General features: G+C 36.9%; 1 protein-coding gene across 3 annotated transcripts; it reads right to left on the minus strand.

Moving 5' to 3' along the window:
• Positions 1 to 34,175: 34,175 nt before the first annotated feature.
• Positions 34,176 to 231,529, minus strand: CSRNP3 (cysteine and serine rich nuclear protein 3). 3 transcript variants are annotated; one of them, XM_045860726.1, is made up of 7 exons: positions 231,503 to 231,529; positions 210,489 to 210,659; positions 181,728 to 181,817; positions 110,908 to 111,078; positions 60,564 to 60,823; positions 45,944 to 46,240; positions 34,176 to 44,588 (listed from the first exon to the last, which is right to left on the minus strand). In XM_045860726.1, exons 4-7 carry the CDS (start codon positions 111,053 to 111,055, stop codon positions 43,533 to 43,535), a joined length of 1,761 nt encoding a protein of 586 aa, XP_045716682.1. In that variant the 5' UTR covers positions 111,056 to 111,078; positions 181,728 to 181,817; positions 210,489 to 210,659; positions 231,503 to 231,529; the 3' UTR covers positions 34,176 to 43,532. The 3 variants fall into 3 exon arrangements, with proteins under 3 accessions (XP_045716682.1, XP_045716862.1, XP_045716768.1); XM_045860906.1 differs by lacking the exons at positions 181,728 to 181,817; positions 210,489 to 210,659; positions 231,503 to 231,529 and adding an exon at positions 128,146 to 128,318; XM_045860812.1 differs by lacking the exons at positions 181,728 to 181,817; positions 210,489 to 210,659; positions 231,503 to 231,529 and adding an exon at positions 126,302 to 126,406.
• Between the last annotated feature and the right edge of the window lie 36,745 nt (positions 231,530 to 268,274).

A 268,274-nucleotide genomic window follows, 5' to 3' on the forward strand; every position in this document is an offset into this window, starting at 1 on the left:
ATTTCCCGACTGCTCCCTCAGATGTCTTGACCCCTAGTCTCCCCATCCACTCCTCATTCCCTAGCAGTGCCCTTTCCTCCATGTCTTTCGAACCTCCTCAGCCTCCAACCACCTCCAAGGGAAGGGAAGTGAAAAAGGAGAGAAGAGTGGAAGAGAAAAAGAGGAAATGACTTTTTATTTTTAAAAAACACTTAAAACAAAAAAATATATAGAACTAAGCTAAACCACTTGTGTTTTTGACCAAATTTCATCTGTTTCACTGCAGTTGAGAACAGAAGAAATGTAGTGAACACATTTTAAAAAGCACAAATCATAAGGGGCATTTTGATAACTTTGTTAAGGTTCTGTATATAAATAATTGGGAAGCCATTTGCAACATGCATATGTGGTTTTCATTGTTGCTGTAACAAGTTACCATAAACGTGGCGGCTTTAAACAGCATAAATTTATTACCTCACAGTTCTGGGAGTCAGAAGTCCTAAATGGGTCTATCTGGGCAAAACTCAAGCAGCCAGCAATGCTTTGTTCTTTCTGGAAGCTCTGAGAGAGAATCTATTTCCTTGCCCTTTCTAGCCTGTTGAGGCTACCCACAGTCTTCGGTCTGTGGCTCCATCCCCCACCACTAAAGTCAGCAGTGCAGCATCTTCAGATCTCTCTCCGACCCTGATTCTTCCCCTGTCTCTCTCTTCCACTTCTAAGAATCCTTATAATTACATTGAGTCGACTGGGTAATCCAGGATCATCTCTCTGTTTTAAGGTCAGTTAATAGGCAACCTTAGTTCCATCTGCAACCTTAATTTATATTTCATGTAAAATAACATATCCAGAAGTTCTTGGGATTAAGCTATGAACCTTTTTTAGAGGACATTATTCTACCTACCAGAATATAAAACACAAAAAGGTTGACATCTTTAACTATATAACTAACTCTTAGAAATCTATAAGAATAATAACACTAACAGAAGCATAAGCAAAAAATATTCTTAAGTAATTAATACAAGAAAAAGTAGAAATGGCTCAAAACTTAAAAGCCTCTCTTATACTAATAATTAAAGGGATACAAATTAGAGAAAATATAGAAGACACATTTTTACCAATCAAGTTGACAACAATTTCTAGAATATATAATTATGTTCGGTGTTGGTGAGGACTGGGAGGAAAGGACACTCCCACGTTGCTGGTAGAACTAGAAACTGGTGCAATCTTTCTGGATGGCAGGTCAGCAACATGTATTAATGGCCTTAAAATTGTGCCAGCCATTTGGCTAGCAATTCAATTTCTACAAATTTATCCTAAAATTTAAAAAAAAGATATTCATACCATTTCCATTTAAGAATATTTAAGTTTTGTGAAAGATTGATAAATACTTATGGAAAGAAATTGCTTTAATATATTTGATATATCTTTATTATAAAATAGCATAATATTTATATATAAGCTTTTATATATAAAATATATATGGAATAAAACAATTTAAAATATAATATCTTTAAAACTATGGCTTAGACCCTTCACAAATCCAATTCTCCCCATAAAAACATTCGGTTTTTAAAATTTTGTGTTTATTTTCCTTTGTTTTTTATTATGATTTTAGTATATATGTATGGGTTCATATACAGACATCGAACATTATTGCTTTAGAAGTGTATTTACTGAGATAGGAAGATATCAAGGATATACTCAGTAAAAAATATCTGGTTAAAAACATCATACTCAGATTGATCTTGTTTTTTTTTTTTGAAAACATTTGTTAAATCTGGGAGGGTATATAGCATGTAACATGGTTAATTTTGATGGCAGGTAATGTCTGATAATCTTGATTTTTTTTTGCTAATTTTTGTGTTACAGCTTAGTTAAAACCATAAAACCACTAATTTTTTAGAAACCTATAGTTAGGATTATTTAAAAGGTGGTAGCATCCATAGTACTTTTTTTTGCCAGCTGTTCATCTTCTAAATATAAACATAGAAACAATTTCTAGTTGTGTTATAAAAAGCAGAAGGAGATTATGAAATCATATTTTTATTTATTTAGTTTAATACACATGAGTTTGGTTTTTGGAGCAAATGAAGGTAGAAAATATTTTTTGTAACACCTTTATTTCCTGTGCATCACTATGGAATGACTGTCTCCTTACCTGTGCAAATGACTCAGTGACTATAATACATGAGTGAGATTTACATGCTTTAGCAAGGAGAATGCAAGGAGACTTCACAGAAGCACTTTAATAGAAGAGATTCTTAAAATCCCTCATTCCTAATAAGTTTAGGGTAGCAAGACCACATTTTATTCATTATGATGTTTAAATCTTGGCTTTACATTTTAAGAAGGTTTGTACACATTTATAAGTTCAATAAACATTAAGTGACATTAAATGAAAAGGTATGATCTATTCCCTCAAGGAGCTTCCGGTTCAGTGAGGGAGCAGGACAACTGAACAGCTGATCACAGTTGGAGTAAGAAGAAGGGTTAGAGGGTAGTGCAGGATGCCAAGGGACTTAAAGGGGTGAGCCCGAATACATCAGCAGGCATGGGTGTGTGTGTCAGGGAGGTTTTACTGAACAACATGACTGTGAGCTGTATTTTGAAGGACAATGTAGAATTAGCCAGGTTGACTACCCTTTAGTTCCCTACCAGTAATCTGGAGTTATTCTCTGGATACAGTAAAAGATGGTGATCTTTCACCTGCTCTTAAGAGCAGGATGTGGGCCAAGGTTTGCTTAGAAGCAAAGGAGGCAGAGCTGGCCCCTCTCTTGACCCTGTCGCTGCCAGACCTTCAGTTCCGGACACACATCCCAGATGTCTGGTTTTGGCAGTCCCACCCTCCTGCTCTGTTTGCCTCTCCTTCCCTATTAATGACTTCTGTGAGTTTCCAGGGAAACTTGGGCCCTGCTCTGATGGAAGACCTCTCAGCTAATTTCGTTCGGGGAGATGTCCTCTATCTGCAGCGATATTGGACTTCTCACACAGATAGGCTTGCAATGGCTGCTGCGTTGTAAAAAACTGAGTGATTTAGTGTTAGAGATAAATAGTAGGCAGTAAAAATAAAGAGCAAATACCCAACTTAACACAAAATTCTGTTATGGACACAAAAGTTGGGATGATGGTTACCTCAGACTGTGGGAGCGCAGAAACGCGGTTGGGAGAGGACACACAAGGACTATCTATAGTACCTCTAATTACAGTGAGTGCTCAGGTGCTCGCTTCATAATTCTTGAAAATGAGGACTTTAATTTTATATAGGTTTATATTTTATATATATCTTTGTCTATATGAATAATTTTTAAAAGAAGATTTGAAGAGGCAGGAGTGTGAGGATGGTGAAGAAATGAGAGGGTGTGGAGGTGGGCATACATAACAGAAAGATGCTTTGCTTTGTTCACCATGATTTTAAGCTATTTTCTCTAAAATAGCTTTAATTTGTTATAAAGAATTAATGGTAAATATTCATTTAACTTTATAAAAGGCTTTTCTAAGCAAAACGCTTTGTGAGTTAGGTGTGGAATTTATAGTCTGTTAGAAAGCCCTACGGGATATGAAAGCTGTATAGCCCAAGTGACGAGCATTGAACGAGTGCAGCCTAAAAGGACTTGCATTATGTTCCAACCAGAGAGCAAGTGCATTTAATGGAGTTATAAGGGAACCATGGGAATTCTGTGCTTATATAAAGTTCAGAGGGAGTTGCCATTGTTTCAGTTAGGAGGGGCTTTGTGGAGGAGGCAGGATTGCTGGACCCATTTGATAAAAGCAGGAGAGTTTGAATTGGAGGAAAGAAGATGGTTCAGGGTTTGGAGGATTCGTGGTCCTGTTGCTATTTTGACTGTGGAGCAGGAGCTGCCTGTGTGGTGATGTCCCCAGGCCGGCAGTGGATTGCACAGGAATGCACCACTGTGGCTTTTACCCCCTTTCTGGCAGTTCTCCCAACCACAAAACCCAGATGAATGTGTTTTTCTTCTAAATGGGGATGGCTTTAAAAACAAAACCAAAATTTTTAGTTTTTAGTATATGTGCTACTGAAGCAAGCACACCAAAATTTTTAGTTTTAGAAGAGTCAAGATTTTGATGGCATTTGTATTTCTGGTCTTTGTTCTTCCAGTGCAGGAGCAAAGATAAGATAGCCCCCTCCATCCATGCTTCCATCTTTCTGAGGTTAATCGAAGGTGGATACCACGTTGTTCATCACATTGGCCACCCATTCTTGTCTGCTCGTTAAGTAGTTTTAGACTATTTTTCTCAGCAATAGCCCTGCCCATTGGCATTCAAATTCACTTTGCAATGGGAAAAGAGAGTTACCAAAGGCCTGTGAGTCAATGTTCTGAAAAATTATTTCAGCATCTTCTTGCCTGTTTTCTGCTTCCTTTTGGATGCTCTTGTTCCTTTTCATTGTCCTTCCTCGTCCCCCACGTGCCAATGTCCTCTTGTTCTTCTAGAGTCACTCTAGCAAAAGGCTCCAAGTTGGGGAAGACTGACAAGTTCCTCCAACAGAAGCCCTAGTCCCCTGTGTCACACCCACCTGTTGCTCATCACAGGCAAATTATACCTGCACCAGAGGATGGACATAATTATAAGGAGCAGTGTAAACCATTGCTTAAAATGGTCCAAAAAAAGAAGTCAGTTTATTTTTCATAGAAATTTTATCCAGTCATGGTAGAGGTAAAATAGAATTCTTTTTATATTGAAAATGATATTATAAAATCATCATATAAATAGTGCATGCAACTAAAAAATACAGAGAAAAAGTATAGAGGCATGCTAGTTAATTAACAAAATTATTATGTTATTTTTGATTTTGTAACATTTATGATATTTTTTAGCTTTACAAAATTTATCTTTTGAGGTTAAAATTCTCATATAGGTATTTACTTTTCTACTCTACATTTATGATTTTTTTCTGTTCATAATAAGAAACCTCCAAGTAGTAAAAGCCTCAGCCTCCACAACACTTGGATCTGCCCTTAGAGCCCAAGAAAATGAACAACCACAAATATAAATGATGAACAATAAATGAAGGACCTTATTCTCATTTCCACATAAGAAGATGAGATCAAGCTTCTCTTAGATTGTGTTTAGGAGGTTTCTGGTTCTGCTTTTTAACCCATATTTTTGTATTTCCTACTATCATGTAGAACCATTTTTCCAAATAGCCAAATTCATGTTACACTCACTCTTTTCAGAGATTAGCCACCCTCCTAATTCAGAACTGTGCTTTCTGATTGTTGGAAACCTGCCCAGTGAGCATTGCCCTTGTGCACCCATTTGATACAGAGCTGATGTTTAATAAATATTTAATAGGATGCATTCAGCTAAATTAGGTCAGCAGTTAAGGTGGAAGAGGAACTGTAGTTTATTTATTTATTTAAATACTGGAGCAGCTTTGATGTCAAAAAGCATTAGAAAGCCAAGGCCCAGATGGAGGACAATAGTTACTGCCCTCTTTTTGTCAGGGAACTCCAGAAGCTGCTCCAAATTCCCAAGGAGATGTTCTAGTCAATAGCTGCTGGAGTCTAATGCTGAGCGGAAAGTCCAGGGAGAGAGGCATTAGAATTCTCTGTCCTGTGAGCTTCGGGGGGTTTGGAAACTCACCCAGTCAGCAATTAGTGGATCCAAATCACTGTAGAACACGGAAAAATGTAGTTGCCAAGGGGTGTCATTTCTGCAACTTACATTCAAATGATACAGGAGAAAAAAATGAGAGATAAGGTAAACAATGATAAAATTTAATATTTGGAGGATAGAGGGGAAACACATGAAAATTTTCTGTACCACTCTTTTTTAATCTAAATTTTATCTTTCAATTACAATTTATATTCAGTATTATTTTGTATTAGTATCAGGTGTACAGCATGGTGTTTAGATAATCACGTACTTTACAAAGTGGTTCCCCCAGATATTTCCAGTACCCACTGGTCACCAGACATAGTTACTACAATATTGTTGACTGTATCCCCTATGCTCTGCATCCACATCTGTACTACTTTTGAAATTTTATGTAAATCTGAAATTATGTAACACTAAAAAGGTAACTGAAAACAACTACAACAAATAAAAACAGAACAAAACAATAATAATAAAATAACTATGGATGTCCGTTTCAACCCTACTTTTTTTCCTTAGTATAATGAATACACTGACACAAAAAAAAGTAATGACTGGATCCAACTCTCTTTATCTACAGTATTACTGAAAGCTAGGCATTATTGGGGTTTTTTTGTAACTTACATTATTTTAGATGCTACTCACTTAAGAGAACTGGAACTGTCTGTGAATAAAAGGAATTTGACTCTTTTAAGACTTGACAGACAATTTCATACAATATAAGCAGTAGTAACCCTCAAGTTTGTTTTGAAAAGTGCAATAAAGTTAGAGGTCTGGCATTCTGGCAGTAGTCTGATTATATTGTTAATGCTATTCTTCACTTTTTAAATATTGCTTAAAAACAAGGTAAATTCTGTTGAGATGATAAAAGGGGTTAAGAATGAGATTAAGGCTTTCCTCTCAAGGTGAGATTTTTGCCCCGTGCTCGAGGAGTAAGGCTCCACCTGTTTGCTAGGTGGTGGAGAGTTCTGACGGGGGTAGGGCCAGCTGCCTATAATACATATGAGGGCACTACAGACCAGGGGAGAGGGGCGCAGAAAAGACAATGAAATATACACAAACATTTTCCTTACTGTGGTCCTTGTCTTTAGAAAAGAAGAGACAACATACTTTCCCTTTGTTTCTTCTTTTCTTACCTCTTTCTGGTTTCTTCCTTCTGCACATACCCTTTTATTTCCAGAACTTGAGATAGGTCTGTTTGAACTGTTCTGTTACAATTACTATGCTACATAAATCTCAAAGCATATTCACCATTTATTACATTTTACATCATTTACTATATTTCCTAAAAGATACTAATGTGGTCCTAAGCAACTATTTAATGGTAACTTGAGATACATAGATTGTAAACTAAGAAAGATATTATGCATTTTTACTTTTGAATCAAAGACTTTTCAGTTTTGCATATACTCAGTGGTACAGCTATAAGGGAGGAAACTTGGTCTGGGCTGGGAAATTGGGAGTATTAAGTTTCCAGTTCTGTATTCAACAGCATCTCACTGTGTGTCCCCAGCAAATCTTTGCCTTCCCTGTGTTTGATACAGTGGGTCTCTAACAACCAGTTCTAACAGACATGACAAAAGATTCTATTAAATTATTTAGCAGAATTTCTATTCCAGTATTCAAGCCAACTGCATTCTGGTTATCTTTAGTGTTTGGCTTTGAGATTTTTCAGTCTTTCTGGGGAAGAAATAAAAGATATAGCATTGATTATCTATACTTGGCCTATCAAGCGGGTCCTTGAGGAGCTTAAGACATAAATCCCCAGGCTCCTACCTACGGAGGTAGTATGGAGCAAATTCCAATGTGAAGGGGAAACAGGAAAATTTCCTAAATGGTATGGAATATGCAAGTCACTCATGCAGTGAAACAGCGTCATTGACTGGTATTTGAATAAATGATGAGCCTTATTTTGTTTTCTCCAATGTGCTTTTCTGGGGTAACCTTTTTACCTAACTAAGCAGGTAACATTTATTGGTCACCTATTACAGAAAATGCAGTGCTAGATACAGTATTGTTTTGACTTCTTCTATAAGACACTTCTATGAGGTCTGTATTACCCCCACTTCCCCAGGGATGGGAGATGAGTTCAATATCTTGGCCAAGGTTCTCCTGATTGTGGGTGGCAGAGCTAGAATTTGAATTAGATACATGTAATGACTAGGTAAGTGCTGCTTAAAATGCTGTTTCTAGGGAGACATACACATTCAGATCCTATCTCTTCTATCTCTGGCAGCAATAAGACTATTATGTGAATGATAAGCTTGAGACTGTGCAAGAACTGAGCATGAAATATTTACTATGCTTCCTTTACTATTGCAGGGAGAATAAAGACATCTCAGGTTCTGTTTGTTTTTTCTGACTATCTTAAACTAGTTTGCTACATTTATTGGGTTAAATTAGTTTCTAGAATCTAGAATTACTTCTGACAGTTACTATTGAATATGGGTATGATAGTGGTTTGCCAAATTTTCTTAAAAACACAAGAGGCTGTGTTGTCTACAAAAAAAATTAAAAAACAGGTAAAGGATTTAAATAGATGGTTCTCCAAAAAAGATATACAAATGATCAATAAAGCACAAGAAAAGTTGTTCAATACCATTATTCATTAGGGAAATGCAAATCAAAAACATAATGAGATATCACTGTACAACCACTAGGATGGCTATAATGAAAATTAAAAAGGAAAATGACAAGTGTTGGCAAGGATGTGGAGAGACTGGAATCCTTGCATATTGCTTGTGGGAATTTGAAATCGTGTCAGTCCTGAAACAGTGGGAAACGGTTTGGCAATACTTCAAAAAGTTATGCATATGAACCAAAGGTTCTATTCTGAAGTGTATACCAATAGAATTGAAAACATATTTTCACACACATACAATTGGTGCAAAGAAGTTCATAGTACCATTTATATTAACTAAAAAGGGGAAATAACTCAAAATATCCATCAATTGATGAATGAATAAATAATGTAGTATATCCATACAATTATTCAATGGTGAAAAGAAATGAGGATGAGGGTCTGATAACATTCTACAGCATGGATGAACATTGAATACATTAAATTTAGTAAAAGAAACCAGCCACAAAAGACCACTTATTGAATGATTTAATTTATATGAAATCTGCAAATCCACAGAGAAAGAAAATTGATTAGTGGTTTCTGGGGGCTGGTTTGGTGGAGGTGAGAAAGAAGAATAGGAAGTATTTTAATGGTTAAAGGGTTTCTTTGGGAAGTAATAAAAATTATTGGAATTAGATAGAGTGGTGATGGTTTCACAACTTTGGGAATACACTAAAAACAACCTTTAAATGGTGAATTTTATAATATATGAATTATATCTCAATAAGAAGTATGTTGGATAAGGCTGTGTTATTCCAGAGAGATGTACGTATGAGGTTGTCCTTTATAAATCAATTAACTGAGAAGATTTAATTGTTGAACAAGGAAGATATCTATCTACACCGACAGAACAAGTAATTAAAGTTCATCAGTTATTTATTATTAGAAAGGTGTTGAAAGAAGTTAAACATAATTTATAAAGAAGTAGAACTTGAAAATCCAGGCACATGACTTGGATTAAAGATCTTATCCATTCCTGACTCAGGAGTATCCACAAGTCTTGGAGCTATCAGGTAATCGCATTGAGAAATAAACAGACTAACTGGGGATTCTTCATCAAGATCTCTGAAGAGCAGCTGGATAGTTCAGGAAGAGTCAGGGCTTGGCTTTGGGTGAACAATAACGTTCAAGAATATAAGAATTCAGGGAAGAGGTAAGTGCCAAGTTGTTAAGACAGAAATTATGGCGTTTACTAAGAGAGAAAGAATGAGTCCACTAGTTTTCTGGGGAGTGAGAATATAGGAGTAATAGGACAGTGTGGGACAAGTTGGACTGTGAATGCCAGGATAGAGATAGAAGAAAACTAAGAGAATTCCAATTTTGTCTTGGACTTTCTCTAACTCCCTGAGTGAAGTTGGATAATTTCCTTTTCACATGCTCTGTTCAAGGTTCCTTTTCTGTAATGGGAGATTGAAGTTGATTTCTACAGAAAGTGTTTTATTTGTATTAATGCTGTGTTTCATGGTTTACTCTAGTAGTTTCATAGTATCGCTGTAACAAATCACCACAAACTCAGTGGCCTAAAACAACATGAACTTGTTATTTTACAGAGACCAGAAGTCTGAAATCAAGGTGTTGCAGAGCAGCAGTCCCAGAGATTTCAGGAGACAGTTTGACAATCTGTTTCCTGGCCTTTTCCAGCTTCTATAGGCCAGCTGTATTCCTTGGCTCATGGCTCCTTTCTCCCTCTTCAAAGCTCATCACTTCAACCATTGGTCCCACGGTCACATCTCCTTTCTTTCTTTCCTTTTTATACTTTGACCCTCTTGCCTCCCTCTTGTAGGGGCCTTGTGATTACATTGGCCTACCTGCAAAACCAGGATAATCTTCCCATTGCACCTCCTTAATTTATCACAGCTGTTAAATCCCTTTTGTCATGTAAACTAATTTATTCCCAGGTTTTCAGGATTACAGCCGTGGACATCTTTGGGGGACCATTATTCAGCCTATCACAATCACCTATTACAAATTCACTGGAATCCTTAAAACATACACATTTGAATGGGTCCCATTCTAGACCTCTAGGAATGGAGTCCAGGAGCACTCATTTTAAACAAAGGTCTCCAAGTTTGAGAATTACTGCTGTGAGAAAAGGCATATCACTCAAGATTTTTAAGGATGAGTAGAGGAGTGAAATGAGTAAAACAGTTATTTTAACATAAACCATGAGCTCTTTAAAATCACATGAGAGTTAAGCTGTGCTGAGGGCTACTGAAGTTTTGATCTACAACTGCACTGTCGCGTGCACTCTCTCTCTCTCTACTTTTGCAAGAGAAAATTCAGCATAGAATTGGGGTCACACACACACCAAAAAAGGAAAAACAAAAGGCAGTTGATTTAGGCGTGAGAATATAGGCAAGCTTGCTTTTCTAGTCTACATTTTTAAACTCCTTTTCTCCTTGAGGGAAACCTGCTCCAGCATACCTGCTTTCCATGATATTACCTGCCAACAGGCGAGCCTTTTAAAAACCCTGTTGCAACCTGCACGTGGACATGCACTGCTACAGCACCCGTGCACACAGAAATTCAAAACGAAGTTGGCAAGTCCTCCCTCCTCCTGTCAGATAATTGCCCTCTCTGCACTACTTTCCTTTTAGTTTCACACGTGACAGCTTTCTGAGCCCTGAGGCTCAGAATGAACAATTCCTCTTGCATCCTAGTTAGTCAGTCTTCAGAAGAGGTTTGTTTGTATGACTCCCTCACCCAAACTTGGCATTTCCTTCAGCATGCGTCCACAGAATGAAACACATCAACCAGGAAGCTAAGCAGTTTTTTCCAGGAGGCAGTTTCATGAAGTTTTAGCAGGTGGCTCACCAGAGCCAGGCTTCTGCAGTGTCCACATCTGGTGTATCAGTTCTTGGCCCCACCTGCACACTGGAATCAAATGAAGGACTTAAAACAAACTATCACTCTTTTCCTAGAGATTCTGCTTTAATTGGCTTGATAAGGATCTCTGCCATGAGTTTTTTAAAGATATTCATGTTCAAATATATGTTTAAATACATGGCACTCGCTTCAGTGAATATTAAGGGTTGGAAGGAAATTTAGAAACACTCTAATGAGATTTAGCAGAAGGAACTTGGACTTTGGAGGAAGGCAGGTTTGGGTTTGAATGACTTTGGATTCTTCTAGTTACTAGCTTAGCAATCTTAACCACTTAACCCTCCTAAGCTTCAATGTCCTCATCTGTATAATGCATGTAATTATAATTTGTAGCTTTGTTAAAAGAAATAAATGTAACATATAAAGTCCCTATCACATTGGTAAACACACATAAATACTATTATCACACATTTTTCATATAGAGCAGAAATTTTAAAGAAAAATAGCTCCCCCCCCTCCGAATGTCTTCCCTAAGCAATTCTGTTAACTAGCATAAAATCTGGGACTAGTGCTGGCAATTTGTAGCTAGGATCTGGTTTTGCAGAATCACAGTAATGTGGTTAATACAGTACATAATTTAGAAACAATAGCATCTGGCCCTTTGAAGGTTTGCTTCTAGAAGATTAAGACTTCTAATGGCCCAAGTCATCATGCCTCCTTTTCCTCCTCTTTCTTTAGCTGCATAATTAAATTTACAGGATGTGGTTAGTCCAGGCCAAGACACACCTACGTGGCAATAACAATAATGTGCTTCAGGGCAGATAATGAACCCGCCACTGCCAATGAGAAGGAGATGCTGAGGATGGTCCTTCCTGGCTGGCTGTAGGTGGCTCAACTCTCTGGGCTTAAATATGATTCTAGAACCATGCTGTTCAGTACAACAGTCCTAGCCACAGGTAGCCATTTAAATTAAAAATAAAATTAACTAAAATTAAATAAAGTTAAAAATGTAGTGACTCAGCTGTACTGGCCACACTTCAGGTGCTGAGTTGCCACATGTGGCGAGTGGCGACTGTATGTGACAGCACGGGTGAGGAGCTTCTTCATCACCATGGGTGTTCTATTCAGCAGTGCTGTGTTAGAGGACCTATTTGTTTCTTTGAATTTTTGTTATATCTAAATTTGTGAATTGGGGTGGCTCCATTAATAACTGTTAATTATATAACTCTAAAAGGGGAGAAAGGGTGAGGTAATATATGAAAATAAATGAGAGAAAGAAAGATAAAATAGAGTTTGTTTGAATTGACATCTGGCAACTGACACTTCAAGAATAAACTGTCTCCTGAGTTAGTAAGTAGAAACGTCCTGGCTAGAGAGTTCCCCATGTTGGTATCTGAAAGGCTGGGGATGGTGCACGATCTGATACAAAGGTCCAGCAGACAGTGTGCCTCCTGGGCTCCCACTGGCAGTTGTCACCATAGCAATGCTCAAGATGGAAGCTGGAGCCCTAAAAGCAACTGTTTTCATACCATCGCCCTGCTTCTCACACCTCTCCTGAATGGCCCTAACCTCAGTCTAATCAATCACTGTGAAATCCCCAGAGAGCTCAATTCAAACTCTATTTATTGCAGTAAAAAGTAAGACTTGGAAAGAAGTCCAGACATTAAACCGTTTCAGTGAATATAATTTAGGCCTCTCTCTGTTAAAATAATAACATAAAATATAAATTTCACTGTATCCTAGTGCTGTATTTGGTTCTCTGCTAAGAAGCACTGTCCCCTTTCCCTGCACTAATGTATTGTCTTATTTAGTGTGAGGGGGATAGTTATTGGTGCTGTCTCCCAATGTTTCTGTTCTCTTCCCAAGCATATAGTACAATAGCATTACCAGTCCCTCCTTTTTTTTCTATGAGAGATTAAAGAACCTTCGTTGAGAATCAATTAAGACAATAGGAGTGAAATGCAGTTCTATTTCTGCCCATACTATTTGTTTCAGCCAATGCAATAGTAGTGAAAGCGGCATGTGTTACTTCCAGCTAGAAATCTTTAAGAAGTGGTGCATCATTAGCCCCGTTTCCTCCTTTGCCTTCCATGTTTCGGATGGTGAAGCCTCCATCAATCTCAATACCTGAGTGAGGACCACTTGGAGCAGAGTACCTCACCCATTTGATGAACCTAAAGTGAAATGACGTTTTAAACCATTGGGATTTAGAGGTTTGTTTGCTGCTAAATAATGATTTAGCATCTCTTGACTAACTCTGTGAATATACTAAAATAAAAATAAAACGGAAAGAGTCAAAAATCTACGAGAACCATCAATTTTAACATAAACTGTTCATTTCAAGAGTATCCTGTCTATCGCAGGGTCAGCTTTATAAAATATCAGTTTAGCAGTGTGACTTTTTTCTCCGTGATAATATCATTTGTCTTCCAAGCAACATTCATTAGCCTTGCTTTAGATCAAAGCAAAAAATTAGCCTGTACTAGTGACAGAATGGTCCCCTCAAACTTCTTGATATCAAATTTCACAAAAAAATTTGATGATACATATATAGATATTAAAAAACTATTTTAAATAAAAATGTTAGTCCTCATATTTAAATAAATAACCACATACATATGGCCTGTGGGAAAGGTGGGTGATATATACCTTGTATGTATATTTTTAAAGATTTTATTTATTTATTTTCAGAAAGAAGGAGAGGGAGAGAGAGAAACATCTATGTGTGAGAGAAACAATTGGCTGCCTCTCAAGTGCCCCCAACCAGAGACCTGGCCTACAACCCAGGCATGTGCTGTGACCAGGAATTGAACCAGCAACCTTTTGGTTCACAGGTTGGTACTCAATCCACTGAGCCACACCAGCCAGAGCACACCTTGTATATTATTTGACATTTTAAATATTATTTGGTGGAAATCCTTGGGAATAGTTTATAAAACATTTATTTTGTTTTTATTATTTTAGATACAATGGTTTAACTTTACTAGTTCATTATTGTTCTGCACAGTTAATTTTAATGATTTATAGAGATTAAAAATCTAAATATTAAAGTATTAATATTTACCACAATTAAAGGTATATTTCAAATAATGCAAAAAATATTGAAGATTGCTTTGAACAATGACAGCCTTCTTATTGTAAACATATAGTCTCCCCCAAAAATGTAGTTTATTTAGACATATCAATGTGTGTATCTTACCCATTACTTCAAATAGCTTTTAAAATTATGTGTAATATAAAAGTCTAAAAAATTACAAACTTTAAAGCAGTCATGTTATTTCATAATTGCAAACCTAACATCAGACTCTTTAAACATCCAGTGAGGATAAATCAATATAGATATCAAAAAAATAAGTCTGGTGGATTTTATAAATGTCAAGGCTGAGATTTCCTTTCTTTGCCTTTGATACTCAGAAAATAAAATCCCTTCAGCATTTTTTTAATTTAATGCAGGGAACTTGGAAGTTATCCCACACAATGCCTCAGTAGTACATCTTCCCACTTCTCTTCAGGGCCTAGGACATTCTGCCAGTTGTCCAGTAAGGGGAGCCCTCACAAAGTAATTATAGACACATCTACATGACAATTTTTCTAATGTGCACCTTGCTCTTTAGTGAATTTTCTAGGTCATCATTGAGTACGCTTCCTCTGTATGTGACCAGGCTGTTACAGCAGCAGGCCACCAGATAGTAAATGCTGTGTGAAAGCTCAGATGCTGTTTCTCTGGAAGTGCTTTCCTCGTGTCTCATGCTGTTAGAAAAAGCTTCTATTACATAGGTTCCGGGCAAAGGGCTCTGATGTGAGTCATGCTGCTGCTTTAATGTCTACCCCTACTCTGGTCTCTTTATTAACTCCTCTCACCTCTCTAATAATAAATGTAAATTACATGTTTCTTTCAAGTCCACCTACCTACTTCTTTCAGGAAAAGCCATTTATTCCCATGCACCTGGAGCTAATTCTCACTTTTTGCATCTTATCCACTGAGCCAAACTCCTGCCTTGCCACCTCCTCCCAGACTCCCCAAGATGCCATTTTACCTCTCTTGGGGGCCTGAACTGATGTGTTTTCAAGCTGGCCCTCAATGAAAGAATTCACGCATTGAGTTTTCCCAGGTATGGTAATTCTCTGCACTGTTTCAGATACCTACAGAGATGAGGGCAAATGTTTGAGTGCGGCACCTAGCCAAGCATAGTTCTTTCAAGAAAAGTCAATAATGCTTATTATAAACATGTTTTGGTGACCAAACACAGCCTCCTGACTATAGGTCTCCCCTAGAAAAGTGAGGCAATTATCTCAATCAGTCAAGTGAAAAGGTCCATTTATGCTTCAATTCTCTGGCTAATTCAGGCAAAAGTAAAATTTTCATCTGAATGATCTCAGTAATTGGCTTGCTGCTTTTCTTTACCAATGAAAACTTGACAAAGAAGCAGAAGCTGTTCCATACTGACAGGGCAGGGGTAATCATAGGGAACTGGTGCACAGAAAACAACTATGAGAAAGTACATTAGTGGAGACTTTGTTGAGAAATTTCAACAAAGATTCCTACTCATAGATTGTTAGGTAAACCTTAGAATTCAGTTTTTCTTCCTCTCCCATTACATTCCCCTGTCCACCAACCACTCTTCTTCCTTCAGTTTCCGATTTAGAGTAAGTGTACCGCTAGCTGCAAATCAAGAAATCTAGCCTACTTGACCCCTCTCTGTTAATCTTCACTCAGAAACAGGTTGCCCCTCTGTGTCTCTGCAGCCATTGTCTTAGTTTGGTAAACCACTCGTAATTTGCTTTGGCCTGTTCCATGTGCAGATACGATGCCAGGTACTGCGAATACAGTGATGAGCAAGATGGATGTGGTTCTGCTGATCATGGCTACTCTTCCCTGGTTTCTCTGCTTCCTGTCTTACACACCTTCACTAATCCATTCCACTTTGCTGTCACACTTAACGTTTCCAAACACCATGCTTGCTGCTGAGGCAGGAGGTAATCAGGAAGGAAGCTCCAGAGGCCCCGCAGGGCTGAGGTAGAAAACATCTATACATGACAAAGACCCCCTAAGACGGGTTGTTCCTGTTTTCTGGGATAACTCTGAATCATAGAATGCGCCTGTGCGCTACCCCTGATTCATTATAATATCATTATAATGAAATAACATTGTGGGACTCCCTTCTCCAGTAGCCAATCAAGAAAGTCATGGGAAACCACACATGCACAGTAGCTTTGAAATCCAACTCCTTGTACCTGCGCAGGAAAAGCCCGCCAAAGACTGGCAGGGGGCTTCTGCCCCTATAAGAATAGAATCCCCCAGCCCACGTGCCCTTTTTCCTCTGCTCAGAGCTGGCCCACTCCTGTGTCCTGTGGCGTGTACTATCACTTAATAAATCTCCCCTCTTTCTTTATGCTATAAACTTTGTGTGTTCGGTTCAATTCTTTGTCCTCGATCACTAAGAACCTGGTTACCTGTGCACACTTGTGCACACCTGTGACAGTTTTTGGCGAGCCAGCCAGGAGAAGACACCGGAGTGGTAAGCCCCCCTTTGCTGCTCTGACACCCAGGATGCCCTTTTCCGTTATCACCTATTCTGTTTCGGTGACTCTGATGTTCCGTGATGGAAGGTCGGCCGCTAATTTGCGGGCACAGGTCGGGCAGTTAAAAGCCACAAGGGCGCCCGCCGCTTGAAGACTCCTGTGATAGGATAACTTGGATGCGGAACGGGGTTAGCCTTAGTCCCCTGCCAGGTACAAGAAAATGTCTGCACAACGGTCAGGCACACTGTGGAAAGCACAAAACACTGCCCCACCCCACGGCCACTCCCCCAGTAGGCATAGTCGGACCTTCCAAGCGGGATATCAGTCACCACCTCACCTGCGCTATGACTTCCTTTTGCAGTCTTATCATCAGGCCCACGGACAGTCTTTTATGGTTTTCCTCCCCAACTGACTTCTGATCTTTATACCTTCACTCACACCCCACTTGCCTTTTATGTATGAAGGGTTCCTGCTGTCTTTGTACTAAGATATCTACCTTGGGGTCATTGATAGGCTAGCGCTAAGTACAGTTGCAGGAATGAGCCACTCCCATCTTTGCCCTGTGTATACTATCATTGTAAGCAGCAACATCGCTCAGAACTGCACAACAGGTGCCTGCTGGTCGCTGGTTACTAGAATGGCTGTGTAGAGCCACTCTTACCTAATTAATTGAATTTGGAATTCTAAGGTGATTTACTTGTTTCTATAAGGGTATTTTAATTTCCCCTCTCAGTTCATTGTCCCTCTACTAGATCCGCCTCCAGTATGAAGGGTGGTGTTTTAGACATCGCTTGAGGTCACTTCCGGGAGATTTCAGACGCAGGTACGATTTCTTAAAGCTCTGGAAAATCACATAGAATATTTAAGGGTCTTCTTTGTGATCTGGAAAAGAGTCATTTTATAATATCATCTTGGTGCTCCTCTTAATGGTTTACAGGGCCAGAAATTATTTTTTTCTAGTAAGACACTTCCTTTGCCCCCAGATCTTAAAGCTTACAGGAAAATGAGGGTCCCCGTAGATGAAGAATACAGAAATGGAAATGTACTAGGGCCACAAGGGTAGAGTCTGGGATTTTCAGGATTATAGGCAACTGCTCAAGAATGCAGGACTGGTTCCTTCCCAATAGTTAAAGACAAAAGTAGACTGTGGTGATTCTCTCAAGTCTTTTCGATTTCTGTTGGCCGACACTCACTAGGATCTCTTTCGCCAGAGACGTCTGGTAGTTCGGTGGGATCCCAGGGGACGCCCATGGCCCACTAGGAATCTCCTAAGGGCAGCAAAGAGAGGGACGCCTCTAGTCTGCAAAGGAGTATCTTTGTGTTTTCTTCTCTCTTAGGATCACCACAGTTGAGATGGGAACTACATCTTCCATCCCTTCCAAATCACCATTGGGTTGCATTCTTAGCAACTGGGATAAATTTGACCCCAAAAAAATTTAAAAAAGAAGAGATTAGTTTTCTTTTGTAACACTCTTTGGACCCAATATAAATTAGGGGGTGGAGAAATATGGCCTGAGAATGGGAGCACAAATTATAATACTATCCTACAGCTAGATCTATTCTGCTGGAGGGAAGGCAAATGGTCTGAAGTTCCTTATGTGCAGGCATTTATGGCTCTGTACCGAGATCCCTCGTTTTGTTCCAGCCCCACCCTGACAAAACCTACAGGCCCAAGTGTTGATCAATTAGAAGATACCCTCCTTAGCTCCCCACCTGTCTCTCAAGGGAGATTAAGGGAACCCCAGAGTTCTGAAGTCTCTGCCCCTATCTTAGAGGGGGCGACCTCTCCACCACCTTATGCTATGGGTAACCTAAAGCCACCAGCTGAGGAAAAACCCAGCCCTGCAGGACATATTAGAAGTGGCGCTTCTTATTTCCCTACCACTCCTGCACTCCTACCCTTGAGGGAGGTAGCAGGCCCTGAAGGTGCTATAAGGGTACAAGTGCCATTCTCTATAACTGATTTACAACAATGTAAAGACAGGCTAGGGAGTTTTTCAGAGGACCCTTCACGTTTCACTAGTAATTTCCAGACTATTACTCTAGCATTTAGTATGTCGTGGAGGGATTTGTACATAATTCTGACCACCTGCTGTTCCCCCAGACGAGAAACAGCGGATCTGGGAGGAGGCCCGTAAGTATGCAGATCAGCTGCATACCCAGAACCCTGGCACTAACCAGCCAGCTGCCCAAGCTGTCCCGGACCAGGAACCTAACTGGGGATACAATACTCAGGCAGGGATCCGGAGTAGGGATGCAATGATAGATTGCTTACTGGCAGGAATGAGAAACTGCATCAAGAAACCTGTGAATTATGAAAAGGTTAGGGAAATCTTTCAGGGCAAGGAAGAGAACCCAGCTCTCTTCAGAAACAGACTAGTAGAAGCCTTCCAAAAAATATACAAACTTGGACCCTTCATCCCCGGAGGGTCGAATCTTGATAGGACAGCATTTTATAATTCAATCTGCCCCTGATATTCGCAGGAAGCTTCAGAAATTACAAATGGGCCCACAGACCCCCCTTAGACCAGTTCATGGATACAGCCTTTTCAGCCTTTAACAATAGGGATTTGGAGGAAAGAAAACAGGGAAAGAAGGAAAGGGAGAGGCAAGCAGAGCTCCTTGCACTAGCCTTTAGTAGTGCCATTGGCGGAAACCAGCCCCATCAGGGGGAGCTCGGGAGGCCTCAAAAGAATCAGGGGCAAAAGGATCAGACCTGTTATAAGTGCAAGTGCCCTGGACACTGGTCAAAGAACTGCACTCAGCCACCTCCGAGGCCCTGTCCTCTATGCAAGAACTTCAGTTCTGATCCCTGGCACTGGAAGGTAGACTGCCCCCGTTCCCATAGTGGAAAGGGGTCATCTCCCAAGGCCATGGCTACTCTTGAGGACTGAAGGTGCTCGGGAACAGGTCGGCCCCAGGGAATACTCATATTCCCATCTCTACCGAGGAGCCCCGGGTAACTCTAGATGTGGCAGGTAAGAAAATCGACTTTCTTGTTGATATAGGCGCCACTTACTCTGTCCTTAACTCTTACTCTGGACCTCTTTCCTCCAAATCAGTTAAGGTAATGGGGGTCGAAGGAAATCCTAAGGCATATTTTTATACATTCCCTATCACTTGCCAATTTGAGAGTCGAATATTCAAACACTCCTTTTTAATTGTTCCTCAGTGCCCTATTCCTCTGTTAGGCCGGGACCTTTTAGCTCGGATGGGAACCATCTTGTTGTTCCCTGAAGTGCCATTTGAGTTAAGTAAGGTGATGATAATCAGTAGTGTTCGAAATCAGGAAGAAATCCCAAGTTCAGTTCTGGATGCAGTAAACCCACTAGTTTGGGAGTCAGGGATTCCTGGAAGAGCAAAGACTGCATTACCAGTTAAAATCCAGTTAAAACCCAGGTCAGATTACCCTCACAGGAAGCAGTATCCTATTAAACAAGAAGCTTTGGAGGGGTTACAGCCCATCATAACTAAATTTATACAACATGGGCTCATAGTCCCTTGTCAGTCTCCTTGCAACACTCCCATCTTACCAGTGATGAAACCTACAGGAGAATACAGGCTAGTCCAGGACCTAAGGTTAGTCAATGAAGCAGTAGTCCCTTTACATCCAATAGTAGCTAAACCTTACACTTTGCTCTCGCAGATACCAGATGATGCTCAGTGGTATTCAGTACTAGATCTAAAAGATGCCTTCTTCTGCATCCCTTTGCATCCTGACTCTCAGTATTTATTTGCTTTTGAGTGGACTGATCCAAAGACGATGATACATCAGCAATATACTTGGACTGTATTGCCACAAGGGTTTAGGGACAGTCCCCATCTCTTTGCTAGGGTATTAGAAAAGGATCTTAGAGATTTACAGCTACAAGGAGGGGCCATTTTACAATACATAGATGATATACTAATCTGCAGCCCCTCCAAGGAGGCTTCTGATCAAAATACCATCCAGACTCTAAATTTCCTAGCTGAAAGAGGATATCGGGTATCAAAGAAAAAGGCTCAGATTACCAAACAAAAAGTAAATTACTTAGGTTATATTTTGACTCCTGGATGTAGGCAATTATCACAGGAGAGAATTAAAGCGATTACTGAATTAACTCCACCTGCTACTAAACAACAGCTTTGCTCCTTTTTAGGAATGACAGGATTCTGTAGGATTTGGATCCCCAACTTTGGGCTAATCGCCAAACCTCTGTATGAAGCTACTAAGGGGCCAGACACTGAACCCATTATATGGAGAAAAGAATGTGATCAGGCTTTTAATAAAATCAAGCAGGCTCTAGTCGAAGCCCCAGCCTTACGCATCCCCAACTTAAACAAGGCTTTCTCTCTATACATAGCAGAGAAGCAAGGGATAGCTTTAGGGGTTTTAGTCCAACGACTAGGGAATGAACCTCAATCAGTTGCATATTTCTCAAAAAAAAAAAACTGGACACTGTAGCAGCTGGGTGGCCTCCGTGTCTAAGAGCAGTTGCAGCCACAGCCATGCTAACCGAGGAAGCTAGTAAACTAACTCTCGGGCAGAAGTTAGAAGTCTTAACTCCACATCAGGTACAAGGGGTGTTAGAAATGAAAGGGCACCTCTGGCTAACAGGAAATAGACTGACCAAATATCAGGCCCTTCTTCTAGATAATCCCGAGGTAACTATAAAGACCTGTAACACCCTAAATCCAGCCTCCTTAATGCCTACAGAATCATCCCCAGATTTGATCCATTCCTGCTCAGACGTTATTAGTCTTACTCAATCGAGCAGGACTGACTTATTAAACCAGCCCTTAGAAAACCCTGATGATGAGTGGTTCACTGATGGGAGCAGCTTTGTACAGAATGGGCAGCGAAAAGCAGGATATGCAGTAGTTAGTTTATATAACACCATTGAGGCACAACCCCTTCCACCCTCAACCTCGGCCCAAAAGGCTGAAATTATAGCCCTTACCCGAGCTCTCATCCTAGGACAAGGAAGAAGGGTCAATATATATACAGACTCCAAATATGCCTTCCTTGTTCTGCATGCTCATGCTGCCATCTGGAAAGAAAGAGGGCTCCTCACTGCTAAGAATTCCCCTATTAAACATGGACCAGAAATCTTAAATTTATTGGAAGCAGTTAGGCTCCCTAAGCAAGTGGCAGTTATGCATTGCAAAGGCCACCAAAAGGATATGTCCCATATCTCTCAGGGAAATAGGAGAGCAGACCAAGAAGCAAAGAAAGCAGCGCTAGGGACTGATAGACAAATGGCTTTATTCCCCCCTGTAAATGTCTCAGATATCAAGCCCAACTATACATCTGAGGAAATATCTTGGGCTTTGGAGCAAGGAGGTGTCCATGAAGGACCCTGGATATATATTGGCCAGAGGCTCTTCCTTCCTCAAGCCTCCCAGTGGAAGTTCTTAAAGGCTTTGCATGACTCCTTCCACATTGGAAGGGATGCTACAATGACAATGGTTAACAAATTATTCATAGGTAGGGGAATAGCTACTACCATAAAGAATATTTGCCAGGCTTGTACTCTTTGTGCCTATAACAACCCTGGGCAAAAGCCATCCCTGCCCCCTGCTGATAGAACCTATTCAGCGAAGAGGGACTTATCCTGGAGAGGACTGGCAGATTGATTTTACCAAAATGCCTCCTTGTAAAGGATACAAATACTTACTAGTCCTGGTAGATACCTTTACTGGATGGATTGAGGCCTTTCCGACAAGGACAGAGAAGGCCACAGAAGTAGTAAAGGCTCTCTTAAAGGAAATAATACCCAGGTTTGGTCTTCCACGATCCCTACAAAGTGATAATGGGCCACCCTTCACTTCTAAGATCACTCAAGCAGTTTCTGAAGCTCTAGGCATAAAATATTATCTTCATTCTGCTTGGAGACCACAGTCCTCTGGAAAGGTAGAACGAGCAAATCAAACTTTAAAAAGGACATTAGCAAAACTTTGTCAAGAGACTTCTGAAAACTGGGCTAAGTTACTGCCTATAGCCCTCATGAGAATTAGGAGTTCCCCTAAGGCCAATACTAAACTCAGTCCATTTGAAATGTTGTATGCCCGGCCCTTTTTGACTCTAGATCTAATATTTGATACAGAAACCCATCAAGTAATTAAGTATATAATAAACTTAGGACAAGTGCGGAAAGCTTTACAGGAATATGGAAATAAAGTTTTACCAGCCCGAAAAGGGAATTTTCAAACTGCCATATCTCCGGGAGACTGGGTACTCCTTAAAACCTGGAAGGAGGGATCACCAGCAGACCAACTCAACCCTAAATGGAAAGGGCCTTACCAGGTAGCCCTGAGTACCCCTATGGCTGTGAAACTCTTAGGGGGTCGATAGTTGGGTTCATATTTCCAGGGTAAAACTAGCCCCCCACGGATCCCAATCTGACTCAGGACCAGCTGGAGACCCAAAGCCCAGACTATACCTGTGAGCCACTGGGAGGGACCTCAGGTTCCTGTTCAAAAGGAGGAAGCCCTAAAAAGATAAGTAATAACCAATAACAGTGCACTAAGATCACCATTGTTCTGGATAGTTGCACTTCTTGAAAACTTCCTATTCGTACTGGTCCTCTGCTTCATATAAAGGCTTGCTTACTTCCTTCTGGGTGGAATAATATCTGGGTGGATTGTCTAAAATGAAAATGTCTTTGTTGTTTCTATTAACCATTCTCTACTCGCCTGTACCCTGTATAACGGAATGGGATGAAAATTTTCTAGTGAATGCTTCTCGAACCTTAGCAGCAGGAGAAAACCTGGCCCAATGTTGGATATGTCATCCTAACCCGGAAACTCCTTCCAGATATAATACTCATATAAAAGCCTACCCAATAGCTAATGAATCCTTAATCAGTGCTTTGAATTCCTCTGCCAATTACACATGTTCCTCTTTTTCTTTAAGAGTCAGATGGGAGCAAAATCCTCCTTTGTGTTTCCATATGACCCCACTAGAGTTAAAGCCATTTAATTACTCCAGCACCTCTCTTAAGTGCGACAGTACGATGGGATGCACCCCATGTTATAATAATACTCATACAAGGGCCATTGACCCATTTAAAGCCCTGGCTTCTCTTTCAAGTTCCAGCTTTCTAGAGAATCTTTCTGAGGAAGAAACTTTCAAACCTTTAAATTGGTCACATATAGTATGCTACCCGAATTATGATTCTAACTGTATTCCTAATAGTACCCATTGTTGCTTTGACAAAAAGCACAATGCAGATCAAACGATACTTCTAAATGTGTTACTTGGAAATTAAACCAATCTCTTCAAGGAATATTAGCTAAATTTCTACCACCTCCTGCAGGGGGGAAAGATCAAGGAAATAACTTAGGCCCTTTTAAGGACTGCCTTTCCCCATTGCCATATGCCCTCCTTAACAAATACAACTCCACTAATGCCACAGTTATTGCAGCACCCCTGGGGCTTGTCTGGCTATGTGGGACTCCCAATAACTGGCTAACGGATCATTCAGAACTTCAAGAAGCTATTGCTTATACTCATCTCAGCAACTCTAAACATGGGGGGTGACTGTACCTTAGGGACCTTGGCACCCCAAGACCTTACCATTATAAATATAACCATGGGTCCTGGGAGTCCATCTCTCAGCAGAAAAAAAAAAACGAGCTTTTGGTCTAGTAGTGGCTGGAGCTGCTGCCACTATAGCCGCTGCAGCCCCCTGGGGAGGCTTCGCCTATCATGAGGCCACTCTAAGGGAACTCACTAAGATTATAGAAGAAATCTCCAAAGATACTGCTGGTACTCTAGCTGGACTCTCAAGATCAGTAGACTCATTGGCAAATGTAGTCATGGATAACCGCCTTGCCCTTGACTATCTTCTAGCAGAACAAGGAGGGGTATGTGCTGTTATCAATAAAACCTGCTGCACCTATGTAAATAACTCTGGAATTATTGAAACTAACATAAAGAAAATTTATGAACAGGCAGAATGGCTACATAAGTATAATCAACAGGGCCAAGGGATTAAGGAAGCCCTAACCTCCTGGTTCCCTGGCTTAACATGGTTATTACCCTTCTTAGGGCCCTTAATAACACTGCTGGTTTTACTACTTTTAGGACCTTGCTTATTTAATTTACTTGTTAAATTTGTTTCTTCTAGACTTAAGCAGTTCCACGTCAAACTGATGATGCTCCAAGGTTTCCAACCAATCCCTGAGAACGATGTCGAAGCTGACCAACATACAGCATCTACGGTGGCTTCAGGAATTCCTCTTCAACCCCTAGATAGAATAGGGCGAGAGTTCCGTGGTTCTCAATAGGCAGGGTCTACTGTCCAATCTAAGCCTGAAGCAGCTATGGAAGACGGATCTTCATCCTTCAACAACCCCAAAAAGATTTTTTGAGAACCATGTCTCTCAGGGGGAAGTTGAGGCAGGAGGTAGTCAGGAAGGAAGCTCCAGAGGCATCGCAGGGCTGAGGTAGAAAACATCTATACATGACAAAGACCCCCTAAGACGGGTTGTTCCTGTTTTCTGGGATAACTCTGAATCATAGAATGCGCCTGCGCGCTACCCCTGATTCATTATAATATCATTATAATGAAATAACATTGTGGGACTCCCTTCTCCAGTAGCCAATCAAGAAAGTCATGGGAAACCACACATGCACAGTAGCTTTGAAATCCAACTCCTTGTACCTGCGCAGGAAAAGCCCGCCAAAGACTGGCAGGGGGCTTCTGCCCCTATAAGAATAGAATCCCCCAGCCCACGTGCCCTTTTTCCTCTGCTCAGAGCTGGCCCACTCCTGTGTCCTGTGGCGTGTACTATCACTTAATAAATCTCCCCTCTTTCTTTATGCTATAAACTTTGTGTGTTCGGTTCAATTCTTTGTCCTCGATCACTAAGAACCTGGTTACCTGTGCACACCTGTGCACACCTGTGACACTGCCACTGTTTTTTTCTTTTTATTTGAATTTTTATTTATTTTTTATCCTAACCTCAGGACATTTTTTTATTGCTCTTAGAGAGGGGGGAGAGAGAGATGAAGGAAGAGAGAGAAACATTGATGTGAGAAAGAAGCATCAATCAGTTGTCTCTCATACACGCCCTAGACCAGGGATCGCCCATGACTGGATTGGGGATCGAACCTGTATCCTAGGCATGTGCCCTAACCAGAATTGAACCCACAACCTTTCCATTACAGAATGATGTTTCAACCAAGCCACAGCAACCGGGGCATTGTCACTGTTTAATAGCCAAAGTCAAGAATCTTAATGATGTTGCTTTGACTTTTCGTTCATTCTCCCTTTTTGCCATTCTTATGGTCTTATATTTGGTAAATCTGTACTTTATACTGTTGCCTAAGATAGATGCTTTGATCAGAAATGCCTTTTTCACATTTCATCTGGCTAATAACTTAACACCTGCACTGCTTTTTTTACTTGGTTTTACATTTTATTTTTTTTAAGATTTTATTTTTATTTTTTTCAGAGAGAGGGAAAGGGAAGAAGAAAGAAAGGGAGAGAAACATCGACAGGTACGCCTCTCGCGTGCCCTTTACTGGGGACCTCGCCTGCAACCCAGGCAGGTGCCAGGGCAATCAAACCGGCGACCCTTTGATTCCTGGGCCCACACTCAATCCACTTAGCCATGCCAGCCAGGGCTTTTTAACTCAATTTTAACTATTAGAATTACACTCCCTGTATTATGACAGTTCTTGGCTTCTTAGACTTTTAGCTATTCATTCCATAGGGAGTAATATCAGCCTCTTTAGGTATCTGAAGAAAACCTCTATTTAGTATAAATATCAATTCTTTTAATTAGTTCTCTTTCATTGTAATTCTTAACCCATTTACAATTCTGATGGTTATCTTCTGAACACATTCCAGAAAGTGGATATTCCTCTTAAACTGCAGTAACCGGAATTGAACTCAGCACCTAATGTGGGGCCTGTGATGCAGGATGAACCTTGTATTTGGTGAATATATGTGTTCACTTTTAAACCTAAGTTAAAGACTTTACACTTATCTCTTTGTCTTTACTTCTTCTTTTGATGTGACAGACATACTTCCCAAAGGCATTTCAGAGCTGATTATTCTCTTTCAGAGATGACCTCAGCTTCAGAGGTCTTTCAGATGACCTTGCTTTGCTGAAAAGTATGATCTACCTGGGCTATTTGCATCCAATGACTGATTATGGCAGGGCTATAAAGACCTAATGTTTTTGTTCACTAGGATACAACTCCAAAGGACCACATTGCCTCTGGAGCTCCCTGTGAGTTGGGCTGAGGTTTTGTCAGATCTGCATCACAGTTCAACTTATCTCTGTTCCGTTGCTTTCTCATTTTAGAGCTGCATTTGCCACTTAGCTAGTAATGTGGACCCCATCATTGATGGTACGTGGAGCATGGAAGTTCCTTGCTCAAAGTGGCAATCCAATGGGGGTGATAGAACTCTGAAACAATAGAGGACAGGTGGTCACACATAATTGCTGAAACCCAAAAAGATGTAATTATCATCAAGAACAGCAGAATGGCAGTCAGGGGGTCCTAACCCACAGAAAGTTATAAACATGGTTAATAGAAAGGGCTGTACCTAGAGACGGAAATAGATGAGCAGCCAACATGAGCACTTCTCAGATTATACCTTCACAAAAATTTAGGATGGATGGCCAGGAGCCTAAAGGTAATTACATCAATAAAATATTCTGTCTCTGATCCACTTTCCAGACCTGAGTTAGTTGATAGACATAGGACCCATTAACCCAAGAGGAGGCCAGGTCCCTGGGAGGAATGACCCAGCTACAACATACATGTATGCATGGCAGTACTTGGACAGTGCTTCCAAAAAGGGACCTATAGCCATTTATTTGGATGACTGTGCACCAGAAAAAGGGGATTATGCAAACATTTAGAAAATGTTTGACACTGTATTAGACTTGACAATGGTCTGGAAAAATGAAGCCTCACCATGAGCCAGGTAATAAACAGAGACTTGGTCAAATCCACGTGGTCAGTAGATCCACCCAGCAGTTAGTTCTCTTATTCCAAGAACATAATTGAGATTGACATATTTGGTATTTACATATGTAATCCCCACAATAGACCTTTGACCTGTGGGAAAAAAGCTATAATAGTGGGGAAGGCCAAGAGGAAGACTTTGAAACTGTTGCTGTCCCCTCCCCAAATCAAGGTAAAGTAACAAGTTTGCATTCTAGGGACAATAGTGGAAATTAGTGATACCCATAAAGACCTAAAGGATGCAGAAGTGGTGGTCCCCATTATAATCCCTATTTAAGTCACCTCAGTGCAGTGAGTAGGCCCTGAAGAACCCAGATGGATCCTGAAGAGTAAGTTATTGGCAACTGAATCAAGTGGTAGCCTCAACTATAGCTGCTGTGCCACATGTAGTACCTTTGCTACTGAAGGCTAACAAACTTCAGGGACATGAAAGAGGCCATTGGTTTGGCAAATGTATTATTTTCTATTCCAATTAGAAAAGAGAATCTGATGGTACGTGGAACACAGAATTTCCTTGCCCAACCAAGGTGGCAATCCAATGCATTTACATGAAATGGGCAACAATGTATATTTAGCTTTGTATTTTGCTATAATATTATGCATTACAAAGAGATCCAGACTCTCTAGATATCCTGCAGAATACCACTCCATTTTTATTATGCTAATCAAGGCAAATGAGCAATAAGTTGTTAGCATGCTGGAGGTCTTGGTAAAAGACATGCGTTCTGGAGAGTGGGAGATAAACCATTTGAAGATTTGAGGGCCTGCCACATTAGTATAATTTTTAGGGATTCTGTGGTCTGGGGCATTCCAGGACATGTGCTTCACAATAAAGATAAATTACTGCATATTGCACCTTGCACCATGAGGAAAGAAGCACAATACCTGGTAATCCTTTCAGTTCTGGATTCAGCACATTCCACCCCTGACGGTAACTGGGCAATGTGGAAGACTGGACAGAGCAGACCATGTCTGTGCAGCAGGTCTAGTGTAGCAGTGGTGCAAGCACTTCTGCTTGGGACACATGACGCACAGACACTATGGCATTAGAGGTACTGGTCGTAGCAAAAGATGCAGTGTGGGGGTTATAGCATGTGCCAGCTGTAGAATCACAACACAGGCTCTAAGATCTAGGCATTGCCCTTTGTAGCAATACTGTGTATGCTTTTTGAAAAACAACTTCTCAAACATTACTGAGGCCTTGCAGAGACTAAGTGCCTGACTGTGGGATCCTATGTGACCATGCCTCTGGAAACAGGTTTCATGAGCTGGGTTCTAGCAAAGCCACTAAATCAAAAGATAAGATGGGGCTAGCAGCACTGTGTTGTAAGACAGGCATAGAAAAACTGGGGTTGAGCACAAACAAGACTGAAAGACACAGGTAGTTGCACAAATGGGCAGCCCTGTCTTCCAGGTTGTCCACCACCGTTGGACCAGCACCTTTCCCTCAGCTCACCCTCACTCCACGTGAAGCATTCCTTATGATCAGCTGGTGGGAGAGGAAAAAAACAACAGTTTTTTGCAGGGGAAAGCAGATGCAGTGCAAGCCAAAAATCAGTGCTACTGCTTTGCAGCCTTACTTAAGGGTAGCTTTGAAAGACAGTGGCTGGGGAAAACTGTTCAAGTGGGCAGAGTGTTAGTGGTGTCCAGTTATTCTCTTTGTGTGGCTCTGTAAGAATATATATGGACCCATGCACAGATGTGAATGGCCTCACGGATGAGTCAGGCGCCTGAAAGATGAGTCATTAGAAGATTAGGGAAAAGAAGGTCTTGGGTATGATCATGGGGATAGATATGTGGAAGTGGGCACACATGTTAACACCCACCAGAGAGCACCCACCACAGAAGAGACGCTGCAGAACAGGATGGACCTTGGGTGTCCAACACTGTATTCACCAGCTGCATGGACTAGTCCAGACTGAAACACACTGTAAGTGTAACATACACACTGGATTTCAAAACTTAGTGGTTCAAAAAATAATGGGAAATAATAATAATTTTTCTATTGATTATATGTTAAAATTATATTTTTTATTTTAGGTTAAGGTTAATATTAGATTAAACAAAATATATTAAAGGTAATACCCACCTTTACAAAAACTATTTTTAAAGTAACTGCTAGAAAATATAACTCACTCCTGTGGCTCACACTGTTTTGGAAAGTATGGGTATAGACAGAGTAACTTGGCCAGGTGACAGAAGCCAGTCTCAGCCATTGGCTAACCCAGCGCTGCCCTGACAGGCGCATGGATTGGGTGGCAGTTGGTGACAATATGAAGACTAGGCCCATGAACATGGCCTCCCATTTACCAAGGCTGATAAAGCGACTGCTGCTGCCAAATGCACAGACTGCCTGCAGCAGAGAGCAATGCTGAGCCCTCAGTACGGCGTGTTCTTCTGGATCACAACCTGGCACTGGGTGGGTTGATTACATGACACTTCTTCCATCCTGGCACCACCAGGGGTCTTAAAAATATATATATGTGTGTGAGTGAGTGTGTGTGTATGTGTATATATATGGAAAATGTATATATGCAAAAGTAAGTTTACAGTCATTTGTATGAAAAATAATTCAATAATTAAAAAATAATACAAGAATAAACTGTGTTTCACATACACTGTAAACCTACATCTGCCCACCCTGTATATATATATTTCTCCCAAGTCTAATTTTATCTTTCTTTTTAGCTGCAGGGCTTATGATGTATTTGATCTACCCATATGGAATCTCACATAACATTATCAGAGCAGGTGAACTAACTTACAGGAACAAAGGTATGGGAGTGGGCCCGTGACCGTGAAACCCCGCTGCTCATATCACGGACTCAGAAGCTGGTGGCCTGGCAGTGATGCCTAGCCTGCTGAAAAAGCAGAAGTGCGAGTTTGAAGGTGGTATGCTGCAGGATGGGGTACTTACCATGTTTCAAGGTGCAGTATATATTGGATCAAAAACCTTTATATAGTATTATGTTTCTAGTAGGAACCTATGTGTTCTGTACCACAAGTGCTGTCAGCAAACAGCCCCCAACTTTCCCTTGGGGGTGAAAGCAGGAGTGGCCCCATGTAATATGACCCAATGGGGAAAATTGTGCTTCTATCCCACCACTCTACAGGCTTTGCTGGACTAAAAGTCCTAGTTCCCAGAGCAAGAACACTGTTAGCAGGAGCCCTAAGATTCTCATGAAACTTTTAAGCTAAGTACTGCACCCTGGGCATTTTAGGTAGGAAGAAGAGTCACCTCTTCAGTAAAGGCAATTGACCTTGATTGTCAGGAAGAGATGGGTCTACTGTCAGACAATGAGAATGGGAGGGAATATCCACTTAGATGTGTCAAACCACAATGCCAACCACTGAGATGAGCAGAAGTGGTTGCTGAAGCTGAGGAGAATGTAGAATTTATAGTAAAAGATGAAAGACGGAGATGGTTTCAGTGTCAGTTGTGGTTCTAAGACTAGTTGGAGTGACAAAGGTCATAGTCTGTTCTACTAACCAGACTTTTCTAAGTTTTCCAGAATCTTGGAAGGTCTGCTCCCTGAAATTTAAATGAAGTAGATCTGAGGGACTGGAAGACACAGAGCTGTGCCACCTTTAAGAACTTTCTTGGTCTCTGGGAGTTCTGTCAGCAAACAGCCCCCAGCTTTCAGCTTTCTTCAGGTATCTTCTCTACTACAGAGCAAAACTCACCCCAGAGCACTCCCTTCTTGGGGTGGACTGCGCCCAGTGGCTGATTGTGGGGCAGCACTAAGGCCCAGCCACTTTCAGCACATTAGCTTCTGAAGAGCCCTTTATACTTCAGAATACCCAGGTGGGGATGATTTGAGTGGCTGTGCTGGGTCTGCATCACAGCTTGATTTCTCTCTTTCCCCCACCTTCCACAGTACTGATCCTTAATAAAAAACCCTGCTTGCTAAACTCCACCTCACCAACTGCTTCTGGAGAATACACATTTCAAGGATTCAGTTTTGTCCATTATGCCCTATCTCTACATCTCCTCTTAAAGTGCTCATTCACTCCAAACCTTATATCTTTATCTAAGCTCTAGACTCACATTTCTTTCGGTCCATCTGTTATTTTTATTGAGTATTCCAGCATCAATTTTTTTTAAAAAATATTTATTTTTAGACAGAGGGGAAGGGAAGGAGAAAGAGAGGGAGAGAAACATCAGTGTGTGGTTGCCTCTCAAGCGCCCCCTACTGGGCACTGCAACACATGCATGTGCCTTGACTGGGAATTGAACCAGCGGCCCTTTGGTTCACAGGACAGCACACTAGCCAGGGATCCAGGATCCATTTTAATGGTACCTCTATTGTGTTAACTCTTTCCCCATACTCCACTTATGGTATTTTTTTAAATCCTCATCTGAGGATATGTTTATTGATTTTAGAGTAGAAGGGGAGAGAGAGAGAGAGAGAGAGAGAGAGAGGATATCCATGTGTGAGAGAAACATGGATTGGTTGCTTTCTATACATGCCTCGCCAAGGATCAAACCCAAAACCTAGGTATGTGTCCTGACTGGGGATCAAGCCCGCAACCTTTTGGTGCATGGGCTGATGCTCCCACCAACTGAGCCACCTGGCCAGGGCTCCACCTACAGTATTTTAAGACGATAATCTTGTTATTCTTAATCTCTCATACTTCAGTAGGCCCTCAGATAGCTGACCTTTTCTTTACCATAATCTCCTAAACCCCTACACTTACTTGTTTGGAGGAACCCCATCTGTCTCTCTCACTGCAGCCTTCTGGTTCTCTAGTACAGTGTCCTAAACAGAATAGGTGCGGACAATTATTATTATTATTATTATTATTTATTATTTATTGTTGTTCAAGTACAGTTGTCTCCATTTCCCTCCCACCACTCCCCGTCATCTCCCAACCTCCCACCCTCAATCTTATCCCTCTTTGGCTTTGTCCATGTGTCCTTTATACACGTTCCTCAATTACTCTTTGAGTGAATAGTGATTGCAATAGGACTTTTACTTTGGCATTCCCATCTTCCCAGTCTGTGTACTGCAAGCAGATTCCACATGACTAAACATCACTCTTACTTGGTTGAACTTCCTCTTCTAATACCATAGGATATTCACAGTTCTCTAAGGGTATGAGAGAGACTCTTTGGACTGGTTTTTTAAAGTTCTGCAATCTTTGAATAGATCCTCCTCATCTGATTGTTCATTTGCTCCTGAAGGTAAATCAACTGCTCTTAGCAACTTTAGTGCCCTGCACAGAAGAGGGTGATGGGTGACTTAGTTGTGACTCAGCCTTTCCTCAAGCTGTCCAATCATGTTGAATATAGAATGTCCCCTATCAGCTGAAATTCTCTCTCCCTTAGAATCGGGCACCTTCTCCTCCCTCTCAACCAGCTGTCTCCCTCATCTGAACTCCTATAAATGCACTACTCATTTCTGTACTGCGCATGCATCAGCAAATGTATTTTAAGCATCTGCCTTGTTCCTGGAGGAGGAGGACATGGAGGGTAAAAACACACATTTTCTGTTATCAGAAAGTCCTGTAGAGGGAGTAGATACATACATAAGTGAATCCAGTGAGACTTAGGCTTTAGTAGATGTCTTCAGATTGAGCATAAAAGAGCAGGTAATCAAATCTCTGGAGAATCAGGAACGGGCATTTGAGTTTTCTCTTAAAAAATAGGTGGTCGTTGGAATTGTGCTGTCAGATGGGGTTATGGGGTGTGCACTCTGGGCGAAGGGGGCAGGCAGAGGCAGGGACAAGTGGAGTAGCAGGGAAGTCCCAGCAGGCTTTCCTGTGGGCGCGGGAGGCCATGGGAAGCCACGGGGAGTGGGGGCGGCGGGGGGGGCTTGCTGAGCAAAAATAGGTGAGAGAGGTTTGTAGTACCCAGATCTCATGGGGCATATCGAAGAGTTTGGATTTTATCTTGTTGGCAGTGAGGGAGGAGCACCACAGGGCTGTGTTTTAAGTGACCAAAACAACCACATTTCAGTTTTGGGGTAATGGCTCAATCACATATTATTTAACTGTCAAAAATATGAAAACAGTGTCCAGATGTAAGAAAACAAGTTGTTTGAGGACAGTGACCTGCATATAATAGATTAGGAAGTATCTGTTTTCTTCTCCCTTCATTCTACAGCCAATAAAAATAAGTTTGGTTACCTTAAGTCGGCATTATTAAACAGGTAGACTATGTAGGTCCCTATGTGTACACATATATTCTAAACATCAAATCACACAGATCCTGCTTTAAGCAAAACAAAACACAAACACTACTGACCAGGTGAATTACAGGGTGTGACTTAAAGAGGTTGGATGTCTTTGTAAAAATATCCTCCTCAATTTCAGTTGCATAAGGGGTTCCTGGCCCTCCCTCATATTTACTTCTACATCATCACTTGATAAAGGAGTTGAATAGTTGGGGAAGGAAAATGTTAACAAGCATCTCCACTTAGGGATCAGACATCATGAAGTTAACAGAGCTTTGAGATGGTAATATGAGTCCTTTCACAGGAGGTGGCTTCACACAGTTTTTTAAGAATGTCTGTTACACTGAGGGTGGGAGGTATTCTTGCCTGTGTTGTGATAGCTCAGGATGTCAGAGCAAAGGGTTTACACAAAATGCAACAAAACTGCAACAGCAGATACAACTTAGAAACCAGTTTTACTCTGCTGCAAACAAATGGACAAGATATTGTACAATATATAATAAAAAGTACAGCACAGTACAAGTGCCACTAATAAAAGAAACTTAAGGATAAGACTTAAAAATGCTTATTTGTAATATATGTATATATATACACACTGCAATAAAAAGCCACAATAAATACACAAATTTCCATGTCATTCATAATAAATACTGAAAAATATAAATACAGAAGATTACAGCTAATATGAATAAATTATTACAACATAAGGTCCAGGTTCTGTCAAAATTATTGTAGCTTATTTCATATACCCTTTGGCATCTTTGATGTTATAACTTATACACAAGAGAAATCAGTCTAGAAATTGTGTGACATTCAACATGACATCTTAGTGTACAGTGAGTGATTCTGTGTATGAATTATAGTCTGATTTTCTCCTCTTCTGACCTTTCTATGTGATTAAATTACTATTGAAATTGAGTAAACATAATAGCAGAAATCAACTAAAAGATGAAACCAATCACAATGTCAAAAATGTTACAGTGAGTTGATCTGAATTTTTAAATTACTTTTTTGTCCACAGTAAAAACAAATAAGAATAAAGCAAAACAAAACAATCTCAAAAGACTTCCCTTGTGTAAAGCCCATTCCCAATGTCCAAATGGTTCAACATAGACTGGAAGATAACAACCAAGTGCTCTGGATCATTCGATCCACCATTACATTCAGCTCACTAGATTTCACCAGAATTTGCAAATGCATCAAATTTCTATGGCAGCTGGGAAGTGGAGACACAGTCAATGTCTAAAATTGTGATCAAGATAAAGATACTGCAAAAGGTTACGTTTGTCTATGCAACTGATTATACACATACATTTTAAATGGGGAAATGCATTTTTGACCAATGTCAAATGACCTTTTCCTATCAAATTGATATACCCTGTGACATTGAGGGAAACACATTGAAATAACAAAGTGCCATTTTCTGCATTAACAGGCATAACCAGTACATATGTATTAATAGTACTATCTTAAGAGGCTATTATTACACCAGAAAGGCAATAAACTAAAATGAAAGCATATCAACTTTACTAAGACACAATAAAGGCGGAGGTTCTTAGGAACAGAGTCATCATCTACAGGCTTTAAATTTTTTAAAACTATTTCTGTACTGTAAATGTCTAGCGTTTATTTTACATCAAACACTTTTGAAACATGTTTCACGAACTACACCTTAGACTTACTTCCATAGAGGTGCCTAAAGTCAATTAAAACGTGGGCCAAATGATTCAACATTCTTTACAGAAGATTCTATAGCTTTTTTTAAAGCAAGAAAGGTTATTTCCCTTTGTGTTATTTATGGTGGTCAACCACGCTGATGTGGCTGTCATTTTACAAGAGCATACGAGTTGGGAAGATAAGCAGCTGTACTTAGATTTTAAAAATCCCATGGAGAAAGGAAACATTTCAGGGGTGTTCCTCATCTTCAGGTTAGTTCAGACTCTGAGTTGGAAGCAACTAATCAAACAGAAAAAAAAAAATCCAAACATTTTTTTGAAAGCTGCAGGCAGTGATTGGGTCAAGTGATGTAATCAGAAAAAATCACTGCCCTCCTGGACGCCTCCATTCGTTTTCAGGCCTTGTCAGGGTGACACATTTTAAATCATTTTGCTGCTCCTTGAGAAGGCAAGCAGCTATTATTTAAGTAACATGGAGACAAAGGCTGGGATCAAATGGTGGGCAAGTAATTCTCTGGGGTAATTTTATTCCACATCAGACTCTCCACAGCTAGTCCCAACTTCCCTAGAAGGGGAAAACTTGAATTTCTCATTTGTCATTTTAGGGTAAAGAAACATGAATGAGAAAGTATTTATTTAGAAGAAGTTAAAAATGCTTTTTTAAAAACTTTAACTTCTCAGAAAGTCACTTTTCCTGAAATTGTCTCCTGACACCACAGATAAAACAAAACAAAAACAAAATAAAAACTCCAACTAAAGTCATTATTTGTTAAGAGCAAGTCATGTTACTAGGCATTGTCTCAATACCCATATCTTTATTTTTAAAAACTAATTTCTTAGGAGACTTATAGGATCATTAAATATAACAATTATCAAAGGTAGGGGAAACCCAACTTTATGTCTCTCAGTACAATGGCCCAAATCACCACAACTGTTGCCAGGTGCCTAGCTCACAACAACTGGCCAAGATATTTTCTTATTGTGAGAAAAACCTAAGAGATCTGGATTGTGTTGCCAAGGAAACCGCTTTCCCTAGAGATGTGAAGAATAGATGGGTAGCTATCCCGTTGGGCATGCCTGAGCGACAATCCTCCCTGGAGGTAGATGGATGAGCCAGATGACCTCTGGAGATCTCTACTAGTCTCACGACTATAACGTTCAGAGAATACAGAAAAATCCCAAGTTTTCCCTTGTTCACACAGTTGGCCATTGTGAGTATCTTTGAAAAAATTGAACTATTCTGAGATACGGTTTGGCATGACTAGTGCCTAATGAATCAAGATTCAGACAGTAACCTTTGACAGTGGACCCTATTTGATTATAGTATTAAGGAAATGACTTTGCTAACTACTAAAATTTAAAGTCTATCAAGTTCTGATATACTTTTGGTATTATTAAACCACCTACGGATCAACAAATAAATAAGTAAAAAAAAACCCTCAAACTAAAAACAAACATAAAACTAACCTCAGACAAGTTAGGTATTTAAGTTTCTCCTGCTCAGAAGAACTCAGATATGGATTCCATTTCACTTCTTCCTTCTCTTTTATATTTAAGTAAAATTTCAAAATGATACATAGATCTTTGAATTTGTTTTAAACATGGCCGGCTTATTTATGGCTAAGGAGATAAGCTTAGTTGCCAACATAAAAATGAGCAAAACAAAATTGGATGATTTTGCTATGCAGTTAAAAATCTCAAACTCTAATTTCTTAGGGGACTTGTGGAGTCATTTTTTTTTAATCAGGAAGCCAGACCTCCGGGACGGGGTCTCTGGTGTGGACTCAGAGTGGCACTAGGACTTGATGAAGATCTCTGGTGACAGAAATCCCTAGATAATTTTTATAGAGATATTTTCCAATTCAACTTTCTTCCAAATATTCATTAATAAATGTCTTTTAAGATACTCCTAAGCCAGATTAAAGAAAATATCAGGAGAAAGCCAAAATAAGAAAAAAGAGGTATACTTAACAAGCTATTTCAAAATTACAGTGGAAATCAATTAGGTCCCATAAACTAACTTAGACAAAGGAAAGATTAATTTCTACCATAAATTTGTCTTCTCTTAAATTCTTCTAATCAATATACATTATCTTAAAAATATTTAACTGACCTCACACATCACTAAAATGAAAGTTATTGAACTGACTGGACTATCACCATGGTAATGAGCAATGCAAAGGGAGGAATGGCATCATTAGCATATTGAACACAAATGTTGTCCAAAATAAATTCTATCATATTTTTGAAACTTTAGTTCTGCCAGAAATTTTTATGAGATGTAATAAAGTGACATGCTAGAGTTGGCTTCTTTTGAATTATAAGTGTAAAATACCAAATAAAAAATTACCCTGTATAGTGATCTATGTATGTATCATAAGCAAAAGTAGTCAACGTGACTCAAATCTTTGAAATCACCCCATTTTCCATGAATGTAAGAAGCATCTGTATTTACTAAATTCCAGGCTACAGTTAATTAGATGATACAAATCGCGTGTAGCACGTGGACTGGTTTAGGCTTCAGATCTGGTTGTACACACCTTCCCGCTTCCGCCGTTCTTTTTGAGTCACCACTGTCAGGATTCAAAACCCAGGCCGTGGTGTTTGCTCTCCAGACTGGTACAGAGTTAGGCTAACCCAGGACTGCCTGCTAGGTAAAATCCAGCTCATATAAAACTTTTCAGTTTGAATTTTGATAACAAAGAAAACAAAACAAAGCACCAGCATTGGTTAGGAAGGGGCATCTCATGGTCTGGGTTGAAAGACAGGAAAAAAGTTAAAGTCAAACTTAGAAGTGACTGTTTTTTTTTAAGAGTCACATCTAATATACAGATTGGCAGGTAAATATTAAAGAGCTCCTTTATTTCCATATTTATTACTTCTGACAATAGTCCATCAGTCATTGTAATATAAATTAGGTTTAAATCTTAAAAATAGTTTTTTTCAGCTTGTTACAGCTGTTTTTATTTTATTTTTTTAAGCATCAAATGATTTTTAGATAGTAAGGGGTAACTGGTGCCACAGTGGGCAGCTGATTGTGAGCACCCGCAGGGCTGCGAGGATGTCCACGCTGTGACCGCCTCTTCTAGGATTTGGACTGCCATTTGTGAATCTACTATTTCCTCCTATAATCAAATTATAGTTTTTCAGCTCTGCTGAAACTTAACGGTTCTAAGGAAGACACCGTCACTTTTTAAGCTTATATCCCAACCTCACCCCACCCTGACATTTCCATAATTATAGTGAGGTTTCAAGTTGCAGATACTCAGTTAAAGTTAGTCAATTAAATTATTTAATGCTATAGAAAACATCTGATAAGTTGTGCTATTTGTGCAAAGCTGGAGCATTAGGCTTAGGCATTTAAGTTACTCTAGCCCAAATGAGCACCTCTCAGACAGAATAATGTAACCAGTAGTCACAAATCTGTGTTAGAATTAAGAATGATTAAGACTTTAAACTTTTGACATTGGTTGTGTTAAGGATCTAAAGAGCTCTGGCTTCAATGACAGTAAAATCTTGCCTTTGAAAACATGCCAGTGCTTTCCTTTTAAGGTTGGTATGTTATATACCGACTACAATAATAACACTCTGAGCTCTCTGTGCGAGAATAAGGAGCAGATGCCATTTGAAAGGGAAAGATTAAGTCATATTTGAAGAAATGGAAGGCTTTGTGCCACCTTTTAAATAGGCAGTCTCCTGTTGACTTCTGAGGATGTCAATTTTCCACCCGCTAATTTGATGGTTTGTAACCCCAGCTAAGCGAGAGGGCAGAATGACCTCTTCTGTTTTCTACAGGCTGCAAGGCAATGCCTTTGAAACTTGGAACTAGGGTTTTGCTACTTTTGATAGGCTGTTTATAAATAGAAGAGTGACTGTGTTTCCCATTGTTGTTACAAAGGTTTCCTGAAATGTTTCCTGGGTTATGCATGAGTCAACCAGCCTTTGAAATTGTCTGGTAGGAGACTGCTGGTGTAAATTTAGCATCACTTATATAGGTCTCACACTGAAGAAGCAATTAGCTGAAAAATCTCTTTTTCGTTAGATTCAGTTATTCTAGCTGGGTCCAGATTTAATTCATAAATTTCAGATGGGGCAGAGGAAAGGAGGAGGATACAGGAAGTCACATTAATTTAGAAAAAAAAGAAGTATCCTTTTAGCAGCAGTTTGCATATAGTTAGACAAGAACTGATGTCACACTTTCTAATATCACTTTATAAAATCACAAATTAAAAGGATTATAATGAGGCTTGATTATTCCATGCCAGTCTTCATCATTGTAATCCCTTAGAAATTTGAGCGTCCCCCCACCCCCCACATTTTTACCACCTAGGAAAGTTCCTCTAACATAGTAGGTGTTCAATAAATATTTGTTGGAAGAAAGGATTGTTACTTAATAAATTCTAGATATTACAACCAAAGTGTTATAACTTGTACAACAATATCAGAAGTTTAATCAAAGAACCAGAAATATATAAAAAAATCGTATTTTCTGTTTCATGATAACCAAACCAGAATTTTGTTCAGAAGTCATCTGAATGTAAAATTTTAAAGAACATAATTATCTATAATCTCTTTGCTTCTCGATTAATTTGTAACTCATAGTTGTTTATTGCTGAGTTATATATAATTATCAAGATTTTATCATTCTAATAAATGTTAATTCCACATTTTATATGTGGCTGGCACAATAGGAAAATAGAGTTTCACCACAAAGAAAAAAATTTCTTTCAAAATGTAACTATAGTAGTCAATTAACCAAAAAACATGAGACAAACAGATTTTACTTAAGTCTTAATAATCAATGTTCTGGAGGTGAGGAGGGGGTGGCAGGACCTTAAGTAAACCTCTTTCATTGACTTCCTTTTCCCAAAGGAAACCTAGAATGACAAAGGAAATGCACATTGCTCCGGCCTCTTGACTTGCAAATCAATTTGGCCTGGATTCTAACTGGGAATTAAGCTCCAATAAAAGGTAGAGGGCTGGTGCTAAAACAACAGGGACTAAAGCAGGAAGCTTTGCCATTGAGAGTGAATAACTGAAGAGCTGTGTGTCAAAAAAGACCATAATTTGGTTAGATACACTACAGCGGCACTGCAAGAGCAGCAGGTCCGGTCATTGTGTCTTGGTATAAAGATCTTAAGTGTTCTGACTGGCTGCATCTAGCTTGATCCCCATTTTAAAAAGCTTAGAAAAACTGTAGTGCTTTCCTGGCATGTGGGCAGTATTTTTTTGAATAGAAGGGCTATTAATGGGGAAAAAAAGTCAGATGGAACACTGTGCTTTCTCAGCTTTTCTGGGAAAGGAAATAACAATGACATGATGCCACCATTAGTGTTATTTGCAACTTTGACCCAATATTTTCAAATTATGTATGGCTTTAAAAATTATACTCTTTTCTAGACCACATTTTTAGGTTATAAAACCCAACCAGATTCTAAGGTAGGAAAAATTCAGTACTTATTATTGGCCATTGCATAAAAATCTGTCATTCTCCAGTGAGTGGTATACATCTATTTGTGTGTGTGTGTGTGTGTGTGTGTGTGTGTGTGTGTGTGTGTGTTTATGTGCATGCATGGTATATGGGCGTGTTTTAACAGGTGACCTGCGTATGCAGTTTGTAGGAAATGTTTAGGGGTTAGATTAGGTATATGAAACTTTGGAATGGAAGCTGTCTTGGTTGGAAGGTTAATGTTTCTATGTAGCAGTGACTTTTATCCCCAGTCGGGCAGACAGGGACATATGCTCTGGGTTTTTTGTCTGTCTGTCTGTCTGCCTGTTTCTGGGTTAAGCATCCTTTAGGAAATGAAGCTACAAAACAGAGACCAGCCAAACATAAACAAGTAGGCGTCAGCCTTCTTTGGAAAATGAAGCTGAACTGAACTAAATATCTATCCTTTCCGAAACTGGACTGACATTCTACCCATCAACTCTGCTCCAACCAGAGCCACCTTTTCCCCACTCTGCCGTGCTCTGTGTTCCAAGAAGAAGCTACACGCTCCACTTGTAAATACTTCAGTTGTTTGTAACGGTCCAGCAAATATGGCACACACGATTCTTTCCTGTGCTTAAATAAAGAACAATAGCCTTTCATTATTTTTCTCTTTGGGCCTGTGCTCTTTAGATTGTGTGGATAGGGAGAAAATTTTTGGAGATAAGCACTAAAACCTGTAACTTTGTAGACAATACCAGATATACTACTGAGATTTGAGCAAAACCCCAATCTCATTTGCCCAAAGGGCTTATCTTTCAAAAGGAATGTCCCTGCCCTCATTATTGCTACCTCCGTAAGGACAAACCCACAGATCCTTTAATGCTAATAGTAACAGTTATCAATTTGGCCCAGTGATGGGGCAGAGAAGGGGCAGGAACACACTGCACAGTGGGGGAGCTGCCGCGTAAACACATTTCCCCAAGTTTTAGTAGAAACTTTTCCAATGGAGGACTTTCTTTAGATGGATCATTTCTAAGTTCAGTTAAAGAAAGTAGTATTTTTGTAAGGAACTGAAGTCTATGATATATTTATATCTATATTGCTAAACATCCAAGTCTAAGAAACATAAAAAATAAGTAGCAATGCAGTCACTGAATAGCAAGGCATGTCCACATTTCAAAGAGGCATAAAATGTGAAATGATATAACAACAGGTCAAAAATAGGAAAAAAGATTTAGCATAGTCATATTGTATTGAAAAAGGAAGATAAAACACACTATTTAGTTACCTAAATTAATTTACAGGAACATGGGAACTTAGAAGTCCTCCGACAAACCAAGTGCAGATAACCTAAAGGTGGGGAGTGCATGTTTTGTTTCTATCTGTCCCCTTTAACAGAGAACGTGAGGTAATTAGAGAGCATTCAATGCATTCTGGACTGTTCTGCTAAATGTCCCAGGCAAGATAAATCGAAATGCTTCAGAAAAGTAAGGCCTAGTTGAGTATCTGGGTAGAGGCCCCCCTTCAATCAGCTGGTCGCTAAATGGAAATCTCACACACTCACTTTGTAGAGATGGATTGATCCTGCTGTAGAAAAGGCTGGTTGCTGAGACTGTGTCTCTTCCATGTTCCTCAGCCTCCTCCTCTGCTCTCACCGAGTTAGGTCTTCAGAGTGGTGAAGGAAAACAGGTCACTTTTCCTTCATAAAGTATCACTGGATGATTCCTCTGCATTAATTATATGAACCTTATACTAGATACAGATTTAAAAATTTTTTTTTAAATTTTTCATCTCAAAGATTTCTCAGTCCCCACCCCTCACAAGTTACCATGAAGGGGCACTAAAGTGCATTTTGATGTAGGGGAGTAGAGTTTAAAGGTGCTGTCCAAGCTAAGAACCGAGATGATGCTGTTTAAAAAAGAAAGGCAATTCCTTCTACCTCCATCTCTGGAGTCAACTGAAGGAGGGCAATGAACTAGACCCTCACCAAAGGATTGTCCTAACTCTTAATTTTAGAGAAAACTGTGTAAGGACCTGCACATATAGATTCATTTATTTGTCCGAAATAGCAAAAATAGGCCTATTTCACCCTTAAGAAAGTATTTGCAAATCTGATCAGTTATGATCATAAAAACGTGAATGGATTCCAGATGCAATCCATGGGGGCATGCTCGGTGGTCCTAACTATGTGTCTTCAGCTTAAAAGAACATGCTGCTGTTCATTTTCATCAAACATGACTTCTAACTACCATAAATAAAATACACATGGAACGATGAAATCTTTTTCTTACAATAATTACTTTTACATTTAAAAAGTCACCATCATCTTCAGATAATATCGAAAAGTAGGACTCTAAATCTTATTAATTCCCAGTCTTAGTTAACAATTTTGCACAGGCCCGATAATCCAAAACTTGGAGCTCTGATCTACACAACTTGGCAGGTTTCACACAGTTTGACAGGTAGGCAATTGTGAGATATGCTTTTTTAAAATTAGCATTTTCTATCAAAACAGTCTGAAATCTTTTAAAATCCTCATAGAGACTGCATTTGTGCAATGCCACAGACACGCAGCTAGAAAGGAGAAAACAAAATACAGTCTGGAAGATTCAGTCCAAGTTTTCTTGGTCCTCAGTTTACACAACCATGAGCCCAGGAAATCCAATTAAATACAGTGTTTTAAATAGAAGAGCAGGTCCTAGAATAACTTAAGATCCTAGACAGGGACAGTCTCAACCACAGGTGACTTGATGCACTCTTCGTGCAATCTGCTCTTTTCCGCAAGGCTCAAAGAATTTTCAGCAGAATGCTCTGAAATGTGACTGTCACCATGTAATGTAGACACAAACCCTTCCTGAGAGGGGCCTTTCAAGTATGAGTGAAATTCCATTTGAGGATGATTGGACCTGTGTTCGGGATATAAGCTATTGCAGGGCACACCACTGTCATTTTCTGAAGAGGAACAGCAAACGATGACAGAGGGGTTGGCAGCTGGGTAATGGGACGTGCCGTAGGCCTCTTCCGCTTGTCGGGCATAGTCAACAAACTGCTCCGGGGTCATGGTGTAAGGCACCAGCGAGAGGGTACCATTTTTGACAGTTTCTCTTTCAGCATAGTTCTCAGAGATCTGGTTAGGAGTTCCAGGAATGTGGCTGTCTATTTGGTAATACAGAGTTGAAGAGTTGGCATAAAAAGAAGCATTTTTCGTGTGGCTTTCGTGAACGGCGGTGCCATCAGAATAACAAAGGACGGAAGGAAGAGGGACAACTTCAGCATGTGTACCCAAGCCTTCCACAAAACTGTCCCCTTTCTCGTCATCCTCCTCCTCCTCTTCCTCTTCCTCCTCTTCCTCTTCCTCCTCCTCATCTGACTCACTAGGTGCCAAGCTCTGAGTGCTAGAATCGGTGACTCCACTGCAGAAACTACTCCCATCATCCTCCTCCTCTTCCTCCTCTTCTCCTTGGCAATCTAATTCCTCAGCAGACTGCAGGTGCAGCACTGCAGCCTGGGGGTCAGTTTCAATCTCAAAATTGTCTGCGATAGAATATTCTACGGAGTGAGCGACAGGGCCCATGGAACTACTGTGAGCACTTATCTCACCATGGCAGCCATTCAGCGTGGGGATTTGCTGCTCTCGGTTTTTCTCCAGTTCAAGTTTCATTATTGTGTGCAAAAAGTGGGTCCGGACTCGGATAGGATTAAATTCAATTCTACCTGCTGTGTTACTACATCCTTCTTTAGTGCAGCCACATGGGAAAGACATTCGATCCACCTTGGAAGGAAGGACACAGATTAGCCCCATGGAACTCTTACAAACCAAATAAAAATCCAGAACCTTTCAGCAACCCCTTTGAATCTGGGATTACTTAATTCCACTTTGCCCATTACAAATGACAATCAAACTGCAAATAAAATTGAAAAGGTAAAGTGAAGGCTTAAAACATGAGTCAACCTAGTTTTGAAACCTATATTCAAAATAAAAGTGAGTTACAGTAATATACTAAAAATATGGTGTGTATTTTTAGTGTGCTGACCCTCCTGTTCTTTCTTTACTTCTTCCTCCGCCCTCCCTTTCTGTCCGTCTCTTCATCTCATTAACTTTGCTCCTTTTTTTTCAATGCCTCTGTCCTTTCCCCAAGCTCCCTTTCCTTCTGATGCACGTCAGCTCACACACCCAATTTTAAGCAAACAAACGTACTGCTTCGTCTCCAGCTGCTATTTTTAATCTGAATTATATGACATCCCCATACTAGCCATCTCCTTTTTTATTTATCATAAAATGGGCATCTTTGTCCAAGTTGTCCAGATTGACACCACTTGGTATCATGTAGCCTGACAATTCACTCTCCTTGCTTTACCTTCTCATTCTTTCGGATCCTTGTACACGGGGCATGATGAGCACTGCGGGGCTGTGACGGGCATGCGCACGTATAACTTTACCTGGGGGACTCACGTGTTTAGGTCCTGGCTCCCTCCTTCCCCTCCCCACTCCATTAGACTACAAGCTTCTGGAGTAAAGGGGATGCTCTTTTTAACCGATATCTTAAAATTAATTGAGTGACTGGAATCTCTAAATAGAGTAGTGGGATTTAGCTAGTGTTATTGGACTGAATGTTTGACTCAAGTGATATGTAGAATTCTGGGCAATCTAAGGGTGTTCATTCCTCTAATCAGCCTGTATGCAGACCAGAGCACAGATAATCAGAAAGAACTCGCCCTGTTGGCCACCTTATCCAAACATGGGCAATTTCCAGTGCTACAGAGGAGAAGGCAGATTCTTACACAATCATCCTGGTCCCAATAAAAAACAGCAGCAGATGTCACAACCAGAATCTGTAGCTGTTTTCTGACTCTGGAATCCTTTTTCTGTGAATCTACCTCAAGCAGCTGTTCAGCTGATGAGAACTGTCCTCTTCTGCCTGCCCGAGGGACTCTCCTTATTTAAAAAGGCCAAGTTTCTACCTAAAATAATGACACCTAGTTTTTAAACTAGTCTTTAGTAATGTCTTGCCTCACCCCAAGTTTTCTTCTACATGTCGGAGATTTTGTTACATGTAAAACAACGGCATCTTTAGAAGATGGTGTATTAACTCTTGTCTTTGGATTCCCTGAAAGGCACATCCTTACCTGACACTTGATGCCTGCCAGGCTGCAGGTGCATGTTTCTGGATCACAGAACACACGGCAGTCACAGCCACAGTCCTCTCTCGAGAGACGGATTGCTCGCAGCTCATGCTTTTCTTCAACATCAATCTTTTTCACTCCAGAGGCCCGCAGCAGTGCTCTTCGTTTCTTTGTCGGCAGAGGTTGTAGGAAGAAGTACTCATCTACCTCTGTGTTGTCTAAGTCAATATCATCATCAGAAATGTCATCCACTGTAAGAGTGCCAGCTTCTTCAGATTCCACTGTGCCATTCTTGGTCATCTGGAAATACAAAGCAGCAAACAAAGGACTTCGCATGTGCAGGGTCCAACATCCTTACTTTTATAGTTGGTAAGGATAAAACTCTTATACAACATCGTGCCCCCATAATCAATAAGTGTTTGTGGGTCACATCATTTTCATTTATTTTTCTCTTTAAAGAAGTCACAGTGAGGAAAATGAAGGCATCAAAATGATAGCCTTTTAAATGCACTGTTAACAGAAGACTGTTAATTGGATCTCTTAACCTCCTAATGTTAGGGCTAGAGTTGTTAGAGGTTTTAGCCAGTGCAATGTGAAAAAGACCAAAGGTTACAGATGCCCATCAGTGAAAGCTATTTTTAGACTTAGTTCATGATGGGCAGCTCTGATGTTGGAATAAATATGTCCTTGTTCAGACTTGATGGCATCTTAGTGGGAGCCCCTGTCACCTAAATCAGCAAATGTGCTGTCCTTGAAATAACCACCCTGCCTTTTGGTATCCAGCAAAACCGTGTAGTAGGGAATAAAGTGGTGCTGCATTGTGCTATTGGGATTACAAACACAGTTGCCCTACAGAACATTCCAAGAATGAGGGCTTGATATGAAGCAATCAGTCAGGTCAGTGTGCTCTCAGTAAGACAAGGAGCAGAGGGCAGGGCTGGGAGGATCTCGCCAGTGGGCCAATGAAACAATCAACTCAGCTCTCAAAGGAGTTCACCTGGACCTGTGCCCGAAGCAATACCTTCCTCATTATAGCTCATGTGGACAACTATCTACCCATAACTATTCTGCTTCTATTTATATTTCTTCTCTAAATTAATTTCATCCATCAGTAAACCCTGAATCAGTATTTTACTTCATACTGTTATACCACTACATATGATATCTTTCATAAAAGAGCATTTAGAAAGAGACTTTTTTTCTGAATAAAGCAAGAAATGTATTCTGAGGAGTAGCAGGGGATTAAATGCCAAAACTCTGTAAAGAATTATTAAAAAAAAAGTTGTAAATATAGAAGCTTTTTTGATTCCGTAGTTTTTAAATTTATTCATAAATGTCACTAATTGTAATTAGTACCATGCTTTTTGATCTTAACAGTGGCTCAGTCATTACACAGTTAAAATACTCTGGTGACATCAGATATCATTCTCTCCACTTCACAGAAAGGCTGAGATAGGAATTTAGATAAGAATATTAATTATTGATCTGAAATCCCAAACTGCATTACTCTGAATGTACTGAAAAACAAATAGAAAACTGGCCTTAGCCCTCAAGTAGCGGAAACTACACAGTAGCAAGTGTATATTAAAATATATTCCAAAAGGTCCCTGAGATGCATTTTCAAAAGCTGCTATTGTATTTTTTTAATATCTCAGAGCTTAAATCTGTGTTCTTACAAACGTGTGAATTCCCCTTTATTAGGTTTTGTTTCTTGTTGTGATCTGAAATTTATTTCCTTCCTTGACATTTCTTTACAAAGGTATTGGGTAAACTGCTTTTCATGTTTTCAGAATGTCCACTATTAAGATGTTGCTTTGATTGGTTGCTGTTACCACTTGTGTTAATGCTTACTTCTTATTTCTTAATTCTTATTTGTAAACGGAAGCATCTTTCCATCTGTAAAGATCTGATTTGCTAAGGAATTCAAGTGTGTCATTGTCTACCATCTACACAGTTCTCTGTGATAGGAAAAGCTGCATTAATAAACAGGAAGTTACTTTTCCCACCTTGTCACCTCTGGCATTGACATTTATTTTCATTAATTCTTGGCTTGCCTAGGTGACCCGCATCAAGGCTCGGACTCCACAGCACATGTAGAACACCTCTGCCTCGGTTAGCATGACCCATTTCAATATGTCCTTCTTACTTAATCTCCATGTTCTACAATATTTATGCTCCCTTGTGTAACTGCTAACATCACAAAAAAAACTCCATTTTATATCAACAGGATTTGATTTGTTTTTAAAAAGTGGTTGCTATCAGACAATACATGAAATCTAAAAGTCAACAACAACCAAAAAAACCCCACAAGGTTTTAGGAAACATTTGAAAACATAAAGAAATTTAGGGTACCATGAATGACCAACTGGAACCTAAGAATTTTTAAAAAATTGCACTCAAATAAACTAAAGATGCTTATTATTCCACATACAAATGCCCTTTGAAATAAAATCTCATCTCTTATTCTCACATACTTAAATTACAACAAAGTCTGTTGCATCCTCAAGATCTAGTGCAAAGAAACCAGGAGTCTTCTGAGATTGCCTCGTCTCCTTTTGCCGTCACCTTCACTCCATGACCCATCCTCACAAGAATATTAATTTTTTACGTTTTCTTCTTTCCCTTTCAACATCATTGAAAAATGAAGTTGAAACTGACATACAACTTTGTGTAAGTTTAAGGTGTAGAACATGTTGATTTGATACACTTATATATTACATAAGGATTAGCACTACAGCAAAACATCCCATAGTTACTCTGTGTGTGTGTGTGTGTGTGTGTGTGTGTGTGTGTGTGTGTGTGGTGAGAAGAGTTAAGACTTTTCTTAGCAACTTCAAAGTACATAATACTGTAATCACCCTGCTATAAGGTAGATGTCCAGAACTAATTCCAGCCCCTGGTAACCACCATTTCACCCTCTATTTCTGCAAGTTCTGCTTATTTAGATGCCTCATATAAGTGAAATCATACAGTACTTATCTTTTTCTGTCTGACATATTTCACTTAGCATAATGTCCTCAAGGTCCACCCACATTGTAAATGGCAAGACAGTCCTCCTTATCATGGCTGAATAATATTCCTTTATATATCACACAATTTTTCTTTTGATGTGAGTGTTGCCTTTCAATGTCTTTACACTATCTTAAAACAGATTCGTTGAATTTTCAGACTTTAGCGCATCAGATGCAGCCTCCTTATTTTATGCATTAACAAGGATCAGATTAATTGTGACGCTCCAAAACATGTTTAGATTCTCTCACCCCTATTTTAATGTGCTTTTCCCTGTATCTCACAGACAGATTCCAAGTTTCTGACAGTACCTAATGTAGTGCTGAGGGATTCTAACATGAGATCCAACACAATGTGTCTCAAAAACTCTTCTGTTTATAAAATAAAAGCATATAGAGTAACCAGCACATTCACACAAGTGCTCTCTTTTGAGACAGATGTTTTGGAAGGCAACCTGGCACTTGGACCATTTCTAGTTTAGTACTCTTTCCTCCAAATAATGCTGTCTTTCTAATAGCCCAAAGAAAGCTTGCCAAAAAGTGGTGTTTAAGGAGATGGCCAAGTCATCCTGGCCCTCAAATCTGCTTTTATTCCTGTGAACGCGTGTTTGGGAAAAACAGCGGTTTGAGGTGGGGGTGAAACAGAGACGGGAGAAACAGATGTTAACACAAGAATAATATTAGTAACAGTTTTGGACTTGTGTGCTAGGCACTGTTCTGAAGACTTTACCTACATTAATTCATTTAGCATCACAAAAATCTCATGAGATACACATTATCATTATATCCATTTAACTGGTGAGGAAACCAAGGCATAGGAATGCTAGATAACTTGCCTAAGATCGCAAACATGAGGACATGCACTAAGTCACAACCTAGATATCTGACTCTACAACTCATGCCCTTAACTGCCATGATAATTACATACACACACTGTTTTGCTATAATTAATACATACTGAATACTGTTGTGCTTCTGTTGTACTAGGCACTAGTTGTATCAGTGCCTAAGACACAAACCTTGAGCTCAAGGGACTGGAGTAAAGAGATGAGAAATCAAGTAAATTTCAATCCAGTTCATGAGGATTTCCTAACTGAGGGTAAACACAGGGCATTTGAGAATATGTAGAAGGGGCACCTAAAGGTGAGGCTGGTGGTGGGGTGAGGAGGAAAGACATTCACATTTAAGCTTAATTCTGAAGATGGAGTAGCAGTTAGATGAACTAGTGGAGGCAGAAGGCATTCCACACTGAGCAACGATAGTTTCAAAGACCTCAGGTAATTCACAGCATGAGGTATTCACTGGCCTCAAGTTTATCCAGATGACTGGACTTGTATGGGATCCCTTGTCTTGCTCCATAAGCAAAGAATAGAAAGCATGTAAAGAGCAGATCTTCAGTGAGTAGCTCTTCTGTTCCTCTGCCTTAGCCATCTTACAGGTGATAAGAACAATTCGAGATTGAATTCAATGATCTTTATCGTATTACATACCTATCCTATATATGTGTACATTTATTTATATTGTATTGGAAGGATCTCAAGGTCACAGGCTCTGGCCTCTGTGCGTGTGTGTGCTCATTTTGTTCAATGACGATACTTAACATGGGACTATGTGAATCTGTCCAGACTCACTCTACAAAGGAAAAGACTGCAACTTTTTAAAAGCAGATAGAATGGAAATATCTTAGTTTTCCAAATCTATCTGACATACACTGATAAGTATGAGTAAGCAGCTTCCAAAGGCCAACAAAATAAAATCTTTGTGGATCTAAACACACAGGATGGGACACATTACAGTCAGAATCAGTGAGGTGATTCTGAAACTCTTCTGGGTCAAGTACAAGAGAGGCTCAAATGAAAACAAACTTTCAATCGTTTTTTTCTCATATCATACAATGGGTGAATTCTACTATGAATTTCAATGCAAGGCAATCTTTAGTGAATTAAATGAAAATAATGCAAAATGATTATGAGAGAGAAACAATACTGAAAACATGGACTAAAATGCTAAAAATAAAACACAACAAAAACATGTATTTTCAGCAGTAAAAAGGTACTCTTATTAATAAAATCTCCTATGCTTTATATAAACTACTTTATCTAATTTGCAAACAATTTTATGAAGTCTTTGTTTAATAGATGAGAAAATTGGAGTCTTGAGAAGATAGTTAGCCAGAGTCTATCCAGCTACATAGCCAATCAGTGGTTGTACTGAGAATCAGGACTATTTGATGCCAAAGCCTGACCAGGTTTTGCAAGACCAGTTTGGAGTGAAAACCCTTAGAGTCAAGAACACCTGTTTGCAAGGAAGGACAAGGTTGCAGCCCAACTCCCAGGGTTTGTCTCAGTGCTGCAAGGGAGGAGAAAAACGAGCAGTGCGAGCTCCCTTAGAATCAGCTCATTCCGAAATGAAAAATATATGATTCAGACACAGAGAAAAAGAGCTCAGGGAAAAGAAAACGGGAAGTGAGAGGAAGATATGACCACCTCACCAGTTAGTGTTTCTTCTGGTTACTTAATTCGTGGGCACATGGAGATGGCCTTGCTAATAGGAGACACCAGAAGAAGCTGGCCAAACTGACAGCTCCCACTGTCGAACCAGTGTGTTCCTCTCGATTTTCTTGGCTGACTTTTATGCACAAGCCTTGGCCTGCATTTAGTCAGCATAGTATGTTGCCTAATTTTGTAATCACATACTAGTTTTGGTGATTGGATTCATGTATATATTTCCCGCTGTAATGGGAACACAATGAGAATAGAGATCACATATGTTTTGCTTACCACTGTATCCTCAGCACCTTGTTAACTGCAACCCCCAAAGTAATTGATTAATAAATATTTTTGAATGAATTTTTTTTTAAAAATCCTCACCTGAAAATATATTTATTGATTTTAGAGAGAGAGGAAGGGTGAGTGGGGAAAGGGAGAGAGAGCGAAAGATAGAGAGACAGACAGACAGACAGACAGACAGACATTGATCGGTTCACTTCAGATATGCACAACTGGGGATTGAACCCACAACCTTTTGGTGTATGAGATGACCCTCTAATCACCATGCTATATTGCCAGCCACTGTATACTAGGTATTAGAGTTTACATATTCATGACAGCTCTGTCATTTAAGGCACCTCCAGTCTGCTGGGGAGATGACCAGTTAATAAATATGATGTAGCATGGTTAAGCATAACAAAATATATGTGTAAATTATGGAATTAACTGGGAGGAGGAAATGATAGACAAATTAAATGGAAGAGCAGATATAAAGGCCAAAAACAGAATTACCTTCTTCACATTCTGATTTTATAGTCCTATCAAGGACAAAAGCCTTCAAACCAGTAACAGGTGAATACATAGGTTAGGAAGGATGGAATGTGAAGAAGAGGTGCGACCGTGAAAGAACACTCCGCCGCTTTATGTAAGGGTCCCTAGGCCTAGGAAATCTGTTGTGCAGCAGTGAAAAAGCTCAGTCTAATATCTGTCAAAAGTCATGGAGAAAGAAATAAAAAAATAGTCATGATGAGAGTGAATTATTTTTTAAAAGAGCTAATTCCAGATAACATTCTAGAAGAGATTATTTAAACAGATGGTCTCTGTACACCTGAAAAAGAGAAGAGTGACTACTACGATATTGCTTGGGCTCAGCAGAGAACGGCCATATATCACGTCAGAGTCCAGGTAGAACCTTAACATATAAATATGAAATGTAAAAGCCAGATAAAAGATAAAGCAGAGTGTGTGGTGCACAGAGCCCTGACCCCTCGGAACACAGCTGGGAACCACTGATCCAGCCCTGAGATTCTCAGACAGAATTCCTTATGGCCTGCACATGGAACAAAGGAATGTGAGATGAATAATGAGGAGATGGATGGATACATGGATTTTCAGTTAGCTGAACAGTTGAAAATGTGTCTAAAAACAGTGATGCTGAGCTCTTTGGCACCGCCAGGGAGGTGGGAATGAGGGATGTGGCTCACGTACACTTGTCAGCAGCTGTGCCTGGCCTGGCAATGAGTCTCAGTGGAGGCTGGGAGGTGGGTGGTGAAGGCGAAGCTCCCTTTTTACCCTGAGGATCACTATTCTGAGAGGATATCTCGAACTTAGCCTTGTAATGGGAGGTATAGTTTTAAAATCCTGTCTTGGACGAATACCTAGGAGGCACATTTGATTGCATCTTCAAATGACAAGATCAGGTTTATTTAAATAAAAAAAACTTTATTGATTGCTGTCTATACACCATATCCAGTACTAAAGAGGATTCTTGCCCTGGAGAGATTACAAAGTTCAATTTACTCATATATAGTAATTCACACCTGCCTTATCTGGGTTTTGTTTGGCTTCTTGTTTTTTGTTTGCTTTCTTTTATTTACTGCCAGCTTAACATGAACAAACAAATTAATCAAATTCCTGAAGTCTACAGTAACTTTAGTGTATATCCACACATAGGACAGCCACAACTTGGGGCAGGATAATGGAACATCCCTATATGCTGGACAGATCCCATCTGGAGTACCGAGTCTAGACCCAGTACCATATTTTGAGATAGACACAAATATCCAGCACTATATCCAGAGGAGGGTAACCAGGGCAATAAAGTGTCTGAAAACCATGCCCTAGGAAGATTAATGAAAAGACCTAGGGATGTTTAATCCTGTAGAACAGAAACATATGGAACCCTTATAACCTATTGTTAAACACATTTGCATGTCCATCAACACTGCTTTTTTAAGATTTTATTTTTATTTTAATTTTAGAGAGAGAGGAAGGGAGGGACAAAGAGAGGGAAATATCAATGTGTGAGAGAAACATCATTTGGTTGCCTCTCACATGCCCCCAGGAGGGGGCGTGGCCCGCAACCCAGGCATGTGCCCTGACTAGGAATTGAACTGGTGACCTTTTGGTTTGCAGGCCTGATCTTAATCTACTGAGCCACACCAGCCAGGGCTTCAACATTGTTTTTGAACCCTGAAGGTCTAAAGAATAGGGACAAAATTTATTCTATGTACCTAGAGGGCAGAATTAGTGCCAAAAGGTATAATTAGATGGTAGCAGGTTGGTCCATGTAAAGAACAACTTTCTAACAATTAAAACTGCACAAATGGAATGGGCTACCTCAAAAAGCAGAGTCTCCAGATATTGCAATTAAGTGGCTGAATAGACAAATAAGTAAGTATGTATTTGATCGAAGAAATTCCTGGTTTCATGGTATGAGTTGGATAGATGACCTAGTCACTAAGGTCTCTGGGAAGTAAAAGGAAAACATTCATATCCTTTGGTTACTCAGTCAAATCTTACAATATAATTCTTCAGTTCATTAGTTGTTAATTGCAAGTGGCAAACTGGAACCAATTTAATTATGCCTCAATGAACTAGGAATGTTTGTTGTTTTGTCACCTCATAGGAATTTTAACAACCAGAATTTTCCATGAGTATGTGGCTAACATATCACCACAAAAATCACCAGAAGGAATAATAATACTGACATATAAGACCCATAAACTTTTCATATATTCCTTTATCTTCCCTTCTGGTTAGACAAACAGTGCTTCCTTTAGCAGTGGCTGATAAGTCAAATAAATCCAACAGTGTGCCAGTAAATATTTAATAGCTGGATATTTCTCTTAAAAAGGGGGCGTCTAATTGTCATGTTTGTCAAGTCCCATGGTATAAATAATACCCCATCATGGCACATTTTAAGCTACCATTGGGGAGAGTATGTCATGTGCCCAATACACTTTAGTGAGCACCTTCTGCAACTTGGCTCTAGTACACCACCGGATGCACCCCACATTTTAGTCAGCAGCATCAATCAGCTCAATTGGTTTCAGACTAAAAAATCAATGTTTATTGCATATGAAGCATGTAAAGATTTTACTATATATATGCTTAATTGTTCCATTTAAATTAAAATACCAGAAATATTATGAAAGAACATGTTCTTAAACATACTCCATTTGCCCAGGGGTGATGGCCAGTCTCTCAGTCTCCATCACTTTGGTTAAGCACATTTTCTCTGTCCTGGTCAAAATAGGTTGTGCATATGACATGGCAAATACTTGGGATACTAGTTTCCCATTTGGCATTGGACTGGGCCTCCCTTTGGGGATGTATTAATGAAGCAAAGGCAGTAAGTATGTTCTTCAGTAATCTCTGTGGTGTTTAACAGAGAACATCTGTAGGGACAAGTGGTGTTAAAAAAATATCATGAGAGCAGACTTTAAACCATTCAGTGAAGAACTGTAGGGTGGGGAAATAGTTAAAAAGCATATCCAAAAATTTGGAAAGTATAGGTTTGAGATAACAGCCTGTGTCTACCATCTCGCACAAACCCCTAATCCCTTATATCTCCTGGGACATTCAGGATCTTTACCTTAAGGTTAGTTAAATTGCAGAAATGTTGAAGGGATACAAGGCGACATGGCTGGGGTGAACATGGAGAACTATATTGTAAGTCACTAAATGAATAAAACACAATCATAAATGTAAGATTTGGGGTAAAGAAGATTTAGATAGAGACTTTTTAAAGGTTGATGATTAAAGGTAGAGTTACCATCTGGCAACTCTTTTTGTGAGGAAAGAGTGCAAACAACCAAGTATTCTTCAAGGAACACATGACCAAGAAATTGAGACGAGTGTGTAACTCTGGAAAGCCATTGGAAATGATACCAGATTAAAGATGGCCTTGATCTCAGAAAGGAGAAGAGCAATTAAGGTTGAAAAAACATTGAGAAGGAGGGGCCAGTCGAAGCTGTGAGACCTAAATCAAATTTCCTAGAAGAAGGTAGAATCCAGTAAGATATAACACAGAGGCCATTGGAAAGCCAGGGCTCTTTGAAATGTACAGATGGCTGCCTAATGCATTTTACAGATATGTGTGAAATGTGAATAAAAGCTAATGTAATTGTTCAACAGTGTGGTGCAGAGGATGAAATCTAAGCACTTAATTTGGAATAGAGTACAGTATTAAGATGACTGCATTGATTGCTGTGAAGAATATGACAGATCTGAATGGGCTTGACAGAGAAAAAGAACTGTGATCTGTAATTTAGGAATCTAAAGGTAGTTATTTCTTTTAGGAGCACGTATTTTATTCAATCAACTTTCTTTATTAATTATTTTTAGACAATGTTTGGTACAGCAACATCATCAACAATAAGGATGCACTTGAACCTACAAAATAAAAATAAGTTTGTTCTGCAAATCTAATAGTACGTATTTTTTCCTCAATCTGTCTATCTCAAAATTTAAGAGATGATTTACTAAATAAGACATTTTACAATGAATAATTAGTTTCTATTCTTAATTTGTTCTCAAAATATTTATTATAAAGAAACATCAGGAAGTGTGTATGTATCTTTTTACTAATTTTCCACTTTAAGGCCCCCCTGGAAGAAGTGCCATTGTATATACTGGGTGCTCTGTCTGGAACCCAGAGGACACCCTAGAAAGAAATGGAGGCACAGTGGAAAGAGAAACTTCTCTTCACTCTTTTTGGGCTGCTGGTTCTCAGATAAGTAGGAGGGAAACTCCCCAGCCCCAAGCCCAGGGAATTTCCTGTAGTGTTTTTTCTGGGCTCCATCGTGAGGGCTTTGGAAAGAATTGGTCTTGTCAGATGCTGCTGCCTTCTCTTTATCGCCTCTCATAGGGAACCTCCTCTCGGCAAAACCAAAGTGGCAAAGTGTGTTTTCAGGAATCCTGGCTTTCCTCTTTGGGCTCCTTTCTGTGCTGCTGACCTTCCTGCAGCCCCAATGAAAATAATAAAATCGATTTAGTTGTTTATTTTGCTACTTAACTCAGAGGGGTTTATATTTCAAAACAAATGCTATTCATATTAAAAGTATGAAAATTTCAAGTATCAGAGTGAAATTCTGGGGCAGCTAATTTTAGATTTTGGGTACCTAAATGAGTAGAATCAATATTCAAAAACCATAAATGTTAATATACTAGATGAATTACAACATAAGGGATCGAGCAAAAAAGAAAAAAAAGAAAGAACTCATGGACATGGACAACAGTGTGGAAACTGCAGAGGGATGGGAAGTGGGTAAAGGTGAAGAAGGTCATAGGAGGAATAAATGGTAATGGGAAAAATACAATAAAAATAATACATGTATATAAGTGGATATATATATATGTGTGTGTGTGTGTGTGTGTGTGTGTGTGTGTGTATAGTTTGTCCCAAAAGTATCCAGCAATGTATTGTAAAAAAAGAGACATTTATTAAAGAAGATACAAGCTATAAGAAACATTGTATGGAGGACAATGCCACCTCAGTCGCCTTCAAAGTAGGCACCTTGGGACCTCATACAGTTCTCACAGCCTCTTTTTCACTGTTCAAAACACTCTGCAAAATCCTTTGTTGGAATCGCCACCAGCTCCCCATTGTATTTTACTGAATCTCACTGATGGTTGGTCTGAAATTCCTTCCCTTTCAAAGGTGATTCTAATTTTGGGAAAAGACAGAAGTCACAGGGTGCCAAATCTGGGCTGTAGTGGAGTTGAATCACCTGGGTGATTTGATGTTTTGCCAAAACACTGCATGAGACATGATGCACAAGCAGGCACGCTGTCATGATGAAGCAGCCAATCATCAGTTGCCCATAACTGTGGCCTTCTGAATCATCTAAATAGTTTCCACAGAGGAATGTTCAAGTTTAATGCAAAATTTGATGCAGATTCATTGCTCTATGCACTCAGTCATTTTGAATGTAATGACCACACAGTACACATGCTCACTCAATAGCGTGTACCACCCCCACTGATTACTACAGTGAAGTCATCACTGTTCACACATGCATACTCCAGTCCACTTTCCTTGGCTGGCAGGTTACATCCACATCACACAAACTGTTCTTGTTATATTAATAATCACTAGACATTTTCCAGACAGACCTGGTATATGTAAATAACACACATATATGTTATACACACACACACACACACACACACACACACAAAAGTTTTCCTCCATTAATTCTCCTCAGGCTTTTTTTTTTTCAGGAAACTGGTCCACATTGCTGTATTGCTGTGATCTTCTATCAGGTTCATGTGATGCAGGTTTCTGAATACTTGCAGTACAGTGAGGCTAAGATCTAATCACCTTAGAATCCCAGTATCGTCTTGCTTGGTATTCATTTGGAAGAAGCTATGCTATCCAAATAATTTTTGTTTATATCTTCACCAAAAGAGAAAGCTGCATATTTTCACTTCTGCTCCTATCAATGACAAACCTAGACATGACACCCACTGGGATGACTGCCTCTCCAACTTGCAACACTAAGAACGAAGAAAAAGAAGGATCAATAATAGAATGCTATTTTTGCTTCTTTTCTTTAGCTTGTTTAAAAAAAGGTGTAGAAGGAGCTAAATACAAATTATAGTAACAGAATAGATCACTGCCTGATGTGGAGGAAGGTCCCTGCATCGTGTGGCTCCCCCTAACATTCATCACATGTAAAATGTGCTTCAAAGTTCACCACAATAAATCTTCTGGTTTTCAGATAGAATTATAGTTCCCCAGCTGCTGAAAACTACTGCACACGGTACTCAACCTCAGATAGGGAAAACTCCCTATAGGTACACAGATTGTCTTTCCCAGTGTCATAGGGGATCATCAATTAATTTTGGAAGAGAAAGTAATGAGATGATACAACCAGTTTTCTGTTAGTGAGTCAGCTATATAATATGTCTATGCTTTATCTTTAGTTGTACACACTGTAGTTTACCTACTCCACCAGGTCTTTGTTAGGATAAAATTAAATAATGCTTATGAAATGCCTGGCAAATAAAAATCACTGAATAAATGTCAGTGATTACTATTTTTCCTCCAGTATTTGAGTTTGAAGAATGACTTCTCTCTTTGGGTAGGGGTGCTATTGGTTTGCAGTGCATCAGAAAGGCAGTGGGTAGGTTTCAGAAGCAAATCTGAAAATTATTATTAAATTAAGCTATAGGCAAGGCAATCATGAACAGCAACAACAACAGCAATGGATTGCTACCAAAAAATCTTAAGGGAATTTCAAGGAAATCTGTCAAAAATGCCTCCAAAGGAAATGTGAAACATGCTCTCAGTTGACTGTGTCCAGTTTAATTTAAGTAACTGACTTCTTCTGCAACTGGGAGCAAGGCACATACATAAATTGCAAAATGCATGAAAACAAGGTGTTTTGAAACACACATGACACTTCTGCCAACTGGCTTTACAATGGAGGCTAAAGGTACAGCTAACAAAGGTATGCTTACGGTGCTTCAGCAATGTAAAGAGTAACCCTTTATATTAAGTACTCTGGATGACCTGGAAAGATTTTTTTTGTCATTAGATAATGATGGGGAGAATTTCCTGTAAACTGGTAGGTTGATGAATCAATGTGAATATAAAAAGTGCCTTTGGTTGATGAAAGAAGTTTTCTGAGCTGTGTTTCTCTCAACTTAATCTCTAATATGGCAGAAGAATATGTATCTCTACCTGGATAACTCCCTGACATCTCTTTAAAAACTCGAGATCCTCTGAAAATCACTATGTCCAAAAGTATCTCATCATCTACCCGTCCCAAACACTCCCAGCACCAAGCTTCACCTCTTCTTGCATTCCCTGTCATATCTTTGTCATAGACAAAGGTACAATCATCCACAACCCACTTTTGTAAGCCAGAAATTTAGGAATCATTGTTTTCCTTCCAAGTCTACACATCATCAAGGACTGTTGATTTTACTTCCTAAATTTCTCCCTCTGTCCATCCCTTTTCATCTTCCCTACTATCCGTCTAATCTAACTCACCATTAGCTTTTTCCTGGACTATTGCAATAGCTTCTTACCTGGTCTAATTCCACATGCCACCCCCCACCTCCCACCACAACGTGGCTCTTTCCACTCCAAAAATATTCTCACATCATAGCACAAACCAGACCCCATTATCCTACCATCCACCCCATGCTGAAAACTCTTGGATTATTTCTGATGGTTTTAGGATGAAGAGAGAAAACAAATGCTTTAACATGATCTACGAAGCCCTATCCCAACTCCTTCATGTCACTCCAATCTGTCTGCCTCAGCCCCAGCCACACCAGCCTCTGTGGGCTCACAGCGCTTCCTCCTGCCCGAGCCAACCTTGCCAACCCTCACCGCCTAGTCCTCTGCTCAGGTTTCAGGTCAGTTGCCATTCCCTTGAGGAAACCTTCTTTGACCTTCGGATCACATCAATTCCGTTATACACTTTCATGGCACTTTGCAGCTCTCCTTCATATTACTTAATGAAGCTGTGGTCTTACTTTGTGTACACGATTAATATTTTTCTTTCCTATTAATATGTAAGTTCTGGGAGAAAAGGGATCATGTCTATTTTGATACCAGTTTGACCCAGCCCAAGTATGTCTACAACCTAGTATTGCTCAATAATGCATATTATAGAGTGAATTATGAATAAACATTAGGTAAATTTTCCACATTGCTTTCAGAGAAGACACTATACTGTTTTTGCTTTAAAAAAAAGCCTCAGCAGGCAGTCTGTTGTGTAAAACACCCAGTTTGGCTTGTGAATATAAGTACAAAAATGGTTAACACAACCAAACTGAAGAAAGGAGGTGGGGTTTTGCCAAGAGTGAGTTTCAAATGTCGTTTACCTTTAGTTTTAAAGAGTTCAGCTTTTCCTCCCTGAGGTGTTCTCGTAACATCTCTCGGTGGAGTCTCTCCTGCTCTCTGGCAAATTCGCCGAGAGTGTACTGGCGCACGCTGTTGTGGCGGCTGGACATGCCCAGGGTGCTGCCCCCTTGGCTGGGCACGCTCGTGAAGCCTTGCCTCCTGGTGAAATAGTACACGGTGACACAACTGAAATGCACATTCTTTGTCCTCAGCCGCTTCTCCCTTTTGAGAATGGAGGAAGCTGAAAGAGAAAGAAACGATACAGTGAAGACCGAGGGCAGTGATTTTTAGATGAGGCGAGGAATTAGAAACTGCCGCCTGAATCTTTGCCAAATTGTTTCTGACAGGGAGACACAAGAAATGTCATTATCTCAGAGTTAGCACAGATTTCTCTTCCTTTTCTTAAATCTTTTTCTAGCTGTGGTGGAGGAGACTTTTAAGTCCTATAAATAGCAGTAGTCTAAACAAACTTTTAGGAAAGTCGCCAGTAGCCTATGAATCAGTAGCAGAATTTGATTTTTCATTTCCCCTAACCCCTGACGTTTTGGTTTCATGGTTTTCAAATAAGTTGTATCATACTATAATTAGAAAAGACACACACTACAAACCTCCACATTTTGGATCTTATTTTTATATTGAGGGTGCTTGGCATAAAATATGTGTCTGTTGAAAAATTTTAGAAAACTCCAAAAAGCAAAAAAAAAAAATCACAAAAATGTTCACTGGCACTGTTTAGATATTTTTACAATCTAAATCTAAAAAAGCTTTTATTTGATATGAATCTCTCTCACTAGTACAATGAACAGTGGGATTTTCATCAAGTGTGCACTGAGACCATTGGAAATGCCATGGGATGTTTTATAATTAGTTATGGGAACATCAAGATACACAGAGCATCATGGAGCATGGAGATACACACTGTAGTTGATGGAAAGAAAGTCACACATTGTAACCAGGGGCTTTTAGAGTTGAAAGACATGCTAGATATCATCTAGATCAGCTCTTTTATTTTAGAGTGAAGTGACTCAGGCTTGTAAAATTTGAGGGATTTCTTTTAGTGTAGTTAGTGGCAAAACTAATCTTCAACCTAAAAGCTCCCAGTCTGGTGCTATATTATATGATGTTTCTCCACTGGGTAAGGAAAGATACAATGAATTGAAGAGAAGTATATAGAATCATCCTGTTATGGCTGAACTGTGCTCACCTACCCCCAAAATATGTTGAAGTTCTCACCCTCAACATCCCAGAATGTAACCTTACTGGGGAATATGGTCTTTACAGAGGTAATCAAGTTAAAGCGAGTTCTTTAGGGTGGGTCTTAATCTAATACGCCTGGTGTCCAGGTACAAAGGGAACCTTTGGGCACAGATGTGCACAGCAGGGTGATGTAGATAGCAAGGGAGGGGCCTGGGTGAGGATGTACAGACATGTGGATTATGCTGCCAACGCCAAGGAATGTCTGGGGCTACCAGAAACTAGAAACGGCCAGGACAGGTTCTTCCCTTACAACTTTCAAAGGAAGTACAGCCCAGCCAATCTTCACTTTGATCTTCTAGTCTTCAGAATTGTGAGGCAAGAAATTTCTGTTGGTCTAAGCCACTGGGTTGGTGGTATATTGTTACAGCAGCCCTAGGAAAATAATACACATGCTCAAATAGAAAAACAAACAAGAAGAAACAATGAACTGAGAAGAAATCCTTGGATGGCAAAAAATAATATAAACTAACATTTATGGAGTACTTTCCAAGTTCTGTATTATGCAAAGAACTTCACACAAGTTATCTAATTTTATCTGTTTAACTCCTTCGGTTGATACTACCCATGTCTCCACTTTGAGGAAACCAAGTGACCAAAGGTTAAACAACATGGCTAAGATCATACAACCAGGGATGAAGTTGGGATTTATTCTCGAGCCTAGGATTTCAAACATCATGTCACAGAGAGAGTCGAAGCCACTCCAAGGGAACTGCATGAAGCTGAGAGATGTTAGCTGCTGCTGTCTTTGAAGGTGATTTTGATTTGTAAGATTGTATAAGCAATTAAAAAAAGAGAGACTACATATCACTTTGGCTTTATATAAAAATCTTTTCCCAAGTGAGCTCAAGGTTTTATTTCCTCATTCTCCCACCCTGTCCCATAAAGTATTTAATTCAACAGAGAGGCTGCTATGGCTGATCTCATTTCACAGATTTGTTTATTCAATAAGTACAAACCAAGGGCCTACTATGTGCCAGGCACTTTCTAGATGACTGGATACACTGGCAAATAAACCAGATGGTGATCCATGACCATGAAACTTTCATTTCCAGTGATGAGAAGCTCAGACAGAATGAACAGACTCCGAAGAATACAGAGTGAGAGAAATATGACATTTGGGCAAGAATTTACCTTTCCCAACTTCCCCTCCTCCCTACTGTTATACTTCTCCCAAGGAGATTGCTAGAAAGTAAATGCTTTCAAACATGTACGTAATTCTCCCATTTATAATATTTATGCGTATGGTCACTGCAACGTGTACTTCTGGCGGCAGCGAGAGTTTTCAGCTTTGATTTAAAAGCTCCGATCTGCTTCATAACTGTATGTTTAAATCATCTCAAAAAAGGGAAGAATTTGTAAAAAATGTAAAAGATCACCATAGAAAGAAAAATTCAACAATCTGTCTAGGTAATCTGGCAACCTCATCTGTCACCCCTACAGCAGGCTAGAGCTTTTCTGGTTTGGGGGTGATAACCTGCAATCTTTACGCCCTTGATGTCATAAAAATGATGTCCTTAAGCCATTATCTTTCAAGGCCAGATAAGCCAGATACATTTACAGATAAGAAAAAAATTAATGTGCTAATTTAAGATAATTATTGTAAACACCTCTGACAATTTTATTACTTATTTCTTCTCAGACAATTCACAGTACTCTAGACAAATTTCCTTCTTAAAAATTTATTTAGATCTTGTACCTATATTTTTAGATTATGAGATGAACACTTCAACCTTCTGCATGAATGTATTGCCCCACCGTTTCCTGAAAAGCAGATTATCCTTTTCAAAAAGTCATTTTACAGAGGATTTTCTAATAGCAGAGTAGGGCCCTTCACCTGGGCTCTTGTTGTTGCCAACATTATCAAATTGTACTGAGATTTGTTCTGCTTCCTACCGCACTAGGGTTTGCAAAGTCAAGCCTGTGCTTATGCTTGTTTTATCATTTGCATATTATAAATAGCACTGCCAAAAGGATAATTGAAAAGCCTACAAAATATTTTTAGACGGAAGGCTTTGAAACCTGTAAGACCAACCTTAGGAGGCACCTTCTGATTGAATTGGAACACTAGAATAGTCTTTCTGGGCTATCTTCTGCCTCCAGGCCCTAATTTGACTAACATCACAAAATGAAGCCATAAAAAAAAGACTCTGTGTTCTTCAAGCCTGGGAAAAACACACAAATTCACTCAACACATCTGCCTTAGGGAATCCGAAACTTCCCTGTTGTACCTATCTAGTAATTTGTGCCCTTTGCAGAATGATTGAACTCAACTTTGTGTCTCTAGAGAGTTTAGTTAGTGTTCAGTTTACTACTGTGAGGTCAAGAGCAAGAAAAAAGTGGGAGGAGAAAGTGTGTTTCATCATTGCTCTAAAGAATAATTAGTCTGTTTTCATGCACAATACTATTTTTTTGTGCGTCTGCATCTTTCCAACCCCTTTTCTTTTATCCCATTCACAGTTACCCACCTCCCTTCCCGGAAGCATAAGTGTCTAATGCAATGGTACTTTATATACACTGCCTAGATCACAGCTCTTAGGAACACCATTATGGTTACCACATTAGGGCATGCTGGTGTTACTATAAAATGATCACATATTATGGAGATGATGTTGATCTTTATGAATTAAAAAATAAATTGTACAGAGTAACTGATATTAGTTTATCTGTAGAAGTTATACTCCCCAAAAATGCTTTAGAAATGAATGGGAAAGAAAACTGGGAAACTGACTCACTCACAATGCCAGGGTATGAATTTAATTAAACTAAAATAATCTGTACCATAAATTATGTATAAAGTTCATGGAAAGGAATTAAAAATGGAAGCCAATACTAGAAATGGGACCATTGTGTTTCCAGGGCCATCTGGGTGAGCCAGTGTTCTGATGACTCCGATGTTCTGAATATTCTGATCCCACAGAGGAGAGGGGGATATCAGGGTAGCAGAGTTGACTTACATCAAACTCTATGAAAATTCAGCTGATTTTGCTCCATTTCCACTCATAGACCAATCTGTTCATATAAATTGGATGACTTGACTCATTCACTTTATTTCTTACTAAAAATAATCAAATGTGTTCTAAATTTATACTTTAGCCATTAGTGAATGTGGTTAGCGTGTATCATGTCATCCGAAACTGCCTTCTCTGCATGTACAGGGACCATCGTGGACCTGGGCCTGTCAGGTTGAGGGCCGGATTCCAGACCATTGACGCTGCCACAGTGCAGCCACCCTGGATCTCACGCTGGCACAGCACGTCAGTTACCCTCAGTGCAGACCTGTTCCTTTTTGTGCCCACAACTATCAGTGACGCCCTGGATTAACTGCGAAGGCAGACAACAGTAAACAAAGCTAAGTATTTTGGCACTAAATTTGGCACATTGAAATTGAGAGTTCGTGATCCAGACTGATGTTAAACAGAGGCTAAATTATGGAAAATATTATTAACTCTACTATTTGGGTCTAAAGTCAATAATACACTTCTCTCTCCTATGCATTATGCACAAAAGCAAAACATCAAATGATTTTTAAATCTATATTTGGAGTTTATTTTTCATTTATCTGGGAGAAATTTAGTACAAGCAAACTGAGATCTGGGAGAAATTTAATACAAGCAAACTGTGATTGCTGAAATTAACTTGTTCATCTTGGTAAAGCCTGGGCTATTAAAACTTGTGTTTTTAAAACATACCGACCAAATTAATCAGGGGCTCTGAAAGTGTGCATGTTGCTTTTCATCTTTTGAAGAATAAACCAAGATCAAATAAGACTTATGAAGTATTTAGGTGTAGCTTACAAACCAAAAATCTAGTTTCACCAGGAGATACTTAACCTAGATATTAGCCTAATAGCTTAGATAGTAAGTTAGTTTCCAATGGTTAAAATTATTAAGATTTTTAAGAAATTCTTAATCTTAACAAGGGACTTCTTCAAATTTCCTTTGATCATATTCTCACATTTTATCCACCTTGACATGATTGTCAGGGTTTGCTCCTCTTGATGAGGGTGTTGCCTACATGGTCTCAGATCTTCACTGTTTAAGTAAGGAGCGAAAATCTAAGAACCCAGAAATATAGTAGTAGTTCCTTTCAAAATGAAGTATAGTTTGCTCTCAAAAGCAATTCATCCTTGTTTTAATTGTCCTCCTTGTCTGTTGACTTACACCCTCAAGTTTCCTGCATATCATTGCCCCAATTGTGTCTTTTGTTGTTTTGCTCAAGTGAGGCATTTAGAACAGTTGTAAGTCATCACAATGGGAGAGATGCCAAAAGACTGGTCCTCTTTTGGGTGAATGAGAGGCAAAATAAAAGTAAAGGCTAATTGGGAATATGTGCTTTCCAACCATGCACAAAATCCAAATTACCTAAAGTATGTAATGTAAAGTGATCTATTACAAAGGTTCCACTGTTTTATAGTCAGTGATGAAGGGTTTAAAACACACACAAACAATCACATACCACGGAGACTCTCCCAAATGCTGGACACGTTATACCCAATATTTTGGAATTAACATGTTTTGTAGTTCCAAAAACGTACTGAGACAGAGTCAGTAATCAAAAGGAAATGTCAGAATCCACTATATAGGAAATCAGGAACTATTTTTTTCTTCTTCTACTGACCTTATTACTGTGAAAATAGCATTAAAAAACAAAAGATCAAAGAAAAATAAGTCTTACCCATAGCAAGACTTCTGGTGTCAAGTCCACATTTATATCGCATTCCTTACAGTGTGAATTATACTTCTAAATGCTTTTGAAATTGTAGCACATCTCTCTCCTCAGCCTCTAAATGCCACTCTTCCCTATCTCAAATCAACCAGCCAACTTATCTACTAGATAGTAAAGCAGCAAATAGATGATGCCATATAAAATATGACAAACATCCATAAGAACCAGTCACCATTCTGATTCCAGGTCTTCTGTAGAGAAGGAATAGTTTTATAATTCATAGAGAAAATTAGGTAGTTTAACCATTTGGCTGTATTTTCCATTCTAAGTTCAAAATGTTCAAGATGCATTGCCGTCCAGACTAATAACATCTTTCGTGCATTGCAACTTCTGAATGAAATAATTTAAGATGAGACCCTTTTGTTTAAGTCACTAATTTATAAAAACAAAACCAAAAATAAAACCCTCTCATGTAAGACTGTGTGAAATAATAAGTATTCTATCAAGAAATGTACAAATAATGCCTATGAATTTAAACAGAAAACATTAGCAGGAATAGAAATAATATAAAAGATGACCATTGAGGTTGAATGACTAAAGCTTTGTTTTGGATCATAAACATGCATGTCACGTCGGCATCCGTTCCGTCTGTTGGTTACAACCCACTGGCGAGCGAGAGCTGCACAGAGGAACAGCTCTCTCCTGAATCTCTCCAGACAGCACCAAGCCAGGCTGCTCAGCACACTGCAAGCTGAATTTGACATTAATAGCACAATCAACTATTTGCAATTCTCAGCTTGAAAAAAAATAAGGTTTACCACCCAGGATTTTGATGTACATTTAGAAAGCTGCGTATAAAAATCAAGGGTAAACTTTGACCCTCCAGCTTTGATGTCATAAATAATCAAAATGATTAACTCATAAAGAGTAACCATTTTCAGAACTAGTTATTTTTCATCCACACATTTCTACTTGTTAAAATGGCTCCCTACACTTTCTAATTCTTATAAGTAATCTTTGGAAAAAAGGTGGGAAGTAAAGGGAGTCATTTTGTTTTTACACTTGTTGGGACACAAGGAATAAATATTATATTTTAATGTTATAAAATTGAAATTGAGAAACTGAAAAGCAAAAATGAAAAAAGAAAACATGTTTTTTACATATAATATATAATTGACTTAGCACTAGTCCTCCTCCCTCTTACACTAAATTGACATTCCCATGAAATGTGATATGACTGCAGAAGGTCCTGGCCTTCCACGTAACATGCAATTAACATTGGCGATGGTGAGTCATTAAACCAAAACAAGTTTAGATTAAACTATAGATTAAAATAGTACGACTGAGTGATCTACTGATTTTCATTCTAATTCTCCTTTTTCATCACTTCATCCAAATTTATAGTACTAGGCATCATGAATTTTGGTGTTCCAATTCTGTGTTTGGCATGTAGTCTTCCTTCTGCCTCAGTTTTTGTCTTTGCGTGACATATCACTTAAATAAAGCTTACACATTAAGAGCCTTGAGCAAAATATTTTGAAACACAATGTAATATTAAAATATTTTGCTAAATCTAGACCCTGTATTCTAATCAGTTCAGCCCAAAGCAGGCTCGTAGTTGATAACTGTTTTCCTGCTCCATGTATGCTCATATATCTAGACATCTGATATGATTGCTGGTAAGAACCATTTCACAGAATTTTGATCACTGTTACCAGCTCTTTCACTTTTCACACTATGTACATTTCTTTAGATAACATTAATCTTTTCCATGAAATCCTTAAGGTTTCTACAGTTACTGTTAACATTTACATATGGAACATACATAATTGCTGAGATATTGTCTTTTTACTTTAAAAAATGCTTCTTTGTTGTAAGCATATCATGGTACTAATGAATTAGAAAAAAATATTGTTCTGACCTGATACAGGGAAAATGATAAATTGTGAAAGAATATAATCAATTAAAATCTGAATTCTAATACTTGCTAAGATCCATTGTACAGATTATCATAATGAGCATCTGCATTTCTCAGTTCCTGCACTAATATTTTCAGAATTATGTTTATCTACCTCACAGGACGATTATCAGTGATACTGGTAATTACCTTTATAAAATGCCTTAAGAATCACAGATGGAAATCATTACATATGCAGACTACTATCTTGGTGATGCTGTTAAACCAAATAAAAAGTGTGAGAAAATAAGTACCACCTACTTCCCAGCTTGTTTCCTTAATCTTTCATATGTGCAATTAAACCCTAAAACTTCTTGCTAAAAAACATTTCACTGCTACTAAACTAACAGCTATTTTCAAAATATATAAACCTATACTCTCATTTTATTAAAATTTCAACATGGATATCATCTTAAGAACATACCATTACTTATAGGGGGAAAAGGTGGTTGTTACTAAACATAAATAATCACAGTTCTGGCTGCGGTCCAAGGTATAAGCACTTTCCTCTGCTGTCTCAGCAATTCTCCTGATGTCAAAGACACATTAAAATAAATGGGAACCATATGGCTCCTCAGCAGAATACCCGCACTCTTACAACCGAGAGGGCAATGCAATTCATTACCACCATCGGAGAAATATTTGGAGGACATGGAATAGCTCAATGCAAAATAAAGCTACATGAGGCAGGCCATTTGATTAAAAGTCTCACACAATGACAGAAGGAGACATTTGCTATTCTTCAGCTCTACTAACCGGTTTTGCTGCTTTTCACATTTTCTCAATACCACCAGGAGTCTTTCCTGTTAGAAGGATTAAACAGCACTTTCCACCTGCTCAATGACTTTCCCACACATTTCATCTGGTGCAACAATACAGCCCCATCAAGCCTAATATATCATAATACCCAGGTCAGAACATCACTTAACAACAAAGGCAACAAATACCAAATCCTCAATAATAAGAGCAATAAAACTGTTCTAAGATCACATCATCCTGGAAAGCAAAACCAGGTCAAAGATATTACACTTGAATTTTGAATTTGGCCAGGAAGGATGAAATCTGGAAGCTTGATTTCTCTTTTTATCCTTAAGCTTAAAACACCTTTACTATATTTATGTCCAATAAAAATACAAATCCTTGAAAAATATAAAAAGGAAGAAACTAATCAATGCTGTATTCCTGGCTCCATATGTTAGAAATTCTAAATTCCAAAAAGGTGTCCAGTGATGCAGAGTTGGGCTGAAAGCAGATGTTGGGAGAGCAGGTGGGACAGGGGCAGCTAGAGTTACAATGAATAGTCTGGGAATTATTCATTAAAAATCAATGACTATTCAGTGAATGATAAAAACCAAAAAGATACACTTTTACCTATGATTTTTCTATAAACATACCTGTTTTTAATTGACCATATGCTTAGTTTTCATGATAATTTTTATTGTCTGTTTAATACTTCTTCAAACTATGAATAAAGAAATTGCTTATGCAGCATGTCTAGTACAGAATTGTTATCCAATATCTATTAGAAAAATAAAACTGAGACTCAGCTCAAATGTCAACTCCAGAAAGCCTTTCATGGAGCCATTAGGATAAGGTGAGTGCTCTATCTACACATTTCCAGAGCATCTCTGCCTTGACACTGAAAACATCAGTGTGTGTCTCTCCTCCACCAGCATTCAAGTAAGACCTAGGGGTTGCGCACTGCATCTTACCCCCTGGGGAACTCTCAGCAAATGGCATACTGATGAGCACCTAGAACTCACTTGGTAGGAGTTTAACTACATTCCATGAATGAATATATAACTATTGACTAAATAAATATTTACATTTCCTAAATATATTCTCCTTAATTTTAAACATTGACATTTGACAGCCTTCCCCTGAAGCCTCAGGGTCAGCATATCTTCTTTCGTCACTAATTTCTAGACACTTTATTTTCCTGGGGTAATTTTCAATGGAAAAAAAAATGTATTGAAGAGAACACATCACCCTCGTGGCTAGAGAGTACACATAACTTTTGTATTAGAAACCATTTGAAATATGCTCTATTTTACATACCAGAAGATCAAACATAACACACCAACGATGACATCATAATAAACCTCTATACAATCCATCAATAATGCGCTTGTAAACCCATCTTTAAAAACCAGGCAGTTGTTTGGGGACACAGGTACCAGCAATCCTGCTGATAAAATATCACTAATTGGTGAAGACTGACAGCAAAAACCATGACTGAAATTCCTGCCTTTAGCAATCCATTAGTAATAGATCTACAAAATAATTCTGTCCCTTAGTATTTAAATCGTCTTCTTTGCCTTAGAGCAGTGACTGTCCTATAAAAATAAAATCACACCTCTCAAGCTTTATTATTTTCCTATGAAATATAACACACAGGCACACTCTACAACAGATCACCCTTCTCCTTTTGGTGGGGGTGGTGATGAGCGATAGGAAAAGGCTTAACTGATGAGCTCCCAAGACAAGATGCAGAAATAAGCAAGGGGGATTTTTTAATTTTTATTGAACACTGAAAGCAGGATAGAACTGAAACAATGTGGGCTGGAACGAAAATTGAATGAGGGCAGAGATCTGTCATGTCTGGGACTGAATTTACCCTACGGCGAAAAAGTTGTCCTGTTAACATTTCGTGGATGGGGCAAAAGACATGAGCCTCCTGGGTCAGAACAAACTGCTTTATTATTCACAGTATATCAACTGCCATGAGCATCATGTGTTTGCCGGTATTTCTCGTCCCGCAAATTCTACTGGGGCGATGTGGGGAGTGGTGGTTCAGACAGACACTACACATACAGTAGGTTTGCACTGTGCAGAAGGCAAAGTGAGTGTGGGAAACCACTGTTCTTCAGTGAGTAAGTAAGCAAGCCTGTTTTATTTTTTATCTTCTCTCCTAGAAGGAGACATTACCTCATCTCTCAAGGTTGCTTGCTACAAACACAATGTGGAGAACTGGCTCAGGTATGAAGGGCAGTGCATTCCTGGCATCTTCAGGAGGGCATGTGGGAATTCTGTGTCCCAACAGAATTTTTATTTATTTTGTACATTCATATATCCCAGAAACCTGGAATGGTATACCATAGAGTAGATATTCAATACACAGTTATTTAATAAATGAATGAGATTTATTGGTAGGTTCCTAATTTATTAAATACTATACTTATAAAATGATTTCATAACCATAACATCATAACAAATGATGCCATAATCATCATTTAGTGTGTGTAAACTTATATTCAAAAAACACATACATAATCTTTTCCCAGAAAGAGTCCACAAACTAAAACAGTTCTTACAGAATGCTTAATGAGGTATTTTTATTACTGTGAGGTGCAGGATTTTTCCTCTAGGTCTCTTCATAGCGCATGGATAGTCCCCTTTGCAAACATGTTGCCCAAAGACAAAAATCAATCTAAAGATCCGTGGAGTGATTTTAGCAGTTCCAAGGAGTGGTATCAGCAATAGCTTACCTATCGCATCTGTGATATATGTATATTTTTTCTCCTAAGGTACATCCTGGACACATAGAAACAGTCCCAAAAGGATCTATGTTTGCCTTTTCTATGCTACTCATATGATATATGGGCTATTTGTTATAAAAAATACTTTTTTTCAAAGCCCAAGTAACTCCAGGTTTGGACTGTATAAAGGAGAAGGGTTTCTTTGTCTTTCCCCCCTACATTTAGGCGTATACTCTTTGGGATAGAAAAGAAAAACACAAGGAGAATAAAAAGTATACTGTATTTTTCAAAAGAAGAATTCAACTTCTTGCATGTTTAAGAGTATCACTCTTCAATGACTGATTTGTTTCTTTTATCATCTGGAGCAAACTCAAATTCTGAGTTTTGGCTCCAGCCATCTCCATTAACCAGTTCCTCGGACTTCCCTCTCATGTACAGTCTTCAGTGCCCCTAAATTTGATTCTTAAGGGACTTACATAAGCAAAATATTCATCTCTGACCCTTGATAGAGACCAATTTACTCTCCAAAGATGCTCTTGGATTTTAGAGCTGGGAAAAAGGTAACAAGTGAGAAGCTGAATCAATTTAAGGTCGACTTTGCCTTGGCCACCAGACCTTTGGCCTTTGATAAAGGGTTCAGTAGAGATAACACAGAATGTTGAGTGTGTGAATAATATTGGGAGAGTTAAGGGACTATTACTGTTCTTAGATGGTAATGGATGTCATTACTTTCCTTCAGCAGATGTACCCCTTTTTCTTTACTATGTCACTGGAACTGAGAAAGACTGGAGGAGGCCATAAGTACCTGTGAGGAAAGAACTCTTTAGGGAGGGGAAGTGCAATGATTGGGGGGTCCAGGGAAGCTCAAGGGTATTGGAGAGAGATAAACTAGGACTTGGTGAATCATTTCTGTGGCCTTGTTTAAAACTACATGGGATATATCACCACAGCAATATACTTCCACAATTTATATATAAAATGAGGATACTGGTATGCATGCCAATTTTAGTGATAGAGGTGTGATCACAAATGTTTGGAAAGCTACTAGTACACAGGAGGTGGATAATTTTAAAGTATTGCTTTTATTAGTGAAATTTCATTTGTATGTTTACTATGTTCCAAGGGCCTTTCTTTAGTGCTTTATAGCTATTAATTGTTGAATCCTCACATCAATATGATCATAGTTTGTTTATGGAGAACTGTACCAATTTGAAAAATGAAACCGAGGTCTAGGGAGGTGAAGTAATTTACCAATACCTCACAGCTGGTAACAGGACAGCCTGATTTGAATGCAGTTAGGTGTCAGTCCACAGCTCAAGCTGTTATTATTCCTGACAACATAACATCTCCCTTTCTTAGTTCTGGAATGTTGTAATACTCTTTCTGCTTTCTTCTTACATTCTATGAGCACCTGCTCCCAGGACCCAAACAAAATCTAGAATTGTGGCAATGATAATCTAGCTTCATTATTAAAACAGGAAGAGAGAAAGTAAGTGGCCTCATTCTTAGAAGCACTTAGAAGCAGCGTAAGAAACCATGGAAGCCTCTGCTGTTTTTATTACCAGAGTGCTTGTGGCCTGGAGCTATAAATCCTAATGACACACCAGTAGGTTCATTGCCACATCAGGTCAGTTACTTAATCCCTGTTTCTATATCTGAAATCTCCTAGAAATGTGATGAAATAGAGTTTATAAACATGAACTCTGGAGCCAAAGCACTTAGTTAAAATCCTGATTCTACCATTTACTTGCTGTGAGACCTTGGAAAACTTACTTTCTCTATGCCTCCTGCATAAAATGGCTGTAGTAATAATACATACTACAGACTGTTGTGACAGGGCTTAAAGAAATCAGTACTCATAAAGCATTAAACAATGCTTGGAGCATAGTAAGTAGTATATAAGTGTTTGTTAAGTAGAAATAGATAAATCAATAAATCACTCATATCATTTGAATTCACATAAACCATTTAAATAAAGCAGCAGAGCACTTGAAATACAGAGATCGATAGGTGTTAACTATTTATCGGAAGTGCCTAGTCTCATATGACAAGGGTTTTACAATTAAAATGCTTTACTCTGCACTTTAAATGTACAGTATTCTGCACTTCACTCTTTTTGTTCTTACATTTATTTCTGGTACATTTTGGGCATTGAGTATCTGACATAATATTATATCTGACAGATAAGTGATGTACATATTGGGAATTGTGCAAAGTCCTAGGGCTATAACTGTGAATATGAGACAGAAAGTAACTGTAAGAAACATCTTAGTCTAAGGGGGATAACTTAATCTTGATTTTGTGGAGGAGAAAATGGAGGCTCACAGTGGTTCTCATTCGGTCATGAGATGGTGAATGAGACTCACACTCACTACTGTCCCGCTCTGCACTGGTGGCCTTTCTGCCTCCTGCCTGCTGGTTCTCCTCCAGGGGCAGCACACTGACTTTGTCTTTCTTGGTTTTGCTCTTTCTTTGCTGTGGCCTATGGCAACTCCTATCTATATTTCAAAATTATAGATTTTAAAGAACATTTTTTATTTTTATTGGTGTCCTATAAAATGAATTGATTTATCTTTACCTGCCTATTCATTCATTTCTTTATTTACCCATGTGCATCACCACCTACCTATAGCCCGTTGACTAAAACGTGAAGATAGAGTCAGTCTTCATGATTCATGCATTCTGTGTTTGTGGGTTTGCCTCCGTACCTAACCTTATAGTGAACCCCCAAATCCATACTCCTGACCCTGTCACAGTGTCTCACAGACACGCGTATAGTGGGGAGAAATTTGAGTTGCCTCCCATTCCCAGCCGAAGCCAAACAAGGTGAATGCCTGCCTTCTTTTAGCTCTCACAGTGTAAATACACAAACCTCCTTAGTGTGGTGTGTTTGGTGCCACAGTATTTGCACTTTTGTGCTTTTTGTAGGTCATTTTGCTGTTTAAAATAGCTCCAAAGCATAGTGCTGGAGTGCTGTTTAGTGTTGCTAAGCGTGCAAAAGCTGTGATGGGCCTTACAGAGAAAATTCATGTGTCAGATAAGTTTTGTTCAGGCACAAGTTACAGTGCTGTTGGCAATGCGTTTAATGTTAATCAATCAACAAGATACACTAAATAAGTCGTCTTTAAATAAAAACACACTAAACAAGGTATGTATTGATTGGTGAATGGAAATGTTATGGCCAGAGGCTCCCAGAACCCTGCATCTCCCTAGGAAGAATGCTTCGGTATTTGCTAATTCAGTGTTCACTGAATTTAGTGTTCACAGAAAATAACTGCCATGAAGAATGAGAATCAACTATATTTTTTCTCTGTTCATGGAACACTTTTCTAACAATTAATTGATGACCAAAGTTCAAAAATAGAAAGATGACAAAAAATGATGTTCAAATGTTTAATGTATATAAAAAAGAAATGTTCAACCTCACTAGTGAACAAATAAGTAAAATCAACACAATAGCAAAAACAATTTTCTAATTAGCAAGTACTATAAAATTATAATAATCTTAAGTGGTGGCAACAGTACAAAAAGGTACATACTTTTCTATACTACTGATTGGTATATAAATCATATCATTTTCAGAAAGCAATTTCTTAATGTACAGCAAAAACTTTACAAAATCTTCATCTTTTTTGAGTAAAAATTATTCTGGATCTATAAATAAACCTTAAAGATATAATTGGAAATTTAGAAAATTACTTATATCCACAGATGCTCTTTATTAAGTTATATGTAACAATGACAAATTGACAACTACCTAAATGCTCAACACTGTAAAACTGTTTGAGTAAAATGAGACTCTCTCTATACAAAGGGATATTTTGTAGCCAATAAAATTAATAAGATTTTGTAGATATTTTAATAATACTAGAAAATGCCTGGTACAGTACTCAGTGAAAAAAAGAATTAGAAAAAAATGTTTAACAATATGTAGTAAATATATAATATGCACAAAAATACTGGGACAAAAACCACAATGCTAATATTCTTTGTCTTGTTCAAGGCCAAGACGGCAGCATAGGTAGAAACACTTCACTTCCTCACACAACCAAAATAAGGATAACAATAAATTTAAAAACAATAAACAACGACAGAAAATCAAACTGCATGGAACTCTGACAACCAAGGAATGAAAGAAACATTCACCCAGACCAGAAGGAGGGCCAGAGATGGGCAGCCGGTGGGAGAGGACACTTGGCAAGGCAGCAGATCAGGTGGGTGGGTGAGGCAGGGCTGGCTGAATGGGAAACTAAAGACTCAAAACCTCTAGCTGTAAAATACTTTGGGGGTTGCAAAGGCAGGAGAAACTCCCAGTCTCACAGGAGAGTTCATTGGAATGTGGAACTACAGTGAAGCTAGTGAGTGGCACTGTTCTCTCTCTGACCCCTCCCCTATAGACAGTGCCACAATGCAGCAAAGAGGGTGGCCCCACCCTGGTGAATACCTAAGGCTCCACCCTTTACAATATAACAGGTGTGCTGAAACAAAGAAATATGGCTCAAGTGAAAGAACAGAGCAACTCCAAAAAGAGCTAAGCAACAAGGAGATAGACAACTTATATGATGCAAAGTTAAAACACTGGTAATCAGGATACTAACAGAATGGATTGAGCTCACTTGCAAAATGAAGGAAGAAATGAAGGCTACCCAAAGGGAAATAAAGCAAAATATATAAGGAACCAACAGTGAAGAGAGAAATTGGGACTCATATCAATGATTTGGAACAAAAGGAAGAAATAAACATCTAAGTGGAACAAAATGAAGAAACATGAATTCAAAACAATGAAGAGAGGCTTAGGAAATTCTGGGACAACTTGAAGCTCTCCAAGATCTGAATCAGAGGGGTTCCAGAAGGAGAAGAGGAAGAGCAAGAAACTGAAAACTCATTTGAACAAATAATGCAGGTAAACTTCCCTAATCTAATGGAGATAGACTTCCAGGATGTCCAGGAAGCTTGGAGAGTCCCAAAGAAATTGGACCCAAGGAGGATCACAGCAAGGCACATCATCATTAAGTTACCCGAGATTAAAGATAAGGAGAGAATCTTAAAAGCAGCAAGAGGAAAAGAAAGAGTTACCTACAAAGGAGTACTCATAAGACTATCAGTTTCTCAAAAGAAACCTTGCAGGCCAGAAGGGGCTGGAAAGAATTATTTGAAGTCATGAAAGGCAAGGACCTACATCCAAGATTACTCTATCCAGTAAAGCTATCATTTAGAATGGAAGGACAGATAAAGTGCTTCCCAGATAAGGTCAAGTTAGAGAAGTTCATCACTGCCAAGCTCTTATTATATGAAATGTTAAAGGAATTTATCTAAGAAATAGAAGAGGATCAAACACTATGAAGAGTAAAATGATAGCAAACTCATAACTATCAATAACTGAACCTAAAAAAACAAAAACAAAAACTAAGCAAACAACTAGAACAGGAACAGAATCTCAGAAATGGAGCTCACATGAAGGATTATCAGTGGGGACTGGGAGGGGGAGAATGGGGGAAAAGGGACAGGGAAGAAGAAGCATAATTGATAGGCATAAAATAGATAGGGGGAGGTTAAGAATAGCATAGGAAATAAAGAAGCCAAAGAACTTATATGTACAACCCATGGACATGAACTAAGAGGGGGGGATGCTGAAGTGTGGGGGGTGAGCAGGGTGGAAGGGGGATAAGGGGTAGAAAAAAATGGGACAACTGTAATAGCATAATCAATAAAATATGCTTTAAAAATAATATTGTTTGTCTTGGTGGTGATAGCACTACAATTAAAAATATTTCTTTATACTCTTTTGAACTTTCCAATTTTTATGCAATGAACATCACAAAAAGCAGAAAACTTACAAAGATTGTAAATTCTCTATTTTGTACTAAGAAACGTAGTTTTCTGAACATAAGACAATAAAAATGTTTAATACATTCATGAAGTGGAATTACTATAAATGAGTCATCTTATACCCTAACACTCATGACCATATGTTTCACATTTTCAAAATTCCTTTAATATAAGCACAATTACTATTCATAGAATTCCATATAATATGTTTAAAGAGCACAAACCACTCCATAGTGGTTGTGAATGTGTCATTCCTTGCTGGTCCCATCACAGCCAATGTGAGTAGTGATCCCAGCTAATTCTAAACCAATGAGAACGAGCCTGAAAATATATTAATAGCACCCATTAGCATACCAGGTATACAATTAGTTTGTTCTTCCTTTCAAGGCAGACTCAAATCCACTGGAGAGTAACATTTCTGCTAAATCTCCATTTAAAGACCCATCCAGTTTGAAGCAGCCTGATTCTTGGTTCTAGATTTGATTCCACTTCCCTGTTAGAATCAAACTTTCCTAGCAGAGCCCTCGTCATATTCAGCTCTTTCATCCTCTCAGGACTTGTTCTTCTTCCTTTTCCAAGCTATTTTATGAGTTCCTGCTACAGCCTTGCTTAATTAGCCTAGAATCATACCTCTGTGACCTGCCGGTTTATTTGATCCAGCAACGTTTTCTGTCATACTTTTCCCCACTGTATCACATATTTAGCTAAAAACAAAACAGAAGTAAAACAACTGACTTAGATCGGAACTGTATATGCTATGATAGCAGCAGTATTGAGAGTAAGGCTGCTGGTCATCTTACATACAGGTCAACCCTAGTTCCCAGTGGCAGCCCTCAGTCAACCAATCATATAAATCAGACATCAGTGGGCGCTGCTCCAGTACTAGTAATAGCCAAATGAATTTAAAGCCAATGAGCCAACTAAGGGTTAATACTCTAGTTATTTAAACAAATAATAAAAGCGTAGCAGCTTTAGTATGATGGAATTTTGGATTGGGTAGAAAAATATTCCATAAAATCTAAGTTTTGCAAGAATTTAAATATACATTTAATTTATACATATACAAATATCATATATGTATGTTTTTACAGGCATACACCCATTCGTGATAAATATGGTATCTGGCTGACTTGCTAATTTAGTTCTAGTGAAGCCAAGGTCGTACATGGTAATAGTGATCATTTGTCCTATCTTGCATGTCAGTGCTATTAGATATGTGAACTAAATGAGAGATGAATTTGAATAACACTAATACATCAACATTACTGGGAAAGCTTCCCAAGACACATCTTACTGATGAAATTAGAACTGTTATCCTCATTCACCTATCTCTAAAATCACACCGATTATCTTTCTACATGATTCACTCCTTTGAAGAGTTCCTCACCTATCTACTCCTAATTTATCCATTAGTCATGCATGAATAATTCAAATTACACATGAATGCATTCATATTTATTCACTCACTGAATAAATATATATTAAACACCTGAAATCCAGGAAATTTCTAAGTGGTTTCTGCATAAAATGCTAATCTGTGGCTGAAAAGAACAAGGAAATTTATTTGGCCCAATGAAAGACACTGTTCCTTTTAATGTCAGTAGGAATAGTATTAAAACAAAGTGCCATCTGTTTACATGGATTCAGAAAACTGGGTTATGATAAAAACCAGTTTCTTTACCCTTGGATCTGCCACTTCATGCTGTGTTGGGAGACGTGAGCTTAGGAGTAGGGGCTGGAGGGGGTTAAAGGGCTGTGCATAATGGATGGTGAGGACTTACAGCTCTCAGGGGAGGGCTTCAGTGGAAAAAGAGAGTGTGTAAGGAGAGAGGAAGAGTAGAGCCAGGGGGATGGAGGAAGGTCGTGCATTTCGTCATGTGATGATTACCCACGACTGTGAACTAGATGTTCGAGCCTATAAAATCATGCGGTTCTGCTCTGTGACCCTGGTGAGCTGCCCTGGGCCATGACCACACCATCTAGATGCCTACTGTCATCTAACACAAAATCCAGGCCAGTCTGGATTACTGTTAACGTTGGGTAAGGCACTATGTGTAGGCAAGACAATACTGTCTCCTGTGGAAATAATACAATAGAATTAGGGATTCAAAATAGGTATCTGTTTCTTCTATGATGCCATACATAATTCTGTAGCAGCACACATGGTCCTGTTTCTTTCTCACCTGCTCTTTCTTTCTGCCTCACCGAACACCAATGTCCTTATCAAAACAGCTGGTTATCAAGCAGAGTAAAGTCTCAGATATGCCTCTGAGAATGAGAGGAGGGTGTCTGAAGACTTTGGAATTTAAACTTTCCATTTTAAAATGCCTTCTTTTCCTGAGAGGAAAACAGAGACAGGCTTTTGTTAACCAAGATAAATCAAGCTGTCCTGTGTGGTCTTGGGGTACATTTTTGATGGATGCAGAGAGAAAAGAGTAAGAGTTTCTCCAGCTTCCACCATTTATCTCCACTATGATCACAGAAAACTTTTCAAACAGAAGGAAGAGGATGACCTCACAGGTGCCCCAGGGGCCCAGCCTGGCCGCTTGGCTTTGGCAGCTGTCCCACTCATCAGCTGGGCTGCGGGGGTTTCAGCAGTGTGCACAGTAATTCACAGGGAGAGAATAATCAGCTGCCTCTGTTCAGAACCAAGGCAGGAGCTCCAGGCGGCTCCTTCCCCAGCTCCAGCTGAAGCGCTGGGATGCCTCTCCTCAGGACTGCACTGGCTGGGCCCAACAGTCTGCTGGGAATGCAGCATATGGAGACTCAAAGCACTCTGGGGCATACCAAGGTGAACACATGGTTCCTTCCTGGCCGAGATTACAATATAGTAAAGAACAGAGAGGCACATGAAACAGCAAGGCAACCATACCAGTGTTAGAATGACTTTCCCTCACAGGTTATTTCAGTGTGCTTTCCACACCCTAGAGTGCAATTTTTGTCACATAACTGGTAAGTCTTTTCATGACATGAACAAGAAGCATGCTTTATAGGTCTCTGTATTCTCAGCCCCTAGCACAGGGCCTAGCATATTTCTTTGAGTAATCCAGGTCTCTCTATTCACATGCCTTTTTCTCTAACTTCTCTATCTACAAGAACAGCTTTGAAAGTATGGGTAGCGTTCAATAGTTCTGAGAAGTACCCCAAAGTTGTAAGGGGCAGAGAACATTCAGCGAGCCACAAATAGCCAAATAGCGGGTGGTTGTGGAGGAGGTTCTGTTTATACTTCGGTTACTAATTAGAGTTAACAGATATTTTTGGAGCATCTACTATGTGCAAGTCACTATTTTCAGCACTGAGGAAATGAACAAAGGAATATGACCTAATATTCAACAAGAAATAGGGGAATAGGCTGGCTTAATTTTAAACTTAAATCTTGTGATCAGGAAATGGAGTTTTATTCTATATTCAGTGGGGAGTCTTAGAAAGCTTGTGAGCTGGGGGATTCAAGTTATTATTCAACTTCCTTTGCAGAAAACATTCAAATGTTGAATAAAGCAAGGCTAAAGAAACTGCAATTCTCAGAAGTGATTGCATTCTTTTTGTAATTAAAAAGTATCTAAATATTTCCATGCACATTCACAGAAAATCCTAGAAAAATAAAATAAGATAAAAATATTAATGGATGTCAGAATTTGAGGCCTCATGACAGGCTATTATATTCTTTCTTAACGGTAGAGACTCAAAATCTGCAGACTTCCAGAGGTTAATGTAGGCATTAAGGCAACAATTCCAACAAAGTTACAAGTGACTTAAGTGGTAGAAAGAATACAAGACAGTCCCGACTGCCTCCCTATGACAATATTATTGCGTTATCAGCCCTGCAGAGTAGAGTACCCCTAGGTTCAATAACTTGAAGTGGTATTATCAGGTAGCGACTGGGATGAATGCTTTAAGAGACACTTAACAAGCTGAACCACACACATCAGAGTCTAGTTCACTCAGGTGGTCCTTTTGCTAAGCTTAAGTTGACAGGAACATTTGCATTAAGTATGACAGGAAAAATGTTCAATATTACAGAATGTATCAAAAAGGGAAGAAAACTAACCTTTTTCACATGTGTACCACAGTGCTAAGTGTTTTTCAGGTTTTATCTCATTAATTCTTGGCACAGCCCTACAGATGAGATGAAAGGCTTCAATTTTGCAGATGGGAAATGGAAACTGACAGCTGGTAGGTGGCTTAGCCCATGTTGTTCAACTAAACTCCAGAGTGCAAAGTTCTGATAAAAACAGTAGCAAAATAAAGATGTGGGGGGGGTCATGGAGCATACCATGATTATATTGACTGGAAATGTCTCATGAAGAAATAGTCATTTAATCCACCTTATTTTTTTATAAATCAAAAGGAAGTATTCTAGTGGGGAATTTATTTAAAATATAAATGGTTTTAGATTTGTTGATTTCTAGACTTAGAATTTTAAAATGTAAATGTAAGGTTCTAAAGTCCCATTACAGGGACAGACTGTTAAGGAAAAGAGAGAAAACATTTGGTTTCCCTTATTTCACTTTTTTTCCCATAGTAGGATGACAGATTTGTGGCATTGATAAGAAGAAGAAAAGAACATTTTCTCACTAAATTCAGAATCGATACCTATGCTATATTCTAAGCACTCATAAAATGCTTAATCGTTTTCTATTATCATTAGTATGATGATGGTCATATTTCACTACCATTTCTAGGCCTGACCACGCAGCACAGATATTGGGAAAATACTACAAGCATTCTTGAGTCAATACTTTAAACACTGTTAGCATTTGGACTTGTCCCTTTCATACAGGTTTATACATAGTTTGTTGCAGAGGTCAATAAGCCTTTTCTGTCAAGAGCCAGAGAGTCAACTTTTTGGCTTTGTGGGTCATTTGATCTCTTGCAAATATTTAACTCTGTCATGGCGCAAAAGCAGCAACAGGCAATGTGTAATATGTAAATCAGTGAGTGTGCTGTGTTCCAATAAAACTCACACAAACTGGAGACAAGATGGGCTTGGCCAGCAGTGGCTGCAGTTTGCTGAACTCTGATATGTTAAAATATATTATTATTATGAAAATATTTAAACACAATGATATGTTCTGATTGTCTAATTAACTGAGTTTTGCAATTGATCTGTTTCTACTTCTGCCTCATCTGGTAGATGTCTTCTGGGGGCATGGCATGCATCTTGCTTTTCCTTAATATCTTGAACACATTAAGGTCAGGATAGCTGGGCAATTGCCAGGGGCTCCTCTAAGGGCATCCATAATAGGTTACTTAATATCACTGGAATAAATAAAAGATGTGCACCAGTAAAGCTGGATTTCCACAGGAGACTGGCAGCTTGTAAATTGGTCTTGTTCCCATCAAAGTAAACAGCTCCCGTGAGTGAGAATATAAAAGTCTTCACCGACACCACTCATCTGTTGAGGACACGCATGGTGTGAATGCAAGCTGCTCCTTGCACTGGCGGGAGAGCCACTCGCCTGCACACATGCTGCCTCTGGTCTCTAATCAGTTGCCTGAAGTCACAGTCACCAGGAGCTGAAATCCTGAACATGCATGATGCATAGCGTAGCTTTTGTTTACTGGGAATATGTGATTTAACTTATCATTTAAATTTCAAGTCCTCTTTTATGCCTCCTCAGAAGTTATCTGGTTCAGAAAATTGCAATAGCAAGGCAATTATGATTAAGTTATAATGTTACATGATATTTAGTGCAGGTAATAAATCTCTCATTTTCAACATAATGAAAAAGGTATGTAATAATTGAAAACCCTGGTCCTAATGAGAAAACATTGAACAAATAATTAGCCTTGCCAGGGTATCCACATGTCCTTGTGTATGTCCGAGCGAGCTTGTAATAAATGTTGAATGAGTGAGGGCAATAGGCCTTTGCTCCACCAGTTCTGAGGAATCGAAGAGCTGACTTTGAACATGTTGAATATTAGCAATTTTATGATATGAGAAATAAAATAATTTCTGAAAGAATTACCAATAGGGGGTAACTGTACAAAGTCAATGTTTCCTAAAATGGTGCTGGAATTCACAATGAATTGTACAGGGTAAATATAACATGGCTATTTTTCTATGTGTTTCATCTGCTCTCTGGGAGAGAAAGACATGCACTGTGAGAGCAGTTTTGGAGAGAACCCCGGAGACCCTGCCTGGGGAAGTTGTTGCGATCCAGCTGAAGGGACAGAAGTCCATGGCAGATCCCAAAATGTGACTGCCACTCACTGCAGTTAATGCTCTGGGGAGCTTGGGGGCCAATAAACAGGAGAAAATATGGTTGATTTCAAAGTGATTAAGAAGTTATTACAAATGGGTAAAGCAGGAAAGGCAATCAAGCAGGACAAATAAACGCTTGGAGACAAGGGAGTCAGATCTAGGTATAGAAGAAATAAAAGTCACAATTCTAAATGCTGTCTCAGTAGAAAATGAAAAGACCATTTCAAAATACATATGAATAATTTTAGAAGTAATTCATTGTTCACCAAGAACACTAGAGTTTAATTTGTCAGACAGAAAAGGAGACAAAGGAAGCTTTTTTATTTCTTAAAAAAAATCAAAGAACAGGCACCCTTGTATGTGCACCCTAGGTCTTATTTTAGTCTACACACTGATACAATGATTAAGCTTTTGTATAGTCTGTGAGAGTCTTTGAAAGAAAGCTTGTTTTAAACAATCAAATCCACCTGACTACAAAAGAAAAAGCTGCAACCTTTCTTTTAAGCGGTTGAGCATTGAACCACAGGAAATCAGCTTGGAGTCATCTAGATCTGAGAGAAGAAATAGTTTGCTGAATGGCATCCGGGAATTAAAGAGGGAATCGATGGAAGGTAGAGTGCAAAATGAAGATAAATAAAAATGAAGACTTTTAAAGAGAAGAAAAGACGGCGATCAAAAAAGATTAATGCGAGGCTGCTAGATTTTCAGTCATTTGATGATTCTGTAGTTTAATGTTTACTAATCTGATTTCTGAATAACACATGTCTAGAGGTATTTTCACTTATCACTCGGTAGACAATTTCATCACTAGTAATTCTGGAGGAAGAAGACTATACTTTGCTTCTGATTTTGGCCTCTCTCCTGCTTTGACAAGCAACCAGATAACCTTAGACAAGTCACATACCTGTGATGCTTCAGCCACTTCACAGAGAGAGGGGATCATAGGTGCACTCCTGAATTCATAACATTTTGGGTAAAAATTATGGTGGCTTTACCTGTGTGAATAAAGTACACAGGCCAGGAAATGAAAGTATGGCTATGACAAGAGAGATGGATGTGGGAGAGTTTCAGGGCCATGGAATCTGCTGTTACTGCATATTATTTAATGAGACAAGAAGAGGCAAGTAGTGAGCACACATGGTAGTCCTTTATGTATCCCTGGAACCTAAAACTTGAAGGAGAAGGAACGTCAGGAGAATAACCTGGTTAAGAGGCTGAAGAAGTAGAGCACAGACTAATCCTCCTCAACAGGGTATCAGATATACTCTACGTAAATCGTAAAGTTCTCAAATTTTAGTGTGTGTGAGAATCACCTAGGGGCACCAGTAAGCTGAAAAATACTTAACAAATGGCTGTTAGGATAAAAAGTTCTGGTTTGTATTGCTTGCCAATTTCTGTGGTGTAAACAGTCCCAACATGGCCAATTTTGAGCTCTGAAGGTAGCATCCCTAAACATGGATGCAGGAAGAGGTGACAGGTGTCTGTACCAGCTCCCACGGGCTCTAATATGTCCAGCCCCACTGTAGGGCTTCTTAAAACACAGCCTGCGGGGCTTTACCCTCCGTGTTTCTGAGGCAGTAGTTCTCCCATGATGCTGATGCTTCTATCTTGGGCACCACACTTTGAGAGCCACTGGTCTACGAAGAGAAACTTTGCAGACAGTACAGAAAGTGCAAAGCAGTAGCACAGGGGTAAGCAAAGAGGACAAGAGAAGCAGAATGGGGTGGGAAGGTAAGGGCATAAAACGGCATATCAAGAATAGAGCAGTTCTGAAAGAACAGTGTGCTTATGGTTGGGAGTGGGGAAGAACCTGGAGTGTATCCTTCAGGGCTGATTTGGGATGTGAATTTACTAACCAAGAATAGGTGAAATCACCCACAAATCAAGTATAGGGTTGGTGGAAACAATTTTAAGGCAATTGCATGGAACAGGTTGATGCTAAAAACCACCCATTCATTTTCTTCAGAAATTCAACAAAGGCTCCAAGAGAATTTGTTTGTTTCACCAAGCACTGTAAGGTATTAACAGCTCCAGCACAACTGGCAGGGCCATTTGTTATGGGGCACTGGAGAGAGAAGGGGACTACAGAAAAGAGGGTCCAAGTGGCAACTCTGTCCATTGGCTGTGTGCTGGGAGGGAGGTTGCACAGCCTCTCTGATCTTGGTCTTTCATCTCTGAAAGAACAAATGTCATGCCCTGACCATGTCTCTGGGCAGAGACGATCACAGAAAGGCATTTGTTCAATCACATATACCAATAGAAGGGCAGCATTTGTGAAAAGTAAGGAACAAAGTCATGTGTCAAGAGGAAGAAAATGTTACTTGACAGAGTTTTCTTTTAGGTAGGAAGTGTTTATAACTAATAGAGGATGGTTCTAAGAACATAGTCTGCATGTGGTTCAAGCAATCTGTGTGATGTGAAGGGAGAAGACGGGTTTCAAAGAGGAGAGACTATCAGTGTGTTCTTTCAAAAGAAGTAGAAAAGGCTATTTCGAGTAGATGGTCACAAATCATTTCTCAGTAAAGACAGGCTACGCCCACTGCACGGACCCAGAATGACTGCAAGGACCCAGAATGAAAGAGACAAGAACTCGGGGAAGCTACCCGTGGCTATAATAGACAGAGCAGCAGCCAGTGCGAAAAGGCTTGCAGGGAAAATGGCAAAGGATTTCAGGTGATGGAAAGAAAAGCATACTGGCCCAGAATAGACAATAGAGTAATCAAGAAAATGGAAGGAAAATGACTGCACCTGCTTGAGAGAGAAGATGGGTGACTTGCTTCAGAGGTAAATGCCTTCTCCGGCCGGGAGCAGGAGAACATGTAGGGGAAACATCAACCCTGTTAAATGGCTCCCACAAGGGCCGGTGTAGTCAGATATGGGCAGGAAGAAGAGCCATCCATGGAAGATCTGACAGAACCAGCAGGGGCTAAAAGAGAAGAGTGGAATAGGAGGCGAAGGAGTTCCAAGAAAGCCATGAAGACATGAAGATGTAAGCTCTAAACTGCATAAAGGCACAGGGCTAGGAAAAACAACATGCAGCACGTGAGACGCAGGCCAGCAACACAAGCTACACAGTGGTAAAGGAAGTACAACAGAAAAAGGAAAGAAGAATTTTTCATTCTGTTTATGGGGAAGTGGGATGTCATTGAGGGCATGGAAGACTAGAGGCAGGAATGGGGATTTGCGCTGGTTTGGGAATAAATGTAAGTAAATTTATCATTTGTTAAAAAGTGTGGATCAGAGTTTTCCCCTGTGGGAGATATTGGTCCACACTGAGGTGAAGCCACTTGGCCACTGAGCACACAGAGGAGAGAGCAGTGGCAGTGAAAGGTGGCCGAGCATGAAGGTGGCACCAGCAGACTCTCTGGGCTGACTCGTTAGGAGGGTGGTGAAGGAAACCACATCATAGCATGTGTTTAGATGTGCTCAGCTCTCAAGTGTGATTCACGCAAGGACGTACTGAACATTGGCAATACATGGAAGCTTTAAAGGGGGAAAGAGACATTTATATACCTGAAATATACCAAGCTTTTGAGTTAGCTGCTATTCAATCCAGCTCTGCACTTTCCTTTTGCCTGGGATATTCTTATCCCAGATGTTCGTGTGGCTCCCTCCCTTACTTCATGTCTCTGCTTCAATTTTACCTTCTTAGAAAAGCCTTCTTTTGCTCTCCTTTTTTCTTCTTTCCTCTTGTTTTTTTTTCTTAGAATACTTACAACTTTGTGATACGTATATTTTTTATGTCCCCCCAACAAAATGTTGGCTCCTTGAGAGCATGGTCATGTGGGTCTTACTTACTGCCATAACCCAATGCCTGGGACTGTGGCTGGCACATGGGAAATGCTTAGTAAATGCTTAGTGAGTGAAAGAGTGAATCACTGCCCCCATTTTACAGGTGAGGAAATGAAGTAGGAAGTTTAGTGACTTGCCTAGGATACAACCAAAAAGATGGAGCCAGGCTTTGAAATGGGATCTTTTGGACTTCACATTGTTTCATTTATTCCACACTACTTCTCCAAAAACCCCGTGTGTCTGACAGGCAGTGAGATGTAGTGTTGACCTCACAGTCAGAATGGCATTTCCATCTTGGCTCAGCCACTATTTCTCAACTTCTTCAGGCTTTATAACCCCTCTGTGCCTGCTTCCTCTTTGTAAACTGAGAATATCTACCTCACTGGGTTGAGCAGATTAACAAGTGTAAGTCTGGCACCTTAGCCAATCCTAGTGAATGCAGGACAGACTACTGGAGTGGACAGAATAAATAAATGGATGAGGTATTAGGAAGGAAGAGGAAATGAAGAGACAAGAGAAGGAAACGCGAAAACTTGGGCTTTCCAAAGTATATTTGGCATTCCTTGAGGGCTGTTGGATGAACAAAAAGGTCCTTAGTTTGGGGAAGAAAACTCAGACGGCTTTTGTGGAGAGGGAGGACCTCTGTGGGGAAATTTATGATGGGCCGAGGTAACAATGCATGAGAGCAGCTGGTCAGCAAGGGACTCTGTGGTATCTCAGAATAGATGAGCCCTTATGAAGTTGCAGTTATGTAGGGTGAATAAGTCTAGAAAGGCAATGTACAGCATGATGGCTTTAGTCAATAATACTGTATTGTAGATGAGAAATTTACTGAGAGTTGATTCCAGGTGTTCTCTCTCTCTCTGTCTCTCACACACACGCGCGCGCACACGCACACACACACACACACACACACACACACCCCCGGTGATATGTGAAGAGATGGACACATTGTTTAGCCTGACTGTAGTAATCATTTCACTATGTTAATGTATATCAAACAATCAAACATCATGTTTTATATCCTAAATACAGACATTTATCAAAAAATAGTAACAAAACATGTATCTTGATCTTTCAGGATAAAATATAGAAAATCAAGGTTAAATTTTAAAAACATATTGCATGTTGAATAAACACTTTAAAAACATTGACTTTATTTTATGCGAATTTCATCTCAATGAAAAAAAACACAAGAAAGAAAATGGATGAACTCACAGAACATTTGTAGTAATTTAACTCTAAAAATGAGGAAACCAGGAGCTTACATCAAAGTTAAAAAAGAAAGACTGGCTTTGGAGAGCATTTCAGGAAGAATGAACTGGCCTGCTGGAAGTCTTCCATGCTGACTCCACAGAGCAGGCACTGAGGCCTTTGTTCGCTCCCTCAGGAGGTCACACGAACCAGCAGGAGGAGGGGGGGTGGCACATGTTCAGAGTCCAAAAGCTGGATCTGTGTTTTGATTAAGGCTATTTTACTCTTTGGCTCCCAAATGTACATAGAAAAGCTTAAATAAAAACATGTAATAAAATTCCTCTATTAAAAAGCCAGAATTATGTAAAATAAGGACTATTTTCCTTCTTTCCCTACAAAATTTCAGAGTGGTTTTCCTGGATCATCTTTAGGGCACAGGATGAAAGAAGACACAAGGTAAGCCAGCTGCAGTAGCAGTGTAGGGTAGCTGGGACCCTTTCCTTACTGTTTGTAGGGCTTAAGGGGTGGCAAGAGGAAGCTTCAAAGAAGGGTAGCAATATTTCCTGTGCTCCAGGGCAAGAGAAGTCAAAGAAAAGCCAGGTAAGAAGGCAACAGCTTTGGTGGAGAGGAGACAAGCAAGAGCTACGTTATTTGGGGTTTCTCTAAAAGGGAAGGTAAGAGTTTAAAAAATGTAATGGCAGAAGACAAAAAGTTTAGATAACAGCCACCTAGAGAGGGAATGCAAGTCCTCCAAGTGGAAATTTAGGAGGGAGGGAAAGAGGCCACCAGTGACTACACACCATTGAAAGATAGCATCTGATGGCTGAAGACTGCTGAATAAGGACATCAAAGAACCAACAAATGCAATGTAATACAGAGGCCTGTTCATACCAAAAGGCTCAGGGATGGAGACCCTTCAGAAACAAGAAGTGCAAAAGAATTTAAAGACAGGAGGCCTGGGCCGGGCGAGAAGAAAGTGAGACATGCAAGTTAGACTAGCATGTAGGCTGCAGGTTTTGCCTCCAACATCTTGATGTCATTTTTAGCTAGTCACCCAGCCTCCCTGGCAGTTCACTGAGGTCATGAATTGACTAGATTCAACCAACAGATCTGAGTAAAAACAATATGTGCAACTCATGGGTCTTGTTTTTAAAAGTATCTTTTCCCTGGTTCTTTCTTGCCCCTACCCACTGGCAGGCATGTGAACATGGTGACAGGATACCAAAGAGCCAAACTTATGCACAGGACGGAAATTGTGTGTTCAGTATGGCAGACCAACAGGATAGAATTAGCCGAGCTCCCCAAACCAGGGATCCACCAGCTCAGCAGTGGATTAGACCCTTATATTTAGAGAGAAATAAACTTCTACTTTGTTTAAACTACATAATAAGCTTAAGAATAAACTCTATTCTTTAATGTAGCTAAAGCTACATTATGTTGTTATTATCAAACTAATATATAGATAACAAAGAAAAGGTTATATAAATGTTTCCCTTTAATATATATTATTTTTAAAAAAATTTTTAATATATATTATTTTTAAAAAGTACATATTTTGATTCTTACAAAAATGTAGGGACCCAGAACTAACCAATGGAGAGAGCTATAAAGCCAAATGAGAGTGAGGAAGGCTTATCTGGGAGATGACATGGTAGAAAGTACAGGTATAAAAGAATGTGAGTGGGCTGTTAGAATTTAAATATATAGATATATATTTATTTGCAAAGAAAAACGTTTTTGCATTCAATTTGAGACACACTCTCTTTTCTGACTGTCACAGTAACTTCAGAAGTTATTTTTTAACATGGAAAATACAGTAGAATTGTAGTAAGATGGATATTAGGAGACATTTTAAAATAGAAGAGGAAGACAAGCAGAGAGTAGTTCTGTTTGCCTTTCAAGATTTGTAAGAGTAGGGGAATGTGGTAAATGATTTGAAGAAAATTCTCTAAGTAGTAAAGCTAAAGGCTCTGAAGAGCAAAATAAACATTCTCCTCTGTAGAAACAGTTAATGGCACACATAGAAATACCAAGTGGGAAGTCACAACAGCAAGAGCAAAGAGTAAAGGAGGCCAAAGCAACGCACATGCACACGTGCACACAGGTACAAAGACTAAAATGTGGTGAGGCTATAAGAAAGATTAAAATTTAAAAGATTTTACTTATTTTTAGAGAGGGGGAAGGAAGGGAGAAAGAGAGGGAGAAAAATATTGATATGCGAGAGAAACATCCATTGGTTGCCTGTTGCCCACCCCGAACCAGGGACCTGGCCCACAACCCAGGCATGTGCCCTGACCTGGAATTGAACCAGTGACCTTTCAGTTCACTGGATGACACCCAACCCACTGAGCCACATGAGCCAGGGCAAAAGATCCTTGTCTTAAATTCTCTTTCATAAAGAAATATTATTTGTAATTAAATAAAAATAAAACAGCTCAAATTTCCCATCATCCATAAAACCTTCTTGGTCCAGACTCCTTTAAACAGTAATATCCTGCCTCTGTGATGCCTCACACATTTTTTCTTATTTCTACTGACTCATTTTATGCTCTATTAAAAATTGTTTGCATTTTCCTTTCTCATCAGTAAAACTAGGAGTTCCTTGAGGACCAGGCTATCTTTTGCTTCCTTGTGTCTTTCATTCTTAGCGTAGCAAAAGGAGGAATACTTGAGGAAAATTGTGCCTGCTGGGAGGAAAGTGAGAAGAAATGCCAGAAAAGAAAGCCAGAGTTGGCATAAATGGTGTTTCAATAAAAAGACTGAAGGAGGCAGGCAGAACACAAATAATAATATTTTGGTAGGATGCCTGCTGTAAAAGCTGCCAAGAGCAGCTGTGGTCGGACAGACTCCGCACAGCACCCAGGACGACAGTGATCCAAGACTGCTTACCAAGAACTGATACTCGTTTAGTTTGGTTTCTGATTTCCTGCTTAAGATGTATCATAATGTGACCATACTCTTATATACTTTTACAATGGAGAAATTAAAATAAGGTAAGAGAGTGTGGTTACTATACGGTGGTCATATCACGCCTACAGTGTAAATTTTAAGAAAACCAGACTAGGAAAAGGTCAGCGAAAGTATTAATCATTAGAAGATTAATCATTAATCATTGTGTAACCATATATATATACACACACACATATATAATGATTAATTCATGTATATATACAAATCACATATATCACACGCATACATATATATGAAAGAGAGGATGAAAATGGGAGATGATAAACAAAGCTTGAGGCCATTTAATCCATAGACAACATTGACATTTTGGCTGTAGAAAAGTAATTATAATGTAATATTCTTCAGATAAATTCCTTCCACAAAAATTTGTGAGTATCCTTTGAATGAGGAGGCACCTTAGAAATGCCAAGTGTGAGATGTCAGTCACTGCATTTACAGCATACCAATACTACTATACCCACGGGCTTATATTACAGAATTCAGTGGAAAATTATAGGATATGCTTGCAATATTTCATGAATTCTATGGTAATATATAAATAAGATCTTTCCTGCTTTATTTACCTGCTGAAAAACTGTTAAACAAAATAAACATTTATGTAATTTTGATTTGGACAAAGTAATCTATTTGGAAGTGATAGAGAGACATATATGAGACAGCAATAAGTACTGAATAGTCTACCTTGTCAACCCCATTGGGCATATTCTTATTTCTGAATAAATCATATTTTAGTATGTAGAGCAATGGGTTTCATTGTTAAGACTGTGGTTCCCTTTTGATATTGTTTTTACCGTCCCCTATATTTTAACTGGGTGATACATGGAAAAAGCTGCTTTGGAATTATAATTAAAACAGCATCTGCATATATTTCCAAAAATAAAAAATTAAAAAGTCACTATACTGTATTTCACTCTTTTTTCCTATTTTTCAACAGTGGATGATCAGATAATTTAGATAATTTTGGGAAGGCTTATATAGGCATAAGCTCTGGCAGGATCAAATTGATGAAAAAGAAAAACTGTAAAATTTTAAAGTGCTTATTTACTTTTATCCTGTAACATTTATAGAAAGCTGTGTAATGAGTAATTATTAACTGCAAAGCTGCCTTTAATACTGCTTTTTAAAAATTTTGCAATTTCTTATTTTTTGCTTATATGATATATAAAATCCCAAAAAGCAAGAGGAAAAAAAAAGGTTGTAGTTTTTGGGGTGCCCAGCCATTGTTAATATAACAAGAATGGTTTGTGCAACATCGATGTAACCTGGCAGCCAAGGAGAGTGAACTGGAATGTGCATGAGTGAACAATGACGACTTCACAGTACTAGTCAATGGTGGCAGTAGACACTGTTGAAGAAGCATGGTGGCCTTCACATTAAAAAAGACTGAGTGAGTTGAGCAACAAATCTGCATCAAATTTTGTGTTAAGCTTGAACATTCCTCTGCGGAAACTACTAGGATGATTCCGAAGGCTTCCAGGGATGATTCAATGAGTGCAGTGAAAATAAAAGCACGGCACAAATGCCTCAATGATGGTCGAGAATCTGTTAAAAGTGATTCATATTTTGGAAAGCCTACAACAAGCAGAACACCTGAGAATGTTGAAATATCAAATCACTCAGGTGACTTAGCCCCCCTACAGCCCACATTTGGTGTCCTGTGACTTCTACCTTCTCCCAAAACTAAAATCACCTTTGAAAGAGAAGACATTTCAGACTATCAAAGAGATTCAGGAAAATCATGATGGTACAGCTGATGGTGATGCCAACAAAGGATTTTGCAGTGTTTTGAACAGGGGAAGAGACACTTGAAGAACTGTGTGGGGCCTCAAGGTGTCTACTTTGAAGTGGACTGAAGTATCATGGTCCTATGTACAACGTTTCTTGTATTTTCTTTAATAAGTGTCTCTATTTTTCATATGACATGGCTGGATTCTTTCTGGATAGGCTATATATATACACCTTCATCTGAGAATTTTCTTTGATTTCCAAGCCTTACTCTTATTAAGAGTTTATTCCTGACAACCAGAATAATAAGCATAGCCTAATTAATAATTTAATAAATGTCATAATAAGTTTGAAAGAATTCTTTAAACCTTTTAGCCGTGGAATTTCTAAGTTCTTCTGACTTAGGTGATTGTATAAGAAATTCAGTGTCTTTATCAGGTTGAGCAAGTTGAAAAATAACCCAGGTCAAAATTACCTATACCAGGACATTTGCCAGTGAATAAACTCTAGGACACAAGACAAGGATTTCTGAGCCTCCAACCCTCCTCTTTTTTATAATGCTTTACACTATGTGTGTAGAACTTCATAATTGATTCAAAAAGATTGTTCTCTCTTGTTATTTCTGCCATCTTCTCAATTTTTCCAGCAGCCATGAAGCAGAATATGGGGGCAGAAATCACATGTGGTCCCCAACAACCTAACTCACCAAGGAAGCATTGTGCACTGCCTAGGCTCACTACTAATGTAATGAAATATTCTGTGGTTCAATGTGATTCCATAGTTGTGCTCTTTGGATTGTGTGAATTTGACTCAAAAGGAGTTTAGGTAAGAAGGAAAAAGTACCTCAGTTTTTAATTTCAGAACTCAATAAATGAAAAATTGGGACACAGAAGAGAGGATTTTCCCACAATGAGTCCCTCAGCTCGTCTGTATCTTTCTTGGAACAATTTTAGGTAAAATTGTAAAATGGAAGAGATTGGTTTTAATTCTCTCTCTCTCTCTTTTGCTTTTTTCCTTGATTTTATTGTAACAGTTCTTCTGTAATTCAGATAATGCAGAACACTACTATGGCACTATGCAGCTTCAGTTAGAGAAAGTCACTCATGCTATCTTGGGTGTGACTGGTAGTTTTATGATTTAAAGCCCTAATATTAATCATCCCAAAAGAAGGAATGAGAAGGGTGGGTCTAAGAGAAAAGGAATGTGTTCCTAGCATGTTATTGCATTTTTGAACAGCCTCCCAAACTCACACCACATAAACAACAACATTCGTAAGGATAATCCAGCATAACCCTGCTATATACTTCTTTTTCCAACCTGTAATGCAGCCATTTTCAACCTTCTTCATCTCATGGCACACATAAACTAATTACTAAAACTCGGCGGCACACCAAAAAGACATAATTTGCCAATCTCACCAAAAGAAAATAGGTGTAATTTTGATTTCACTCACACCAGACAGCTATTGCTGTGTTGGCTGTTGTCAATTTTTTATTTGACAATCTAAGGGAAAAGAGGTGAGTCAGTGTACCTGACTAAACAGTCAGGTATTGCATGTTTTAAAAATTCTTGGGGCACACCAGTGTGTTGCAAAACACCAACTGAAAATTGCTACTCTGATGCATCACCAAATCATTCTTTAAGCCCAACTCAGAATTTGGTTCTCTGAATAAATCCTCCATAATTGAACTCAGAGTATTTCCCATCCTTGTGAAGGCTATTATTTTTAGTACCCCCTAATCTTTTGACATACACAATTTGTCTGTGTGGGCACTGGGCAGGAGGAAGAGGCAAAGGGGTAGCAAAGATATCCTCATGGTGGCTACACAATTACATGAAATAGTGTAATCTGTTTAAATGTCAATTTGTTTAGCTCTTGGTTCATATTGTCTTTCTTCTGCTATTCTTCCTCAACAGCAAGGGTGCCTAACTTTGTGAATTTGAGTCCAGTTAATTGACAGTCCTATTTGGGTATTAAATATTAGCTAATGTTGACAGCCACATTAATGAGATAATACACTTTGTTTTCCAAGAGGTACAAACAATACTCATAGCTTTTCTCAAGCAACTGATTGAAGACAACACAGCAAAAAGACCTGCCACCACTGTGTTGAAAAATCACAGATGGGATATATTTGTTGGTATAACATACGTGACTATGCGCTGTGTACAAAGATCACTGAGCACCACACACTCTGAACTGTGCTTTTCTGTTACTGATATATGTTTTCATTTACTTATTTGCCCTCTAGCCAGTTTTTGTAATATCGAAGAATGTGATATTGTGGCTATCTGTTTGGGATTAGGGCTAGCTTCTGTCAATGGAGGAGAAAGATGCTGATCAGCAGTCAGTCTGGGATGGAGCCTGATGTTCATACTCAGGTTCTAGCTACCTGAGCTAACTGACCATAAAGCAAACAAAAGCATACAACAAAAGAAGGCTGAAAATAGTTGAGAAATATAAAAAAAGCAGGACTGTTAAAAATACTTAAATGAAAATATTTATAAATTAGAACTCAAATTCTTTTAAAATTTCATTATAATGTAATTTTTCCCCAAACTTTTACAGTTTTCAGAATTTGTAATGAGATAATGTTTATGAAAATACACAAAATATCATTTTATCAGTTAACACTAACATTTTATAAAAGAATAAAGTGCAAAAAAATTAAAAGACACACAAAAAATGATGGATTTTAAAATAATTGTAAACTTAACCCAATAGTATTCTGGGAAATGTTTAACAACTGACTCCCCACAAAAATGCATACATTTATTATAAATTTTATTTGTATAAAGAATACATAGCCCATGATACATCAATAATGTTAAAATATACTCTTTCTTGTAATTCCATTTAATCAATTGATTCTCAAAGAAACAGCTGTTAATTGATTTTTGCCTAATTTTTGCATCCATCACTACCTTCTGAGTGCAGATGAGAATGAGTGTGGTTCAGATAGGGGCCTGGTTTACATTTCTACTTAAGTAAATGAGTGAGAGGAAAATGAAACATCAAACACACATAGAAACTTCATTTGTTCATCAATGATTTCTGAATGATCTCTTTGCTAAGCAGGATGATAATTTGACTACTAGAAGAATATGTATTCAGCTTTCTTTTAGTGCCATACACAATGTAAAATCTACAGAAATAACATAATTTTAAGTTTAATTTGTATTATTCACATTTTTCCTATTGCTTTCTTCACTCCACGCTATAAATACACAGACAAAACAAAAGACCTATTTGAAATGTATAAAACAACATTTTTAAGAGAATTTCATTGTTTTCATGTTTATAACTAATATTTTCACTCACATGTCCTTAAACATTTGGAAAAGTGAATACAGGTTATATAGTACTATAAAATCTCTTTTACACATGCATAGTTTTATTATTCAGGAATTCTAAGGTAATTGATTTTGATGCTCTATAAAAAAAATTTGAAACTGGAGAACTAATCAATTACCAAGAATAACCATAAAATGTTTTTAAAATTTTTTATGTATAGAAAAAAGCACCTAATATTTTAGGAAGCATCTTCCAGTTTTATAAATATCACCTAGCAAATATACAGGTAATCTTTATTTTTTTAAAAAAGAGTTAAGCCCTGGCTGGTGTGGCTCAGATGATTGAGTGGGTTTGGTTTGCAGCCTCAGTTCCACCCATGAACCAAGAGTTCGCTGGTTCAATTCCCAGTAAGGGCACATGCCTGGACTGTAGGCCAGGTCCCTAGTTGGGGGCATGCCAGAGGCAACTGATAGATGTATCTCTCACACATCAGTGTTTCTCTCCCTCTCTTCCCTAACTAACATCTTTAAAAACATAAAATAAAAAGTTAAAAGCAAGAGCAAATATAAATGTTTTTACTTTTTAGGCAATAAAAATAAAAGCTCTACAATGAAGACTTTAATTAAATCATTTGATGATTTGATTTTATACTTAGAAAATGAAATCACACACATATAGATTTCTTTAAGTATTAAAATCAAGCTTAGCCCTGGTCAGGTGGCTCAGTTGGTTGGAGCATTGTCCCTGTACACCAAAAAAAGGTTGTGGTTTTGGTTCCCCATCAGGGCACATACCTACATTGCAGATTCTACTGCAGGTTGGGGTGTATTCAGGAGGCAACTGATCAATGTTTCTTTCTGATATCTATGTTTCTCCGTGTCTCTTTCTCTCTTTGTGTTTCTCTCTCTAAAATCAATAAACATATCCTAGTGTGAGGATTAAAAAATAGTAATAAAAATTTAAAAAAAATCAAGCCTAGATTTAAAACTACATATCAGGGAAGGAAAAGAAAGTTTCATTGATCAGGTCCTTGGAGGCTTCCACAGAAAGGTATATGGTTATAGGGGAAAGGCTGTCAAGGAACATGTGTAAAGGACACATGGACAAGGACAAAGAGGGGTAGGATTGAGGGTGGCAGGTAGGGGTGGCTGGGGTGGGGGGTGTGGTGAGGGGAAAATGGAGACAACTGTACTTGAACAACAGGAGAGAGAGAGACTGAGAGAGAGAGAAAAGAAAGATGTATGGTTAAGAGTTCAAACACTGGACACTGGAGTGAGGCTGACTTGAGTTTGAACTTGGTTCTGCCACTTAGAGGGCCCTGGAATAGTCAGTTTCATCATCTGGAAAATTAGGATTAAAAGTAATACCCATTTTCTAGGATTGCTGTCAGAATTGTGTGTTAATACATGTCCAGAGTAGTGGTACACATTTTTAAAAATCTCACACCTCTTTTACCATTTGCAAAGAAATCTACCTTTTTTATGAGGTTATAATAGACTCCATCTCTTAACTGGAAAGTTTAAGAGATGCTAACTGCAACAGTAGTAATTGGTTCTATAACGCATAGTTTTATTTAGCACTCAGTTCCTCTCTGTGCAGTGTGCCTGAGTCAAGTAGGCCTCCACCCTGCAATGCTTCCTCCCTGCTTGCTATCCCTTTCCCTTTCCTAAACCTATATTTGAGCACATAAGTATACAATTTCAGTTCAATCAACTGCATTATCTTCTCTTCCCCCCTCCTTCCTTCCCTCTCTTAGACATTTGAGCTTTAAGTTACTGTTTCTTCTAGTAAATTGTCCTTGATTAATGTTATGGAAAAATTTCCAGAAGTACCTGTGCCAACATTTATTTCTCTGTCTTGGTATTTACATACAAGTCATGCTTTATTGATGTTCTGATAATGCCTAGAGTTCAGGAGAATAAGTCCAAAAGACATCAAACACTTCCTGTGACTATTTCCCATAAATTTCATCTTGGAGTGCACTCATAAAAGCTCTCACATGTTTCCATTAAAATGGTCTACAAGAGAGCTTCTCTGCAAATGGCTGATGCTAATGAGTCTATGGATATTTTTAAAGCCTGACGTGGTCAATCAAAGGGGAGGCAGCTGCCAAGACAGCTCTTCTCCCCAGCTCTGAAGCTCTTACTGCAGGGAGGGAGGTCTCGCTGAGAGGCGCCCCACACTCTTGTCTTACTTCTTCAGTCATAACAATGTCAGCATCTCTTCTTTCCTAGTGCTTTCACTCTAACGAGAAAATACCACTCAGAAAAACACTAAGTGGTTCAGCTTTAGAAAAAATCTAACAGGACAAAGTTCTGACTATTAACCATATCATTTGGATATAAAGGTTTATGACTCCAATATGAAAAGCTGTATGCATGAAAGAGTTAGTAAGCAAATACAGCTTATTCTTTGAACCCGAGCCTTTAATGTTCATCAAGCTTCTCTCATTTAAAATGGAATCTATTGTGTTACTTTATTAGTTAGCACATTTTATATTTTCTGAATTGGATACAAACTGTTAAGAGATGTTTTCAGAAGTGTGAAAATTGATGCTAGAATGAGAAAGGTTAATAATGCTGTTTTCTACAATAATTATGAGAAAAAAATATAATATTATAAAAATTACAGGATCCAGAGTCAGACTGACATAAAGATCCAAAACTAGCCCCACTACCTATTAGCTTTGTGATGCTGGGCGGCTACTTGAAATCAGCACCAGATGGTTCCTAGGCTGTGCTAAGTACGTAAGATCATGCGTAAAACGTTAAGCGCAGTAACTAGCATTGAATGTTTAATGAAAAAATCAATAAATGACAGTTATTACTGTTGTGATTATTATTCTGAGCCCTTATGATATTTTAGGAATCATTCCTGCAAAAATGGAGAGTATATGCTGGACATTTTACTTCCGTAGTTACTGTGACTGAATCTCAGAATGTCCCCTGAGTAATGTTCCATTACCTAGACCGGGAGTAGAAAAGAGGTATTTGGTAAACTGAATATAGACTCCAGAAGAATTCCCTGCATTAGATAGGTTTATTGTTATCACTGCTACTAGTGAATAGAAGTCCTGGGGAAGGTACACTCTAGATCCACCCTGCCCTCTTGTCACACACCTGGCAGCTTTCTCACGGTGATGACTTGCCTGGATCCGAAGATATTTGGATTTGCACCCTTAATCTAGATCTCTGCCAGACTTCTCTCCCACTCTACCAAAAACAGACCTGTTCTCTGTATAGGTAGCTTTCCAGAATAACTTTTTAACAAAGTTTGCATTGCCCATCATTGAGAACAGCATCAGCATCATCATCTGCATCATAGCTAACATTTTTGGGGCATGTACTAAATATCAAGTAAAATGCACAACATTTTGCCTGCATTCACACTTTTAAGCCAACATCAAACTTATAACATAGCTACTATTTTTCAATCCACATTTACAGCTGAGGAAACCAAATGTCAGAGATGTTATATTACTTGCCTCTGAGTTGACAATCTTTGATGAGAATTTGAGAAATTAGGCATTTTGAACCCAGACATTACATTTTTAACTACTAGAGAGAAATAGATAGGATGTATATGTGGATTTTTAAGAGTCACCTCGAAGGAATCATCCTAAAGGAATTACATTAATGGTGGGAATTTCAGTCATGTAGTTGAAACAATATTTTAGGACAGAAAAGCCTCTTAAAATATGCTGCCTAAATGCCTGAATATTCTGTTGACAAGTAGGGTTGACCTCACCAATATTAAAATACAATTAGCACATAAATGAGACAAATGTAGACATTTAGTTTTATAAATAACATTTCATGATATTGACTGACTATGCATTTTAGAAATGTTTCAGATAAATCATTTCTTCTAATTCTTCATTCCTTTATGACTTTCCTTTGAAATTTTGAGTTAGAATATTCCTTTATAGTGATGAGATATTTCAGAGTGCTCATTTACACATTGTAATTACAGAATTTTTAGCTAAAGACAGCTTTGAAGATAATTTTTTAAAGTCATTAAGTAAATGAATATTCTAATTATTTTTCCAATATCTCACTGTCAATGTACCAACATATACAACTCCTTACTCCAACCATCATCATTTATTTTTACTCAGTCCTATTTTATTTATTTGTTTGTTTTAGAGAGAGGAGAAGGGAGAAAGAAGGAGAGGTAGAGAAATATCAGCTCAGGAGAGAAACACTGATTGGTCACCTACTGTATGTGCCCTGACTGAGGGACCAAACCCACAACCTAGGTTAGTGCCCTGATCGGGAATCAAACCTGAGACCTTTTGCTTTGTGGGATGATGCCCATCCAAGACACATCAGTCAGGGTTGTCTTACATTATTAAACTGTGTTTTTTATAGTTTTAATATACTATATTTTGAGTGCATTATCTGTTTAATCAAGACATCCCAAAACAAAATTAATTAAAATAATTCACAAAATTTTCTTTTTGTTGTTGTTAAATCTACAAGCTAAAAGCACCAAAATGGCGTATTCTACTGGACCTTATACATAGGTACATCAATGGTACATAAGCATTAAGTTCACACGAAGATGTCCTCAAATATAGTGCTATAAATAACTCAAGCAAAGTAGGAGGACTATCAAAGGCATATCACATTTGGAGAAAAGAAGGATTACCTGAATCTTATGCAAATTCTAATACCTAGTCTCACATTTTCCAAATGAAGAACCAGGTTAAATGATTTAACCGTGGTCAGACCTACTAAGAACTAAAACTAGATTGGGGATCCTCTGGCTTCTTGATTTTGGCTTTTTTGGTTGTTACAATTTGAAGGAATTCACAGTAAAGTCCTATTCACAGATAATCAGTTGATGTGCTCGGGAAAGAAAAATCATAGCAAACCTAAATATTTTTCTTTCACAATGGCTCCTAAACACAAACAACCACTTCGCTGATAATCAACTAAAGAAATAATATTCTATTTTAACACGAATGGAGGAAAAAAAGGTCACGGGTTGTGTATTGTATTTCAGAGGCACAGAAAAAATTTCCAGTGTTGATTTTTCTCAATGTCATTGTGTAGCCTAGAGCCTAATACCAGGAAAGACATGGCTCCCTACATTTTAGAACCTAAGTAATGAATTTGTGTAAAAGGATATACAGAAAATATCTGGCAATGTCACTTGTCTATCACTGTGGACATGATGAAGGCTCTGAATAAATATATTAAATTTTGTTCTACTTAATGACCAAAATTACCCTGGGAGTTTCTAACGTGCTACAAGCTTCTTCTGCCTTTCTTTATTAGAAATACACTGGTAAACAAGACAGATACAGAAAAGCAGGCAAATATACTATAAAAGAGTTGCAGACTGTGGAATGTACTATGAAAGAAAAGAAAATAATTGGATAGGGATGGTGGCATGACACATAGATTTTATCCCAAGTGAAAGGTATTTGAAACTTGTTAAAAATCATAAAGTATTTTTAGCCTCCAGATAAAACATGCATTTACCACCTATAATTAATGGATATTAATATTCTGCCATATTTACTTCTGATTGCTCCTTTTAAAATATAAATAAAAGTGAGAGAGTACAGTTAAAGCACCCTCCACCCATTCTTACACACTTTGTATCTGGAGTACCAATCCCCACATTTAAATTTGAAAAATGAAGTGATCCAATACACTTCTGCATAGAGAAGAACCCGAGACTCCAGAGACAGAAAGCAGAGAAAGCAGCTGGAAGGCTCCTACAGCAGAGCAGGAGAGATGAAAGTTTTATGTACTTGGGTGGTACAAAACAAATAGGGAGAAGTGGACAGACTCAAGACATACATCTATAATGTATGACTGTGGGAGAAAGAGCAAATACATAAGAAGACAAAAAGAACTTAAAACAGTTTGCAGGCTGAAATAGAGATAAATCTAACAAGTTTATCTTTTTTATAAAGGCTAAATATGAGATCCTGATCCTGAGTTTAAACCAGACCAAATGACAACTAAATGAACCGTACTTAAATGAGGGCTGTCTGGAAAAAGTCCAGCCATTGTTAATATAACGAGAAGGTGCATGATGTCAATGTAACCTGGCAGCTTCAGAGAGTGGATTGGAATGTGCATGCATGAATAACGATGACATCACTGTACCAGTCAGTGGAGGGAGGAAGATGCCAGTGAGTGAGTATGTGTACTGTGTGGCCGTCACATTGAAAATGACTGAGCTAGTAGAGCAATAAATCTGCATAAAATTTTGCATTAAGCTTGAATGTTCCTCTGTGGAAACTATTCACATGATTCTGAAGACTCAGCTATGGGGAACTGATGATTGGCAGCTTCATCATGACAACACGCCCGTTCATGCATCACATCTCATGGAGAGCTTTATGTTGAAAACATCAAATCATGTAGGTGACTCAGTCCCCCTATAGCCTAGATTTGGTACCCAGCAACTTCTGGCTTTTCCCAAAACTAAAATCACCTTTGAAAGGGAAGAGATTTCAGACTGTCTATGAGATTCAGAAAAATATGACAGGGCATTTGATGGTGACTGGAAGAACTGAGAGTTCCCAAGGTGCCTACTTTGAAGGGGACTGAGGTGTCATTGTCCTATGTACAACCTTTCTTGTATCTTGTATCTTCTTCAATAGATGTCTCTATTTTTCATATTACATGGTTGGATACCTTCTTTACAGAGCCTGTATAATATTAGTGATCTGACTTGGTGATGCCTGTTTTCCTAGCTGATTCAGAGGATGCTGAAGGTGAAAGCAACCTGGATTCCCTGAAGTGTGTTATGCTGCTCCTGCATGAAGAGTTGCACAGTATCCAATTAAACAGTGGTGTTTCTGCTTGGGAAAGCTACATATAAGCAAATGAAACCTGAAAGGAATGTGTTAGGAATATTACAATTGGACCCTATTTAAGATACAGTTTGGTCTGCAGCCATACTATCCTGAATACACCTGATCTCGTCTAAAATGCAGTTCAACTTTACATGCAATGTATTGGAAATAAAATGTATTTGAATACAACAACCAATAAATCAGAATCTTGATATATCATAATCATAAATTAATGTTAGCTTGTAAATTGGTATTTATTTCCACTAATGTTCATGCCATTATGAAGTCCCAAAATATATGTATTTTTTCATTAACATGGTTTAGTTGTACCAAAAAAGGACATCCTTTACATAGCTAAATGTTATTTATCAAGTATTTAATAGTAATTGAACCAGACCATCTAAGTACTGAGAAGAACACAAGCTTAAGCTCCATAAATCTCCAGAAAAGATAAGGTGTGTGAGCAAATAACGTGTAAAACAGAGTACAAAACAAAGGAAAAAATAAATGGGATGACATCAGACTAAAAAGCTTCTGCACAGTAAAAGAAACCATCAACAAAATATGTATGAGAGAACATATTTGCCAATGATACATCTGTAAAAGGTTAATTTCCAAAATATGTAAAGAACTTGCACAACTCAGCACCCGAAAGACAAACAATCCTATTAAAGAATGAGCAGAGTACCTGAATACACACTTCCCCAAAAGGGACATACAGTTGGCCAACAGGTATGCAAACATGCTTAACGTCACTAATCTTCAGAGAAATGCAAATTAAAGCCACAGTGAGATATCACTTCACACCTGTCAGAATGGCTACCATCAATAAGTTAACAAACAAGGGCTGGTGAAGTTGTGAAGAAAAGAGAACACTTGTGCACTGTTGGTGGGAATGCAGACTGGTGCAGCTACTATGGAAAACAGTATGGAATTTCCTCAAAAAAAAAAAAGAAAAAAGAAAAAAGAAACTGCCTTTTGACTCAGAGATTTCACTTCTGGGACTATATCCTAACAATCCCCCAAATACCAATTTGAAACCATATATGCACCCCTATGTTCATAGCAGTGTTATTTACAATAGCCAAGATCTGGAAACAGTCCAAACACCTATCAGTAGATGAGTGGATAAAAAAATGGATACATTTACAGAATGGAATACTACACAGCCATAAAAAGGAAAAAATATCTTACCTTTTGTGACAGCATGGATGGACCCAGAGAACATTATGCTATGTGAAATAAGCCAGTCAGAGAAAGACAAATACCATATGACCTCACTTACATATGGAATCTAATGAACAAAATAAACTAACAAGCAAAACAGAAACAGAAACATGGATACAGGGAACAGACTGACAGCTGTCAGAGGGAAGGGAAGTAGGGGATTAGATGAAAGAAGGAAGAGGGATTAGCTAAAAAATATAGACGCATAACCATGAACATGGACAACAGTTTGTTGATGGCCAGAGGGAAGAGGTGGATGAATGGGCAAAGGGGAAAAATGGGGATCTGTGTCAACAATAAAAATAAAGTTAAAAGAAAAAGAATACAGTAAGTGTTGGAGAAGTGCTAACGTGCTATTAGGCTGTGAGTTTCTACAGGAAATGGATCGTGTCTCATTTACTTTTACATTTCTAGCTCCTAGTACTAGTACAGTGAATGTCACATGTTAAATGCTTAATAAGTGTCCATTCATTCATCTATTATACAAATATTAAGTGCTTACTAGATATTAAGCATACAAAGTTCTTGTCTTTGATCAGCTTACACTCATTCCTTCCAAATTCATTTTGAGTGACCTGCTTAAAGGTAGGAGGTAAAGACATGCAGAGAAGGACAAATATGAAGGCAGGGTTCATGATAATGAGAAGACAAGGAAATGTGCTGTGCATGAGGTAGGAGATGGAGTGACTTAACATCTAATGATTCAACTGGTCCGTGTCTAGTGTTTAGATAACATGACATAGTATACAAAACAAAATATAGTAGATCTCCAACTGGTTCCTTCTGATCTGACAAGGCCTGGCTAACTGGTTCTTTTCCAAGGGGCTGCAGAGTCTGGGAATTTCTTAATGTAAGAGTAGATTTTCAGAGGTGTCTTGACCTTGCTTATTTACTCCTCCTTGGACATGACTCTAACTTAAAATGCTATTTGGGCCTTGTTCTTAGAATCATATTTTCACAGAGTAGAAAGGAGCTTTTGAGGGTCATGTGGTTTTCTACCTTCTGAAAGTTAAAAACTTTCCCTTATAAAACTGTGTTCGATTTTTGCCTGAACATTCCTCCATATACTGAAAACTGATTCAGGGGTAGATCGCTACATCTGTGTTTGCTATAGTAAATTCTCAAGTAAATACCACAGTGCTGGGTAGACATGATCTGTCACTGTTATCTCCAAGCTGTACTTACTACTTGTAGCTTATCAGTTTGACCTGTCTGAAAGCATCTAGCACTGAGCCTGTAACAGATACATCTGACTGTTAATTTCTACTTTTATAAAATGGGTAAAATAATGGCTCCTAATACACAACAATTTTTTGATATCAAATAAACTCAAGAATATGAAAGCATTTTAAATTAGAAAGTCTTTTTTTTAAGATTTTATTTATTTATTTTTAGAGAGGGAAGGGAGGGAGAAAGAGAGAGAGAGAGAGAAACATCAATGTGCGGTTGCTAGGGGCCGTGGCCTGCAACCCATGTATGTGGCCTGACTGGGAATCGAACCTGCAACATTTTGGTTCGCAGCCCGCGCTCAAACCACTGAGCTACGCCAGCCAGAAATTAGAAAGTCTTATCCCTTCAAAAGACCTGCCTTTATGTGCATTTAGAATATCTATCCTTTTCCTTCTTGATATTTTAACTTCCTAAACACTATACATTTATTTGTAGAAGCACCCTGTTTCAGGAAAAATAATGTGTTCCTTTTATTCATGTGAAGTGCCAAGAACCTTGAGAGGACAAAACAATCAGTCCTCCCTATGTTTTCTGTAGCTCTCCTTTTGACAGCGCTCAAGCACAGGCTGATTGGCTACAGAGCCACAGGGATTTGATGAAGCAAAGTGTTCTGCAGCAGTACAGAATCCAGCTGCTTCTGTCTCAAGGGAAGTATAAGATATGACCTTGATCGGTCTCTCTCAGGTATGCTTATTTGCCTAGCAAACCTCAGAAGTCCACGGAAAAAGGTATAAGCCTTTACTGATTTGTATTTTGAGGCTTTCATTATCATAATGCACTGTGGTGCAAATTGAGTATCTTTAGAAAAACCTTAGAACAGCATGGAATTTTCTACTACCATAGCTTACTGACATGTTCCAAGCAATTTTATCAGTTCCTGTATTTGTAAAGATAACAAAATGTTATGTTACACAATATGTTAGTGCTTATAAAGCACTAAGTACACAGGATATTTTAAATTTGAAAGATGAGTTCATTATGAATAAGATTGAAATAGCCATAAAAATCCTTCTTTATTCTAAGATAATCATTTTTATTTATTTCTTTTATTTATTTCTGAAAGTACAAAATATATTAAAGAAAGAGGATTCATCAATAATAACATTTCCAAAAGTCCATGTCCATTGATTCACATGCAGATAAAACCACTGCAGGTGAGGACCTTGATGGAAAAAGAAATAAACATTTTCTAAAAATTTGTGCATCACTTGTTGCACTAGCAAATAATGCAAATACATTTCTAGAAACAGAAACTCCTTTTACTCCTCTCATGCTGGTTAACATGCTCAGATCTTTTATTCAGGAAATATTTAGGTAGAATTTTAATCTTTTGATTCTTTGTTTTTTCTTTTCTCTTCATAATATAAATATGGTGAGCTAAGCCGGCTATTAAATGAAAACAGCACTTTCTGGTAAATCAGGCATTTTAATTATCTTTAAAAACCATGAAAAATCTCAGTCAGGTTTCATTTAATACAAAATTAAACCAGCAATTTAGGAAACTAATCACTACCAACTACCACTGACAATAAATAATGAGTGAAGACATTTTAAAAACTTTTTGAACATCATAAAATATGTCCATTTTTTTCAGTGGGAAAAATAATTTCTGTTGGTCATACCACAAAAGTCTTTACTAGCTAGCTGAAGTATTGCCTGATTTAGTTCACAGTCTGAACTAAAGTTATTTTAAATTTAAAGCTCACTTGTTATGGAATACATATAATAGTAACAGAAATAAAAAGCAATAAATATGAAAATTTATCATCATTCTAATACTTCAACAAGTCAAGTCAGTTTCAGGTGTTAGGGCAGCTTAGCATTCTTTGCCCTTACACTTGGAGCCTTCTCCTGACGGTATAGGTAAAATTTGTGTTCTGCTTTTCTTAATACTATCTCACTAGCATTCCACACATTGCCAGAAAATCTTCATAAATATCATGAAGAAGAATTAATTGTATATGTTACCATAACCTAATGCACCATTTCCCCCTCTTAGATGTGCTACCTTCTTTTTCCCCACCCCCAAACAGTTATTTGGCACTACCATGAAGCACCCACATTTTTATTTGATGCATCTTTCCCTTTTATTTGCAATGCTTCCCCCTTCAGATAATGATCTGAAGTATAGACTTAAAGATATGGATATTACGGCTCTTATACTTCCAAAGTGCTTCCTAAATTTCACTACCTCCATCAGCAACGTATGTACCTATGATTCGTGCTGAGACCTTCACCAGCACTTAAGTATTAGTATTTTTCATTGGATAGAGGAGCACTAATTTCATGAAGATGAAATTTCCATGATTTCATACTAATGAAATCTCATATTGTTTTAATTTGCATTATTACAATTGTTGTTAAATGCTTAAAAATAATTGCTAATCATTTTTTTCTATTTTGTAGATTGTCTGTATGGTGTGCCTTGATATTCATCTAAAAAAATTACACATTTCTTCAAACTACTTCTAGAAAATAACCCTATTCAATATTAGCCACAATTTTTTTCCAACATAGATATCAGTTTTACTTTTACTTTGGGCTTTTTTTTGTAGCAAGTAAATTTAATGTTTTTGTATTATTAAATATGTTAAGTATATTGCAATGTGAGTTATTTTCTGTTACTTCAAAGGTTATATAATTATTTCACCAAATGCTTCACAAATATGCACCTTCCCCCATGAGTTCTTTTAAAAATATATATCTCTATTTAATCCATCTGGAAATGTATTTTGGCATATGTTTGGCATATTTGTTACTTCATTTTCAAACTCTAATCCCACAACCATTTATTAAATCCTCCTTCCCTTTTCCAATGTTCTATAATACTTTATTCTTATATTCTTGTATATATTTAATTCTTGTATATAACATGTTGAGATTTTCTAAACTTTCCTAGATCTAGCCAGTACCAAAAAATTTAAATTATATAATTTTTTATTATGATTTCATGTTTGGAATGGCTTCTCAACATTTATGGCTTCTTTTTGAAAATATTCCTTTATTCTCATTAGCTTATTTTTTCAAATATATTTTTATCATTCTATCATCTTCTAAGAAAAGTCAGTTGACAATTTTATGGAGATCATCCTATTTTATTTATAAATAATATAAAAAGCTTTAATAGCTTTATTTATCATAATAACCAGAAAGATATACTCTCTTCACTTATTCAAGCATTCTTTTATAACTCATAATGAGCAGTATTTTAAAGATATGTCCAATAATATATGATTAAGGGGCAGAATGAGATAATTAAAAAGTTGAAGACTATGGAGAACAAGTATACTTATCTGTAGGCTCAAATCCTGTGTGATCTTGGGCAGGATGTTTAGCCTCTCTAAGCCTCTGTAAATTGCAGGGAGTGGTACTTCAAGGATTATTATATAGAGAATTATTGTAACATACTGTGTACCCAGTAAGTATTAGCTCTGATCATAATTCTTATGATAATGTGTGTACTTGACATTTTACAATGTTCTTTCATGGGAATTATGTCACCTACTCTGTGGATCTTCACAAAACTCTGTTAGGTGATAATGCCTTTGTTATTATCACTATTAATATTAAGACAAAATTGGTAAAAATATTGCTTTTGAATCAAAAACAAAAGACTATTCATATCATCACAACATATGTAGATGTATCTGTAGATATTGTCACACAATATCCTTGTCCCTAAATATTTTATGATTTCCCTGCTATAATGTAATTGCCCTTTCACTATAATTTCTATTAGCTTTGCTTGCTTACCGGAAGGCTGTTGATTTTAGTATATTTGTTTCATATTCAACAGTTTTATTGAATTCCTTATTTCAAAATATGATTAATTCTTCTGGTTTTCTGGGTTGTCACATTTCCAAAATAAATTCTATATTATAGAATCATATATTAATATAATCAGCTACTTAATCGAAAAAAATTTTTAAAAAGCTATGACTAGTTATCTATCATATCATGACATGCTACAATCTTTCTGTTGAAGACATACATTCAAGAAGATTACTCAGTCATTACTAGTAAGTTTTCTTTAGCATGTAGACTATTCATGAATTTTTCTCATCATTCATTCTAACCTCATACTTTGGTAGGAAGGGATGCTGTTACAGTGTGGTAAAAAAAAAAGGAATCAAAGAGAAACCATACATTTTTTTCTTTCTTTGTGAGCTTTAAACATTATTCTTGGGGATGAAAGAATAAAAGGATCAGTACGAAAGAGGTCTAAACTGAATGTGCTTGCACACTTCGGAGAGTTTTGCCACTTTTTACAATCTCTTAATGCATGGCTGGCTGAGCTCTTCTTTCTCATCCTGACCTAGACCTTCAACTCCCAAATATATCCCCTTTTCTCCCCTCCCAGAATATCCAGAATACTGTTTCAGCTATAGGAGGATGAATTGTGTTGTGCCTGTACTTGTCTTTTCCCATCTATTCCCAGGGTTGGTGCTTCCTTTGAAAAGTAATAAATAATAATAACCATAATAATAAAAATAAAAATGTCACTTTTTCATTGAATCAGCTCATTAATACAACTGATTAATCCACTGCCAAAAGCAGCCTAAATAAAGGAATCCATTATTGCCTCCAATATATCTCATTTCTGAAAAAATGATAAAGATGGTGCAATTATTTTCCCTGTAGAACCAGAAAATCAGCTTCAGGTATGGCACCCGTACTCACGGGGAAAATGATTAGAGGTGGACGGGTTGACACTGTCCCCGCTGTCAGCACTTTCGCTGCTGGACACTTCATCGTCTGATTCCCGCACGGAGGAGCAGGGTGAGGAGCCGTCAACTTCTTCAAACTTCCTCTTTAAAATTCCACTCATAGCTGCAGCACTGTCACATGTACCTGTAACAGGAACAGGAGCAATGGAGCATTGAAATGTTTGACCGCTGGATGTGTAGCCAAGGTCTCCAGAGTCATTTTTTTATGTGGCTTTTATACATGAGCTGAGCTTTACCTTGAAAGGATCACTAACCAGTTTTTCTCAAAAAATATTTTCAAATCAGCACAAATTACTTTAGGTTAAATATGAGCATTGACCATTTTGGTTACCACAAAGTATCATTTTTTTGACACGGTTCATCTTATTATGATACCTTTATTCATTTTTGTTGACAAGTTAAAAAAAAAACAAAAAACCTGCCCTGTCTGTGTGGCTCAGTGGACTGAGTGCCAGCCTGTGAACCAAAGGGTCACCAGTTCGATTCCCACTAAGGGCACATGCGTGGGTTGTGGGCCAGGTCTCGGTAGGGGTTGCATGAGAGGCAACCTCACACTGATGTTTCTCTCCATCTCTTTCTCCCTCCCTGCCCCTCTTTCTAAAAATAAATAAAATCTTTAAAAAACCCTGAGTCCATAAAATTTTGTAATGAAAATAAATGCCATTGTCCCCCAAAGTCCTAAATGACTACTGCTTATAAAAATTTCATCTGGAAAAAAACAGATAAGTATGCAAAAAAAAATCATACTCAAGTTTTAAAATGTAAGAACACTAATTAACTGGGCACAGTGAAGCATATGAAATCAGTTCTAAATTCTAGGCAGTTTCCATTTCAATACTGCAAGCTCACAATAAAGTGAAATGTGTCCCCAGGATACCTAGTTGCTGAAGCTCTTTACCTGGCAGATAACACTGAGTGGGACGAGTGAGTGGGGAGAGGGCATGGTTTCTCCTAAATCCTTTCTGTAGGATGAATGGGCTTTCCCTTCTCCTTGGGCTTTCTCCACCTTCCCCATTTACCTTGACATAGGTACAGTCAGCTGAAGGACATAAACTTTCCTTGCAGTGTAAGGATATTATCAGGAAAACCCATATAAATTAGCTTAGATATATGGTCTTGTTTTTACATTGATAAATTAGGTTAACCTAGCTGAAAGCATTACTAAGTCAATTCCATGCATTCCATCTTCTAACTCATTTGTCAGGTTGTTTGACTCTCAATTGAGCTCTTGAACCCATTTTCTCCTTTACCTGCCAGAGCAAAGTCACCAATCCTTTGATCAGGAGGAAGCAAGACACAACTATTCTGATGTCCACTTAGCTACATGATCTAGATACCTCCTTTAGCAATCTCTGAAATCATCCCTTCTCTGCACAGATCACAGAGCAAGCAGCTTGCCCAGATCCCCTTAGCTGGGCCAGCTCTCCAAGGTCTAATGCAGTCATTTCTTTTTTCTTTTTTTCAAGTGGGCTACTTGGATTAGCAGAGTCTGCATCATCTGGGAGGGAAACTGTTAGAAATGCAAATTCTCAGGCCCTTCTCCAGATTCCCTGAATTGGTAAGGCCTAGTACTCTGCTTCATGAAGCTGTCTAGGTGATCTTGATGAACACTCAAATTGGAAGACCACTTGTTTAATTTCTAGTCTGCTCTCCAACAGCTTCTCTCTGGACTTTTCCTTTCTTGAGTATGACCATATGCTAGCTCTAGAGAGTCACACAACCCAGCATTCAATACTTAGTCAAAATCTCTTCTTTGGTGGTCTTTGGTGTGATTTTTAATAAAGTTAAATATAGTACGAGATGTCTCTTAAGTCTTTAATTTCAATTTACTCCAACTTATCTAAGCATGTGGTGAGAAACTGGTATACAAGGTCTATCTGGAAAAAGTTCAACCATTGTTAATATAACAAGAATGGTTTGCGTGACACTGATGTCACCTGGCAGCCAAGGAGAGTGGACTGGAATATGCATGTGTGAGCAATGACAACTTCACTGTACTAGTCAGTGGGGGTGATAATGCCACTGAGTGAGCATGTGTATGGTGTGGCCATTGTAGTCAAAATGACTGAGTGAGTACAGCAATGGATCTGCATAAAATTTTGCATTAAGCTTGAACATTCCTTCATGAAAACTATTCAGCTGATTCAGAAGGCTGCAGCTATGGGCAACGGGTGATGGGCAGCTTCATCATAACATGTCTGCTCATGCATCACATCTTGTGCAGAGTTTTCTGGCAAAACCATCAAATCATCCAGGTAACTTAGCTCCCCTATAGCCCAGATTGGGTGCCCTGTAGCTTTTGGCTTTTCCCCAAACTAAAGTCACCTTTAAGAGGGAAGAGACTTCAGGCCATCAGTGAGATTCAGGAAAATGTGATGGGGTAGCTGAGGGTAACTGGGAGAACTGTGTGAGGTCCCAAGGTGCCTACTTTAAAGGGGACTGAGGCATCATTGTCCTATGTACAATGTTTCTTGTATCTTCTTCAATAAATGTCTTTATTTTTCATATTACATAGCTGGATACTTTCTGGACAGACCTGATACATATGCTTGACTCCTTGGATGGAGTAGGGGATACAAAAGGGAGTCGAACATGTTACCTGCCCTCAAGGAGCAAACATCCACTATGCTGGGCTCCAATGACTTGAGAACACTCCCAAGTTCATATTGGACTGCCTGTTTAAGTGTACATGTCTTTGTGCCCTTGTATTAACAATGGAGAAAACTGATAACAATAAGATGTTGCATTGTCCACTCTTTTGAGAATAAAATCTTTATTCTGACTCTGATTTTACCACTATTCAAATTAGCATATTATCTCCTCCATCTAAGACTGTGAAATGCATAAAGTGTTCATGCATATCTGAGCACGACAAAGAGAAAGATATTTTAAGTAAGTTCTTGAAATAAAAGTAGGACGGAATATAAATTTTAAAATGGTTCACTTCAAACAAGATGCAAAGTAATTCATAAGGGAGAAACTCCGAGACACAAAGTAATACAAGATGGAAACCTATTTTTCAAAAAGTACAGTTTTAAATAAAATATTGCAATGGGAACAGTTAAAGGCCATGTCCTTAAGCCCCACTCCTCCATTCTACCTCCCCCCCAGCTTCCTTAAGAAAGGCAAATTTCTCGAGAATCAAAGACACTTTGTTGAGCCACGGGGAACCATGTTCCAATATGGTAAAAGGTGGTACTTGGTACTTTTCCTTTCTCGCTTCCTCAAGAATGAGAGGAGAAACCTTTGGAGTAATGATAAAAGAATTATATGTCTTTTTTCCCTTTGTTATTACAGCTGGAACAAGCAAGACTTGAAACAATGGAGCTGAAGGTTGGATATAATTTCAGTGTACATTTTTGGGACTGAAAGAGCCTGAGCTAGACCCAGGTCAATGAAAAGAAGGAACTCACCACTTAGAGTAGAATTAATATCTATGCTTGAAATTAAAATGTTAAATAATTACAGGAGGGCATAACGGCAACATACACCCATAAAACTGGTTAAGTGATAAATTGCTTGTGCAGCAACCAAGCATAACACCTGTCTAGTTTTATAGACTTTAAAAAATATGAGTGTAAAAGATGTCATAACAAACTATAGGGTCAGATGACCCACTGTTTACCAGTATGTACCCTTAATCTAGACCTAACAGTGGAGTGGTAAACAGAGCATGTGTTTTTCTCCTATATCGTCTATACTATCTCACTAGGGAAGTAAAGAATACAAGAATTTAGGCAGAAGATAAAGCTGGGTTGGTATTCATTTTTCTAAATATGAATAGCTGAGAATGTAAACTTGGATAACAGCCATTTTCACACAGCTAATGTTTTCTAATTCATGAAACGCATGCTAGTCAAGGGCATCACCATTTCTCACTTGGACTAGGACAAAAGCCTCCTGATTATTCTCTCCCAGCCACTACTGTAGCTTTCAATGAGTTTTCCAGGTTGCCAGCAGAATGATAAATTTAAAATGCAAATCTGATCATGACAGTCTGTAGTTTAAAACTCTTAAGTGGCTTTGAATTGCCTTAGGATAAAGTTCAAAATCCTCAAAATGGCTTATTAAGTCCTTAACAATCTAGTTTGGCTAACCTCCTCATCTTCTTTTTGAGCCACTAACCTTGCTGTCAATATTTTAGCTCTAATAATCTTTCAGTTTCTCCACCCTGTCATTTCTCTCTGGCCTCTAAGCTTTTAGATATACTGTTCCTGTTGGTTCATTTTTAAAATTTCTTTTCCCATAGCACTTACCACCTTCTGAGTCCACATTATTTATATATGTATTTGCACAGAAACGCAAGTTTATTACTTACTGTTTTCACCCACATCTAAAATAATTAAGGACAAAGATCTTTGTTTTCTTTCTTGGTGTTCCATGGGATCTAGACAAATGCCTTATATATAATAGGTGCTTAATAAATATTTGTAAATGAAGCCCTTTCATTTCTATACTTTAATTACTTCATCGGTGTCTGTTTTCTCTGCTGGACTGAAGCCTCCGTGAAGCAGAAATCATGTCCATCTCATTCACCACTCTCTCTCTCCTGACTAACACAATATCTGGTGTATCTGATTGAATGAAAATCAAAAGGAGAAAGGAAATTGACCTCAAAATGTCATACTTTTTTTTTTGCTCACAAGCAACCCAAAGGCCAATTCTAGCTAACTTAAGCACAAAGACATCTGTTGGAAAAATACTGAACTAGTTCATGCAATCTGAGAGAGCTAAATCCCCAATTGAGGAAATGTATGAATAAGGACAGCTTCTAGGATTATGGCTGTAGAAATTCCTTGATCTATTCTCTAGAGCGCTACTGTTACCAAGTTTAAACCCAGCAACAGCTCTCTGTGTCTCACATTTCAAGTTTAATGTTCCAAGGGGTGAACAACGATTTAGCCATCTCGAGTCAGGTGCCAGCCCTTTGATCATTCAACTACACGGCGAGAAGGCAGGGAGCCACCCAATTAGGGAATACTCCAGAGACTCTCTCACTCAGAGGCTTCAATAAATTCAATTATATTTCAAAGCCAATATTCTCTCCTTGGCTAACACGGATTTATCTTATTTTTTCATTTATTAATACAGCCCATGATTTCACTGCTTGGACAGGTGCCTTTCTTCCTGCATCCACATGCCCTTTCTATTGTCAAATTTAATTAATAACAACTTTATTTAAAAACTCTAATAAACATCTGTGATCTTGGATATCTAACATATAGTATTTACTTCATATTTGTATTAGATGTAACCATTGATCAACACATTTAATGAAAAGTAGTAAAGAAGTGTGTTTTTCCATTTCCTCCAAAAAATGCTGATAAGCTACACCAGGTTTCCTATGGTTATAATTATAATTATTTTCTTTAATATATTTCTAGGGGTAATAAAAAGAGCCAGAAGGATGTAGAGTGAAGATGAGTGGGAGAGCATGGCACAGAATGCCAAATCAAGAAGTTAGGTAAGAAGGAACATTTTAGTGACTTTGGAAGAAGAGCTGAAGCTAAACTTAAGGTATTTGCTGAAGTCTTGTTTATATCCCTCTTTTGACAGCCCAAATATTTCACAGCTCCCACAGGTAACACATTGAGTTCTTACTATTGCATTTATATTCACTTCATGTGTAATCCTTTTTCCTTCTTACATCTGTCCCTATTTCTAATGCTTTGCTATATATTTTAAAGAAATGACTACAGAAGAAATGCCTTAAGAATACCATCAATCCCTCCATTCTGAGGAGTAAATTATTTGATATGCAGAACCACTTTAAGGTTGCCAGATTTAGCAAACACAAATATAGGACACCCGGTTAAATCTGAATTTTAGATACAATAAATTCCATTTGGGATATATTTTTATGTATTATTTGCTGTGTATCTGAAATTCAAACTTAACTGGGCACCCTGCATTTCCTCTGCCAACCCTAACTGGTGCTCTTGGCTCTTGGTTAGAAAATAGAATGACTATGAAATCAACAAACACATCTACATGAGAAATGCCACCTAGCAACTGCTACTGCCATACATATTTCTGCCTTCAACCAACCAGATAAAACCCAATAAATAAAGCATATAAGATCACGAAGGTAAATAATGAACTTATCAAACAATGGGAAAAAAAGTGAGAGGTAGGTGATGTTTAATAGGTGAAGGGCAGCCTTGGCCTATCATTGATGCAGGAAATACATATTTAAAAGGAGGTAATTTTGGCATGGCAAAAATTTCCTTGTATAGTAATGGGGAGAAAAAGGTGGTGAGCTGTGAGTTTCTGGTCATTTGACCTGGTAGGTCCTTATTCTATGGAGGCTGCTTAACCAGGAGCGTTATGTGCTACTCTGTCAGGAGCAAAAGGAGGCATACAGAGCCTTCCATTCACTTTTACCTGGAAGCCTGGGTTTACCCTGTGCGTTGCTCAATTGCTACTATTATAGTTAATAAAAGTGAGAGTGACCTTTAACTGCAATGGTCATTAACAGAGACCCTTCTACCTGGTGAGGTGGACTACAGCAAGGCAGGATGTTAAACACCCTGTGTTGCAACATGGGGAATATTTCTTCAGAACTGTCAAAGAACAAAATAATTTATTTTGCGTTCTCATCAAATTCTTCCAGCAAATACAAAAAGCTAAGAAGCTAGGTAAAAGTTCTATTCCAATGACTTTGATTACGGAAGGCTTTGTGTGTAAATCAGCAATGGGCCCGGCCTTCACCAAATTCAAATGATGAGATGAAAGGCATTGCAAACAAGTCGGTGAAGATTCTGGTGTGTGGCTCATCTGTGGTAGCAGGTGGGAGAGCTTAGCTGGCAAAAGCCAGGTTATTCACAATGTCACACTTCATCAACCAGATTGTTCTTAGGGCCAGACAGAGGATGAAGAGGACATTGCTCAATTGATGGTGTATAGGTTTCATTCCAATGTTTAAGAAGGGAGAACTCAGTAAAAAATAAACAATAAATGTGTTATTTTTATTTCTTGGTATGATATCTTCAGTTATCCACTTTTGTTCCTATCAGGATACAGTTTTACCCATTAGTTTATATTACATATTTTCATCCCTAATTTTTAAACCATGATGTTGAGTAGCCTGTGATGTTCTGCCCCAATGCTGACACTACTACTGCCCTTACCCTGTTATCACACACTGACTATAAGCTGTAGCCTCTGCTAAATACGATAACCATTATTTTAAGAAGTTGGCATCAGATTTTAGTGTCCTGAACAATTGTGACTGCACACATTCTCAGAATGCTTATGTATTTTTCTAAACAACAGAAAGATATCTTTTTCCCACAATATGAGGGCCATTTCTGCCTTAATCCAATTGGCAAGAAATTAACATAACTGCCACCAAGAGGATAGGGATTTGGCAATGATTTTACAAAGTAAAATCCCACAAGGTGTTTCCATGGAGTACCACCAATGTGAAAAATGCTGCTGGTCACCTGCCAATGTGAGAATCAAAGCACAAGATGGCCAAATACACCTCTTGTCCAGGTGTCTGCTTCAGCCAAGAACCCTGGGAGCACTCTTGCCTAATGAATATTTTTGTTTGAGAAATGATTCAGGGTTCCCCCATTATGTATGTCTTCTTTGTGCCAGAGTTGCCTGTGACCTTGAGTTTTGGTGTGCTTCGGATTTCAACACTTTTCAGCTTGATGATTTGCAGTTGGAGAATTTGATGAAAAAAAAGAAATGCTTTCTCCAGGACAAAAGTGCAGAGAAGCACAAATGCATACCATCTATCCACAGACACTTGGTTAAGAACCTTCTCTGGTGATTTCTACCATCACCCCAGCTTGGGTGAATATGCAGAAATTGGAGAAGTGATTCACTGAAGTGTGGGCAGCTGTCACCTCCTGTTCTCTTTGCCAACAGGTTGTCCACTATAGGGAAGGTTTCTTTCTGGCTCCCTCAGTTTTTTCTGCCATGTGTACCAAAGGGCCTACTGCATCTCCTGGGGACATCCCCAACCACTTTTAAGGGTTTCATTCTTCAGTGCTCTCTTGGTTGCCAAAACTGGCCTTGTCTGTTAACTTTGTGGCTTGGTGAAGACTTGACTAGAATGGTTCTGGGTTGAGTACATTTTCCTCAAAATGGTGTCTGTCTTTCCAAAAACGTAGAGTGCCTCGCTCCATTTATAATAATGCCAGTCAGCCTTTAGTGAGTACCTACTAGGGCCAGATACTTTGTACCTATTCCCTGCAATCTTTTCCCAGACTATGTAAGGTAGTTTTAATAAAGGAAACTGAGATTTCAGAAATGTAGATCATTTGCTTGAGAGTCTTGACCCAAACTTTATCCAAGAAACATTCCCTGACCAGCACCCCACTGGATTAAGTGATCCCTCTGCATTCATAGCACCTGCTCGATATGTTTGCAGTACTTATGCTGTATCATAATTGCTGATTTACATCACATTTTCTTGCCCTTGACCATGAGGTTCTTCATGGACTGAATGTATACTCCACAGCCTACTTAGTAAATGAATGGTCTTCACTTTGGAGTCTAATCCTGGATCAGCTCCTAACAAGTGGCCTAATTTTAAATAAGAGGATTTCCTCTCTCTTTTTCCACTTCTCAGTTTCCACTTCTATCAAAATAAGGGGCAGGGCATAACCAGAGGACAGACTCTAATGCAATGCAGTCTCCACTACCTGGGAGTGAATGATAAAATTGTAGCCTCCTGGAGCCTCTAATGCGCATACCCTCCTCTCATTGTATGCAAATTGCAGCAGCTAAAGTAATTTACACCCTGCTGACACAGGGATGGATGGCAACTCTACTTACTAATGGTAAAGGGGTTCTTAGTGACTCTGGCTGGAGGGACCCCAAGAAATTTTCTGTTCCCTGCTATTGGGGTTATTATGCATTACATATAGCCAGAACTGGGTTTTTAATGCTTCTTAATTCTAAACGTTGATCACTACTTGGAATTTGGCAACACAGTATCATAAAGTACATACAGACTGAAAGCCCAAAGTCCTTCCCAAAAGTTAACTTTCAGGATGCTCTTTTAGCTAGCAAGAGCAGAGAAAAATCAACCAAAAACATAGTAAGGCTTTTGCAACTGTTGAAAATTGATCAAATGCTTGTTGTAAGTTTATTTTTCCTACTGTACCAACAAAAGTACCAATGAAAAATTTATTTTATATGCTTGCTAATAAGACTAAAGAACAATACTTATCCTAATTCCTTAGATGACTGCAAGGCTTACCACATTAAGGGAAAAAAGACCACACAGGACAGGCATGAAGAATTTAGAGTTGTTATTGCACCATTGGAAGGTAATACTTTTTTTTTCTCCTTAGCACTTAAGTTTCTTTTCAGTCTTTTAAAAAGTCTCTGACTGAATAATGAAGTAGACTAGCAGTGTAGATCGAAGGATATTTAAGAGATATGACGTCCTTTTCCTTCAGAAGAATCATCAGAATAGTTTGAATGGAAAGGATCTTTTAAAAATATTTGCCTCATAAAGTATTCTAAAGTGGACATCAAAATCAAACACGGCCAAGCTTTAGGACCATTCCCATCCATGCATTGGGCTCCTGCCAAAAATAGCATGCAGAAAATAAAAGAGATTTTAGAATTAGAATAAGTAGAGAAAAGTACTCTGGACTTTCTTTAAAAGAAATCACCACCTTAAGCAAGACAGAGGTTTCTGCTACCTAAGACAGAGAACGATACGCAGTCATTCAACCTGCAGCTGACATTGCATTGAGCAGCAATTAGTAAAAATGACATAGACTATAAGATTAAATACCTAGATTTCCAATTCTCAGTGAAAGTTCTACTAGCACAAATTAAAATGTGTTTACAATAGAAATAAGTCACACCAAACTCATACAATCTTTTAAAAGTCAGAAAGCCACCATTTAGAGGTTTCCCCATTACAATTAAATTTCACAAAAGCAGAGAATCATGATATCCCTCCCCACCAATTTTACCAACACTTGTTACCAATGTAAATTAATCAAAAAGCGCTTCTAAGTGTGTTATTAGAGTCACTTAAGTAAAAAAATGTAGATATATTTTCTAAATTTCTTTTGAAAAAACTTTTGGCCAAATGAATTAACTCAGTATTTCTAAACATCATTCTGATACAGAGGAAGTTTAAAATAGCAATGATAAATCCATGATATAGGGAATGTTTCATGATTCAGACAAATTAGTACTTTTAAGTCATTAGGTAGAATTATATTCATTATGCTCCATAATAGCACTGGCTCAGTGAGTATTTCTTGGGCCAGATTTCCTCCATAATAGAAAGTCCACAGTCTGTGGATGAGAAAAGAACTCTAGATAGAGCAGAGATGAAAGACTAGTGACTTGATTATACAAAGTCAATATGGACATAGAAAAACAGTAGAGCAAAGGCACAAAGATTAAAAACTTAAAAACCAAAAAAAAGAATATAAAATAAGAGAACTCAGAAAACTACATGTACCACCTATGTGAGGATTTTGTGGTTATTGTTCTCCCAGATGGAAAGATTGAAGGTACCGATGAAACACATACAGTTCGAACCCTGATGACTGTAAAGTGACTGCCTGCCTTCTCAGCTTCTCAGCTGCTTGGTACCACCACAGCGCTTCTCAGCAGTATGGCCTCCAATGAACTCCTCATGGGTTTTTATTTTTGGAAAATGTCTCTTTTTCATTCACTAACCTCTAAGGTGTTTCATCAAGATTCTCCAACTCGAGGCTTTACCTGAACTTGCCTTACCAACACAAGAGAATCAATTCCTATGGTTTGAAAAAGAGTAATATTAGCAATTCTTTATAATGCTCTTAGTATGTGTCAGGCATGCATTATGCCATTTCATTTTCATAAACAATCTACAAGATAAACACAATTATCCCCACTTTGTAGATCAAAAAAGATGAAGCTTGCAAATTTCAAGTACCACGTCCAAGGCCACATGAATTGTTCAGAGGCAGATAATACCTTGGAAATGACACCAGGTTTGGAACTTGAACTTAAGCCTCCTAACCACTATCCTATTCAGCTTCTTCACACTCCCTTATATAGAATTGAACTCACATATCTAATACATAATAAAAGCACTTACCTATCAAGAAAAGAATATACAGTATTTTCCTGGTTTTTTAGTTGTTCATGAATTGCCCTAAATTTACAAAGTTTTATTGTATTTAACAATATAACCCAGCTTTGTTCAAGTAGTTCTCAGGCTTTTTAAAATGTTATTGGACAAACGAAGTCCAGAATAAGAAGCTTTTCCCCAATATTTTGGACTAGTCCTCATTCTTACAGATCATCTTTTGACACTAAGTTCATGGAATCAATATTGCTTCAGAAGTTCAAAATTTTTCAGAGTGGATGAGAACACCTATTAGTGGGTATGATATTAGCTACCTTGTGTATCTTAACACATAATTAAATGAGTAAATTTTCAAAGAAGGATTGACAGCTCAGTTGTTTTACTTTTCTTGTGTGATTTGGTGGAAATTGAAAATGTATGCATGTATACGCATGCGTGCGCATGCACACACACACACACACACACACACAACTAAATGCATTCTAAATGAATATGTGGATTCATAAGCTTGCATGGAGCTGAAGGTTTGCCAAGGTAGTAACTCTTCCCAGCTAGCACAGTGGTGAGAGGTGGAGAATCTCAGAGCTCCAGGATTTGACAGTGAATTAGACCACAACTCCTGAAATTGGCAAGAGTAGGTATATGACACCAATGATTAGTCAATTGCCATAAATAAAGAAACAGTCTGTATGTTTTCTTTGGTACACCTGTTAGCAATTCCTCATTTTCCTACTAGACAAAGTAATTTCAAATTCCTGTTGATGGTTTAATATGACAGAGTCTCACTGCTGCAACAAGAACAACTTCTAATTTATGTGGAGTTCGAACATGATTTTCCAAATCCTGAAAATAAGAAAAACTAAGATAGATTTTGTTTATGTTCTGTTTTCCCATGCTCAATATACTAGTTATGTGTATGTGTCAGAAGTTTAGTATAAAGAAGAAGTATAGAGGGATGTTTATTTCTCTCCCTTTGCCCACCAAAGTCTAAATGATTTAGAATTTAATATAACACAAGGTGCATAAACTTGACTTTTGGGTTGTTCTCAGATAAGAAGCAATTATTCACTGTGTTAAAAATAAATATTAATACAAGAAAAGAGAGTAAAATTAAAAGTATGTAAATATATTAAAAGCATGTACAATTTTATGCAAAAGCATGTAATAGCGTTGCCACTTGGTGTTCGAGAACAGTTTTATCCTTTGCAGTAAGTCAGTGTAACGGTGGGAATAATGCTTCTTATGCCACAAAGAAAAGCCTAAACTGATTTCCACTCTGTTCAACAAAGCAGAATGATGTGTACTATGTTTTGCTTCCATGAAAGCAATTGATATCTTAAAAAACTGGACATTACAGCTATAAAACTTTACTTATTTGGAAAACTGGTTTATTTAGCACAGATTATTTTCCAACTGTTCTAGACAATGTATTATTATAGCATTGCTATGTGCCTAAAATATGGAATAAATATAAAATTTACAATTTTATTATACTTATACTTTTCAATACAACTGATATGATTCTATATAAATTCCAGAATCAGTGATTAAAAAGGCAATGTGTTGAATCTTTTTTAGGAAATGACAGGTTAAAATAAACAAATCTGATTGTGTTGAATACTTGATTATTTTGGGCATTTTTTTCTATACAAGTTATTTTGTTATTCTTTCTATTTCATAAACACCAGGAGTTCAAGGGAAGGACACATATAATGGTACAACTTAAAACCTACACTTATAATTTTGAAATAACAGTTATCTGTAGAGTTTAGATTCTCTTCCATATTGCTAGGCTGAGTGCAACATGTTTACCCTAAAACCTTTTACAGGCTTACAATATCTAGTTTCAAGTGATGACAAAGACAGAATGGTAATATGAATGTAGGAAATTAATTTTTGAAGTCCTTAAAGATTCCTTTGAAGGCTGATGTAGCACCATTTTTTCAAGTATGCTAACTGCCTACCCTTCAATGGTTTGTTTTTATATCACTCTATTTACTCTACTTTCCAAATTTGATTTGAGGTGCATTTACACAAATACATTTTCATATACATTTAAATACCCAGACCAGTACATACTGCTGAGATTTGTACTGTAGTATGGCTGAAGCAAATGCAAAAAAGACTTCAAGGTTTTGAGTGAATTTGCATAGAGACATAAATTATCCAGGATATTCAAAGCCATATAATTGCCCTAGGTCGTATGAAACGCTCTCTTGGCTCATGGAAGCACAACAATTCTCTTTATTTCACATTTGTCGAATATGTTTTCTCTAAGAATCTTCACAGGCTCTCCTTTCCTGCCCACACTAAGTTTATTTCTATATTCAGAGTGTGCTAACTGGTAGCAATTGCATTTACAAAGTAAATAGTACTGGACTGCCTGAATTAATTTTAAACTCGGTCCTTTCTTTCTTCCTTCCTGTGCTCTACCTAGAACACACACAGAGGTTAGTATGTCCAAACTATGGACATGACCTAAGTTAAAAGTAAAATACAAAATTTTTGTTTTTCCAAATTGTTGAATTAAATGTTATGGATCATTGGAAAGATTTTATTTGGCTGTTTGTAAAAAATATACATATGCACAGATAATATATAATATATATATTATATTATATAATGTAATATATATGTGTATATGCATCCATTTCATAATTATATATATATACACACATCTAAGACAAACATTTACAATGTTATTTTAAGTAGAAGAAAGCATATTCCCTTCAACATAAGAAGGAACACTTTATTTGAACTGTATCTCCTTTAGCTGCAGTCATTATTGATAGTTTCAAAAGAGAAAGAGTTTAGAAAAATTGGCAGCCTGTATTTTTAGGAAACACCCAAACACGAATTCCTTTTCCTAAATTAATCTCAGGATACTAGATAAATGTCACAATGTTCCCACAGAGTGATAAAGGGTGAGAATCTGGACCTGAGTGATTACAGCCAAGTGATTTCATAAACATTTGAAATAATTGTCCTTCACTGTTTCATTGGTCAACTTCTTGCTTTGGTCCACCCTCTACCATCCCCTCCCTAGTTTTAAAATAAAAGATATTGTTGCCAAACTACCAAGTCTTAATTATGATAATAAATTAACACCATCTTTTCAGTGCAAAGACAGTAATTAAGTTTATCTAAACATGTGCTAGCTCTTTGTATGTAAGCTTTATAAAATTCATTTTAAATTATCTTATGCAAATATAAAAGCATAAAGCAGTAATTTCATGGCTAAACATTATTTCACTTCTTCATGTTTACAAAATATTTTCATAAACATACAACCTGTGATGCAGACAGATGCTGACTTGTTGCAAATTAAAATCACATTATTTCCCATCAACACTGTAGCTGCTGAACTGATATATTTTAAATTTTTAATGATATGGATAAACATACTTTGATCATGCTTTAAGTTTATTTAAAATATGTTTTGGAAATAAAAAAGCAATATGAATAATAAAAGTGAGTACATATTTGTTTGCTACAGGTCAGATTCTACTATAATGCAATTACACATTATACAAAAGTGGGATTTTTAGTGCATAGAAAAAAAAGACTTCTGCCCTTCCTGTGACATTTATGGGGATCACTTTACTATCCAGAGTTAACTAAAAGGGAATGTCATAGGAAGCTGAACATGTTTAATTAAAAATAACATCATCTAAAGAGTCCCAAAGAAAATTAAAAACAATTAGGAAAGTTACAGAAGCACTTAAAGGATGCAATACCAAAATAGGAAATTATTTATCTGAAAAAGTGTTTAGCAGTAAAATATAAAATGAAGATTCTCCAAACTGACACTCTCTCCTAAAATGAAATGAAATATAACTTATTAAAACTGTCATGATGTCATGTTGGAAATGAACAAAAGAATTCTGTTACTTAATTCAAGATAATCTCACAAGAATTACGAGCTAGGAACCCAGTTCTTATTTAAAACACATTTTTTAAGAATATGAAAATTCTCCAGACATTGTAAATCCTGACATTTATCGAGATGTTTCAACCCAGGTATCTCTCTGCAATCAAAAACTTTCCCCTACATTGTAATTATTCAAAGCTCAAATCCAGTATTTTCTCACATGAAATTAATTTCATTCGAACAAAACACCCATGTTTCAAATCCAGAAAACATTCAGATAAGAGTAAACTACTTAAGGGAAGTCTGAAAACGGGGAATACCCTGTTAATTTTCGCAATGAATTAAAGTAGCCAATCCTTCTCAAGTGTCTTTATAGAAATAAAATCAGGCGCATCAGGAAATCTATCACCGTACCTGCGTGCACTTTAAACGACTACGGCACACGCGCTGTAAAATCTTCACTCTGAGAAATAAAGCACACTTCATTTAACTGCTGCAAAACACTGCTGCAGAGGAGCCCAATGCATTCTTTTTTTCAGGCAACTGATCCAGCTTTCCACCAGCCCTGTGACCTTTGAACTCCCTCTGCCTCCCTCCTCTGCTTCTGCAGTCAAAGCCTCGGAGCTGATCTCATTTGCATAAGGCTCAGGCAGCCCTCCAGCAGCTGAAACGGAATGCTGGGTAAGGATTGTGGAGCTGCAGCTCTGCCAGAATTACCTGAATCACCGGAGAGCTGGAATAGGCGAGGGGAGTGGGCATGGACTTCACTGGGCTGGCAGTATCACAGCCCCCGTGTCTATTAATGGATAAGTGGTTTTTAACTGTTTTAGAGCCCTGCTTTCCCTGCTGCCCCCAGAAGAAGCTGTCACATCGGCTACGGTAACTAAGGAAACCCACATAGGCAAATACTTCATTTAAATACATGTGGAAGGCCAATTTAAATTTTTCATTAACTGCCCTTGTTTTTGAAACATAGCTGATTTTTATTTCCATTGGAATACATAGTATTGTAAGGATAATCAAGGGACATAAGATATTTCTTTTTGTTATAGTTTAAACAGCATTTTATAGGCATAAATTTATTTAGTTACTATACAAATATGTGAAGTCACTATAATAATTCTATAAAATATTAAATATGCCCTAGTGTCTTAAAGATGATCATTCTAAATGGTGTCCAAGAAATTAATTATAAAGGATTGAGGTCCCAGGATATCTCTAAAACAACATAGCAGTAAAAATGTAGAGCAAAGTTAAACTGTGTATTGAAATTTAAAGATTCACGTAGCAGCAATGCTTGTCTGTTTTTGGCAAAGATGTTCAGCGTTGTGCTACAATTTGCTAGAGTTATTTCTTCCCTTGTCTCCCTACACACAGCAATCTCTCTATTTAAACATAAACTTCCCTACTGATCATAAACCTAAGAAGTGGCTATTTTCTAGATACAGAGGTCATGTGTGTACATATTTTCATAAATACACATGAAGGCACATATTCTTTTCTGAATGGTGAGCCAAAGGAAATAGGCATCATCACATAATTAATCCATTCTTTTAATAATTAAGCTAATTTGGTTTTTTCACTGGTGAGTGAATAATATCTATGAAATAAAAGGCTTTATGCAACAATATTTTCCATCTATGAGAGGAAATATAACATAAAAAATAAAAGGCACACAACAGAGTAATATAAATATGTATTACTATATTTAAATATAGAATGCATTTTTCTAATAGATAGCATTTACTAACATTTCAAACTTATTTAAAATATTTTTATTGAAATAATTAAATATTCCAAGCCTTCCTCTTGCAGCATACTGAAAGACATCAATAAATTCTGAATGATATTTCTTCCAATTTATAAGACTTGTAAACTATTGCAATATAATACTTTTTAATATTGGAAAAAATAAATTTGAAGCTTTTTATTTGAGGTATTTATTAGTAGTATTCTGCTTTATATTATTCCTGCGTAAAGAAGATTAAAATTGTTGGAGGATTTTTTCTCTTATCCATACATTTTTAAATAGGATAAATAAGTTTTCAGGTTGCTATGATCATATAAACATTTCTCCATCACATCTGATGATATCAACAATTTAATCACATGGGGTCAATTCAAGTGCATCCTTCATATTACCACTGCAAATATTTTGCAAAGTTTTTGTGTAAGGCAAAAAACACATCAGCCCATTCTAATTTAATTCCAATAAACACAAGGAGTAATGTGTTGGAGTAATTTATGAAATCACTGACCTGTTCAAATAGCTGTAGTCTTAGTCCTTGCAGTCTTTATTCATTAGAATCCAAAAGAGATTGATTCTCATTTTATAATATGTGTCAGCATCACCAAAGGCACTATTCTTCCTGGTTCAGCGGAATCTTCTTAAATTTGCCAGCCCTGTGTTTTATTGCTGGTACCGTATGCTTTATTGTTCAGCGACAAGAGCTTCACTCTGCACAAAGACTCATTACCTACTGCTAGCTGCACGGCATCAGCCTCACTGAGGCTGCCTATATGTGATCACATGGGAGTTTTGTCTGAGAAAGCCAGGCATGCCACTGACTTCACTGTGTCTATGGATATTTTTATCAGCTGAGGTCTGCTAGGAGGAAGGAATAACAGACTCTGAAGCTGCTCTAAGTCATTTATGCAGCACAACTTAAGGAAATCCCTTCACCCAATTTATTTCATTATAGAAAACGTTCGAGCCAGCAGCATTCAAAGGAAGTTAACTAGATTTTATTTTAATAAGAGGCTGAATAATAATTTAAGGAAGGGGAACTAGCAAAAGGCTGTTTCCTACCTTCTGCATTCTGAAAGTACTTTTGTACAAATGTTATTAAAGAGCCTTGCTTAACTGAATGATTTGACAGTATATTTTAACCTTTAGATTGCTGGTGTTTCTTTTTCTTGGCAGAGGTTATTTTCTAAAAGGGTAAGTGGCTGTTTCCCTCAAAAATCTCCTCTATGAAAATCTCAATCACTAATATATACTATAAATTAATAAAAAGAGATCTTTGAATTACTTTTGACAAAGTAGATGAGAGGGTGACTCTCTTATTGATGTATATGAATGAGGTAGATGATTAATTTATCTTCTCAAAAGATGACACGTTCTTAGAACAGCTGACTTAAAAGAACAATGAAGATTTCAATTTAAAGATCTGAAGAACATGTGGTTCATATTAATTCTTAAAATTGCAGTAACTTATTTTAGACAGCTTACCTCAATAAAGCATGTGGTTTACCTTATCTGATTTCAGTGTTAACAAGTAGTTTCAGAGCTGACTACTCAACATATACAGGAATTTTCTGCTATATAAATATTGAATTAATAGATTCAAGTGTGTGTCCATAGTGAGATTATCTTTCTAAAAGTATTTTTAAAAATAAACACTTAAAATCATTCCTCAAAATTTGAAAATGGATTGTGGATTTCCAAATTTTAAAAAAATTAGCTATTGGAATTTGATTTTTAAAAATCTATTTCTCATATTTTTAATAATCTATCTAAAATTGAATTGGCAATTGAAAGCTTGTTGCTTGTTCACCTCAATGAAAATCTTATGATAAAGCAAAATGCAACAAAGAACACAGAAGGAAAAGTCAGAGACACCATACATAAAATCAGACAACAAATTTTCTGTATAGTTAGATGTACATACAGTGCATTTTAATAGTGGTTATAAATAATTCAGTAATCTTGAAAACAGTAAATATATATACCTGCTTAAGCCTTCCATTAATAAATTATTTTTAGAAACATAACAAATTTTTTTGTGTCAGTAGAAGTTTTTAAGAATAATTTAAAGACAGAATAGGCAAGTGTGGCTAAAAAGTCCACTTCCTAAATACAATGATTTAATATCTTTATGATATTTTTGTAGGGTTAGCATTGATTTAGAATGGTTCATGACTTAAGTAAATGCCTTTTGGTGGGTGTTCTTAACACTGAAAAACACTCAGGTATGTTTGAAGCACCACAGTTTTCATGGATTTGTTCCCAAATGCTCATGCTCATTCTTCCCTCTGCATACACGAGCTACGCTGAAGCTACAAAACCTTGGGGCATTAAAGGGGGGAAAAAAAGGAAAGACCAGACTACTCCTGACTTATTGTGCACCTCTGGGTTTTTAAAGATATGTACATTCTAGCTAATATCTTTGATGATGTCATTGTGTTAATGTACAAGGAAATAAACAAAAGGCAGCCATTTTTCTCTTACTGCATCACTTCAAAAACAATGAAATAAAATGGTTGCCCAGTGGAAGAATCAGCAGAAAACTAAGTTATTTCTGAAATCTAGGGAGAAGGAGGGGTTAGAGGTGTAAAATTGGAAATAAAAACTACATATAGATAAAATTTACAGTTTGTAGGAATGTATGTAAAGAAATAATTTACAGTAAGAAAAAAACTATAAATACAAGGAATATATAAGTAGCTAGCAATGAAAACAAATTATCACTAAAACAGTAACTCTTCAATGAAAAGACTATAAAGTATAAACTTAAGTATTAAATGTAGGAGCCTATTAAATTCATTAATGTTGGAAAAGGTATTTAAAGGTGGACAAGAGAGCTGGAGAGGTCTAGAAAGAGAGAGAATGATCATGAAAAAGTAATCATCTTCCCGGGTCTACTATTGTCTTACAGGACCTGGGTGAGTTATTCTAGAATCTCATGCCTTAGTTTTTAAGTCTGCAAAAACAGCAACAAAAAAGTCTTTCATAAGCAAGTCATGAAAACATATAGCAATATTTTTATACTTCAGTTCCCTAAATCGCCTTTAACCAAGCATTGTCAACTAATATTAGTAACATGAGAAAAAAATGATGTAAACTGTAATAATTGTTTAAAATAACTTAAAATGCATAATCCTAATAGTAGAGGCAAACTGATACAAGAAGTAGGTAGGACTTTTGGAAACAAGAAGTGATTTTTGTTTTCTAATACATGCAGAAAAAATAGAAATAAATTTAGGGCTTTAAAACAAAGCTCATAAAATTGCTTTAGCATCAAAACAAATTACCAAATATACCCATCCTTCCAATCAAAATGCTGGAACCCTCTGTCAGCGACACGACAACAGACTTGCAGCAGAGTTTCTGATTCTCACATCACACAATGCACACGGCGCCTGTGCTCATGTAACGGTTCCATCAGCCAAGAGTTCTTTAAATTTGAAATTAACAGAGAAACACGAGTTCACAGTTTAAAGAACCAAATTTCTTCCAAGATGAAAAAGGTGTTTTAATTTACTTTGTTATATCCAAAAGCTGTGCATTGCGAAACACATTTTGATTCTCACTATTGACTTCTATTAACTTAGTTTTTCTCTAATGACAAGAACCTATTAATAGAATTGTCTTGTTTGTTTCCCTTTTCTATAAAACAATGAAAGCTTGTCAGAGCAATCTGAAATGTTTGTTATTTAGCTCACGCAGTAAATTTGGGCATAGACCTGCTAAACGGATCATCCCTTGAACACTCTACTGCGTGAAGGAAGATGGAGAAGACTTACTAATACTGTGATCTGTGTTTCCTGGAGCCATATTCATCGGCATATGCGCCAGGATCTGCTAATGGCTTAAACCCTCGGTCAGGCTGGATGTCTCATTACATATCACTCTACCTTACAACACATACTGAGAGGTCAATAAGTTGGCCACGATAGCCTCAAAATTCAGGACTAATTCGAGTCAATTCAATAAATATTTATTGAGAGGCTACCATTTAACAAGCTCTGAGACAGCTGCTAGGGATATAAAAATAAAATATATACTGTTTCCAAGAAGATTACAGTCTACTCGCTAAAAAAAAAATGCTGAGTGTATTATGGGAGGGTGCTAAAGTAGGGAAATGTTTTTTAAGTTTGAATATTTTATTGACAACATGTATTTTATGTATAATCAATATGATGTCTTTATTTTCAATACTGTTTCCTAAAATTAGGATACTATTATTATAAAAATGTCAAATACACAAATATATATATATTATATATATATATACATATATATATATATATATATATAAAGAAAGAGAGACAGAAAGAGACAGAGACAGAGAGAGAGAGAGAACACTACTAACTTTTCTGCTGTCCTTCTCATGAAGAGATTGAGTCTAATTTCTCTCAATTATGTTCAAATCTAGTCTTAATAATTTGCTTAACCAAGAGAGGCTACAGAAATAATGTTCTGGAAATTCCAAGGCTAGGTCTTAAGAAGCCATGTAGCTTCTGCCTAAGCCTGTTGTAGCACTCTCTCCAGGAGCCTTGAGCTGCCACACGAGAGATTAACCACCCTAAGATTACCATGGGGAGACTATAAATAGGCCTTCTGGTCAACAGTCCCAAGTGAGCCCAGTTTTGTAGTCATTTCTGATGCCTATCAGGTAAGTAAAACCATCTTAGACCCGCAAAACCCACCTACCCACCAAATGGACACGAAGTAATCCTGTCACTATGTGAAGAATCACTTAGCTGAGATTTTCTCAAATTCTTGTTCTACAGAATTTATGATACGAAAAAAAAGGTTGCTGCTTTAAGTCACTAATTGTTGCAGTAGTTACTGAGCAACTGATAACTGAAAAATATCTATATGTGTATGACAGATACAACATAATTAACCTAAAAATACATGAAAGGACAGTCTGATATGCATATTCAGTGAAATTGCTGAATTTTATTTAATGAAATGGATGCATGTAATGGATGCATTAAAAGAAAATAAAACTAAGGAGGGCGGAAAAGAGAAGCAAAATAATTGAGGCAGTGTCTAAAGCAAAGGAAGAGTGAGTTACCTGAAAAGGCTGTATGGCAGTAACGGAGGCTCTGAAGAAATAGTTAAGAGATTGCCTAACTAGCTGGGAGAATATGGGATTCCTGGTTGCAAAATGATACACTGGGAAAAGTTCAGAATCCAGGCTAAGAGCTTCAGTAACTAACGAGAGGAACTTTGAGGACATTTGGGTGATAAGAGACTGAGGCATGTGTTGGAAGGGTGAAGGAGAAAAAGAAAGCCTTGTTCTCCCTGACATACTCAGATGTTTGAGGTGAGCAGATTTTTGCAACATGTAAGACATTGGAAATTCACTAAGGTGTAAGAAAACAAGAATGGTCAGAGTGATGAGTGCAGAAAACAGCCATGACAACCGAGGAGTGACTAGACTTGGTGGAGCGCTGAGGCAGCAGCAGAGTGTCTGAAGAGGAGGAGATGCAAAGAAGTAAGAGATCCAGAACTAACAGCAGTGACCAAGGGATGAAGAGAAAGCAATCTGTCATGAAGAAAGAAAGAAGTTAAATGTGGTTGAATGAACAGGTCTCTGATCTCATTTATAACCTTCAAAGTCAATGGTCCTATGATTCACTTACCAATTATATATGACAAGTAGAGAGCATTAAACTAGTTTTATTAGACAGATTTAGTGAGGGCACAGGTATTTTGATTTGTACTGTCCTCAGTTTGTCAATTTTCAAATATTATGAAAAAATAGTACCAAATATTATAAATGTTGTGTTTGGGAGGCTATGGAAGATTATAAAAAATAGGACCTTTGCTAAATAAAGTACAAAGAGGAGAGATTTCTTTTTGTTACCTCATTTCTAAGTTAGGAAAAGAGGTAGAAAAACAACAAATACATCCTAGTTCTATAACGATAGAAAACGTAATTTTGGATAATTCAAACCAAACCTTAACCTCTCCCCCACCCCCACACACGCCATCACCTATCACAGTAAACAAGCCAATGGGAGGTTCATCCTCTGACTCTTCATCCTGTCTGGATATGGTGCTACCCAAGTAGCAGATGTTAAGTGGCCAGTGAATGACCACTCAGAATGATACAGGTTAAATGGGAGGAGTAGTTCTATAATTGCTGCTACTGCACACACAATGTGTACATAAATCATCCGAACATGGCTGTGAAGAAGCCTTTATCCAAAGTGACCCAGAGAGGAAAGTATCCAGATTTTCCCTCCACCCCTCAGTCTCTTTATCACCACAAAGGCATTAGAAAACAGCATTGATCAGGAGAAAAGAGTAAATGAAGCAAATCTCCTTTCTGAGAACACAAAGGATACATTTATTTCTTAGTGACCATCAAAGTTGATTATAATGATTTCGCTGTATGCTGAGTTAGGTGTCTAATCTGGGACAGAAAATATGGAGTCAAACAGCACCTGCAAAAATCAACCACGAACCAAGCAGGCAAAAATAAATAAAAATAAATAATAATAATGATAATAATAATTATCATTATTATTATGTAATAGGGCCAGTGGCTTTTCCATGTCAATGGGAAAGCTGCACCATAGGTAAAAGGACTATGAGACAGCTTTTGGGGTCAAGGCACAAGAAAAAGAGTTTCCTATATTTTATTCCAGCAGAATTCTACAAATACTTGGCTAATAGATTGAATCTACTCTGATTTGTGTAACAGAGATGTACAGAAACAGCCTAAGTTTATTTATTCAATTCATTCATTTGCTCCCTCATACATGCATTCATTTTACATTCACTGAGTACTACATGTTCAGTGCTTTAATAGGCTGAAGAGACAAATAAGTCAGTCTACAAGCTGACTCTCTTAGTGACTCTATCAAGAGTAGACACAGATATAAGGAGATAGTTACAGCATTTTGGGATAAGTTCTATAATAGAAAAATATACAAGAACATAAAGACAGGAGTGAATAATGCTACATAAAAATAGAAAATAGTTATTAAGCACTTACAAAGGCTGAAGTACTTTACATATATTAATTAACTCACATAACCATTACAAATATAGCTACTTTTACCATCTCCATTTCATAGATGAGACAAATGAGGGACATACTGTGTAAGTGACTTGCCAATATGACAGAGTCAGTATCCAAATCTAGGTAGTATGGCTTTAATGAATGGTGGCTCTATTGGGAGCATATTACCCAAGGCAGTCATGATGGACTTCACAGAAGAGGTGACATGGGAAATAAATATTAAGGAATGAGTAGGAGTTCTTTTGTGGAAAAGGAGAAAAGTATTCTAGGCCGAAAGTTTAGAATATATACAGATTCTGAGGCATGACTAATGTACGTGTGAAGGAAACGAAAAATTTCACTGTGAAAATGGTGAGGTTATTTGCTCTTGATGAGATTGTACATATGTATGAGTCAGTTTCTACTCATAGCAGGTGTTTAGGTGGTTTGATTACAACTGTGTCTTAATTACATAACTCCGGGGGGGAATGAATGGAAGAGAAGCCCTGAAAGGGAGACTGAATAAAATTTTCAAAATATCCCAGAGGAAAAAAGTTACAAAGCTCTATCAGGGGTGTCCAACCTGTGCCCCATGGGCTGCATGTGGCTCAGGATGGCTATGAATGCGGCCTAACACAAAATTGTACATCTACTTAAAACATGAGATTTTTTGGTCATTATGTGTTGCAATGCATTTAATGTGTGGCCCAAGACAACTCTTCCTCCAGTGTGGCCCAGAGATACCAAAAGGTTGGACAGCCCTGTGAAAAGGAAGACATGGCAGCCCTGGCGATGAAAGATAACAAGTGAAACAACAGATACTTAGCCTGAGAGTGAGGGAAAACCCTGAATCTAGGATTTTTAATTTGAGAGACAGCATGGATGATACCATTAACCAAAGTCAGGAATATAAGAGGAAGCTTAGATACAGAGCATTCAGTGGTGGACACTGACCGCCTGCCATGCACTGGCAAGAGCATAAGATGCTACGGGTACAAAGATGCCATCTTGACGTCTGAGTGTTCAACTCCTGGTAGAGGAGCTTGTAGACACACTCTGTTATTTGACCTGATTAAAGGTTAAGAAAGAACAAAGAGTGACTACCTTTTTCACAATAAAAGTTCGAATCTGAAATACTATCAATTGAACTTAATTGTGGTGCTCATATAAGAAAATTATATGAAAGTGTTCTGTGCAGATGAAAATCATGATCCAGATCACAAAATCCACCCCCCATGTTTTATGTTAATCATACAGCATGAAGAAATACAAGAAATAAATTAGATTTCTCCTTTAGGCACATGATTTAATGAGCTTAATCCTGCGGCTTGATATTAATGCTAGTCACTGGCTTCTTTGAAACGAGGCATGCATTTTCCTTCTTGTTCATATAGTCAGCTTCCTATTTAGTATTCATTATTCATGTCTATTTTTATCAAAGAGCTCTATTCCATGAAAGCATGATCCAGGCATGTTTGGCTCCAATTTTTATCTATGGAGGGAAGGAAATTATATACCTTTTTATACTGGTATGATTGTTACGATCATAGTACATATGTGTTCCTTCTTATTACATTGTGCTGCTATTTAATTCAGGTGGTCAAATGGTCATACCTGTTTTTTAGTTTAGAATATTAGCATGCCATGGAAAAAAGCCATTAGTCTTGTAAATAAACTAGTAAAATCTGGTTTTGATCCTAGTCTCAATAAACTCTTATCTAGATGGTCTAAGAATTCCTTATGTGATTAGCAAACCATGTGGGATTAAGGGAGGATGGAAGTATAAACACATTTTATCTGAACATTATGACCCCTGACTATATTAGCTGATAAATGTGTTTTAATATGTACTGACCAGTAAGTCCTTGACCATAAATAGGAGAGACTGAAATAGCCCATTCTCCATCCTACCACAGTGTTAACTGTAAGATGGTTCTCTGATTTCTTATATTCACTTCTTTCCTTCATTGGGTTAACTCTTGCTTCCTCTTTAAGTCTCAATGCAAGCGCCCTTTAAAGCCTATCTTCATACAGCAATTGCTGCTCTTTGGAGGCTATAGCATGCTTTGGATCCTTGCCTGCTTAATTACTGATAGTTATCCATGGAACCTGCAGTTAGGATGGCTGAGAGAAAAACTGGGCCGTATATTGCTACTGTTTCCCAGCTATTCACAGTGAGGTGACTTTAACATTGTCTACATATGTTTGTTACATTGTATTTATACAGTTTTTTTTGCCTTAAGAAGCAATGGCTACATTACTCCATTTTCTTATTACTCTAATTAACTATACTCTATGACTGTTGTGAAATTAGTTAGCAGCAGTAAATTCATGGTTTAACTGACTACAAGAAGAATGGGGATTTAAAATACAAAGGTATTTCAAGAACCACACTTATAATACGTAAATTTGAAATCCCCGAAGTATATTTAATATGTATTTATCAACACAGTGGACTATCAAGCAGCCATTACAATTAGAATCATTACAAGTATGTAAAAACAATAAAAGTGTTCACAAAATAATAATGAGTGAAAAAATTTACCAGAAATAAAAACAAATATGAGTACAACTAACGTGTATAGAAGAAGACTGGAGAAAAAAATAAAGGAATTAAGGGATTATATATGAGTATAAAGCAACATACACACTGTGATTTCAATGTTTTAAATGTACACAAACATAAAACAAAAATATAGAATCAAAATTATACAAAGACATTAAGTAATAGGTAATTTTGATTTTTGACTTTGGATTTTTCTATATTTATGTTTCCTGTTTCTAGTACAATGTAAAATTTAGTAATATAAGAATTGTTATTATATTGAAATTAATTATGCTAAAATAAACATAGTAAGAAAAAGCATTTAAAAATTACATCATTCTGTACATCAGAATATTATTCAAGTAATATCAACTTGAATAATAATTGTAAGCTTCAGATTTTAGATACCAAGGAAATTGATCTCTGCCCACACACTCCACCCTGTGGGTGGATTTACTGCTTGGTGTCAGGCTCCCTAAAGACGTGATTGCTTTTGTTGATGAACAGACTCCTTTTTAACATTTTCTTCAAGTAACCCCATACTGTGATGTTGTTCTAAGTTTGCTTTCGAGGCACTAAAAGGAGATGCACATATGTATTCTCACTGTGTCTCTAAGTGGTAGTGGGCCGAAGGGGGTGATCAGAGGTGGCACAATAAAGTGTTAGTAAGCGACTCTACTCTGACCCAACAGCTGAGCCCTACATTATGAAAAAATATTTTACTTGGCTGGAGGAGTGAGATTGTATTTTTACAGAAAAAAAATGGCAATAGCACTAGAGGAATGAAATGCATGTTAAAATTGGGAGAAGATCTTGAGAATTAAAAAAAATATATATGTGGCCCAGCATTATGTAGGCTCAGATGAAATTTAAGAGCAGAACAATTGGAAACCCTAAGGTGAGATCATCTAATTGGGACAATATTAGTGTCTTCATACTCAGCCTTCCTGTTGCTTGAAGGGTGCCTGTGATGCAAACGTCCAGCAGTTGATCTCTTGCTTTCTTGGTATTCGAGAGACATGATGCTGAAGACTTCTGAACCTAAACACATTAGCAGTGGGTTTTGTTCAAGTCATAAATTGTACACTGGAAGAGAACCAAACACAACCGAGTTGGAAAGCATTTCTCAGGCAACAATATCTTTCTGCGCCACACCACCTCTCCATCCATCTCCATGACTCCACCCTTCCTACCCATCTGGATGAATGTGGCTTCTTTAAATCTGGTTGTCGGACTTCCATACAGCTCGATTTTCTGATGGTTCTGGGTGTTATTTGTTTTCAGATCTGGTTGTAATTCTTTCTATGGTGTGTGATATGTGAGGAGGTGAAGCATGTCTACCTACACCTCCTCCATCTTGATCGGAAGTCTCATCATCAGGTAAACTCTTAGCTCAAAAGGGCCCTCCCTTTAAAGTTTATCTTCATATCCTTTACATGTGGGCATAAAAAGAGAAAATTCCTTTCTCTTTATTCCATGTTTTATTACTCTACTATAGATTATACATCAAACTGTATTAAGGCGTTTGCATTTCTAGAAAGATAACAATAAATTGGGGTCACAAAGATAAAAACTCTGCCTTACTCCCACTTATATCCCTAGAGGCTACCACAAACCTTTCATGTTAGAGATGTTGAATGTTTGTCAAACAAGTTCTTGAGAAAGTGTTCTCAGAATACAGACATAAAGTACACCAGCCTTTTAATAGCTGCCTTTAGAATGTTTGATAATGCTGGTGACATGTAGATTGTTGTTATTAAGAGGACAGAGTTATTGTTTAACACTGACTTGCAGTTTGTGTGTTTTGAGCTTGTCTACATAACAAACAGAGGAAAAGCTAGAGATATTGGGCACACTTCCTCCACCCACTCCTTACAACAGCACAATGAGATTTGGATCAGCCATTATATCTTGAAATTTTTCTCCATTCTACAGTTGCTAACATATCTTCAGCCTTGTTAAAAATTCCTCCAACTTGTAACACTTCTTGGGCCTTTTTCTCAGGTACCAATCACCATTGCTACCATCTTTGGCAGCCCTTTCTTCCCTTTCTCCTTTTCTTTCGTGTTCAAGCACAGTCCCTGTGAGTTTGCATATACTCATTCATTTAACAGTTCCAACAGTCACAGGGAGATTTCTCTGAGATCACAGACACTTGCACATCCAGGGTAGTTGTGTTCAGGCTCACTACTGGGCCTTCGCAAGCGTTTTCACATTTTGGATCAATACATCTGCTAATATTTGAACCATTCTATAAACACTATTCCTGTCAACAGAAGTTTTCTGTCAATTCATGGCATGTGTTAAATAAAACTATCTAAATATAGACTAAAATGTCTATGTGTTAATAATACACATAGAATAGCTTTTTATTTATATTCATTCAGCATTAATTTCACTGGACTTTAACAGTCATTAACATAAGAAATGCTATTAAGACATTGATTGATACTGAGAATGCTCTCACCACCCGCCACCAATAAATCTAGAGCAGATGCCCCAGAAAAAAAAAGGGTTTACAAAGTATAAATTCTTTTCTAAGTTTTTGTCTATCACATTTGTCTATTCTTTCCTCTTGAGGCAAGGGACACACTGTGCTGTGGAAAATAGTAAGGTTTCAGTTTAGTTGTGGGGAATTTCCTAGGACAAAAGAAATTATAAAGTGGCCTGTATTGCAGTAATTTTTGAAACACTGGCATTAAATTTATAGAAGAGAGAATAAATGCTACTTTATAATATTTGTAGGGAGAATAAAATCCAAATGAACAGCTCATTTTTGGATTCAGTGAATACATTGCCAAAATTGAAGTGACATTTTGTAGAATATCAGAACACAGAACAAACAGAAGAATCATTAGTGAACTGGAAATATCACTATTGGAGAGAAAGAAAAAAGATCCCAACCATTCTCCCTTCATGAGTCTAATTTCATATGGCCTTTAAAGGGGGTTTGTGCTACCTAACTTGAATTTATTCAACCTTTTGATGGACTTGAATTTTCTCCTGAGATATCTGAAACATTTTCTCTACCCTTAAATAGCCATAGAAGGTAGAAGGACCACTTGTAACTTTATTTCATTTTACTGATGGGAAAAGTAAGGCATAAATATTTCAAGTGGCCACTTTCTTTGCTTAAACTAATGCTCTTTTCACTCAAGTATTTCGGCTCTTTTATTATTTTACTGGAGAAATATATTTGACATTAGTTCTTAGTAACTAATACAAGGAATTAAAGTATTTTCTTTTATATGTTAGATAAATGGATAGTGTTTAAAGGGATGTTTGTAGAATACCAAGAACACCAAGTAAATAGAAGAACCATTACTGAATATAAAATATATAACTAAATATAAAAATAATAGCAGTTTTGATCTCTTGAATGTTTAAGCTTCAGTGAGGCAAATCACATCACAAACACTAGTGACACAAACAGCTTGGAGATGAAAGATAGATGACTAACAGAGTAGATCTGAAAGCCAAGTTCATAAGGGAAAAGAGATGAACAGGTAAGGATTGTTCACGGGTGATTATGAAGAGTGTGGTCAGGGTGAGTGTTAACAATGGGCTTTAACCACCCAATTCTCTTACTGCGCAGTCCAGCACCACTTTCACACAGGCTTTACAGAAGTCACTGAGCGACTTCCTCTGCCCCCAGGAGTGTATCTATGCTCTTTAAAAGTGATATTCTCATTTTAAAATATTTTCAGGAACGAAATTCATTAATTCCACCATTTAACAAGGAGGAAATTTCCATGAAAAATAATAAGAGAGTTTGTAACCTTTTGTCCTTGGATTAATGACAAAACATGGTCTGTTCAGAGACTAATTTCATAATATGGGATCAATAGGAGACTAAGAAAATGATGTAAAACACAAATTTAATGTTTTTCCTATTTGTTCTTATAGATCTTTTAATTTATATTCTCAAATTCTAATGTTCTAAAGCTAGATGGTGGCAATAGACTCTGATACTCCTCATTAGTACAACTACTGGTTCCATTACGCATCCCTTTCTTTACTCATGGATGGCTTTGGGAAATCTTCCAAAGAACAGTCAGTCTGTTAATAAAATATGTTTTTTTCATTTTTTTAAGAAAATGTCAGCTTCCCAACATTTATCTTGGTCTAATGCATTTAAATATTGTCCAGCTAGAAAACCTAAAATAAGACACTTAGTAAAAAACATGTTCAACTGTCAATCATATGCTACTTCTCCCAGCCTTTATCTGTGAGAAGTTTAATACCATTTAAGAACAAGTGACCTTAAAGGTGCACCTCCATCAGTAGAGTGTGCATCAGTAGAGATCAGTCATCGACAGACTGTTTTTATTGCTGTCTCTCTCACCTTCACAGCACTTCTTTGTTCTGGTACTGGAATGCCTCATTGAAGAAAGTGACAAAGAACCAAAATTTTGTACATGTAGAAAAATAATACAATCAGAAAGAAGAATCTATAACATCCATGCTCCCATAGGAACTAGGCAAAATATTTTGCTTTTTTCTCTTTGCACATTTTCTTTCTCTCTCTACAGCTTCTGACACATCGCTTTACTGTAAGTTTGTGCTGTGCTATGAATGAGTTAGACTAGTTTGTAGATTAAAGGTTGCCTAGTTACCATTATGATCCTTGCATAGGTGCATTCTCTGTCATTGGGCACTATAACACTATCATCAGTCACTTTAGAATATTCCTTTCAGCAATCCGTGCCTTACTGGAAGATTAATGATAAGGATAATCATGCCAAGATGAATATCTTTATAGGTCATCATGTGTATAAAACTCCCTTTAGAGAAGCAAAGATTTATTAGGAGGACTAAAGGAACATTAGATAACTGAGTGATTACAAAATTAATTTTTGCATTCACAGTAGATTGAGTAATAGGTAAAATTGCTGATACTTTCTCATAGAGGTTGTTACTTTTTAAAATTTCTGGTGCTTATTTATTGAGATACAATTGACATAACATTGTGTAACTTTAAGGTGCACAATGTGTTGGTTTGATATATTTTTATGATTATCACTGTCAGTCATCCTGTTATGTTTTAGAAAAAAATACCTGGTGACTTGAACAATCAGGGTGAGTATACATATATTACTTTAAACATATGTGCTTGTGCATACATATATTTAAGCCATGATAAAAGTAAATCTCAAGCTGATCCTCTGGATTGTTCTCAGGCTTTCAGATAACTCCTCATTAGAAATTACAGACTTCAATAGGTCCAGGCTGGCAACATATTTGTATGAGCAGGTATAGACAGTAGACATTTGGCAATGGCCGTGAAGGAGTAGTGTAGAGCCAAGCATGTTAAATTCAAATTTAAAACTCACCTTGTTGGCAAAAGGAAATAACAGGCACTACATTTGCTACTTCATAGTAATTTTTCCTCATTAAATTTTCAACTTTCTTTGTTGTTCTTATTTTTTCTTTACATTGTTAGTGGTTTTAAAAAACTATTAATACCTTTTATTTGTATACCAGTTATTCTCAAAACCCCTTAGTGATTTATAGAACTATTCAGGCTGAAAACAGGCCAATTTTAATAAGAATATTAACTCTGAGTATAGTGACTCCATTTAGTGAGCTAGAAATTAACTAAATAAGAAGCCAGTTTCCATTTTTCGTTCCACATCTAAACATAACATCAAACTTTAATAAATGTGGGCCCAGATAGTAAGAGAATTAAATGCAAGGCCCTGAGGGCAGAGGTTTCTAGGAATGTGCTTATAATAGAGTTTCACCTGGGATTCAATTAAATATTTAGTGAGAGTGGCTGAAAGAAAGGCACTGTGCTGAAAGCTGTGGGAGAGACAGAGATGAATACGACATAGTTTTTGTCCTCTAGAATGTCATGATCAATGGCCACCAACACACTTCACCTCGAGTGTGGAGTGTGTGTGGTGGGGACAGAGCTCCTACCTCTTTCTCTTCTGGCACCTATGAAGCTGTTTATATTTGCACAGTCCTATCACCCTTCCCTCCAGTCTCACAGGATGAACTACCCTTTTTTCCTGTTGGGGCTAACACCCCTCTGCCTGTGCCCTTTATCCCAGCTGTTCCTTCTCTCTTCTCAGAGATTGTACTCTAAATCAGTGGTCAATGAGTATTTTCTGTAATAGACCAGGTAGTAAATATTTTAGACTTTTACTAGACACACGGTAGCTGTCGCAACTACTTAACTCTGTTGTTGTAATGTGAAAGTAGTTGTAGAAAGTATGTAAACAACCCAATGTGTCTGTGTTCCAATAAAACTTTATATGTCGATCCTGAAATCTGAATTTCATAAAATTCTTATGTCATGAAAGGCTCTTGATACTTTTATTTTTTTCAACTATTTAAAACTGTAAAATCATTCCGTATTTGAGGGACATGAAAAAAGAGGCAGTAGACCAAATCAGACTCTCGGCCAGTTTGTTGACCTCTGCCATTCTTCCCTATCTTTAATCTTTCCTGTTCTGCTTTCTTCCCCTTAGCCTATAATTACACTGAGGAGAATGTAAAAAAAATATATATATTTTGCAATGACTCTACACTGATGAATGACTCTGGATTCTGACCATTCAGAATAGGATGCCTGCCGATCAGATCTTGTAGTGGCCATAAATAACCGGTGAGTAAGGTCAATGTACACAGGTTAAATATCAGCCCAGATCACCTCTTTTCACCTTATATGAAAACAAAACAAAACTTATTGCACTGACATCTTGATATTGCTTCGCTTTTTCTCTTTCTACCTGTTTTTGAAAATTATTCTGTATTCATCTCTCATTTATTCTTCAATAAGGCATCTGTTCCCACCATTTCTTTAAAACTGACCTTTTCAAAAGAAACTTCCACATTTTTATTTTTCAGCCCTTTTTAAAATCTGCCATTTGCATTACATTTCCCTAATTGTCTTCTACCTCTCTGACTTTTGACTCTTGATTGAGAGGGCAGGTTCTTCTTCATTGGGTTCTCTCTCCTGCAAGCATTCCCATGTGGTGGTGTCCAGTGTTCTCGACTCACTGCTTCCTGTCCCCTGTTCTTGCCTCAGTGGTCTGATCCATCTTGGGGTTTGATTTTCCCTTATCTGAAGATGATCTTCATTCTTATGTCTCCAACCGTGGCACCTCGGACCGTGGTCTAGACCTTCAGACTCATCGCACCACTTGCATTTCCCCAAAGCATCTCAAAGCCAGTGCACCAAACAATGAACATATGGTCATTCCCACCGACTTGCTTCTCTTGTAGCCCACATCTTTGTCCAGCAACACCACTTCTATTGCTGAAGTCAAGAAACTTGTAATCATCCTCAGTGCTTTCCTGCTTTCACTCCTAGTTTTACTTAATGACGTACTAAGAATCATTGACTTTTCCTCCACAAGTTTCTTTGTTCTGCTTCCCCAGCAGCATCACTACCATTGCTGCTTTAGTTCAGACCTTCTTTGTTCAGCTGGACTACTGCACTAGTCTACTTACCGGTCTCTCTCTTCACCCTTTAGATGTAGGTGAACAATCTAAAGACACAAATGTAATCAAGGAATTCCCCTGCTAAACTCCTGAATGACTCCCTATCAGAATACTTAGCATGGCAGTGAGACCCTCCACCATCTGCTTCCTGTCTCAGTCTTATCTTCGATCAAATCATGTGTTTTTTTTATTCCCCAGTAATAGGGAACTGAATATAAAATGCAACTATATACCTCCATGTCTTTTCACATGCTATTCCTATCATCTAATATATCTCTTCTTTTCTTTACCTAATGCCTACTCAACCATTAAGATACAGCTTCTGAACTTATAAGACTGGTCTAAGACCCTTTCCTGGTGGTTTCCATTTCATTTACCAAATCGTTTTGAAAGTACAGCTCCTCTCTGTAACTATCCCAGGTTCACCATTAATGAGTAAGCATGGTGTGGTTAGTCACTGCCACTCCAGCCCACTCCAGCATCTGGCTGGTGAAGGCCTACGTGAAGACTGCTTGCCAAGCACATAAGTCAGATGGACTGGATTCCATTCCTAGCAGCCATGCTTGCTGTATGGTTTGGGGCTTATACTTTCTAAGCCTCATTTTAAAATGAAAACTCAATTCCTCCATAAAAAATAAATACTTGTTGAATATATACTATGTTTAGGCATTTTTCTAGGTACAGAAAAAATTCCTTTTATTCTAGTGGAAGTAGGAGAAGAAAGGAACAAAGAAAACAAATAGGTTAAAAAATCACTAAATAAAAGATACAGTATATTATACAGTGGTAAGTGCACAGAGAACAGAGGTGGAACATAGGAGTAAAGGGTCATAGGAGGTGGCTGGCAAATTTTAAACTGAGTGGTTAGAGAAGGAGGCCTCACTGAAAAATGATACTTGAGAAAACACCTGAAGGAGATGAGGGAGTAATGCAGGAGAACATCTGGAGTGAAGAGAATTTTGGAAAGAAGAAATAGCAAATGCAAAGGAACTAGCATGTTCTAGGAATAACAAGGAAAAGAGAATGTTGGGAAAGAGAGAGCCAGGAAAGGAGCAAGGAGGAGACAACGTCAGAGATGGGAGCGGCTCAGGGAGTGAGAAGAGCAGCAGAGAGTGCTCTTGTGTGCGGCCCACTGGTAAGGACTTTGACTTTCACTCTGAGTGAAATAGACAGAGGTCAAAGGAGGGTCTTGAGCAGAAGAGGGAATGACCTGAATAAAGTTAAAGGTGACTCTGGGTTTCTGTGTTGCAAATACAGCGTGGGAGAGGGGGTAGAAAGAGGGACTCGTCAGGAGGCCGTTATAATAATCTGAATGAAAGATGATGGTGGCTTGGATCAGGTAAAGGTGGTAAACCATGGTTTATTCTGAAAATCTCTTAGAGTAGAACCAAAAAGTTCTGATGATGTTGAATGAAGAAGAAGAAAGGAGACAACCTTGACTCCAAAAATCTCCCTGGTTCAATTACAAGGAGGGCATTAGCACTTTGTGTTTGGAAAGACTGCAAAAGTCCAGGTAATGTCAAATTAGCTTTGAGGTGTCTATTAGAGTGGAGATGTCAAATGGATAGTTCTAGCTATCTCCGTGAGATGAAGTTCATGATAGGAATTTAAGTTAACAATAAAAATGTTCTATTAAAGATAATACTCAAAGCCTCTGGACTGTAGATAGAAACCAGAGACAGTCTGAGGACTGAGTTCTGCATGTTCCAATGTCTCGTGACTGGGGGAGATGAGGAAGAACCAGCATAGAAAACTAAGCAGCAGCAGCAAACCTGGCAAGAGGTATAAAAAACAAAATAAAACGGAGGCCAACCTTGAAAATTCCTTGAGCAGACAAATCCATTTTAGTGATATAAGCAAAGTTCAATTTAGCTTATTTGGCAGCATTAACTTGACCTGGGGCATTTCTTGCTTGTGCCTCTGGAAATCATAAGCAAAACTTGATCTATTTCCAAGGTTAACATGAGGTAACCACTGAAAATTCTAATGTTATAACCAATCACTGTGAAGGAAATTGTCACTGTGGTCTCACTATACAAGCTGCTTTATAACAATTTACCCCTGAGCCTCATTCCAATTTGGTTTGAGAGCTTCCGTTTTACAAACCGTCCTTTTGATGTGCGTACAACAAACTTTTACTAATTACTCCTTTGGTGATTTGTTGATTTTACTTCTGTTCTTCCTGAATTCTTGACAGAAGTAAATAGGAGAGTGTGGTTTTTCTGGAAGCAAAGTAAACTAAAAGTACAAATAAAAACAACAAATAGGGAAGCACATAGGAAGGCAGTTGTGATCAACTGTCTCAAAAGCTACTGATGGGTCAAGTAAGTGGAAGACTGAGAATTTACAATTAGGTATAGAAACATGAAGGGTACTATGACCTAGATGAATGGTTTTGATGAAGTGGTGGGGGCAATGCCTGGCCAGAGTGTAAGTAACTCAAAGAGTTTTGATAAGAGGCTGGATAGGAATGGTATAGTAAATGGAAAGTGATATGGGAGAAAAGAGACTTTCCATTTTAAAGGGAAAAAAGTACACTTATATGCTGATAGAAATGATATAGTAGAGTGAAATATCGATGATATAGGAAAAGGATATCCACTGAAGCAATATCTTTGGGTAGGCAATGAGGAATGGGATTAAGTGCATAAGCTTAGTATCAGGCCTTGAATAGGAATAAAAACAGTTTATTCATCATGACAAATAGAAAGGAGAGATATGGCGGGGAGAACCTACGTAAGTTGTCTTCTGTTCTCATTTTCTCAGGGAATAGGGAAAAAAGATAATAAATTGACCATGAAGATGGTGGGGAGAGGTCCTGGAGTTTTGTTTTAAGAGACAGCATGTTTTCTGGATAAGGAGAGACTCAGGGATGAAGGGAATAAGGCAGGATTAGTGGATACTACAAAGGCTCAGTTGGAATTAGTGGCTACGAATTCAAGTACAAATAAATCAGTATAGTTGTACATTTTTTCCAGCCATGTTCAGCTGGAAATCAGTGTAAAATAGGCAGAGTGTTAGACTGAACCTGGGCTGGGGTCATGCCAGCTATGTACTGGAAAGTAGGAGAGATGGGCAAAGGGACGTGAGGGTAAATATAAGGAAATGATTACAGTGATAAACATGGAACCTAGTTTATTTCAGGAAGAAAGGAAGACATGAATGAAAGGTAGTGATATCAATACATCGTGAATCCAGTGCGGTGGAAGAATTACAAGAATCAGATTACCAGAGGGAGGGCGGTAGAAAGATAGAAGGTAGTAGTGGTTGGGGAGTGGACTCCTCAGGAATGAGATTATGGAAGGGTTACAATTATTGGTTATGAAGATTTATATATTGTTTGCACACTGAAGGAAAAGGAAAGATAACTCTGTTGGAGAAGGGAGTCATAAAACTACCACTGGAAGAATCATCTACATGGATATTCAAGAATTATGAAGGTGTGATGTTAGGGAGAGCAACAGTGAGACAAGAGCTAAAATTATCAAGGAAAGAGGAGGTGTTATGTGGTCTGCAGATGACTGTATAGGGAGGGAGATCATGGTAATTTGTGCCTTTCAGGTTGCTGAGACTTAAAGGAGATCAACTTTTATTATTCTACTGTGTATATAGCTGGCAACTATGTTGCCAACATCAAAGAATAAGTCACCTTAATAATATGACTGAGGATGAGCTTTGTGTCTGAATGGATGGTTAGTTTTCTATCCAGATTACTGATTGAGATGGCTGCTGGGGTCTGAAGGGGGTGGGCTTAAAAGTACCGGAAGTGTACTTCCTGTGATGAGACTATTTTGATCAATAATATACTTATATTAACAAGGAATTCCATATAATTATGATTTACCTATTAGCAGGACAACAAATACCTTTTTTTCTTTTTAAATTTCCACTTGAAACACCCTACCTTACATGCTTATAAATTAAAGATGTGAGCCAAGGGAAATGATTTTATGTCAGAGCATTGGCCTTCCAGCACTGTGTGTACTCCAAACTTGGGAGGATGGTTTCTTCAGAGATTTCAAAAACCAAGGATGCAGGCTCTCTGGTTGGTTTAGTATCATATCATAAAAATGAATACCCGATTCTTCATTAAAAATATGAATGCTTTTCCAAACATTTTATATTTATTGAATTTTTGTATTTCTTTAGTGATTCTTAAAATGCTTTCTGTAGATTTCCTTCTATGTATCTGGCTTACCTGAGAACAGGTTGACATTACATCTTAAACTTACAGAGTTCTGAACTTGTACGTTCTTTTTGAAATAATTGCCATATTCTTGTTTTGCTCTCAGATCCAGATTGGTAACTCAGTATTTTATGATATAGCCATAGAGTCTACATGTCAGCACTTTATTAAACATAATTTTTACTTTGTTATGAAGTGCTACTGGTTAGATTCCTCTGGGAATACAACTTTGCTCAGATCCCAACTTTCGATCTTAGCGATCAATAGCTGGAATTAGAAAGGAATCACTATTATCAAGACCTGCAGGGGCTTATGAAACTGCCTTTTGCCATTTCTGGGTACAGGTGAGAGTTTTCAGTGTGTAATTTCTCTATCTCTACTTGTGATTTAGCATTTAGCAACAATAGAGAAAGAAAAAATGAGTGGCAGACAGACAGATGGTGGGAATTCTCATTATTCATTTGCGTCTTGGGGAGACTAAAAGATTTTGGGGGCAATAAGGCACAAGGAAATAAAGTGTGAAGGACACTTCATTTTCTCTTAATGGGAATTTTCTGTATGTCTGATTTAATATTCTTGTATAGAGCTCATATTAGGTGGGAAGAACACATAATAGTATGTCTATCCCAGGGCTCTGAATAGACATGAAAGGACTAGGGGTATTAACATGAGCATCAACAATTGGTGTGGAAATGACCTTGGAATTACACAGAAAGCTCAGGTGGATTTGGAATCAAAGAATGATCACATAGAAAGGGACTGTAAAAGCTGTCTACTTCTGCAAGCAGATGATAGGAAAATGTAAGAGAAGGTAGATCTGAAAGAGAGGCTTCAGAGGTGGAAGAAAATAAGTCTTCCTTGGGAGGTGAAAGGGAGAGAGAGCAGGGTTATGTGATAAAATTAAAAATACAAAGAAACTGTGTTTGAGGAAAAGCTGACCACTGTCATTTTATCAAACAACTGTTCTTGTCAAAGTCTTAAATCCAGGCAGAACTGATGAGAAAACATAATTCACCTATAGAGTGAGGCTGGCCTCTTAAGACACAGTGAACAAACACGTGCTGGAGACAAGAGGGGAAAGTAGGGCAGTGAGGAATGGAAAACATTCGGCATAGACCAGCCACATTTCTCCAGTGAACATTTATCTACATTAGTCTAAATATAGTAAAAGATGTTATTCCTTGACTATGTTCTATAAAACAAGGATGGGTAAATCTTTATTTCTACTCAGCAAATGAAGTCTTTTCTGATTTGTTCTGTTGTCAACAGAAATGATGAAAGCACACATTTATGTGAGACATGAAGCAAGTTAGAACAGCTATACTTTATTTGTCCCAGGAAGACAATGACTCTTAGCTAATTCCAGACTGTTGGCATTTAACCGAGCTGTTAATACCATTCCCACGCTATCCAAAATAAATTGTCCACTCTGTTCCTCCTTGATTTCCTTTCTCCCACAGGACCACATCATAATTCATCCACAGGATTACGATGTATTGAATTGTCCTCTAAAATAAGGTCAGTAATATTCTATACTATCAAAGTAACATTTTGCCTTTTCAGTTGCCATCCATTTCTTTTTTTGTTTATGCATTGCTGATGACACAAACATTTGGTGGCTTTTTATTAATGTCTTTGTTTTTGCCCATTGTCAAATTATTAACAATGATCACTGTGGTCTGGGAATAATATTTATTATTTTACTACATCTTGAATTCCTCGCTAAGGCTAGGGTGTTTAGCTAGATCTTAAATTATTCAAGGTCCTATAAAAATAATGCTGATTGAATTGCGAAAGACTTGATATGCTTTGCACTCTAAAATGTTATGATTTTTCAGTAAGGAGCCACAGATACAGGAAAGACATGGGCTGATTTGATCATTTTTTATTTCTTCTGAAACATTTCCAAGGTCATTTTGATTATTATCTCTAGACATCAATACAAATATGAAAGGATGTATCATCTGTACCACATGGTCTACCAAAAGACTGAAAGCTCCTTCAGGTTGCCGTAACAATGAATCTTCATTGTGTTCTAGAGCCTGCGTGGCCTTGTGATGCTGGGTGGGTGTTAATGGGTAAAAAAACACAAAAGTCTCCATCTCCTTGACATGCTAAATTGTGTCATATTCCCCACCCCTTCAATTCTTTCCAATTTGAGTCCTACTGAAGAGATGTCTTACAGCAATTCTGTAAAGATTTAAATGGAATAATATAGAAGAAAAATGTAACAGTTCATTGAGAACAATAATGGCATATGTAATTGCGAGCTACCACATTTAAACTTAAATTAAGCCTGAGTAAGTAATGAGGGTATATTGTTTAAGCAAAGCAAAAATCTGACTGAACCCCGTACTTTTCTGTGCTAGAGAGCCCAAGTTCAATATCAGCCTAGTTGTATAAGCTGACCCTTGCTATTCACTGGGATGAATTGACTACAGGTGTAAACTTTAAAATTGGTCTCTTAAATTTAAATTTACATTTCCTACTCTGACTTTCAGTTCACCGAATTAAATGAGTAGATTTCATTTGTAAATTTGGGAATGCTATATTTTCCCATTGAAAAAAATGCCAACCATTTCTGGTCTTTACCAGATTTAATATTGTTCTAAGATGTAGACTTCACAACAATGCAGTCTCTGTTAGCACAGATTATAAAAAGAATCATCTTTGCAATATGAAACACCAGCTCAGGTTCCTTCAAGGCCTTTGAGGCAATCTCAATATAGCTAAGAGTAGATTAAGTAGCCAGCTTCAAAGAATTCAAGAATTCAAAAGTGGTTTTCCTTAAGTAAGCCATAAAAGTCTTTACTACTTAAAATAAAAAAAAACATTCAGACATTACCTCAGTAAAACAATTTTTTTAAAAGTTAAAAGAATAGGAAAGTAAACAGTGGAAAAATATTTTTAAAAGCTAATTCCCTTTTTATTTAGACTGGAGTAGAAATTCTTAAAGGAGTAGTTCTGAAAATGACACAAATATGCATTGTATTAATTTAAAAAATAATTCTGGCTTAACTTTCTCTATCCTATCCACAGCAGATTCTTTACAGAAGTATTGAGATACTAAGATTAAATACATCACTCTAGTGTCCATAAAAAAAGGCAACCAAATGAACAAAGAGCACAAACATAACTAGTAGATTTTATGTGCTTGCCCATGTTTATTGTTTTCTTAATTTTTAGGACATAATGACTTCCAAACAATTTAGACTCCCTTTGTTTCAAAATAATAAATGTCATGACCAAGTAAAAGAAATCTTTTTTGCCATCTTTGTGATAAGATAAAGATTTTTAGTTATAAATGATTGAGGGGAAAAGAATATGTTCCCTGTATAAATCTAGTTATGAAATATAGTTATATGGAGTAGTTTGGATACTTCAAATTCAAATCATATTTATTGGGCACTTTCCCATGTGACAGGAACTCTGCCTGTGTTGTCATTTAATCCTGAGTATTTTAGAGAGATATGTGTGACTAATCCCATTTACAACTGAGGAGGAGTGAAGGAGTTTTGAATGCTGGACTCTTAGTACTTGGCAGAGATGGGACTATAGTCACGTCTTCAAATCCCAGGGCTATGTTTTATCCATGACGCTTCAGTAAAAGCAAAACTTCATTTTTAATTATTACTACTGCACATATCAAGGGACTTTCTACTTCAGTATTACTTAAGGAGGCTTTCTAAGCGGGTCTCAATGCCAAAATAATAAGGCAGGTTTTTAATAAAGTCAATTAGACAATAAAAACAAAATAAATTTAAAAAATTTAAATAATACTTCAGTTTTCAAAACCAATATGTGCAATCCTTTTTTCAGTTTTATAAAATGGTATACTATAAAACCATGTAAAAATATATATGTATGTATATATATAATTTCCAAATGGTAACAGTGGGCCCTCTGTTGTTATTGTAAGTGGTTTTAACATTTTTCTTAATGGTGTTCTTCATAGTTTTTAAATTAGTTTTCTGCATACCTGAATCTTTTGTTCTTACATTATCACGATTTACTTTCACAGTCAAGAAAAATTATCCACAAAAAGAAACATTTTCCATTTTGAAAATAATGACCTGCACATATACTGCTATTCCCAGGGTAGAATTCAGGTACCCTGTAGAATACTTCAGTAAAATTTAAAATATCGAGACACAGGGCATATTTTGAATTCTATGCAAAAGAAATTGCAACTGCCTGTTTACATTGGAAAAGATGCTTAACCTCTCTTGATAGTAAGGGAAATGCAAATTAGAACCTAGAGATGCCAAGAGATCACACATGCACACACCCAGATTGGCAGAATTTAGGATTGATAATATTCAGTGTTGGCAAAAGGCTGTGCTAGCAGGCTTTTCCTAACATCACTGGAGAGGCAGCCTTTTGTTCAGTAACTTGGCATTATCTGTCAAAATTATCAAATGCCCAAATCTTTTGATTAATAATTCAACGTCTAGGAACATATCTGTAGAAACACTGATACACAGGTGCTTACTGTAGCACTATTGGTGATAGTGAAAATTTGAAAGGAATTTCAAATGTCCTTCCATACGGAAATAGTTAAATGACTAATGATGCATGGGCAATATGAGATGCTCTGCAGATGTAAAAATGAGTGTGATTCATCAGTATGTCCAAAATCAGAGAACATGAAGATAACATTGTTTACTGGACACAGAAGAAGGCTTGAAAGGAGACACGGTCAGCATTGAACGTGCTTACCAATTAGGAAGAGAGCAAATCAAAGCAAGAGATAAAGGAAACTGCATTTTTTTACTTAATACATTTAATATTATTGAAAAAGATTTTTACAATGCTTATTAATGTACCTCAAATTGTTTAAAAATCAGAATATAGCTAAAAATGACTTAAATTTTGTATTGTTCTCTAAGTCAGTTGGATTTCATTTTTGTAAAAAGCACAAGTAATTCAGTTTCTACTTTATAATGTTTTCCAGGGTCCCAAATTATGGACGGGTTTAAATATTGTGAGCTCCTGTTCTCTCCACTGGGTTATAAATATAAAAAGTAATCTGGCTAGACCTGTATTTGAGGAAGTTTTTCTGAACTAATTCAAATATACTTCCACATTTCTTAAAAGGCCACTAATTAAATATACTCTTTAAGCCAAAATAAAACTTTTAGAAAAATAGTTCTACATTTATGTGGTGAAGAAACTGCTTAGGATGAATCTGATTCAAAGAAAACATTGCATTAGGTTTTGAGGTAATATTTTTTTTTGCAGGCTACCAGGATTGCAAAATAGAGGTTTGTAAAGTAGGGCATTGAAAAGTAGTGGGGACTGAGGGAGTCGGTGAGCCCCATGTTGAGTTCAGGTCTTTCATTTCACGTTGTGATTTCAGGCAAGATATTTAACAGCTCTGAGCCCCAGTTTCCTCATCCTTAAAATGGGGCTAATTATAATATCTTACTACATAAATGTGAAACCCTACCACATTCCTGGCATCCAATACATATTATGTATTTTTTTTACTAAAAGCATTTATTTATTTGTTTTTAGAGAGAGGGGAAGGAAGAAAGGTAGGGAGAGAAACATCAGTGTGTGAGAGAAACATCAGCCTGTTTCCTCTCGCCTGCCCCCAACTGAAGAGTTGGCCCACAACCCAGGCATGTGCCCTAGCTGGGAATCAAACCGGCAACCCTTAGGTTCGTAGGCCGGCACTCAATCTACTGAGTCTCACCAGCCAGGGTCAATACATATTATTATTTTTTGGTTCAGAATTTTACAATATTTAGCAAATCATTCAATGTAGACTATTTTTCCAATACTGCATTTCACTTTAAATCACCAATTAAAGATTCCTGGGTCCATTTCTTTCTTTCAGATTAAAAGTCAGCAAATATTCATTATGTTAAATTTAAGAAATACAGGTAAAGAGGAAGAAAAGAAAACATCTTGTTTTTACACTCAGAAAATATTTATTTAGCACTTATTTAATGTGTCAGGACCCAACCTAGGCACTAGGCATGTAGGATAGATAAGAAAAATGTGGTTGCTATTCTCAAGAACTCTGGTTAAGAATTAATAACCTAGAAAGAAGTAATAATAACCTCAGATACCTACCCAAATCCCTCTCACCAGCACTCTGAATCTTGTACTCCTTGAATTATTTATAATGACCTTATCATAATACAGTGCCAAGATGTATTAAAATTTCTCCAGTATGCTCTCTTTCCTTTATACACTAGATCCCATCCCATCTTCAGTGCTTGAGGTCACTGAGCCAGACTGCTTTTTACTCTCACATCATTAGTTTTTCCCTCTCCACTAATTGTTTTTATATAAATATGCTGTTATTTCTCCTCTTAAAAAAAAAAAAACCTTATGCTGACACTGTTTCCCCTCCAGTTACTACTCCCCTTCACGGCAAAAGTTCTTGAAATAATTATCTACTCATACACACTAAATCTCCACCCATGCACTCTTAATTCCACTTAAATTGGGCTTTCATCCCACTGACTCACATAAACTGCTCATATCAAGGCCATCAGGGACCTCCATAATGACAAATGCAATGGGAAAATCTCAATCTGCCTTTTACTTCGACTCATCAGAAGCAAGTGACAAAACGAATCACTTCTCTTTGATGCACATTCTTCACTTGGTGCCATGTCTCTTTGGTTTCCTCCCACTTCACTGACTGGTTCTTCTCAGGCTCCTTTGCTGGCACTCCTCCCCAACATCTTCATTAAACTGGAGAAGATCAGGTCTCAGTTCTTGACTCTTCTCTGTGTTTATATTTACAGCCTTTGTTATCTCTTGTTCTCTTATGGTTTGCATACTCTCTATAATCCGAACTTGTGGGTCTATGAACCACAACTTGTATATTTCATCCAGTATCTTCCTGAACTCCATGCCCCAGTATCTAACTGCCTTTTCACTTGAATGTATAATGGATATTTTAAATGATATCCTAACCTGAACTTCTGATTTTTCAATCAGTCCTGCCATCTATAGCTTTCTCCATATCTGCTGATCATATTTTGATCTCACTTGCTCCATTTTTTTGTCTCTTCTCTTTTTGTAGCACTCATAACTTAGCAATAACTCCCACTGGAACTACCTTCAAAACACATCCAAAAATAGACTTTTTACACCTACACTGCTATCATTCTGGTCCAAGCCTCCTAAGAGGTCTTCCTTCTTCTGCTTTTTTCTCTTTTTCTTTTTTTACCATTAATTTTTAACACAGTGCCCTGGCAGATCCTTTTAAATATGTAAGTCAGATCATGTCACCCTCTTCTCAAAGTCATCAAAAGCTTGCTTCTCCATTAACTCAGAGTAATAAAGTCTTTCATTAGCCAAAAGGGCCCATGTAAACAACCCCCTTCCCTACTCTGAGTTTATCTCTTGACAACTTTTTCCTTAGTCATTCCTCTTAATCTTCCCAGTCAGGGCTTCACTGCTGTCCTTTGAATCCAGGCAGCTCCGCCTGAGGGCTTCTATTCCCCTCCTCCCCCTTGCCAGGAACACTGTTTACTAAAGTAACCCTTGGTGACCTCCTCCACTTCTTTCAATTCTTTCCTCCTCTCAGTAAGGCCTAAACTGTCTACTTTATTTCATACCACAATCTGCCCCCTACTCTATACTGCAGATCACACAACCAAGTTCTATTTTTCTTTTCCCCACATCACTTTTTAAAGTACTAGAAGACAGTTTGTATTCTAATATGCAGAAGATATTTTTTATAATATGCATACATGATATATAGAAGATATAGGCATAACATAGTATTATTTTAATTGCTAATAGTTTATCTTCCTTCACTAGAAAGTAAGCTAGCTCCTGCAGGGCAGGTATTTAGATCTCTTTTTTTATTGATGTGTGATAGAATTGCAACTTGCACATAGTAAAAACTCAGTCAATATTTATTGAATTAATGATTTAAAACCACTGATACTTATTGCAGCTTCAAAATAAGATAAATGTTACTATTTGAATCAACTTTTACCTTCCTCAGGAGAATGTCAACACAATTCTGAACAAGAAGAAAACAATGGAGTTTGATGACTGAGAAGTCCCCGCCCTTTTCTTGAGTAAATCAGCTTTTTTTAATATTTAAAAATAACATATTTGACCTTTTCAAAATGTAACTAAATGATATTGAAGATGTGGTATACTCTCATATCTAGTTTCAAATTTTAATTAAAATAAACTTAAATGTTCACAAGATCTTAGGTGAATTATTTTTAATAAACTTTTATTTCTATCTTTACTAGCTAAGTGTACTTTTAAGTTGCACGTCTTGAGTGGTCAGTCCTTGTTCTAAACATTGTCTTCTATTATAAAAAAGCAGAACAATTAAATAAAAATTCCATTAATGAAAATGATAACATAAGAATGTAGGAAGACCTGAGTGATAAGGGCAGCTATAGATCTGTGGTCTGAGTAGATGCCTGGCACAGTGAAGGAAGATGAATGAGAGAAACTGGTCCAAGGCCTCAAATTAAATGTGAGTCAACTGATGTTTCAGCTCTCCTAGAGAACCAGATAACTGTCGGCCTCAGCCTCTTTAGGAGAAGACACAGCCCCTGGACAGACACATTGCAATGGTTAATAAGAAACAACTGTTGTTTGATCTGTTTTAGAGGAGTCAGAGGGTCTGCTGCTGTTTACTAAAGCACAGATTCTTGGTAAATTCTGAAAAATATCATTCAGGCTTACTCTTGGATATGCCATGAAAACTTGTCATCAGAGATCTTAAAGAATATGAGTACTCCTAAATGATCATTCTACCCCATTGTAAAAATCTATAACTAAGAGAAAACACTACAATCCTTTGAAACTAGAATGTGCAAGATAAATGTTCATTGATTTGGCATTTCTTATTGAAGATGTTCAAATTCATTTTAGGTATTTATACAGAAAGGATAATCATATATGTATTTAAAATTTTAACTCTAAGTAAGGATCATTATAAATAGTGGGAAAATATAAACAATTTCACTGTTTAGAAATAGCAAATTTATCATACAGTTTGATACAACCGTACAAGATAAACTCATATTATTATGCGATTATTCAATGTTTAATGACATGAAAAGAGATTCATGATATTCTGACAAGTGAAAAAAGCAGTTAATGTAACATTATGAATTGTTGGAGTCTTTTAAGTGCTATATTTTATATACATACATACTTATATGCTTATGCATATATGCACTTGTGTTTCATAGTATATATCTCATATAAATAATATGTGTATGTATATGTGTATATATGTTTATTAATATTAACAGGATCACACTTGATTGTAATAGTGAGTTTTAAGAGATCTGAGTCCAAGAAAATTATATGCAAAAATTTCTGTTTATGGGCTTTTTTTTCTCCTTAGAAGGTTTCATCTAATTCTCAAAGGATTGGTTCTGAATACTTTTATTTTCTCCATACCATTCATTTATACAGAACAATCTCATCAATGATATTCTGCATTAAGTACACTAATTTTATAAAGGAGGGAGTAGAAAGCAAGGAGTATTAGGATGATGTATCAAAAGTTCTGGAAAGGAACAAGCAATTTGAAAAATAGTCTTTGAAAATTTTAATTAGTGCCCCAGGCTGTGGTAGCTATATTTGGAAACTTCCAACAACACTGCAAAGTGACCAGATTTTCGAGTTCTAGACCTGGCCACAACTTTGGACGAATCACTGGACCACTTGACGTCTCAGTTGCCTTCTTGGTAAGAGGGCGATTTTGCTCACTACCTAAGTGAACTTGCTTTTACGACACTATATAAAGATTTTGAAAAATACAAAACCTGTAGAAGAGACTAATGGACTCGATACTCCATTAGTTTGGCAAATAAAATCATGCACTTTAAACCTGGAGTGGTTAGAGACCTCGGTCTGTACTGAGTGCACAATGTAAGGGGGGTATACAACTGCTCAGGTTGGAGTAGAAAAAGCTGCTGAGCAGTAAGAGGTCTCTACTGGCAACATGGCAGTTTAGACAATGCATCTTGATTTGTGGTCTCTATAGGCATAAGTGGTCTAATTTATCTTCGTGTCCCCCATGGGTGTCACCTGGGCTGGATGCCTCACAGTGCTCTAGACGTGTGGGAGAAGGATGTGTGCCATAAAACATGCAGAAAACTTTGATGGCAGGTACTACCCATTGTATGGTAGGCAGACCTCTATTCAGGACATTCTGAGATTGCAAGACAGAGAAGAGAGGCCTTGGGGCAATGGCTGACCTTAACAACCTCTAATGTGCTCACGAGTACTGAGCACACGAATTTTAGAAGCAATGTGAAAAGCCATTGGGGAGAGAATAAGGCGAATGGGCTCTTGCCTATAGTCCATACTCTTCTCTGAAGATTATGCCTTTCCCAAGAAAATGTTACATAATAACATCTTGTACCGTCCAACTACTAGAATTTAAAGTCAGTATTTGATATTCCATCAACTAATCAACCTCTTTTAGTCCATCATTAAGATTAAAAACCTAATCTCCAGTATGTGAATTACACAAGAAGTAAATGAATGTGACAGCCCCTCATCACTGTCTAAAAAATCCAGTTGGTAGAGAGGATGTGATAACTGGGAAGGCTATGAGATGGAGGCCAGAAGCTTTAGACACTGATTGAACTAGAATTTCAATTCTGAACAGTAATTAACCCTTCAGGTGGATATTCAAGTACAAGAGGCTGATGGATTGATAAAATATGAAATACTGACTTTGAACATTTTCTTTGGAGAGGCATGCTTTTCAGAGAAAACCTTGCCACATAAAATTATTTAAGTTTTAAAAATATATGCAAAATGTTCATGTGATGTTATTTCTAGATGCATAAATTACAAAAATTATTCAGAAACTCTGTTAAAGATAAATACAGAAAGACTTCCAAACAACCACCAATGAGAATAGATTGTTCCTTGCAGGCAGCACCAGGCAGCTGAGTTCCCCTCTACATTTCTGGAGTCCAGAGTTCAGGCTTCAGAGATTTAGACAAAGTATTGTAATTCAGAATGCAGCCAGAATACTGTAGGAACAAGCCAGCAGGGATTCCTGGGGAAAACAATGAACTGGTGCGATAAAACCGCAAAGATCAATGAGGTGTCTTGTGGAATGGAGGAGGAAAGTCTGCAAGTGTCTCCAGAGCTTAGTGAGCAGAGAATAGTGAGAAGCTGACTTCACAGTTAAGCATTCCAAGAAGATAACGAAGAGAATGCCTTGCCCAGCAATAGAACAAAGAACGAGAACGTAGGTATTAATTATGTTTCCCATAGAATTAAGATAATTTTAAATGCAAAAATAAAGAGTTTTCTATGTAAAAGACTTCCAAATAGAAGACTAGATGAGTGTTATAAGCTTCTGTCTCAGGGAGAATATCAACTTATCCAATATTGTTTACACTAATGGAAATGTTAAACACTGGGCTACAAACCAAAATTAAAACACTACTAGTGCACTGCATTTAACAATAAAGGCAGGGAGTAATTTCCCAGGGCAAGCCACTGAGGCAAATAATATAAACAAGTTTAACAGCCTAGTCAATGCACTGTAAAACAACAAGAGAGGGAGAACTGGTTGCCAGCCCACACCTTGCCTCAGTGAGACAATGCACTGTGCTCTCCAGGAATAGTAAGAGCATGGAGGTGGGATAGCACAATATTGTACTTTCACGTTGTTTTATTGGAAAATGGTCTACAGGTCGATTACTTCTGACAGTTCATCCTTTTGGTTTTCTGACATTAAACCAGCAACTCTTGAGATCTCTTAAGTTCAAGAATGAGGCTTTGCCTGTCGATTTCATCTGATTTCCAGCACCTCTACTTTTAAGTCCAGAAAGTTTCTTACAATTTGCTTCAGCATAACCTCTGACATTCCTAATTTGGAATCAGTCTCACATAAAAACAAAAAAAAGCTAAGGTACAAATTAAATTATTTTTAACATTTATGCCATTTTTTACTAACCATTAGAACTATCATTGCCTACTTCTTTACTGTTCAGGAAGGCAATCCTTAGGAGTGCCAGCCACTAGGAGACAACCACCTGAAATGCCACAAACCCACCACATTAGTTCAAGCAAGAAGGTCCTATAAGGAGAGTTGTCAAAAAATTTTAAAAATCATCATCAAGGTGCAGTTATTAGACATACATTAGCCATTCAAGTCACACTGTAAATTATACGGTAGAACAAAGTCTTTATCCTCTTGGAGTTCTCAGTGAAAGACATGTAGACGAGCTATGAAAAACATTTTAAGCACGCAAGCATTAGGGGAACATAATCACATCTTGAACAAGCAGGTGAGGCTTTTATAGAATGTCAGGTGAAATGTCAGTTACTTAGGAGTGAGAGAAAAGTGGGTGAGTACATGATGAGGAAAAAAAATTCAGTATGTTAGCCATGAAAAACCTCAGTGTCCTAGTTGAACAGGGTGAAGGAAAAAGGGAATTCTTGTCAATTCCTGCTTCTCTATGAGGGGTGGCATGTTGGAATTAACATAAACCCAAAGTAAAAACTGTGCATGTTGACCTGTTGGTTTTACTGAAAATATTTAGAGAAAACATTTTAGGTAATCAAAACATTCTATCACATTTTGATACATGTAAATATGCTGTGGAGTTGAATGCAAAGAACTGCATGCATTTTGAAGAAAAAGGACCAGACTCTGGGAAAATTGAAGCCTGTCACAGTTGCTTCAATTACATCTCACCCTCTCAGCCTGCTGCTACCCATGATCACGTTTGCTACAGTCCATCATTAAGAGTCTTTCTTCACCAAATTTGGGAAAATCCCTAAATATATTCTGGGGTAACCCTAAAGTAAGAGGTGATAGAAATGCCATACATAGAAGTTTCTATTTGATAAGCTGGTGAGACAGGTACCTAACAATGGTGACAGACCCTAGATGCTCCACAAATGAGGAGTGTGTCCCTAAAATAGTGTTCACAATGGTACTGTCACATTCCAGAAGATGTTTCAAGACTCAGTGCAAAGAGAAACCGTTTCATTATCATGTAATTAACTATCCTGAAGCAAATAAATAAAATATCTATTTCTATCCGTGGAGATGATTATGAAAAAAAATTAAAGAAATGTCAGGGCAAGATGCTGACAAGGATGTCACTGAAAATGTCAATGATCCATTTTGAAAGCAATTCCACAAAATGGCTCTTTAAGGCTATATGGAAATAACGAAAGACTAGGCATGGACCCTCTTCCTTAAGGGTCAGGAAAGAAGAGACAGAATGAAAATGGGGCCCCAGCCGGTGTGGTTTAGTTGGTTGGTGTCATCCCACAAACTGAAAGGTTACCAGTTCAATTCCCAGTCAGGGTACGTGTCTGGGTTGCAGGTTTAGTCCCGGTTGGAGAGCGTTCGAGAGGCAACCAATAGATGTTTCTCTCTCACATCAATGTTTCTCTCCCTCTATTTCTCCCTCCTTTCCCCTCTCTCTAATATCAAAAATAAAAATAAAATGAAAAAAACAGATTCAGTGAGATAGTGGCAGAGATCACAGAGATAATTATTTTATGAAGAATATGGGGAAGTAGAGGCAGCTAATAACATTTTCAAAGAAGCGAGAATGCTACTGAAAGGATCAATAAAGGTATCACCAGAAACTGGAATCCCACAGCCTCAAAATGGCCTTCCTGTCCCACTTTTCTCCTACTAGTTTTGGGGGAAATCATACAATTAGAGGCAGGATGGTATATAATGATAATAATAATAAAAGAAATTAAACAATGCACGATGGGACTCCCAAACAGGAAGAGCTTAATTAACTAGATTTCTCTCAGGGGTGTTTGTATTTATAGGCATTCCTATAGTATCCAATGAAAGATTGTGCCCCTTAAAGGAATTGTAGTCTCCACGACTGTTGGGAATACTGCTAGAGCAGTGGGCCCTTGCTAATAATGCTAAAAATAAAGGTTGACATCGTCCTCTTCCTTTATCCTAAGTCTAGTTTTGCTTTCTTGCTCCTTTTCAGGAGCCAAAGGGAAAAAGATATGTAGTTTTCTCAAGGCAGAAGCTATTGCTTATTCACCGAGAAGTCTCGGTGCCTGCACCCATGGGAGATAATAAGTGCTTTCTAAATTGAACAAATCAAAAATAAGAATGGCAGGCAAATAGAGGTTCTAGGTCATAAATTTAATTAAGGTGAAGGAAGGAAACTCTAAGATCAATCAGATGAGAAGAAAACAGAAAGGGGAAGGTGGAGAAAAGAAAAAGCAAAAGAAACAGGATACAGAAAAGGCAGTTCTGAGCGAGTAACATCATGATTGTTGCTTTGAGGCACCGTCGATGAAATGTAAAAAGAGAAAAAGAATTATGAGATCCCCAAGAGGAAATGCTGCATTCTGAATAATTGCAAATAATTCCTAACGAATGAGTTTAAAGTTAGTAATAATGTTTTCTCATATTTATACTTTTAATACTGACAGAAAGTATTAATTGTTAATAATGAAAGTCTTCCTTTCAGCTGTTCATAATACAATGTCGATGTGAAAGAGCAGACAAATGCCATTCTTTGTGTATCTAGGATCCAGGGATATTTTCATTTGGAAAATGCAAGGTAAGGTTTCTGGCATTTGGGCCTGTGGGTCCCCAGTTGTTCAGTCTCTGAATGTATTTACCACGTGGCCATTAAATCCCTAAAGCTGAGTATTCCCAGGGTCAGGACCTGTAAACCCACTTGCATTCAGTATGTAGCTTTTTACCCCTTGCTTTTTCCCTTCACTGCAGTAATGAAAAAGCAGCACGGAGCTGAATGGGTCAGTAGCAGTCGAGTTTGTTAACCACCATCCCTCTCTCCTGACATTTGAATAAGTTGATTTATCTTCTGCCCTGGGCACCAGAGACAGTGCCACGTGAAAAATGGAGATCAGGCTGCTACGGATAGCTCTTTCGGAGAGTCCATTGAGACAGAGAAAAGGGAAGGCAGAGTTCCCTGTTTGATTGTTTTTAATTTCCCTTTGGGGACCACCATACATCTGATACGATATGGAACCAATGGCTATAGCCAGTGTAACAATGTAAGAACATATGATCTTATTTCAGATCTTAAATTAATACATTTTAACTAATATTAAGGGATATTGTTTATTCACTATGTAATTGAAAACACAATTTAAAATCTTGATCTCCTGTAATGTAACACTTCATGTGTCCCATTACACACATGAAAGAACTACATATAGTGGATCATGGTTAAATGTGTAATTTTGGAAGGATGAGTAGATTCTGCTAGAATCTGAGTCTGTCCCTGTTTCCCTGTAGCACTATCTGAGCTCAAAGATGCTTACACACATTTCTGCTTACTGTAGTGAAGTGAATGAAAGGCTTAACACATGTTTAATATTAGACATGCTAGAAATTCTAAGCCTAAATTCATAAAGGCAAGGTCAATAAAAACATAGGAAAAATATGGAAGACTTAAAGACAGTTATTATCTGTCACCTTAAGTGATAAGTCTGATTTTCATGTGTTCATTACATATTGTCAGGCTTGCTAACAGATGGAACCATGTGAAAACCATATTCAGCTGAAATTTAGGAAGACATCGTGGAAATCTTAGTGGACATTTAGGGAAGAAGTTAAATGCATTCTCAGATGCACTTGGAAGGAAACTGTTTAAGCATGATTAATAATAAGTAAACATGAGCAAACGAACTTGCATTTTAAAACTTTGAAACTGTCTGTCCTTAACTAACATTAGAACAACAACAACAACAAAACTACTACCATTTAACAAGCAGCTATAGTATACGACACTCTGTATCTATAGTGACAAATGCTCAGAAAGGTTGTTGCCATATTCTGGGCATTTAATTAAAAGGAACTTTGGAAGCACATTATCGGCACACAAATATGCATATATCCTGGAATTCAGAGCCAGATTGTTTTTTTCAGCTCCAGTGTTAACCTGAGAAAATCAATTTAATGTAAAACCAGGGATCTATGGATGAGTGAATCCCTGATTTAACATGCAAAGTTTTTGTGTGTACTTTTCTGAGGAACTATAGTTTCATGGGAAGCAGAAACTTTCAAATGTTACCAATTCTGGTGCTGTGCAGACTACCTAATTATATCATTAAATCAACTGCATGTATATGTATTAATCTGTCAGTTTCTCATGTGGGTTTCATAACATCAGCCTCACCACACTTAATTCAATGCCTTTCATGTGGTGGGTGCTCAGAATATGTTTGCTATTGATAATGATGAGAACGGTCCAAGCCATGATCTCATTTTTCCAGACTGTGATCCACTCTTCATTGTCAAGCTCCTCTCCAGGCCAGCAAGGTTTTAATTCTCTCTCATCATGGCAGTAAACCTGTCACTGTGATCAGGTCAGACATAAAATTTTCCAAGGCTAGCACACGGACGTCTTCTCCTGTATGCAAGCTAGCCTCCTTCTCGATTCTATCCTTGATGATGGGAAGGCCATCTCGTATATCATCTGTCCATTTGCAGACCAAATGGTCTCCAAGGACAGGACATCTAAATTTTGCCAAGTTTATTTTGCAATCCAGTGTCTGGTTCATGATTAAGGCAGAGATAACAAATTTGTCTTCTCAACAGCAGGAGGAATACATTTTTTCTTACCTTTCAAAACAGATTACTATAGAATTTTAAAAGGTAAGTCAGAAGGAGAGATATCTAAAGCATTTAGAATAGACCTGGTTCCCAGCATAAAACCGTTCATGAACATCCAAATGTGCCTCACCTCTTTTGTCTGTGAAAAATATGTACCTAAATATGTAAGTGTTCTTCTTCCTCCAAAGAATGAATCAGATTTTAACAATTTCACTTACACATTTAAGATGAATTGTATTCATTTAAATAAAAAAACAAAATACTAAAAAACTATTAAATATAATCCACTGAATATTTACAATTTGAACTGCATTATGTATACCATTATTCTGACTGTATCAATAGTCAATATATGTCTCAGGTATAAATATAGGAAAATGGAATATTATGCTATATGTTTTATAGAAAATTTTAGTGTTTTGGGTGTCTGCAGTTTAGCTTTTTATTGTGTGTCACATATGCTTGCTCCATAATTTGAATTTTATGGAAATATGTGTTTAGAATATAAGAAGCAAAACATAATCTCACCCCATCAAGGACAGCTACCATTATCCACTTGGTATACATTAACCATATACTAATTTATTGTTATTTTAATGAGATAGTTACAGAAAAATAAAATTATTTTGCCACTTTTTATAATTTAACATTTATTTGATGTCTTTCCATATCAGTGTATACTAGAACTATCTCATTCTTTTATTAAAGAGCTATATAATATTTCATTATATAGGTTTACTGTAATTTATTATTAAACTAATAAATTATTGATAGGTATTTGGAAGATTTTTAATTTTTACACTTAATTTATCAGTGAACATCATTTATGTTACTATATCAATGTTTCTGTAGAACAGCTTCAGAAAGATATAAGATCAAAGGAATTCTATTTTAGTAAATATTGTCAAATACCCCCAAGAGTATTTTACATGTCTATAGTATGTAAGAAAACAGTGTATAAGCAAATCTGTCCTAACTTGTGTGGCTCACTGGATTGAAGGCCGGCCTGCAAACTGAAAGGCTGCAGGTTTGACTTCCAGTCAGGGCACATGCCTGGGTTGCGGGCCAGATCCCCAGCTGGGAGTGTGTGAGAGAAAGAGATTCTCTCCCCTGCCCTCTCTCTAAAGATAAATAAGTAAAAATCTTTAAAAAGAAAAAAAAAGAAGGAAAATCTGCCCTAGCCCTGACCCAAGTGGGTTGAGCATCGTCCCACAAAGTGAAAGTTGCTGGTTCAATTCCTGGTCAGAGCATATGCCTGGGGTGCAGGTAGAGTCCCCTGCCAGAGGCAACCGATTGATGTTTCTCTCACACATTGATGTTTCTCTCCCTCTCTTTCTCCCTGACTTCCTCACTTTCTAAAAATCAATAAATAAAATCTTAAAAAAAATAAGAAAATCTGTCTTATACACTTGTCAGTGTTTTTAAAATCATGCAGTAACGACTTTTTAAAGCTGGGGTAACAAACTCAGATGACTTTAGAAGCAGACAAGTAGCAAAAGTGAAATAGCACAGAGTAAGAAAGTGGGTAGAAGTTCGGCAAATGTAATTAGAAAAAACAAACAAACAAACAAGCAAGCAAACCAATGAGGGCCAAACAAAATATATCTTCAGTTTTCAGGCAACAAGTTTTCGGGCCTTGTCTAAATGGAATACACTTAGTTTTGACTCTTTCATCTTAAATTACAGATGTTCCTTTACTAGGAAAAGCAGTAAAAACTTTGATGAGATAATTAATTTTATTACATGCATTTTTATGTATTTTTCAAATTTTACAGTTATGAGAAGAATCATTCTTGCATAGATTTAGGATTCATTGTATGTTGTATTGATCTTACCAACAGAAACTACTATAATAGGTATGTTAAAAACAATGAAAGATATTGTCTTATATTTTGCCTATTTATAAACACAATTTCTAACTCTTGTCAAGTTAGTGTAAAGTCTTCAACTTAAAACATAAAGTTGACATCTGTTACTGATATGTGAATAATCCTTATTACTGATATTTACTGACATTTATTACTGATATTACTGATAGCCCTTGTCATTCACATATCAGCAAACAGAGAAAAAGAAATGGAAATATACTACATGTTCTAATTAAAAGCAATATCCTCTTAAGATTTATAATTTAACCTAGTAAAACGTCCTTGAGAAGAAAAAAGAAATTCTATTATTTTGGCTTGACAAGAACACAGAAGAGGCAAATTCTAGTTTCTGTTTGATAACAATGGTTCTCTGAGAAAGGGTAAAGGGCATGGAGAAAACTGGTGCTTCTCTCATTTTTCCAGTCTCACTGCATCGTTAATCTCTGGAAGTTTCAACCCAGAGCACAGAATGAGAGCATGAGGCAGCTTGGCCCCTTTAGCACTTGTTCTGCCCTTTAACCTTGTGAGACTGTCAAGTAAGATGGCTAAGTGAGGGATTCCCATTACTATGGACTGCACTGAAAAAATGGGTTTCAGAGCTGAACACTTCCTCAGTCAGGCTGAGATGCAGGTGGTGATGACCAAGATGGAGAGTTTGCAGATGAGTCAGTTATGTTATTCTAAGTGTACTTTTGTACTGTTGACTGTTATTTACACCATATTTCTTTCTTTAAAGATCTAAAAAGTAAGATATCTAGAAATAAAATAAATTATAAAAATGCAGTCAATTATTTAACCCTTAATAATTTATGTTGTATTTAACAAAAAGATAAAGTCGTCTTCTTGGCTAGAGGTAGAAGAAATAGTTATATTATATTGACAACTGGAAACCAAACCTACATTAAAGACAATTTCTTAGGTGTTTGTGTTCATAGCATGTCATATTATCCTTTTTGATTTTCAAGATTTTTATTTACTTTTAGAGAGAGGGAAAGGGAGGGAAACAGAGAGGGAGAGAAACATCAATTGGTTATTTCTCTCATGCCCCCAACCAGGGACCTGGCCTATAACCCAGGCATATGCCCTGACAGGCAACTGAACTGGTGACTCTTTAGTTCACAGGCTGGGCGCTCAATCCACTCAGCCATACCAATCAGGGCTCCTTTGTTGAAAAATCATTTTGATCAATGAAATAACTTCAATAGTAAGAGATTTTTAAAGGTGTTTTAAAATAGATTCCATCTGTTAGTTTTATTTTTCCTTAATATATGAGGTCATATGAGAAATATCTGATACAATTTTTTTCTACATTCTTTGTAATTATAGATAACTAGAACTATAATTTTATTAAATTTAGGAGAGACATTCAATGTAAGACAATCAAACTTTTTGAATGGAATTCTTCTGTTTGAGACTACGGCCCTTCCATCAGATTAGTAGTGGAACTAATTGACAGCTATCATAATGCTATATGAATTGAGCAGCTCCTTGTAAACGGAATTTTTAAAGGACATCTGAGTTCTGAGCTTTTAGAATTGGGGTCAACAAACACACTCTATCCTCAAAATTTCATTCATTTGAAAATGTATACTCCTTTTATAAATACTCACAGATCTTCTAGTCTAGGACAATGATACATTTTCAGATACCTTTGGGAAACTAAGCATGCATCCATTCTTATTCCTCACTATTTAAAAACATTAGCAATCATGAAAGTTGTTTCAGTGTAGACTTTTTCTCTATTGCGTTTTTCTCTATCAAATTCCCCCTAACTCTCATATACATTAAGTTTAGTAAATGAAAGGCAATGTCCACCTTAATCCAAATTTTAAATCACTTCACAGCTAACTTCAGAAATGTGGATAGTTTAAAAAATTTAACCAAAGTTCCTATGTGCCCAGCACTTTGCTACATGCTCTGGGTAATAAGTTGTCCATTCTTTCCGAAGCTTCAGTGTAGTGATCTTCAAGCATTTAATTATACATTCCCACCAGTAAACAAATGCCTCTGCATGTATCCCACTCCTATATATGCATGTATTTACATATAATATAATGTATTACTATATACATATATTATCTAAATGATCATCTAAACATAGAAGTTAGAAATGATGAAGAAACATAAATACAAATACTGATATTTTACTTTGCTTCTCGGCAGATATTCTTGCTCACCCCACAGGTCATATGCATTATATTTTGGAGGTCACTGGTCTTGAGGAGCAGATAACATGTAAAGAGATAATTTGAATAAAGCGACCAATCATCTCATACACAGTAAACATAAGATGCTAAATAAAACATGGAAAGAGCTCAGAAAAACTTCTGGTGGGGGCTCTAAGCCTTTCCGTATAAAGAGAGATTTGACTTTGGATAGTGAACACACAATGCAATATACAGATGATACATTACAGAATTGTACTCTTGAAACCTATATACTTTTATTAATCAATGTCACCCAGATAAATTTTAATAACATTTTTAAAAATTAAAAATAAAGAGGATTTAGGAAGCAAAGAAGAGGGAGGAATCAATGAAAAGCGAGTATTTCAACCAGAAAAAGCATCTATGAAAAGGCACAAAATATGAACTCAAGGGGGTGACTACAACAGAGTTCAGGAATGATGAAATGTAGAATCCAGGTTGAGCATGGTGAGCGAAGATGGTGAAGAAGAATGCAGAAGGCATGCAATTGAGAAAAGTAGCTTGGCTTTAATTAGTGTATGGGAAATCTTTGAAGAACGTTAAGAGAGTGAATGAAGGTCATGGTCAGATATTTGTTTTAGATCGAACCTCTGAGCAGCTGCATTGAGAATGGATTTGAAGGGACATAAATAGAATCAGGAAAGCACATCAGTAGGCTCTCACTTCATCCAGGTGAGAGATGAAGGGCAACAGAATCCATGCAGTGGTACTGACAATACAACTCCCAGGAGGCATGAGAAGTAGCATAAAGAAAAAAAATCAGGAGAATGTGATCATGATTTTCTAGAAGTGACAATGAGTGAGAAGAAATAATCACAGTTACTTTGCAGCATCCTGACTTAGATGACTGGCTACTTTGAACTGAGATGGGGAACACAGTAGCAGGAAAAGAATGGGCACAGGGAGGAAATAGTATATTTTTTTAAATTAAGAAAATTTACATGAAAATTATAAACATTTAGAAATGAATAAAGAAAACAGAACAAATCACTTGCCATTCGTTTTTTGAAAGAAAATGTTTGTATTTCAAATACTATTTATGTTTACATTATTATAAAAGATTTGTAAGGATTTTGGTTTAACTTCTGAGCCTTTTATTTATTTAATGTTTCCTTTATATAATTCATATTATCTCCACTTTTTCAATTTCTGTTCTCTAACATATTCTTAGTATTTTTATGCCATTAAAATTTCTAGTAAATAAAATTTTAGTGCTGTGTAATACTAAGTCTTCTGAATGTGCCAAAAATTTTAAGACAATTCTCTCAATATCTTTCAATATTTCAAACAATTATATACAAGGCTATAGTTGATTTCCTTCTGTCTAGAAATCTATTGTTTGTTTAAGATAAGAGCATAAGCATGTGAATTTCTTAACATATTTTGCTACTATCATATTTTCATCAACAGTATATGACAATGAAACAGCTATGCAATAATGATCTTTGCTAACTAGATACATAAAAATTATAACACTATGTTTATTAGCTGTTTATATTTTTTCTTATGCAAGTTGTTCTTTCATGTCTTGTAGCCCATTTTTCTACTGCAGTCTTATTGTTACTAATTTGTAGACGTCCTTAAATAAAGGGCTAATCACCCTTTACTGTCACCTATGAAATAATGTTTCAAATAGCTACCTGTTTACATAGTTTATGATTTTCCACACCTTCGTAGCTCATATTTTAACTCATCTTTATTTTATAATAATAAGATATATTTTGGGGAAATTTGGAGACTACTGGAAAGCTCTAAGAAGGCAATAAATTAAATCTACAACTAACCACCCAGGCACAACCACTTTTATTACATGTATGTGTGTGTATGTGCACACATGCATTCACGTACTCACCTGCATGTACATCATTGAGGAGCATAAACAGCATCATACTCTGAAAACCGTTTCTTTAAGCAAAACCAAAGGCTATAAAGCATCATTCAGAGTATACAGTAGGAGACACCTTTATTTTAACTGTCTCAGAATATTACTTTGAGTACATTTTGAACAATTCATTATTTTTGAGTCATGCTGTTGTTTTCCACTTTCATTACTTTATGTTTCAATAAACAATTTTGTGTAGATAGCTTTGTGTTCATTAGCTGATTATTTCATTAAGGTTTTAAATGATTTGGAATTCCTAGGTCAAAGAGTAAGGTTATCTTCTGTAAAATAACAAATGAATTTCTAAAAATGTTGAAACAATTTACCTTCCCATTCCTGTAGTATGATATGTTTCATTTCCCCACATGTTCATCAACATTGAGTATATTTATGATAATAATCCACAACTGAATGTTAATAATGGTGCAGATTCTATCTCTCATTTATTGATAAAGTATCTCAACATTATTGATAAAGTTTAAACAGTTTGCCTAAATCCTTATAGAAGTGGAGAATGGACTCAAAGTTCAGTCTACCTTAAAAATGATGCTCTGTCAGTATGCTATATTATTCCCCAGTTTTACATGTTTATATGACTATTACATATGAATATATTTGATTACTATTTATGTTGAACATTTTCTTTCAAGTTTAGAGGTCACTGGAAACTCATAAAAACTTCCCACAAGCCCTAGCCAGTGAGGTATATATTTTCTTAGTGATACTTAATAACTATATTTAATAATATTGATCATTTTTATCTTACATATGCAGTGAATATTTTTTCAAGTGTCTTTTCTTATTTAAGTTGAATCTGGAACATTTTCTAATATACATGAATTTTCCAGTCAAAATCCCAGCAAGATTTTTAGAGATATCAACATGCTGGCTCTAAAATTTATGGAGTAAAGCAAATGAATGAGAATAACAAAACAATTTTTAAAAAGAAGGGAATGCACACTATCTCATCTCAAGACTTACTGTAGCCCTGGCTGGTGTGGCTCAGTGGATTGAGCGATGGCCTATGAACCAAAAGGTTGCGTTTGTTTCCCAGTCAGTGCACATGCCTAGATTGCAGGCCAGGTCCCCAGTTAATATATCTCTTGTACACTGGTGTTTCTCTCCCTCCCTTCCTCTCTCTCTAAAAGTAAATAAATAAAATCTTAAAAAGTTATACTTACTATAAAGCTATAGTAATCAATATAGTGTGATAATGGGAAACAGTATAAATACATAATCAGTGTAACAGAATGGAGGCCCAAATAGGGCCACACAAACATGGCTGATTTTTGACAAAAGCGCAGAGAAAATTTAATAATGAAAAGGTAGTCATTTAAGAATAGTGATGGGACAGTTGGATGTCTGTATGCAAAATATTGAAGTTCATTCTCTTACCTTATGCACAAATTTACTCAAAATTAATCATATACCTACATGTAAAATATGAAATTATACAACATTTAGAAGAAAAAATACGTGAATTTTTTGTGACTTTGAGGAGTTAAGCAAATAACTGTTAGATACAACACCAAAACCAATATCCATAAGAGAAATAATTTGTTAAATATGACTTCATCAAAGTTCTTGATAAATGTGATTTTATCTTACACTGAAAAACAGTGAAGAGGACAAAAAACAAGCCACAAAAGGGGAAATAGTTTTCAAATTACACATCTCCCAACAGATTTTTATCCAGAATATTAATAAAGAACCTACTTGTAATTGCTTGGGGGAGGGGAGTATAATGGGACAAATGGTAATGAAGAAAAATACAATAAAGTTTAAATTAAAAAAATAAAAAAATTTAAAAGATTGTATTAGGAAAATATAAATAAATTGTATTTCTCATTTTTCTAAAAAATACCCCTACAAACTCAACAATATAAAACAACTCAATAGAAAATTGGGTAAAATGAAATACACAAAGGGCTCTTAAAGCTCAACAGAAAGAAAAAAAATTAAAAATGGGTGAAAGACAACTCCTCAAAGGAGACATACAGATGGAAAGATAAGCATAAGAAAAGACATTCCACATCATATGTCAACAGGAAAATGAAAAGTAAACGCTAAGACACCACTACACACCTGTTACAATAGCCCAAATCCAAAAGACTGACAACACCGAAATGCAGAAAAGATGGGAGCAAGAGCAGCTCTCACTCATTGCTGGTGGGAATGCAAACAGTACAGGCACTTTGGAAGGCAGTTTGGTGATTTTGTATAAAACTAATCTTACCATATGACTTACCAATTGCATTCTTTGGTATTCACCCAAAGGAGCTGAAAACTTATGTCCATGTAAAAATCTGCACATGTATGTTTCTAGAAGCTTTATTCATGATTGCCCAAACTTAAAGCAACCAAGATGTCCTTCAGTAGGTGAATGAATAGATAAAGTGTGGTACATCCAGACAGTACATATTTTTCAGTGCTATAAGTAATGGACTATCAAACCACAAGAAGACATAGAGCAATCAAAGCATGTAACTAAATGAAAGAAGTCAATCTGAGAAGGCTACATACTATTTGATTTCAAGTACATTACATTGTGGAAAAGGCAACACAGAAAAAAGAGCAGCTGTTGCCAGACGTTAGGGTATCGGGAGGAGGAATGAATAGGTGGAGCACAAAGGATTTTTAGAACAGTGAAAATTCTTTGTATAATGCTTCAATGATGAAGACATGTCATCATACATTGTTCTAGCCCCATAGAATGTACATCAAGAGTGAACCTTAAGGTAAACTGCAGTTCATCAGTTGTGCCAAATGTGCCCCTTTGGTGGGAGATATTGATGAAGGTATGCACATGTGGGATGCAGAGTATATGGTAAATATCTGTACCTTCTTCTCAAATTGGTACTGTAATATGTAATTCTGTAGTTTAATCAAAGAATAGGGCTGGAGTCATTGACATCTATGTTAATAATAAAGTCCTAAGGGTGCTCTGCTTGGTCAGGAGCAGCAGGAAGAACAGATGAACAATAAGCTTAGGGTAGATCTCTAGGGAATCATTTGATCAAAAGTAAAGCATCAAGAACTTTTGTGGACATGGTATTTAGCCGATAGAGTGTTTATTGTTTTCAATTATTTGACTCCACCCATTTATATTACCTATAGACACCTAATTGTATTTGAATTTGTGATCCATGACTTTCTGAAAGAACAGGGAAAGAAGGAGCCTGTGAAATGGCTTTTACAAAAGGGCATACAAGGTATGAAAAAAACAAGAGGGAGAGGTGTCACAACACCCTGGGACTGAAGGAAGAAAAATGAAGTTAACATTGTCAAATACCCCTGAGAGAGCCAGTCAAGATAAGGACAGCAGGCCATCTGTGCCTTTAAAGACAGCATGCTCTGTTAAATGGGGTTAGAAATCAGATCGCACTGTGCTGAGGAGTGACTGGATCTTAGAAATTGGAGATAATGCTTGCCGACTGCTGCTATGGAGAGTTTGAATGAGTTGGAGAAGAGAGAAATTGAATGGTATTGGCGGTGAAATCTAGTGAAGAGAGAGGTCAGTTTGTTTTTGTCTGATTTATTTTTTGGATAGAAGTTTGCAGATTGTATATACATTGAAGAAAAAGGACCATCAAAGAAGAAAAAGTTGAAGATAAAGGACAGAAAAAAGTAACCAATGGCAAATCCTCAGCATCAGTGATAGGAAATAAAATCAAACACAGCCTTTGCCATTAATAGCAAGAAGGACTCCTGATCCTTTAAGATTGGAGGAAACAAAGCAAGAACGTTGACAGATGTGGACTCTGATACGTGAGAGGATTGAAAGGATACACAAGCAGTTTCCACACAATGACCTCAATTTTCTTGTTAAAATAGCAGGTGCACTGAGGGCAAAGGGGAGAGACTGTGTGGTTCAAGTGGAGTGATAAACTTTTGAAATAGTGGCTGACCACAGTCAGAGGGGAAAGATTAGTGAATGCTATTGAAGGTCTAACTCAGATTAGAAACCATCAATCTACAGAGTGGTATAATTGGCTCCTGCAGCACTCACAGTGCTTGGGTGTAAGAAAAGAGAAAATTCACCATGGTATAGCTTCAAGATTGCATGTATAATGTAAGAAAGGACAGCCTGTAGAACAGTAAAGGCTCATGTCCAAGCTAAATTCTGAGAAATACCTGGAGAACATGAAAAGATCCAAGTTTTATTGAATTTGAAGAAACCATTAGAGGAACAATTGCTAATTTCATGGGGTAACCTAGCATCATTCCTGACTTAATCTTGTGTTTTTATTTTACTTTAATCTCTTTCCTTAATTTTCTCACCGATTTTGGATTCACTCTTATTTTTTAAGACACATTTTATATACAAGGTTAGATATAAGCAAAAAGGAGGAAATTAAAAACATACAGACAGTCAAACAGGCGAGTTTCAATTAATCAAGGGACGCTGGAACTTGCAGTGTCTGTGTTGAGTTTTGGTTGACAGCAAGATGCTCTAGATGATTAGGAGGTGATGGATATGGAATGGATATTTATTGAGGTTGCAGAAATTAGGTTGTAACAGTGCTTCTTATCTTGAGATAATTTTGTCCTTAAGGGACACTGGGCAGTGTCTGGAATCATTTTTTGTTTACGCTACTAGAGGCTGGAGAGGTACTGATGTGTAGTGCCAGGGATGCTACTGAACATACTATAATGCTGAGGAACATCAATAGTGCTCAGTTGGAGAAAACTGGATCAGATAAATTATGAGACAGATGGAAAAATGAAAATGACCAGAAATCATCTGGAGAACCACTGAAAATAGGGAAGAGAAGAAGGAACTACCCAGAGCATCAGCATTCTAGGTGATGAGAAATTCAAAGATGTGTATTAGCAAGTGATGGTTTGTGAAAGAATGAAGAGTCGCCAGTTTGGAAGAGTCCAGGGGGAAGTGGCTTAGTGGTACACATTTTCAAATGATTTCTGGGTTTACCTTTTTGTCAAGCAAATTTAGGGAGAATGAAAGCAAGAAAGTCATGCTTTAATTACCTTTAAATAAGAGTGTCTAGTTCTTTCCTTCAAAGTCTCCAGAAAACTGAATTAATATTGGCTTAGAAGAAATATCTCTCAGACATAATGACAAGACTTGAGAAGTCTTCTTTTTCTCCATAAGCTTTTGTCCACACCCCCGAATCTCTTATTTTTATTTTCTTTTGGTTTTCCCTAAATAGACAATACCAGTTGCCTTCTTATGGATGACCTTTTAGAGGTCACACAAAAAATACTCTCTGCTTTGGTTTAATTAGATAGACCCTCTAAATATTGGTGACCTTTACTGTGTACTTCTTTTATTAATCTATTACTGGACTTTTATTTCCTTTAGATAATATGCTGTTTATGATACCTGCCTTTTGGAAGATTGAAGGAGTTGCAATATTTAATAGGTTTTCAGATCTCCTAATCCAAATTGTGTTAATTTGGATGACTAGATATTTCTGTCATATTGACTTATTAACAATGAAAAATAACTGATTTAGCAAATTCTTCTGTTACCAAATCGGCTAACTCTTTCAATTGTACCGCGTTAAGTCAAAGACTAAATGAGTTTTAAGGTAATATTAATTTATGTGGTGGGAGACTTCCTCTCATGATGGATATGTAGGTAAACATGGCTCACCTCCTCACACAACCACAGCAAAAATTACAACTGAACTATAAAACATCTATCACTGAGAATTGTTAGAAAACTGAGCTGTATGGAAGTTTGACAACCAAGGAATTAAAGAAGTCACATTCATTCAGATGGGTAGGAGGGGCTAGAGACAAAGAAATATAGAATGGGTGGTCCCACATCTACATATGGTAGATAAAACTTGGGAGGATATCTCAGTAGTGAGGGATTCCAGCCTCACACCTGACCACCCAGCCCAAGCTTCCAGGGCTAAGAGGGTAAGTCCCCATAACTTCTGGCTGTAAAAACAAATGGGGGTTGAGATGGCAGAAGAAATTGCAAGATTTTCAGGCATCTCCTCTTAAAGAGTCCTCAGTGGATTTAGGACTTATACAGACTTGCTCTGGCTGGGCTCTAACACCAGGGTAGCAGCTTGAAGGGCACCAGTGGCATATGGGGAGAAATTAAGAAGTGTGGCATCAGGGCGAATGCCGAGAGACAGCTTCCTCCCAGACAAAAATCCAGAGGCCAGGCAGTGGACACTGTTCCTTTTCTGAGCCCCCCAAAACGCAGAGCCACAAAGTGGCAACACCAAATCTGAAAGTCCATCAACCTGGTTCACACGGCTTACCACACCCAGGCGATTAAGGCTCTGCCCCATCCAACTCATGGGTGTTCTTTTCTACATTAGGCCATGCTACTAAGACAGGGAGTCAAAGCAACTCTACTTAATACATAGAAACAAATACAGGGAAGCTGCGAAAATGAGAAGACAAAGAAATAAGGCTCAATGAAAGAATAGAACAAAACTCCAGAAAAAGAACTAAACCAAATGGAGAGAAACAATCTATCAGATGCAGAGTTTAAAACACTAGTTATCAGGATGCTCCAGGAACTCATTGGGTACTTCAACAGCATAAAATAGACCCAGGCAGAAATAAGGGTTACCCTAAGTGAAATAAAGAAAACTTTATAGGGAATCAACAGTGAAGTGGATGAAGCTGAGAATCTAATCAATGATTAGGAACACAAGGAAGAAAAAAAACATTCAACCAGAACAGCAAAATGGAAAAAGTATTAAAAAATGAGGATAGGGTAAGGATCCTCTGGTACAACTTCAAATGAACCAACATTTGAATCATAGTGGTGCTGGAAGGAGAAGAGAAAGAGCAAGAAAGTGAAAACTTATCTGAAAAAAATAATAAAAGAAAACTTCCTTAATTTAGTGAAGAAAATAGAGATAAAAGTCCAGAAAGCACAGTAAGTCCCAAACAAGAAGGATGCAAAGAGGACCATACAAAAACACATCACAATTAAAATACCAAAGGTTAAAGATAAAAAGAATCTTAAAAGCATCAAGAAAAAAGCAGAGAGTTACCTACACAGGATTTCCCATTAGATAATCAGCTGAATTCTCAAAAGAAGCTTTGCATGCTAGAAGGAACTTGCAAAAATTATTCAAAGTGACGAAAAACAAGGACCTATAATCTAGATTACTCTATCCAGCAAAGCTATCATTTAGAATGGAAGGGCAGATAAAGTGCTTCTCAGAAAAGGTAATGCTAAAGGAGTTCATCATCACCAAGCCATTATTATATGAAATGTGAAAGGGACTTGTTTAATGAAAAGAAATCAAAGCTATGAACATTAAAATGGCAATAAATTCACAACTATCAACAACTGGATCTAAAAAACAAACTAAGTGAACAAGCAGAACAGAAACAGAATCACAGATATATAGATCATTTGGAGGGTTACCAATAAGGAGGGTAAAGGGAGAGAATAGGTAAAAAGGTGCAGGGATTAAGAAGTACAAATCAGTAGGTACAAAATAGACACAGGGATGTTAAGAATAGTATAGGAAATGGAGAAGCCAAAGAACTTATATGCACAACCCATGGACATAAACTAAGGGGGTACTGCCAGAGTGAATGGAGGGTACTGGGATAAGGGAGCAAAAGGGGAAAATTGAGACAGCTATAATAGCATAATCAATAAAATATACTTAAAAAGTAAATAAAAGTATAAAGTAGTCCTGTGACCAAAAGAATATTTATGTGCTGGGTTTATTTATAGTTTAGATAGGTTGCAAAAAATTAGCAGGGTTGTCTGGGTTATAAACACCTCCAAACTCCTGTGCTCAGCAGCTAATGTTTCACAGAAAAATTCCAACCAGGTTCTCATCAAAAGAAACTTGATAATTCATTTGTTGATCATCACAAACCAGATGAGTTATTTTAACCAAATCTCCATATACTTTTTAGTAAATCAAATATGCAAGAGAAGACATAGGTCCTTTAAAAAATACTGTGCCATGCAAATAAGGGAGTATTTAAATAATTCTCTGGTCTTCAATCTCAATACTCCATGTTCTCTTAAAATGATGACTGATGATAAAACAACAACAAAATATATATATATATACACACATACACTTCTAGCACCATGTATCATCTATATGTATTGTCAGTAGTCCTTAACTACTTTAAGTTTATAATATTCAATGTAAAAAATGAATTGATTCCTCCTCCACATACATAGGTGAATAGTTATAGTCTTTACCCCTTCAGAAGGTGAATGGACTAATCCACATTCAATTGTATGTTTCTTTATTGCAAACAGTTTGATAATATTTCATGTGCATGTAGTAAATATATTACCATTTAAAAAGTGTCTTTATGGTGAAATTGAGAAAGACAAACACTAGTTATTATTTTACATAAATTAGCAACATTCACCTAAAAATGATGTAGGAAACATAACAATAGTTATTATATTTCATCATACTTGTTTTTAGTTGGTACTATGTGGGCTAAAGTAATATCTACTTCTTCAGTGTAAATTATGCAGTTCTGTCATTAGGCTTATTTTAAAACTCCATCCCTCCTTACGTTCTATATTCCCTTTTTTGCTTCCTGTTTCTTCACAGCAGTATCACCACCTAACATAATGCATAATTAACTTTGGAGTTTTTATGCCTGTGTGTTTCTACCCCATAAAATGTCATTTTCTCTAAGGGAAGGATATTGGTATATTTTATTCAATGCTGTTGCCCCCATGCACATACTAAGTACTTGATGAACACTTGTTGAATGATTGTAGTTATCTAAATTAATTTAACCACTTGTCTGATGGCACAATTTAAATAAAGGGTGTCTTCACTGGCTTTTCAAAAATAACTTTGTTATTTTAATTACTTGTTTTAACTTCGTAAGATATCACCTTTTAAAAGCTTTTCACAAGAATCACAGTACTGGGTAATTCCATTTCAAGTACAGTCTGGAAGCTCTTTACTCACTCAGCTACCGTGTGAATATGGATTCTGTAGGTGTTTACAGCATTTGATTCCTTTCAAACTTATATGTCCTTCTAAGTTATTGGAGAAATAATTTATCTCTCTGGTGAACCTAATAAATAAGTTGAATGTACTAGATTAAGAAAAAATCTAAGCAATGATCATTTTTGTTCTTTTCATAGGTGTTTGTATAAGTATTTTCTACAACATTAAATTTGCAGTTGTAGCAAAAAAGAAACTTTTCCTTCTTAGAATCTCATATTACTTACTTGTGTTGTACTTGAAGAGCTACTTTAATAAAAGATCAGTTGTAAAGGTCAGTTGTGGGTTGTGATGGAGCAACACTCCATTGGTATAACTCTCAGCATTCTAGGCTAGTAAAAGCCATAATATAAAAAAGTGAATAATCCCCAAATCATTCCCATTGGGCTTTAGAATTCATTGCATGCCCTTTTAAATCTAGCTTGCCCTTTTAGTTAAGTATGTCTTGTGTTAATAATAAACTTAATATCTGAGTAACATATGGTTGGACAATTCTTGAGAACAGGAAACATCTCTTGCTCATTTGAAACACCCAAAGCAGTCAGCCCATTGCCTGACATATGGTATGTTCCAGGCAAATTTGAATGAATACACCCTTAGATCAGTGACAAAAAGATTCAGACAAGGAAGAGAAGCATGAATAATGCAATCAAAATAAAAGGTCATCAATATTTTTTCTTTTAAAATTATGAATATGTTGATATTGGGTCCCATAATATAAAGAAGTCAGAAATCATCCACTTAAGCCATTTTATTAGGGTGGACCATTTTAACCTAAATTGTAATTCAAACCTCAAATGAATATTTTACATTAGTGTATTATTATAATGAGCTGTTTAATAACAGTAGACTTATTTTGTTTTTTGACTCTAAACAACTTAGAGAAGGTCCTTAATTATTCTTTTGTTCATTTATACCATCATCTTATTGCAGGAGCATTTTTAACAAAATCAGAATTTCTGTGACTGTACTTGGGAAAGTCAGGAAATCTGATTCAAAGTATTTTAGAAGAATTGAAGATTAGCTATTTTTCTAAACTATGTGTGTATATGTGTGCATGTTGTAGCCAAAGAAACAAAATAAAGGAAGAAATCTGCTAACTAGGTGAACATTTCTTAATAATAATAAAATTTTATAGGGATGTCTAATATTTATTTCATGTTATGTAAAAAGTGCTACTCTTTTAAAAAGTGAAACTAATTATAATTTGGTTCTCTACTAAAATATTTTCTTTTAACCATCCCTAATTGAACCAAATAATACATTTATAGTATAATGAAATTTTTAAAATCTTGAGGAAATTTTGATAAATATGTATTTTTAAAAAGAGCATTCTCCTTATATAATTAGACATTAGCAATACAAATTTGGAATAGTTACAAAGTTATAACTCAGATCTGTAAAATAAAATAATAATGTAAATAATAATGTGTGAACTGCTGACCTTGAGATCTCACGAACTCCAGTGTCTTCCTGAAGACTTCTATGCCTCTGAAAACATCTTTTCAGTCTGTTGATAGCTCCTTATTTTTTCCTTAAAAAAACAGATTTGTTTCAATGTTACATAAGGTTATATTTTCAAAGAGTAAAGGTGACTACAAAGTATAAATATGACACAGAGAAAAATCTATAGAAATCTTGGAATATAAATAAGGCATTAGATATGGAACAGGATAATTGCACTATGTATAACTTAGTGCAGAAAGAATATCCACCCTAGAAGAATGTTGTACATTATGAATCATAATCACTTTCATTCGTTTTCCTGTTATTTAATCAAATATTTCTATGAACAAAGAGTTAAAGTCCTTCTATCTTATTAATCAACATTATGTTGGATTTTAGTAACTTCCTAATTTCTAGAATATTCATATGTTCAAGATCCACAAAACTCAAGGAAAATTAACCAAAATGTTATAGCTCAATAGTTAGTGATGATCACAATGAACATTTATTACATTATTTTGGTTTACTTAAACAATTTAATTCTAAAATTAACTCAAATATTTATATATTCAGGTTTTAAGGTAACAGACTTTAAGAAAATAATTTAAACAAAAATGCTTTAACATAAACATGAATTAAGAAAAATTTTGTTTTTAAAATTCCAGTACCATAATTCAAATGATAAGTGCCATAATTTGAAGAGGTGAGGAAATCCTAGTAGTAATTATATACTTTTATTTTTCCACACTAAAATGTATATAATCACTTTTTCTAAAGAATTAATGAGCTTTCCATTCTAATACATTAGGTCATGTCTATATACAATGTAAAAATTTTCCTAAAAAATTATGTAGAAAACCTTGGAAACTGTGGTTCATTTATTGTGTTTCTACAATAGCCAGAAATGAACTGTCACTCATTATAGCCAATAACAATAGCTACTGTAGAAATACTATCCATGCGTTATGTGAACAAAGAAATAAAGTCTGAGCAAGCAACTTGTGCTGATGTCATGCAAGTATAATTAAATATCAAAAATCTTTAAGAAAAAATATCTCAGGAAGATTGTGTTTCCAGGAGCCTCTTTCTCTTTTTAAATTTTATGTGTATTTATGTGGGTATGTACAGATACATGGATTTAGAACAAACTGGAATATCTAGTACAACAGTAGCCATGTTATCAAGTTGTGGTTGGAAGTGAAGAGCTAAGAGGTTCCTGAGTCCAGTTCCATTCTTTTAAATATCTAAAACTCTTTTGAGAATATTGCGCTCAAATGATGACATGATGAAGACCACAGAAGCAGTAACTTGCATCTCCTGTTGCACTCATTTTGAAGAATAGCTCAGCCTGCATCACCTTCTGCATTCATTTTGAAGAATAGCTCAGCATATAGCTTTTCTGTCTTCTCTGTTAATGATACATATCCTGAGCTTGCAAGTTAAGCAATTAAAAATCAAGCATGTTAACAGATCTCTACCTGCTCATAATGTGTCTGTTAAATACAAACTTAAAAATATTATTTACAATGAAAACAAGATACTAAAAATAAAGTATATGCTTCATTAAATATATTTATAAATGTCATTTATAACTTGTGTCAAACTTTTTGTTAATGAAAGTTAATTCCATATTATTTAAATGTCATTTTTTAACTATTGAGGTATCATTTAAGATTTTATCACCCCAAAATAAATTTTTGCTCCTATAAAAAAGTGGGGAAATTGCTATCTAGTTCAGTTTCCCTATTTTACAAATAAGAAAACTGACTACTGTATATTTGTGACATGTAGCTAAATCTACAGAAAGAAATTAAGATTTTTGACAACCTAGTGTTAAAATTACAAACATAATTGTACTTTACAACTAAATAAATGAAATACTTTATTTAGGCATGTAAAGTAGTCTATCGAGGGAAGCAAAAGTATTGAGAAATCTAAGGATATAAATTTATATACCTTTATTTAACCTCTAATTTAGACAGAGGCCGAGGGACCTTTGGTGTTGAAAAAAAGGGTACTCAAACTGTGACCTGTTCCAAGGTCAAGGACACAAAATATATTTTATGGACAGAACTGACCCTACCTGAGGCCAGTCAAGCCCCTGGTAGGGAGACCATCACAAAGGAAGAAGAACTGAAAGAACAAGTTATAGCCAATGCAAAGTCCAAGAATTGGGGATATAAAGACTGATACTAGTTCTGGGCACAGTGTGCAGTAGTTGATGCTCAAAACCATTGCAATCCAGCACTTTGGTCTGTGGATGTGACCTGGAGACACCGGCTATGTGAAACTGTGTGAGGAAGGGTGGGAGCACGTGTGTGAGAGAGAGGATTTAAAGAGCTGCAGTGCTAAGGTCTCTAGGTCAATAGCAGTTGCTCTGAGACCCAGGCAACTGTGCAGAGGAATAACCCTAGATAATGTACCTCAGGAAGATCCAGGGGCTGCTACTTTTCTTTGACAAGCCTTCTGGGCACATCAGTAGAGGACTACACAGGATTGGTGGAAACTGCCACTTTCCTGGAAACCCATGTTTTTAAGGTGATCACAGCCTGAGTTGATATTCTCAGCATAGCCTATTATACCACTACTGGAGTGGGATCCTGGTTCCATGGATGGTCTTAGCAGTGATAAGTGACATCTGGGACAGATTTGCAGATAAGTATAATCATCCCAGGTACTATGAAAAATACCCAAAGAGGGTGAAGTTTGTAGAATACTAAGAACATACACACTAAGGTAAATGTGATGCTATTTGCCCTCACAAATCTTTGTGTGTGTGTGTGTGTGTGTGTGTGTGTGTGTGTGTGCGCGCGCGCGCACACACTCATTAAAAGAATCCTGGTTTCTGATAGAGTCCTATAAAATAAACTAGATAAAAACCTGCCTTATTACTTAGAAATGTACACCTAACATTTATAGTTTATACCTGGTCTTTCCTAATAGTAGGGGTTCAATGGAGAAATTCCCTGAGATCCAGTTTTTCACTTTTAGAAAGTCCTGCAATTCTGCGGGGCTAGAGAGAATGGCGAACTTCACCTCTCCTTGTTCCCTGCCTCTTGGCTTTCTGGTTGCTCCCAGACATTACTGCAAATCATCCTATAAATGCCAGCAGCCATTCAGAATGGCAAGGGTCAGGTCATTCTTCCGTGTTTGTCAACATTTTCTCTAAAGGGCACCTTTTATAGGTCAGGGAGATACAAAGCTCTCATTGGCATGTTTTATCAATAGTCATGCTAGACTTCACTGAGGTTACTGAAGGTCACACGTCAGTAGTAGGTGTGAGCGAGCTATCAGATCAGCTTGTGTTATTTTTAATGGATGATTCAATGATTAGCTCTAAGGAAATAGAACTTCTTTAAAATATTCCTATCTTATTCCTGCCTTCAAAAATAATCTTTCTGGCAAATGCTGGGTTTTCAGAATAAACTTATTCCAGAATTACAAAATTTGAGACACTCCCCCTCACACCCCTTCTAAGCTGATCGCTTCTGCTTGGCTGGAAGCATGACTCATATCAGTATGTGAACATAAATGAAAAAAATCTGAAATTGCCATTCAGTGTTTCTAAGGTGATAAGACTTTAAAGTTCAGTACAATAGTTTAATTGCATTTATTACTGCATCTCAAAATACAGTATTGCATAATGAGTATGCCTACAACCGGCAAAAACATCACTCACTCTGAAGGACAGTTTCCTGACTAAAGGAGGCCTAGAGCCAATAAATCTGGCAGGAAAGATGAATCTGCCATGTAAAGTTTGACCCCCTTTTTTTTTAAAGACAATAAAACCCCACTGACAATCACATCAGTTCAATTTAGAATTATTTCATAAATAACAATACCATTCCAATTTTAAACAGTTACACACGTGCTGAAGCGCAGCTCTCAAAATACATGCAGCTACTAATTCACTCCTTTAACAAATGAAAAATGAATTCCTATTTTTCTCTAACATGTGTTGAACTATATAATAAAGCAGTATCACTTGGCCAAAAGAGTTTCTAAAATGATGGCAGGACTTGGTCACTCTATTTCAGTAAAGTGGATGAGTTATTGAAACAAACTCATTCAACCCCTCTTAGGCTATCTATATACCAGGTAGTCACCGGCAAGTCTTCCGCTCAAGTCAGCTAGCTGTGTTTGAAAGTACAAAAATTTCTCTAAAATTGCTCAGATATATCTCTGTGAAGGTACAGGAAAAAAGCTTAACTGGGAATTTGTAAGAATTATAAGAGAATCTAGGTGAAAGTTTAGGCAACAGTAAAAACCCCAAAGGTATAGATAATTCCCCCCAAAATTATAAAGTAGCAAGACTGAACCAAGAAGGTGTGCAAACTTGACTAGACAGAGTATCATTAAAGGGACTAGAAAGGTGTTCCGGTTTCACCATCACAAGGCCAAGCAGGATCAGCAGGGTGCAAAAGGCTTAAAGAAAGAACCTTTACAACACAAGTCTTCAAATTGTTTAGATCACACACTTCGCCAAACCAAAAGCTTCTTGACCTCTACACATTGTTCACGCATGCCACTCACGTCCACACTTCCCCATTCACCCAGTGTAGGGCCCATCATTCATCATAGTAGTCTCTCCCTTGCATATACACTCACCTAGAAGGCATTTCTCTCTCTTCTTCAAACCAGGGTGACAAAAATAAAATCACCCAGTTAAGACCAGCTGTCTTCCTTCTATGAACTTGCCCTTAGTATCTGAAGAGATTATAACTAGAGAAAATACAGGATATTACATTGCTGGCATAACTAGTGATATATGATAGAGACCTTCAAGTGGGCCCCCTGACCATCTTACCACGTTTCCCTTATTAATTCATGCTTCAGCTCTATGGTATCACTAGAAGAGGCATCTTTGCTTCTTTTCAACTCTTCAACATTTCTTCCCATGTAATGTCTCTGAGTTTATGATATGGCTTCTAAGAAAATTGGAAGAACCATGATTCAATTTCCTCTTCTCACCATCATATCCTGTACATCCTTGATATGTATTATAATGGAGAAACTGTTCTTTCTCTAACCAAAGGCCAACCCCTTTCCTCTCATCAATTTTAGGTCTTTGTTACTTCAATTACCCCCTTTCTCTCCTTCACTGTCATTTTTTCTTCATATTACTGGACAATTCCCATCTGTCTACAAATATGCTGTGATGTTTCCCAGCTTAAAAAATTTTCTTTTACATCAGTTCCTTATCTCACTTATTTTTCTACTCTAATTACATTTTTTTTAATTTTTACTTTTGATTCAATGATTTTAGAAAGAGGGGATGAGAGGAGAAAAAGAGAGAGAGAGAAACATTGATGTGAGAGAGAAACACTGATTCGTTGCCTTCGTCACACACCCAAGGACAGAACCTGCAACCCAGTCATGTGCCCTGACCGGGAATTGAACTGGCAACCTTTCATTTTGGGGGATGACACCCAACCCACTGAGCCACACTGATCAGGGCCCCAATCCATTGCATAGCAACTTCCCCAAAGAGTATTCTCCATTCTCCGATAAAATTCTATACTGAACTCCCCCAAATTAGGCTTCATTTTCACAACTCCACTGAAATTGTATTATCAAGTCAGCAGTTAAATTGTATATTGCAAAATTCAATGGCAAATTTTTAGTCCTTATCTTCCTTATGTCTCAAGAGAGTTTGGCAATATACAATTACCAGCCCTGGGTGGGTATCACAGCTGGTTAGAACATTGTCCTGATATGCCAACGTTGCAGGTTTGATCCCCATTCAGGGGATATACAAGAAAATTCAATCACTGCATAAATAAATAGAACAATAAATCAATGTTTCTCTCTTCCTTCCTCTATCACTAAAAAATCAATTAAAAACAATAATAATGAAATAAATAGGCATCCCTACTTCTATATCCTAACACTGCTTTATTTTTTCTTCACAGTACATTTATGATAATTTATGACATCATATTATTTACATATTTGCTTTTTTATTATTTTTTAATCCTCACCCAAGGATGTATTTATTGACTTTTTTGGTAGCGAGAGAGAAACATAGTTATGAAAGACAAATATCAATTTATTGCCTCTCAGACATACCCCAACTGAAGATTGAACCCACAACCTAGCTTTGCCTCCTGAACACTCCAACCAACTGAATAACTGAGCTACCCAGTCAAGGTTTATTTATCTTCTCGACCACTGACATAAAGATCATGAGGGCAGAGATTTTATCTTGTTGAATGAGTATATGTAAATACCTATTGCTTGGAAATTATAGAAAAAAGTGAAATTGTACCCAAAGTTGGTAGGAGTATAAGTTTTGCTGCTTTTCTGAAAAAGCAATATACCAATATAAATTCTCCCACCCTAAGAAATCTATCCCACATAAAGTAAAGCATCAGTGTGCAAGGACATTTTCAAAAGAACTTGTATTGCAGCCTTGTTCATAGTATCATAGAAATGAAGCTGAAACAAATGAACATTCATGGGGAAAGAATGATTAAAATGTGATACATCCATACCTTGGAATATTATGCAGCCATTGAAAAGGATATAATAGGGGTATAATAAATAACATGGGTAATTTTCAAGTATTGTTCAACTAAAAACCTTAAGATGAAAAATGTATATAATCCAGTTTTGATAAAAAATTTTGTTTGAATATGTTTATATGTTTGTGATTATGATATTGAAAGAATGTAAAGGAATCTAAACTAGGTAAATGAGAGTTCCCTATTAGTGCAAGAGATGTGGATGAACGACAAAGGGAGAATAGAGGGAAAAGCCAAGCAAAACAAAACAAGAAAAGGAAAAAGAGAGGAAGAGAGAAAAGGAACATTAAACAAATTCTGTGATAGGATATTTATGACCTTACATAAAAGTTCATGTGCTTCTACATGAAAGAGAATTATTCAGGGAAATCAATTTTGAAGCCCAGGATGGTTTTTGGACACTGGGTCCAGAATTTTTTTCAGGCAGAAACTAATTTTTAAATATAAAATTGATCACAGAGTTCCTTAATTTCACAGAGAAAATAGAGAAATATTACTAGAATTGATCAGATTCCCAGGAAATGCACACATTCTTACACATGGTCCTAGGAACACAGCTAAATTGCAGACTAGGTTAGTCAGTGTACTTTTATGTTCAGTGGCAGAAAATAGAAATCACACCTAAAAAAAGAAAAAGCAATATCCACTGAGAGGAATAAAAGATCTTTACAACACTTGTTCCCTCAACTTTTTTAAAGAGTTTGTTTATTTATTTTTAGAAAGAGAGGAAGGAAGGGAGAAAGAGAGGAAGAGAAACATCAATGTGCAAGAGTAACATTGATTGGTTGCCTCTCACAGGCCCCCAACCCATGCCCCAACCCACAACCCAGACATGTGCCCTGATTGGGAAATGAACCAGTGACCTTTTGGTTTGCAGGACGTCACCCAGCCCACTCAGCTACACCAGTCAGGGCTGTTTCCTCAACTTTTAATGAAGCAGCCTACAGTATGTACCTTAATTGTTATGATGAGGGGCATTTTTCCTCTTGAAAACCAGTTACTGTCCTGCAGGGTAGAAATGCCCAAATAAAGTGTTATGGTTGCTGGGGTTGTCTTGAAAACTTTCATCTTTACAAAGAAAAAGAGGAACAAGTCAGACTTTCTGTAATGTAACACTATGTCTTTATCTCCTCTGCTACAATAAGAGGTAAGAAGACTCAAAAATATTCCTTCATAAAGTGCTCAGCACCTAGCATTTAATAAATGTTTCCATGCTTTTTCCATATTTCAGAAACGCTGCATGCTGTGGAAGATAGAAATGGGTCCATATAGTCATGTAATTAATCTGTACCCAAATTGGTCTGCTTTTAACACCATGGAGCACATTGTGCCAATGTTAAGTACAAAGTGTGGATAAAGGAAAGAGGGATTCATTCTGAATGTTGTATGATAGAATTTCATTATAGAGGTCTATCTGGATATAGACTTCATAATAGATGACTTTATAATCAAGTGATTTTACCATAAGGTGAACACTGAATGAACCCTGATTGTAGATGTTTAAAAATGTGAGTAAAGAAATGCAGCTTCAATACAGCTCAAGAGAAATATTAGTCATATGATAATGTAGTAAGTGCTTGGTCTCTAGACTACCAAAAAACGCAGTTTGACATCTTTCTCCTGTTTTTTTTTTTCTTACCTCTGTGACTTTGGGCAAATTACTTAACATCAGTTTCTTCATCTGTAAATGGGCATGTGAAGTCTGGTTTTGTATTTTGTAGGAGAGACAAGTATGGCATTTAAAACATATGACTCACAGCAGATCTTAAGTGTACTCGTTCTCTTTATTAACCAGTAAAAAAGGTACAAAATATGATAGGATATTTATAAATTTTAAAGGCAATTACCTTGAGACATTTCATTATCACTTATTAAGAATTTTTGTGCAGTGTTGTTTTAATTTTTTTAAAGATTTTATTTATTTATTTTTAGAGCGGGAAGGGAGGGAGAAAGGGAGAGAGAGAGAAAAATCAGTGTGCAGTTGCTGGGGGCCGTGGCCTGCAACCCAGGCATGTACCCTAACTGGGAATCGAACCTGCGATGCTTTGGTTCGCAGCCCACACTCAATCCACTGAGCTATGCCAGCCAGGGCTTAATTTTTTTTTTATTTGGATCTTCATGTTTATTAACTACGGGATTAAAATGAATTGTTAATGTGTACTATGGGTCACTGAATGTTTTTCTTTTTCCCATTTTTTTTTCTGGTAACGCACTCTTCAGCTTTTTTTTTTCTTACTACAAGAATGGGTAAATAAATGAGATCTAGCCAATCAAAGGACCTCATCCCTTGGCCACAGTGATTGGTTCAGTGAAGGCATGTGACCTATGCCAGGGTTATGAGTCAGGGCTCAGTTCAGAACACAGAGTCAATGCTAGGTGGTGGTCCAATGAATAAATTTCATACAAGGAACTAGTTATTAGGGTTTCATAAGAGCTGAGATGTCAAACAAAACAGAAAACAAAGGACCTCAGAGATTAGCAACATAGGAAGATGTTGACACTCCTCTAGCTGGAGGCACAAAAGAAGGAGTGATGTTACCAGAGCTCAAGACCTGAGGCTCACTGGTGGGAACCCGACCTCCAAGGAAGCTGCTCCATGGGGCGTGGGGCCACAAAAGCAAGTTCTTACAGCAAGGGCTGGAACCATGGAGAAGGTGCAGTGGCCAATGGAAATACCACCTGAGGCATGAATGAGTGGCCTGGAATATTCTGGTTTATCTTTTCATTCTGCCCTCCCCTGTCCTAGTGGTGACTGGCCGAATCCATATGGATTTCAATAGACAAGGCAGTCAAGAAATGCAATTTTCAAAGGAAGGGCAGAGACTGGATCTGAACACAAGTGGGTACACAGCTAACACATTAAGATACTCTTCACAAAGGCAGGAGATATTTCACCATGTAAACTGTTGGATCCAAGGATGAAAGTGTCTGCTCCTTGGCTTCAAAAACATAGTGCTAGGAGGATGTATATGTCTATATGGAGAAAGATATTTTCAAAAGATCATTAGGGAACACCATAACCACACAGGTAGTAGGAGTAAATGAGGGCCCCCCACTGTGAGGGCAGAGCCAAGTCTTGAGGAGTTGGGGAGAGTGCTGAAGTTGTCATTTGAACCCCAGATCCATTTTGCCTGGTAGGACCTCACCCCTGTCTTTCTCAGTTACATGTACTAAGATCTCTCTTTCTTTGTTTAAGCTAGATTGTATAGAGCTTTTTTCACTTGCAATAAATTATCTTCACTAATTTAACCATGATCACTAACTGAATATTTTAAAGAAGTGCTAGGAGAAATGCCAAGTATTATCAGTAAAAGAAATGAAAGAATGGATACAGTCATGTGTTACCAGTAAAAGAAATTAAGTGAAGGTGGTTATGCTGCCAGGTCTTAGTTGACCATAATATTGAATGAATTCTCTCTTTTTTCTTTTTCTTTTTAAAAAAGTTAGATGAGCCCTGTCTGGCATAGCTCAGTGGATTGAGTGCAGGCTGCGAACTAAAGCATCGCGGGTTCGATTCCCAGTTAGGGCACATGCCTGGTTTGCAGGCCATGGCCCCCAGCAACCGCACATTGATGTTTCTCTCTCTATCTCCCTCCCTACCCTCTCTAAAAATAAATAAATAAAATCTTTAAAAAAATTAAATGTATTGAGGCTTAGGAATCTCCAGGACAACTTTAAAGGTTCCACCATCCAAATCATAGGGGTGCCAGAAAAAGAAGAGGAAGAGCAAGAAATCATAAACTTATTGGAAAAACAAAGTGAAGGAGAACTTCCCCAATCTGACAAAGGAAATAGACTTCCAGGAAGTCCAGGAAGCTCAGAGAGTCCCAAAGTAGTTGGACCCAAGGAAGCACACACCAAGACACATTAAAATTATACTATCCAAGATTAAAGAGAAGAAGAGAATCATAAAAGCAGCAAGAGAAAAGGAGACAGTTACATACAAAGGAGTTCCCATAAGACTATCAGCTGATTTCTCAAAAGAAACCTTGCAGGCAAGAAGGGGCTGGAAAAAAGTATTTGAAGTCATGAAAGGCAAGGACCTACATCCAAGATTGCTCCATGCAGCAAAGCGATCACTTAGCATAGAAGGGCAGATAAAGCGCTTCCCAGATAAGGTCAAGTTAAAGGAGTTCTTATCATCAAACCCTTATTATATGAAATGTTAAAGGGCCTTATCTAAGAAAAAGAAGATGATCAAAAGTATAAACAGTAAAATGACAACAGACAACTATCAACAACTGAACCTAAAAACAAAAACAAAAACTAAGGAAACAACTAGAACAGGAACAGAATCACAGAAATGGAGATCACATGGAGGGTTATCAGCAGGAAGGGGGAGAAGGTAGAATGAGGAAAAAGGTAGATGGAATAAGAAGCATAAATGGTAGGTAGAAAATGGACAGGGGAAGGTTAAGAATGGTATAGGAAATGGAGAAGCCAAAGAATTTACATGTACAACCCATAGACATGAACTAAGGGGGGGAATGCTGGTGGGTGGATACAGGGCAAATTGGAATAAAGGGGAGAAAAAAAATAGGACAACTATAATAGCATAATCAATAACATAGACTTAAAAATGTATTGTGATGACATTATTTAATAAGATCATATAGGTTTTGAGTGTAAAATTCATAGAAATATATCATAGAAATGTACACACTCTCTTTTATCTTAAAAAAATAAACTTAAATAATAAAATACAAAAAAAAACTAATTTCTGACAGTCTTTAAAGATAGAAGAGCCAGTTGATTTCCTTGATTCATGCCCAGTAATCAGACTACAAAAAGAATGCAGATCAATGCCAGATGGAGGCTATCAAATAACAACTGGCCACAAAGAAACAAAAAATGTATTTAAAGTTAAGCTGCAGCTACAGTATGTGGAATGGTAAACAGAGCAGTTTTATCCTCCTTTATTCTGTCTTAACAATCAAGGAGAGACTCTGTTATTTATTTTTTAAAATAATGTAGGTAATTATCCTTCAACCATTTGGAAAAAAGCTAAAGGAGGCCTGATCAATGCTGTCTTTATTGTACTGAACACTAATGTTTCTAGCTTCTCCTTCTTTCACATCAAACAATATCTTTAAAATGTTTCCTTTTCTCTACATGTTCACCAACATTTATCTTATCTTTTGATTACAGACATTTTGACAGGTGTGAGCTGATGTCTCATGGTGGTTGATTTCCATTTCTCTGGTGATGGAGTAAGGATGTTGTGCATCTTCTCATGTACTCGTTAACTATTTGTATATTTTCTTTGAAAAATTCTGTTTAGGTCCTTTGCCCATTTTCTTATTATTTATTTGTTATAGAGTTGTATGTGGTCCTTTTGTATTTTGGATATTAACCCCTTATCAGATATATGGTCTGCAAATATTTTCTCTGTTCTGTAGGCTGCCTCTTCATTTTGTGAATGGTCTTGTTTGCTGTGCAGAAGCTTTTTAGCTTGATGTAAGTTCTACTGTTTGTTTGTTTTTTTTGCTATTGTTGCTTATATTATTAGTGTCATATCCAAAAACTTGTTGCCAATAAAGACATCAAGATTTTCCCTATTTTTTCTTGTAAAAGCATTATAGTTCAGGTATTACATTTAAGTCATTCATCCATTTCAAGTTAATTTCTGTGAATGTTGAAGACAAGGGTCCATTTTCATTCTTTTGCTTGTGAATATCCAGTTTTCCTATACAATTTATCAAAAACATTTTCTTCTTTCTCCACTGAGTATTTTTGTCTCCCTTCCAAAAGGAAGGTGACCATACATGCATTGGTATATTTAGGGGTTGCCTTTTCTGTTCCATTGACCAATGTGTCTTTTTTAATGCCCGAATCATACTGTTTTACAATTGCTATAGCTTTGTTATAGTTCAAACTCCGGATGAGTGATGGCTCCAGATTCATTCTTTCTTAATGAAGCATATTTTAAAATAAATTTAAAAATATTATCGAACATTTTAAGGGTTCCTTAATGCATACATATTGCAGACTAAGTTTAATCCTCATGTGAGATTAAATAAATCACTTAGTGTTGAAATAGAGTCAAAGGCAGTAATATTTTTATATTAGGAAGTTTTTTCAGTTTATCATATAGCAAGGCAAAGAAAAATGGGATTATTTTGATATGTACTCATGAGGAATTGAATGTAACTTCATATTTATTATCAATTAAAAACTCCTAATAGAAGGATACCTCCTTAAGTAGAATAAAGGATATCCTACATCCAAACTACAGGAAGCATTTCCATTAAAAGAAACAAACAAACAAAAAAAAACTATGCCTTCCCCAGTGCCAAACACAATCTGCTAGAACACAGGTTTAAAAACCTCATTCATAATAGGCACAAAATATTTTTAAAACTTAGGGACTCAGGATGAAAAGTGAACTGGAAAAAGAAAAGCACAAATCTCAACTGTGGGTATGATATCAGTTAACTATAGAAAGGTATCTGTCATACCTGGAATGGAAAGGTCACATGGTAAAGATATCAATCTGCCTTGTAGCCCAAATTAAACTCTAAATTAAATGTAATTCCAATGGCATAGCAATGGTTTGTTTAGAAACTTAACAACATTCTTTTAAAATTCAAATAATCGTGTGAGGATAACTCAGAGAGTCTGGTAGTGGACTGTGTTTGTAGGAGTGGGTTAGGAAAACTGGGGACTCCTATGTGAGATAATAACACTTGAGTCATCATACAGCACTACTGTTAGTGTAAGAATCATCATCCAGATCATGGCATAAAAGCAAATCAGACACTGACCTTTCAGTATGTGAGAATTAACTTAAGATTAAGAACACAACTTTAAATCAGTAGAAAACATTGTATTATTAAATACGTGATTTTAGCAGAATTGGAAAATAATCTAATTTCACACAATATGCCAACATAATTTTGAAATGGTCTAAAGATTTAAATATATAATAAAATTTTATGACAGTTCTAGAAGAGATCATTTGTGTGCAATAACTTTTAGGGGCAAGAGGTTTGCCAAGGCATTACCTAATGGCCGAATCATCATATATATTTGACCACATAAATATGTTTCTATGGTGAACATAGAAAGATTTATACAACAAACAAAAAACAGGCAATATATGATTGCATACACATTAATCAAATAACCCTTAACATTATATTATAAAGCAATGAAAGAGAAATCATCTAATAAAAAACATTTATACACACAGAAATAGACCATTTATACACACAAAAAAGCAAGTAAATAAATATATATAATTAGCTTCTCACTATTTAGAAAAAATCAAGTTAAAATGCCAGTAGAATATTAGTTTTCATTCATCAAATTGTCCAACTCACAACACACAGAGAGACAGAGCGAGGCAAAGAGAAAAAATGAGAATACCTACTTGGGCAAGATGTTGGAGAAACAGGCACTCGATTACTAGCAGTGGGCATATAAATTGCTCAAGCTTTCTAGAAGGCAATTAAGAGGGTAAGTGGTAATGGGAAAAAAACAATAAAAAGATACTTTTGAACTACGATTTCCATCTTTAGGGATTTATTCTAAGCTTTATTTACAAATAGGTCATGGCAGCAAAAATTGTATTACTGACACATTCTAGAAAGCTATTATAATGAACATGAGAGGGAAGATTGCAGTGTGGTAGGAGGGAGCAGATTCCATTTCTCCGTACACACGGGAAAAAAACCTAGCCGATCTACAGAGAAACAGAGCAAACAGCCAACAGTTCCACAGCATATATGAAAATAGGCGATCAAAAATTGTAGCAGACATCAAAAAACCAGACTGTAAGGAAAGTGCTTCAGGATAATAAGGGCCCAGGGATCAGCACCGGGAGCAGAGAGGGTGCAGCCCCAGGCCCGGGGCTCCAGGGTCAGCCTCAGGGAACTCGGGAGAGAGCTGGGTCAACCTCTCCGTCCCCAGCCAAACAAGGATTGAGCAACACTGGGGGAGGCCTGGTTGCTTGAAGGTACAGAGAGGGGAGTGAGGACTGAGAGACAATCACACAGGGTCTGTGAGCACCCATGCATAGCCCTGGGAAGAGGGTGTGCTGGAGCCGGTGCGACAAAGGGCAGCCTGGCCATGTGCCTGTGCCCCCAACCCGGGGACAGTGCGTTTTGTGGAAGACCCAGAGTTCATAGCCATGAACCCGGCAAAGGTGTGGGCGCTCTGCAGGATCCCCAGAGCCCACGGACATGAACTCGGGAGAGTGTGCTTAGGAGGGCCTGGATCCCACACCCAGGGCCCTGTGGAGAGACCAGACTGGCTCTGGGGAGAGTAAGCTTGAGGCTGACTGAGTGCTGAATGGGAAGGGAGAAAAGTGATACCAATCGCCCCTCAGTCTGCTGAAGCCAGCAAGACCAGAAAAACCAGTTTGGCCAGTTTGAAACCAACAAGAGGTTTTTCTTGTTTGTTTGCTTTTTTTTAAAGTAAATTTTATTTTTTAATTCTTATTATTTTTATATCACTCAATTCCTTTTGCTTCTCTTTCCTTCTTTCTAGTGTTATTCCTTTTTCCTTTCTTTCCAATTTTATCTCTTCTCCCTTCCATCTTCTGCTTTTTTTCATCTTCTTTTTTTCTTTTTCTCTCTTTTTTTGAACCTGCAAGTTATTGCATATTTGTATTATAATTTTTCATTATTCTTACATTTTTTATTTTAATAGTATTTTGGTATTCCTCTTCTTTCTGTATAGTCTTCTTTGCTTGGCTGGTTAAATTGTATCATTTGACAGGTTTCCCCTGTTATCTCATTCATAGTGTACTGCTAATTTACTGTCCTTCACTTCATTTGTGCTCCATTAGTACACTACTGAAGGTCCTATACTCCTTATTCTTGTTATCTAGATCTCATAGATTCTGTCATATGATTGTTGCTCTAATATTATTGTAAATAATAGCTATTCCATACAATTCCCAGATCTTAGCCCACTTCAAGGTTTCCTGAACTCTATTACTGTAGTGGTTAACTCTATTCTCTCACACACTACACCTATTTACTATCCTTTACCCTCACCTTACCTCAGACTCTGACCTCCCACAACCTCACTGCTTTCTAGATCAAGCTCACAATCCTTCCCTCCCCAACAAGGAGCAACTTATCTTCTTTCTATCCTTTCTAAAAAGTGGCTAGTTGGGTGGAAGATCAAGGTTAACACTATACATAGCCAAAGGATCTCCTATCTCTTCTCTACTGGCTGCTACTGTAAATATCATAGAATACTCTTTTGCTGTCTTAAACCATTTTGCCTTACCCCTCCAACTGATCACAAAAAAAGAGTAGGGGGAAGCTGTGAACACCAGGATACCCGAAGGAGACTGCACCACTGGTATTCTACCACAGAAGTTCACACCATAAACCCAGGGAGCCAGAACAGATCAATTTAAGAAGCAGAAGCTAACAAGAGGAGTCTCATGAACAATGGGAACACAAAGAAGCAATCCTTAAATGAAGGGAAAGCAGGAAGCCTCAGAAAGAATGCTAAATGAAATAGAGGCAACTCAACTACCAGATATTGAGTTCAAAGCAATGATTATCAGGAAGCTCAATGAGCTCACAATGAGCTACCAGAAACTACCGGGAAGCTACAATGAACTCACTGCAAACTATATCAACATGAAAAAGGAAACAGAAATTATCAACAAGGGCCAAGAGGAAATGAAGAATATAATTTCTGAACTGAAGAACACAGAAGGAATCAAAAGCAGAATCGATGAAGCAGAAGATCAGATCAGCGAATTGGAGGCCAAAGTAGAAAAAAACACCCAGAAAGAGCAAGAAAAGGAAAAAAGGCTCAGAAAGAATGAAGAAGGATTAAGAGAAATACAAGACAATATGAAATGTAATAATATCCATATAATAGGGATACCAGAAGGAGAAGAGCAAGGGATAGAAAACCTATCTGAAAAGTAATGGTGGAAAAATTCCCTAATTTGAGGAGAGAAAAGGTCACACAAATCTAGAAAACACAGAGAGTCCCAATCAAGAGGAACCCAAAGAGGCCCACCTCAAGACACATCATAATTAAAATGGCAAAATTTCAAGACAAAGAGAGAATCTTAAAGGCAGCAAGGGAGAAGCAGGAAGTAACATACAAGGGAGCCCCAGTAAGGCTAGCAGCTGACTTCTCAATGGAAACGCTCCAAGCCAGAAGAGAATGGCAAGAAATACTCCAAGTAATGAGAACCAGAGGTCTCCAACCAAGACTACTTTACCCAGCAAGGCTCTCAATCAAGATGGAAGTCCAAATAAGAAGCTTCCTAGACAAAATAAAAAGTCTAAAAGAATATACCTCCATCAAACCAGTTCTGCAAGAGATGCTAAAGGAAAGACTGCTTTAAGGAAAAGAAAGAAGAGAGAAAGAGAGAGAGAGAGGAACACACGTACATAAATGGCAATGAATAAGTACCCACAAATAACTTTAAATGTAAATGGATTAAATGCTCTAATCAAAAGACATAGAATAGCTGAATGGATAAGAAAGCATGACCCACACATATGCTGCCTACAAGAAACCCACCTCAGGATAAAAGACCTAAACAGGCTGAAAGTGAAGGGCTGGAAACAAATTTCCCAAGCCGATGGATAGGAAAAAAAAAGCCAGGGTAGCAATACTCATATCAGACAAAATAGACTTTCAAAAAAGGTCCATAAAGAGAGACCCAGAAGGTCACTTCATAATATTCAAGGGACGAATCCACCAAGAAGACATAAACATTGTAAATATATATACACCCAACATAAGAGCACCCAACTACATAAAGAAAATCTTAGAGGACTTCAAGAAAGATATTGACAGCAACACAATTATAGTGGGGGATTTTAACAACCCAGTGTCAAAACTGGGCAGATCTTCCAAACAAAATATCAACAAAGATATTGTGCCACTGAACAATGCCCTAGATGAAATAAACTTAACTGATATATATAGAGCCTTCCATCCCAAAGAAGCTAAATACACATTCTTTTCAAATGCACATGGAACATTTTCAAAGATAGACCACATAATAGGACAGAAAACAAGCCTCAATAAATTCAAGAAAACTGAAATCATACCAAGCATCTTCTCGGATCACAAGGGACTGAAACTAGAAACCAACCCCAAGGAAAAAAACCCCAAAACACTCAAAATTATGGAGATTAAATAGCATGTTATTAAACAATGAATGGGTCAAGAATGATATTAGGGAAGAAATCAAAAAGTTTCTGGAAACAAATGAAAATGAACTCACAACATCCCAAAACTTATGGGACACAGCAAAGGCAGTTCTGAGAGGGAAGTTCATAGCGATACAGGCCTACCTAAAAAAGATAGAAACATTTCAAACAAATAGCTTAACCCTAAGTCTACAAGAACTCAAGGAACAACAACAAAGACAGCCCAGAGCAAGTAGAAGGAAGGAAATAACCAAGACCAGAGCAGAATTAAATCACATAGAGACTAAAAGCACAATTCTAAGGATCAATTAATCCAGGAGCTGGTTCTTTGAAAAGATAAACAAAATCGACAAGCCTTTAAGCAGACTCATCAAGAAAAAAAGAGAGAAGACTGAAATAAACACAATCAGAAATGAAAGAGGAGAGATTACAACTGATACCACAGAAATACAAAGGATTCTAAGAAATTACTACGAAGAACTGTATGCCAAGAAATTTGAAAACCTAAGTGAAACAGACAAATTTCTAAAAAAATAGAATCTTCCAAAACTCAATGAAGAAGCAGAAAACCTGAACAGACCAATAACAGCAAATGAAATTGAAGCAGTAATCAAAAAACTCCCAATACACAAAAGCCCTGGACCAGATGGTCTCACAGGAGAATTCTACAAAGCATTTAAGGAAGAGCTAACCCCTATCCTTCACAGACTATTCAAAAACATCCAAAATGATGGAAGACTCCCAAACTCTTTTTATGAGGCCAACCTCATCCTAATCCCAAAACCAGATAAAGACACCACAAAGAAAGAAAACTTCAGGCCAATATTGCTGATGAACATACACACTAAAATCCCCAACAAAATATTGGTGAACCACATCCAACAATACATTAAAAAGATCATACACCAAGACCAAGTGGGATTCATCCCAGGGATGCAAGGATGGTTCAATATTCGTAAATCAGGAAATGTAATACATCACATAAACAAAAGCAAAGACAAAAATCACATGATCATATCAATAGATGCAGAAAAAGCATGTAATAAGGTATAGCACCCATTTATGATAAAAACACTCAACAAAGTGGGAACAGAGGGAGCATTCCTCAACATAATAAAGGCCATATATGAGAGACCTACAGCCAACATCATGCTCAATGGGAAAAAACTAAAATTTTTTCCACTAAGATCAGGAACAAGACAAGGTTGTCCACTTTCACCACTTCTATTCAATATAGTATTGGAAGTTTTAGCCACAGTGATCAGACAAGAAAAGGAAATAAAAGGCATCCAAATGAGAAAGGAGGAAACAAAACTGTCACTGTTTGCAGATGACATTATAGTGTACATAGAAAATCCTATAGGCTCAGCCAAAATATTGCTTGACCTAATAAATGAATTTGGCAAAACAGGGGGATACAAAGTCAATATCCAGAAATCAAAGGCATTTTTGTATACTAACAATGAAACAGCAGAAGTAGAAATCAAGAAAAAAATCTCATTCGATATAGCAAAAAGAAACATAAAATACCTAGAAATAAACCTAACCAAAGAGGTAAAAGACCTGTATTCAGAAAACTACACAACACTGAAGAAAGAAATCAAGGAAGTCAGAAACAAATGGGAACATATACCGTGTTTATGGATTGGAAGAATTATCATCAAAATGTCCATACTACCCAAAGCAATTTACACATTCAATGCAATACCTAGTAAAGTACCAATGGCATATTTCACAGACATAGAACAAACAATTCAAAAATTTATATGGAATCATAAACAACCCCGAATAGCTGCTGCAATTTTGAGAAAGAAGACTAAAGTAGGAGGGATCACAATACCTGACACTAAACTGCATTACAAGGCCCTGCAGTCAAAACAGCCTGGTACTGGCATAAAAACAGGCACATGGACCAATGGAACAGAACAGAGAGCCCAGAAATAAACCCAGGTCTCTACGGTCAATTAATATTTGACAAAGGGAGAAGCAACATAAAATGGAGTAAAAATAGCCTCTTCAACAAATGGTGTTGGGAGGACTGGACAGCCACGTGCAAAAAAGTGAAACTCAAGACCAACTTACACCATACACAAAAATAAATTCAAGGTGGATAAAAGATTTAAATATAAACTGTGACACCATTAAAGTCCTAGAGGAGAACATAGACAGGAAAATCTCAGATATTTCATGCAGCAGCATTTTTGCTAGTATGTCCTCTAGAGCAAGGGACATAAAGGAAAGAATAAACAAATGGGATCTCATCAAAATAAAAAACTTCTGCACAGCCAAAGAAAACAGTATTAAAATAAAAAGAGAACCAACTGCATGGGAAAACATATTTGCCAATGATACCTCAGACAAGGGATTAATCTCCAAAATATATAAAGAACTTACACAACTCTACTCTAAGAAGACAAGCAACCCAATTAAAAAATGGGCAAAGTACTTGAACAGACACTTCTCCAAGGAGGACACACAGAGGATCCATAGACACATGAAAAGATGCTCAATATCGGTAGCTATCAGAGAGATGGAAATTAAAACCACAGTGAGATACCACTTCATACCATTCACAATGGCCATCATAAACAAAGCAACAAGCACCAAGTGTTGGAGAGGTTGTGGAGAAAAGGGGACCCTAGTGCACTGTTGCTGGAATTACAAACTGTACAGCCACTATGAAAAATAGTATGGAATTTCCTCAGAAAACTAAAAATGGATCTGCCTTTTGACCCAGCAATTCCATTGCTGGGATTATATCCTAAGAACCTTGAAACACCAATCCAAAAGAACCTATGCACACCAATGTTCATAGCAGCACAATTTACAGTAGCCAAGTGCTGGAAGCAACCTAAGTGCCCATCAGCAAATGAATGGATCAAAAAACTATGGTACATTTACACAACGGAATTCTATGCAGCAGAAAGAAAGAAGGAGCTCCTACCCTTTGCAACAGCATGGATGGAGCTGGAAAGCATCATGCTACGTGAAATAAGCCAGGCAGTGAAAGACAAATACCATATGATCTCACCTTTAACAGGAAGCTAAACAACAAAACAAACAAACAAGCAAAATATAGCTAAAGACACTGAAATAGAGAACAGGCTGACAATGATCAGAGGGGAGAGGGAAGGGAATTTCAGGGGAATTTCAGGGGAGAATGGGAAGAGTTTACAGGAACAAATATAAAGGACACATGGACAAAAACTATGGGGGGTGGAAATGGTAGGGAGATGGGGAGGAATGAGTGGGTGGGCTGGGATGGGAATAAAGGACAGAAAACTGTACTTGAACAGCTATTAAAATAAAATAAAATAAATTTAAAAAATAAATGAACATAATAGGTCTTTTTAGCTAAAACATATGAAAACAAATTGGGAACATAAATATTGTGATATATTTAAAACATATTGATAACAAAAGTTACTCATAATTTCACCATGCATGGGAAATTTCTGTTGTTATCCATATTTCTATAGAAAATGTTTCTATTGAAAAGGTTTTACAAACAGGATGAAACTAATACAATTTTGCAAACTTTATTAACATGAATATATATTTTATGACAACAGATACATTTGTTCAACTTTTTATTGGCCACATATTAATCCATCAAATGAGTTTTCATAGAGTATTTTTATCATAAGAAAATATATTGTAAAACAGTTATCCTTGCAGGTAAAACTTTTCAACACCTTTAGCTTTTTAAAGTAATAAATAAAGCCAAAATATCTCAGTGTTCTAATCTTAGAATATTAAATTTTAACCTTAAGAAATGTAAGGGTTAGTAAAACCATGCAGAGAGTTTGAAAAGTGGTTTTATTTATACTGGCCGTATTATATTCATGAATTGGGAACTTCGTGAACATCTTACATGAAGACATTTCCCTGGGCCTGCACCTATTGAAGAAGACCCTAACTGTATCCAACCATTTTAATCAATTTCTATGCAATTAATCTATTTCATTTCACTCATGTCACTTTTAAGATGACAAAAATTATTTGATAAATTAAGCCATTTCATTTCTGGAAAAAAGTCATGAACATGCCAATCAAAATAACCTTATTTAGTAGCTAATGTTGTGACAATCAAATGAAATAATTGGTTTAAAGCATCTAGCAAAATGCCTGACAAATGACAAAATTATTGCATATAATAAGGCTTGCTGTTATGATTATTGCCATTAAGCAATGTGGGGGAAATACAGTATATGGTCCTTGCCATCAAAAAGTTCAAAGTAATTGTAATTATGCATTTCAACCATTTTCATATTCTAGGGGCAAAATGAGTGGATGCTAAAAATGTAAGAGCTATTCTGTTGAAAATAACAATGTTTATTTAGGCTCTGTTCATCAGTTTTGGATTCTATTTATTCTTTAATTTTTCATCAAAACATTTGCTTATTTCATACGGGGCAATTTTTAAAATATAGATGCTTCCTTATTAATGTCCATTAATTATTTGTTCAAGTTTACTTCTTAGGGTTATTTTTTCTGCTGTCTCTCCAACTTTATTCATTTTTTAAAAATCCAGGCTGAATGTGTGATATGTATGTCTTATGTAGCCATGGTCTTAGTATAACATTTAATTTTAGTACTAATTTGTGACCACCATAATTGTCAGCCTAATGATCAATTATTCTGGTGGTATAACACCCTTAAAGTGTATTTATCTGTATACATATTATATTATCTATTATAATACCATCATTTTGGCTTAGAGTAGTACAAATTTCAGATAAAAATGTATACATATATATTATATACTACTGTCTCCAAGCGAACACGAGTGTGCCATAGAAACAGCAAACAGAGAAAAAGTCAGATACAACATAGCAAGATAATGGATGACATCTTTGGGAAAATTATGAAATAGGACAGTCTATGTTAGTAAAATTAACTATGTTTAAAATTAATAGTATTTCTTCCAAGCCCAATTCCCCTAAAATGGAATTCAATTCCCCCAACTCTGTCATTGTTAAGATTTAGAGTACAATGGCCATGGCTGGTGTGGCTCAGTGGATTGAGTGCTGGTCTCCAAACTGAAAAGTCGCTGGTTGGATTCCCAGTCAGGGCACATGCCTCGGTTGTGGGCCAGTTCCCCAGTAGGGGGCGTGTGAGAGGCAACCACACATTAATGTTTCCCTTTCTCCCTCCCTTTTCCTCTCTAAAAATAAACAAATAAAATCTTTAAAATAAAAAAATAGAGTATAATATGAAAGTTACAGGTATTAAAGGTGAACTATATTAAGTATTCTTTAATGTGAATACTTAAAAGCAATTTTATTAATATGATTTAAAACTAAAATATGTACATTTTCATGTTACAATATTTCCACTAACAGTATCATCCAATCATGGCATAAACACATGTAGCATCACATTCACTTCAGGTCTCCACAATGTCACAAGTAATGAGACTCACTAATGTATTTTAGTCAGAAATATCCAGCATTTTTAGCACTCTGGATAGCAGTCTTCCCCAGTTTTCACAGTGCTTTGGAAACTGTTTTCAAAGAGTTGGGGGTATTTTTTGGAGAGGAAGGTAGTCATGCTTATTTAGGCCACTGCCCTTAATCTGTTAAGGATTTTAAAATAATTTAATAATTCATTATATAAAACAAATCTCATAATATTTCATGTAAATTCCTATAATTATAAATTACGTAAATCAATCTTTATTACTGCTCCATTACTATATTTGTGATATAAAATAAAACCAAATGCAATATACTGAGTGTCCATTTCAAATTTAATTCACCAAAAATCTTTTCTACCTGAAAATTAAATATAAATGGAAGAAAATTACTTTTTAGTGTTTACATGTTGGATTTTCATGGAAAATCAAATATTTATCTTTTGTTATATTTATTACAATTGCTCTCTCTTCTCGTTTAAAAACCATGCTTCTAACCTTAACCCAAATCTCAGTGGAACTCAGTAAATTTGAGACATGTAATTATTCTAGTTCATACCAGATCATCACTATAACTGAACATACAAAACATATGGTACACTAATTCCATGGCCCTAAAATATTCCCAGTTTATTCCCAAGTTTCTCAGGCAAAAAAGAAGTAACAGTTTCAGAGTACAAACATGTAGATGGTTAGATATTGCAGCCAGTTCAGAAATAGCACCAACTGACTCCTTTTCTCTGCTTTCCTTTTCCTTTCCTTTATTTTTTTTAAGCGGGGCCAGGTTTAACTCTTTTCTGCATTCACATGCTCACAAATATACTTCCCTTGAGCTGCCAGAAAGCATCAGATTGCCTGATCTGCATAATAAATTTTAAAATCTTTTCAGAAACACAAAGACATTTGCTTCAGGCATTATGATTTCATCATCACCACCATAAACAAGTATAAAGCCAACCAATCTCTGGTATTCCAACCAAAGCCAAAAGATATAGTACTTTGAAAATGTTTGGTAGAATTATAATTATCTAAATTCATTTGGATCCCTTTTCCAATCATACTCCATACTCCATACTCCAATCTTAGAGTATTTTGGAGTTGGGCAATCATTTACTTATTGCCATGACCACTACTAGATGACCCCAAAATAAAAATGTGATTCTTACAAAGAGATTTATAAAATGCAAATACTCTAAGTAATATTTGTAAACAAATCACACTGTCAGATGAAAACATTCTGGTAACCAAAGTAAAGATGCTATTTTTAATATTTAATAGCAACTTTAATTCTTGTGCTCTTTGTAAAACTACAATATCAATTCCACCCATGAACATACTGAGTAAATGTGAGAAAGTGGAAGGTTTTCTATGATGTATTTCAGATCTCACCAGAATGCATCCTTATTCCTTGAATGACATAAGAAACAATACCATTAACACCACCAAGACTACTTTCATATTTAGTTTTTTAGCTACCTGAGAGTTAAAACCACAAGTGATAAATGGTTTTTCTAGATTCACTATGATATTGATATATAAAATTTTATTCAAAATTTGATCCAATTTGGCTTTTAAGTTTATAGCCAAAATCACATTTTCAAGAGCTCAAAACAAATAAGCAAATATAAAAGCCAATTCTGTACCTAGCCAGTAAATGGAATATAATTACTCCATTCAGTCAGAAGCTGTGACTAAGTGACTCTAATCGAAATGCAAGGTAAGTGGATTTCTGAGGACTTGAATTATTGAACAAGTAAAGTAGGGTCCTGGAGCTCAGAAAATGGAAAGATATCATTATCTTTTTTTTTCCTGGGGAGTCCAGAATGCCCATTCACCCCTCTGGCAAAAGTAGAATGTACAAAAGATTTTACTTCTAAAGTAAATGAAATACCCTCTATTTGTTAGCTTCTATTAAAGAAGTGTGCTGCATACTTCATCTCACCTTTTCTTCATTGTAACATTTTCACATTACACAAGTAGCATTATGTCACCAAGACAAACCGATTTCCTTCGTGTAAACACAATACAACATGTTTGCTGTAAGGTATCTCCATCAATGTCAGTGACATACAAGGAAAGTCTCAACAGTCTGCCCTGTCACTTACGGAGAGGGGAAAGCAAATTGTTTACTCACACTCAATTAAATTCTCAGGCCACTATTGCTTTAGCTCATTGAATTTATTCATAAACTCGCCACTGGCACTATATTACAACCAGGAGATACTCACTTTCCTTTCACCAGAAACCAACTGAACAAAAAAGGCAAAAGGAGATAAGATGTCAATTACCTTTACCAAAAGATAGACTTATTTATTCTGTTTCTAAGAGGAGCTGGCACAAAAGAGAGAGGTATGTCTTTCACTTGATGACTTGGTCCCTCTACATAGCAATCAGTGGTATACCAGAGCAGCAGAGACCATGGGGATCTGCAGTGAAGTCCTCTGCTGCTAGCTCACATATGGATTCTTGTCAAGGTACTCTCTCTGGACCTCACTTTCCACATCTGTAAAACAAGGGAACCAGCCTAGATTTTCTCAAAGGCCCTACTAGTTCTAACATTCTTTGAATTCAAAATGAGTTTGATGCTTTAACATTGTTTATCTTTGTTAGACACAGAACATTAGATCTTCTCAAAACATTAATCAAAGGGGTTTCCTTTCCCAATTTGCCCAACTTTATAAAATAATTAATAAGGTTTTATATTGGAGATCAGGCTAAAAAGAGCTCAAAGTAACAGAAATCCCCCTAGATCACATTTTTTCATCTGTTCTTCCTTACTCTTCTTCCCTCCTGTGTATTCCACACCATGGTTCTGGTCACACATTCCATTACAAGCTGTTCAATGATGCCTGTCTCCTTTTCCTCACAGAGGAGTATCAACAAATGTTTCCCTCAAAGCCCTTGAAAACTCACAGAGAAATGTTCATTAACAGCAGTGCTGGAAAAGGCTAATCAAACTCTGCAGCTGTTTTCTTTGCAGGCCCATCTTCTCCTCTGTGCACAGATGTCTCTTCCTCCATAGACTCTCAAAATGGTGATGAAGCAGAAAAGTTATGACCAGATGTCAAAAACAGTTATCAAATAGTTCATTTTATCAAAATAAAACCTCTCTCCATTCCAACTTTTGCCCTTTCAGGGAACTGTTCAGGTACTTATTACAAATACGTGAACTATAATTTTTTAAAACTTCCAGAACATCATTTTCATCTGGGAAGAATCTTGAGCCACAATTGTAAGACCTAATGGTGTTTATAGGAACATTACAGGTACTTTGTGAACTCACAAGCTGTAGAAATCAATAGGCATCTTGCATAGAAGTCTTGCAATTGATTTTTCCAGGAGAGTCAATTTGTAACTTTAGGAGAGGCAGAGACACTGAGAGGATGTAAGCACACTGGAGGTTAAAAAAAATCACAGGCACATGGAAAATGCCGCATTGCGCTAGATGAGGTCGTGTCTCAAAGAAGTGGGGTCTTCGGTGACAATGTTGCTCAGGAGTGGCTAAAGGGAAATACATAAAAAGACTAGGCAGCTCCTGCAATGCTCTGGGGCTTGGAGAAGGAAAGCTCTTCGAGGTACAAAGAAAATGTATTTCACAGAGTGTTCCTGAGCACCCTGATTTTAAACATATACTGTTACTTTTTTAAGGATAATGATAGCCAGTAAGCTCATTCTCTCCAGTTTTTAAAAATTGTCTGAAATTATAAAAATAATGCATCATGCACTTGAAATTTGCCAAGAGCATAGATTTCAACTGTTCTCATGACCACCACCACCAAAAAAAAAAAGAAAGAAAGAAAAAGAAAACCCAAACAAACAAACAAAAAAAACCCCAACTAACTACGTGAGGTGATGAGGTGATGGATGTGTTAGCTTGATTGTGGAAATCATATCACGATGCATTCATACATCAAAACATCATGTTGAGCACCTTAAATATGTACAATTTTTATTTGTCAATAAAAATGTAAAAATAGAGAACTATCTAAAATTAATCTATTCACTCAGTAAAGAAGTCTAAGTGCCATTCAGTGCTCAGTACCCTTCTAAGCACAGGTGACAGCAAGGTGTGTGCCCTCACAAGGGTACAGTCACCTAGAGGAAGGGGTGAAAAGGCTACATACATCTCAAACTATGCTTATCCCCCCATAAATACTACGCTGACTGCCAATGGCCTTTCTATGTAACTAGAGACTTGTTCTCGACAGCTATCGCTTTCTCTTTTCTTCTAAGTGTTCCTTTACTTCCTCCTCCTCTTATTATGCTTTCTGAAAATTCATAAAAATAAGTTCTACTTTAGTCAAGAGTTAAATAATACGAACGGTAAATATTCTCATAAATTATACTATTTTTATTCTAAATATGTCTAACATTGATGAAGGAGAATTCATGAATACCAAGAAAACTTCTGAATTTGGGGGGTTGGGAAGAAGAGGGTTAAAAGTGGAATTTTAGGGATCAGGGACACATTGTTTAAACTGTAGTGTAGATTTTAGAAGTCTGTTTCAGTGTGTTAAAAATCCCCAAACACAAATGTTGAAAAATAATGCTAGAAAAAAAAACTTTTATGAGGGGAGGGACAAAACTCTTGTTTTGCATAATTTTTACCTTTACTTAAGGGACACAGCTTCAAAAGGAAGTATATCCCCATCATCCAATAACACTGATTTTATGGGGCTTTTATTCACCTTGTTAATTTTTGCTTTGCATGATGTTAACTCTTCCAAAATTAATTTGAAGGTCCTTCTTTGCCTAATGACTGGGATTGAGTAGACATGGAGATGTTGGTAAAAATTTGTCTCTTCTAAAATCTTTATGTGTGCCAGGAATACAATTGAAATAACTGGAATTTTAAGTCAGAACAGTTCACACTAAGCTAAATGATGTTGTTCACATTAACTGTTCAGGAGTAGTATACACATGTAGAAAGCTACAGTCACTGTAGTGCCTGAACTTGGCCTTGAGTTTGAGGTTTACCGGTGTCTAAATGTATAGAATTTCAGGGACTTCAAAGCTTTGATTTCAGTGCATGATTCTTTGAGAAACAAACATCATTTTCTCACCTAGGAAGTAAATCTGTTGTACTCAGTACTGCAAGTATTCCACAAGTCATTAGCCAGTATAGAAGTTCAAAAGATCTCAATCGATTAGATTTTTTAAATAATTTGTTTATTTATTTTTAGCGAGAGAGAGAGAGAGAAAGAAAGGAAAAGAAACATCAATGTGTGAGAGATACATTGATTGGTGTTTCTCACACACTCCCAACTGGAGACGTGGCCTGCAGCCCAGACGTGTACCCTGACTGGAAATCGAAACTGTGATTTTTGAGTTCACAGGACGGCACTAAATCCACTGAGGCACACAAGCCAAGGACTCAATTAGATTTTTTAAAAATGGATTTGGTTCAGAAAGTTGAAGATACATACAAAATCATTTCCAATTTCTACCTGCTTACCTTCGATTGAACTCATTTTTGCCTCTCATACTCACTCCATAGAGATGAACAGAAGTATACTACTGAGATAATTAAGCGAAATGACATCATGTTTTGCAAGTACATCTGAACATTTCAAACTCTAGAGCAGGTATAACCCAGCAGATAAACAAAGAAACTCCAAGAATCGACCACACAACACATTTGGAGCCGAACCTGAAACACGGCTTCAGACACTCACCAGTGAAATGATTAGAAGTGGACGGATAGACACTATCAACACTGTCAGCACTGTCACAGCTAAAAACTTCATCATCTGATTCCTTCGCAGAGGAACAGAGTGAGGAGCTGTCAACTTCTTCACACTTCCCCCTTAAAATTCCACTCATAGCTGCAGTGCTGTCACATGTACCTGTAACAGAACAGGGACAACAACACACTTTAATATTTGACCACCGATTGCATAGTCAAGGTTTCCAAATTGCTTTGGGGAGCTGTGATTTTTTGAATGACATCTACCATATTATCATATCCATGCAAAAATTATATTTTCCATAATGTTTGAAAGCACTGAAAAACAATTATACCTTGATTATTATTTGTACCCTCATCTGACAACAGTATTTCATGATAAAAAGTCAAAATTAACAATGTGGAATCAGAGAGTTGCATAAAGAAATGTTTCAGTGTTACCAAACATTGAAACAGGAGTCAAATACATGTATTTGATTTGTTCTGGTAAACCGTGTGCTGTCTTTGACAGAGCCAGAGTTCAGAACAAAACAGATCACTCTCTTGCACGCTGTCATACCCAGAGCATACTGATTAGGGCACGTCTATCTTGCTTGGAATGTCTTTTTTCTCAGTGCAAAGGCATCTACTTTCCTGGGGCTCTTTGTCCATCAAAAATCAAATTGGTTGCTAGGAATGGCTATACCTGCAGAATTTAGATGCCTCATCATGTTTCCAGTCAATTAAGCAGAGCTATAGGGAATACTTGAGTCCTATGTCAAGGAGGCTGGCTGAGTAAATTTTATATAGGGTAAACCACAGTCCCTAAATATTTTACTGGGTAAAATATTCAATTTAAGTCTTCACTCTCAGTTATCAACACAGTCAGGGAAAGCCAGTCAGAGGTAGCCTGATGCACTTAAAAAAATTTGTTAATGTCAGTTTAGATGAGTCATTAAACCTCTGAGAATAATAATTTATTCAGAGCTATAGAGTAGCTATTAAGGTGATCCGCAGTTGCAAATACAAATTCCTACAAATGCAGGTAACCTCAATGAGGAGTGTCAGATGTAATATAATTATGCAGTGATCTTAGTCTTCTCTTTCATCTACTGTTATTTGTAACAAAGGTATAAAGAAAGATTTCTCTACCCTAAGGGAAATGACAGCACAGGCACAACAATGATAGCATAGGCACAACAAAAAAATGGTCTCACAGCCAAGGAGACAATAGGTGGTAAGTAGCATGACCTGTGGAGAACAGGAGATGCATGTCTAGACCAAAGGGAGAACCTGCCGCTCAAGCCTGGGTTGCCTCCGCTCCATGCCTTCCCCATTTGATCTCCTCTAAAATCTGACCAGTGCCCCATTAAAATGCAGGAGCAGTCCTTACCTCCTCAGGTTTCACAGTCCTCATCTTCTTCTCCCTTGCTAATTTTGTTTATAAAATTAAAGGAGCAATTTTTAGATTACATTATAATTTATTATTTTAATTTCTTGATTTGTATTGACTTTATTGGGGTGACATTGCAATTCTATATCATCTGTATATTGTATTGTGTGTTCACCACCCCAAGTCAAGTCTCCTTCTGTCACCATTTATTCCCCTTTACCCTCTTCTACCTCCCCCCTCCCTCTTTCCCCCTGGTAATCAATCACTATGCTATTGTCTCTATGAGTTGGGTTTTTGCGGGGGGGTTTGGCTTAATCCCTTCACCTTTTTTCACTCAGACCTACAACCCTACTCCCCTCTGACAGCTGTCAGTCTGTTCTATTTAAAGCTCAACCTGGACTGGCTCTATAGGACACACAAAGAATGGTTCAGATCCATGACTTGGAAGGGATAATAGAGTAAGGATTCAAAATACTCCCTTAGCCCAATACAACCCTGCAACACCTTTTAGAGATACTTCAGTTGGGAGAACAAACTTATTTTACAAAGGATACCTGCACAATATATGCTAGCAAGAAGAGACAACAATTTCAACCATCAAATTTCAGTATGGCAGTCCAAACTGTGCCCTCTTGGTAGTAAGGGGCAAGTCTAACTAGAGAGACTTTCTTTACAAAGTAGCAGCAGCCTTGGGACGGGATAAGGAAAATGTTCCTTATGCCCCTCAGTGACTGCAGAGTCTCCTTCAATTTTGGTAGCTACTTTTCTTTAGGATATATTTGTTCTGAGTCCTTCTGATGACTGGCTTCTTCTGCTTCTGTACTTTCTGCTTCTTCATATCCCCAGCTGGCATATGGGTTTTAGATTCTGACAGACTTGCCCGTACCTCAATGGATCTGAACATCTCAACTCTGAACGCCAACTGACTTGTTCTTTCACTATGTCTCAGTTCAGATTGTTGAAAAATGTCATTCAGTCACTTATGCCATTCAGTAGAAAAGAGACTTGCTTGTCTGCTGCCTTTTGTTTAAGAGCCATTTATTATTTGTTCAGTAAACATCTATTGAGCTTTCATCATGTATCAGTGACTATTTTAGATACTAGAGAATAAAATAACAACACAGAAGAAAAAAAAACCTTTCTTTTAATGGTGCTCATTTACTTGGTATTGATGGGTGAAGACAAACAAATAATAAGCAGGTAAGTAAATTAAATGTGTAACATGTCATATGGAGATCAATGTTATAGAGAAATATAAGCAATTAAATGGTAAGTGACTACAAGTTTAGCTGATAAAGAACATTCTGCTTTTAATTGATTGATGAGCTAATGTCACAGTGAGAAAGCATAAAGACATGGAGGGGTGGGGATGGGGGCAATTTTGACATTGGGGGGAAAAAACAGTCCAGGCAAAAGGAATGGTGTGTGCCAAGGCCCTGGGCTGGGCACAGTAGGTGATGAGGTTAGACAGGTTTTGGGCCATATTGTGTGGAGCTTGTGAAGACTTTGGCTATTGTTCTAGTGAGAGAAGGCCACACTACAGGGCTTATGTGACAGACCTGGTTTATATTTTAAAAGGAGCCTCATTATCCTGTCATTTCATAAGAAGACAGAGGGGCTATGGTAAGGGGGAAAGTAGCTTTGAGAGGAGAACAAAAAGATTCAGAATTAAGAAAGATTCTTAGTACTTAGTGGCTCAGAGGAGCAGTTCAAGTTAGAAAATCTGATGAGTCGGATAGCTAGAGAGGTCCTTAGTTGTTTTGTTTGTTTGCTTCTTTTTTTGTTTTTTCAGGGGAAAGAATTTAGAAGGAGATGGAAGGTCAAAGTGCTTCCCAAAGCAAGCTGGTTATTTAATTTTACCTAGAACCACCTCTGTCTCTAGATTTACCAATTATTTATGTCAGTGGAAGCCATCTTACAGACCAGGTTTCAAATAGGACCAGTTCAGATACACTGCACCACTCTGTGGGATCACCTTGCAAATAAAATTAACAATGAAAAAGTAAGCTTTTCTTTATCATGCTAAAAGAATTAATTTTTAATTTGGTAGATAAAAAGGAATATATGGATGGTGACCACTACCAAAGATTTACTTATTTGTGGGAGAATGGAGGCAATAATTTAATAACTATTTTACCCACCATTATTCCTAAAGTTACTTATTCAAGATTTTTAAAAAGTCAAACACACAACCGCTGCCTTTGATTGCCGAGATTATAGGACTCTGACTCTAGATTATCACTGTTTGAAAGCCAGTTTCCAACTTAAATAGTCACTTGGTGACCTAATGTGATCATTATTTAGTTGAAGAAACTCTCTTATTTTCAAGTGATTTCAGAAAGTTTTAGAAGATTTGCTTGTAAAAACTGGGAGCTCTTGATGGTTTAAAACAAATGTTGACATACCTTGTTTATTAGTTATCGGAAACTATTTGGATTTATTTCTTAACTGTTATGAAATTCATGTTAATAATTTGTGTATGAATTTGCTCACATTTATGCTTTTAGTTTCTGATGGCCTTGAAGAATCTTGTAGCAAGTCATTAAAGAGAACTGTATGATTAGATATTTAAGTAAACACAAAGAAAAGGGTAGGAGAAAAAATCCCAAAGCATAAGAGACACTTGTCAAAAGAGACTGATCTTCTTTTGTTTTTGCCAATCTGATCCCACTGCAGTGTACTCTGGTTGCAGTGCTAAAACTGCAACGTTACAAGTATTCCCATGGTGACGGATAGTGAAATCATGCAGGAGAAGCTAAATTGTGAGAGATTAAGTTGCTACCCCTATCCAGATATCTGTAGTAGTAGGTGAGAAGGGAGAGAGAATGAGGGAGAAAACAATTTCTCTAAGTGCCCTTGACTGAGAATGTCCCATCTGCATGTCAAGTGAAAGCAATCCTAAGCAATATTAGGAGTCACCCTATAACACAGAATGCTGTTTGGAGAGTACATGGCTGGAAGACACTATTAGCAAACAGAGGGAAGTACATATGACATTTATATTTTCTGGCATCTGAGATTACAATACCTGTTGTGTATTTGTTAGAAGTCAAAAGTCTTAGAATTCTATTTCAGGATCATTTAATACAGTTCTTTGTTTCCCAGGTGCTTTCTTGGATTTGCTTAATCTATCTATCCCAGGCCAACTCCCACTCCAGGAAGGAGTGTGAATTGATTAACACTATATATGCAATTTTGTAACCTATGCTTTTTCCACTTATTACATGAGCACTTTCCCTTCTTGAGCATGTTCCACTTATTACATGAGCACATTCCACTTATTACATGAGCACCTTCCCTTCTCATTAAATAATTTCCAGAGAATACTGTATTATTACTAATCCTATATCTAATGATTCCTCTGAGAAGTATATAAAATAATTTTCTCCATACATCTAATATGAAGAGTAACTTACCCATGGGCATGGGTTGATTACCAGATGTTAGTAGATAAACATTAGAACACGAGTGGGGGCAGATTATTGAAGCCAGAGATGGATGCAGAATAAAGGTGGATAAAAGTGAAAGTAAATGGTCCTGGGAACTTAGAGGGGAAAGTAGGACATGGGAGAGTCACAGAGGGATGGAAGGAAATCTCCAAAGGAAAAATGGGCAATTTGGTGATGTGAGAGATCTCACTTAGGAGAGAAAAAGCAGTCTTTATATTTACCACGCATTTGACTTCAGGTACAGAAAAGTGGTGATGTGTACTACAGTGGGACTTAGACTAGCCGATTTGTTAAAATTTCCTGGGGACATTTTTAAACATATAAGGAGTCCCAGGAACCACCAGTAATTACTGGAATAATGAAGAGGGCAAAGCCAGTTGCTTGAAAACCTGGTTTCACCATTTCTTAAAGTTTTTCAGCAAGTTAGTTAATTTCTCCAGGCCAACATTTTTTCACCTGTAAAATGGGATTAACAGTGGCTGTTTTATAGAGTTAGAATGTGCACTGTAGGTGATTTCTTAATAATTGTTAACTTCTCCATTCATCATTGGTACCTATCATGTATTCCAGATGCCTTACATTATAGCAAAAACAAAACAAGAACAATTCTTTAAAACCTTGGCTCAGAGTGTAACGTAGCCAGTTTAGCATAAAGGAGGGCTATAAATTAGGAGTGAGACACCAGGCCACACCATTTGCACTTTGAGGCATTGAATGGATGGCAGCAGCACAGGAAATTAGGGGAAATGATACAAAGTCTTCTTTTGAGGATGCCCTGGTTGAATGGGCATGACCAGTGTCAGGGTGACCTAGTCAAGTGTCCCTGTCTTACTAAAATCCCCCCTACAACTCCATGTGGATGCTGGGGCTCCTAAAAAGTCTCTAGAAGCTAGTTCCACCTACAGCAATCTGAGGAGACTTGTCAGGATGTGTTCCCAAGAGACCATGTCTTGCCAAAAGGCCAACTCCCACTCCAGGAAGGAGTATGAATTGATTAACACTATATATGCAATTTTGTAACCTATGCCTTTTCCACTTATTACATGAGCACTTTCCCTTCTTGAGCATGTTCCACTTATTACATGAGCACATTCCACTTATTACATGAGCACATTCCACTTATTACATGAGCACCTTCCCTTCTCATTAAATAATTTCCAGAAGCACATGTTTATGTTTTATTTGGTCTTTATTTTTGTGCTTAAGACTACATAGCATCTCACTGAATAGCCATGCCATAATATCAACTGAAATTCTAAGGGAGATTGGTTTTTTAAAAGTATTTCTTATTGCTCTGGCTGGCATAGCTCAGTGGATAGAGCACGGGCTGTGAACCAAAGCATCTCAGGTTCGATTCCCAGTCAGGGCACATGCCTGGGTTGCAGGCCACGGCTCCCAGCAACCGCACATTGATGTTTCTCTCTCTCTCTCTTTCTCCCTCCCTTCCCTCTCTAAAAATAAATAAATAAAATATTTTTTTAAAAGTATTTATTATAAATTACCATGTAATTAACATTTTCTTTCCTGTGTCTTTGTGAATAATTCTGATTATATCTTTAGGATGAATTTCTAAAAGTGGAATTACTGAATTTTCAATACACATTGTCAAGTAACCTGGCAGGAAGTCTCTACCAATTTGTATCTTTAATGGTGAACTGGGATACCACTTTATCATCAGCTTGACATCACTGTGACATTGTTATTTTAAACATTGCTGTGAATCTTTTAGATACTCATTAAGAGCTAACACACATACAGTGCTTACTTTGTGCCAGGCACTTTCTAGCATTTTATATAGGTACAATATTAGGATGGATTCTAAGATGAAATTCAAGATTCCCCGCCCTCTGGTGTACATTTTTGTATAATCCCAGGATTATATACATGGTAAAATTTCACTCCCATGATTTTGTGTACCTCATATGGGAAAGGAAATTTTCATATGTAATCAGGGTCCCAAATCAATGACCTGATAAATCCAGGTGGGTCTGACCCAATCACATGAACACTTTGAATGCAGGGGTCAGGTATTAAGGGTAGGAAGGATTCAGTGCAAGAGAGACTCTGTGGCTGCCTTTGAAAATAGAAGGGGCTGCATAACAAGCAATGTGTGTGGTCTCTAGGATCTGTGAGCGGTTCTAGCTGCAGCAAGGAGAAAATGGGGACTTCAGTCCTATGACCACAAGGAAGTGAGTTCTGTCAACAAGAACTTGGATGTACAACAGATTTCTCCCCAGAACGATCAGACAAAAATTCAGTCAAACTGACCCTGATTTCAGCTTTATGAAACCCCGAGCAAAGAACTTAGCCACATTGTGCAGGACTTCTCACCTACAGCACTATACACTAGTAAGTGGACATTGTTTCAAGCTGTTAAGTTTGTGGTAATTCGTTACATAGCAATAGAAAACTAATATAACATATAACAACTCATTTAGTCTTCATCATGTCCATATGAAGCAGGCATTATTTTTTAAGATTTCATTTATTTTTAATTTTAGACAGAGAGGAAGGGAGGGAGAAAGAGAGGGAAAAAAACGTTAATGTGTGATTGCCTTTCATGTGCCCCCTACTGGGGACTGCGACTGCAACACAGAGATGTGCCCTGACTGGGAATTGAACCAGTGACTCTGTGGTTTGCAGGCCAGCACTCAACCCACTGAGCCACACCAGCCAGGGCATGAAGTAAGCACTATTATTAATACCATTTTCAGATTAAAAACTGAAGAACAGAGAAGTCAGATAATGAGGTCAAGGTCATAGAGGTAAAACTACAGGCAGCATTCAAACCCAGTCATTTTAGCACCTGATCAGCATACTTTTAATCGTCACACTCTTCCTCGACCCTTGACAATTGTCTCACTGCTAGAATGGTTTTCACAATTCTACAATCTTATATAATACCACCTTAACCAATTGATGACCAATGATTTAATTAGAAATATGGAAAAATAGAAAAACTAGCTAATGTAGAAGAATTTTTGTTTTTATATTTTTGTAATTCCTTAATGAGAAGTAATATTTAGGAAGCTATTAAAACCCCTGGGGATTAGCCCTGGAGGGTGTAGCTCAGTGGATTGAGTGTGGGCCTGTGAACAAAAAGGTTGCCAGTTCAAATACCAGTCAGGGCACATGCCTGAGTTGTGGGCCAGGTCCCCAGTAGGGGGCACATGAGAGGCAACCACATATTGATGTTTCTCTCCCTCTCTTTCTCCCTCTTTTCCCCTCTGTCTAAAAATAAATAAATAGAATCTCTTTAAAAAAAAACCCTGGGAACTATTTTGCTCCTCCTATTCTTGACTTATAAACAAAAAGAATGACTAGCAATAACAACTAAACTTGCACACATTTCCTGTGTCCCAAATTCTGTGGGGAAAAATGTTCCACATAGACCTTTCAATCTTTACAATATCACACAAGTAGATAGCTGAATTTTATAGAAAGGGAAACTGGCTCAGATAGTTTAAATAGCTTGTCCAAATTTACACAGGCAGTAAGATGCCATGTCTGGGAGCTGAACTGCAATCTGTATGACTGCAAAGTCCATTACACATCCCATCAATCATTATGCTGCACTACTTAAAGGACTAATAGGTAAGCCAAGTTACAAGACCCCATTACCTCAGAGAATGCATTTTTAGAAACAGACTTGCTGACTCTGTGACTGAATCATCCTTCCCACACAAATGAACTGAACACATTTTTGGTATATTAGCACTCACTCTTTATCTTCAGACACCCAGATATCACATCGGGTCAAAGCATCCACTTTTTTGTCAGTTCTACCTGGCTGTGGCAGAAACTTCCTCCAGTCCCATATTATCTGCTTACCTTTACCTTCTGCCATATTAAACTCCAGTAAAATAGCTATATTAACTCTGAGCATGCACTATTGGTTTCCTTGTACCTGATTCAGCATTGACACTTGCTAAGCATTATGGCTTGGAATTATTTACCAGAAAATGATATAGATGGCAGAAAGTGGATCCAGAGCAGAACAACAATATTGCTGAAAAATTTTAATTGCAATCAAATATTGTGGTGATTCGTTGAATGAGTACATGCATGAGAGTGCTCATAGACTGGTATAATACATATTATTATATTTTCTTACACAAACATTACTTAACATTTTTATTAAAAATTAATATAAAATTATAATTTATTTATAATTAATCCATTGATGCAATAGTGTATGATGTCCTGTGTGTATGTGTATATCAGAAGCAGAATAGTGATATTACAAAACAGCAGAGTGCAGAATCATGAAATGGGGAAAGCATACAGATGAAATTCCTGGTAATGTAGGAGATCTCAAATGGAGTTCATACAATAAAAAGCCTGCAATACAAAATTTGACATGGCTTAATTACACTTATGTGACATGGAAGTCATCACATTAAAGGGCATTAACATGGAAGCACATGAAAGGAAGGGACTATCTAAGAATGTAATGAGTGTCTGTCATTTGGTACGTAAAAACAAAGGGTAAGATAATTATTTGACAAGATTATTCACACATTTATTCAATTAGCAAAACAATTTAGGGGGCACATGTATGTATCAGGTATTATATTAGCTGTTGTTGATAAACAGAAAAAGAAACCCCTTGCTACTGAGAATTGTAATTGAGGTAGTTGAATACAAGATTATAGAAAGAGGTCAGGAAAGTGACTGTAATGACCACACAAAAAAGCCATGGCCGGGAGCCGAGAACAGGCCTTACTTGGCTCTGAGGCTGCTCTCATTGGCCCTGCCCATAAGGTGTGTGATGATCTCTGAATATAAAAGCCTATAATGGAATCTCCAAGCTCAGAGTTAGTCATATGACACTCAGCCCTAGGGGACTTTATTGGCCAGCATGAGAGAGTCTACTTGCAGCCTCTTACTGATTCAGATATCATAGTGGCCAAATAATATAAAATTTTCATTATGATTTTAGTGAGTTACAAGAAAGGAATTATGAGAAAGCAAAGCAGCTATTTTTTAAAAAATAACCTTTGAAAACCTTTCCCAGCATCATTCTGTTTCAATAATCTGAAAGCATTATAACCAATATTGCCTGGGTAAGGATGGATGATACATATTGATTTTCTGTGGCCAGCCTAAGTGGGATAGAAAAGGAAATGAAAATCATTGTAAATACATTCAGGAGTCCTGTTTAGGAAATTGTCATTTATTAAATGTAATATAATATATCTACAACATGATAACAACTAACTATATGAACACTTACTAGAAAACAAAACTAAAATGCATTTTTGACCCTGACAGCAAACTCCCAAAAAATCAAGGGCACTGTGACAATAAGTCAAAGCAATCAGGCTCACAAAATACCAAGGGCGGATCTAAAGTGGGGAGTTCTGTGCAATTGTAAAATTCCTGTGCTGTTGTGCATTGCAAATCATCTGGCCACACCATGTTTGCTCACTTTTCAAAGTCCTCCTAAACTCTGCTTTCATTCAGCACTTAATGCATTATATCCAAATATCTAATACAAGCACATAGTATTTGCCTGTTATTTGGCCTAAGCAAATGATCCAGTTTCCTGCTGAAACAATCACCGTGGGACTATCTTTCCCAGTGTCTTATTTTTTTTCCATAGGAAAATGAGCAATCCAGGAAGGAATTATCTCTACAGGCCACTCCCACACTTCTAGGGCAATGAAAAACTAAGATATTCAAAGGAAATTAATGAAAATCAAGTGAGTATTTGCCACATAACTTCATAGGCAATATTATTTAAAAATATAAAAATTACTTAAGAGCTACTTTTACTTGGTGGTTATGTTTTTGTTTAAAACAGTATTGGGGATCAAAGATGGCAGCAGAGAAGGTGGAGGCTACACTAACCTCCTTCCACAACCAAACTGGGATTTCAACTAAGTTAGAGAAAAACCATCCTGAATAACCAGCTTAACACCAGCTGGAGAGGAGCCTTAAAACCAAGTATTTATGAAAGAAACCACTTCACCACAATGAGAATGGTATGGAGTGCAGAAGTGTGAGAGGGATGGTGGGGCTCCCATGGGTGGCAGCTGAAGTACTGGATGGATATTAGCAGCCAGTGGGGTTCCCCTTGAGAAGTGTGTGATCTAAACCCCAAGCTGGGCTCCTCAATATAGAGCACCGGAACCGTGAAAGAAACCCAAATAACATCTGGCTGTGAAAAGCCGAGAGATTCTCTTCACCAGGGAGAGACACCTAGAGATGCAGAGAGCCTCATAAAGGGACAATGCACCAAAATTCCTTTGCAGCCATTCGCCCTGGGTTCTGGCAGAGGGAGGGCAGAGCAGACAGTAGCCACATGAGTAGAGCCTGAGATTGGTGGCTCTGCAGACAGAGCTGAAGGAACAACTGCCAAGATTCCTGTGCAGAGTCATTCCCCATATTGAAGAAGCCATATTTCTCAGGCAGAACACCACTCTTCATGCAACACCAGCCTCATAGGAAGCAATAGTCCCACATACAGGAATCCCTCTTGTCCTGCCCTGTGGAGCTAGAGTGGAGCTTCTGAGGAATACAAATTGAGGCTGGAGAGAGAGCTGAAAGGTCAGCTTCCATGATCTCTGTGCTCAGTTATTCCCCATGTAGCAGTAGCCATCTTTCTCAGTAGAGCACTCCTTTTCCAAGTGGAATCAGGCTGGGGGGAAAGCAACTGTCTTATTTGCAAGAATCCTTCTCACCCCAACCTGTGGAGCTTAAGCTGGGCTGAAGAAGTATAAAGCTGGAGAATATTTTAGAGACAAAACCTAATAGAAAGCCTACAGGCAAAATCATATCTCTTGGAGCTCTGAGACTTTAGTAAACCCTACCCCAGGCCTGATGCTGGTAAAAGCCAGCCTTGGTGTGCAGCTTGATTCTGTCTGCACACCCCAAGCACAGCAGAGGGAGCACAAGCCGTAGATTGCTGATAGCGCCAAAAAGGTTGGTCAGGGCCAGTCACAGGCAGTGTCAGAAATAGTTCAGCACCAGAATCTTTGCAGATCTACCCAATACATAAAATCAAACAAAAAAAAGGAGCCAAAAGGAACAGGTCCCAAATGAACTAAATGAAATGGAGGAGAGCAATTTATCTAACACAGAGTTTAGAGTAATGATTAAAATAATACTCAAATTCATCAAAAAAGACATAGAAACCATAAAAAAGGACCAGTCAGAAATAAGGAATGCAATATCTGAAATAAATAAAACACAGGAAAGAAAAAACAGTAAGTAAGATGAAGCAGAAGATTGAATCAGGAATTTAGAAGATGAAATACAAAAAATACCTAAGCAGAGCAGTAAAAAGAAAAAAAGAATTAAAAAATATAAGGGGAATATAAGAAACCTTTGGGACAACAGGAAGCACAACAATATCTTCATCATGGGAACACCAGAAGGAGAAGAGGGTGAGCAAGGGATCAAGAACCTATCTGAAAAAATAATGACCGAAAACTTCCCTAACCTGGTCAAGCAAAAACACACACAAGCCCAGGAAGCTCAGACAGTCCCAAACAATTTGGACCCAAAGGGTCCTACAGAAGACACATCAAAATCAAAATGACAAAGCTTAAGAAAAGTAAAGAATCTTAAAAGCTGCAAGAGGAAAGCAGTTAGTTACCTACAAGGAATCTCCCATTAGACTGTCATCTAATTTCTCAGCAGAAATATTTTAGAACAAAAGGGATTGGTGTGAAATATTCAAGGTGATTAAAAGCAAGGATTTACAACCAAGACTACTTTACACAGCAAGGCTATCATTTAAAATTGAAGGAGAAATAATGAACTGCCCAGACAAAAAAAAATTCTAAAAGAGTTTGTTTACACCAAATGAGTACTGAAACAAATGTTTAATGGATTGCTTCAAGAAGAAAAAGGAAAAAAAGAAGATAATTTAAAAAATGGCAGTAAATATATATCTATTAATAATCACTTTAAATATAAATGGCTTAAATGTACCAATCAAAATACATAGGTAGCTAAATAGATAAGAAAATAAACCCTTGCCCTGGCTGGTGTGGTTCAGTTGATTGAGTGTCAGCCTGTGAACCAAAAGGTTACCAGTTCGATTCCTGGTCATGGCATGTGCCAGGGTTGTGGGCCAGGTCCCCAGTTTGGAGTATGTGAAGGGATCCATTTGATGTTCCTCTTCCTTTCTTTCTCCCTCCCTTCCCTTTTCTCTAAAAATATATAATTAAAAATCTTTTTTAAAAAAAGAAAGCAAGCCCCATATATATGCTGTTTTCAAAAGACCCATCTCAGAACAAAAGATACACAGAATAAAAGTAAAGAGATGAAAAAAGATATTTCATGCAAATGAAAAGGGTAAGAAAAGCTGGTAAAGCAGTACTTATATCCAACAAAATGGACTTTAAAATCAAGTCTACAGTTAAAGACAAAGAAGGACACTACATAATGATAAATGGAACAATCCAACAAGAAGCTATAATGTTAGTAAACATTTATGTACTCAAATAGGGGTGCTTACATATGTAAAGCAAACTTTAGACATAAAAGTCATAGTAGGTGATTTTTAACAGCTTATTGATTTCCATGGATAGATCTTCCAAACAGAAAATCAATAAGGATACAGCGGCCTTAAATGACACATTAGATCAAATGTATTTAATTGATATATACAGAGCATTTCAACCCAAAGCAGCAGAATATACATTCTTTTCAAGTGCACATGGAACATTCCGTAGGATAGATCACACATTGGATGTAAAACAAGCTTCAATAAATTCAGGAAGATTGAAATCAAATCAAGCATCTTCTCTATCCACAGAGCTATAAAACTAGAAATCAATCACAAGAAGAACACTGAAAAATACACAAATACATGGAAGCTAAATAACATGTTATTAACCAATAAATGGGTCAACAACAAGATCAGGGAAGAAATCAAAAGATACATTGAAACAATGAAAATGAGGGCACAACAATCCAAAATCCATGGAACTCAGGGAAAACAATCTTAAGAAGGAAATTCATAGCATTATAGGCCTATCTTAAAAACCAAGGAAAAGCTTAAGTAAACAATCTAACTTTATACATAAAGGAACTTGAAAAAGAACAACAACCTAAGCCAGCATGAGTAGAAGGAAGGAAATAAAAGAGATCAGAGCAGAAATAAATGATATAGTCTAAAAATGATTAAAAAGATCAATAAACCCAAGAACTGTTTTTTTGAAAAGATAAACAAGATTGACAAAGCTTTAACCAGCTCATCAGGAAAAAAAGAGAGAAGACCCAAATCAATAAAATCAGAAATGAAAGAGAAGAAATAACAACTGACACAAAAGAAACACAAAGGATTGTAAGAAAATTCTTACAATCCTTTGTTTTTGCTGACTATATGCCAACAAACAGGACAACCTGGATGAAATAGATAAATACCTAGAAACATAGCATATTCCAAGATTAAATCTGAAACAAATCAGAGAATTTGAATAGACAGAATATTTAGTAAAACTGAAGCAGTAATAAAAAAAAAACTCCCAACAAACAAAAATCCTGGACCAAATGGCTTCACAGATGAATTTTAACAAACATTCTGAGAACTAACACCTCTCCTTCTCACAGTATTTCAAAAAAATTCAAGAGGAGAGAAGGCTCCTAAGCTCATTTTACAAGGCCATCATTGTCTTAATTGTAAAAACAGATAAAAACACTACAAAAAAAGGAAATTGTAAGCCAATATCTCTGATGAACATAGATGCTAAAATCCTCAACAAAATATTAGCAAACCAATACAGCAATACATCAAGATCATACACTATTATCAAGTGGGATTTATTCCAGGAAGGCAAGGTTGGTACAATGTTCACAAATCAATAAATGTGATATACCACATAAACAAAATGATTTAAAAACCACATGATCATATCAATAGATACAGAAAAGCATTTAATAAAAATCCAGCACACACTTATGATAAAAACTCTCATCAAAGTGGGAATAGAGGGAACATACCTAAACATAATAATGACCATATATGACAAACCCACTGCCAGCATCATACCAATGGGCAAAAACTAGAAGTGTTCCACTTATGATCAGGAACAAGATAGGGATGTCCACTTTCACCTCTCTCTTATTCAATATAGTACTGAAGGTTCTAGCCGTAGCAATCAGAAAAGAAGAAAAAATAAAAGGCATGCAAATTAGAAAGGAAGAAGCCAAACTGTCTTTATTTGCAGATGACATGATACTGTACATAGAGAACCACCAAGAAACTACTAGAGCTGATAAATTAATTCAGCAAAATAGGAGGTTACGAAATTAAGATCCAGTAACCAGTTGTATTTTTATATGCCAATAAGGAAGTGATAAAAAGGGAAATTAAGAAAACAATCCTATTCACAATTGCTTTAAAAAGAATAAAATACCTAGGAATAAATAAGGAAGTAAAAGATCTGTACTCAGAAAATTAGAAGACACTGAAGAAAGAAATAGAAGAAGCTACAATTAAGTGAAAGCACATACTGTGTTCATGGATAAGAAGAATTAACATCATTAACATATACATACTACCCAAAGTAATCTATGGATTCAATACAATTCCTATGAAGAAACCAATGACATATATCACAGAATTAGACCTAACATTTCAAAAACTTATATGGACCACAGCAACAGTGATCTTAAGAAAGAACAAAGTTAGAGGAATCATGCTACCTAATATAGTGTGATAGTAATCAAAACAGCATGGTGCTGGCATGAAACCAAACACATATATCAATAGAACAGAATACAGTCCCCAGAAATAAACCCACACATATATAGTCAATTAATATTCAACAGAGCAAGCAAGCACATATATTATACCAAAGATAGTTTATTCAATAAATGGTGTTCAGAAAATTGGACAGATATATGCAGAAAAATGAAACTAGACTGCCTTCTTATGCCACACAAAAGAACAAATTCAAAATGAATGAAAGACTTACATGCTAGCCCTGGCTGGTGTGGCTCAGTGGATTCAGTGCCAGACTTCGAACCAAAGGGTCGCCGCTTTGATTCCCGATCAGGGCACATGCCTAGGTTGTGGACCAGGTACCCAGTAGGAGGCACATGAGAGGCAACCATACATTGATGTTTCTTTCCCTCTCTTTCTCCCTCCCTTCACCTCTCTAAAAATAAATAAATAAAATTCTTTAACAAAGACTTACATGTTAGACCCAAAACCCTGAAAGTCATAGAAGAAAACACAGGTAGAAAAATCTCATACTTTGCTCATAGCAATATTTTTTTCTGGTATATCTCCTCAGGCAAGGGAAACAATAGGAAAAATAAACAAATGAGACTACATCAAAATAAAAGTGTTCACACAGCAAAGGAAAACATCAACAAAACAAAAAGACAACCCACAGAATGGGAGAATATATTTGCCAATACATTTGATAAAAGGTTATTAGCCAAAATTTATAAAGAACTTAAAAAATCAACACCAAAACCCCAAATTATCCAATTAAAACATGGGCAAAAGACCTGAATAGACACTTCTCTAAGGAGGACATACAGATGGCCATTATAGGCATATGAAAAGATGCTCAAGGTCACTAATTAGCAGCTAAATGTAAATTAAAACCACAATGAGATATCACCTTACACCTGTCAGAATGGCTATCACCTATAAATCAACAACAAATCCTGGTGAGGATATGGAGAAAAGGAAACCCTTTTGCACTGTTGGTGGGAAGGGTGAATGTTTCAACCACTGTGGAAAGCAGTATGAAGACACCTCAAAAAATTTAAAATGGATCTGCCTTTTGACCTAGTGAATCTATTCTGGGAATTTATCTGAATAAACCTAAAACATTAATTCGAAAGAAGATAAGCACCTCTATGTTCATTGCAGCATTATTTACAGTCACCATGATATGCAAGCAGCCCAAGTGTCCATCACTAGATGAGTAGATAAAACAGCTATGGGGCATTTGCACAATGGAATACTACTTTGCCATAAAAAAGAAGAAAATTTTACCTTTTGTGACAGAATGGATGGACCTGGAGAACATCGTGCTAAGTGAAATAAGCCAGTTGGAGAAAGACAAATACCATATGACTTCACTCATATATGGAATCTAATGAACAAACTGAACTAACAAGCAAAACAGAGACAGATTCAGATGTGGAGCAGGATGACAGCTAGTGGGAGTTGGAGGTTAGTGGGTGGAGGGATTGAACAGGAAGGAAAAAGTTCTCATGGACATGGACAACAGAGTGGCAGTTGCGGGAGGGAGGGTTGTATAAGGGAAATAAATGGTAATGGGAAAAATACAATAAAAAATAAAAATAAAATAACATTTTTGCAAATGTGCATGTGAGCCAGCAGAAATACTGAAATGTGTTTTTTTCAGCCCTGAGACTAAAGTGAATGACAAATTTGAACTCATGTCAAGTGGTTTTCTTGCTAAAGTATGATGCTTAGAATTAGTATTGACCTTTATCAAGGTCATCATTACCTTGAATTAAATGCTCCAAAAGCTTAAATTGACTCTGTATTCTCAGAGTATGTTCATTCAACAATTTTCAGGTCAAACTACTTAGTGTCTTATAACTGAGATCAAAACAATTGACAGAAATCCAATGATCTGTCAACTGCTTCAAAGAGATATGTGAAACATCCAAATGTGATTATTAGCTTGATAATTAAATCCATTACTTGGTCCTTAATTTACAAGATGGCAAATAAAGAGTAATAATGGTGCTTTGAATCAACTGCCTTTCTATATTATATAAGCCCTATATTATACTATTAAGAATTAAATATTTACTATATCATAAGTAACCTCTGATCAAATCTTTTTCAGTTATGACCTACCACAGTATAATTCTTAACATGATTTTCCATTTGTTTGAATTACCTAAAGTATACAGCATAATTTGAACATTGTGAAACCTGACTTAAGTTTTCTCACATTGGCATAATTTTTTTTAATTTTTATTTATTGATTTTAGAGGGGGGATGGGAGGTGGAGAGAGAGAAAGAGAGAAGTGTGTTGTTCCATTTTATTGATGCGTTCATTGCTAGATTCTTATATGCGCCCTGACTGAAGATTAAACCCACAACCTTGGTGTAACTCTAACCAACTGAGCTATCCAGCCAGGAACGTTTTCTATTTCTTTTAAATCCCATCCTTCCACTTCCAGCAATGTAGGGCTATTTGCCAAACTAGCATATTTTCATTATAGATACTAAGTTGTCTATCTATGTTACAGAGGAAGCTATTAAATTTCATTTTCCTGAATACATTTTGTGATACTTAAGAGGCCCATGTAAACTCACCTATGAATCTGAATCTAGCCAATAAAGAAGCGTAAAGCAGTAAAGAGACACTACTAACAAAAGTTATTTAAAAATGATCTGCAGTTGAGAGTAAGACTATGCAATGCATTATTTTCAGGGACTGTAAATACACTGGATAATTTTGATTGTGCCAGAAATAAGGGTTATTTGCACAGGTTGCATAATCCATTTACTAGTCTGATTTGTTGTTAGCGTGCTCTTTAATGTCATTGTGTTTATGCTGAAAGTGCTGCCACTGAAGGGTTTTGCTTGTGTTAATTGATAAAAATGAAATACTTCCAATTACCCTCTTTTTGAAATATCACATACATACTAAATTTATCTAACTTCATGTAATGCATTGGCTAAATACTAAATGTATTAAAACGTGGTTTGAGCATGTGATACTTTATTTGCTATATTGCTAAGATTAAGTGTAAGAAACAAACTTTATATGAAAATAAAGTATTATATGTCAAAAACAAGTGGCAAAAGAGAAAATAGATTTAGAAATCTCATCTAAATTACAATAAAACAGGAAAAATGTAACAGTTTTATGATGATTTTCTCTCCTCACCAAGTAGCTGAGAGAAAAAAAATCATAATGAAAGTGTTGTAAGAAATTGCCTAGGGTAAAATATGATAGTTGTAAATTTTATTACTTATAAAGAAAACTTTCATAAAATAAATACTTATTTCCAAAAAAGCAAAATCCTTCTAATGAAACAAAAAGAACACATATGAATTTACAATAATTCCTATTAAATTTCAAATTTATTGACTTAATAACATAAAATAGTTTTAGATGATATTTAATTCTAATATTAAACTGCTTTTAGGTTGTTACGATGTGTAATTTTTACATATTAGTTAGATTAAAGAGGTAAAAATAAATGACTGCATTAATGAAACAAGGTCTGGATATTTAAGTTAAAAAAATTCTCAATCTGCTATGCCTTCACTCCAGTGCAGGCTCTCTCTCTCCTCCCAACACCGCCTTCCCATAGTCCCTGCAGTAAAAATACGGTACATCTCGTGGAGGGCTTATGCAGATATGTCTGCCAGTGGATGACAGCAAATGCTGATTGAGAAAGGGTTTATCTTCATTTCATGCAAAATATGCGAACCATTAAGGAAATTATAAAAAGCAGCAACAATACACTCTAGTTTTATTCAGAACCTTTCCCTTAGCGAATATTAAAAGGATGATATTTTTAGCCAAAGAAAGCAAAATGCATCTGCAGCAGCTGGTTTCCAAGGAAACAGAATAATTTAAAACCATGTGGAACTCTGCTCTCTAATTTTCATCAATTCCCCTTCATTCCTGGAGGTAGCTCTACTCAGAATTTATAATTTCCACAAAAACATAACAGCCTTGACTTATTTTCTCTAATATATATCAGGCAGTGAATACCTGGTCTTATATATCATCTTAAATTTCAGTCTAAGGAGAGGATTAATTTCTACCATCATTTTGTTTTAAAAACCAAGATGAAAAGAATCTATAATGAGAAACATGGCAACATCTCAGTAGCACACTATGAATTGTGAAATCCAGAGACAGTTCAAAATGAGCCATGCAAGAGGACTTGCTTGGGTCAATATGACACTTAAGTATGTAAACATATTATTCTCTGTATGTAGTATCATTAGGAATGTTATGTTTTTGTCTGCTATTTAAAAACAAAACCCACCTCTCCAATTACAAAAAGCAAAATCAGGACTCCCCCAAAACTTTAAAATTATTTATATTCATGCCTACTAGTTTGTGATTCATTCAGAAGTACTGTATTTTAAAAAAAATGAACTAATCAGTTACATCATTGGCCGTTATTGTGTTATCATAATCAATCAGTATTAATTAATTGCCAATGTGCCCATGTCAGTAATAATCTTTCTTAGAAGAAGCTCAGTTTTAAAAAGGTTATCATACCAATATTGACCTATATTTATGTATTAAGATAAGAATAAAATAAAATGATTTGGAGTAAAATTATCCTTTAATGTCTTTACTGTGGGTCATTTAGTCTACATATTTAGAACTCTCCTATTTTCCCTATGCAAAAAAAAAAAAAGACAATGTTAGCAGATATAAGCCACTCAGCCACTGGTAAAGTAAATCTTAACTTTCGAGCTTCAAAATATATATTGCCTAGAAATACTCCCAACAATATAAACGCTGTGATGGAATCCTTATCTAGATATATTTCATTGATAAATGAAACTAGTGATGAAACTAGCCTATTAAGATGCAATTTTTATGGCAATGTTTAATCTTTCACAAATAGGCTTCTGAGCTTTTAAAGACTCATGCATGTTGATAAATACAGACATGTTTACTAAATAAAATGATACAGCTACTCAACAGCCTAAGATTTATCAAAGGAGAAAGTTAAAAGAGCATAAATACACATAAATCACTCATTCTAAGTTAGAGCTAAAAAGGTCTACAACCAGCAAAAATTTTCCCAAACCATTTACTGTTTTGCAAATATTAGTAGACACACGAGATTTTATACTGTATATTTAGAGAAAGCTCCATTTTCCCAGGACCTGTGGATTTTACTAAGCTCTCTCTTCACCCTTCCTTTGATTCCTAAGTACATAAGCTTATATAAAAACAAACCCAGAAAAGCACATGACGACTCAATTTATCTGTTAATTTTGCTTCAATAATCCTTGCTTAGGAAGTTATCCAGGATAAGACATGCCTCTGGTGTTTTTATCAGCTAAGGGTTTTGCAGGGAGAAAGAACATTTCCGCAAAGCTTCCTCAAGTAATGAAAAGGACATACTTTCGGGAAACGTCTTCAGAATGATTTTCAAATCATAAAACTCTCTCAGTAGGAATTAAGAAGCATTCTCTTTTGAATAAAAAGAAAATTTTCTCCTCTTGTTTGCTCTTACCTGTAAGTATGGTTTCTGTAGTTCGGCTCCGTCGGATCACACTGAAGATTTCACTCCTCCCTCTACATCCATCAGGCGGCAGCCAACCAATAACAAAAGCCGGATCCTGGCATTCTCTGGCTCATGCTCCTTGCTCTGCTTCCCTCCCTTAGTCCCTCCCATCCCCGCTCTTTTGGAGGACAAATCCTCGCAGCTAGGAGAGAAAGGGAGTGGAGAAAAGGAATATAGAGAAGAAAGGAATGAAGAGCTGAAAGGTATTTCAAAGAATAGCTCCAAACTATGAAAAATGTCTGTAGGTGAACTGAGCTGAAGTAAAATGCCTTGCTTTGTATTTAGGAAAAGAGGGACAATCAAACACCTCACCCACCTGTAATTAAAGCAAAACACTCATGGTCAAACCTAGGTAAATCGCCTATTTATTCAACTTCCGCTGATTTTTCTCAGTGAAAAAAATTTATCTCGTCATTTTACATTTTGATATGCAGATACACAAAGTTGAGACTGAACATCATGATAATATTATACACATACAATTTGCAAATATATAAAATGAATTGAAACCCTGTACATTGATGCATCATACTACTTGCATTTCAGCCTCTGTTTGTCACTCTTTCCATTTAAAACCAGTTTCAGAGCCTAATCAGTATGAAAAATATATTTGATCCTGAATATTAAACTGTTCCAATATTTCAGAATAATGTGGTTTGCATTACTTTAGATTTCTTAAATGTTGGTATTAGTTTGTCCATATAAATAATGGAGTTTTTTAAAGATTAAAAAGGAGTCAACACTTAGTTATCATGTCTCAAAGTGACTAAAGTCCAATTTTATTCTAATAACTTTGGGCAAAATAATTTCACTTCTGAACTAGAAGGCATAGTAGGTATAAAACAATAATCGAACAAAACATCAAGTTAGAATTCTTTAACACAACAAAGCAAGTTTGTCCACAGCTTAAAGGATGTTAGGTTGAGACCACCAAAGATTTCAAAGTAGATTTGTATCTATCTATATCACCTATACCTATGTCTAAATTTATATCTATATCATCTATCTCTATCTCATCTATATCTGTGTACAGATTTTATTCTTAACATTGAAAATATAATGCAAACCGTGGCTCTTTATGATAAAGGGTAATATTAACTGAGTTTCACTAATCAAGATGGTCTGAAAAAGTTTTTTGGGGGGGGAGATATAAATTAAACAATGCATATATTCTCTATTTTTAAGGATATGTACTACCTACCTGAGATATTTATAGGCTTTGCAATTCAGTTTCTTGAATCGGTAACATGGAAATAAGACCAAAGGGAGAAAAAAAGAGAGAGACATGGCAAGAATATATTTATTTCAAAGAATAACTGTCATGAGGGCAAACATTAGTGTCCAAAAATAAAGTATGAAAAAGGCTTAGGGCTATCAATCTTGTTAGGAGGGGAATAAGCTGGAAACTTGACCTGAAACTGACTTTAGATGAAAGAAGTACATTGATTTTACTGAGTGTGTGCAGTTACTTGGAGTAGCTTTGGGGGGCTCTGCTTGAGAAAAGGGGAAGGTCAAATCATCCCTTATTTCCACCCCAAGCCTTGAAAAATGCTTTCAAAGCCTCTAGGAACAGCTGGAAATACTCCTATGGCAGTATTTCTGAAAGTGGGGACAGGGGGTCATCTTCATTAGAATCACTGCTGAGGGTGGGAGGAGTATTAAAAGTGTAGATCTGTTGGCTTCACCCCAGATTTAAGGAATTAGCATTTGAGAAGTTTGTGACTCAGCATCCAGGGTGATTTTTATGCCGATAATGCTTGAGGTCAGTGACTCTGTAGACAAGTGTTCCTTGGTGAAAACCTCTAACCAGATTTCTCCTGGTTTGATTTTGGTCCTATTATCTCAGATAGAGGGAGAAAAAGAGGTGATAAGAGGGAGATCAATTTAGTTTGGACATTTTGAATTTTTTGAATATCCTGATTGACATATTACATTGTCAGTTAAATCATGGATAGGTCTGGGGTCTAGGTACCACATGGAAATTATCTATGGTATGGTTAAAGGAACGACAAGTGAATGAGTACCTTTAGGGCAGTTGTTCTCAAAATTATGTCCTATGAAATCTCCTTCTAAGAATTAAAAATGCAAACTAGGACTCCACCTCATACCTACCAAGTCAGAATCTGTGCAGTAGGGCTGAGAAAGCTCCATTTTTCATACATTCCCCAGCTAATTTTCTTTGTATACGGAGCTTTGGAACCGCCACTCTAGAAAAAGAAGTAAAGTGAGAATAAAACCCTGGGGATGACTTGCATTCATAAAGAACAAACAGAGGAAGTGGTATGAAGAAAAGATATTTAAGAGGAACAGTTAGCAAGGAGAGGAGCCAAAAGAGAGTGGTGCAGCAAATCAAAGGACTAGAAAATTTCGAGAAAATGCCCTGTAAAAGGCTATGGCAAGGCCTAGTGTGCCTTGCTATCAAAGTGCAGTTCATGGAAGTCAAACTCCCACTAGAACTCATTGAGATGTAGAATCTCAGGCCTTATGCCAGTAAACTGAACTGCAGTCTGCTTTTTAACCAGACCCACAGAAGAGTCCAATTTAAATTTTATTGTTATGTATTTATTTTTTCATTGGAATTTATTTGACATATAACATGGTGTACATTTAAGATGCATAATGTTAATTTAATATACTTATATATTATAATATGGTAGCCCTGGTAGTGCTAATTAGCATCTCTATATATTACATAACTGTCCTGTCTTTTCAGTGCTTGGGATATGCAAGTTCTAATCTCTTAACCAGTTTGATGATTATAATTCAGTATTGTTGTCTATATTCACTCTATTATGCAGTAGATCTCTAGGACTTATTTACTACTCATTGTAAGCTTGTGCCCTCAAACAATATCTGCCCAGCCCTCCAACCTCCATCCCCTGGTGACCACCACAGTATTCTCTGTTTTCACAGGATTGGCTTTTAAAATTCCACAAATAAGTTATATTCAGACAGTGTATGGACTTGAGCCCAGGAATGGAAAAATAGCAGGTGGCCAGGAAGCCAGGTTAAGACCAGGTGGCCTGAAGGTGTCAAAACCACTGCTCTTGCATGCACAGGTGCTCAAGGTGGGCACTGTTTGACCTTCCTGTGGTGGCAGACATGAGCAACACCAAAACTAGCACAAAATATGACATTTAAGTTAGAAGAGGATTGTAGAAAATGATGTATTGACAATAAAAAAATTCTCTTAGTAACAAGATGCTCTGGATTAAAAAAATTGATAACATGGTTTCCATAGGGACTCAAGCTGAAAACAGCTGCTGATAGGATTGTTCATTGATAACAATTAAATGATATTAATAAAGTTCCTGAGGGGCAGTAAAATATATGCAACTGTCCTGCTTCGATTCACATTCTCTGAGGAGCAACTAAAATAAATAAATTAGAATAAACTATAGAAAACTTTATAGGTCAGCATGAATAAACAATAAAGTAGTGGGTGATTTTCATTAGGGGTACATATGAAGTTATAATTTAAGAACAGATAATTTAAATCTTAAAGTTATGATGATGTTTGAACATCAGTTGTAACTCATGAAGGGATTGATATCACTTTGGTTCCTAAGCCCATTATTTCATGTTGCCGAAAATGCCCACAATCCTAACCTGTCTTCTGGAAGCATAGAGAGAAAATTTTTTTAAAGGTGTGTATTTATTTTATGTAGAAGTGCAGACTATCTTTTATTTTATGTAGAAGTGCAGACTTTCTTAAAATTTTTTTAAAGGTGTGTATTTATTTTATGTAGAAGTGCAGAAATTTCAAGTGATAATTGAAATTATCTCTTGAAATTTCTTAGTGATAATTGATTATCACAGATAAAGAAAGACATATAGTAGCTAGAAAATATCTGGAGAAATGCAAGTCAGGTGATCATTGGAATTAAGTGGTTTCAAATGAGTTTGATCTTGAAATTTGGATACCTGAAACTGGTAAGACAAAAATGGGAAAAGGACATCATCCAAGTCTTTAAAATACTAATTGTGAACAAAGTAAGGAGAAATTTCTTCACCAAATTGTAGGCAGCTTTAATACTTGAGAGGGAGATCATTTCATGGTCAATAAAAACATGTAATTGTTTCCACTTCCTCATCTCCCAAACATTCCACATTCTAATTATCCAATGTGGTTGGGAAATGCAATGGTTTACTGGGCTGGTTTCAAAATAATCCAAAGTTTATCTTTAAAATATGAAAAACTTGGAAGAATTACATTGTATTTAGTACTTAAATATGCAGAGCATACACACTGACTGGCAAAAAATAAGTGTTCAATAAATGTGAAAAGATATAAACCCAAAACAAGAGTGGGAGTGGAGTTGGGAGAGAAAAGAAAAAAATGAAAGGAATGAAGAGAGAACAAGTATGCACAGATCAAACCTGTACAGATAAATCATTTGTCTTAAATTTGACCACCCTTTAGAATCTTATGGAATAGGCATTTCAAGCTATGAGCAGTGCCAGCTTCTGGAATAAGGAAGTGAGATAAAGATACGAGAGCTAAACGAGAGGTTATCAGCCGCATGAACCAGAACCTGAAACCGCTGCTCTCTTTTGGTATTCACCTATCTAATGATTCTCTGTCCAGAATATTCTGAGATGAAAGTAGACAAAAGCAAAATAGTGCCAAGCCCCTTAATAGGAAACAATTTGGCAGGTGACAATGAGAGAGCTCCCAGCTAACACAGAAACATGCAAAGCATCTCTAAGATCCCTGCTGATTTTTTGGTTAGGTATCAGAGCCAAGAAGTTGAAAGGATGCTTGCATTTACGGCTGGTGAAGACCACAGAGAAAGCCTTTCCTAAAGTGTGAGTTGGCTTTCCACCAAACATTACATTACCCTTGAATGGAAAATTGATCGGATGACATATGGTGATAACATCTGCCACCCATGGATAAAGCTGGAGTGCCATGTGGGTGGTAATGGAAGCTGTAATAGCGAGGGTGGAGAATTTAATGACAGTATGTAACACTGAGGAAAGTAGCAGCAATCTGAGAGAAAGGAACGATTTGTGTAAATCTTTAAGATGGGCACTATAGGACTCCATCCTGTTCTTCTGCAGTCATCTGAGAGGGAATGACAGAAGATGCTTTGTCATTTTATTACCTCCAAGTTGATCTCAGCCATAACCCCCAGGGAGGCATTTCTTGCAGATATTCACTCCTTATCAGTAAATAGTATTTATTACAAACCTGGAGCAATCAGAGCAAGAAATCATAGCAATCTAAGGCTATTTATATTAAATATAAAATGTGAGGGCACACATCACTTCCAAAAATTTCTAAAAAATATTTAAATGTGAATTTTCAGATAGTAAAAGAAAATAAGTAGCAAAATAATGTTTTAACAATGAAATATTTAACTCCATTTGTTTTGTCCTACTCATACAGAAGAAAAATAAATGGAATCTACAGCTGCACATTGTAAACATGAGAGGTTTATTTGCAAAACAAAAAAATGAAGGAGGAAAATCTTGCAATAGTTCTTCAATAACATGAGTTTTGGCCAACGTTTCCTATGGGAATTCAAATAGCAGCAAGCATGGTGACAGACTTGGGCATAAAATGTTTTCAGGTAAATTTTCTCTTTCCCTAAATGGCCCTTAAAACTAAGAATCCTAATACAATTTTTAAAAGTGTTCTTAATTAGTTCAAAGGTAGTTCTTTGTTTTGTTAAATTAAAAAAAAACATTTGGTTTTCTTGTTTCCTAAAGAACAAGAAGGCCTCAGCTGGTTTGCAGTGCAGCGCTAATGCTTGGTAGACCCTGACTCCTTAAAGCGATCCATAGCGTGCCAGGCCCAGTTCTTGAGTCCAGTTTAATTGTCCATCCAGTTTAAAGCAGTGCAGCTTAAATCACTACATTTCGTTATACTCCCCACACATACAACTCTGAAGTCATTTCACTCTCCCAGTTTTTCTCCTGATCTCCATTTGAGGGAACAAAATGACATCAAGATTTTAAGTTTTAATCCTGCCAAAGCAGATGCTGTGAGATGATGATGATAATGATTTGATTTGATAAATGTCATTTTCTGTTGTGAACTTATATTAGGCAAAGGTTTAAGAATAAATTTAGTTATTTCAAGGCAGACAAGTGGGAGGAAGCTGGAAACTTCAGTGTGGATTGTGATAGCCAGATATTGGAGAAAACTGAATGAATTGAGGATCCCGCCCAGTTCACAGGTAGATAACAGAACCTCAGAAACAGTGCTCAGGACTAGACTGTGGTATCCACAGGCACATGCAATAATTTTCCACCAAAACATATTTTTCTGTTTCTAGTCATCCCCATTTCTTTCAAAGATAATCACAGTAAAACTAATTTATTTGCAAATAAATAAATCTAGTGTCATTAAACTTGGGCTGATTATTTATACAAGTGCAGCAAGGACAGTGATGACCATATATGCTCTTTTAAGTCTGCTTTGCTGGAATTTTTTATAAGACATTTCAGAATGGACTTTCAAAATCCTCTTGAAGCTGGAATGTCAAGCCAAGGGCCAATATCTATTCCAGATTAATGGTTCATATAGGAAAAAAAAGAGAGGGAGGGGGCGATGGTGGGGGGACATGAGCAACGGAGGGGAATGGGAACATCTGTAATAGTGTAAACCATAAATATAAAGTAAAAAAATAAAAATAAGGGAAAGACAGGATAAATCTTATTTTCCCTTTTATTTACCACTTTTCAAAATGATGAGATATAATAGGTTAAAGACTATATGAATGTGCAATCTTTCCAAAATTGAACATATTACTTAGAAGCTTCTGCCATTTTGTATGACCACCACCAGCCATATTTGGAGTGTTTGTTTTGCCACAGCTTTGTCAACAGAATATTCTGCCAAACTTTTTAATTTTTGTCAATTAGATAGATGATAACTAAATATTAAACATTCAAATGTCATATTTACAATACATGATTAGTTCTAGTATATTGTGATTATTTTCCTGAAAGAGATAAGGTGTATGCTGGGACTTTAAGTAGAATTGAATGGAGGATGCCTTTGGTTTCTGTGATGGAGTTTGGAAGATCTGTTCAAAGGCAGAAATGGAAAAAAGCTAATTGTAATAAAGGACAAGAGCAAAGCTTAGCAAAATCTAAAGATCAAATTCCATTTCCTTTTAAGTACATTGGACTGTTTCTCCTTAAAGGAGTATCATTTTCCTTAGGAAGGAAAAAATGGAGAAGAGTGAGTCTTTTTTTAAAATATTTTATTTATTTATTTTTAGAGAGGGAAGGGAGGGCGATAGAGAGAGAGAGAAAGAGAGAGAAACATCAATGTGCGGTTGCTGGGGTTTATGGCCTGCAACCCAGGAATGTACTCTGGCTGGGAATCGAACCTGGGACACTTTGGTTCCCAGCCCGTGCTCAATCCACTGAGCTACGCCAGCCAGGGCAGAAGAGTGGGTCTTGAGTTTGGGGGTGAAAGGGGTCTTCTCTGAGGCTGTAGAAATAAGGGAGTAGAGGCGAAGAGAGCTGGGGGTGTCTCTGAATAGCCGGAGGTTTGTTTGGAGCCTCTTTGAACTCGTGGCTCATGTTGCAACTGGGCAGCTTGGTGTAAATAAGCTGAGTCCTAGGTCATCATCAGTATCCTGATTACCAGATTACCATTATAGTATCCTGAGGACCAGATTAACTTCTTGGTCCTCTTCGATTGTGACGTACTCATTTTTCCCAAATAACTGCAAAAGGGACTCTTATTCTGCCTTTAACTTCTAGGCCTTTCCTTAAGGTTACCCAAATAGCTGTTATCACATGAATGGGCATTTTAGGAAATCCTTACTTCTAGGTCCTTTAACTACTTTACCCTTTTCCTACACTTCTGCTAGGAGAGGACCTGATAGAACAAATCTGCCTAGAGTGCCTAGAGTTGTATAACAGACAACAGTCCTCATTTTTCCTTCATTAATGTTTCTATCTTCGTATCCTCTTTCAACCAAAATGGGATCTTGTGTTGGAAACTCTGAGAGTTCCTCTGGAAAACTTGATTAATTTTTTTTTCCTTCAGCCTGCCAAGGCACACATTTCACGAGCTTTCTAGATAATTGGGCTTGAGAAATAACTTTTTGGCATCGAGTAAATTGGTCTCCAGCCAACACTGGGTCTCTAGGAAAGATTGCTTAAAAAGGAAATTCCAAGATAGTTATAATGTGGGAGTGGTCATTAACAACATAGGCATATTTCTCTTTTAAATGCCATTAGTTGCATAGAAAAATATGTATTTTTTCCACAGATAAAACACCATTATGTCATGGTTTATGCTTGTGTTAAGGCTTCAGGCTCAACTTATGGAGGGAAGAAGAAAACCCACTCCATTTTCATGAGATGTTGCCCAGTGTATTCCACTCTCTATTTTAAATTCTGATGTGTGAAACAAACATTCACAGCCAGATAGCTCCCTAGTTACCATGCAGGTGCAGCTGCTGAACATAGCACTATTGCAACTAGTTTTGACACCAGACATTTGTGCTTGAAGAAATGTCTGATTTTTTGCTTCCTTCAGATGGTTTTACACTCCTGCATAACAAGCGGAGGTTTTTATTATAACACTCATTTTGGGTCAGACTACACCATTTTTGGGAACCCACCAGCACAAATGTTAATGATATGCAGATCTGGCCTTTCCTAAGATGGCATTACATCAGCCAAACTTCACTTTCAGGGGAGGTTGCTAAGACAATTCATAAATCTTGCCAAATTTTACTAATGTGCTGAGTAGAGCCGCTGTTATCATATGGATGATATCAGGAGCCAAATCTCTGTACATACTGATCATCTCCCTTTTGTGTGTTTTTCCTGATTACTAATCTCCATAAAAATAGAAAGTTTGATGAGTTTCAACTATGTGTGTTCCCTTTTAACAATATCTATAACGAAAAGTCAAATAACTTAACTGTTCTCAAGAAATAGTCTCATGATTTAATGCAGACTCTAGTGCTCTGTTGGTTGTAGGTCTTCTGTTACTATAGGTCATCAAAGCTACCTCTGCAAAAAAATAGAGTTCAAAAGTCAGCAAATGACACACTTCTATCTAGATTTCTCATGAGTAGCATGCCTGTCCTGTCTTATCACATGCCCTGGCTTTGCTTATTTTCTGAAATTCTAAGTTCATCCTAACTTTGTAAGTATGTGTGTGATACTGTCTCATTTCCATGCATTCCTGCATTTTATTTTCTCTCCTCTTTTCCATTAAAAACCTACCAAAATTCCAGTTTGCCGTAAAGCCTCAAACTGGATCTTGCCAGGTCTGAAGACTTGCCCATTTCTTTCAAGGGAACATAGGCTTCGTGGGGGAGGGGTCTCTTTTCCTTCTGCCCTCACCCTTTTTCTGTACCACTCTCCATTACAGAAATGCTGTTATTGTGCAGGAATGACTCATGCATGAATGTCAGCACACGTGGCTCTCAAATATTGTTTGAACTTGGCTCCTTCAACTAAAGACTAAAGGTTTGTGTCCCCAACCTTAAATGTATACATTGAAATCCTAATCCCCAATGGGATGGTATTAGGAGGTGGGACCTTTGGAAAATGATTAGGTCAGGAGGGTGGAGACCTCATCAATGGGATTAATGGCCTCAGAGCAGAGACCCAGAGAGCTCTCCCATTCCTTCCACCATGTAAAGGCACAGCAAGAAGACACCATTCTATGAACCAGGAAGCAGGCTCTCACCAGACACTGAATAGGCTTGTGCCTTCACCGTGGACTTCCCAGCCTCCAGAACAGTGAGCAATATGTTTATTTTGTTTATAAGCCACCCAATGTATTGTAATTTGTCACAGTAGTCCAAATGGACTAAGGCAGTAAGTATACTACAACATATAATATATGTATCTTGAGACAGTTTTTCAAAAATTAGACCAAAATATTACTCATGCAAACACTGGACAGTCCAGATGGATGGGGTTAGCCAAAAATTCTACAACCAAGTAAATAAGCAGTGAAGATAAGGTAAAAGTAGTTAACATTTCAAAATAATAAATAACTTCAAATAAAAACCTTAGACAACTCAAGATATAACAAAATGTTCTTCACAAAAATTGAAGAAATTTCTAATACGTTTGTGTTTATGAGCAGTAGGTCTGCAAAATTGCCAAGAGTTCTGAACTAAGTAGAAATTTTAGAAGCTTGAAATCACTCAGAGGACTCTCAAAGTTCTTAGGAAAAGGACAAAGATTGCTAATATTGCCCGGATGCCCAGGCAAACCGGCACCTTACTGCTTTCATGCCCAGCCCCTTGCTAGAGGTGTCGCTGCCACTTTGGATTTCCCTTAATTCCTTCATCCTCCTCTCCCTCAGGGTTCTCCCTCTGTCTAAAAATGCTTTATTTCATCTTCAACTCCTTTTTGATGATACTCATCATTTTAATGCTTGCTTATCCTTCAGAAAGTAGCTCACATCTAACTTTCAAAACTGTTTTCTATGACTATGTCAGATTGTATCAAGTTCTAGTTTCAGTCAAATAACCTATATTTACACTTTCGAGTATGTATTACTATTTCTGTGTATGTATTTGTGTGATTCAATTAATATCTGTCTCTTTAACTAGACCGTAAACTTTCTGAAATCAGGGGAAGTGTTTGATTGTCCGTCCTTCAATCCCTAACATCCAGTACAATTTGGGAACTGAAAGTGTGGACTCGGACTCAGTGCCTTGATTCCAGCCCTGGCTTTATGGGCTTTGTCATGCAACCCTCTCAGCCTTGGTTTCTTTCTTCCTTCCTTTCTTTTCTTTTTTCTTTTCTTTTTTTCTTTCTCTTTCTTTCTTTCTTTCTTTCTTTCTTTCTTTCTTTCTTTCTTTCTTTCTTTCTTTCTTCCTTTCTTTCTAATGGTAGTAATAATAATACCTTCTCTGTATAGTGCTTTTTTTGTTTAAAGAGATAGTATTTACATTTAAAATACATATACATATGTATATCTAGTAAAATGCATGTAACGATTATAAATAAATGCTAAGCTAACTAGTTTCAAATCAAATTTTGCTAAAAGAATAAATAATAAAATATTAATATAGATTCTTCAACCCATAGCAGTAGTGTGCTGATTTTAGTGTATGACTACTTAGTTTTCAGAACCCCTAGAAACAGAGTTTCCAATTTGTAATCCAACCCATTGGCGTGTGTGAAAGTGAGAGTTCATGGAACTTCATCGTTTGTCCATCAGATGGAGGAGGAAAGCACGTCATTCAGCCCTGGAAGCTCCTGGAGGACGGGGACTTCCTCTCATCATCAGGCCTCCTTTGTTTATCATTGTGTCGGGTGTAAAAGGACGTTCAAAAATATAATTGAATAATAATGTGTCAATTTACATTTGAGTGCAGGACCAAATATATACTTTTATTCCTCTCAGTATATCTCAGTTTATAGGAAACAAGAATTTGTTTACTGAGGGTAAGTAGGTAAGAAGGTGATTATGTTGACTACTTTAGTAAACATAAAATAAATCCTTAAATTTTAAAATGATGGAAAAGAGTCTAAATGCTCACATCCTTTTCTGTCAAAGTTCACAGAAAGGCAGAAACTAGTAAACCTCAAGAACTGGAAACCTCATGAGACAGATTGAATGAGCAGCAATTGAATTAAATGATATATTAAATATAATACTATGGTCTACCAAAAGGTTTTCTTTTACCAAAAGTGAGAATAAACACATCTAATAGAAATAATTTAATAACATAAATGAGCATTAAATAACACATGTAAGGTCTGCTGCATATTAAGCACTCCATAAATTCCCGTTGAGTAAAGGAACGAAATGTGTTTATTATGACTTCTCTTTTCAGTGTGTAGGTCTTGATGTTACAGCAGCAGTGAACAGTAAAACAGCATGAGTGCCACAGTTTGTGCAGTACCCGAGGTGAAAGCAGGCATGTTTAGCACAGAGAGCATAGATAAAAGTTGCCTCCTACTAAGGTCTGGAAACATTCAGACAAGCCCACCTATGGAAAAAAAAGGAAAAAAGAAAGAAAGTGTATGGTGTTAGAAGAGCAATTCTTGCAAACAGATTTTAACTTGTTCCCATCTAGCTGGGATATTTTCTTATTGTTTTTATAAGATGGAGAAATTTTGAAAAACAAAAAACTAAATTTTATGGATATAAAATGATGTACATGTACACACATACACGAAGCACACACATTTGCTTCTATGTTAAGCATAGACTAGCGGTGTTTTTGATTTAGTAATATGACTGAGAATGAAACCATTTCTGATGAAAGAAATATAGCATTCCTTGGATACAATATCCTCTTGGGGAAACTGTTAAAGACGTGTGTGTGTGTGTGTGTGTGTGTGTGTGTGCATGCTAGTGAGGAGGTATAAAAGGAGTTTTCTTGCTTTATTCCTTAGCTCCCTGGGTAGGTGCAAACAAAGATGTGATACTTGACTGGGTTAGATAACAAAGGCTTTGTCAAAGAACAACTGCTCTCCTGTTCTTTCTTTCTTTGTTATTTCTGAAGTTATTATGGAAAGGATGTGGAAGGTAAGCTGCCAGAGTATCAGATCATTATTTTCTTTCAAAACCCAGTGTATTCCATAAGCACATGGCGAACTGCAGCAGAACTGAAATAGTACATTCATAACCCAAACAGGACTTATTTCATGGTGACCTTAATGACTTCATTAGTTTGCCAGGTTGGGAAAGATTAAAAGTGAAGAGAAAAAAATTTCAAGACAATAATTGTGAGGATTACAATGTAAATAGGTCAAAAGCATATTGATAAAAGCCACACACAAATAACAGCAACAAGATAGTTTACTTGTAATTATGCAGTTCAATAAAATGTGTTTAAATATTTTACAAAGTCAAACATGTATTATCTACTCATACACTCAACTAATGTGAGGAATCATGGATTCTAATTCTGAAAATGGAAAAATCCATTTATCTTTTTAAAAGATTTTATTGATTTATTTTTAGAGAGAGGGGAAGAGAGGGAGAAAAACATCAATGTGGGAGAGAAACATCAGTTCAGGAGAGAAACAGATCTGTTGCTTCTTGCACTCCCCCAACTGGGAACCTGGACTGACCCAAGCATGTGCCCTGACTGAATCAAACCAGCGACTTTTTGGTTTACCAGACTATGCCCAATGCACTGAGACACACTAGTCAGGGTGGGAAAGATCCATTTAAATAAATAGGAAATAAACTTTTGGTAATCTTATGAACCAAGATCTTTAAAAACATGATCTCATTTCATTCCAATGAGACTTCAAGGAAGGTATCATGACCTCTAATTTACAGGTAAGAAAATGAGATCAGAGAAATTACACAAATTGCCTGAACTAATCCAGTAAGGAATTTGAACACAGAAAACATCTGGCTCTCAGGAATATATAGCTAACATCTTTGAAAAACCTAGAAATCTATGAAGTTTCCTGCCAGTAAAAGACACACACACATACACACACAGTATTGTCTGCAATCCTCCCAGCCCCACTTGTAATCAGATGAGAAACCCAGCTGCCTCAGAGTGAATACTCACATGAAACAAGTCATCATTTTTCTTTCTCAGAATTGAAAACTTACCGGTAAACACAGTTCTATATTGAGTACTTGGATAAAGGTGGCATACTATCAATTTTTTTTTAAGTCTGAACAATTACTTCAAAGGGAAATGTTAAATGGCTTAAGTAAGATTTGATGATGTCATACACATTGATATAAAACATATGAGAAAAATACGTTAAGGCTAACCCTTTTTTTACCATATTAGGATCTCAAGCATGTAGTATCAGTATTTGATTATATAGAACTGGCTAATAAATCATAGACTATTAATATGCCATTTAAGTTATATTGTATATTTACAGTAAAAATGCATTTATTGACATGTAAATAATTCATAGATGTACTTTATTATATTGTATGTGTATAGAAAGAATTCTAAAAGAATATATCAAAATGTTTATAATTTTATTTCTGGAGGTAAGGTCATATCATATAGGTGTTTTTCATTATCTTTTGCTTACTTGCATTTCAAATTTTTATATAGTAAATATGCACTATATAAAATTACATAATACGTCAGCATAGTACATCATTGATCAAATGTCAAAACTTCACAACATTAAAAACCTTTTGGTTAAAGCCAAAAGTTACTTTTATGACTTGAAGTCATTCTTACCACACAGATACTCCATCAGTTTAGGGTGGGAGAAATAAAAGATTTTTTTGCCAAGAAACTGAAGGCACCTTTCCTGGTAGGAAAACATTCTATTAGAAAAACATTAATTCTGACTCAAGTGTGGGTGACATGTAGTGAACTGTTCCTGTACACGATTTCTGGTTACCTCCTCTACGGCTCCCTCTCCTGTCTCTTCTCTCTCAGTACAGTCTTCAACATCTGCTCTTTCATAAAGCATGCACATTTACCCAGGCAAATTCTGAGGCATGCATGCACCTATAAACTATTCCTCATTTTGTTCACCTTGGCAAGACAGTCTTTTTCAGTTTGCCATGTGGCTAACATACACTCTTTCTCTGGAAAACAATAGTAGAACTTCAGATTTGCAATTATGATTCATCTAGCTTTACATCTGTGCATTAATAAAATGACTCCATACTTGCTAAGGCTTAGGACAGATAGGGAGTCCATGTCTCCAGTCTGTCTACATGTCACAGACCAACTTTTCCTTCTCTGATAAGCTTGAGTTTTGGGGAACAGACAACTACCCCTGTGGGGTGCCAGTTAGACAAAATCAAGGAATTCTTGGGTTAAAGATAGATAAATTCGTTATTAGCACTCACCAAGACTGAACTAGCAGGACCTATAACATCATGCTAAGTTATAGTTCAGTGTAGTTAGGATTGATCCTAAAGAACATGGTAGAAAGTCACCAAGTAGCCTTGGCAATGGAGAAAAATACTGGGGGCAGAGCTTGACATTATGTGAACTAGTCCTTTAATTATCTTATGTAATTTAGCAAGTCCCTCTACATATTAATATAAAAATTATCAAAATCTCATTTAAAGACTTGCCCATAAGTATAAATTATTGATATAAGTTTAAGATCATGGCTCTTCAGCATTTTAAGAGATTCTTTGACATCATAAACACTCCTGGCCAATCATAAGCAGATATATAAACACTGAATATTTTCTGATATCATTCTTGTACTAAGAATATTTGAGATTTGCTATGCACTACCAGGTTCAGAGGGTGGGACGGGGAAAGGAAAGTGGTGAGGGAGCAAAAGGTTGGAGTCATATGACAAAGCATGTAAGTCATCCTAAAGGAGCAGTCATTATACATTATCAATATTTGCCCTAAAACATGAGGTTGGCTAGAAGTCTTATAACCTGGGTATTCAGATTCTGGTCAATAAATACAAAGAAGTAGAGTAAACACCTTGTACGTTTGCATAAAAATAAAAGCAGTAAACCACCATTCTAAAAAATCCATAGCATTCTGGCGTTAAATAAAATTACCTGCCAGCAAATTTAAGGGACCAGTGTGTAGCCATTAAACTAGCAAAAGCCATAAAGATCCATTGTTGACTAGTTAAGGTAACAAAGTATGCTTATATATTTTAAGTGGCATTATAAATTGGTTCAAATTTTCTGTAGAGCTATTTTGTGACAGAAGCTATGTAATGGTTTCTTTTCTTTGACCTAGTAATTTCACTTTGGGGAATATACTCCTACAAAATAATCTAAAAGCAAATAAGTAATTTGTTCCAAGCTGTTCATACAAAGTTGTTTATGAAAAGGAAAATTTGAAAATAACTCGTGTCCAACAATAAGCTATTGTCCAAAGAAACCAGTGTTTAATTATGTGGAATAATAGCTGGACTGTTTTGTTATATGAACTATGTTAATATAGACCCATATTTACAGTAAATAATTAAGTGAGGTTAGAACAAGACCCATATGTGGAACGTGATTAGAGCCATATAATACATATGTGTGTGCATGAACAGCCATCAGAAGAGACTCTGAAGTCAAGGGAAGGAATAAGTTCAGATTTATTGATATATCGAGGACCTCTGTGTCCCAGTGTCTTTACATAATCTATCTCTTTTAATCTCAGATCAGCCTTGTGAGACAGATATTATTTACCCAGCGACAGAGCTGGAATTCTAACCCTGTTTGGGATTCCAAAATCCATGGCTTTCTAGTCCATCATGTGGAACACATTTTCTGAAATTCTCCTTTAAAAAGACTAGTCTCATCACACGATTTGTTCAAATGGCTTGATTGGTTGAATGATTTTGAAAATGTGTTCAATATATTCTCCTAATGTTAATTGGCATAAATATTGAAGTTTTAGAGTAAATAAGCCAGTTTAGATTTAAGGCAGCATTTCCCAATCTAGCAAATCCCCTGTATGTGTGTGTGTCTGTGTTTACACACACACATGGAAATTTGTGGCAACTGGTAATAAACTATAAAATTCAAGATCTGCAAAACACAGTTTAGTAAATACTGATTCAATGTTTTGTGCTCACTAAACATTTTTTTAGGTTAAATATGAAAACAAAATTTCAAAATTTAAACATAAACTATTAAATTTTATAAAAGTTGGTTATCTACTGTATAAACCTCAATCTGAAGGCACTCAAAGGATTAGATGTAAATTAGAGAATTGCTCAGAGTTTGAATGTAAATAAATGGATATATCCATGTTTTTTCTCTTCCGTAAAGTGACATGATAACTCTTTAAATATTGGCACAAAAATCACCATGGAATCCCTGAGGTTAGTCTCCCTTGGAGGATCAAATTCATGGCAATTTGTTTCAGTTATCCTGTAAATAAAGATAATTAAAATTTTGATGTTTTGAGGGTCAAAAGATTAGCTATCAGAGTGAACACCGAGGAGAAAGTAGAAGATGAGGGTTGTGAGTCCATGACATAGCACATACTGGAAATAAGACTGATCCATACCCTGGGGGGAGATTGTGTTAAGTTTAAGGAAATGAATAGTAAGAATTGTAACTCTCTGTGGTTAAATTTAGTCATAAATGGAGACCTCACCTCTGAATGTGATTCAGAAGACTGATGCTTTGTACCAAAAGCATCATTTCAAGGCCTGTGGCAGAGGCCATACTAGAGGATGTAGCTTCTTTATTTTATGTTTAAGAATTGCTTTGACACCCTGACTTAGTAGGTTAGTTGGTTATAGCATCATCCTTATACACTGAAGTTGTGGGTTCAATTCCCAGTCAGGGCATGTACAAGAGTCAACCAATGAATGCATAAATAAGTGGAACAACAAATCAACAAATCAATGATATTTCTCTCTCTCTTTTGACTTCCTCCCTCTCCCTTCCATTCTCTCTAAAAAAAAAAATGAAAAAAAGAAAAGAAAACAATTGCTTTGACAACCAGCCAGTTCTTGAACCATCACAGGCAGCACAAATAGACAGCCCAGGTATGTGGTTAATCCTATAATCTCTGTCAGCCTCTCATGGCTCCATAATTTATTGTATGGCAAATAAACATACTGGCTAGGTAAAACTAATGTTTTTGTTAAGCAAACGTAACTTTAAGACAAATTTCAGTCGCCTATTCCCATTCTTGCCAACCAAAGTTCAGTCTCCCATGCAGAAATTCTGGTACTATCTCTGGAATGCTTTTACCTCTTCCTTTGTTAGATGGACTCTACTGTGACTGTGTGCATGAGTATGTCCAGCAAATGGTGCTTAGTTCCACCAATACCCCAGGCCTCTCTACTTCTTACTTCCAAGTCTCAGAAGAATTGAAGCATCTTAATCTTACAGGCATAGGTTGGAACCTATGCCTGTAAGATTAAGATGCTTCAATTCTTCTACTGGACAAAGAAACTGACACCTGAATGGCAATCAGCAGAACCCGATCTGCTTTGGCAATGAAGATGCAACTAACCAAGACTCTTGATTCCCTCTCTAGTAGTCAGCACATCAGTATGGAAATGGGGTAGATTTGTCACTCCTCTCTAGATATTGATACTGGATATCCTGAGATGCAGGAAGGGACTGGTGTGAAGATGTAGATGAGAATTTACCCGATATCTGGATCCACTGCTATTTCAGTCATGTGCTAGCACTACTTACTACATGGAGATTGACCAGAATGAGATATCTGGGTGCCCACCTCTCAGATCAATAAAATCAGAAGCCTTGGTTGGGCACTGGGCATTTTTTCAAGTTGCTCTGATGATCTGGAATGAGAATCATCTTCATTAAACATTAGAAGTGTGTCTTGTAATATATTTTATGATGTGGGCCACTTTAATCTTTGCAGCCATATCCTCTTCTTCAGATTTTAACCATTTCTGATCTGGTTGATCTTATTTCCAGTCCTGTGTTGGTTATGAAACAGGGAGCAATGGAAGCTGGGTCATCAGAATATAAAAATCTCATCAAGGGCCATGATGTTATCTAAGGAAATAGAAACTTTACTTCTTATAAGAATGGTCTAGTTGATGGTTACCAAAGACCTGCTTTTTGAGCCTTGATAAAAAGGACACTTAAAATGTAGAAAATGAAATGCAATGTAATAATATAAATTTGGGGAAGAAAGACTATTTTTGCAATTTTGGTAGATAATTTTCTCCTCCAAATTACAAGTGATCCCTAAGACATCCATCAAAATAATAATCTAGTAGAAATAATATATAATATACCAGTTTCAATGAGTTTATTAACAAAACCCTAACTGAAATTCAGAAATTGTTATTCTGCACAAAAGAGTTTGGAGTTGTAAAAAAATTACAATGAATATAAATGAAATATTATTGCCTTACCTGCCTCTCAGATGTTGCACCTTATTATTTGCTCAAAGTCTTCTTGCCACTTCCTAATCTACAAACATAAATGCTTTTTTGCTCCATGAACCAAGATATAAAACAATTCTCAGACACTTCATCCCTATGGAGGATATGCTTGCAAATTTCCTTTCTGACTTGTTAAGGAAATATTTATATCAAGTCACTAATATGTATAGTTGAAGAGCACTGAAGTTTTTGTCTAAGATCCAGGATGGTCTTAGGCAAGTTTTCATGTCAGTCTGCACTTTAGTTTTCTTGTCTGTGAAACAGGAGTTTGGTCTAACCACATTTTGAAGACTGGCAGCTCATGCCTTATTTTGGCCTGAAGATGTGTTTTGACAGGCAGAACATTTTTGTGTGCATCAGTTGCCAACAATTGGATGTTTACATAAAGTCCATTTTTTTTAAAGATTTTATTTATTTATTTTTAGGGAGGGAAGGGAGAGAGGGAGAGAGAGAGAGAAGAGAGAGAGAGAGAGAGAGAAACATCAATGTGTGGTTGCTGGGGGTTATGGCCTGCAACCCAGGAATGTACCCTAGCTGGGAATCGAACCTGGGACACTTTGGTTCCCAGCCCGCGCTCAATCCAATAAAGTCCATTTTTGAATTTTCTTGAAAAAATTGGTAGATTGGGCCTACATTCTTGCTGGGCAATAATTCACTGGCGCTGAGTCCGCTGCACTGCCCCCCATAGAGGGTTTGTTTTCTGTAAGGCATCACAGGCCCTGGTAATCCCACTTCACTCACTGCAGTGTTGGTTGGCTCTAGGCATTTTAGTGATTGTGCTCTGAGGTCTAATAGAGTCTCTTAGGTCCCTTGCAGCTCTGAAATTCTATGTTTCTCCTTTTCGCAAGAGGCCAATAGAGGGAGCAGGAGAGGACAAAACAGAATGAGGAGAACGTGGGGCTCTCAGTTTCCCTACTGAAAGTGAATGTATAATTTCTCTCAGCTAAATAGACTTAGTCCCTTAAACAATTTGATCCATAGTTCCTGAAGAGGTGGGGGATGAGAAGGACATACAAACACCACAGTCATATTTAGCAGGTGACATGAAGCTGATAGGAATACTGAGGCAGAAAAGTAGCTACCAAATTTCATTATTACATTAAAACTTAGATTAGTTTCCTTTTAGATTATAAAAATTATCTGTGCTAATTTTAGACTATTGGGAAAGTTCAGAAATGTACAAGGCAGTACCAGATTAACATCCATTTGGTTTTAACCCACAGGGAGATAGAATATTTTATTTCAATTGATTGTAACAAGAATTTATAGAGCACCTATCTATATTTGTGTGTTAAACAAAGGATATGAAAACCAATGAAAGAAGTAATATTGAACTTCTATAAGGACATACTCTACAATGAGGAAATCATAGAAGTACACACATACCACTGATACAAGGCAAAAGATACAACTGGTACAAGAAAAGTACCAAACAATAATTTCAAGGTCTGTGATTCAGAGAAGCTTGCCAATGAAACATGTAAGGAATCTTATATTTTCCAAGACAAATAAAAAGGGAAACATTATCACTTTTTCAGTTATAACAAATAATGTAATTCAAAAAATAAAGAATTGATTAAAATGGAGCAATCACCTATATGTATGATGCACATACATAATTATACTTAATCAAAAGTAATCCAAGACAAAAAAAGTAGATAGTGGAGTCCATCACTAACCACTGCTACAGTAGAAGAGATGGAGTTAAATTTCACAGTGTACTAGATGAATATTATGCTTTGATCCAGACTTCATGGGACCTAGCGCTGGAAATAATTACCATAATTTAAAATACCTCTGAAAGGTTTTCATTCTCATGTAGGTCATAAACCAACCAGAACATGATTTAAGTAAGTTATAAATAATACTTGAGAGAAAAATGATCATGTTCAGATATACTCTGGTAGAGGGAGAGAAAGAAAAAAACTTTCCCTGATTTAATTTAAAAACGATAATTGGTTCATTTTTCAAAGGACCTTAATTCTGAAAACACTTTGCCATAGCATTTTTGTGTATGTAAAACCTAATGATACCCCAGATAACAAGTTCCCAAATGAAGTTATAAACAATTAGATGCTGCATATATTGTTTTCAAGTCTACAGTGTTATTAAATTATCATTGCTTTGTAAAGTAATATTTGCTTTTATTTTTGTAGTAAGTGACCAAGGGAAAATATGCTCGATGTGAGTGCAAAACAGTAAATATGAATCACTAAAATTTGTGGCTTTTTTCCCTAGAATCATTCCCTCCTTCGTGAAAAATATGGTCTATAACAATAATAAAATATTTCCCCCAGCTTTTTATAGTTTTAAAGACTGGTATGCTCACCACAGGATCTTTATTTGTCTAGAAAATTTAGTGGAAACAGCATACTGTCCACTGGATAAAGCATGTGTAATAAATGTGATCCTTCAAATTTATTGCTGATTTATCAAATGTACAGTTGTCAACCTAATCAATTCATTTGATGGATCAACGTTTCCATTACTCAGAGAAAACGTACACCTCTGAGTTGCACACTATTCTCTGCAGACCAAAAAAATATGGTTGTCATGGCAACTGCAAACTGTGGCAACTCTGTCGTGACCCAGTAACAGTTTAATGGAAAACATCTGCCAGGAAATCACAGACTGGCACAAGGTCTTTGGGAGGAAGTATTTGTGAGAACTTCACCTTAAAAGATTTCCTCAATTCTAATCTCAGACTCTCCCAATGCAAATACTTTAAATGGTGCTATTCTTGTCAACATCTGCAGCACACAGCATAAAGGAGAAACTGATAAAATATGAGTTTTTTTTCATTGTTAATAATACAATTTTCAAGGATTAGGTTAGGTTTCGAATATGCAGTTGTTTATTATAAAGTTCCTTCTTACCTCTCAGTTTCTGATTCAGTAGGTTAGGGTGGGGCCTGAGAAATTGGTATTTCTAAAGTTCTAAGGTGATGGGAACTGCTGGCCTGGGACCCACAATTCGAGAAACAGATCTAAACCAAAAACCTCAAAGGACTCTAAAAGCTTGCTAGCGAGAGACTATTTAGAGGAATAAGAAAAATGTCAGTTTTTACTACAAAGCTCACTTCAGTGACATAAACTGCAGAGGTTTCTATACTTGGTCCCGCATGAGAAATCACTTTAAAAATACAAAATTCTAGATTCTACCCAAAGAGATTTGGTTTTACTTGGTCTTGGATGCAATCCAGTGTTTGGATATTTTTAACAAGCATCCCAAGTTAATTTTGCTATAAGCCCATTTTACTTTGCTTGGCAATCATTGATTTGAGGGAAGATATCACTTTTTGGTGTACAGAAGTAACCTCTAAAGCTTGTTTTCAAACTCTGATCAATGCCCTAGTTACTGAGATTCAGTGGGTCTTGAAGGGACACAGAAAATGAAATTTCATCAAGCACTGCCAGGACTTGGAGAAGGTGCTGACAAACATTAGTGTTCAGAGTGAGTTGTTCAAGACATCTGTTGAAGATCAGGGAAAAAGTATTAGATTTCTCTCTCTCTCTCTCTTTTTAGTTTTTTATCTGAAAGCTAAGAAGGACATTCATCTTTACTCTTACTCTGGCTCACACAATGAGTCCAGTTCCAGCGGCAGGCATGGGTCACCCTACGGGAGGGTAGGTGAGCCTTTAACATGGAGGAGGGGCTGACAGCAGCACTCCAGATCCAGTAATATTAAACACACTGCAGTTCCCTGGGACTCAGTAAGGTGGACATAGGGATTTTTTCTTCTTAGTTTTCCCTGACCTAAACCTTTGGAAAATGGAGTAGAGGTTTAAAAAGAATTGTGATTGGCCCTGGCTGGTGTGGCTCAGTGGAATGAGTGCCCACTTGTGGCCTAAAGGTTGCCGGTTCAATTCCTAGTCAGCGCACATGCCTGGTTTGCAGGCCAGGTCCCCATTTGGCGGCATGAGAGAGGAAACCAATTGCTGTTTCTCTCTCTCTCTCTTTCTCCCTCCTTTCCCCTCTCTCTCAAAATAAATAAATAAAATCTTTAAAATAAAAAAAATTGTGATTGATTGAAGACATTGCAATTAATGTGACTACGGTGAGCCCCCTGAAAATGGCATAGTGGACACATTTCCTGCTTTCAGTGCCAGCTGTTTCCATAACTAATTAGGAGAAATAAGCTCTTAAGATCCAAGAAGTTGATCAATAAAGAGAAAATAACCCTGTCTGAAAGAAATAAAGGCGGTGGAAAGAGCAATTTGAAAATAGATATTTCCATTATTATACAATTTTGTTGCTAAAAATCTGCACACTTAAAAACATAAAAACTAAATTTTCTCCCTTGATTAAAAATCTTTAAAAAATCTCACTGGGTTTTGAACCATTGTTTAAAGATATAATTAACACTTGATTAGTTTAATCATCAGGAATGATTAAAACTTGCTTGAATTTCAACAAAAATCTTTAGTGAACACCATAAGGAAATTAGCAGAATGATTTGGTGAGCCAAGTAAATTTGCACACTTTTTTTTCCTATTTGTATTTGTATATTTTTTGTTAAGATGAACTACTAAATCCAAGTATCTGTAAACTGAACTACAAATTTCTGTAACATAAAGTGTTAGGCCAAAATGGCTTTATAAATAATAAGATATACTAGATATTAATTGTATCATCTCCTATTACATAATATATATTATTTTAAAATAAAAGGCAGTTTTGCTTCTTAATAAATTAAAATAGTTATTAAAATGACGTTTATTATTTTCAGTTCATTGTTTGAAAATTCTAGTGTAGCCCTGGCTGGTATGGCTCAGTGGATTGAGCACTGGCCTGTGAACCAAAAGGGTCATGGGTTCAATTCCCAGTATAATAGGGCATGTGCCGGGGTTGCAAGCCAGGTCTCCAGTAGGAGGCGCGTGAGAAGCAACCACATATTGATGCTTCTCTCCCTCCCTTTTTCTCTCCCTTCCCCTCAGAAAAGAGGGGGGGGGGAGGGAGAGAAAGAAAGGGAGGAAGGGAAGAAAGGAAGGAAGCAAAGAAGGGAGGGAGAGAGGGAGGAAAGAAGGGAGGGAGGGAGGGAGGGAGGGAGGGAGGGAGGGAGGGAGGGAGGGAGGGAGGGAGGGAGGGAGGGAGGAATAAAGAAAGTTAGTTTTGGCTGGGTGGCTCAGTTGGTTGGAGCATTGTCCAGTACACAAAAGAGGTCATGTGTCTGATCCCCAATCAGGGCACATACCTGGATTGCAGGTTTGATCTCAGGTTGGGGTGCATGAGGAAGGCAACTGATCCATGTTTCTCTCTCACATTGATGTTTCTTCTACTGTCTCTCCTTTCCTCTTTCTCTAAAGTCAACAAACATATCCTTGGGTGAGGATTAAAAAAAAATCTATTGCATTCTTCATAATGTAAAGAATATAGGAATATATTTATAACTTGTAAATAAATAAATATACATATATGGGGGATATGTGCTTGAAAATGTCTTACTGACTTGGATATTTGGCTTTTGAAAAACTGGATTAGAGAAACTACTTTTCCTTAGAAGTCTAGTCAATAAGTTTGAAATCTTTTCTCATCACTGAATTAGGAATATATACCAATTGATGATAATGAGAATATTAATTATCTAGGTATTCTAAGCATTGTATTGATGCTACCTGCAAAAGGTGTTAAAAACTTTTGTAATTATTAAATATATATTGGGCTAAAAGTAACTGACATTTATCATTCCTTTTGTGAGTTGGGCAGATATTTATCAGGATCTTGAAATTGAAAGCCATAAAATTAAATACATATTTTAACTAAATTATATTAACCATTTTTGAGAAATTAGTGATTCATCAGTGAAAAATCAGTGAATTTGATTTTCTATTTTACACTGAATAGACTGTGAGCAATATACAGTAAAATTACTTTTTAAATGGTTATGAAAGATATATTCAACACATGCTTCCCCAAATAGGATGTACTATCTCATTGGAGAGGTAAGAAATGAAACTGTACACCATGTATTGTTTTACTTGAATGAGAAGTATATTAAACAACTCAGCCCTTGATGGTTTCCTCTGCTGAGTGAGGTACATACTGTGGGAAGTCAGTGAAGTTCTCACCACTACAAAGATACAGATAGCACTGGAAGCAAAGAAATGCTTTGTTGAACATTAATGCCATAGTTAGCAGCATGGAACTTCAGCACCTTTTCTAGACAGGTTTATTCATTTCCTGTTGCTGTGTAACTAACTAATTACACAAGGCATAATACACATAACTTTTAGATGGTGTGCGAAAGACATTTGCTCTTGGTTGCCCAGTATAATGCGCTAAAGTCTAAAGGAGAGTGAACCTCTGGGGTCAAGAAATTCCGTGGTTCCTCTTGTAGTCCAGACTTTCCCCTCCACCTCCAGTGGATGGTAGCTGCTGCTCTGCTTTCTGTCATAATTTTGCCTTTTATAGAATTCTGTATAAATAGAACCATACAGTAGACACAGCCTCCTTCACTTAGCATGATGATTATTGAGATCCATCTATGTGGTTGCATGTATCAGAAGTTCATTATTTTATTGGTGAATAGTATTTCATCCTGTGGGTATACCACAATTTGTTCATCCATTCACCAGTCAATGGAAGTTTAAGTTATTTTCTGTCTGGGGTTATTTTAAAAAAGCTTCAACAAATGTTCACACAAATATATTTAGTATTCTTATTATTTTATTTTATCTCCGTCATTGGTTTATTAACAATATCTTATTGTTTTATATTTAAGAGGTTGCCAGGTATAAAATAAAGATTTTTTTACATTCTATAAGTAATATTATACCATTTGTATTTAGTATAAAATGTTAAATTAGTTTATTTCCATTTCTCTCTTTGCGCTATTTTTGTAAATGTTTTACTTCTACATATGTTTAAAATCTTCAATGTGTTATTTTTGCATTCAACTGTCAGTTATCTTTTAAAGAACTTAAAATGAGAAATATATATATTTTATATTTACCCCCCAAATTTAACATTTCTGGTGCTCCTCGTTTATTTGTGTGTGTGAAAATTCAAATTTCCCCCTGGCATAATTTTCCTTCGACTTGATGGACTCCCCCGAACATTCCTGGTAGCAACGTTCTGCGGACAAATTCTCTAAGCTTTTGTTTGTCTCAAAGTTTTTTATTTCACCTTTGTTTTTGAAAATGGATTTGCCAGGTATACAATTCCAGAATAAAGGGGATTTTTCCTTATTTTTAAAGAATTTAAATATATGCTTTATTGTACTCTAAGCATTCTGACATTATTGTTTTCTTTTGTCCTTTTGTATTCAACCTATCTTTTTTTCTCTGGATATTTTCAAGATTTTCCTTTTATGACTTGATCATGATATGCTTTGATATGGTTCTCTTTGCTTTTATTCTGCTTGGAGTTATTGAGCTTCTTTGCCTTATTGAGGAAGCCTCAGCCCTGACTAATACCTTGACTACAGCTTTGTGAAACCCTCATCAGAGAACCCAGGTAAACTGTCCCCAGACTCCCAACCCACAGAAACTGTGTGATAACAAATGCTTTCTATGAATCCTGACATTGTGGTTATTTGTTATTCAGCAATTAAAAACCAGTACATTATAATAAGAATATCTGAAAGTTATTTAATTGAGATTACAAAAGGATATTTCATTTGTTGGTTTTAGAATAACTGAATTGAAACACCTTAGGAAAATCTATATATAATTTACATATCAACCAATATAGGTTCTGGTATATTTCCAGTTTTTTAGAGTAAAAGTCTATGATTAAGCTTATGTTTCTGGATTTTTGGATTCTTTTGACAGGCCCCACATTGAGTCTTATCCTAAACTGTCTATACTGTGCTGCCCGCTTCTTGTTCCGTGGAGGATTTAGTAGTCATATCATTCTGACTTTGCTCCGAGGATGGTCTTTATAACATTTACCAGCTGATTCCAGAAAGGTTTTGCTTCCTCTTGGTGTACAGGAAAATGCTGACTGTTGACTTTATAAATTAAATTAAGAATGATTCTATAATTATATGGTACTAATCAGATTTACTTAGGAGACTATGATTTTGGGGACCAATTTTCTCTGCTGTAACTGGGAGTTGCTGTATACAGTACCAGGAGGATATTCTCTTTGTAGGAAGAGTAACTTAGTGCTTCGTTTTGAAGATGAAAGTAAATATCGCGCCCATGTAGATGAATGGCACTTCCTGTGTTACATTGTTAAAACCACAGAAACTCAGGGAGATTATGGTCTAATTATTTTATTCCTGGTACAACTTCAACATATGTAGCTTTCTCTATTAATTAATAAATGACAAGTTATTTTATAAATCAGAGAAAGAATTTAAGACACAAACTTAGACAACCAAATTTTGCTGTTCTCATGAAAATATGGATAGTTTCAAGTACTTACAGTAATAACAAAAAATTGTTTAAATCTCCATATTGAAATGAATACTTGAACTCTGCTTATTCAGGTTTATATGAATATCTAAAATGTTTTCCATAAACCTTTTCTTTAGTTTCAGGTTGGTTTAGTTTTTGAACTGTGAGATATTTGCTCAAGCACAGAAATCTTTCCTAAATATGGATGCTTCATAAACTGTTTTTCTTGAAGAGTTACATTCAAATGTAAAACATTATTTTTCCAGGAATGTTTCCAAAACGTACATTTGTTTCTTTCTAAAAGAAATCTAAAATAGATGCAAAATAAGTGGAAAATGTATTTACAAGGCTAACTCTCCTCTTCGTTCTGTCAAAGAAATAAAAATGCTGTCATGTTTTTAATGGAAGCAGCATCCCCTAGTGGATAGATTGTAATAATGTAACTAATTTTTTTTCATATAAATTTTTATAAAGTGAATTTTAGGTGAAATTCACATATTATAACTATTTAAAGTATACAATTCAGTGATGTTTAGTTTGCTCACAATGTTGTGCAACCACAAACTATCTCTATTTTTAATACTTCTTAATCACCCCATAAAATACCTCGTAACTGGGGAGTAATCACATCCTATTCTGTCTACCCCCATTCCCTGATAAACTCTAATCGGTTTTCTATCTCCATGGATTTACTTATTCTTGATATGTCACATACAAGGAATAACAAATATGTGAACTCTATGTCTGGCTTTTTTTAACATAACATTTAAAATTTTAAAATATCTTATTTTCATTTTTTTCTGTTACCATTTAGTCCATTTATACACCCCCCATCCCCCTGGCAATAACCACACTGCTCTCCATGTCCATGAGTCCTTTTTCCTTTTTTCTTAATTCCTCCACCTCCTAACTTCCCCCTTCCCACCCCAGCAGTCATCCTTCTCTCTATCTTTGAGTCTATTTATTTTGCTTGTTACTTCAGTTTGTTCATTAGATTCCACATGTGAGTGAAATCATATGGCATCTGTCTTTGTCTGACTAGCTTATATCACTTAGTGTAATGTTCTCCAGGTCCTTCCATGATGTTGCAAAGGGTAAGATTTTCCTCTTTTATGTGGCTGAATTCCATCGTGTAAATATCCCACAGTTGTTTTATCCACTCATCGATGGACACTTGGACTGCTTCCATATCTTGACAATTGTAAATAATGCTGCAATGAGCATAGGGGTACTTGTGTTCTTTCAAATTAGTTTTTGGGTTTATTTGGTTAAATTCCCAAGTGAGATCACTGGTTCAAAAGGCATATCATTTTTAATTTTTTGAAATATCTGCATACTGCTTTCCACAGTGGGTACATGAGTCTGCATTCCCACCAACAGTCCCCTTTGTCCACATCCTCGCCAGCACTCGTTGTTTATTGATTTACTGATGATGGCCATTCTGACAGGTGTGAGAGGATATCTTATTGCAGTTTTAAGTGGCATTTCTCTCATGATTAGTGACATTGAGCATCTTTTCATATGTCTATTGGCCATCTGTATGTCCACTTTGAAGAACTGTGTCCTCAGATCTTTTGAACATTTTTAATTGGGTTGTTTGGTTTTTTGCTGATGAGCTTTGTAAAATTTTTATAAATTTTAGATCTTAATCCCTTATCAAATGTATCGCTGAATATGTTCTCCCATTCTTTGGGTTCTTTTTTTATTTTGTTGATGTTTTTCCTTTGCTGGGCAAAAAAATTTTAGTTTGATGTCGTCCCATTTGTTTATTATTTCGTTTGTTTCTTTTGCCAGGGGAGATGTATCCAATAAAATATTGCTACGAGCAATGTCTGAGATTTCTGTTTATGTTTTCTTCTATAATTTTTATGGTTTTGAGTCTAACATTTAAGTCTTTAATCCATTTTGAATTTATTCTTGTGTGTGGTGTAAGAAGGTGATGAAAAGCAATGATCTGCAACCAAGGCTACTTTACCCAGCAAGGCTATCATTTAAAACTGAAGGAGAAATAGGGAACTTCCCAGAAATAAAAAACAAAAGGAGTTTGTTAACGCCAAGATGATACTGCAAAAAATCTTAAAGGGCTGGCTTTAATAAAATGAAGAAGAAGAAAAAGAGAAAGACAAAAAAGAGGAAAATAGCCTAACAATAATAGCACTAAAAACATATCTATAAATAAGCACCTTACATGTAAATAGCTTAAATGTTCCAACTGAAAGACATAGGATAGCTGAATGGATAAGAAAACAAGCTCCATACACATGCTGCCTCCAAGAGACCACCTCAGATTGAAAGATATACACAGACTAAAACTAAAAGGATGGAAGGAGGTATTTTATGCAAATGGAAAGGAAAAAAGAGCTGGCAGAGCAATAGTTATATCTGGCAAACTAGTCTTTAAAACGAAGGCCATTGTAAGATACAAAGAAAGATACTAATAATGACAAAGTGAATAATCCAACAAGATTATGTAACCCTAGTAAACATTGATGCACCCAACAAAGAAGCTCCTAAATATCTAAAGCAAATCTTGATGGACATAAAAGGAGAGATTGACAGAAATACAGTCAGAGTAGGGAATTTTAACACCCCATTGACAACAACAGATAGGTCTTCCCAACAGAAAATTAATAAGGAGATAATGGTCTTAAATGACCCATTAGATCAAATGGATTTAATTAATATCTTCAGAACATTTCAACCTAAACATCAGAATATACATACTTTTAAAGTGCTAATGGAACAGTTTCTAGGATAGACCACATGTTAGAAAACAAAACATATCTCAATAAATTTAACATGGTTGAAATCATATCAAGCATCTTCTCTGACCACAATACTATGAAACTAGAATCAATCATAAAAAAAAACACTGAAAATCACACAAGACATGGGAGCTAAATAACATGTTATTAAACAATGGGTGGATCAACTATGAGATCAAAAAAGAAATCACAAGATACCTTGAAACAAATGGAAATAAGAACACAACAATTCAAAATCTGTGGGACAGTAGGAAAGCAACCCTAAAAGGGAAATTCATAGCATTACAGGCCTATCTCAAAAAACAAGAAAAAGTTCAAATAATCTAACTTTACACTTAAAGGAACTTGAAAAGGAGAAACAAACAAAGCTCAAAATGACTGGAAGGAAATAAATAATAAAGATCAGATAAGAAATATATGAAATAGAATCTAAAAAAACAATACAAAGATGAATGAATCCAAGAACTGGTTCCTTTTAAAAAAAAATCAGATTAGCAAACCTTTACCAGACTCATCAAAAGAGAGAGAGAGAGAGAGAGAGAGAGAGAGAGAGAGAGAGAAGACTCAAATCAATAAAATAAAAAATGAAAGAGGAGAAATAACAACTGACAAAAAATACAAAGGATTATAAGAAAATATTATGAACAGCTATATGCCAACAAACTGGACAACCTAGGTGAAATGGATAAATCCCTAGAAACATACAATTTTCCAAAAGTAAGTCAGGAATGATCAGAGAATCTGAATAGATAGATTACACCTAGTGAAGTTGAGGCAATAATCAAAAAACTTCCAAGAAACAAAAGCCTTGGACCAGATGACTTCACAGGTGAATTTTACCAAACATTCTAAGAACTAACACCTATCCTTCTCACACTATTTCAAAAAATTCAAGGGGATGGAAGACTTCTAAGCACATTTTACAAGGCCAGCATTATCTTAATTCCCAAACCAGACAAAGACACTACAAAGAAAGAAAATTAGAAACCAATATTCCTGATGAACATAGATGCTAAAATCCTCAACAAAATATTAGCAACCCAAATACCACAATGCATCAAAAAGATCATACCCCATGATCAAGCTGGATTTGTTCTGAAAAGCCAAAATTGGTACATTTTCAAATCAATGAATATGATTCACCACATAAACAAAATAAAGGATAAAAACCATGTGATCATATCAATAGATGCAGGAAAAATCATTTGATAAAATCCAGCACCAACTTATGATAAAAACTCTCAGCAAAATGAGAATAGAGGGAGCATACCTATAAATAATAAAGACCATACATGACAAACCTACTGGCAGCATTATACCAATGAGTAAAAACTGCAAGTGTTCCACTTAAGATCAGGAACAAGACAGGGATGACCACTTTCACGTCTCTCATTCAACATAGTACAGCCATAGCAATTAGACAAGAAAAAGAAATAAAAGTCATCCAAATTGGAAAGAAAGAAGTTAAAATGTCTATTTGCAGATGACAAGATACTGTACATAGAGAACCACCAAGATTCCACCAAGAAACTATTAAAACTGATAAATTCAACAAAGTAGCAGGATACAAAATTAATAGCTAGAAATCAGTTGCATTTTTTAAAAGATTTTATTTATTTATTTTCAGAGAGAGGAGAAAGGGACCATGACGGGAGGGAGAGAAACATCAACGTGAGAGAGAAACATCCATCGGCTACCTCTTGATTGTTCCCAGCGGGGGACCTAGCCCACAACCCATGCATGTGTCCTGACAGGTAATCTAACCAGCAACCTTTCATTTCACAGGCGAGTGCTCAATCCACTGAGTCACATCAGCCAGGGCCAGTTGCATTTTTATATGCTAGTAACAAACTAATAGAAAGGGAAACTAAGAAAATAATCCCATTCACAATTGCTTCAAAAGGGAAGGAACCTAACCAAAGATGTAAAGGGCCTGTACTTAGTAAATCATAAGACACTCAAGGAAGAAATTGAAGAAGATACAAATAAAATGGAAGCACATACCATGTTCATGGATAGGAAGAATTAACATCATTAAAATGTCCATACTACCCAAGGCATTCTATATATTTAACACAATTTCTATCAAGATTCCAATGATGTATTTCATAAAACAAAAGCAAATATTTCAAAAATTTATCTGGAACCACAAAAGGCCCCACATAGCAACAGTGATCCTTAGAAAGAAGAACAAAGTTGGAGGAATCACACTACCTAATATGAAACTATCCTATAAGGCCTTAATAACCAAAACAGCATGGTAGTGGCATAAAAACAGAATAGAACAGAATAGAAAGCCCAGAAATAAAGCTACAGCTTTATAGTCAGTTAATATTTGACACAAGAAGTGAGCACATACAATAGGCTAAAGATAGTTTATTCAATAAATAGTGTTGAGAAAATTGGACAGATGCAGGAAAATGTAACATAATACTCTTGATGTTAAATTGCAATGTGTATCAGTACACATTCCTTTTTATTGTTGAATAATATTTCATTTTATGTATAGGAATGAACAAAAGTAGGTTTACAGTTTATATAGAAAAAGACATGCAGGTTATGATGATTACAGTTGCTTTATTAACTCAAAAGAATGTTGCATTGCAGCTGTGAACCTACTTTTGCCCACCCCTGTGTGCATCCGAGTTTGTTCATCCGATGTTAGACATTTAGGTTGCTTCCACCTGTTTGTTGTTACGAGCAATCCTGTTACAGTGTGTAAAAGTTTCTGTGTAGATATGTATATGTTTCCCTTTCACGTGGGTATATACCTAGGAATGAAATTGCCTAGACATGTTAATTCTGTGTTTAGCTTTTCGAGGAACCACTATAAAAAAACAATTGATACACAACAGAATATGGTTTCCTAAGATATCGGCATGTTTTGCAAGAGAGTGCTTATTAATGTGGAAAGTAATGGCAATAATTATAAACCTACTTGTAGTTCCTTTTAATAATGCCAATTCTTTATGGGAAGTTTTCTATAATTGAGGATTGGGTGATAATTCCTCTTATGCCATAAAGTTTATTTCTAATAATATACTATACAATTTATCAATTAAAGATAGGTATGATGTCGCCCTGGCTGGTGTAGCTCAGTGGATTGAGCACAGGCTGTGAACCAAAGTATCGCAGGTTCGATTCCCAGCTAGGGCACATGCCTGGGTTGCAGGCCACGCACGGCCCCCAGCAAGCGGTTGCACATTGATATTTCTTTCTCTCTCTTTCTCCCTCCCTTCCCTCTCTAAAAATAAAATAAAATAAGTCTTTTTAAAAAAGATATGTATGATGTATTTATCTACATTAAGCTGTTTGAATTGTCCCCTGTTGCATTTTAACTTCTAAAGAAATTTCTCTCCTTTCCTCAAATCTTTCCATCATGAAGACCAGGAGGCTTTTATTTCAAACAACAAGAATTCAGACACCAGTTACATAAATAATGGAGAAAATATTGCTTACATTTAATTTGATATTTATACATCCATTGCAATGTAGAGCTTTTGCATAATGAGACTCAAAATTCAGAAAATTGAACCAAGTATAGGCTCTAGAATAAGAAGAATGGTATATTATGTAAGGGAAATTCTTGCCTCATGGAAAGGGTAAAATATTCCCTGTTGCTGGCTAGTGGAGGGGAAAAAGAAAAAAATTAAGAGAAAAAGATCAGATATGAGTAACATGATTCTCCCTTCCACCTCATAGTTGATACTAATATTGGGAGTGGTGGCAGTAGATCACACCCATTCAAAGATCGATATAGGCAACTGTAAAGCAGATGGCACATTCTGCATTTTTTTGGAACAAAGCCCAAGAAAGTTGCAAGATGTTTAGAGATGACACTTGTCAAAACCACTTGTCGAAACCTTGGAGCAATGTGGTGCTGTCATGTAGATACAGAAAGAATCTGAGAGAATGGGCACAATGTTATACAGTCTGCCTCTCTCACGTAAGAGGATCCAGAATTCCTTTGGACTTCTGGCATGGACAGGATAGAAAGCAGAGTATGAGAGACCCCCAAAACACAGTGGATCGAGACATCTGAAAGCAACCTATGGAGAAGAGGGAATCTGAATCAAGAGGGTGCACAGTCTTCATTCATGGAAACTCACCTGCAGCCAGCAAATAAATGGAAAAGCCAACAAATGCTGTCGGGTAGACATCATGGATCTCTGCAAGCTAAATCCTCATGTGATCCTGTTGTTTGGGCTTCTATGGATTTTCTCATCAATTAATGAGTGAAGTTAAATCTCTGATATGTATTTATTTTTAATTTATATGACAGTCATTGTTTTAGGTTGTTTTTGGAAGCTATCATTTTAAAGAAATTTGAGTTCACTCTCAAAATAGTAAAAAAATACTCTTAGAATTTTATAACTAGTGAAAATCTTCTTCAAAATTGAAAGTATAGACACTTTTGGGCAAATTAAACTTGAGAGACTCTATGAGAGCAGACTCACGGTGAAGAAAATACTAAAGGGAAATGTTATCAGACAGAAGGAAAGTAGGTAGGTAAACCCATACATAAGTAAAATAAATTAGGAAGAAATAAAAAGTATAAATATTTTAGGAAATGTAAATGAATATTGACTGTAACAATGTCTTCCAGAGTTTAAAATATTTATAAAGTAAAAATATATGACAATTATAGCACAAAGGAGTAGAGGGGGAAATAAAAGTACTCTGATGTCCTGGCAGTGTACATCAACTGGTAAAAGTACTAATTTATTTTGGAATTTAATAAGTCACAAAAGCATGTGGCAATTGCTGGGGCAACTACAAGTAATAGAGTAATAATAAAATGTCTAAAATGGAATAATATAAATAAAGAATCCAAAAACATCATAAATTTAAATCCAAAAGTTGTGTGTATATGATTGTCAAACAGATTGTCAGACTGAATACAAAACAAATCTCATCTATATTCAATATTAGAAATGTTACAGAAACATTAAAAATAAAACAATCAAAAAGGTATACCATGTAACCACCATCCAAGCATTGTAGGTATGATACTGTCAGACAGAGTGAACTTAAAGCAATCAGTACTAGAAATTAAGGAGTCTATTTCATAATGATAAAAGGAACAATGTATAAAAATGTAGCAATTATAAATCTTATGCATCTATTGTACATCAAATAACAAAACAAAAAAATAAAAATATATAGCAAAAGTTAGCAGGAATAAAAGGAGAAATAAACAAATTCTTGATCATAATGAGAGAGTTTTACACACCCTTCCTGGTAAACGATAGGGGAAAAAACAGACAAAAGTATTCAATAAAGATGTATTTTTGAATGACATGATTAATAAACTTGACCTGTTAAACATACATAAGGCCTTGCCTCTAACAACTTAGTAACACACTTTAATTTCAACTACACATAAAAGTTATATTATATTTGATAAATGCTGAGCTACAAAGAAATTCCCCAAAAATGTCAAATAATTAAAATTATGCAGAGTACATTATCTTAATGAAGGGAAATTGAATTAGAAATTAAAACAAATATATCTTGAAAATCCCTCAAGTATTGGGAAATTTAGCAGTGATCTTCTAAATTTCTAATAAGATAAAAAGAATTCAGAATAGAAATTAGGAAATATTTTTAATCAAATGGCAACCAAATAAATTTAACAAAATTTGTGGATGATATTAAAGCCATTTTTAGAGATAAATTTATTGCCTAAGTACAATTGAGGCTGAAAATCAATTTCAATAATTTCAAAAATGATGGTAAATTAAAACCAAAGAAATAGAAAGGAAAATATAAAAGAAAAAAGAATATAGAAAAGTACATATAATAAAGAAGATTTAAAAAGACAAAAGTTGGTTTTTGTAATATTGAATATGTGAAAAGAGAAATCACCAAATAGGGATATCAGAAATCAAAACAAAGGCCATTACTACAAATCCTACAGAATTTTAAAAGATAGTATATATTATAAACAACTTTATGTTAATTAACATAACATTTTATTTGAAATGGGCAAATTACTAAAAAATTAGTGCTATAGAAACTGAAACAAGAAGAAACAGCTAATCTGAACAGTCCTCTATCAATTAAAAAATTAAAATATAATTAAAAACTGTACCGCAAAACAACTCAGTTCCAGGCTTCCCTGGTTAATTACCCAAATAACTAGGGAAATTCAATACAAATCTTAACCTTTACCAGAGAACAAAAAAGGAGAAAGCCATTTCCACCTTGTTTCAAGAACTTAGCAAAATTTTGTAATCAAAACCTAACAAACACGTGAAAATAAAAAAATATAAGGCAAATTTATCATAAACATACATGCAAAAATATGAAATAAAGTATTAAAAAATAAAATATAAAAAATCTTAACAGCCACACTGTTAAATAAATTAATACCTTTAATTTTAAACTTTTAGCTCTGGCTGGTGTAGCTCAGTGGATTGTGCACTGGCCTGTGAACCAAAGGGCTGCCAGTTCGATTCCCTGTCAGGGCACATACTTGGGTTGTGGGACAGGTCCCAGGTTGGGGGTTTGTGAGAGGCAACCAGTCAATGTGTCTCTCACATATCAGTGTTACTTTCCCTCTCTTTATCCCTCCCTTCCTATCTCTCTAAAAATACATACATACATATATAAATACATAAATAAATAAAATATTAAAACAAAATGAAACAAAAACCTTTGCACTAGTAAGACTGAATGAAGTTCCAGATGGATTCACTAGTGAATTCTATCATTATTTATGAGAGAAGTAATTCCACTCTTAATGGAAATTCTTTTTAGAATGAACGCTTCCTAACTTGCTTTATAAGGACAGCATTATCCTAATACCAAAACTTGACAAATTAGGCAGAGACAGCACTGAGAATAAGAGAT

This window comes from Phyllostomus hastatus, unplaced genomic scaffold (genome assembly GCF_019186645.2).
Source record: "Phyllostomus hastatus isolate PE091 unplaced genomic scaffold, TTU_PhHast_1.1 phas_contig_1, whole genome shotgun sequence".
NCBI lineage: Eukaryota > Metazoa > Chordata > Mammalia > Chiroptera > Phyllostomidae > Phyllostomus > Phyllostomus hastatus.

What these genes read in the sequence shown, in the direction of transcription:
- CSRNP3 (XM_045860726.1), bottom strand. Translation starts at nt 111,055, where the DNA reads ATGAGTGGAATTTTAAAGAGGAAGTTTGAAGAAGTTGACGGCTCCTCA. An exon ending in CACCTCTAATCATTTTCCCC is followed by an intron (nt 60,824 to 110,907) that starts GTGAGTACGGGT and finishes TTTCTCTTTCAG; the next exon opens with CTTCCTCCATTCTCAAAAGG. An exon ending in TGAACTCTTTAAAACTAAAG is followed by an intron (nt 46,241 to 60,563) that starts GTAAACGACATT and finishes TTGTATTTCCAG; the next exon opens with ATGACCAAGAATGGCACAGT.